This window comes from Astatotilapia calliptera, chromosome 23, assembly GCF_964374335.1.
Source record: "Astatotilapia calliptera chromosome 23, fAstCal68.1, whole genome shotgun sequence".
NCBI lineage: Eukaryota > Metazoa > Chordata > Actinopteri > Cichliformes > Cichlidae > Astatotilapia > Astatotilapia calliptera.
In genome coordinates this window covers 41,681,187-41,947,639 of record NC_137443.1, presented here as the reverse complement: position 1 = coordinate 41,947,639, position 266,453 = coordinate 41,681,187, and the positions used below count along the sequence as shown (strand labels likewise).

General features: G+C 40.6%; 5 protein-coding genes and 1 long non-coding RNA gene across 8 annotated transcripts; all 6 read right to left on the bottom strand.

Annotated features, from left to right (window-relative positions):
- Nucleotides 1-8,969: 8,969 nt before the first annotated feature.
- Nucleotides 8,970-16,420, bottom strand: LOC113016897 (sodium/myo-inositol cotransporter-like). The gene is made up of 5 exons (XM_026160065.2): nt 16,318-16,420; nt 12,100-13,028; nt 11,816-12,011; nt 10,531-10,658; nt 8,970-10,428 (listed from the first exon to the last, which is right to left on the bottom strand). Exons 2-5 carry the CDS (start codon nt 12,725-12,727, stop codon nt 9,191-9,193), a joined length of 2,190 nt encoding a protein of 729 aa, XP_026015850.2. The 5' UTR covers nt 12,728-13,028; nt 16,318-16,420; the 3' UTR covers nt 8,970-9,190.
- A 23,434-nt stretch (nt 16,421-39,854) lies between these two features.
- Nucleotides 39,855-133,399, bottom strand: ptgfrnb (prostaglandin F2 receptor inhibitor b). Of its 2 annotated transcripts, XM_026157626.2 has the most exons (15): nt 132,991-133,399; nt 126,460-126,572; nt 125,780-126,038; nt 116,812-117,219; nt 111,497-111,907; nt 96,857-97,003; nt 96,618-96,778; nt 96,301-96,421; nt 95,121-95,340; nt 94,845-95,032; nt 87,166-87,273; nt 64,012-64,198; nt 63,787-63,905; nt 63,610-63,660; nt 58,301-61,543 (listed from the first exon to the last, which is right to left on the bottom strand). In XM_026157626.2, exons 1-15 carry the CDS (start codon nt 133,034-133,036, stop codon nt 61,431-61,433), a joined length of 2,652 nt encoding a protein of 883 aa, XP_026013411.2. In that variant the 5' UTR covers nt 133,037-133,399; the 3' UTR covers nt 58,301-61,430. The 2 variants fall into 2 exon arrangements, with proteins under 2 accessions (XP_080153618.1, XP_026013411.2); XM_080297492.1 differs by lacking the exons at nt 58,301-61,543; nt 63,610-63,660; nt 63,787-63,905; nt 64,012-64,198 and adding an exon at nt 39,855-39,961.
- A 10,649-nt stretch (nt 133,400-144,048) lies between these two features.
- On the bottom strand, nt 144,049-176,129 carry LOC113016022 (immunoglobulin superfamily member 8-like). The gene is made up of 8 exons (XM_080297493.1): nt 176,010-176,129; nt 174,892-175,004; nt 153,544-153,802; nt 150,243-150,650; nt 149,869-149,922; nt 146,456-146,553; nt 145,800-145,841; nt 144,049-145,637 (listed from the first exon to the last, which is right to left on the bottom strand). The coding sequence occupies exons 1-8, from the start codon at nt 176,053-176,055 to the stop codon at nt 145,587-145,589; spliced, it is 1,071 nt and encodes a 356-aa protein (XP_080153619.1). The 5' UTR covers nt 176,056-176,129; the 3' UTR covers nt 144,049-145,586.
- Nucleotides 176,130-182,701: 6,572 nt separating this feature from the next.
- On the bottom strand, nt 182,702-192,961 carry LOC145424287 (uncharacterized). Of its 2 annotated transcripts, none has more exons than XM_080297490.1 (8): nt 192,120-192,961; nt 188,694-188,984; nt 188,385-188,464; nt 187,887-188,064; nt 187,696-187,752; nt 187,492-187,569; nt 184,761-185,017; nt 182,702-184,600 (listed from the first exon to the last, which is right to left on the bottom strand). In XM_080297490.1, the coding sequence occupies exons 1-8, from the start codon at nt 192,196-192,198 to the stop codon at nt 184,511-184,513; spliced, it is 1,110 nt and encodes a 369-aa protein (XP_080153616.1). In that variant the 5' UTR covers nt 192,199-192,961; the 3' UTR covers nt 182,702-184,510. The 2 variants fall into 2 exon arrangements, with proteins under 2 accessions (XP_080153616.1, XP_080153615.1); XM_080297489.1 differs by having other exon boundaries at nt 187,696-187,758; nt 192,120-192,959.
- A 5,213-nt stretch (nt 192,962-198,174) lies between these two features.
- Nucleotides 198,175-205,445, bottom strand: LOC145424288 (SLAM family member 7-like). Its single transcript, XM_080297491.1, has 9 exons — nt 205,281-205,445; nt 204,452-204,742; nt 204,047-204,126; nt 203,510-203,675; nt 202,471-202,541; nt 201,413-201,587; nt 201,248-201,304; nt 201,043-201,119; nt 198,175-199,297 (listed from the first exon to the last, which is right to left on the bottom strand). The coding sequence occupies exons 1-8, from the start codon at nt 205,348-205,350 to the stop codon at nt 201,049-201,051; spliced, it is 981 nt and encodes a 326-aa protein (XP_080153617.1). The 5' UTR covers nt 205,351-205,445; the 3' UTR covers nt 198,175-199,297; nt 201,043-201,048.
- A 29,081-nt stretch (nt 205,446-234,526) lies between these two features.
- Nucleotides 234,527-238,975, bottom strand: LOC145424289 (uncharacterized). The gene is made up of 3 exons (XR_013905312.1): nt 237,084-238,975; nt 236,924-236,992; nt 234,527-235,120 (listed from the first exon to the last, which is right to left on the bottom strand). It is a non-coding gene; the product is annotated as an uncharacterized LOC145424289 (long non-coding RNA).
- Nucleotides 238,976-266,453: the final 27,478 nt, after the last annotated feature.

Below are 266,453 nucleotides of genomic sequence, written 5' to 3'. Positions count from 1 at the left end.
TATCACACATCTTGCATTAGGTTGTGCCACACAATGTTTAAATTGCAATTTGTAATGTGGTCTGAGGCATTTGTGCAAGTTTCCCGACTGAAAAGCAATCAAGTCTGACAGAGGTCAGAGTGTACAATGCGCACATAATATAAATAAAAATGCATGTATATATATATATATATATATATATATATATAAAAATATATATAAAACACCCAGCACGCCCCTGCGGGCGGTTTATCCTTCAAGCTCGGGTCCTCTACCAGAGGCCTGGGAGCTTGAGGGTCCTGCGCAGTATCTTAGCTGTTCCCAGGACTGCGCTCTTCTGGACAGAGATCTCCGATGTTAATCCCGGGATCTGCTGGAGCCACTCGCCTAGCTTGGGAGTCACCGCACCTAGTGCTCCGATTACCACGGGGACCACCATTACCTTCACCCTCCACATCCTCTCGAGCTCTTCTCTGAGCCCTTGGTATTTCTCCAGCTTCTCGTGTTCCTTCTTCCTGATATTGCTGTCATTCAGAACCGCTACATCGATCACTACAGCCGTCTTCTTCTGTTTATCTACCACCACTATGTCCGGTTGGTTAGCCACCACCATTTTGTCCGTCTGTATCTGGAAGTCCCACAGGATCTTAGCTCAGTCATTCTCCACCACCCTTGGGGGCATCTCCCATTTTGACCTCGGGACTTCTAGGTTATACTCGGCACAGATGTTCCTGTACACTATGCCGGCCACTTGGTTATGGCGTTCCATGTATGCCTTGCCTGCTAGCATCTTGCACCCTGCTGTTATGTGCTGGATTGTCTCTGGGGCATCTTTACACAGCCTGCACCTGGGGTCTTGCCTGGTGTGATAGACCCCAGCCTCTATGGATCTTGTACTCAGAGCTTGTTCTTGTGCTGCCATGATTAGTGCCTCTGTGCTGTCTTTCAGTCCAGCTTTGTCCAGCCACTGGTAGGATTTCTGGATATCAGCCACCTCCTCTATCTGCCGGTGGTACATACCGTGCAGGGGCCTGTCCTTCCATGATGGTTCCTCGTCTCCCTCCTCTTTCTTGGGTTTCTGCTGCCTATTCACTGAGCACTCGGTCAGTTGGGGCCATCTTCCCAATGTATTCTTGGATGTTCGTTGTCTCATCCTGGACTGTGGTGCTGACACTCACCAGTCCCCGGCCCCCTTCCTTCCGCTTAGCGTACAGCCTCAGGGTGCTGGACTTGGGGTGAAACCCTCCATGCATGGTAAGGAGCTTTCTTGTCTTTATGTCAGTGGCTTCTATCTCCTCCTTTGGCCAGCCTATTACCCCAGCAGGGTACCTGATCATGGGCAGGGCGTACGTGTTGATGGCCCGGATCTTGTTCTTACCATTCAGCTGACTCCTCAGGACTTGCCTGACTCTCTGCAGGTACTTGGTGGTTGCAGCCTTTCTAGCGGCCTCTTCATGGTTCCCATTTGCCTGCGGGATCCCCAGGTACTTGTAACTGTCCTCTATGTCTGCAATGTTGCCTTCTGGTAGTTCAATCCCCTCAGTTCTGACTACCTTCCCTCTCTTTGATACCATCCGACTACACTTCTCCAGTCCGAACGACATTCCAATGTCATTGCTGTATAGCCTGGTAGTGTGGATCAGTGAATCGATGTCTCGTTCACTCTTGGCATACAGCTTGATGTCATCCATGTACAGGAGGTGGCTGACAACTGCTCCGTTCCGTAGTCGGTATCCGTAGCCAGTCTTGTTAATGATCTCACTGAGGGGGTTCAGGCCTATGCAGAACAGCAGTGTTCTGCATAGGTGTATATATATATATATATATATATATATATATATATATATATATATATATATATATATATATATATATATAAATAAATGACTCTTGTAAGTCATTGATTCATGCATTTCTAGCATTTTTAGCATCCTATCATATTTTTCTGTTTTTACTGTTTTCTCTAATTCACGACCCTTGCTCTTCTGCTTCTGTAACAACTGAAGCAGGGCTAATAAAGCAAATATATACATATGTCTGTAGGCCAAAATGAAAAAAACAAACAAACAAATATATCAAGAAATGCCTATTTAATTCCATTTTATTTATATTGTGCCAAATTACAGCAACAGTTGCCTCAAGGCGCTTTATATTTTAATGTAAAGACCCTATATATAATACAAAGAAGACAGAGAAAACTCCAACAGTCATATGACCCCCTATGAGCAAAAGATTTGATGACAGTGGGAAGAGAAAGACGTTCTTTTAACAGGAAGAAATCTCCAGCAGAGCCAGGCTTAGGGAGGGGCGGCCATCTGCCACAACCGCTTGGAGTGAGGGAGGGAGGGAGAAACATGAGTAGGACAAAAGTTATAAAATAAAAAGCATTGAATTGTACATAACCTACACTCCCATTTAGGATCTTTGTCATGTCTGAACTGCACGTAGCTTTTATTATCTGCCTAGCTGTTTTGTTTAGTTAAAGTTTCATTTGTTGTTTAACCTACTTTAGCGTGACTCTGCTAATGTTATTTGTTGTCTAATAATGTAATAGGATTTCTGCCAGAGAGAAATATTGCATTATAGAGAGTGACAGCATGGTATGAAAGATTTCCTGTCTCTGTTGTTGTGGCAGCAGGGCCGAATCAGTCTGTCAGAGAAAATCCCTGTCTGCCAACAAGTGCTGCAGAGGGAGTTCAGGATTATCCATGATGGATAACTGTTTGTTCAGTGACATTCTCTGCAGCGCTCCTTCCAAAGTGTCCAGTTTGCAGACAGCTTTCATAATCAGTTTATTCCGTCTGGTAGTATGCTATACAAAGTATGCTGTGCTCGCCACAACTGAATGATATGAAATCAGTCTTCAATCTATCATTTTGCTGTACACATTAACGCATCTCTGCTTCCTCAGGAAATAGATGCTACTCAACCTCTTTTTGTGCTTAGCCTCTGTGCTGCTCTTCCAGTTCACCCTGTTGTCGACATAAAAGCCCAGGTACTCTTGTCGCGTGTCCCTCCTCTTCTTTCTGAAGTCGATCACCGTTTATCTGGTCTTATTCACATTTAGAAGCAAATTATACATTTCTCAAAACTCACTCTTTATTCCTCCTGCCCATCACCTTTGCATCTATCTGCTGCAGATTTGAGTATTTCTGTGTGTGCCATGACTCCAAGTAGTACTGAATCAGGAATGAAGACAGCACAGTCCCCTTTGAGCTCCCGTACGGCACATCAGACAGACCACCTTCCAGTCTCGGATACTACAGCCCACTTGTCAGGCATTCAGCAACCCATGACCTATTGGATGTGTTACTGACATATCCTCATCAGTGTCCATTCTGGCACACTGATGTGGTAATTCATTGTACTATAACCTTCATTTCTCTAGTGAAAGCATTGTTTTCATTCAGCTTTATCAGCTCTCTATTTTGTGTTGTATTTTCTTCTCTTAATTTCTAATAAATGTGAGTCACTTTAAATAGACTCCATCAGGATCAATAGCACTGATTCTGGAGGAGCATCTGTGTAAAGCATCCCGTATATATCCCTGATTTAGTGTGCAACTTCTGGAATCACTTTAAAGAACTTGTGGCACAACTTGTTTAAAGATTCCGGACGCCCACACTCAACACTCAACACTTGACACTTGACGGCAAAGTCTTAGTAAAATTACTCAGAATCAAGTTGTGGGCTTTCCTTGAAATGAAAAAGCCTTAAAATGTGGGTTTGATTTAACATTAAGCGATTCAATAGAAACCCTTTCATGTCAATTCTGACAAAAAAAACAAACGTCAAAACAAACCTGAGTAAGAAAAGACAGGGTCACACACGATTGGGGGGGGTGGTTAACCAAACTAAGACTCTACATGGATTCCCAGTATGTTGTTGGTTTTAAACCACAGAAAAAACACACACACAAAACGGTGCACACACATTTAGTTTTCTCTGTGGTTTTCAGACAGTTTCCATTAGGATACCAATTTACGGCCACCTCACATGCACACAGGATGTGTATGCAGTGACTATGAGGTGCTGTTAAAGAGTAGCCTCAACACTGCAAACATATGCAAACATATTGAGATGTGTTTGTAGAAACATCGAGTCTGACTGCAACCAAGTCAAGCAAAGCTTCCGTAAACCATGCTGTATTTCTGTTCTGTAGTTGTACAGCTGTCTATTTTTAAGCTCCAAACTTGCAAAGTAAAATACTTGCAGCTTTGTGTCGATCAATTATTTCTTGATATGCTGTACTGGAAGGTAGGTATGTCTGAATTGATGGGTCCTCGTTTGCTATGCATTTGGTTAGTCTCTTGTAATACCCAAAATACAACATAACAAACATGAAGCACAGTTTGTTCATTCTAACAAGTTTCAAAGTCAATATTTGTTATGACCTCCTTTATTCTTTAACTCAGTCTGAACTCTCTTAGGCAGCTTTCTTTAAGTAGTCTTCAGGAATAGTTCCCCAGGCTTCTTGAAAGACATTCAAACCTCTTCTCTAGATGTTTCTGCCTTTTGTTCTCTTCTTTGTCAGGATGATCCCAAACTGCTTTAATAACGTTGAGGTCCAGGCTCTGGGGAGGCCAATCCATGACTCGTGGCATTTTTCATGTCTTTTCATGGAAAAGTATTGCTCAAGATCAAGAAAGTTTGATCCTGTTAGGGTTGAAGATGATTAAATAAAGCTCTTTTTATTATTTTTAGATACACAATGCAGTGTGCTCATAATCGAGTTGGTGTTCCGTGTTTTTAGGGTCAAAAGGTTCAAAAAGCGCTATGACTGCGCTGAAATATTGAAGAGTTGACGTAGTAGCGTAGAGGGTTTTGCAGCATGCTTACACATCACTGATAATGGTTATAAGGATATTCTCTGGGCCAAAGGGAGTCTGAACAAAATGTCATGAACTAGATATTAGAATCAGTAATATTAAAATGATCGCAGTACAAAAAAAAATTGTCGGAGTACAAAAACTGATCATCCTTGATGTGAGGGAGGCTGTTGTGTTCACATCACGGTCCAGCGCTGTAACTTGTAATCAGTCATCTATTTATACTGACATTATCTTGGTTAACACTAAATTGCATAGTGGCCACAACTGAGGTGTAATAAAGCCGAACATACTGAATGAGAGAGGAAAAAATAACCTAAACTTATGTGCGTTGGCTTGTGTGACAACTACCCCCAGTAACTTTCCACTTCCAGTCTGTAACTTTCCACTGTAGTAGAGGCCGCTGTTAATTTACTTAACTGAGTGTTGGCATGCTTGTTGTTGTGGCTTTAGCGTATGCAGTTTGCTTCACGCACCATGACCTGGTTGCTCCTTGTTTGACATTGTTTTCTTTAGACAGCTCAATGTTTGCTGGTTTTATAGTAGTTCAAACATTTAAGAACCTCATGTCCATGTTTCTAATGAATTACTATCACAATATCCGTCACAACAGCTGATAATAAGCACATTTACAGTGTAAACCTGAAGTGTATTATGACAGTTAAGAGGTTTATTTAGTAGTTCGTCATATTATTTCAATATGTTAACATTCATCATTCACAGTAAAGTATAGGTGAGGCTCATAGGTGTCATTAGTTATGCAGAAGTCAGCAGAATGAAGGTTTTTACTCAGTGATCCTGCAAGAAAGATTTCTGTTCTCAAGAAACAAGTATGTGTTTAAATTGTCACAGCTATAGTTAAAATAGCAACCTGAGGAAAAACACCTAAATTCACCACAACCCAGGAACATATTTGTGCCAGTTTATCTTGTTAATATTTCACTATGCATGTGAAAATTGAGGCCTTCAGTACATTGAAGTGCAGCCAACACTTGTTGGAGTATTGCAGTGTCAACAAAAGTGGTAGAAAGATGCCCGGCTTGGGTGTTCTTATGTATTGGTTGAGCTGGTTGCAGGAATAACGCGAGTGGTAATATTGCTGGAAATTAATCCATCTGCTGGATGTCTGTCTTAAAATTATGTTCTGTAGTTATAAACAGATATAACCCACATGTTCCCCTCATTCTCAATAAAGCAAATCAGGTCAAAGAAAGCTTGTAAAGTTTGCAGTGTTCACCAGTTTCCAGCCACTGCGCACCATTAACATGTGATAGTCCTGATATATACACACATAAATACTTAAACCCTCAGTGTGCTTAAAATGGCAATTACATTAAGCAAAGATCAATTTATAAAAGAATTATATAAAAGACACTTGTTTTTAGTAGTTCGTTTTTTAAAAAGTTTTTATTGTAAAATATGCTTTTAAAGAACTTACTAGTGGTAAACTTTAAATCTGTACAACTTTCAATCAGTGTCTTAAAAAAATAAAATAAATTGTTTTAATTTTTGTCCGACTTAATCTGTTGCTGTTTAAGTGCTCAGTGCTAAATAATATAATGGAAATATTGCAATATAAGTATGTCCTATCTTTAAATTGATGATCAGGGTCAGCAAAACTTCTTACAATTTGACATCTTTTAATTCACAATTAATTAATTAATTTGTGATTAAAGTAAGTGCAAGGCACCCTTTGAGTTCTGCATATGTGTACAGGTAAAATAAAACATGACCATCACACCAAATGCTTTTCCCAACTCAAATATGTATCAAGTACTAATCCAGGTGTCATGATCGTATGTCTTGGAAGTAAAAACAGCTAAAAACAACAGAATTACCTACATTTCCATTTAAATGAAAAGATGTAGGCACAGTCAATTTCAGCCATTCACATTCATTATGAATATCATGAACACATTCCCATTGGCATTAATTCAAAATTACGCGATTGTATCTGTAGCATACAACAAAAACAAATCAATTTATGTTTTCAACTGACATCATCAAGTGTACAGTGTTATAAATGTGGCACTATGGAAAACACACCTCATGTACCTATATGCAAATGAGTACGGGACAATAAAACCTAATTGCCTTGAAGCGACTGTTGTTGTGATTTGGCGCTATATAAATAAAATGTAATTTATAAAATTATGCTAGTAGCTCATTGACAGCTTCATATTTTTTGTAAAAGCTGATTTACAACTAAAGCAAGTTTACTAATGACCTGTGTAAATCATACACTGACAAGCAGTCATTGTAAAAACATAAGGTGCATTAAAATAAACTTTGTACTTATACAACAGTGCACTTTGAGTCATTATTTGTACACATTTACTCATGTTAGTTCAGAATAAAAAATCCAAATGAATTAAAATAATTTATACGTATAGCCACACACTTCAATGCAGTGCTTTGGACTGATACACGCCAAGTCATCAGCGAATAAGATCCTGGAAATCATTCCTGGAATCATGATCACATAGGATACATCAGTAAGACAATTAGTGAGTATAGAGTCAGAAAATATAAATTTACTATAAAATGTTACATTAGATTATGTATTTATTTCGGTCAAACTCTACTTTCTGAAATCACATTTTTCTTCTTTTGTATTTTTGTATTTGTATTTTCCCAACAGCCTAACACAGCGGCTCCCAAACTTTTTTTGCTGGGCCCCCCTTTGTTTTACAAGAAAAATGTTCGCGCCCCCCCCCCCCCCCTCGCACGCGCACACGCACTAACACATCCTCCAACCACACACACCCATCTTTAGCTCCATTGCGGTTTCTTTCACACCTCAAACATTTAGTAAACAATTAAGCAAATACAAGTAATCTGCAATAAATTACAGGTAGTAAGAAAATAAACTACTAACTCTTTTACGCTGCGTCCACACATGTTGTTTTTTTCCTGTGTAATAATATTCAACATTGCTATCAATACATTTTTCAAAAAATGCCTCTCTGTGCAAAATGGGTTTAAAAACATAAACAGCTGTGAGATACTGTTTGTCTGTGATTTGAACCGGGGGAACAAATCGTGCCAGGATCAGCCTGATGTTATTTGTATCCAGCAGTAACTTTACTGTATAAAGAGCTAACATCTCCAAAATGTCAGGAGTAGTTAGTCATTACAACAAGTGATTGTGAACTAAAAATCAAGAACGTGGGATCCTGTTTGTCCGTGATTTGGAGAGCCTAGCGCTGCTCCTGATCCCCTGCAGAAAACCAATTCTGCAGAGGAGAGCTACCTCGGCACTTGTGCAGGTGAAACCAAAGGGAAGATTTGCTTCACCATATTTTCTAGTCTTTGGCTTAGAATGAAGTTGGTTTGGAAACATTCAGCTATGCTTCATCTCCTGATTTGCGTTTGTGGAGGCGCCAGTGCTAGCAGTGTTTTTTTGTTTTTTTTTTTCCTTTTCATACCACGCCCCCCCTGCAATGGTTCCCCCACTTTGGGAAGGTCTGGCCTAACACATGACGTGATTTTTTATTATATAGGCTAAAGGCAAAACATCAGAGCTTTTCTCTCTACAAAAAACTAAAACCATGTAAAGCACCAGCTTGGTGTTTTACAGTATTGTACCTACATACTCTAGGTACAATATCTAGAGCAGCGGTCCACAACCTTTTGACATTAAACCACAGACCGGTTAAACCACAGACCGGTTTAATGTCAGACAATATTTTCACGAACCGGCCTTTAAGGTGTCGCGGATAAGTTAAACACAATAAAATGATACGACCAAGACAAAAACGGTGGTATTTTGAAAATATAATAATGAACGTGAATTCACTGTGTAACTTTATTAGCAGCGTCCTCCTGAAATGCGCCAACCTCATTGGACCTCTCTGTCCCTTAATGCTCTCTGGTCGCTATGGTAACATGTAAATATTTCTTTCAAAATAAGGGACACAACTATAACACGGGAAAAGACCCAGGGAAACCGAGTTAATGATAAAAAACCCTTAAAACCGTAAATTTCACACCGGAGCCTCAACTCTCGCGGCCCGGTACCAAACGACTCACGGACGGGTCCATGGCCCGGTGGTTGGGGACCGCTGACCTACAGTATATGTGTATGCATGCATATACCCAGCACAACAAAAATATACGAAAGGCAACGTGGGTAAATGCTTTTTAAAGGGTTTCACTTTGTCACATATATATGGGCATCTAAGTGTATTGCAAACAAGTACATCTCAAACTCTACCATCTTTTGAATATTGAATAACAAAATAAAATATGGTAGCCCCATGCCTTTTGTATCCTTAAAATGTGGCTTTTGTTCATTTGTGTGATGGGTAATTAACTGTATCAAACATGCCTGTTCTGTATTTCTTGGACAAATCTGGCTATCTGTTTGGAAATAACTGAACCTATAAGGAGAAATAGATGAAGAGAAAGATCCCAACTGAGCAAACCACCACCAGTGCGATGTTTAAGATGATTCTGGTCGTTGGAGGTTCATAGAGAAGCTCCTCCACCATCTTCTCCTGTTCTTGAACTGTTATGACCTGATCTTTGGACAATTCCTCCTTGAATCCACAAAACCAATCCAAAACCTTAATACAACATCCATGCTCCTCTTTTGCGTCCCCTGCTCCACAGCTCTCGTCTTCCTCCTCCACTCCTCTTCTTTCCTCATTTTCTACCATTTTGGAGCCTGAACTCTGAGCACAGCCACCATTCTGTACTGAATAGATTGTTTCTATATCACTTGCTGTGACATTATTGCTGCTTCCTGATTGGCCATTTTCAAGATTTGTCTCAGAGCCATTGAGCAAGTTTGGGTCCTTGTGACACTTTTCTTCACCAAGAACACCATTTCCATTAAAGGCTGAGTGATTTAGGGGTTTCAAAACATTGACGTCTTTTTCAGCATTTCTTTCTTGATTTTTTAGCTTCTTTCTCTTGTTTAGTCCCCAGAGAGTAGTGGTTTGGATTTGTCCCTCTTCGGGTGGAGGAGTGCAGAGACTCACAACAACAGCCACCAGAGATGATATCCAAAACAAGATGGCTGCCACATACATGTAATGGATATCTTTGATGAAGGATGGGCGTTCATCAGGCTGATCGCAGAGTGGCTCTCGATAAACAAATGCCAAAGCCAAACGGAGAGCTCCAAGGAAAAACCCTACCATCCCTCCCCAAAAGGCACCTGTCTCATTACAACGACGCCACAGGATGCCAAGCAGGAAGAGAGCCGCTATGGGCGGAGTCAGATAATCTGATACTTCTTGGATGTAGTAGAATATCTGGCCTCCCTGCATTTCAATGATCACAGGCACCCAGGCGATGCTTATGATCACCATGAAAAGGACAAACAGCCTGCCTACTATCATCAGCTCTCTGGACGACGCCTGCTTTCGTAGCATCTTGTAAATATCTAGGGTAAAGATGGTGCTTGCAGAATTAAAGATAGAGTCCAAGTCGCTCATTAGAGCTGCAATCATAACAGCCATCATCAACCCGCGGAGACCGACGGGCATTACTGACATGACGAGCCTTGGGTAAGCCACATTGCTGCAGCCAGCTGCAGAGCCACACACTTCAATGCAGTGCTCTGGACTGATACATGCCAAGTCATCAGCGAATAAGATCCTGGAAATCATTCCTGGAATCATGATCACATAGGATACATCAGTAAGACAATTAGTGAGTATAGAGTCAGAATTTTATCTGTGTAAGATATTCATAGGGTGGTTAATGTCTCTACCTGGGATGACAATGATAAACATTGGCAGGATTTTGAGGAAACCGGCCATGATTGTTGACCCTTTGGCATGAGCAATATTTTTTGCTGCCAGAACCCGCTGAACAATCACCTGATCTGCACACCAGTACCTGGAGCACATAGACACAAAAATTAGTCTGCTAATTGGTACTCACCTCTATTTAGTATACTCTGGACTACCTGTGCCATTTGTAATGACCCCAAAAGTCAGCTTTGTGAGAACTATTCTAGGGACATTTCTGAGACCGTGCTTGTTCTGTGGCTCCACAGAGGGTCTCTCAGTCAGTCTTTCACCTCAGATCTCACAGTCTAATAAATCATGAAACATTTTCATTGAAAAAAAAAAAAATGTATGTTGACACTGAAATGACTTTATAGGTCAATCATTGACCACTGAGATATTTAAAGCCTTTATTGGACTTTCAGTGATGTTAGAGAAAAAGAATGAGAACTAAACATCATTAGAATTTCCATCCATCCATTTTATTCCACTCTTCCAATTTAGGGTTGCGGTGGTTTACAACCTATCCCAGTTGCCATAGCGCATGACGCAGGTTATACGCTGGACAGGTCACCATTCTGTCACAGGTGTAATTCAGGGAGACAGACAACCATTTACACTCACATTCACTCCTATAGCCAATTAACAATCACAAACTAACCCCACTAAGTGCATGTCTTTGGACTGTGGGAGGAAACTGGAGTACCCACAAAGAAAGATTTCTCAATTGTCAGATTTAACTGCTTGAAACTGACCTTACTGCCAATAATGCCAACCTGAGGAGTGTGGATTCTTGCTCCATGGCTTGAACCAAACCACGGACCTTCTTACTGTGAAGAAGCACCACTCAATTTATATGTGTTGCCTCTACTTTAAGAATTTCTAACTGTATAATTCATTGTTTTTTTTGAGGAAAATAAATCATATGCAACATGTGTGCAAGGTCCTGGCTGCGATGCCAGCGAGCAACCAGGACCTTGCACACATGTTGCATGGTTGATTAGCATACTTGCCCTGAGGGTAGCACTACAAAAAATTAAATGAAGCATGCAAAGCCAAGGAGCAAGAATAAATGCTCCTCCGGGCAGCATTTCATGGTAACAAATTCAGTCTACTTTTACTTAAAGCAATCAAATCTAACAGGTGGCAAAAGAAGAAAAACACCTGGCTCAGAGTAAATCTTTTAGGGATTAGGAGTGTTTAAACACACAAGGCTGTACAAAACCGTATTGGTAAGGAAATTAGTCTTAAAAGAAATAGCATTACCAAATAGAGGCAGGAGTCTGGCCGAGTAAGAAACCAAGCCATGGCAGGTCTGGATCCTGGGCCTCTCGGAGGATCTTCAGACTATCTGGCTTCGGAGTGGCATGGTTATAGCAGGACTCAGAATACGTCAGATTGGGTGAAGACAGCAAGATGGCACTGATGTTTGGAGTGGCCTCCATGTAACCGTGTCTCACACCTTACAAAGACATGCCAAAACACGGTTAAGCATTTTTTAGTTAAACAATTGACATAAATTCATGAATGCATGAAAGAGAAACAAGGACCTTCGAACCCTCCCACTTTGAAGAGGCTGATGCCTGTCAGACAGAGGGCCCCAGCAATCATGAGGAACGCTTGAACTGTGTCTGTGTAGATAACAGCAACCAGACCTCCGGAGATGGTCAGCAGAGCTGTCATGGCGATGAGGAGGAGGATGGACAGATAGAGGTTCCAACCTAAGGATTCTTTGATGAACAAGGCTCCAGAATAGAGATCCACAGACAGCTTGGTGAAGATGTAAAGGACAAGAGATAAAGCAGCAAAGTACACCTTCAGTCGATTCCCCCCATATCTCTTGGACAGGTACTCTGGCATAGTGTAGATGCCACACTGGATATAGACTGGAATGAACACCCAGCCTAAAAACTGGAGCAGTAATACAGCATTGAGCTCCCATGCAGCCACGCTGAGACCGCTAGCAGCGCCTGATCCAGCCAATCCAATGAAGTGCTCACTTCCTATGTTACTGACAAATAGAGAAGCTCCCACAGCTGCCCAGTTCATCGAACGCCCCGCCAGGAAGTAGCCGCTCACTGTGTTCCTATTGGCTTTCCACATTGCAAGGAAGCCAATCCCTAACACCAGGATGAAGTAGATCGCTACAACGATCATGTCCGCTGCTTCCATGGCCATGTTTAAAACCTGTTATGGCTGTATGACAGAAATAAACTAAATGTGCCCAATGGCGAATTTGCGACACGGCTTAGAACACTTCTGTCTACAGTCATCTATATCTTCTTACATACACAGACAGTGTAAGATGTTTATAAAAGAGACATCTGAAACATTTGCATCCGTGTCTAAGGAATTACTTCAAGCACTCTTGACTTTTTGATCCTTGGTAGTTAGATCTGGAAATCTGTGCAAGCTGTGGTTTGGCAGCACACAGGATGGCATTGAGTTGTTCCTTGGTTTTACAGAAGAAGTGCAATTCCTGCAACAAGATGAACAAAACACGAACAAGATGCATGACCAAAGCAATGCAAAAACATGTGAACAGTTTAAAATGGCTGATAAAACAAGGAGACAATATTTGATAGCGTGGCCAAGCGGTCTAAGGCACTGGATTAAGGCTCCAGTCTCTTTAGGGGCATGGTTTCAAATCCCACTACTGCCATGAATAGGTGTGTTTTAATTCTTGTTTTGTTTTTTTAAATGAATTTCCCACAGGAACCCACCAAGGGATTAATACATTTTTATCTCTCCCTCTGTCTCTCTCGATCTAGACTAGGACACTTCTTTGCAGTCTAGATAAGCTGTAAAAGGTTGCAAAATGTGGTGAAATTGTGGTTCTTTTGTCTCAAAACCCAAGCATTAATTCTTGTTTTTAAAAAAGCTGACTGAATTGCAGTGGAGTTAACTGTAAATCTGGCTGCCATATTCAATGTGTACACATGCAGAAATGCTCCAGAAATCATGTAAGATATTGTGTTCCCTAAACCTTGCAATCTGTTCAGTGTAAGAGAAGTGGTGCAGTCAGTGGTTGAACCTTTCAGAGCTTAAGTCGTCATCCTAAGTTGGTCACCTATTAATTTTAGCCTCTTACTTTAACACTGCCAGCTAATAGAGCTAATAGAGACATTTTTTGGAAGAATGATCATATTGCATAAAGATTTGCCATAAAAATATTTGCTGGTATTTCAACTGTTGTAAATGAGTTGTTGGTACGGTGGCCCTGAGAGGCCAAACGGACTGCAACTTAAGAAAACACCAGTAATAACAAAAAAAAAAAAAAAAAAAGCACACAAAACACAACGGAAATAGGAAAAGAGAAAACAGATTTCCAAAAGCACAAGGGAAGCGTTTCTGGGGAGACAATAACCCAACGGACCAGTTGCAGGAACCAAAATATGCTAAGAATTGTGCTGGGAGACACTTAAAAGAAGTGGAGGATCTATCGGTTTTGTGATGAAAGAAAAGATGACAGGTAAGTGTGTTAGCCCAACTATTAGCCTAAAAATCCATCATCAGTATTATATGAATCATGATAAAACACAGCTACCATGTTATGGGTTCCTGCAACTGGTCCGTTGGGTTATTGTCTCCCCAGAAACACTTCCCTTGTGTTTTTTCCTATTTCTTTTTTTTGTTTTTCATATTTCTGTGTTCTTTTTTCCTATTTCCGTTGTTTTTTCCTATTTTCGTTGTCATTTTTCCCATTACCATTATGTTTTGTGTGCTTTTGCAGCGTTTTTCTTATTGCTGGTGTTTTCTTAAGTTTCATAAATAGCATTGAGTCATTTTCAGTCAGAAATAAAACTTTTGTCAGAAACTGCAATCAGTTTTTGGTAAAGTGAGTGTTATATATCCTCCATTTGTAAGTAAAAGGCCAAGAGGGCAGCAGAAATGGCAAGTAATATAACATAAAAATTCTATAAAGATATTCTCAGTGGCCGACAAGGACTAGATGGATTATAATGTAAGTAAAGTAATGCAGACTCATTATTGTACTTACAAAACAGGTAATTTCTTTATTTATTATGCAACCCCTTTATAAATTCAGTCCACACTGCAAAATATGTGTTGATATAAGCAGAGATGTTAGACAATGGGTGTCAAACATAAGGGCTGGGGGCCAGAATCAGCCTGACACAGACTCCAATCCAGCCCACAAGGGCATAGATTTTGGTCTGTATTCGGATAAATTTTACAACTTGCCCTGTTTCGCCTAATAAGGACCTCCACAGCAACTGCTCATACTACTCCAACATAACTGAGCAACTGACAAATCTGATCTAATATAGAAATTACACAATAAGAAATCTGCCATTTTTTGTGAATTTACAGAAACTTTGTTTTATACTGACAGGACAATCTGAGCAATGAGCTACCAGAACTTTTTTTGTAATTTTCCACATTTATTTCTTACAATTTAAACCCAACCAGTCATGGTGACAGACTTCTTTCATTTAATACATTGGCATTTCTTTATCCTGTAGATAAACAGAGACATACTGTTGACATTACAATTCTTTTTTTTATATCAACATATCTCAGAGATTAAATGTGCAGTTAAACACTGAGAGAAATGGGAGTCTCACTGGTCTGGTCCACTTAAGGCGGGTTCTAAGGAAAGCTGGTGTGCAGTTATGATAGAGGGAAGATGCATGCATGCACCAGCATTGCTTTGTTACATTGGGATAACAGGCTGTAAGACAGGCTGAATTTTACAGAAGTGATGTGTATGTCAGCTGCTGCTATCTAGTAACAACTGCAAATCCTTTCAGTAAGCAAAGCAATCACAACCCATGATGCGGGACTGTAGTATGAGGGTCCTGCATCAGGGCCGGTGTTTGTGTTTGCTGTTTTTGTTGCGGTGCTCTGATCTGAATCGGAAGGTCTTTGTGAAAACAAAATTTCATGTACATAGGAGACCTAGTGCATTTCCAGGTAGCAAGTTTACTCTTGCATCAGAGTCAATATTAAATTGAAATAATTAGCACATGGTTAACCAGAGTCTTGAGGGAAAGGCTAAGGAAACATCTTTTATTTCCAGCTTTCTCAGACTTGATTATATTTGCCCCCTTTTCAGGAAACATAGTTACCCAATTTTAGACCTGATTCACTTCACTTCTTTAAAATACTCTTGAGCACTCTGGAGGACTTTATGACAGGAACCTCTCAGTACTCCTGTGCTGTGCTTCATGCTGGTTCTTTTGGTTATGATTTATCTGTTGATAATACTTCAAAACACCTCTTTGTTCTCAAATTAAAATCATAAGTAGCGTTTGATGTTGCAATATAACCAAATAATACACTATGTTACATTCTGAAACAGTTCCTGTCACTCTGCTTTCTGCCACTTTATACTTCTGTTTTGTTCTTTAGCTTTAATTCAAAAGGACCTTAAAAGGCATAATTACCTGCTTTATTTAATTTGTATGATTTACAGTGTCGTAGTTAATTTCTAATAAAAATATTTCCTGTTCTGTTATTAATATTAGGCGTATAATACGGGTTATTAGTTGTCACACTTTACTATATTATCACAGTCTCTGTTTCCATCCATAATCCTGGGCCATTTGTCTCAGTGTCCTGTCATATCCTCTTACAGTCTACTACTTTTTGAATGAAGCAGCACGGTGTTCCTACAAGTCTTTTATTAATTCCACACGTATTTCATTCGCAGCATACGTTCATTAGCATTAGCAGTAACTATGAAGAGGTAAAAAAAGTTCCTGAATGTTTTCGAAGCTTCGGTTTAAAGAAAAGCTCAGACTCACCTGTTTCCTCTCTGAGTGTCTCCCGGGTTTAACGTTAAACTGCCGTTTAACTACCGGACCGGTCCGACCGGTCTGAGCGCAACGCCGCACGGAGCTCTCCTCGGCGCAGCGAGGAGACTGAAGGCACCGCGAGACTCCGCCCACAGCAGCATCGTCGCCTTTAGGTTCGAGGAGGAAGTGGGGGGGCGCTCGTGGTGTGCAGGTGCTTTCCACTGAGTGCGCTGTAAGCATGTACATACAGGTTCAGCATTACTGACACCGATTCTATGTAGGACAGAGCAATGTGGCACGTTAATGAAATAAATCATCATCAATTTTCAAATTCTAAACACATTTTAAGGAGCCAATTTTAAATCACTGTTTTTACTCTCCACAGTAATTTATGTGTTTATTCATATGCTTGTTATTTGTCTGTCACGTGACAGTCAACACAAAAAAGTTATTTTTGTGCATATTTGAGGTAAATTATTTCATTAAAAATGCGAATAATTTACTGCAGTTAAAAGGGATACATTTTGAACTCCTGATAGGTATATTGTATTCTAATTTATTCTATTGTGTACAGTTGTGTACTGTATTTATTCTATTATATTCTAATTTTTCTTCATTACTTTTGCACTGTCCACTTCCTGCTGTGACAAAACAAATTTCCCACATGTGGGACTAGTAAAGGTTATCTTATAGAAGCAAAATGGTAAATGGCCTGTATTTGTACAGCGCTTTACTTAGTCCCTAAGTACTTCACACATTCAGTCATCCACCTCACACACTGGTGATGGCAGCTACGTTGTAGCCACAGCTGCCCTGGGGCGCACTGACAGAGGCGAGGTTGCCAAACACTGGCGCCACCGGGCCCTCTGACCACCACCAGTACACAACGGGTGAAGTCTCTTGCGCAAGGACACAATGACCAAGACTCAAACCGGCAACCTTCCGATTACAAGACGAACTGCCAACTCTTGAGCCACGATCGCCCAAAATATCAATCCTGGTGCTCTAGTATTGATCAAATACCAGTGCCAGCGTTGGTAGTGATACTATCGATGTTTGGATGAACGCACGTGCCTCCAGTAAGGAATTGAATTCACTAACTAATTAACTATTTGTTTGATTCATGATAAACAAAAAACTAAGGACCGAGGAGTCTCTTGGTGGATTTTTGGATATTTTGCACTTGCTTTAAATTGAAGATGTGATTAATGACAATGTGAGTCACAGCGAGTGTTTCAGTGATTAATTCAGGAGAAAATTGTGTAGTAATATCAAAATAAGTTAACTTCTTTCCCTGTCAAACTATTTAGTAGTTGCAACAGTCATTAAAACTAGCTTATATGTTAATGATCATGACAAAGTTATCGTCTTTGAATCTAATCTGCACATTTTGTTTGCCTTTAAACTTTGGGGTATTTTCAAAACTTGTCTTTAAGATAGTCAATCACAGATTTATGACTTCTGACTGAACTGTGGATTCTATACGTAATGCATTTTTTAACTGGGTGTAGTCTAGATCAAATCTCACATTAAAGCCTAATAAAACACACTTTGTACTTGGAATCTATAAAGCATTGTTAGGCTATGAAAGTAGTTTAGTTAGTGTGGAAAAGGGAAGTGTTTATTTTGCAACCAAAATTTTCATTTATCCAGATAACTCTAAATTTCCTGCTGTACGAAACACCCCTTATGGCTTTGGATATATTTCAAAACACAATCCTTTTTTGTGAAACCATTCACAGTTTATTGTATCCTGTCTTATTTAAGAAGTAAAAATGTATATAATATTACACAAGAGTCATTGGGACCTGTCAGCAGTACCTATGGTCCCACACTAGGGAGAAGACTGTATTCTAACTTTGTGGATGGCATCTGCCTTCTTGAAGATATTATCAAAACTGCAAAGGACCTCCTACACCACGTAGAAAGTGCCACCCAGGGTACCACTCTACTCCTTAACAAATCAAGGACTTAGTTCATGTACACTAACCCAACTGCTTAGTTCTACTCGGCAAGAACGGCTCTACCATTGAATAAGCAGATGATTTCAAATACCTTGGCAATGACATTGGCAATGCTCACGATATCAGTTGCCAGACTGGTCAAGCTTGGGGAACTTAACTCATGATGTCTTTCCAAGGTGTGTAATTCAAAGGTTAATCAGACTTAAAGTGTTCAAGTGAGTTGAGGCGATTCTGCTCTATGGGTCTGAATTATAAACCTGACTAAATCACTGAGCAAGAAACTGGATGGAAGCTATACTCTCCTCCTTTGTGCCACCATAAATGTTACTTGGAAGAACCAACAAGCAGCTGTGTAATGGTCTATCAAAGATCTCGAGTGCACTCTTGCTGGCCATGTGATGCTAACTTTATAGTACAGCAGAGGTATTTGCCTACAGAGAGAGTACAGAGAGGGGTTTTCAATCTGTGCACAGGTGTTCCTGTGGAGTTCACAAAACCACTGGAACAGTGAAGGGACCAACAATAAGGTTCTCCAGGACAGAGAGAAGTGCAAAAAACCCATCAAAGATAAAATATACAGTGGACACTTTTCATTTTTTTTTCACTTCAACTTGTATGTTAGAACTTGATAAATGGATCAATGGATGAACAGCAGCACATGCAAGAGTGACCCACAGACCAGTGTACCACATATTTTTGACTGCCAACAGAATGCCAGCGCCCTACCACATCTGAACCATAATTTTCCCATCATCTTTCAAGGTGAGATAACTTTAAAGGTCTTACTGTAAGATGAAGACAAATGAGCGAGTCACTACATCGTGCATGTCTGCATGTATATTGTTTTGTGCATATTTGTGTATGTGTGTGGTTTGCAGATACTCGTTCAACTTTGCATTTGTACCTACATTTTTTAATTTTATTTTCCGTGCATGCAAAGTATTTCAGTCGCACCATTGTCTGTGTGTTTGTGTGTGCATGGGTGAGGTGAGGTGTAAGGCTACTTGTCGGATCGCATGACGATAAAGTTATTGCAGGTAAAATCAGCAACACTGATGGGAATTTGATGCTTGTGTCAAAATCTCCTCCTATAACTACTATTCTAAATGATCCATTGATACACTGGAAATCTCAACCACTGTGTTGTTTTCTCATGATCTGCGCATAAGAATCACCATCGCTCCCAAGATCTACACACTTGACTGAAGTTTTTGATTTCAATTTCATCACAAATTATATATTACCGGTACATGAATATGATAATTCTATATTCCCAACTTTTTTATGTTATCCATGGTTCCCAAAGGTTCTGCCATCCCACAAAAAGTCCGGTCCATAACTGACAGTTGCAAATCAGCTCTATAAACCCACTGATATTCAGCTGTTTTTTGTTAGGTCTGCATATGCTTTTTCCCACGTTTACTGTAAACCTTCTTAACTTAGTTGCTTTTAGTTAGTCACTTCATTAGGTACATAGTGCAGGACCTTGGCTGAATCCCCTTTCAGCATCAGAACTGCCTCCATTCTTCATATTATAGATTCATCAATTGCTGGAAAAACTCAGTATCTGCAGATGTGAGTCTTCCATTCTATCACATCCCAGAGGTGCTCTACTGAGTTGCGATCTGGTGATTGTGGAGTAAACTGAACTCATTGTCATTTTAAAAAAAAAAACAGTTGGAGATGACATTGTGCTTTGTGACATGTTGTGTTGTCCAGCTGTAAGCAGCTATCACAAGATGTGGACACTTTCGGTATAAAGGAATAGACATGTTCAGCAGCAGGTAGGCTGGCAGGCTGTGGTATTTAAACGATGCTCAGATGGTACTAAGGAGCCAAAATGAAATCCCCAACACCATTACACCACCAGCACCCTGAGCTTTAAATACAAGACAAATTCTGATCCCAGCTGCTGCAAAAATCAGACCAGACAACACATTTTTCCAATCTTCTGTTATCCAGTTTTGGTAAGACTATGATAATTGTAGCCTCAGATTCCAGTTCTTACCTGCAGCACCTGTTGTGATCTTCTGCTGCTGCAGCCCATGCTACAGAGATGCTCTGAAGCACCGTAAATAACCTTTCCTTCCTCATTTTGACACTTGGTTTGAACTTCAGCCGGTCATCTTGACCATGTCTACATGTTTGAATGAACTGATTTGCTGCCATGTGATTGGCTGATTAGATATTTGTGTTAAGGAGCAGCTGAACATTTGTATCTAATGAGTGCATTTATATCTTCAGCATTATTTATGAAGCTTCACTCTTTTACCTCCACCATCTTTTAAATATATTTTCAGCACTGCCACAATCAATTATGTATATTTTAGCATACTATTATACTTTTCCATAATAGATGATTAGAAAGCACTTCTGTCATCTCCAGTGTTTTTTAATGTGCTATATAAATAAAATATATTTTTTAACAAAACGACTGTCACTGATTTGTCAGTATTGTAGTTTCTTCCTCCTAGATCCAATCATAAATGTGAGTCTGTAAACCATTTACTGGATTTTTAGCCAGCATTTTTCCTATTAATGTTTTTATCCCTGATGTTTTCTGACCACAGAAATTACTTGGGAGAAATAGCTAATGGCTGAAACACAATTTGAATATGATGTCTGTAATAACTGTAGTTCAGGTTGGCTCTACTGTAATGTATTTGTGGCACATTATACAGCTGGGAGGCCTTAAAGCTCAGTAGGCAATACTCAGAAGTTGAGCCTTCCTCTCCTTTATTTAATTCTCTTTAGACAGACTAAAGAGGCTTCAAATCACAAGGATCCCAACCTCTGAAATGCTGATATGTTTGATTCTGTGGAAAAATGCAATATGTAACCAAATCCTATGGTACATGTGAGAGAAATGTGTTGATCGTGCAGCTATTCAAGACTTATAGCAAAAGCAAAATGTATTTTATGGTTGCCCCCGAAAGTTCAAACACACTGCAACCTAAATAAACCCACCAGTCAATAGAAAAATACTGCAAAAGTTATCAAAAAATAACAAATAAGCCCACAAAACAACAGTTGTGGAAGTAACAAGAGAACAGTAGCAAAGATTTATCTACATTATTGTATGAATCATGTGATTAAAACATATGCTGCCTTTCATCTTTTTCTCCCTCACAACACGTGAATTCTTCGCTTCTTTTCATGGCGCCTCAGTGCAACACTTCACATCAGTTCCTGTCACATTATAGTCTCATAAAAAACAACTTCTGTTGTGTTTTGTGAAGTGTTTTTGGTTTTAGGTGTTGGGGTTTTTGTGCCTTTTTGCAGCATTTTTCTGTTTGCCGTCGTTTTCTCAGGTTGCTGTGTGTAGCATTTTTACTCTGAATAAACGTCCTTATAGTTTTCAAAATACAACAAAAGAAATATAAAATGTAACAAACTGATAAACCTTATGATATAATTATAATTATAAATTTTATTAGAGTGCATTGCTGCTGTCGCTCATCACATAGTGCTAATTTACTGCAGACTCAGCAGCATTACAAAAGCCCATGTACTGGCTGTGCAGGTCACTGAACAAGGAGGGCAGTATAATAAGCAAATCCCCACGTCTTAGTTTCATTTAGAAATATAACAATGCAAAAAAAGAGATACTTCTCTATTTCTTGTCAACACGTTGAAAATGGTTTGAGCGCTCATTTGTTTTGCAAATTTACATGCAAACAATACAGGACTGCAAGGTATGCAAAATCTGCACATTTTGTCTCTGTTTGAAAGCAGCTCCTGGAAAAAAAAACCCATGTGTGACAAGAAACTGATGCAGAGTCGAAGCTGTGATGCTTTGATCACAATTTGGAAAGGTAATCTGTGGTTGCAGCCAAAGCAGAAGGCTATGTTAAAAATCTCTCTCTGTCACACACACAGAGGACACAGAACAGAGTTTGCATGATAGTAATCTGCTTAAATGAAGAAAGTTGTTAAAATGTAGAATGATAAGTAGTCATTTTTAATTAAGTTATAAGGAAGTGCAGCTGCCCCCCCCCCCAGTTAATTAAAAAAGTCCACATTACTTTCTAATAATATCTGCTAAATGTGACACATAACACCTTTTACTTCACAGACCAGTGAGCATCGTCCTCCGAAGGGCACAAAGTGCAACATGTAATCTGAACATCATCCACGATGCATGTGTCTGTGGACACACAAATCCTGAGCCCAACACAAACAGCCACTTTCAAGGACATAAAGCACATCACATGTTGCCACTTACCAGCACAACCAGAGAAGCAGAGCTACATGCACAGAGATGAGGAGGTGAGGTGTGTTGGACTCACTTAATCTGCTATTATGAAGCTGCTGTACATGGGATCAAAGTACTGAATAACCTCATAGAACAATTTTTTGTTTGCTTTGTTTGGTTTGTTTTACTCTTTGCTTCGAGCGCTATGTACATGAGCTGCATGCTAAAAGCTCTTTTGTTAAAAGGGTTGGCATAACAAGCATATTCAGCCAATACCCTTTGATTAGCCTTGTCTCGTGCTCTCTTGCTTTGTGGTAAATCTTTATTCTGTATTCACTGAGATATTTGATTTCTAATCAATAAAATCTATCAATCACTCAATCAATCACTCAATCACTCAATCAAAGATGCCACCTTTACTTGGCTTGTCACACAATCACCTGATGTCCATCAACATGTATCCAGTCAGACCTTGATGTGAAGCATTTGTTCTTGCACTATCCAGGTAGGAAAGAGGTTTTACAAGCTGACATTTAACACATTACAATCCACACTAATTTATTTGATGCACAGAAAGGCTGATCTGTAGGCACTGACTTATTTACATTAAAAACTTTTGATCCATTTTTGATAAAGTGGGTCCTCAATTTTAGAAGAAAAAATAAGCAGGCCTCGAATTTGTAATTATCTCCAGTTTTTGCAATTAAAACAATGATTGTAAGAAGATTTCCTGAGCTGCAATCTAATCGCTGCTCCTCAAATGACTTTTTGATGACCTTATTTTAACACATAACATGAGTCTTCATTAGAGTCGCACTATTAGACTGAGGCGAAAGCAAATAGCCATAGCTATTACTGAATAACAATATTTGGGTTTTTTTTTTTTAAAGTATTATGAATTTATAAAAAGAATAATAATTGAAGTAGAAAGAAAGATAATATTATTTGTTCTAGCATCACTGTTGTTGAGATTTTCTGGGTGATGTTTATACAGCTGTCTTTAAGGATAATGCTTCTGATGCTCCTACCACTGATTGCTTTGTAACAGAGAAAAAGAGCCTCAAAATGAGACCAATCAATTATCTGAATACACAAAACTCTTCACTGCACTTGCTCAGATCCCAGATAACACAACCACTAAATTTGGTTGTTGAGGTCAGTGAAGGTAAGCTTCACAGGTGTGGTCTTCTACTAAGACTCTTATTTACACAATAAGTGCAATGTGGGTCCTCGCAGCTTTGTTATAATAGCAGGCTTGTGGAGGCTGGGTTGATTTCTTTTATTTTGTATTGAAACAATCTGACTGATGTAAAATAAATAAATAAATAAATAAATAAATAAGAAGAAAAATCTGATTATTTGTTTTTACAAGTATATGTTCAGCCACACTCCTTACAAACCTATGAAACAACAACAATTCTGAGTAAAATGCAACAAAAATGTATAAAATCAAAGGTTTTATTTAAATTCTTAAATATTACTGTCACGGTTTGGCAGGGCAGACCGTGGGGATGTGGGGAAAGGAGGACCCAGTCGCGGTACTCTGTGTCTAAGCAGTGCGTTTATTTATAGTGAATGAAACAATAACAGTAAATCCCCGTGACTCCCGTGTTGTGTCTTCTCAAAAAGTCCGTGCTCCGTGTTCTCCACTCTCGTGTGTCCACACACACCCCGTGCCTGCTGCCCTCTGATGCTCCACGATCCTCCTGAGGGGAAAATAACAGAGGCAGCCGTCAAGACACTGTATTCCAGTAGGCATACACTCACAGACTTTAACTGCGCTAAGACTGCCGTGAAGTCTCACGCAATGATCCCGCACCGGTGGGCGCTCCATCGGTCTCCTAAATAGCTCCCCCGACGAGCCTGATCAGCAGCAGGTGTGTGTGTGGCTTCAGGCGTGGCCAATCCTCTAACAGGACCACGCCCATCAGGTCTGCAGGTGCTTGGCATCCACACACACATATATACGCACACATACCTACACATACAATAAGTGGAACACCGAACAGAAGCATAGACTTACAAATACATATCACAATAACAAGTCCATAACTGTTCAGGGGTCCTGGGTTACAATTACGAAAGTTTTGGTTTTATACATTCAGTTTACACCAATAAACTGAATTTCATTTGACCAGATTCCATTTAATTTAATATTTTACATCGTACTCAAATGAAAAGAAAAATTACATGCAAGACTTACATGTAATTAAATCGGTTAAAGCCAGCGTTTTGTTTTTGAGTGCAGCTTTAGTAACACTGGTTTTAATTGGATTAGATTGTTGAGCATGTGTTTTGTATTTAACTGTTGTTTTTCACTGAAGGAAAAAAAACTTACTTCTTAAAGTCAATATTATGTCTGCTGTAAGTTATGAGATAAATACAACCGGGAAAAAGTTTTGCTTATTTTTTTTTATTGTCCTTTACTTAGATAATTTTTAATACTTTGCATTAAGATATTGACATTAGATAATGTACAATTATGAGAGTATGCAAGAGAAACAAACAAACAAGAATAAATACATTAATATTGTTACAACATCTGGAAAAATGTAAAACATGGAACTAAAACAATCAGGACACCAGATGCAAAATAAGGAAAATAAACTTGGACTGTGACACCTCTCTGTGTTTCCTGTACTACACTGTGTTGCTGGAAGAAAGTTTGGAATAAAACCTGGAAGTAAAATATTTTGGATATTTTGGATTTTTTAATGACGGGTCTAAAGATTTGAATAGTCAATACAAAGAAGAACTGCAGCTGTTCTAGAGGCGCCTTTTATGGAGCTGTCAAACACTCGATCAACATGAAGAGTCTTGATACTTATTTATTTATTTACCTTTTTATGTTGGGTGTTATTTGCAGTCCATTTGCACATAATGTGTTCAATTTTAGACTGTAGATGGCGCCATGCTCACACTGGATAAACAGCACAGCCGGCTCTCTGCGTTCAGCTCTCTTCTTTTATTTATCTGAGCTCTCTTTGCTGCCTGTTTTAGTGTCACAGTCACTGTTATAAAAGAGCCACAAAGCCACCGTTTTAGGGTTATTTCAGTTTTTCTTCTGGGATAGGACGCAAACTGGAAATTATTACCAGATTTACAGCAGAATGAAATTTGTGAATTCTTCATCTCGGTCTCCTTAAAATGTTTTTCTGTTTTTCCACTTTGGTTCAGACTCAAACACACTCTTCAAAAAGACTAAGAAAGAGATGAGCGGCTCTTTTCTTCAGCCATCAAATATTAATAGGCCACTTTTTGTGGTGAAATACTGACTTGAAATTTAAAAAAAAAAACACACACTGTCAGTCAAAGACACACAAACAGGGATCCCTGCTGTGGAAAACCAAAACATCATATAAAAGACAGCTTTTTTACAGACTATATTTAATCGCGTCCTCCAGCGTTCCCATGAGTCCACGACAGTTCTGCCTTCCAGTGTTTAGCTAACTGGCAGACGGAGACAAACAGCTAAAAGACTTTCTTGGCTTCAGTTCAGCAGCTATACAATTTGCTGTTCAGGTTAAACAAAGATTGTAAATTCAAAAGCAATTCTAACACCACAGATGTTAAATACTGATACGAAAACAATATATGCTCTAATCAACCAATCGTATGGCAGCGATCCGTGCATTTAGACATGTAGACACGGTCAAGACGACCTGCTGAAGTTCAAGCTAAGCATCAGAATGGTGAAGAAACATGATGTAAGTGACTCTGAACCTGACATGGCTGTTGGTGCAAGACAGGATTTACACACAACCAGCTCAGGTCAGACCAGATCAGAGGTCAGCTAAGAACAGAAAAGCACACTTGGGGTCACCAAAATTGCACAACACATAATTTGAAAAGCATTGCCTGGTCTCATGAGTCCCGAGTCCCGCTGTGACATTTGGGTGGAGTAAATAACATCACAGCATTGATCCATCCTGCCTTCTATCAACAGGTCAGACTGGTGGTGCTGTAATGGTGTGAAGGATATTTTCCTGGCACACTTTGAGACCTTCAAATGCCACAACATACTTGATTATTGTTGTAGGCCATGCCCATCCCTTTACAACAACAGTGCACGCATCTTCTGGTGGATGCCTTCAGTAGTATAACACCATGTCACAAAGCTCAGATAATCTAAATCTGGATCCTTGAATGATCGCATGGCCCCCACATCCACCAGATCTCAAACCATCAGAGCACATTTGGTATGTGGTGGAACAGCATTAAGGCAGTCCCGAAGGTCAAAGCAGGGCCAACACAGTACCAAGCCTACAGTGTACTTAACAAGTGAGTATATGTTTTTCCTTTTTATTCAACAGGAGGCTGAATTTTATTAGTTCCCACTGAATTTCATATTCCACAAGGGATCATCTATCAGACACTGGCTTAACCAGATAATCATCAGAAAATATTTTTGGCAAAGGAACCAGAGTTAACAGAGTTAAATGACGACAGAAAGACTTTAAAGGTACCCCACAATCCCCTAAAGATAAAGAGGCATTGTATGAATAGTCATAACAGTGGTCATGCTAACAGGCTTTCCACCTTGATCTCACCTTCTGAAGATCAAGGTGACTGCAGATTTAATCTTATAGCAATTTGTTCAAGTTATCAGCTAACCAGGTAGCTTCTTTAGCAAAGAAGATAAACAGACAACTGGTAATTAGTGTTGTTATTACAATTAAGCACAAAGCATGCTATTAGTCACATAGTTTAACTGAAAGTACAAACACAGCCAAGAGATCTAGTTCTGTTGCTCAAATTAGCCGAGGTAAAGCTAACAGACAGCTAGCAGCTTAGCTGGCATGCATCTGTCAATTCAAACCACCACACCCTTAATCATATAATTTTTTAGGCTTAATACGTTTTAAATGGGTGAGTTACAATTAACCACCTATACATGCTGTAGACATGTTTATTTCTACTACAATGGTAGCATGCTAAGACTGCTAACACTGAAGCTAACAGGAGAATTAGCCTCAAGTGGCAAAACAAGGAACAGCTGGGATTTTTTTTTCCGCTTTGTTATGTTGCATGCATTTGTTTGTTCAATTCTGCATTGGCTTTATTTCAGCCCTGAGGTTTCTGAAGTTGGACTCCAGGGTAGTATTTATTTTATTGTCACAATTTCAGTATTTAAAAGCTAATTTAGGGACACAGAATTTAGGGGCGGATCCAGAGTGCTGGAATGGGGTGGCATGTGCCATCCTAGCTTTGCATATGACAATGTTGTTTATTAAAATAAGCTAGCATTTGAGCCTAGGTACAATAACATGGAATATAATTTTTAAAACAAAATATATTGTACAGTCTATCTCCCCCACATTAAAAAATGGGGCAGCACATAGCATCCAAAATTATTTTATTTCTTGTTTTCAGTAGCAACTGACACCAATGATTATTCGAGAGTATATTTTGAATCAATACCAACTCAGCTTTCAACAATGGTGGTTGATTGTTACACTCTGGAAAAGCCATGAAGTGTTATTAACTCAATAAATGTTTAAATGTTTGGTGAAAAACACATTCATTTGTTTATGACGGTGCAGATTTCTGATATTTTGTGTAAATTTCAGCATGTGCCAATGTGATTAGTTCTAAAACTAAAAAAAAAGATCTGAAACTCAATTGTTGCTACTGCCAGACATCGTCTGTTGCAAACTCAATTATATAATTAATTATTTTATAGGCTATACAGTACTTAAAATAGAAATTTACATTTTTTATGTAACTGAAATGTTTAATTATTTGGACTAAAGCCAATAAGAAAGTTACATACTATGTTTATACAAAATGTGTATACTTGCTGCATTTTAACCAATCATACATATTACAGAATGTACCACCTGCATATGTGTAAAGAAAGCGCTCTAATTTTGCCACCCCATCTGATTTCCATGCCATCCTAGGAAAAAGTCTCTAGATCCACCCCCGAGGGGATTCAAACTGTACCCTTGCTCCTGGACAAATATACATAAAAAATATACTCATATAAACACACTAAACATGTGTGTATTATCAAATATGTCAAATAATTTAGCTGTTGTTAGCATGACCAGCTGTGACATTTCTGAAGATCATATCAAGAACACTTAGAGATAATATTTAGATAGAGCCTTTAAGGCTCTATCATTCTCAAGCATGTTGTCTCCGGCAGCTGGACAGCAAAAGGGAACCTGTGTCATTATATCAGATGATATAATGATATCACTCTGGAGGGTGAAAGTAGATATGTTTCTACAGTGAAGCTCGAGGATGAGGACGATGAGGAGGAGGAGAGGAGAAGAGGAGGAGAGCACTATTCTTCTAACACAAACAGAGCTGAAGCCTTCAGAGTTGCTGGCGATGGCAGATGGCAGACGGAATGAAAGGCAGATGGAAAAATCACTTCCAACATGTTTATCATCATCAAGAAGTGTGCATGTGTGTATGCATGTGTGGGCGGGGGAGGATTCCCCGAGGGTTAATGAAAAATGTGATTGAATTTGAAAAACGCTGGAGCTAACAGTCACGGTGGTGCAGGAGGAGGCTTTAAATTTTGTGTGTATGGCGATGGTGCATCTTGTGTATGTTTTTTCGTAGATAAAGTCTTTACAGGCACCCATGAACAGGGCGGAGGACCTGACAGCAGGAGAGTGCACTGTTGTGTTACAGCTTCTTTGCTTTAACACTATAGGGCACTTTTGTATAAGCATAGTACTTTTGTTATTAATTTAAGGGAATATGATTAAACTGAGATTATAATTTCTTGCATAAAGAAAACATGTTTCCAGCTAAAACCAGTCATTGCATGAGAGTGAATCTGCAGCTCTATAAAAGTTTAGAAGGCACTATAGAGTGCTCATTACAGCTTTGCAGGGGGCTAAGCCCCCAAATATTCAACTGGGTGAGAGAAACAACAACAAAAGCTATTAATAACTGGTGTGAAACCGCATTTCTATTTATTTTCTTTCTTTGTAATTTGCAGTAAAGCACTTATTACTTTAATTTCCTGTTCATTTCTTCACGAATAGTTGCTCCTTCCATAAAATATCTGCACAGCAATCAATTCAACCCACTTGAAAAAATACTCACCAATGTCAAAAACAGATTTTATCCAGTCATTAAATATTGATGTGGTTTTTCTCTGACCTATAGCGCCATTTATCCACCCAGATGGTTTTGGTGTGAACTTCTCAGTTTTGATGGCAGCTGTGAAAACTGACTTTTGTTTTGTGTTCAAATGAACAAAAAAGACGAAATGTGATTTAAAAAAAAATCCAACTAATACTCAGCAGAAATGTCTCATTCCACGAATCACTGACTCAGAAATACACATAAACATTTTTGTGTATGATATGAGCTTCACCCACCCTGGGCATGTGATAGCGTGCGTGACACGGAGAAAGAGAGACGACTGAGAAACTTGAGAAACTCAAATGACTTTGCGACCTCAGCAAACACACCCCTGACAGCAGGAAGCTGACAGTGTCAGAGTCTCATGTTGTGTGTCTGTCAGAAAGAGAATTAAAGAGCAAAAAAAGCCATTTCACTGCTGTTAGCGAACACGCTTATTAGCTGTCAATTCAGCTGCGCTCTACCATCTGTTGCTGTCATCCAGATATTGATACCGTGGAGCATATCCTAAGTTAGGTCAACTTTCTTCTACCTTAACTAACTCAGCATGAGATTGAGTGCTGATTTCCCTCTTATGAACACATACTGCTCGCCATAAAAGCTTATAAATCTTCTCATGAATCTAAAAACATTTGTTAAAAATCCCAGAACGCTGCTAAAAGCCTGCTAATATATCAGAAGTTAAATATTACAACATCTCATCAAACACAGCAGAAGTGTTTTGGGGGATCAACGTGAAAGAACAGCTGTGGAAGTGATGCAGGTGCAGGTAATATGTGTGTTATTTATATCATACTATTGATACATGTTTGCTATTAGCCGTTTATTGTTAGCTTGGCGCTCCTGCACCTGCGCTGTCACATGATTGTCTCACCAGGAACTTTTTTGTGAGGATTTTTGTTTTGTGAGCTTTTGGATTTCATCCAGATAGACCTTGATTACCACCCAAACAGATAAGATGGAATGAAATTTAATATGATCTAAAGATCTAACCTGTATCTTTATGACCTATCCAGAACTTTTCTTGTTCCTTTTGAACCAAATGCCCTGATATGAAAACCCGTGCACAGACTGGATGACATGCACAGTGGAAACCTGCTTGCGTAGGAATGCTTTAAGTACATAACTCCAAATAGGGAATGCTGTAAGAAAAGGATTTCAAGGAAGCACTCTGAAAGTTACCGGTAGTGCTTTGGTCATATAAACAGGGGAAAGTATAGGCTACAAATGAAAGTTTGCACAAAGAAACCCTTAATCTTCATCTGTCTGGACACAGAAACCGTGATTGCGGGCAAATATTTAGCTGAGTGTGGGCGAGGGAGTACCATGTGAATAAAAATGCTTTAAGCATTCAGTAGTGTACCAGCTAGCCCTGCCAGTAGCCACCATTTCAAAGAAGTGAACAGAAAAAGGAGGGCAGTATTTTGGCATTATTTTGACTTTGTAGTTGGGGTAGGAAAAAAATGTGATCAGTTGTGAAAATGCCTTTCTTTCAAATATTTTTCAGTCATTTGCCCAGAATTTGGAGGAGAGAGCCAGAGAAAGCGAGAGGCGGACTTCATTCCAACATTTCTTTCTCTATTTCCACTCTGTTTTATTCCTTAGTTGTCCCCCCCACACCCCCCTTTCTCTCAGTTATTTTAAATAAGGGCGTCTTATTGTCTGGGGGACATCTGATCCCCTCACACACACATACATATTGGCCCTCTCACACACAACTCGAAAATATGCTGACACCAAATGCTTGCTCAGCTTTTTTTAGGTTACAGAGAGAAGCAGAGAGAACTTGACAGATGAATGAGGAGGTATAAACCCAATCCTCTCCCTGCCTCGTTCTTTTGTTTTTCCCCCCATTCTTTGAAGTAACTGATGCAGTGAACCAGCACTCAGAGCTGTTATGTAACTTGTGAGACTGTGTGTGCGTGCTTACATGTATTTGACTTGGTAATATTTTTCTTGGAGGGCTTTGTGATTCATTAAAAGCAGATTATAAATCCAATTGAATAAGAAATAAACGCTTCCAGCATCGGTCATACTATTTGAAGATAAGTGTTGCATTCTGAGCTTCATGTTTGTGCTATACCAAAAAAAAAAGAAAGAAAAGAAAAAAGCAATGCAGCTGGAGTGGAGTTTTAAAATTTGCAGCAAAGTGTGATAGCAGGGCCAGAACTTCTTTTTCAAGAGGCTTAACTAGAAGGAAGAAGCCTTAACCCAGAAAAAAACAGTGAGAATTGTCCGACATGGATGTAATTCCAAGGGATTGAGGCAGATCTGGACTAGTTACATTGTTGGACACGACATCTCCAGAGAGCATCCAGTAGCCCAGATAAGAGGGCGCAAACATCTGGATAAGAATCACAGCTACCCACAGCACAATGGATATTTGCAACATCTCACATGTAAGCTTGTCTTGAATATCACATGAGAGGGAGCCAAAACTAACTCAGTGTCATCAGCATAGCAGAGATAGATGTATGATAGTATGATACCACCAGGTTTCCTGGGGGCCTTATGTAGAGAAATGTAACTACAAATGGAGGGATGTCTTACTCCTCTAAGAGTCCGTAGTTTACATCCTCAATTTACGACACCTGCCTTGCAAATCCCCATTTTCCATAATGCAGCACGACTGATGAGTTAGTCAAGTACAGACGTAGATCAGCAGATAAGATTTTTTAGAAAATACAGTTATGATAATAGGCAAACAAGCCAGGCAACACAAATTATTCCGATGACTAATAAGTGGGAAGTCAAATGTAGTCAAATATTCAGCTTAAGAGCATGCCACTGCTAGAGGGAAGGAAGGTGGAGCAGAAATGCAGAAATGTGGCTCCATCCCTGACACCAATACTCTTTCATAACTAGAAGAAACTCACTTCTGTCAAATCTACTCATTTCTAAGTCAAAGTAGAGTTTTGTAAATAATTAGATAATGCAGAATCTGGAGATTGTTGCTACTGCCAGACATCGTCTGTTGCATATTCTATCGTGGTTTGGGGTTTAAAAAATAGTCATTGTTATGGTCTTTGCATTGTTGTTTGTTGAACTTGTCTGTTGTTTGTCTTTGAAAAGTTGAACCAATTGGCTAAAAAAGTAAAAACATTTGTATGGTAAAAAACACTGTTCTTATTTTGGAAATCTGCCACCTTAAGGATAAGAAAGCTTTTGAAAATCAGAGGGATTTCTGAGCATCATGTTTTTCATTTTCAAAAAATAACTCTGTATTTTTATCTTGAAAGTTTCACAGGATTAAGGCATCTTCATAAAATTTAATAAGTAATCTGAGGATTTTATTTTTGGAAAAAGTTAGAAAAGAAAAATTTTCCAAAAATAAAAGAAATTATGTTAAATTAAATTAAATGTTACATTAAAGTGATCCGCAGAATAACTTCGTGTGGAACTGAGGGTTTTATATGGAATAGTTATACAAAATTTGAAAACATATTAATCTTCCCGTTAAGAAAGTAATAGCTTTTACTTTGAAAATCTGACCTTTCACCAGATGTGTCTAATGTTTGGTGCAGGTTGTGTGAACTACAACAACAAAGTTCAGCAGGGCTGCTTAATAATGAGTTCAAATGTAAGCTACAGAGTGAACCATATGTTCATATCCAGTTTAAGTCCATCCTCAGAATGTTGGTTATGTGTGTGTCCACGCATCGATTAATATTATGGCAATTTAATTAGAAATGAAAACCTAAACTAATAAAATAAAACTCAATGACATTTCTACACAGCAGTTCTCATTTGCTCCCTGCTTCTGTGCCTGCTGGAAACAAATTTGGTTGTATAAACTATCGTTTTAATGACTCAGGAGCTCAAATTTTTAGGATATAAAATCACCCAGAGGGAAAATTAATAGAGAGATACTAAAAAATAGTTAGTTCATCCTTATTAATATGGGAATATTATGAGTATAGTTCAATGAATTCAGAGAAATTGGAAAAGGAATAAGTGAAATTATAGTTGTTGCTATAAAATTGCAATTAAGTTTGAACTTTTAAAACTTAAATAACTTTTAATATTTGGTAAATATTTGAAATTAAAAATCAATCAAAGTTGTGGGTAGTTGTGTCCTCATTCAGCTGTCCTCAGCTCATTGTTTTAGTTTCAAAACTTCTAAATTCATAATTTCAGGCATGAAAATCTGACTAGATGCTACAACGTTACCCTACATTTATCTGAGACAGAAACATGCTTGGCAGTACATTCTTTTCTCTGTGGACTTGATGTTAAAACATGCAACAGTGCAGCAAAATGGTAAGTGGACTAGCACTTTTGTATTCAGAGCACTCAAAGCACTTTTGTACTACAAGCCTCATTCACACAGTCACACACATGTTCATAAAAGGGCTTTTTTCTATATCTTATCGCCCCTCCCCATACACAGCATACATATTATGTCATATTATGCTCTTTTCTGTGCACCCAAGTACCCAAAAAGCTAAATCATCTCAAAAAAGAAAAGTTCAAATGAAAATATAAAGCTGTGCTTTTGTATCTCTAGAGCAGATTATTAGCTGTGAATGAGCTTAGTGGTAAAGAAACAGAAAACAGTGCTTGGTGGCTCGACAGCAGTGAATCCGCTTGCTCTTTGGAGACGGTCCATGGGAGGATCGGAGCTGAACTGCACCCCCAGCAGCCCTCCATCTCACTCTCTGTGTGAGTCTAATCCTGGGTGCAGACAGTCATTCGGACCATCTGAGTGATGAAGGGCAGTCAGCTGCTAAATGCAGAGAACCTGACCTCAGTTACCCTGAATGCTTGTGGACTTGAAGAGCCTCGTGGTTCAGTCACACTTGTGCTCTGGATGCATGTACCACGACACGAAGAGGAAGTGAAACCTGAAGGCTGCAAATCAGAGCAGAATTGATTTTTTTCACAGCTTAACACACACACACACACACACACACACACACACACACACACACACACACACACACACACACACACACACAATGGCATTACTATCTATAATATGAATGTCATTAAAGGGGAACATTGTGACATGAATACATCATTTATTACTTTCAGTGACTTCCCCAGAACCTGATTTAGACGCCACTGTAAATGCAATAACATTAGACAAATAAATAAGGGAAAAGTTGTAAATAATGAAACATCTTAAAGTTAACCACTTTAGTTTAAACCAAAACCTTAAATATTAAAATGTATTTCTTAAATATTATCTTAACCATCTTCATTGTTGTTGTGCTGAATAAAAACTAACAAATGAATGAATGATTTCAAAATTAAAGGTGTTTTCCTCTGCCCGTGGTCCACCTCTCCACCACTTTGGTGGTTTTGCGTAATTGGAAGAATATGTAAGTATATTCAAAGACATTATAAAAAGGTCTTTGATATGATCTTGGAGTAAAGTGTTTGCATCTTGTTCTGTTGCAAATCATTAATTTTAAAGAGCTAATGATAGTTCGAAACATCGCTGTAACCTGTGAATGAACGACTATCTCAGAAGTTACAGAATTCTGCTGGAAACCAAACTCAATGTTGGAATTTTTTTCTCCACTGCATTTATTTAAAAGCTATGTTTGCATTTCACATTAAGATTCTACATTTTTGACGACACAAAAACCACTCTATATATTTTATTCTGCATTGCAACATTATTCTGCAAAATCAAAATGCTGTCTGCAAGTTATTACATTAGTAATCAGAACCAATAACAACAATGAGCTAACTTGGGTATTCATCCTTTTCAAACATGTATGTCTCAAAAGATCCATCACTGATGTAACCTGGGATCATTGGTTGTTTCGGGTGTTTTGGGTGTGTCAGCATCAAAAACCCTTTCTGAGGCAACCCAGCCAGGGTTGATCAGACCTCATTTTGCTTTCCAGTGGTAGCTATTCGTGGCTTTCACTGCAGCATCAGTACTTGATCTAATGGCCCTCTGTTGATCCAAGCACTTTGCATAGTGAATGTCCAGCAAATCCTCAGCAGCACATCTCGACCCTTTCCTTCTGCCTGGGTTCTCAATTTTTTAAAAACATTCAAAGTCATTTTACACAGTCATTGGTCCTGATACTTGGCACACTTTTTTGTTTTTACCTCATCTATGTGCTCTTTCCAGAGCACAGTTTATTCCAGCACCATCAATTTCTGGTATAGTGATCATGTCAGGCAGCAGCCATGATGGTTTTGTCTGGGCTGGAAACTTTAGTTGCTTGCTAGAGTCCTCCTCTGAGTTGATGCAGTGATGAGGAGGCCATCCTTTGCTTTAGCTTGGTTTCTCTCCAGCAATTGCAAGTCTTTGGGTGATGGCACTCATTGATGTTTTTAATGGCTGCCATCAGCCATTGCCTTGAGTGCCTGATCATGGGGCCAACAACAGCACAGTCTTTGTTGCTAAGAAGGTGATCCAAGGACTCTTTTCCACAGCAAAGAGGGCAGAGATCTGATTTCCTTCAGCCCCAAATGTGGAAGTTTGCTGGACTGGGTATGACACTGTATACAGCTTGGACCAAGAACATTATACATTGGTATTTTGTTACCAGATGTTAGACACTAGATTTCTCATCTCATCCAAGGTCCTTGTTGTCCCATTCCCTACATCCAGCTAGTTCCTAATAAGCCATTCACAGTCTTTGCCCTTCGTTTACGCTGGTCTTACTGAAGTCGTTGGTGAAGTCGTTGGTGTACCCCACCAACGACTTCTGCTGTAGACGTGACTTCGACTACCTCCGACTCCGACTACCTGTGTTTGCCATTTTGGGTCTGTGGATTCCCTGTGCTGCAAATATTCCTGTTTCTGTGACTCTGTGAACTCATCAGTGAGGCTGCTGACTGGAAAAATATGTTTGCTCCATAATTAAAAATGTGAATGTACTTTGTGGCATTTCTACCTTTGTTTTGACATTCTTTTGTTTCTGAGGAACCTTTCAGTGCACGACCTGGAGGGTAATTGTTAATGATTCATACCACAGGGAGGGAGATATAAAAAAAACAGCTTTTAGCGTCTGAATGATTCATAACCAGTAAAAAGCTGCAGCTGGTGGGAATTCTTTTAGAAAACTGCTCAGGTTTGATCCCTGAAGTTACAGTTGTATTTACAGCATATCCTCTGGTCATTTAAGCAACTGGTTGAATTGCAGCAAACCTCCAACTCAATCCAGACTGGTTACACTGGGGAGACTGTGTGCTTCTATTGCCCCAGGATATTGCTGTAAATACACGCCTGGTTAAAGAGGGTCAGAAAAAAAGGAACTAGAGATGTGTATCTGGCTCTTTTTATTGTGAACCGCATGTAGAATTTGAACGGAGAGCAGTCGTCAAGAACAGAAGGTACTGGATGTACCTACAGTGTGTGTACCTATACCTTTGTCCGTACCAGTAAAAATTCCCCATGTCCCTCCAGCATCACAGACCTGGTGGATCTGTTCATAGTGGGAATGAGCATTGTGGCGTCTCACTATCAGTAATCAGAAAGTGTCAGTGCTGAGGTAATGGAAGGATGGTGCGACTAGTTACAACAGGCAGCAGTATCATCAACCATGTCTGATCAAAGTAAAAAAAAAAAAAAGTGAACTTAATTAACACCGCTCCGAAACACTGCCCACATGTGTGATGTTGCTACAACAGGAAACTGAAAAGCAGAAAAATATTGCCAGAAATGGCGCTTACCTTACACGGTTTTGTGCGTCAAGAAATAAAAAATAATCCGGTCTTCAGAAGGTCTTAAAATTAGGCATCAGATGAAAAACAGCACGTGCTTAACTAACTGAAGCCTTTCATTGAACTACCAAATAAACAAATTGATACTCTCTTTCCGCCCAGACACGTGGCAGCACTTCTGCTAGAAATTTTTTCTTATTAAAAAAAATAAAAATCCAGACATACGAATCCTACCTAACAAAAAATGTAACTTCAAGGGCCAAACTTCATTATATTTCTTCACATCAAGTAGAGGTGACTTGGGCCGCAAGTGGCCCCCGGGCCGCGAGTTTGAGACCCCTGGGTTATAAGACTATTTCTAAACAATCTGAAGACCATCATTCTTGAGTGGGAGAAGTAATTTTCCCACTCAAGAATCTACACGCCTGCAGGCATCACTCACAATGTTAAATGTTAAAGTTCATGACAGCACAATGAGAAAAACACTGAACAAGTTTGGCTCGTTTGGAAGATTTGCCAAGAGTAAGACTTGTCTTCATCAAGACTAAGACTCGTCTTTAAAAAGTTGCATCTGAACAAACCAAGACTTCGGGAACAATGTCCTTTGGACAGATGAGATTAAAGTGGAGATGTTTGGTCATAATGATCGGCAGCACATTAAGATCAAAACCTAGCACAGCATATCAGCACAAACACCTCATGCACGCTGTGAAGCACGGTGGTGGAGGAGTGATGATTTTGGCTTGTTTTGCAGCCAGGACCTGGGGACCCTGCAGTCATTAAGTCAACCATGAACTCCTCTATTTACCAAAGTATCCAACAGCTAAAGCCTGGGCCAAACTGGGTCACACAACAGGACAAAGATCCCAAACACAGCAGAAAGTTAACAACAGAGTTGCTGCAAAAGAAAAGGTCTTACAATGATCTCAATCTGATTAAAAGGATGTGGAGAATTTTGTATAAACAAATGGAACAAATCTCAATGGACTGAAACAGCATAAAGAAGAGTGGCCCAAAAATCCTCCACAATGATGTGAGAGACTGATAAAGTCACACAGAAAACAATAACTTCAAATCATTGTTCTTAGAAGTGATTCTACAAGTTATTGAATTGTGGGGTGCACTTAGTTTTCCACACTGAAATTTTAGAAGAGACCTAGGACACAGTTGTCATGTTTCCCTGTTTAAGAAACCAATATGTGCACAAACTGGAAGGCAAGGGAGAGACTGACATACTGAACAGGCTGGTGGAAAAGCTGTTGCACTGAAGCAAGGGGCAGCTTTTATTTACAGACCAAAAATCAGTATCGGGTATAGTCAGGTTATACTCATGTAGACACACATTTTTAGGAGAATAGCATAGCATCTCCCAAAAAACAAACAAAACAACAATTATAAGTGTCCTGCATTAATGAATAGGGTGTTTGAAAATCATTTGTAGGCATTGTTGGTGCAGAGCTGGAGGGAATGACCGGGGAGAAGTGGAAAACATCAAGCAGCACAGACAAAGAGAGCACGTACTGTGCGCTGGCAGAAGAGAAGAGGTCGATCTAGCTTACACCCTAAGGCATAATCTGACTTTTATTTTGATATGAGCAGTGGCCCAAGGCAAAGCAAAATTACTCATTCATTAATTAATAAAAAAAAAACAGTCAGTTACCATAGATGCAATGCAATACAAGAGGATTTAATACAATCACTTGTAATTTTGTCAAGCTTTATATTTATCAGAGTGCATAATATTAACACACATATAGCAGCACTTACATACCGACAGGAGAGTTCTTTTGTAATATTTAACGTGCATTCTCATCACACATTCCCCAGAAAAGGGAAAAATCTAGACCATAAGCACATACAGTTCTTCAAACGCCCCTTTGGAGCGATTCAGCAGAGGATGACTGCAAGCTGTGCTATTAAAATGTAATATCACCCAGCTGCCATCTAATGTCTCTGAGGTTATTTTAATGGAAGATTCTAAATTGCTCACTGCTTTTTGGTTTGTCAGAGGAGAAAGTGAGAACATTTTGAATTCCCGTTTTTTGTTTTTTTTTAGACTCTTTAATTCCGACCTTTGGCTTTCGTTGAGCTAACGTTATTGAACCGTTGTAACCTTCCTCTTTGCAGAGAGAGGAGTGCGAGACTGCAACTCCAAAATGTGCATATTGATTTGTGCAGCAGATACTCCAGCTCACAGAACAAGTGCTCTCAGTTACTTTCACACATGGGCAAAGTGCATCTTAGGCAGCCAAAAAAAAGTTTAAGGTTTACACCACTCACCTTAGCTGGTCACGTGAAGGCTAAAAATGCTGAAGAAGTTTGATGTTTTGGGCACTGCTGTGTCTCAGCAAGCTATAAAAGATTGCTTTCTCCAGTATTACATGAATGTTGATGTGATGCCTGCTTACAATACATGTGATGCACACTGGGAAAAAAACTGTAAAGATATTTCCATTTAACATTTTTGAAATGCAGGATTTTTCCATCCATCTCAACTCTATTTGTGAGTTTTTGAAACCTCATCAGTGTGATTTTCTTCCACTCAAAAAATGTAAATAAATTGCACAACTTCCACTGAAAAAACAGATGATGTACTAGCAGAAAATAACCAGGACATTTTAAGTTTTTTTTTTTTTAAAAAGGGGTTTTTGTGGGTAAAGTCAGCGGCTTCACTTAGAATCACTGGTGAAATTATGGTTCAGCGGTGAAAACATGTTGGTCTTCCATTGGCAGCTTTGGGTTCCACATCTGCCTGCAGAGAAATTCATAGTTAGTTTTGTATTTTTTACTTAACTTGTATTTTTTTTATTTATTTCATTTTCACCTTTTGCTTTTTTTGTCAGTTTAGTTTTAGTTAGTTTCCAGACTGGTGGATGGATGGATGGATGGATAGTTTTAGTTAGTTTCCAGACTGGTGGATGGATGGATGGATGGATGGATGGATAGTTTCCACACTGGATTTTCTTGTTTCGTTTTAGTTTTTTTCTATTTGAAAATGTTTAGTTTTAATCTAGTTTTATTTAGTTTTAGTAAGCCTATTCTATAATTATATTTAGTAGTACTCTATACAAGTAATACAATAAAAACACAGTACTTTTGAATCACAGTGTTATTCTTGTAGACATGCAGAGTTTCAATAAACATGTCCATCAACTTTTACCGAACAAACAAATACTAAAACTAAAGACATTTATTTTATTTTTCCAATTTCCCAAAATCATTTCAATTGGTTTTAATTTTTTAAGTCTGGTTTTTGTCTTCATTTAATTCAAATGTTTTCAGTTTAGTGTTAGTTAAATATAATATCCTTGCAGAAAGTGTCTGTTGCCAGAAGGGGGCAGTGTCAAAAATATGTGGTACAACAGGTCTGTGGGCCATGCTTGCTCCAGTTAGCATTCGAGTGACACACACTGTTATCCAACAACTCGAGCGACGTGTAGTAGGAATTTGAGAACTTCACGGGGACACATTCAGTGGACAAAAACCTTTCTTTGTTGGCAAGTACCTCCATAACTGGACACAAAAATTGTGGCGTATATTTATCATAATACAACACTCGCGGAATAAATCTTCACTTAAGTTTTTATTTAAATTTCACTAAATCATCTTTAATGATAATTGGGGACGACTTAGATGTCATGGTGCACTTTACAGAGAGCTGTATCTGTTATGAGCCGACTATCATTGATATAAATGGGATGGGCAAAACAACAAAAATAGCTGTGGGTGTAAAACAATACGATTCATTATGCTTTACGATGACTGAAAACCTAATGTGCTACTAAACGTGCAAGCCAATAACAGGGTTAATGATCACTGTGCAGCTTGATAGCATGCTACCTTTATTTTGAAAACATACATAAACAGGAAGATGGCTGCACTCAAGCGCGGCACGCTGATATTCACTGTTAACCACACTCTTCATTATGTGAAGGTCAAAGACCGGGTCAGACTCTGAAGCCGTCCTTTTCTCCCAGTGGAAAAGAGGTTAATGTAAGAAGGCCTCGGGAAGTGTGTGAGCACTCACAGAGCATCATAACAGGCGGAGTAATGAAGGGTCAGCGTGGTAATGATGAGCTCTGACACTTTATGTGTATAATAGATTTACACTGGCTGTTCTGTGAGATGTAAAATGGAGCGGATGAAGGAAGTGGCTGAGCTGCCTTGTTAAATATTCACAAGAGAATGATAATAAGATCAGTGCTCTGTATACACGCACACACCATATATGTATATAGTTATAATCAGCCTGTATCAGCCGATTCATAAAAAGAATAGAAAGTAACTCCAATAATATGACACGTCACTTAAATTCAGCCAAGCTTCCACACTCACTCACCTGCCTGCCTACCTTTTTCAAGGTCCAGTCTATTTAACATTCACTTGTTTTGTGCCGTTTAATTTAGAGGAATAATAAAAGCACAAAGATCAAAGACTCTTATAATCAGTCATAATCATAATTAGTCTGCTCCACTGTAAAATTCCCTTTACTCCAATTAGGACCATCTTCTTTCCTGATCTAAACAAACACGCTCCATTTGCTTGCTTAGTAGGAACCGTACATGTAAAAAATACTCAGTTAATCTTTCAGAAAAAGAGCTCAGTGGTTCCACACGGCTTAAATATTGCACAATCGTCATAAAATGAAGTAAAGACCTACTGAAATGAATTTTGCAATAAACACCAGGGGCTCAGTTTAACTAGTTGCGACAATAAAATTACTTGAATGTTATGTTTTCCTCCATGCTTGGATCCATTACAGCGAGCAGCGAGTGTGTGTATTTTCTGTAATGAGATGCATTATTTAAAGATTGGTGACCGTGAAGTGTGACACGTTTTCTCCTCGCTCACCATCAGGGTTTGTGTGACTGTGAACTCGCTGATGACGCGTCGACTAACTTTGCACACAAGCACCGCATCACATTTTAAAGATGACTTGACCCACATCCTCGCTGTGCTGCCTCAACCTGGCAGGAGAAGCAGAGTTACGGAGTGTTACGTATCGCGTTACTGGGCGTTAATCTGCAGAACAGCAGACGTCATTGTCTGACATCAACCATTCAGCCCTCGTTGAAAGTCACACTGGTAGTCGCAGCTTTTATGTAATGCCACATCATGGCTGGTTCAGTTCACCAAAATGACCACGAGAAGAAATTTTAAAACTCATGAAAATTTGGGTTATAAATTTCAAACAGCCCTGTGCAAAAGTCCCGAGCCACGCCGCATTTCATTATATTTGGTTCCAGTGAGCAGAACTTTTTTCTTACTCCTTACAATGTCTAGAACAACAGTTCTCCAGGCTGAAGTCACTCTAAAGGTTTTCTTTGGACACTGGCTTTCGCTCATTTTCAATCCAATCCTTGCACCTGACCATTTTTTGATCTTCTCTTTGTTAAAGCACTGAACTCTGACCTATGAATCATTCAAGCATTAAAAAGGCGCCTAACTCAAGTAATGAACCTGTGTTGTGTCTACAAAGACAACTTAGCAAAGAACTAATTTATGATTATATCTTTAGGCACTTTGCTACTAGCAGCCTGTTGCAAAAACACATTATTTTTTTTCAATTTCTTAAGTTAGTTTTTAGAATAAAATTGTGTTTTTGTTGCAACAAAGTGATTCCAAAGAGCTATTAGCTGAAAACTTTGCATATCTCAGCATGGTGTGCAGTCTCTCCTTAAAAAAGGGAAAAAAGAGGAAACTGGAGGACAAAAGAAGTGTCAGACCTAAAAATTAATCTACAGCAGATAAACAGTATCTAAAAGTCATGTTCTTAAGAAACAAACAAAAAAAAGAAAACCCAGTGAAGACCTGGTTCATTGAAGCCTCATCAGAAATGGCGGAAATAATCTCAGTGGAAGGGTGACTATCAAGAAGTCATTGTTAAAGAAGAGAAATGGAGAAAATGCTGAGGTATACCACATTGCACAAGAACTGGACTGAAAATCAGTGGCAACAGGTTTCAAGGAATAATGAATCCAGAATTGTGGTTCATATGATCATCAACAGGTACAGAGGAGGTCAGGAGAAAGATATGACACGTTTCAAAGCAATCTGTAGAACGTGGTGGATGCTGTGTAATGTTATGGGGCTACAAAACACACTGTCAGTGCAGTGAAAGCAAACAGTGGAACATTATCGGTCATGGACTGGCCTCCCCACAGCTCAGACCTCAACGTTACTGAAGCAGCATGTTGAAGGAGAACAGAACAAAAGGCAGAAACATCCAAAGAAGAGCTTCGAATGTCCTTCAAGAAGCCTGGAGAACTATTCCTGAAGACTGCTTAAAGACATGACAAGACAGCTGCTTAAGAGAGTTCAGACTATGATGAAGAATAAAGGTGGTCATACTAAATATTCACTTTCAAGCTCATTAGAATTGTACAAACTCTGTTTTTACCTTATATACTGTATTTCTATCTGTGTTTGCACATATTTTAATAAATTGCTACACATATTTCCCAGTTTCTTAGCAAAATAGGTAATTAATGGTACTGTATATGAACTTAAGGCTAATTCTGAAAATGATCAAACACCATACCAATAATGTAAAAGTCCCACAGTCATCATTTGCTTCCCCTCACTTGTGAGCAGTGCTGGTATTTTGAAGCTGTAAGGCCCAAAGCAGCCAATGGTGTCTTGAGTTTAAGCCCACATGCTTAACTAAGTGCAGCAGTTCTGCCTTTACCCTCATGGACAAGATCCAGTAAAGCAGAGAATTTCCCGTAAAAAAATAAAGTTAAAATAAAAAATCCAACCTTCTGTGTAAATCCTTGCGAAGACGTGCTGTTCGATGGACTGTGAGCCTTTTAAAGTAGCTATGTCTGAGAGAGGGATTACAGAGCTCACTTTTATGAGGACGTTTACTACTCAGTAAGATGATACAGACGCAGTTTCCCTTTGAGCTTCCTCATTTAATTTGCTTATACTGCTTTCATTTTCTGCTTTGTTGATCTTAAAAACAGGAGTGATGGATACGATGATAGGATGTGACGATCTAACTCGATTCAGCCTGAGGTTACGTCCCAGCGATCAAATTATCATCGTACTTGAAATTCACTTGTAGCTATTTTTAAACAGCGTACATATTTTTTCTATTAATTCCTGTAAATTAACATTAGAACCTGAGATTATGTTTGTTATGTTCACGCTCTGGAACGTGAACTTCACGGGCTCATAAGTTGATCAGGAGCAACCAGAGTCTGCAGAAAACAGCAGTTGCAGAGTCGCAGCGGCTTCAGACGACTTCAAACAGACATGTCGAAGTCGGTCTGACTCCCCTCATCACTTCTGCCTTAATGCCTTCTTCATGGAGCATTAGCTTACATCCCTGCAGCCGTGGAATTACAGCTATGATGTCAATACACATTGTGCACCATCATCAGTGTCTGTGTGTGTCCACAGTGCTCTGTATTCACCATTTTGTGGCTATTTTTAAGAAATGTAATCGTTGATTCTTGAGTCCATTTCTGGGAAGACTGGAGATGATGTTTAGGGTTTAACCCTTTAAGACCTACCATAGAACCAAGTCCGCCAGAGCTCATATTATATTTTTACATGTTGTAGTGCCATTTCTGGGAGCATTTCAAGTTGATATACATCAATACAACCATTATATCCCAAATTTTAATAATATGTCTGCATTAAGTGCATAGTAATTACATAAATTGCAAAAAAGTGCAATAAACTACAAAAAAATTGAAAATCGTTTTGTTTTTTAAACATATATTTCTAGTTAGAGAAATTTAAGAGGCTTATCTCTCAAAACTGTAAATACAAAAAAGTTGCACAAACTAGTTTCCCATCACAGGAAATTTATTTTAAGTGTCTTCATAGTTTTATTTTTTGAAATACACCAATTTTTATATACTGCAGGAAAAACGAAAATAAATATTATAATGCAAATTTGCAAAAAAACAGCATATGCATCAAAATAAACTATTTCCAGCAGTGCAATATGACTTCTAAGCATCCCAGAAACGACACAGAAAGTTAGAAAGTCAAACATAACTTTTAAAAACACCAGTACAGGCTCATAAGGCCCTGATGGTAAAAAACTACATTTGACGTCACTTCCGGTTTCGGGCAGGTCATGGCGAACATGCGATAGTTCGTGCTGATGGATGTAGGAAGTGTTACAAACAGCTGATCGGATCGGCAAAGCGTGTTTCTGGAATATTATGTTTTTGTTGCTGCAAGTGCTTTTTATGCAGTTTTTGCAAAGTTATATGTGGAAGGAAACCGTGACCTAGGACAAGCTGATGGCCGGTTTCATATGCAAAAAAAATTATTGCGCTAGCTCACATGGTTGCAGTGCTACCGGGATTTTAAAAAAGTTACGCAAAACGGAGCGTGCCCGCTCCGACCAGCTTTAAAGGGTTAAAGCAGACACGGGGCCATTCTTCGAGGTTAATGGCTCTTCTCTTAAGTTGTTTGTTATGGATTGTGCCAGTTATACTGTAACTGTATCACCTGCAGTTCCTGGATCCATAGATGGTAGAGGTTAAATACCAGACAAGATAAACAAAGTTATCAGTTTACAATACATCCAGTTTAACCATGAACAGAGAGAAGGTTCACTGGATCAAATCATTTGCAAGAGTTGTCGAGGCTTTCCAACACGTAAGTGAGTCTAAGGGAAGACTGCTGTACAAGACTGAGATACACAACATTGGTGTTGAAATCTCTGTAAATGCACCAGCTTCACATCTTATCCAACAGTAATTCCAAATATGGAGAGAAATTTAAATGAAGGCAGGGATTATGTTCAAGTGAGTATCTTCAGGTAAGTAACTAGGCCCAGTCACTATAATGCAGGCAGAGTTAGAATGGGTCAGGCAGGCTTTCCAGCAGGTTTCCCAAGAAGAGGGAGGAGACAGGTGAGCAAGTGCAAGACACAAGGAAATTCAAGCAAGGTGGTAAGTGAATGAAGTGGTGCAAAAGGCCTGCGCTATAGCCCCACAGGTAGAACAACCACCTGGCAAAGAATGGAGGTCAGCACAAGGTTTAACTATAACTAATTGTAGATCGAGAGCAGATACACCTGCAGGAGACTTCCTTAGACCACCCACAGCCACTGAAGAAGTCTGATTAGTAACACTCACATTCTAACAGAGAGGAAGGGAGGAAGCAGATCTACCACTGGTACAATAACACAAGTAAGAATCATTCAACGTTAAAACCAACTGTTTATATTCTGACCCATTAAGACTTCGTGGTAAGAGGTCTTGGTGACTGTGGTATCCAGTGTTGGGTATAACACATTCAAAGAAATGACTGTACATTAATGTACTAAATTCAGTAATTGTATTACAATATATTATAGTTATGTTGTTACTTGCATTACAAAGTTATTCACACAGTGAGTGGATAGAAAAGAGAAAAAATCAAACGTGGCTTTTTCCTTCGCACGTTGCAGCTGACGTCACTTTGTGTGCAGGAGGAGGAAAATGGTGGCGCAGTCTACAGCTGTTGTTCAGGAGTGGAAAGATGAACGTTACATTTATTTTGAATGCACAAAAGAACAAGAGCATGATAGTGGAGTGCAACCTGCCTCCAAGACAAAAACAATTGCATTAAACCTCGACTCTTTGCAAGCATCTGCACAGATAGCATGCTAACATAAAGCTAGCCAAGATCCTAGATGATGTTACAGCTGAGTGTATGCTGACCCCAGCCCAGCACCCAGAGCCTGAACTTCACCAGGTAACAAAGGCAACTTGCAGTAGCCTTCATTTCTACCTGTAGAAACAGCTACAGTAGAATCACTTGCGCTCACTAGGATAGGGATTTGTGTTGGTGTGTGTTTCAGGTCCTTTACAGAGTAAAAGTGAAAGTAATGTAACAAGTAGTGTAACAAATTAATTTCTCTACTGAGTAATTAAGTAAAATACTGTGTTACTTTCCTATAATAAGTAATAAGCATCATGTAATGCACTACTTTTTTTAATAACAAATCCAACGCTGGTTGTGTCAGCACCGAGGCAGCAGATCATGATCATGTCCTAGAAGTTCTGTTTTGGCTCACACCTGTTACTCCTGCTTTGTTTTTTTTTACTTCTTATCTCTGAAATGTTCTCCACTATAATTACAACCATTGTTTAGAACAACACATTGCCTCTGGAGGCTTTCCATGGTTCAGCCTGCTGCCCGTGCACCTGGCTGCCCACCTAATGTAAAAGAAAATGGGAGTCATCAGAGGAGATATTCATGCATATACATGTGTGTTCTCACAGCTTTCTATAGTAGTGAGCATTATGTTTGAGCAGTTTGGACCAAATGCACCAGATTATCCAGATTTCCTTCCCACATACAACTCCAGGTGTCCAGTCATAAATCTTTGGACCACTTTTGAGCCCTGTCATCTTGGAGATACTTTGACCAAGCCCTTGTTACTTACTTACCGTTGCTAATTTTTTCTGCCTGTAACACATAAATCAAGGGCTGCTTCCTCACATGCTTCCTAATATAGCCCACCCCTTGACAGGTGCCATTATAATGAGGCAATCAATCTTATTCAATTCACCTGTCAGCTGGCTGCTAATGTCGCGGTACATCGGAGTATTCTAACTTGTACATTACTGGAATATTTCTTTTCCATGATACTTTATGCTTCAACTTATGAGGGAAATATTGCCGTTTTCACCCCACCACATGTACCGGTCATCTAATTGCTGTGGGTTATTATACAGTTTTAGTCGTTGATCATTCACAAGATAATTTCAGATCTTTTTTCCTTCTAGTTTTTTCTAAAGCTTTGCAGGGATTTATGTGTAGGTCACTAACCTCCATAGTCAAATCTTTTAGCTTCATCTACAAAAGGGATGTCGAACTCATTTTACATCATGGGCTGCATACTGACCATAAGTGTGCTGGAGCACTGACAGTGTAAGGAAATGTAACCATGCAGTTATCTATATAAGAAAAAGTACAATTTCAACTGTATGTCTCAGTTTTTCTACAAGAAATGCTACATATGCTATGTATTAAATATAAGACATTTGCCAGCACAACTATTTGGGACTAAATTATAAGTAACAGGGGTGTAAAATTACTAAAATGAATCATCGCACAAACTGTCCTGTTGTAATAAAACTGTTGTGGTTTTTTTTGTTTGCTTGTTTTTGGTTGTTTTTTTTTTTATTGTGGACTCATAAGGACATTTTTTTTAATAGTGAAAATTTAATTGTTTAACTATTAGTTACCTTGGTGCAGTGTGAATGGCCATGGAGGTCAAATGAAAGCTGGAATACTGTTAAAAATCCCATATTTATGCCCTCATTCACATTTTTTTTCCAAACCAGTTCAGTGGGCCGGATTGTTGTCATCAGTGGGCCATTTCTGATCCCCGGGCCACATGTTTGAAACCCCTGATCTATAATTAAATTAATGGGAGAGTAAGAGAAATGTCAAACCCAGTCTGAAAATCTGCATGTAGTGAACCATCCTACATTAGCTGCAGCTCACACATTAAAATGCTCGTTAATATTTAGCTGTCGACCTGTCGCTGATGCACAGCTCATTGTGGATGGGGAATGTGGAGGACATATTTAGCACATCTTATTGATATTTTTACAAGACCCTCTTAGTGACTCTTGGTTTTTGGCAGCCTAAGATGGTTTCCTACCTTTCCCTCAAAGCCATCATCAAACCCTGAGTTTTATTTACCATCTGGGCACTGAGGTAAACAGTATTTGCAGCATCGGAGCAGTTGCTGCAGCCCTGTCTTTCAGCGAGATATTAGCTGGCCTCACGCCACGGAGAGAGAGAGAAAAGGAGAGACAATGTGGAGTCATACTTATAGTACTTGTGGCATTTATTTGTGTATACTTGGATGTGTATGCATTATGAGGATGTGTGCCTGGTGACGAGCTGGAGCTGTGCCAGGCTGAAGACACAACGCCATACAAGGACAAGTCATGCTGGAGGTTCAGGCTGCCTGCAGGGTGGTACTCCTGCAGGGTGAGAGTACCGCAGCTCTGAGAGCTCCAACCAGATGGAGTTCAGAAGCCTGATGTTTTAGAATGACAGATATTTGCTGGCATCGGATGCACTGGAAAATACATTTGCTTTCTTCAAAGCTTAACCAGCATAAAAAGACACACAACTAATTACACGTTGCCATCTCAAATAACAGATTTGAGATTTTTCCTCTATCTGACAGCTCAATCAGCAGCCTATCAACACCTCTGTAAATGCCCTGTAGATTAAACTACTCGCTCAAGGTTAGGGCGAGATGGAGCGATGTGAACAGCAGTGCCCTGCATCAAAGACAAAAGATTCTGATGTCTTCATGGTGCAAATTGTGTTTTTTTGTTATCTTAAAAACATTTAAAAAAATTAAAATAATCAATAGAAAATGAAAAACTAACAGGTGGTGGTGGTTCCAGAGCTATTGACTGGTTGCTGATGAGTTAGCATAATGTAAATGTTGCATCATGGCTTGGAAGAATTAGCCCTCCGAAAAGATCTGGGTTTTATTCTGAGAGGTTTCTTTGCATAGCGCTTGCAATATTACATGCTCAGCCTTGGTATCATGGATATTTTTATGGTGTATAGCAGCGTCTGGCAATAGTTGGTACGCACCCAAATTTACTGGCAAATATTACATCACTTGGGATTCATAGTAGCCAAAAAACAGCAACTGCTAGAGTAAGAATAAAGTAAATTTACATGTTGCACTTTTAAATGTGTTGTTCGAACAAGCGTTTTCCCTCTGACTCAAGTCCTTGTGCTAGGGTAAGGTAAGCTAGGTGAAACAAAAAGATATGGACGTAGCTAGCATTATCATGGTCTTGGGTCATTGGAAAAAGGCTTGTGAAGACATTTCAGTTCTCATCTTAGAAGTGTCTTCAGCTCTGTATGATGGAGTGTCCGAGGCTACGTCCACACTAATGTGTTTTTGTTTGAAAACTCCGTTTTGGCCTCCCCTCCACACTGAGACGGCGTTTTCCCCAAGAAAAAACGCAGCATTTTGAAAACACTCTCAAAAACGCATGTATTTCAAAACGGAGCTGTCCCGTTGCAGTGTGGACACTCGAAAACGCAGACTTTCGAAAACGATGACACACGTTGGTCATATGATGTAGTCATGTGACCACTTAAACCAAGAATTCGGAGCTTTGTCTTGCCATTTCGCCGCCACGTTTCAAAGAGCCGGAATGTAAATAAACGGCAGAGGGAAATGACGCGGGTCAAGTCGTCTTGCGTTTCACGCACGCACGGAACTGCAACGTCAGCATTTTCGGCCGTTATAGTGTGGACGCGCAACCCTTTGAAAACGACTGAAAACTCTAGTGTGGACGCGGAGCGTTTTCAGATGAAAACGCTGTTTTCAAATCTATCCGGGCCAGTGTGAACGTAGCCTGAAGGAGAGTCCCAGTAGCCCCAGTAGGCAATCCCTGGAGGGCCTGTCCCCATGGGGGATTCCTGTGGGTCACTATTAATCATGTGAGTTATTAAAGGGTCACATGAGACCATGAAATTCAGTTGTAAGTGTTTACAGAGATCAAGTCATAAAGCTGTTTTCTGATCGGACCGGAAGACATTTTGAAGCCGCAGCTATCGCCCTCTGGTGGCCTTTAAAAGAATGCAAATTTTAGTCCCTCGGCATTGGCTTCCTTTTCCAGACCCGGAAGCCATCATTGTCCATGTCCATCATTTGTGCTGTCTATGGATTAAACACATGCTACAGAAGACAACTAGCACAAGGACTCTCCATTCAATTTCAGGTACATTTGAAATGCTGAGAATCCAAAACTCTGAAAACACATTTGATAAAGTGCCTTTTTCATCTGTTTGTGTGGACTCTGCAGTGAAGAACAAATAAAGCTGCGGCACACTGATTATATCTGAGGCATCGCAGACTGGAACTCGTGCAATTTGTAACACAAGTATAACCCTGGCACCGCGTGTGTGTTTCTTTTTTTCCTGAGTGTGCTCGTAACATGTTCGCATTTAAATGTTTCATACATCAGCTGAGTGAAGCTCTACAGATGAAAGTGACTCTGAAAAGGATCTAACTGCTGTGAAGTTCGTGTGTGTGTGTGTGCAAGTGAGAGTGAAAGCACAAGAGAGATTTATGGAGAAGTAAGGTCAAATATCTTCAGCCTAATAATAAATCACACACACACTCTGCCACCCTCCCGTCTGGTATACCCTCTTTCTCTCTTTCCATCCCCCACTTGTGTGTTGACATAGTTTCCATGGTGAGGGGAAGGTGTTGAGAGCCATCGCTGCATTCCTGGGAGCATGCTCACACACACACACACACACACACACACACACACACACACACACACACACACACTCTAACATTTACTCTGGGGGGTCAGTTAACACTGTCTCACAGCTCTCCCGGGCCAATATTTGACCGCTGCTGTCCCAATAAAAAAAAAAAAGAGAAGAAAAACAGAAAACAGCCCAGAGATTTCCGATGTCCTGTAGGTAAAACGTGCCATGCGCGATTCAGTCTGTTTTCTCTTCTTGCTTGTCATTGCCTCTGTCCTTCACATTTCAAAGCTAACTTGCAGTCAGCGTGCATGCTGAAACCTCTTTGTAGTGTAAAGCCTTACTCCAGGCCCAAGAGGATGTAGCATTCACGGATTCCTGTTGCTTTTGGACTGTTTTGCTGTTTCTTTGGCCTTAACACAGTGTTCAGAGTGAATTACAGGAGAAACAACAAAAAGCAGCAACAGTGTCAAAACTGTAGCACTACCATTCTTTGTGATATAAAGGAATAGGTTCGCTTGTACCTTAAACCCTTTACAGGCTGGGTGAGGCCATGCTTGCTGCAGAGACATATGAAGATTACAGTCATGGTAAAAACAGAGTGCATCCTCTGTCAATTCTAAAAAACTGACCTTAAAAAAATCTAGTTTTTAATTTATATACAACATATGACACATTAGACTGTTTTAATATTTATTTGACAAAAACAAAAACAAAACGCAGACACAGCGTGTAAAACACTGAGTACAGCCCAGGATCAACTATATTTAGCTTGCAGTTTTCTGTGTGACCTCATCAGTCTCTCAAATCCTTGTGGAGGATTTTTTGCGGATTCTTCGTTGCAGCGTTCCTTCAGTTCGTTGAAATTGGGCATGCACAGCAGCTTTACTTGCTGCTGCACCAACCAGTTTCAGCAAGCTTTAGCTGTCAAACACATGGCCTCACAGTTGACTCTAGGATACTTTGGTATACAGATGGGTTCATGGTCGACCCAATGACTGCAGGTGCTCAAGTCCTGTGGCTACAAAATACACCAAAATAATGACCCACTGTGCTTGACAGCTGGTATGAGGTATATATGCTGACATGCTGTTTCCTCCAAATGTAGCACAATATGATCAGTCATTTCCACTTTTTTTCCAGATGCAGCTTTACAAAACTAATCAATGCTGACATGTTCTTTTAAGAGAGAAGAGACTTTTCTCTTGGCAAACCAAATCCAATCAAGCCGTACTTACTCCGTCTTTTTAGAACTGTGCAGTCGTAAACTTTAACACTTAACATGCTAGCCCACACCTGTAGACACTGAGATGTAGCTCTTGTGTTTTTTGCGTGATAATGTGTCCCGACTGTTTGGATCTTTCTTTTGGGGAAATGTCATTGGGTTGAAATGGTTTATCCTTACAGAAGCACAGATGGTTTGGCCTGATGAGTACAAAAGGGTCACAAAAACCATGACATGAATTCTCTGGAGACAGTAAAACAGCAGGTTTTATGGACACTTTAAAACCTTGTTCATGGACATGTGTATGAGGAGGTGTTAGAAGAGAACTCACTGGGTTTCATGAATGCATCCAATTAATTGAAGTTGTTGGATATCTGAAACCTTTTGAATTTCAGCACATATATTCTGATTAAACACGTTCGTGTGCTTGTTTTAATAAAAACTATTTGGTTTTCTGGCCCTGGAGGTTTGCAGGCCCAGACTAAGCTTGCAGTTTGCTTTGGGGGCCTTCTTTTCCTGCAGCAATAATTGATAAGCATGAAGCAACGAGTTTGGGCCTGCAAATGAAAAAAAAAAAGATGCATGTTGAGTGGGCTCAGTTTTGATTGTTTGTGTGTTTTGTTACTTTGGATATTGGATGATAAAAGACAGGCTGCAGGAACACCTTGTGCAAGCTTCTGACATTCACATGCAGAGACACACACACCAGTTAACCACAATAATCCAATGCAAAGCTTAACAGCTGATGGGTGTTAACTTGAATAAATACTTCATTATTATCTTGAAGACTCTACTATAGCACCACAGGACTTGGAGCTACTGTGGAAGCATTGTGGGTACAGTCTAGGTAAACCCTCAGCCAATCACTGCCAGGATGGAAGGTGTGGTAGCCCCCGTGGATTACAGAAGAAACGCAAGTTGGTGAGACGAGGCAGAGCATCTGTTTCGCCTCCGTATGTTGCAGTGCTGTAACGTCGACACAGTCAGCGAGATCTCACCCCGGGCAGACTAGCAGATCTGCTCCTCCAGCCTGCAATCAGCTTTCACAGGCTTATCAGCAAGAGCTCAGTTATGGAGGGAGTTTGAATTTGGGTTTAATTCATCACATAGTGTTAATGAACTGTAGACACACCCGTGTTCCTGTAGGGAAAACAGCTGCTGAGCTTTATTGTCTGAGCGGACTTGTGTTCTGGGAAGTAGCATGAGCGCATGAGGGGTCGTGGCTGATAAATCAATCTGATGGAGCAAAAAGAAGAAGAAAAGAAAAATTCACTGGATGGTTTGAACTCCTTCAGGTTTCCTATTTTGAAAAACACCCCAACAATTGCACAAAAAGGCAGAAGTTGACAAGAATTTCCAGGAAATGTTAGGATCTGAAATCCTTAGCACAGCAGACCCACGCAGTCGCTGTTGAAATCTTTTCCCGTTCTTTGCGATATCATGAACTAGGTTCTGTTGTATCTTTGTTGTTTTACAGTCTGAGTAACAGAAACATATGAAAGTAATGATTTTAATCTAGGATAGTGTCCAAATAGTTAATAACCTAATAAATAATAAATAAATATGCTTATTTATTCCTAATATTGTCACAGTTTGTTGTTGTCACCACAGTAGACATCCAACACGACCGTCTCCAGACAGCTGACAACAAGCCAGCTAAACAACAACAGCTTGTTAGAAGCTAACGTTATACCAGCTAATGTCTGGCTTGAGTATCCTAAAAATCAGACTATGCTTCTGATAACCAGCTCCATTGTATTCTGATTATATTGATTATATTATATATTCAGCATATCCTCAACAACTCACCGCAGTATAGCTAACATCAGTCAGCCAGTTTTACAGCCTCCTCCAGAGTAGATAGACATAAAGACCCAGAGTAGAGGTAAATAGCAGACTGACAGCCTACACTCACTACAGATGAACGGCTGGAAAAGTTGTTTGTCCTACAGCGGCCACCATAGCTAGGATTATCCATTAGAAATGTGGGGGGTTGGGATGTGATGTTAGAATTCAATGAACTGCGATCAGCAATCTACTGACATCTAGTGGCGACATTTTACACACTGTACCTTTAAAGGTAACTGTAACCCCATCAAACTCATTTTTGGCAATAGCTCAGTATTCCCCCTCTTCCACAAGTACCTACTCAGCGTGGTTTTGGTCGTTTTGCCTAATCAGCTAATATGCTTGGGGTCATTGTAGCAACGAGGGATTTGAATGCGACAAGAAAGTCACAACAAAGGTCGACGTCGAGACGATGGTGTACCTGCTGCCCGATGTCTGGCTTTTTGTCACACTCAGCGACCACGGTGTTTTTTTGCCTCGTTGTTGGTTTTTAAACATGCTGGTTTTGATTTTCGAGAAGGAGACACTCTCATGAGCCAACTGGTGACATGCAGTCTGCTGACGTCACGATTTTGGATAGCCTCGGATCGCTTGGAACTCCAACTGAGTAGGTACTAGGTACTAAAAAAGTACTTCTAACAGACACTACCACCTAGTAAAAAAAACCCTAAAAACGGAGTCAAACCAGCCTAACCACATTAGGTACTGGTGGACAAGGACTATATGTGTTAGTAATACTTTATATCAATGAGCTCAAAGCTTTGCTTCACTGGGACATGATAAACAATTTTCTGGTTGTTATTAAACAGCATAGCAGATGATGGGATTTCACGCCCTATGCCGATATTTTTGAGTGAGAACCTTGAAACTGGATTGATGTGTACTCCCCTGGTCCCAAAACAATAAGGACATTATGGATAACTTTCTACATCTGCATCAAATCTGTATAATTTAGGGTTGAAATGATTTGCAAATGATTGTACAGAATGTCTGAACCTTTGGAGATATTCATGTGCCAAGCCAAAGGATCTAGTGTGTCTTTCTAACTCCTATAAATCTTTTCCAAGTCTGTAGTACATATAGCAAGAAAGTTTCAGCAGACATGGTTTCAAATCTGCAACCTGACTGATCTCCAAAGGTTCCCAAAAGCAAGGCTAATTTGAGCTTTAACACAGCAGGAAACCCCATGTTCTGGAGCAAAAACAAAACAGAATTAAAATCAGTTTTATAAACTGCAACCAAAGTATTGTTTTGGGCGGAGGTTCAGAGGGGTGGGGGTGTAGAGAAGGGAAACGGGACATTAACAGACAGCAGACTGGTGTGATGGAGCTGGGGCTGTTTGGAGCTGCTGGAGACATCAGCGCTGATTACAATGAAGACAAGAAAACGTCGCCTCTGGTAGACTCTGGGGATAACAGGCTGCTTACTTTGCTCCACGCGCTGCTACAGTTTTCTGTCTGAATTCTTTGTTATGTGGAGCAACCCTTAAGCTGTGACACGTTCGAGTCGGTGCCAGGGCTCACGCCATGAAATGTGCCATCTCCAAAACGGCAGGAGTTTACAGCAGTGAACAAGAGCTAAATAATAAAAAATAAAAAAAACTATACCAAGGGAAGCTTTTATTTTTTTACAGACACACACCCACACATATACACCACTGATCAAACTGGGAACAGAATGCTTTAAGTTGTGACAAGGCCACATTATCAATGATCCATAGGCGACATAGATGCAAACATACAGGAACTGGAAAATGGGTCAAATGGACCCTGAGAGAGAACAAGAGCATGTTAGCAAAACCACAGACAGCTCCAGAGCCACTCAATATGTCTTTCTTCTCTGCCCTCTCCACACGAGATGGAGATGAGAGAAAGGGTGGTGGTGAAAGAGGGAGAGAGATGGAACGAGAGATTGGCGTTAAAGAGGTGTAAAAGCCCCAGAGAGCGGCTGAGGTTCCAGCTCATCTGCATTTCTAATGAAGAGGGGGAGTGAAAGAGGGATCGGTGTGATGAGGAGAAATTAAGAGAAAGGGATGGAGAAGTGGTTAAAACAGTAGCAGCAGAGAGAGATGGGTGACAAATAGAGGAAAAAGTACAAACAGATGAATCCCATATAACAAGCCGATTGGAGACACACAAAGAACAACATGGAGGGAAGAGGGAGAGATATAGCCGTGGTCTAATGTTGAATTATAAAACATTTATTCTGCTAGAAGTTTTTATAGTTGCCTTTTTGGTTGTTTTTTTTTTTAAAACCATGTTTTTGGGAGCACAGAAAAATCTGATTGATGGCTTGCCCACAGACGGAAAAGAAAACTAAATTGGCCCACATTTGTCACAAAGCTCGTAGCGGGAACGCTGATCACGACCACATCAGATCATCTGGAAAAAATTCAGCAGCCATTTAAAAGAAAGAGGGTAAATGTGGGCCAGCCAGGGACAACTGCAGGAAGTGTTGGCTTATTCATACACAATAAATCAACTCCAGCATGCAGCAACAGACGATACAAACACTGAAATGTGAGCAGCTTTAGGAAGAGGCACTCGCTGATCAAGAAGGTGGTTCTCAGTTGGGTTACTCATCCAGTACTGTACTAAAGTCTCTGGTCAAGCAGCCAGACTTTGTTATTATTGAAAAATGATCTTGAGCAACAGTTTCTGAGGCTTTCTGAAGGTTTTCTTGGAAACTGGCTGATTTTTCACTCATTTTCAATGCGGTCCCTCTATCTGACCATTTTCAGAAGCGCTGCCAATGCAGTGAACGCAAACTTGGATAGAAAAACACACATTGGAACACCATCAGTCATGGATTGGCCTCCACAGAGCCTGGACCTCGACATTATTGGAGCAGTGTGGGATCATGTTGAAGGAGAACACCACAAAAGGCACAAACATCCAAAGAGCTTTGAATGTCCCTCAAGAAGCCAGGAGAACTATTCCTGAAGACTACTTAAATAAAGCTGCCGGCGAGAGTTCAGACTGTGCAGAAGAATAAAGGTGGTCACACCAAATATTGACCGACTCCGTTTGTGCCTTACATACTGTATTTCCATGTATGTTTACATATTTCAACAAATTCCTCCCATTTCCTTGGCAAAACATACAAGTATGTATCATAAACATAATCTATATCCATATACCATAAGAAGAAGGGCACAAACCTTTTGCACAGTACCATATTTATGAATTAATAGCTTGTAATGGCAAACTCACTTCTTAGATGAATATTTAATTGAATGGTGGGAAACGGGGGACTGTAACTGACAACATGGTCGATTTTCCATTTGACAGACTGTGAGTCACTAGTGTCGTTTACAGGTGAGCCGCTCATGCTCTGCTTTTGTCTGAGTTTCAGACACACAGAAACAACCACATTTTGCCAGTATACACCCAACACTGCATCTGATTGGCAGTGACCCAGACTTTTTCTTTTTTTGTCTAGCCAGTGACAGAAAATGTATCCAATGCCGATGTGCCAAAATCGTAGGTTTAATGGCCACTTAAGACTGCTTCCAACAAATAGCTGATCGTCCAGACTCCCAGGTTAAAATGCCATTTTTCCAGCATTAAAAACCGTTTTGGCTCCAATGGATAGTTCCCCCCCTTCGTAAACAACTTTAGTTGGGGTTAAACCTTAAAATAGTCATGATAGTCATGTCTGTGCTCATAAAGAGCTGGAGTGAAGACAAGGGTAACCTAGGTGACAGATGGAACTGACCAATACCGAAATCATCCTCATGAAGCCCCACACAATAAAATGAGACGATACAGAAACAACTGTCAGAATGAATACATCTTACAAATCTGTTTATTAAAAAACATCATCATGAGTCATCATACTAATTGCAATAAAATGACAAAATAAAAAGACACTGGGGAGGTCTTGCAGTGATGTAATCACATGATCAGGGATGTGTACTGATGCTACTTTTCTTGTTTAGGTCTTGTTCACTGGCACAGAGTGATATTGTTTACCTGTGAATGTGTAGGTGTGTGTATGTTAATGATAGTGGAAGAAATTGTTCTGAATACTGCACCAGTATAATCATGGAGGGGATTTAAGGAACCACACTGGAAGTTTCTGAAATAACCAGCCTCCTTAAGCCAAGCCAAAACACTCACCAGTGTTTTTCTAATTCCGGGAAGATGCATGTGGAAATGATGCAGACCACTGGTTTCGGTTTCAGTTAAAAGAAAAAATGTGATATGAAAACATTAACTCAGAAACACGGTGATGGGCATCTGTTTATTGTGACTGGATAATGGCTCCGCACTGGCTGCCTGAGTTAACAGTGTTTTAGTTCTGATTAAGAGTGAATAATAGAAGTTTAGCTTTCTGGGAGCTGTGACCCGACTACAGCCTCATATTGCTCGTAAAGTTGCTTAAAACTCTCTTTAAAACACATCAAACAAAGCCTGATTCAACCCCAGCCAGTTCAGGAGAAAACCGGCTGGCACATCATGCTAAAAACCCAACAGGCCCACTTGGATCCTGCTGAGTTTGGACACAAACTTCCTCATTTTCTGTGTGTGTGGTTGCTTCAAGTATGTGTGTGTTCCCACAGCAGTCGGCACGACACACCCATCATTGCAAGTTCATTCACTTGCGATAAAAACTCCACAGAGACTAAACAGATGTCAGCTGATGCGAGTTGGACACAGCTAACTTTGCCAGTTGGCTGATTATTGCAGATTATTGCAGGTTTCTTTTTGTTGTTGTTTATAGAAATACATTTTAGAGTTTTATCAAGCAGGTGCAAGGAAAACAGCAGGACTGTTGAAAAATCAGAACCTAAACATATCAAAGGGAAAATAATGCACGCGTTGGTTGTTGACACGTCTTGAACAACTGGAAGTTTACTGGTCTGTTTTTTAGCTACACTGTAGCTTCTTCATGGTGTGTAAAGGAACCACAAACAGCATAAAACATGGATGTAGCTGTTAGCTGTCTGTTTGGAAAAAGTGCCTTAAACCGGCATTCTATCTGAAGGCCACCAGATGGCGATAGATGTAGCTGCAAAATTGATTAATTAAAATTTAAAAATTATATTTTGTAACTTCTGGTCATGCTGTGTTTCATGGAACATTATCTGTGGAATGAACCACACGTCTCTTAGCTAATAAGTTGCCACTCCCAAGTTGTTAGCCAATAACGGTACAGGTTCATAGTTGGCCCCACCCTTCTTTGTCTCAACTATTTCTTCTTTTTTTTTTTTGCAATGAACACAGCAACAGTAGAAATGCTCATCTCAAGGCTTCAAAATGGGATTCCAGAAACCAGTGGATGACATAGTAGCTACGTCCATATTTTATATTGTTTGTGAGGAGAACTGCTATCTTAGCTAAACCAAAAGTGACATAAAATGCTTAGCAACAATATCAGAGTCTCATTTATGTTGGTTATGCAAAATGGTTGGAAATGTTAAATATAGAGGGAAGAGTAAGTTCTTTCAGAGCAAACCGCTTCACTTCTGAACAAGCTAGGCTAGCATTTCCCCTCCTTTAGCCTTTATGCTAAGCTAACCAAGCTAAGCACATTTCCCAAGTTATTCGACTATTCCTTTTATACCCAAAGCTAAGAAACATGCATCACTTTATTGAAAACTTCAAACCACGGAAGAAACCAAGTTCCTTACGTCACCCAAACTATTTTTGTCATTTTGTTCACAGTACGAACAAACTTGAGTCTGCCATAGCGAGGTGACAGCTAGCTTTTCAAATCTAGATGTAGGAAGCTTTGATGTGATCAAAATGTAACCGTGGGGGAGAAAAAAACCAAAAAAAACCCAAACAAACGCCTTGTGTTGCTCATGAATGACATCATACTGTTATTACAAAACAGTACATGCAACTCTTTGTCTCACATACTGTAGCACAGCACTCACACAGTGTACGAAACACACACAAGACCCGGGCAAAAATAACAGCTGGATACATTTTTGAATATTTATAAAAGAAGAGTGCTTGCTGTTGCCGCTCTGAGCAGCAGTTCAAGTGTTGATGTGGCAATACGAACCAAGCACGCCTCCATTAGTTCAAAATATTGGCACCATGTACAGTATATCTCACACACAAACACACTGCATATCTCTGTGTAAAGCTTAAAAATGTCTCATTTCTTTTAAATCTCTGAATTTTCAAAAAACTAGAGTTGAGAATAAAGGTAAATATAGTCCAGGTGTTAAGGTGGGAATACTTTGGGGTGGTAGCGCAATGCCAGAACACCTTCAGCAGATGTTTCCCATGTGACTTAAGTAGGGATATATTATGTCTTTTAACCTTGTGCAGATTCATATTAAGTAATGGCACTCCAGTCTCGCCAACCCCAAAGAACCCATGAATTTTACGTGCTTCCCCAAAAAGAGATTATAGTGGGATTCACTGGTACGTTGCTTACTGGTTGCCTTGGCATCAGGATAAGTAAAAAAAAGAAAACCTAAAAAAGCATTTAGTCAGGCCTGAGCACTTCATTTGTTATCCCTAGTGGTTATAGAGGCAGCAGATCTGTTTACTGATCCCTTATTCCCAAGTGGCAGTGATGTCTCAGAAGTCTCCTGTTCCTCGGATATTAAGCTCTGGATCCCTCAGAGCTTCTTGTACGGCGGTGGTGTCGGCAGGGCACAAATTTATCTGCATAAAATTCTCTAGAAGTGCCACAAGATTTCTTCATAGAAACAGAAGTCTGAAAGGCTATTTTTTCCCATTGGTGAGCGTGAAAGTCCCCTGCTCCTACACTGCAGAGTTGAAAAAAACAACAGTCCTGAGCACCTTTTAAAGCACTGCGAAAATGCGTTTTAATCCCAACGCCCGTCGCCCGGGAACAACTGGGTGTCCCAGAAATCGTCTATGGGCGTGTGTCTGTTATGCGTGTGGTGCTTCCTGTGAGCGCTGCAGTGTGAGGGCGCGGGGGAAAGTGTTTGTCAGTCCATCTCCAGGTCCATGAGTTTGTTGCGTGAGCGTGGAAGGTGTGCGGTGTTGCGGCAGCAGCACTGGGCGCAAACCAGACCCAGGACCAGAGAGAAGAGGCCGACACCTGGAAAAACCAGAACAGGCACCATGTTACCGACACCAATAAAACCATTCCAATCCAACGATTCTTAATGCTACCATTTCTATCGATGCATTTATTCATGAGTACCATTTTAACTAGTAATACAATAAAAGCGAATAACTTTAGCAACCTTCTAAAAACAGTGTCTTTAATGTTTTGGCCCTGTTCAGTGGCTAATATTAGTCTTCACACACTTCAAATTTACAGAAGAATAAGGTACTTTTGGTTGCTCCTTTATTTCACAAGGTACTGACTGATTTGCTACACATTTTATACCCTTTGTAAGTCCTTCCAGACACAGACTTCCCATTTTATCCAGGATTGAGTTTGGCCATTGAACAGGGACCTTTTGCATGCAAGCTGAATGCGTTAACCACTAAACCACAGCCCTGTACAAATCTGACAAAAGAATTTCTTGGCCAGTGCTGGGAAAAGGGACCGACTTCCGGAGGTAGAGAGCACATGACAGATAGCTTTAACTCTGATTAAGGTCTCATTACTCCAATCTTCTCTTGTCTGTTTAAGGCACTGGTTCAAGCGCCTAAAAGTTGACATGCAGGGATTCCCTCTCCAGCTCATGTGGCACCGAGAAGACTACGGCTACGTCAGGACTATAATCACTTCTGTGGCAAAGCTGCTGCTAGCATTGCTGCAACAATCACTAATAAAAACACAGATTTTTATGTGAAGAGCAAACACAAAAGCCCATCCTTGCTTTCCAAAATCCCCATCAGTGCTAATTAAGGCAAATTAAATTGTACTCTACTGACTATTTTGATTAAACTCTTGTCCGCAGTGCACGGACAACGCCAGCTATCAGAAATGTGTCCTAAATAGAGACGAACACCGTCAGCAAGCGAAGTGCAGTGCAGCACAAAAGAAAACACAAAAGAGTCTGTCGGCCAGCACTTTTAGCAAGGACGCCCTCGCTGACAGCAAGCATCAGTGAGCCGAGCTTTTCTCACTTTCCAGAGACATTTTTCTGCTGCGCTTGGCTACATTTAACATTTTCTTCATGCTAAGTCAACATTTTAGTTAGCCCTCTTTCAGAATCAGACAACAACAGCTTGTCATTCAGCACTGCAACAGCAACACAACACACTTTCATAAATGTCTACACACAATCCTATACACATAACACAAGAGGACGCTTTATAGAACAGTACAGGAGAACAAGGAAACCAGAAAGCTGTGATGTACTGTTTAGGTGCACAGCTAGTCAGCTGTCAAAGTCGAAGAAATACCGAATTGCACTCAGGAGTTGGTGATTTCTGCGTTTTTCCTCGTTTTCTGGCATAAACATACAGTCACAACAGTGGTTACTCATACTCAACACAAGCAAAGTGTAGAAGTAATTCCCATGGGCTAAAAGGCCAGGCTTTAGACTGGTCTAAACATTTTTTTCTACTTTTGGCTCTCAATGATATCATAGAGAGTGGCCTTCTGTTTGCAAAGGGTAGCCAATCAGAAGAAGGTTATCTTAAAAGAAGGCCAAATGTCACTAAAACACCTTGCTTTAGAGAGGATAGATTGAGGCGCTGCACCAGGGCTCGGTATAAAATACATAAGGATTATTTTCTACTGTGAATCAAAGCTTCTCTGCTTGAGTCACAAATTAAAAAAAAAAAAAGTTTCCAGTGCTACCCCTCAGCTTTCTAGAAGATTTAGTGACCTCCCAGGTCTTGAGATCATCTTGAGGTCAAGGTCACTGGGACTCAAACTCGTCCGAGCCTTTTAAGAGATGCATCTATGGTATCAATTTGAATATCCTACGTCGCCTCATTATCGAATCGCAAAAACTTGGGTGTCCGCGTTGCCTGTGACCTGACAACAATACCCCATCAGCCTTTTGCGGCCGAGCGGTAAAAAGTACAAGTTCACTTAGAGGACTTGGAGATAATCAGGCATTACTGTGGAAAAATGAATCCATAATTAAATCTTAAATCCCTAAAAATATGTCATCTAGATGAAAGAAAAGGATATAGACAATTAAAGATTGCCTAAAGCAAAGTCTCTGAAGTACAACAAACATATAATGACTATATTACCCAGTGAGGCTGATGCACCATATAAGAGAGGTAACTTTAGGGAGTCCCAAACTGCAGAAGGAGAGAGGAAACAAGAGAATTGGTGTTACGTATAACAAAATAACGCACATATATCATAGACTTTTATGTTTCAATGTGTTCATGTTATAACGTAACTGCGTGTCTTTTGCACCACACCTGCAAATTTGACAGCGAGGAAGACTTTGGATGATGTCAGCTCTTGAGCTTCTGTCCAGGCTCCCGTTGAGGCCGACAGGTACCAGGGAGTGACGGAGCAGAAATACTCCCCACTGTCACTGGAAACCACAGAGGACACAGGCTGTTGTGATGACGGTCATGGTGCTGTGCAAGTCTCTCAGCCAAAAAGGGATTAAACAGACAAATCATTCGTTTGCACCTCACCTGTCCTGAGTGCCAAATATGTTGAGCAGGTAGGTGTGTGTGTCTTTGCGCTCTATTGTAACGTCGCTGGATGAATTACGGTTGATTTTTCTCACAACGCCAAAGCGGTCAACGCTGGCCACCTGGACCGACGCGGGTCCGCCGCGCAGCCGGGTGAAAAACCATTTCACCTCGTACGCCAGGTCGTCTGAGAGACACACAGAAACAAATTTAAGTGAAGCTGTGATGGACTTTTAAGATGTTTAGAGTGGTGATGATTTTAACTAATAGACATCAATATATACGTTTTTTAGTATCTAAATAGTCTTGATGCATTCTCAATCATCCAAGTAAATCCCAAAAGGTTGATTCTGTTCATCTGGACGCAGCGTTTTCAGAAAAAGCCGCGTCCAGATGAACAGAATCAACCTTTTGGGATTTTAAATAGTTGAAGATACAAAATACGAACTTAAGGATAAAACCAGGTTCAAAGATCTTCATTTTCTGGCATATTAGATCCAAAAGTTCTGTGCATTAGATTCAACCCCCCCGCCTGTGTGTAAATATATTCAAAATACAGACAGAAGAAAATATACAAATTAGATATTAACTAATCATTCATACATATATTAGGAATGTGCAGTGCAGTGTAGTTTCTGACATTCAGTAACTGCACTATTAGCTAAGTGTTGAACCTCTGAACACCTTTAAAACCATTTTTTTAAACCTATGCTGAAATTTGTGTAACTCGTTTGGTCTGTTTAGATGGGACACAGCTGGACTGCCAAACAAGGCTAAACCCACTATGGACACACTTTGTACAACCTGAACACAGATCAGTATTATACAGGTTTTCTTTGGTGGTAATGTTTCAGTGAGTACTTCCATTCAATACAAAACTGAGCGTTTATTTAACAATATCTGCACGTCGTGTTAACATGCTTATACCAACCAATCCCATCGTCTCTCAAATACCTTCAACCTGAACCTTACAAACTACAAAAGAAAGCTCAAAGGCAAAATACTGTATGTGTCAGTTAATAAAGAACATTAGAAGTGCCATTAAAAGATAGCGTTACTGCAGCGATGTGACATATTTGAAGCCAGTAAGAGATCAAGCGCAAACCAACGAGCTGTTTAGGAGAACAAAGTCGCTTTATTTGACAGAAGAGTCAGAGAAGGCACGGCAGCTGAAGTGTGTGTTACTGCCGCTGATCACGACACCCCAGCTCAGTTTTAAGTATTTCTTTAAGCCTTTAAGTCACTAACACTGGCTAACATCGACCTTAACCAGCCTAACACTTACAGAGAAGCGCTACTGTACCGACTTCATTGTAGAAACTGAGTGTTTTCTGAGGTCCAGCACAGCCCTAATTTCACTACGATAACAAACAGAAGAGAGGAGGAAATCTAGAAAGCAGAATAAATCCATTATCACCACATTATAAACGCCGGCGTTCCTTTTCCCACATTAAGATAAAAAGACAGGGAGACGGACACGCATCATAAAAGGGCGACAGCGATGACAAAAGAAATAAAAACGGGGACGAGAGTTTGATAGAATTCGTGATAATAGATGCAATCTTTGGAAAAGGGGGCGAGCGAGCTAATTATTTCAGAGAGAGCGAGAGAGAGAGGGAGAGGGGGAGAGAAGGGGAGAGAGAGCGAGCGTGAGAGACAGAAGCACAAACTAGTCATTAGTCTGTCAGAGAGAGAGAGAGCGAGCGAGACTATTAGCACTCTACCTCCCACACACACACACACACACACACACACACACACACACACACACACTGAAGCACAATAAAAACCCCATGGAGTCTTAGTCATCCTCTGTCATTTAGGAGACAAATAGAGGATACAGATGAAAAAAATAAAAGGAACATTTGCAGGGTAAAAAAAGAAAAAAGAAAGAATAAGATAAATGATGATGAAAAACAATTATGAAAAAAGAGTGAAAGAAACAGACATGGGGAGGAAGAAAGAGGTGGGGAGAATGGATGCAGCGAATATAATGAAGAGAAGGAAAAAAACTGAGAAGAGGAGTGAACTCAGCCAGAGCAGAGAAATGAATCACATCTCAATTTCTCTCTCCCTCTCTTCCCTAATGGCTTTAATATTCAAGTGCTACATCATTAAAAATCAGTAGTAGCGTGAGCAGCAGCGGCGATAGTAATAACACCGACCTTGGTATCAAGTTTAGCACCCCCAGGTCTCAATATTGGTCATCACCTGAAAACTGTTTGCCCTCCTGTGTGTGACACTAGGCTGAAATTTCATTAAGTTTTGCTGTAGATAGTCAAGGTTTTGTGTGACTGAACGCCACACCAGAAGATGACCAGAGGGCCCCCCAAAAAGTACAGTATGTACAGTACAGCAAGACCAGAACATTTCAAAAATAATCTCGATTTAGCAGGAAATCTCATCACCCCTTCCAATATCACACCATAAACCACTTTTTGAAATTAACCTCCTATTTTGGGTTATTTAGACCAAAATACTCAATTTGGTCTGATATCCACTTACGAGGACATTATACTGCTACTGTTCTATCAAAATTTTAAACGGATATCCTCATATGTGGCTCTGATTTTTCATAAAAACAAAAATAAGGTTAAAAAAAAAAATCTGGTAATTCTTTGTTTTTACATTTATCGGGCCCCAATGTGCCTAAATATCAAAGAGAAATTAAAAATGCATGCCGTGGAAGAGTTCGGGTCTTAGGAGGTTAAAGCAGCATTCAAAGACGAGCCCTAAAGCGTGTACCTTTTTCTTTTGAAGTTTTAGCTCCACTGACGGCAAAATGTCACCTTATCCCACACGTAGTCAGACTGATGTAAAGTTTTTGAGGCAAATGCTGCCGTTTATATTTTCATTAAAACATTTCTGACCATGTTCTGAAGAGTGGTCTGTGCGGAAGAGACTAAAACCTGGATTCTTACTAATAACCATCATCCCAGGAGCGGATGTCCTGCAAACTCCCATCAAGGTCAGACAGGGCAATGCACAGGGAAACATCTCAGACTCTCAGTATGTTAAATGGCAAAGTTGTTGACGATACAATTAGAAGAAAGCTGAAAAAGTATGTGTTTGCTAAAATGTAACAAAGCGTAGCAACCTACGGAAACCATTCTTTAGATAGAAAAGTGGAGATGCTTGGACATAATTCACAAACACCTCATACCAACTGCCGGGCACGGTGGTGGAGGCGCGATGGTTTGAGCTTGTTCTGCAGCCACAGGGCCTGCACGCCCTGCAGTCATTGTGTCGACCATGATTTCCTCTATATATCAAAGTAGTCTACAATCAAATGTGAGGCCACCTGTCTGACAACTAAAGCTTGGCTTAAACTGATCGTGCAGCAGGTAAATGATCCCAAGTCCAGCAACAAATCTACAACAGAATGGCTGAAAAAGTGCAGAATCAGCTCACAGAATCAGAACAGAAAAGAAGACAGAATGGAGTCTGGTGGTGGTGGTGGTGTGTGTGTGTGGTGGTGGTGGTGGTGGTGGAGTGGTGGTGGGGCTGGAGTGAAACAAAAAGTAAAGAAAAAAAAAAAAAAAAAAAAAAAAAAAAAAAAAAAAAAAAAAAAAAAAAAAAAAAAAAAAAAAAAAAAAAAAAAAAAAAAAAAAAAAAAAAAAAAAAAAAAAAAAAAAAAAAAAAAAAAAAAAAAAAAAAAAAAAAAAAAAAAAAAAAAAAAAATTTAAAAAAAAAAATTAGCATGATTGTATCCGATCGTCCGATGGTCCAATTTAGAAATATTTTTAAGTGTAAGCTGCTTTTATTTGTCAAAACTATATTGATTTATCAACATAAACCCAATAAAAATTACCATTTGTAAGCGCGTGTTTTTACGCACCGCTGTACAGCTTGATGAGTATCATCATTTTTCTGCCTCCATATTCTCTGGATTTATTCTGCTTTTATGAACTTACAAATTCTACTTTAAACCTTCTTGAATGGTAACGCAACCACACTAAACATGCAGATTTTATTCATGAGAATTTAAATTTAATGCTGAAATAACAACAGCAGAACTTCAGCAAACTGCACTTTTATTCTGAGGTGCTGCTTTTCCAAGAGCACAAGATTAGAAGTCGCAGCGCGCTTCCTCCCCGGCCGTCCTCTCTCCAAAGTCTAAATCAATCACTTCCTGTTAGTGGAGAAGTGGACACACTGGACACTAGGATGTAATTTTGGCAAATCAACTCTACTGCTTCTCATTTAGAGGAGAGGAGCCGCTTTTGTCGTGTGCAGAGCCTGATTTCAGTGGAGTTAGCCACATTTGTACTGGTTAAATTATCGTTATTGTGTAATATGCAGTTGTTTTATGTAAACAATGTACAATAATGTGCAAATCATTTCTTTTCAACTTTCAATTATCAGAAGAATCTTTGATATCAAGGTAAAGAAATCAGTTAAGATTTGGTCATTTTTAAAGAGTTAATGCGACGCTCACATAAAGTCATAAAGCTTCCCTTCACACTGTTAAATCTGACTCAATTGATGGCAGCGATGATGAAGGTGATGATGAAGATGCACTGAGACAGCCTAGAGGGAGGGCACTGATATTTTTGCACAAAGACAAGTAGCCGAGCGCTCCATCCAACCAAAGAGGAGGAAACAGGAGGTGACACCGCGGGTCGACTGACCTCACACACATCAGACACACACACACACACACCCTCCAGACTCACTGACCAGAATCGACCGAAGACTTCAAAGTTCTGACATGGAGACAGGGCCGAGTTACCCTGTAACATCCTCAAGAAAGCTACGTCTCCTCAAAGCTGCTACAGCGCAGATAAAAAAAATGCCAAAATTAAGGCTAAAATTATAATGTGACAATCTGGTCTGCTTGACTGTGAGAACTGGCTGCTGGTCCGTGTGTTTGTGATCTAGGATGGAGAAAAGAAAAAAAAATTGTGCTGGTGTTTAACAGGATAAATGATTAATCAAGAAAATAATCAAGTCCTTCCTCACTTCTGCCTCTCCTAGTAAAAAAAGTTAATGACAAAGAGTTACAGCTAATCAAACTTTAAAGACAAGATCACATTTCTTCAAGTTTATTCCAGGACACTTCAGGATGGTCGTACCCGTTTTGCCCCGATAAAACTTTCACCACTAACAGAAGGGTTGTAAGTATTTACGAACAATCACCACCATCACATTAAGTGTTTCAAGCTGTTTTCCCCTCTCAAACCTAATGTACCTCGAGGCTTGCCTAAAAGTAAGCCAATACTCCTCTGAGACTCTGGAGCACAGGCGCGGTGAAATACACCGAGGCCTGCTCCTCCAAACCTGATCCCCATATTAGGTCAGGGATCCCACCAGCACACGCTTCAGTCAAAGAAAAACATGGAAAGAGTTCCTGTGCAAGATGAATGATGAGTATGATATGAATGATGGTCTCCTGGGCGGTGGACTCAAAGTGACCTGAAGAATCACGCCCTGCGCTCAGAACTGGTTTAAATGAAGGAAAAGGAGGAGTGAAAGAAAAGTTCAAATTAAGTTTTCTAGTTGTTTAGAGAAAAAAAAAGTGGTCACTCATAATTTATAGAACAGAGGACCCATCATGCTATTTACTGTATAAATAGTGTTAGAGGCGGCGGACTCATCAGACACCTCTAAATGACTAGTTTCGAGCACTTTTCTCTAGTCTTGGATCTTTATGATGTCATCAAATGAGCTATAATAATCTCAGGCACAGGCATATTTCATACAGAGACTTCAGCTTAAAGAGATTAGAAAGATTTATTTTGCTGTTCCTTTTATTTCATTATATCCTGCTACAATGGTAGGTGCTCCTATTAGAAATGTGTGGTTGGTTTTTTTAAATGTATCATTATTACTGCATGTCAGATACACCAACTTTTAGTTTAACTTTTCAAAAGTGGTAGAATTTGGTTGGGTTACCATTTGATTGCTAATGTTTGTGTAAATCGTGCCATTGTATTGATAAATCCCAGAAAGAAAGACTGCACACCCCAAGCAGCCACCTTGGTAATGGTATCTGGAAACTCCTATCTAAACACAACCACATAAAAACTACGAAGCATGGAGCCACCAGACAACTCTGATAACCAGAACACTGGTGACGCTGTAGCTCATCCAGCCCACGATCCACCGCAGTTCACAGGTTATTATAATGTGTGAAGCACAGAAAAAAAGGTGAGAAGTTTCCCTGTCACTGGTTTGGCTGTTTTGCATAAACTAATGAGAATTAAAATCCACAGAGAATGACAAATATGACCTTGACCACAATATAATCAAAATCCATTAGGTGATCCTTGCATTTCAATAAAAGCTGACCAACACTCCAGGAAGAGTAGTTATTCTTGTGAACAATGGACAGACAGGATGACAGACGCCTCCCTATAGCGTGACCACGTCAATCCTTTGACCGGATGATCTAAAAAGCTCAGAAACAGCCTGGGGACTTTAAAACAACCCCACCGCCTCAGCAAGTTCATACTCGCACTAGACATGTGCAAACACGATAATATAAGTTAACCCTTTAAGACCTACCATAGAACCAAGTCCGCCAGAGCTCATATTATATTTTTACATGCTGTAGTGCCATTTTTGGGAGCATTTCAAGTTGCTATACATCAATACAACCATTATAGCCCAAATTTTAATAATATGTCTGCATTAAGTGCATAGTAATTACATAAATTGCAAAAAATGCAATAAACTACAAAAAAAATTGAAAATCGTTTTTGTTTTTTAACATATATTTGTAGTTAGAGAAATTTAAGAGGCTTATCCCTCAAAACTGTAAATACAAAAAAGTTGCACAAAATAGTTTCCCACCACAGGAAATTTATTTTGAGTGTTTTCATAGTTTTATTTTTGAAATACACCAATTTTTATATACTGCAGGAAAAATGAAAATAAATATTATACTGCAAATTTGCACAAAAACAGCATATGCATCAAAATAAACTATTTCCAGTGCAATATGACTTCTAAGCATCCCAGAAACGTGTTTCTGGAATATTATGTTTTTGTTGGTGCAAGTGCTTTTTATGCAGTTTTTGCAAAGCTATATGTGGAAGGAAACTGTGACCGAGGACAAGCTGATGGCATCAGATGTAAGTACAACTCCTCCGGTTTCATATGCAAAAAAAATTATTGTGCTAGCTTACGTGGTTGCAGTGCTACCGGGATTTAAAAATAGTTACGCAAAATGGAGCGTGCTGCTCTGACCGGCTTTAAAGGGTTAATTACCAACTCAACTCAAAGTGCTGATACATTTGACGTGTCTGTGTCAACCCAACAGAGCACTAAACAAATGCCATGATAGTCCACGATATAGCTTCAGTCACCCATTAAAGATGATTAGTACATTTGCTTCATCTTTACTATGATATCATGTCTGCCTGTCGTGCAGCTCTGCTGTTCCTGCGGACCAGGGAAACAGCTCAGGTTTGACTCTTTGGGCACAGTGACTGAGACAGCGACCATGGGTTTCTATTCTTTGAGTGCCACCTTTCTCTGGTATGTCCTGGTTATATGTTCAACAAAGTGATTCCATTCAATGTTACTTTAATTTGTTGGCCAAACACACTTTTCCTGAATACCTGCGAGGAAAAAAAAAGAAAAAAAAAAAAAAGAGTAAAAATAGCACATTTCGGTATGTGAAAAGATTTTTAAAAAGACGTTAATCCACTGCATAATGACTACAGCTACACTCTTATATAATGACATCATTTAAAAAGTGGCTAGCTGACAGTCAGAAGATAGGCATTTCTCTGACGCTGTGATAGCACCAGGTTACAGTCTGACATTGCCGTGAGTGATCAAAGACGCGCTTTGCATAATTCTGATGCATGAACTCCGGTTGCTTGTTTCAGCGACGACACCGCTACTCGAGGAACGGAGCTATAATTAGAAAGCCTCCGCTTTCTCAGTTAGCCTCCTTCCTTTATTTCTTTGTTCTTGATGGTGGAGCGGACGGAGAACGAGGGGAAGGAAGGAGGGAAGGAGGTAGGAAGAGAGGGGATTTAAAATACTTAGTGACTGAGAAGATTATTTTGTTTATTACACAGCCATAAATAAACGGCAGAAAAAGGCACTCGGAAATGTGAACGCATCTCAAGCTGTGCCTTTGGAGAGGACGCGGTATCACCAGAGAGAGGCCTCCACCCGCCCCCTCCTCACGAGAGGGGCTCTAGGAGTAACTGATCCCCCACTAGCAGGGTGACGCACAGCCTCTTGCCCACAGCTGTTCCTCCTCTGAATCTAGACCGCTGTCCAGACCTTCCTACCCCTCTTTTATGAACTCGTGAACTCTCTCAACAGTTACTTGACAAGCTTTAAACACTACCTTTAAGCTTCCTGTGTACTACAAACAGAGCCAGCAGAAGAAACAGGGGACAAAAAGAAGAAGAAGTGTGGATGTGCTGCTACATAAGCACGTGCACACAACTATTTCCATAATTTCACTGCATGTAAGCACGGCATCAAAAAAAAAGAAGAAAAAAAGAAAGCTGCTCTAAGGGTGATCTAACAGACTGTAAAATAAGCTAGTTTGTGTTTTTAATAAACAAAGATTTGGTCAAACTGTTTGCAATTAGGTAATGATCATCTGCAGGAAAAAAGCAGTAAGTGGCCCACGATGTATCATCTCAAAAGGGCTGCACAAAAGACGCTTAAAAAAAACGAAAAGCAAAAAGTAAAGTCTTTCTGGATTGTCAAACAGAATTTCAGCATCTCCCTTATGTCCTCGTGTTTCTTTCTTCACACAACTACTTCAATCACGTTTCATGTACAGAAGGAGGGAAAAAGCCTTTGAGTCGAGCTGGGCCTGAAGTGTGTGGCGCTATCTCCATTTGTACAGTTGCACTGAGACACAGTGAGACGTAGCCTATGACGGCCGGCTTCTTGTGCCAGGTAGTCTGCTTTCAGACGTGGTCAGACGATCTGGTTTATTTCAGGCGTACTGAACTCTTAACCCTTTACTGGGCTTCCTGTGAAGCTGGCAGCAAAGCTCTGTGGTGTCTCTGCGTCATCTTAAGAATTGCAAAGGGATTAGAAACAAACTGTCTGATACCATTGCCATCTGGTTTGAGGACACTGTCCTACCTCAAAAGGAAAAAAAACAAAACAAATGGACATCTGGGTGACCGGGTGAATAAGCGCAAGTAAAACATGAGTTAAAGCCATGGACTGTAAAAGGGTATATTTGAACCCAAACCATGATCTATTATCGCAGCAGGCTGCTGCAGTTGTTCGTAGTTTGCATTGAAGATGTGAACCACAGATGGAAACATGTGAGTCTTTTCTAACATGTTGCTTATTGCTAAGGCAAATTACTGCTAGGCGAGTAGATGCAAGTGTTTGCAAGCAAGTAGGTATTTTCCATGCAAACTATGGGAATCAGTGGCAACCTGCTAGTAACCAAAGTACTCACAAGTAGGTTTTAAATGCAATACCCACTTTGTGACTGACAGCTAGCAACCTCCAGCTACTACCTGTCAGCTGGTTGGGGAGTACACATTTTTCCACAGCGACCAGAGGATGCAATGGCGATCATTGATCGTTTTCTTGGCCTGTTTAAATGAGGTCTCGGTGGCGAGACTTGGACTCCAGCCCCCTCGTCATTTGAGTGCAGTGCATAAAAATGGAAACTCATGTCAACTATGAGAAGAAAGAAAACAAATCAAACTCAAGTGATCATTTAATTGTAGCACTGAGTTATTTTGACGAATATTGTTCCCTAAAGCAGTGTGTCAACAACCTTAAGGGGGTAAAAATAAGCCATCTCTGAATTTCACTTATTAAATTTGAAGCGGGTTAACTTTGCTCGGGTCTAAGCTATAAATCCATGCACTTTAATCTCTCAGGCCTGTGAGGTGACAGATCGAGGTTTAAAAAGGAATCTATCGATTAATAACATAAATGATTAGACCAACACCACTACTGGTCCCTCTTTGCATGTTTAGGCTGCTTAATAATCTGATTTCATGCATTCTTGTTGTCACGTGAAGCTGACATGGCTACACATTAGGCAGCTTTGGTGTGCAGTGACTGGTATGGGGAAAATCACATCTGATAGAGTGGAAGCAACGCCACTGATATCCTGGTGTATCAGGAAGTGTGTGATAAAAATGGTATCCAAATCCCAGCCTGAGTTTTGGTGCTGCAGCAGCTTCATTAAGCAAAAAAGGGTCTTCTTCTCTGGTGATAGGATGGCAGAAACTAAACTACAGTGGATCTCTAATAGAATATCTGGCTCCTGTCTGAGCTAATAAAACTAAAATGGCTGTCGGTGGAAATGAAAACAGTCTGATTGGATTTCTCTGGGTTAATCCCTTGAGAAGAGTCCAAGGCGTAAACTGCCCGAAACACACACACACACGAACACAAAAGACTGACGATTACCACCAGTGCATCTAATGAAACTGTGTGTGCGCTCTCTGCTCCATAAAGCAGGACAGCACTGGTAGAGTGGAATACTAAACACTATAAAAACACCATTTAGCTTCACAGAAACAAAGCCACCGGGAGGCTAAGTTTCCCTCGTTACTCGCTGCATGTTTAATAAGAACACCAGTAAATGAAGGCAAATTGTACTTCTTATCTGACACACTGACATACAGCTGCCTTAAAACGAATGACCACACTGATATGGACTTCATAGGAAATATATTTTTAGGTCTGTTATTGCTTTTAGATGTTTACACTACAAAAGATAGATAAGCTGGGAAACCTACATTTATCCAGACTTCCATGAATTTACAGCACTATGCAAAAGCCATCCGTCATTTCCTTTTATTTGCTTCAAGGAGCCAGGCATGGTCTTTTTTTTAAAATTGCTCTTGAACACTAGTTCTCCTGACTTTCTGAATGTTTTAACATTTTTTTGGACACCGACTGCATTTTCCCCTCATTTTCAGTCCAGTCCTTGCACCTGACCAGTTTAACAGAAATGCTTTTTTTCTTAAGCCAGTTCGTACAGACCTATCAATCATTCAAGCATTAAAAAGGCACTGAAGGGATAAACCAGTAAAGTGTCTACCTACACAAAGCAAATAAATGTGAAGGTACAAGAGTGAGTGTCTACACGGTGGAGGCTCTGTTATGGTTTAGGCTAGATTTCAACCAGTGGTGTTGGAGACGTCAAAACTGATGGAATTATGAAAGCAGAAAACATATTTGATCCACCATACAGTAGCATATGGAAAGAACAAGACTGACAACAGCTTCATTTTCCAGCATGACAATGATACCAGTGGAAACACCATCAGTCATGGACTGGCCTCCCCAGAGGCTGGACCTCCACATTATTGAAGCATAGTGGGATCATGTCGACAGAACAGAACAAAAGGCCGAAACATCCAAAGAAGAGCTTTGGATGTCCTTCAAGAAGCCTGGAGAACTATTCCTGAAGACTGCTTAAAGAAATAATGAGAAAGATGCCTAAGAGGGTTCAGCCTGTGCTGAAGAATAAAGGTGGTCACACGAAATATTGACTTTCACTTTTGTTAGCACCTTAAATACTGTATCTCCATGTAAGATTGCACGTTTCATTAAACCACTGAAATGAATATTCACTTCCACCTGCATCTTTGGTCTCAGCAGAGCTGCTAAATATTTTCTGCAGACATGTGTTTTACCAGAAAGCGAATAGAATTTTTAAGAGTTAACTGTTTCACAAGACTGCCCCATAGATTTCTGCAAGCAATCAACCTGACTAATGATGCAATCACATCACACATTGGCATCCACGAAACACTGCCTTCTATAGTCGGAAACATTTTGACACTCTCTTGTTGACTGGCACGCAGTGTAAGCCCAAACAGAAGAATCCCCCTGCGTGCGGTCACGATGTTTTATCTTTGCATGTGCGACGCTTCTGCTTGAAAACTGCTGCCTTAGCAGTCTGATGACACTGTGATCTGCTGTTTCCAAGGATTTCTTCAAAGCTGCATCTCTGTTCCTACTCCGGTTTAACTGTGGGACGTAATGGAGTGAAAATTATGGCACAGTGCAACTCTGTGCAACATTTTCAATTTGTGTTCGACTGTCAAACCCGTCCCTTCCCTTTTCCTCTTCTAGCGCTCGGTTTCCCGCTTTTTGATTGGCAACCATTTGCTCTACTTTTTCAATAAAGTAAAAAAAGGCAGAACGGCACCGCATTTGATGTTTTCAGTCAGTCATCTTTCATTTGAGCTGAAAACCTGAAACAGGTAGTTCTGACTTTTAGCAGTCATCTAGGGGACACAGAAATGTTTTTTTTTTTTTTAAAGTCAAATGATTGCTGAATTTTTCTCAAGTTTTATGTACTTTAATTGTTGAAACAAGCTGCACTAAAATTTTTATTACAAGGCAATTTAAACATGATTCATGAGTCATCTGACTTTTTCCAGATGAGGTTTGGTTTATTAGACAAGAAATTAGACTTGCTCTACCTCAGACTGAGCACAACAGGAAATGAGGAACTGACTAACACCTGAGTCAAAAACAACTTGTAGGATTCAGGACTCTGTAATTCTGTTTTTTGCTTTAAAAAAAAGGTCAAATAAAGGTATCATCATATGGAAGCCCGTTTCCGCCACTAAAAAAAAAACAAAAACAAGTATCCATAACTTGAAATTTCAAGTTATTTTCTTGAAATTTCGACTTATTAACTCAAAATTTGGAGTTAGCTCTGCCAATCAGTAAACTACGTGAATGAGGTCACTTTCTTGTTACCCAGAAGCATATGGCGCAGAACGTGCACTCAAAAGCATTTCGAGAAAATAACTCGAAATTTCGAGTTATGGATCCTTTTTTTTTCTTTTTGTGGCGGAAACGGGCTTCCATATCATCATGATGTGGATATAGTAAATATGAGTTAATAATTAAAAAAAAAAAAAAAAAAAAAAAAGTTGTAGTTTACACCTTTGTCCATCGGATATAAAATGCCATCCCGCTATGATTTTGTGCTTTTATAATTAGAAATGTGTGAAATTTTGCCTCGATAAGCTTAAAACTCAACTAATCTGCTCTACGTTGGCTCACCATGACCTTGAATAGCAAAATCAAATCCCCTCACAATGTTTCTCATATACCGTGTACCGGACAACCCAAGTAATGCCTCAGGCCACTGGGCCGAGGATAAAAATTCAAAAAGAGGAGGAAAAAAAAAATACAGACCTATGAATCTCAGGCATCTGTAGTGCGTCTGTACAGTTTGAAACCGGGACAGGTAGAGCTGACAAGCTAAACCTGGTGTCCTGTTGATTGTGGGGTGGGTGGGTGGGGCTGGACTCTTTGTCCAAGCGCACACAAAGATGGACTTAATGGGCAAATCTGTCATCCTCAAACTGAGGGTGTCTAATAACTATACATATAAACTACAACTAACCTCAACTAACAGTTGTTGAATGGACTCTGTGTGTTGGCTGTGTTTTCTTTGGGTTTTTTGTTTTTAGTAGTAAAAATTATTAGTTCACCAGAAACATTAAATGGAGAATCATTTGGTCTTTCTGTCAGATCACCACTTCCTACACTTCCCCGTCTATCCGCTCTTCATCCCTCTTTCTACTGAACTCTTTCTCTCGCCACTTTTAATTCCCTGCCTTCCTCTCGTCCTCATCTCTCTCTTTAGGAAACTTTGCATGGTGTTCTCCAACGACTCTCCCTCCATTTACTGCCTCCTCTATTCACTCTCTTCCACTCTCACTCACTTTAACAATCTGTTTAGCTCCCCACCACAACCCCCCCACCCTCAACCATTCACTCCCGCCATCTCTTCCCATCTCTCTCCAGCTCTGGGTCTATTCTTTCTCTACCTCGTTCTGTGTCCCCGGCCGGCTAACGGAGCGTGAGATTGGCTAATTAACGGCTGCCTGTCGGCCCTGCGAAGACAGCTGGGTTATTTGGTGAGAGTGGAGAGAAGAGAGGAGAGACTGAAGAGGAAATGAGGAGAGGAGCGAAAGCGAGTATCGTTGTGTATCTATCGCCCAACCTGATTTTAAAATAAAACTTCAAACTTGCAGTGCGCATTTTTTAGTTAGTTATCGTGTTCTACTATACACACACGAACTGGGTTAATTTGTTTAAACTATATCAATCAGTATTTTGTATCTCATGAGAAAGGCCACATGAGCAGTCTAACCAAATTAAGGCCAACGTCACATCTCCTTTTAGCGCCATTTTGGTTGCCACCACCTCCTCAGCAGTAATGTGGCACGAGCTTCCAGTGCACAGCGCTGCAGAGCATGGTTAAGTGAATATTTGTGCTTAATTTCATCTCTTGTTCCCATCACGGCAGCACTGACAAGTATAGCTGGTGTCAAGAAATGTAAACGCCACCCGACTAATGATTTAAAAAACTGTCAAAAACTAAAAAACTCAATTCTAACATAAACCACCGTCCTACACAGAGACACGCTGGAAACACTAGATGCGTTTCTGTGTTGCTCATGTGCGGCGCTCACTCATACGCTGGCACCCTAAATTGGCACTCAGTCGACAAAACCTTTGGAACCCTTCATCAGCAGGCAGTCATTTGTCCATCATGTGTCTGTCTGTGGGTTGGTGATTTGCAGGTGTGCAGTACTCAGTTTGTCAGAGGTTCTTGTCTCCAAACTGCAGAGCTGGGCGATACTTCTATGCGGATTTGTCCATACAATCATTTCTACATCATATAAACTCCAATCCTGTCTTTCTCTGGCCAGGAGACACTTTTGCAAAGGGAGGAGGTTTGGAGCGACCTTGTGGCCGTTGCTGTGGCTCCTAAATTCTTCTACTTTGCAATAATACCACTTACAGCTGATTGTTCCCTCCCAGATATTCCACAAATCTCACAAACTAAATGCAATGGTGAAGCCCTATTATAGCATCATGCTTGAATTCAGTGAGCTGTTTAGAACAATGCATTGCTTCACAAATGTTTGGAAAGGCAGACTGCACGGCTAGATGCTTGACTTTATACATCTGTGGTACTGGGACCTGCATGCAAAGATTTAGAGGTGTGACCCAATGCTTTTTCCCATACAGTGTATATTAAGTTGAAGTAAGCACCAACACCTGTATCGGCCAAACTACATAAATACATACACAAATAATCAGCTGCTGGCTACAGTAAATACCACCTATATTGATTAATTGATTGACCTACGGTCCGTACTTTCTATAAAATGTTTTGGCTGGGTCTTCTTCTAGTAAATTATACAAGCCAGCTTTTTAGCTTGGTAAACCTGCTATATGGTATATGCTAGAGGAGTTCATTTAAAGGAACAAACAAATAAAAGAACTAAACACAATCAGATAATCAGGAAAAGACTGCCAGTACCGTGGTTTTATTCCAAACCGTGTTTTTAGGCCCTCGTTCTCTAAAAAAAACAAAAAAAAACAAAAAAACTGTGGACCTGGAGGGATTGCTGGCAGACAAATGTAGGCATGATCGCTGTGCCAACAGGATTCAATATCATTTGTTTTTCCTCAGAATTACCCAAGAATTTTCACCAAAACCTTCTTGGAATAATGCAATGTTTACTTTTTACTATAAATATCTTTGTGCACTTCTATGAGACACACTACAGTAAACAGCAGTGATACAAACTACTTAGAGGAAAGCTGTTTCAAATGCAAATTTATTTTCCCAAGCTCACTGGTTAAGTTTAGTACCTTTAACAACCATCTTGGTTGGCATTTGCTAATTGTAGCCATCTAGCTTTCTTTTTGCTTGCATGCCTGATGCCTCATTTGGAAGGGGAAAGAACAGTGTGTGTCTGTACTAGTGAATCACTGAGGAATAAAGCTTTATGCCTTCCCCAGCAGGTACAGAGTGATATGCTGTTACTTAAACAATAGAATTTCAGGCTGTTAAAAACAGTGGTATCTTGTGAAAAGTGTCACATTTTTAGAGGCACTGCTTCAAAACACAAAGAAAACTATCTCTAATGGTGATGTCATCTCCCCTCCACTGACATCTAGCATGCAACATCTGACAAGTGCAGACTTCCACGAGTGCAACAACATGCCATTCATTCCTCGGGTAATGAAGGCTGCATATCCGCACGCAGCACGTCGAGTTAATGAAAAGCAAAACAACACAGGGTCAAAGACAGCGAGACAAACACACACATCAATCTTTGAGTTAGGGTAAGAAAAATCTTCCATAAACTTTAATTTACAAATGATTACACTGTCCAATTACTGTATGCCATGGAGGGTGGTACTCTTGCTTGATTAGTAAATTAGGTCTAAATTTAACTCTAAAAGAACAAAGGATCAAAGTAATCTCAGCGCGGGGAGGAAGAGAGCATCCGATCATTATGGAATAACATCCTGTAAACCTGACATATTTGTCCACAATTAATTCTCCCGTCATCACCGGGGTCGTGAAACTCCCCACGCAGAAGGTGATGAAAGCGGTGACGGTAATTGAAATGCGATTTGAACGCCAATAATCGTGTCTGAAGTTATCCCACGCACCATCAGATTTCTGAAAAATAATTACCTACAACTCCAGCGGCTGTGTGGAGGTATCGGTGTGTGGTACTGCTAAAAACTAATCAAACACGCACAAGTTAAAAACCAACTAAAAGCTGCCACTTTCACTGCATGCACACAAGTTCAACTTAGGACTTATTATGTATTCATGATGCTTTGAGCTAAATGCTAGAACCAACCATTGACCGATGCTGGCCATTTGCTAATGGCTGATAAATGAAAATAAAAATGTAAAGAAGAGACTGGAGCTTTAACACTTTTAACGCTTTAACCCTGTTATTAGTGTTGATATTGCATAGTTTGTCCATCAGAGGGCACTCTGCAACTTTTCTGCTGGTAACTGTTGTTTTTAAGCTTGTGAGCAAACCAAAATTATTTTTTAAACCACACAGCGAGATTATCTTAACACGAACTCCCAAATAACTACACGTAGCAAATGTTACAGAAACCTGTGGCTTCCTGTGTCTCTATCAAATATTTAAATCCCCAAATATTGATATCATATATCGGTTGGCCACTAATAAATGCTAACATGAACATTAGCACTAAAGATGAAGCGCAAATACATTTTTGTAGGTTTGGGTTTAAGAACAATTTAAATACCTTTGACATTAAAGGATGTTTGAGTAAGCATTTTATAGCAGTTCATCAAACTGTAAGAGAATGATATAAACCAGACAGACTCCATGTTTGAGTCATGTGGCAAGATGGTTGAAAATGTACCACATGGTGCAGGAAACAGGAATTACAGCATGTCCATCATTATGATTAGAAGGCATCTTCTCATAGATCAGGGGTGTCCAACTCCAGGCCTCGAGGGCCTGCAGGTTTTAGATGTGTCCTTGATCCATCACAGCTGATTCAAATGACTAAATTAGCTCCTCAACATGTCCTGAAGTTCTCCAGAGGCCTGGTAATGAACTAATCATTTGATTCAGGTGTGTTGACCCAGGGTGAGATCTAAAACCTGCAGGACACCGGCCCTCGAGGCCTGGAGGTGGACACCCCTGTCATAGATGCTTTGATGATGGTAGAAGAGAAGGGCTTGTGAATGAGGAGCAGGTTAAAGAATCACCTTTAATGGGATCGTGACAGATGCATTTCTTTCTTTTGCCACCTGAATACAGTTATCCATGCGTCTAACAGGGCATCCAGTACACCTCATAGGAAGTGATTATTCATTACGCAATAATTTTGACTCATAAACAGAATTCCTACTTGGGGCGATCGTGGCGCAAGAGTTGGGAGTTCATCTTGTAATCGGAAGGTTGCCAGTTTGAGGCCCGGCTTGGACAGTCTCGGTCGTTGTGTCCCTGGGCAAGACACTTCACCCGTTGCCTACTCCTGGTGGTCAGAGGGCCCGGTGGCGCCAGTGTCCGGCAGCCTCGCCTCTGTCAGTGCGTCCCAGGGTGGCTGTGGCTACAATGTAGCTGCCATCACCAGTGTGTGAATGTGTGTGTGAATGGGTGGATGACAGGTTGTGTAAAGTGCTTTGGGGTCCTTAGGGACTAGAAAAGTGCTATACAACTACAGGCCATTTACCATTTTACTGGTCAGAATTCGTCATGCACCAAAGATCAACAATCTGCAATTGGGAAGTTATCCTGTTTGAACACAAGGGTCTCCTTGGCTAGCAATTCTTACCCTAAGCTTCCAATTGGGATAAAATCTACTATTAATTAGTTGCACAATTACAGTCTACTGTGGATGACATGATAACCGATTTCAATCCTGCTCATTTGTAAAAAATATTAAAATATCTTAGACGACAGAGCGACATGATACAGGTTCCTTTGACTCATGTAACGTCGCTCCATAAATGTTGACGTAGCAACGCACTTACACGTATGGAGTCAGTAGTTTCACTAATAATGGGCTGAGTCAGCGTAACAGTGAATAGGAGCACTGAATGACTAAGCAGTGAGGAACAATGCGGGATGTTATGTACGCAATTGTGTTTCACCATGCCCGCTGTTAAAGCAAGCTCCGACAGGAGAGCCGTTTTTGGCCATCTCTAAGGAATGTACTGTTCTCTCTAACACGCACACGCACGCACACACAGACTGTTGCTCAACCTCTTCAGTAATTTCTTAGTTTCCTTCTTGTGTCACAACAATAAGCTTCAGAGTCAAGGCAGTAACAAATCACTTGTATTAGAACACACACAAACACGAGCTGTTATTATACAACTTGCTGTCGCACCCAAGAAAAAGCTTTGTGTGTTTGATGCAAGGACACCTGCATAAGCTGAGATTTGGCGGTTGTCCAAACTGGGGAAACCTACACGCCACACCTTTGCTGCTGCATGTCACTCGATTCCAGTTTCCTAATTGGTCCTTTAACTTGTGTGTAATCTGTTTGTTATGGATACTTGTCCCGCTTTCGACCACTTTCGCAGACTTAAACACACCTGCCTGTCACAGTCGTTTAACCCCTAAATATAAACAGTGTTTGTGGTTAGCTAGATCACAGAAGAACTCTATGGTCACATGATCATCCGCAGCGATACGTACAATGATATAACTGCACGTGTTATTACACAGAAAAATGCCTATTTATAGCAAGCGTTCAAAGATCAAACATGAACTGATACAGCTCGGTGTTTTGTCTGTGCATTTAAATCTGTCCAACTCTCTCTAACCTTCACAGAAACTAGTCTGAGAGGAAAACAAATCCAACCAGCATGGCCAAGCTGTCTCAAATATACATTTGTTATTGACAAATTGTGCAGAAGAGCATCTCTGAATGGACAGCGTGTCAAACCTGTAAGCAGATGGGCAAAATTGGAGATTGGAAAACTGGAAAAGCGCTGCCTGGTCTGATGAGCTCTAAACTCAACTAGATGTTAAGGTCAGAATTGTATACACAACATGAAATCATGATTCCAGCCGGATAATGTGTGATGTCCCAAAACGGGTTTCGTGGGTGTGACAATAACTCCACTGTACTCAGATGGCCTCCACAGTCACCAAATCTAAATCAAATAGAGCACCTTTGGGATGTGGTGAAACAGGAAATTCACATCGTGAATATGGACCAAACCTCCGTCACCTTCTTGAATCTGTGCCATGAAGAATTAAGACAGTTGTGAAGGTAGCTAGCTTAATTCTTCATGACAAAGTGTACTAAATAAAGTGACTGGTGGGTGTATACTTCCCCTGGATGTATATAACCTGTTAGTTCATTAATAAACATGTATTTCATATATGATAAAGAACCGCTCCAGCTGTGCTACGTTAATCCGCAGCCGTAAAACGCACTCCCCCCTTCACTCCTGTTTGAGTCACATCTGCTACAACCTGCCAGCTGTTTCACAAACCCACTGCGATCGTCAGAAAACAGAAATAAATAAAAGAGGGAACAAATGAAAGCCGATCAGGTGCTGAATGAGAGCGATTTTCAGACCAAATGTTACTTGCAGAGCAAAGTGTGACTCAAAGCGCCTTCATTCATGCACAAAGTGGAACCAGATGTTGCGCTGAGAGCATGATCACCGATACAGAAATGCCCAAGTAATTCAGCCGGTTCCTACTGCCGTAGCGTTGCACAGCACACACATGCTGAAGTGACAAATGATTTGCAATTAGCACTGAGCCCGTTAGTTACAGTTTAACTTAAACCCCGGCCACAGGAAGCACAAATCAGGAAACGTGCGCCATCGTGATGGCAGAAAAAAAGAAAAGAAAACGAGCTTAGAGACAGTTTTTTTTATCTCTGAAACTTCTGCCTCTTACTCTACTGAGATACTCATGATAAAAGTAAAAAAACTGAACTATTTTTACTCTGTGAAATGACAGATTTTTGCTAACTGAAGCTATTAGCTAGCTAATTAGGCGTATGTTAGTTTGAAACGGTTGAAATGTCGTCACCAGCTGACTCCTTAGTGAATCCAGGTGACTTGCTTTAACGGAAAGAGACTTCTTGACTTGATGGCCACATACAGTATTTATTCTTAAACGTTAAAACTGCCTGTCTGAGGAAGGCTAACGGCCAACAGCAGAACATAAACCATTTTATGTGCACAACATGCTTTTCCTGACTCTCTCTCCTCCTACAATGAACACATCAATATCCACGTGTAGCATCTTTATCAGCTGTCATGGAGAGGAAGGCTCCGCTCCCTGGTGCAAACCCCCCACAATCCCTGCAGCTCTACACATCTGTGTTAATGCTTACACATATGCACACCTACAAGGACACAGGCGCAAAAATAATCATGTTTGGCTGTAAAAACTGGATTAAAAAAAAGAAAAGAAATTGTATTCATCTCTGTTTGTTAGCTCTGCTTGTTAAAACGCAGCATTAACTATCCATCTGTGCTTTATCAGCTCACTATGTGGATATAATATAGAAAACGCATGTTGGACGGGGCAGGAAGGACGCAAAGAGAAATCGGAGGGAAACAGTGACAGCTGGGCCGAGCGAGGTGGTGAGTTATGCGCACCGTCGTGTGATGTGTTCAAGTTAAAGAGTACAGAGTGAAGAGGAAGAGGAGGGCGTAAGATGAATGGATGTTTAGAGTGATGGAGAAAGAGAGACGGAGGAGGGGGGGGCGAGGCAGACGGAGATATAGATGGACCGAGAGAAGAAAGAAGTAGTGTGTTATACTACAGATGGTTCCCACAGGAGGCATCCATTGGTGTGCTATGGGGACTTTCCAGTGTCACAGAACATTGTACATGTACAGTAATGGAAATAATAAATTCTATTTAACTTCTATTGCATATACTCATACGACCAGTTTACAGCTTAAAACATGCGACTAAAACATGTATAAATTAATAGTATGTTCAGTCTACTCTGCAGCTATCAAATGTATATTTTTAGAAATTTTAATAGTCTGCAAACAGCGTTTCAAAATAACTAAAGGGTTTGGTGTATTTACAGGCCACACAATAATCAGATTTAAAGAAAACACTTTTCTAAATGCAAAAATGAATAAATAAATAATGCACTAATCCACCCATCCATCCATTTTCATCCGCTTATCATTTTCAGAGTCGCTGGGGGGCTGGAGCCCATCCCAGATGTCACAGGGTGAGCGGCAGGGTACACCCTGGACAGGCTGCCAATGAAATGAAGTATACACACGAGCAAACTAAGGCATAAAATAGCCTTTAAGCTGTTTTCTTGGAAGGTTTTCTTACATGAGCAGGAGGCCAAAAAAAGACAGAAAAAAAACAAGACTTCTGACAGCACTTCCTGGATGAGGTAGATCTGATGTTCACGTGCAGGTGTCTTTGTGTTAGTGTGTGTCTGTAAGCCTTTAAAGGAGCTGCACATCAACATTCTGCGGAAAAACAGACGTTATGATGGCGTCGAGTCTAATAATTAAGCTCACTGATTACTGGATTAATAATAAGACTACCAGCACTGTGTCAGTGGCTCAGAGTTTTATCATCCCAGGAATAATTTTACCGGTTCTCACACACACACACACACACACACACACACACACACACACACACACACACACACACACACACACACACACACACACACACACACACACCAAGTGCATCATGTGGAATATTTGTATATTATTATATTATATTTATAATTGGGCAGCATTTTTCAACCAGTGGTAGCGCACCCTGCTGGGCAAAAGCAGTAGTAAAGGTGTCCTCTTTAAGTCGGGATTACACTTTCTGCGAGTCTGTTAGTGTGCACTAGGGTGCACTAGGGTCCACTAAGGACCCAATCATGGAAATTCCATCATCGGACAATAAGCCCGAGGGTTCTTGCGGATGTCCGTGTGACTGTTTGTCTGTGACCGTGTGGATTTTCTATGAGCGCACACCAGGGAGACTCAAAGTTGACCTCAAAGAAGTATAACAGACTTACTCCTTCTCTGTGTCATGGAGCAATGGAGTATAATCTAGGCCTTACTTTTCAGGCCATCGTGTCCATCTTTTATATACAGTGTATGCTTTGTGTATGGCAATTTAATTAACCACAGCCAATTTAAGATAAGGTGCAGCTGCCACAGTGGGTGGAAAGTCCTCACACTTGAAGAGACTGGAAGAAGAGAACATAACAGTGTGTTGAAGCTGTTATTGATTCATGTTCTGCTGATTAAATAATTAACCTGCCCACCAATAATTGAATTTGTATGCATGAACTCAATGACAGTCTGTGTCACAGGATTACAGATTTTGACCTGATGGTAGGAAGGCTGGGCTGTTCTTTGCAAATTCAACAAACTTGGCAAGGTTGCTGCTTTGAGTCACAGCACTGGTTAGACCACCTAACTGAAAGCAAACCCTTCATTCTGGCGTTCTGATGTGACACAATATTGTTTACCGTTTCCCCCTTTTTAACCTGTGGTTTCTCATATCAGAAGAAACTGAAACCTAACAGTACGGACCTCAAAGTCTATATGAGTGAAAGCAGCCTGGATAGAAATGTTAGTACAGTGCACCAAGTAACCAAGCCCCGAATATAAAACCACAAAGGAAAGAGAAAGAATGCAGAACTCTTAATCATCACATCATTCTTATTAAGGCTGCTGCTGACAGGTTGACAGGTGAAGAAGGCAAAGGAAACGTTTGTATGAATTTGCACATGTGGGAGCTGCAGCAGTGTCTCGATGCATGCGTGGAAAAAGATGAAAAGAGCTTGCAACAGTTGCAGATCGTGATTTATGAGTGCACGTGAGAAAACCTCACATACAGTACCTCCATATATGCTGTGTGTGTGTGTGTGTGTGTGTGTGCACTGTACCAGTCTTTGGCGAGGATCCGGAGACGCTGAGCGAGCACTCCATCTTTGCCGTTTCCCACGGATAAACGCTGCTATCGTCCGACTTGATGGCGATGGAGAAGGATGGGCCTGCAAACGCCAGCACATCGGTTCAAATGAGCTTTATTCAAGAGACATTTGACACAGACAACAAACATCAGAGAAACTCTGCTGAGATCAAAAGGGCTCGTTCAAACACAGGCTTGCTTTTAAACCTACATATACGATAATTTGGCATTCGGGTCCCTGAGGAAAGACAGTAGATGTGAGCTTGCGGGGAGAAAATATAGTTCAGCCCTCAGATGATAAATACTGCTTTAAAGTCACAGTCTGCGGGTTCTCTGATATGCTGAAATCAACAAGCAGGAAACAGCAGCACTGTAGCTAAAGCAGATGGTAGCTCAAAACCAGAGCTCGGCACCCGCTATAAATTTGTAAAAGGGAACCGCTGCTGCAAGGCTAACAAAGCCCTCAACTATAAAGATTTATAGCTACAATTTCAAGTGTGCCTTCAGTGTTGACACCTTAATGGCTTTATATTCTGCAACCCAATGAAGTTTTCAGGTTGGCTTTGGGCCGTTTCGTTAGAAAAAAGGAAAACGCTTGAGGCTCTTTCGGGTTATGTTTAAAATTAGTTTACTAACAAGTAATTTCTGCTTTTGCATGCTATGCGTCTAAGTGGAAGGAAGGAGTGAAAAGCCATTTTTTACATGTGAAACCTTTTGGAGCTGTAGATCAGGATCTCTCTCACATGGAGCAGAACGTAGTCTGCTTCAGAAACTGTGTCGAAGTGGAGACGGTGTTTTTCTGAAGCAGTTGGAGCATGAATGATGCACCACACACAGCACGATTTGCAAATCGGACCAATCTGGCATCACACTGACTTTGTAATAGGGAGCTGGCAGGTTAAAGACCGGCTAATGTCTTAATAGACTGCACAAGACGTGGGAATTCTCACCTGCACCTCAGTCAGGTAAGTCTTTAAATACAGTTCAGAGTGGCAGCTAATCTGTGAGAAAAACTCTCAGTCAGGGATGAGATAAAGAAAAATATGTGTCTGGGTCTTGAACCAGGATCTAGTTTCAGATTTCGAACGTTCATCGAGTCTTGAAATCTACGAGTAGGTTCAGCAGGTCAAGGTCCACGCTAGGCCTCGATGGAAACCTCACACAGGAGCGCTTAACCTGACAGTCTGCCCGCCCCCTCACCGCTCCTCACTCTGTTCTGGATACTTTTAAAATATGTGCAGATGGTCTGCTGAATTATGAGGGTCCCTGCTGAGTTAATCCCCACAGACTCCCATGTTAAACTGCTTTGCAGCATTAAAAAGCAGTTTTAAAGCCAGGTACAAAAAATAAAAGTAAGAAAGTAAGAAAGCTACAGTCAATTTCCCCTTTTTCATGACAACTGTAAGATTTTACACAGCCTTAAGTTCTTCTTAGGCGTGTGTCCACTTTCAACGAAAGGTGGGTGCCAAGAAGAGTGTTACCTTTCTGTGCAGCTTCAAATCCAAGTTGCAATAATCTGACAAATAATACGAATTACTGTTTGGTTAATTGCCAATAAGAAGGTAAGTATATGTCCCAGAGATGCATTTACTAGCCTAGAGTGCGTTTAGCGACCATCTGCAACAATTGGTTTCAATAGCGAAACGTTTATTCCCTGACCAGCTGCCTGTACCCCACTGAGTTGTAATGAAACTTGGAAAAACAGCAAAGCAAACAGGAAACGTTGAACGCTCACCCTCAAAGTAAAAGCTGTGCCTTATTGCTGCTACCAATATTTTCCAAAAGGTAAAACTTTTATTTTGAAGGCAAAAAAAGTCTCTGCTTCCAGTTTTCATCATGCTTTTCACAGTTTAGCCACCACTCGACGAGCAGGACCTGGTGGTTACTGACCGGGCTCTATTCCTATGTGAACGGGGCTTTAGCAATCAATTTCATAGCAACCACTGGCAACCGGTCAGGAAATATAGATGTGTCCTTTGGGACCAGTTAACCCCAGATAGTTGGTAACCAGATCTAAGCCTGTGTGATTCTATGCCTGGAAACCAACACATGGAAGAATTGGGATCATCATAGAAAAAAAATAAGGATTCATTTGGATATTAGCAAACATGTAGATGGATAGAAATGATCCCTATCCTTGGACAACATAATTTGTGGTGAATTTGTGTCTTAAAGTGTAGTGCTGATTGGGTTGCAAAACAAGAAAAGTGACGTACAAATTAATTTGATCGTGTGGAGAAAAGGAAAAAAAAAAAAAAAAACTGCCCGGGAATAACTACAGTCGTGAGACCTTGGAGCCATTTCTCGTAAAATCTAAAATGTTCTGACAGTTTTCCCTCAGAAGTCTGCACTCCCCATGCTGTCATGAGTAGCATACTGTATAATGCATGCACTCCAGCTGCATAAACATTATGAAAATACTAAGACATGTTTAAGTCTTGCCACTGGTGATCTATATGCAAGTCCAAAGAACGCCTGGCCTTAAAATTCCTTCACGTCGCTGATGTTTGTATTAGGAAGCACGTGCTCATCACTCTGTGCCATGGATGGTCTTGTCATGAGGACAAATGATATGTTGGATGACACGGATTTAACTTAAAACCTTCTAATAAACGATGAATGATTGAGTTTAGGAATGTGTCCCAGTAAAGGTGGACATTAAAGTTCTCCTTTTAGCTCATTCCTCTATCTCACTCTGGGATCAGAGCCAGACTCTACTAATGAAGACTTTCACAAAAGAAAAGGTCATGTCTGAAATGGGGACATTGTTTCTTATAGAAGATACCACTTTTTTTTCGTATACTTATATACTTCTCACTTAATTTTAATGGTTAAAATCACTTAAAGGCTGAATTATTAAACAGTGACTGTGCTGTTGAGACGTTGCATTTCCATATACCTCCTCGCAGAAGATCCCCGTGCAAGGCAGAAATACCACAGCACGTCTGAAACATTGAAGATACAGCTGGAACAATGGGAGGCTTGCCAGTTTGTGGATGCACTCGACACACACACAACAACGACGAGTGCACAGCGCTTCCGTCCCCCAAGGCGAGTGTAAGGGGTTCTTGAAAACCACTCTGCTTGAAGCTTGATCGCTGTTAGTGTGGGAGTGTGTGCGTGTGTGTTGCTCTGTGTGGGGTCAACTCAAAATGTTCAACTCGGACACACGCGCTCGAACACTTGAAAGATTACACACGCACGCAAGCAGAGAGAGAAAAGGAAAGCAGTGGTGCAGATCTTTGCAGCTGGCTGATTGGCCAAAGGGCTTCACTTTGAAGTTGTCTCAGAGAGCGAGGGAGGGAGGGAGGGAGGGAGAGACAGCAGGGGTGGTGGAAGGAACGAAGAAGGTAAAAACAGTGTGATAGAAGAAAAAAAAAAGGGAAGTAAAGCTCAAGGGTTCCTGCCCTCCCCAGAGAAAGACAGAAGACGGTCTTCAGTTCATCTTCTCCTTTCCAATTTGCTGTCATCTTTCACTTCTTCGCTCCTGCAGCCTCAGAGCATCTCTGCTGTCACCAAACGTCTCTCGCACACGATTAAAAATGTTTCATCCAGTCTTTTAACAAAGATGTGCGACTTACTCCAGGTGGTGGCGTCTGCTTTCAAACTAAATATTATGTCCCCTGAGAAGACTTCCTAATCTTTTTGCCCACAAACAGTAACTTGAAGTTGTCATCTAAACTGTGCTTTGGATTTCCATGCTCTAATTTCCTCACGGTAGCTCATTCACTCATAAATGTAATGGTTCCTAATTTCATGGCAGCATCTTTTATCTGTATTTTTTGCATAAGCAGGTTCTACGTGTGGTTACTTATTAGCTGTATATAAAAGATGGAAGTAGCCACCATAATGTGACCTATATTTGACTTTAGCATCAAAGCTACGATCATATTTCATTTATTTATTTATTTTTTAGAGGAAAATGTTGCTGCATGAGATGTTGGAGGACTTCGTGATCAGCTAATGCTAACAAGCAAGGTTAGCATGGTGCATTAAATGATATATGGGTGGATGACACAGACTGCTAATTAGTGCTAAGTAACATACAAATGACATACTAAAGCTTCACTCACCAAAACCGGAGAACAGACTTCTTGGACCATCTGCACCACAGAGCATATAACCGTGTTATGATGCTCCAAAAGGCATCAAAACCACAAACGCAGGCTGAGTTTACTCAGGAGAAATAGTGATGATGCTAAAGCTACTACTTTATGTTGTATACATTTATGGTTTTATCTTAATATGGGCATTTTACTTAGGAACTATGGAGACAGGCTGAGTTTTGGAAACATCCTCTAAGTGGCCATTAGACAAACTGGTGTTTTTCACATTTTTCAGCTGCGATGGTTAGCTTTTACACAGGGTTATCAATTCATATATGGAACATTACATCGCTAGATAGATACTTTATTGATCTCTGTGTTACAGATACGAAGGTTTCCAAATGATTGCTAAATTATAGATGCAGACAGATTGCCGACATGTTGCCATCAATCTGAATGAGCGTATCAATAAGCAGAACTCGAGGGGACTTAACTCAGCTGCTTGTATTCTGGTTATATAATATATGTTTCAGTCACCATATCACAAATGTTAAACCTGAAGTGAGAAGTATTGTGATAATATCACATCGCGAGGTGTCTGGTGATTCCCACCTCTAGCAACTACGTCACCATTTGTAGGGGAGTTCCTGAATTTCTCTTTCAGATCTGTGAGGTTCTGACTGGATTCTCAGTGTAAGCAGCTAATTTCTGTTTAACATGTATGCAGATAGAAATAGATTAGCAACAGACAGCCACACGTTTGTAATTTTCACTGATTTAACACAGTTAATCACTTTATTATCATTGTCCTTTCTCTAAAATTCTCCACCTTTTGTTATTGTTGACTTTCATCTTCCCTTCATCCTCTTTTTGGCAACTTTCCTTCTTCTGGTGATGCATACCTCCACGCCAACCCCCCAGCCGGCCCTGATACTGCCTCAGCTGCTCTCCACATTGTTTCCATTTCTATTTCTCTGCCTCACCCATTGCACTTTCCTCCTCCTCAGTCCACTTTACCACCTCTCTCACATTGTCTTCCTTGTTGCCTCCCTCCTTCCCTTTCTGACGCTCCTGTTTCTCCTGTCTCCTACTTCCCAGATCAAAGAAAGTTAAGTAGGCCAGTGGCTGTGGTGGGCGTCAAAGGGCTTAAGGTGTGTATCTGTGTGTGTGAGAGAGTATCTTTATCACCGCACATTTTTAGGGAATTTATGTTGCTCATTATTAACACTGTGTGGGAGGAGGATGTGTATTTATTTTGTGTAGAGGGATGTACAGAACACGGATGCTTACACATTTCTATAAATAGACAGCTACTTTGAGATTTCCAGGATAATTGCAAGGCCTTAATATTAATTTATTCGCTGGTATTTGTTCCCACTGTTATGAAAGTGAATAAGTGATCGAAAGACTAGACAACGGCTCTATTATTGATGAATTTCACTACAGTGCTTGGAAAATATTTTATCACCATTTAGCATTAAATTATGCACTTTGCATAAAGGCTGCTTTTAGGAGGTTTCATTAAATGAGACGGTGTCTTACAAAACAAATACAGCCTTAGGAGCAACACAAGTGAGAAAAAACCCACCTACGAGTAAAAGGGCGCAATTAGGGTGGAGGTTTAACATGAACTCTGTCATCCTGTGCTAAACAGAGGAGCAGCTGCTGGTTCTTTAGTGTTTTTTCGACTCTAAATTCACATGTAAAGTTTATCTCAAAGCATAAACTCAGGCCTCCTCAGCAAACACACAGTGACGTCCTCCAGGGTGACTGAAATGAAACTCTGCTGCTAAGTTTTAACAGCCGCTTTGAGCCCCTTCAGTCACCGCAGTGGCAGACGTACGCTTGAAATCAAGAGTTTTCTGTACAGGCAGCAATCAGAGTTATGTCTCACCTGCCATCTGATTGCCTGTTGTAAATCGCTCTCTAAGGGTCCTGTTCTGACCTCTTGCATTTTTGCCATTTCATCAAACTTGAGCATGAACTCCTGTTTCAAAATGATTCAGCTTTCACAACGAGAATCAGCTCTGGTAATAAGAGGTGGGTCTTCAGAATTTGAGACCAAATAGCAGGCGTCAGACCTTCAGCGTCCAAGCCAGGAGCATGCTCTTTGGGTTTTCTTCATCCTTGTTTATATCCACAGTGAATCCATCCCGCAGGACAGATTTAATGTAGATCCTCTGCTGTAATGTTCTGAAGTAACTGAGGAAGGACATTTGACTGAGATGGCCAGAACTGTAGCGTGTGTCGGCACACAGCCCACTGAAAACAAAGGGCTTATTTTGGCCACACTAACACAGTCTTCCTTAGGGACTGCAGTTTCACTTGAAAAAGAGAAACCTGGATCCTAGTATGTTTCATAATTATCTAACATTATTCTAAAATCTTGCAATCAGACTTTTACAAACATCATAGCACAGAAAGCACCCTCCTGAAGATAACGGATACCAGCCTGAATACAGATTCAGGCAAACTGAGTACCCTGGTAATGTTAGCATTCAATACTGTACATCCTAACACACCATCTGACAGGTTAGAAAATTTGATTGGGTCCTACAGGGCGATCGTGGCTCAAGAGTTGGGAGGCCGCCTTGTAATCGGAAGGTTGCCGGTTTGAGCCCCGGCTTGGACAGTCTCGGTCGTTGTGTCCTTGGGCAAGACACTTCACCCGTTGCCTACTGCTGGTGGTCAGAGGGCCCGGTGGCACCAGCGTCCGGCAGCCTCGCCTCTGTCAGTGCGCCCCAGGGTGGCTGTGGCTACAATGTAGCTGCCATCACCAGTGTGTGAATGTGTGTGTGAATGGGTGGATGACTGGATATGTAAAGCGCTTTGGGGTCCTTAGGGACTAGTAAAGCGCTATATAAATACAGGCCATTTACCATTTACAGGGAGTGGTCATGCATGGTATACGATCATACTCTCAAGGTAGGGATTATTTATTCTGTCTCCATTGATGCTTATGAATCAGACAAAAACGTAACGCCATGTGGAGTCCAGCAGGGATCAATCCTTGGTCCCCTTTTGTTTGATCTTTTAGTGATACTTTCAGGTATACAAGGCAGGTTAACATATCTATGCAGATGATACTCTGATCTATCTGGCTCTCTACTAAATGATTCCTATTGATTCATTACATTTGTCTCTTGGGGCACTGAAGACTTCAACCTATGTGAAAAAAATTGGTATAATGATGGTTGACAACCTTAGTTTTGCTAACCATATTTTGGCTTTAGCTACATCTAGCTAAACTGATTAACTTAAGAAGTTATTATTTCATTTTTGTTCTTGGATTCGATCGTGTAAAGCTTGTTGACTGTAATGTTTAAAAACAGGCTATATAATTTATATAAACGCCTTTCATAGCCTAACCACATGGTCTACTCGCCAGATTTGGCTCCATATTACTTTAGCCTCTTCTCTAAAGAGAAAACAACTTTGGACATGCAGTGCGCATCGCAGACATACAGTACAAGGGTTAGAACAAGAGAAACCTACAACCAGCAGCCATTGTAAAAGTGTTGCAGGCTGCCCAATGACGCAACCTTGAAGGGGAGATCGTCAGAAAACCACTTCAGATAGAGGAGGGTGGAAATTTTGGAAAACTCACCATTTTCCAGGAAGTTTATCCTGATTTTATTTGATTCTGAGCTGCTGGCTTTAGTCCAAGCCTGTCCCGGCTGCTGTTTCGTCCATGCAGTGACGTCACACCAGTAGTAACCTCTGTCGGACAGCTGGACACCTGCCAGGCGAAACCGAAACTCTGCCGCACCCGACTTGGTCAGAACCAGATTGTCTCTGAGTAAGCAGTCAAAAGAAATTGTTTTATATGTCTCAATATAAAACAAGAAACTGCAGTTTGTTACTTAAATGTGTTCATGTGTACCTCCTGTTTGGGTCTGTGGCTCCTCCGTGCTGTACGACATTGTCCGGGCTGAGAGTCATGATGGTCCTCACGGTGCTGTCCAAGCTGTCCTGAGACTGGATGAGCACAGAGTACCCCGCATCACCAATGTTCTGAGTGGTGACACTGCAGCCCAATTCAAAGGTAGAGCCTCCTACTGATGCCTCACGGATGCGTTTAGCCACCACATTCACAATCGGACCTGGAAATAGAAGCGGCCGTTCAATCATTTAGTTCTAAGAAGAGCGTCATTCAAATCATCACAGACAGGGGGAAGTCCCCACCATTGACAGGGGTCAACGGGAAGTGATAAGTACTTAGACTATGAACTGTGACTCATTCAAAGCAGACCCATACACACATACACGCGCAGCACACTGCAATTACATCACAGCCCAATCAGCTAAATTATGGTCACCAAGTTCAACATGTAGATCTCAAATAGGGAGGAAGTGAATGTCTGTGTGTGTGTGTGTGTGTGTGTGTGTGTGTGTGTGTGTGTGTGTGTGTGTGTGTGTGCGCGCGCACTGTGACAGTGAAGCTGAGACAAAAGGAGGTCTGTTGTGGGATTCTTCTGTAAAGTCTATAAACGATATGGACACATTAACATTTATTCATGAAACTCAGCAGTGAAGCTACTGTGGCAGCCTGGCAGTGCATGAGTAGTTTTCTGAATCACGAATCTGAGTTTGGATTTTCTGTATTTCTTCCAAAAACACCTCATTAAGTATCTCACTGACCGGGCACATTTGTGCACGCACACAGGCAGGTATACTGTTAATTTTGCCAAAACACTGATACAAAGCTCAGTTTTTTTATCTGCATGTGACACAGAATCACATCCACAAAAGTGGAAGTCTCAGTTACAGAAAAGAAACTCGTTTCTGCTACTTTCATATGTTTTTGGTAAGTCACACTGAATTAAAAGGCAATTTGTTGTAATAATTTTGAGGCTGGTAAGCCTCGACTATATCACAACGGTTTATGATTCTTTTGTAATAGATGCGGCACAGCAATTTCTCCACATTCTTTTAATTAAGAATAATAACATTAGCCCCACTGACCAGCAGATAAAAGCTAGAAAGAATAAAGATCTACATGCTTTTTCTGATTACTAATGCCAGTGAATCAAGAATCTAAGTCATAATAAAAGCTTTCTTACGCTTGGTGTCCCATCGCACAGTCAGCGGCGAGCTTCTGTTCTCAGAGGTCTTCACCATGTCTCCCTGGCTGTTGACGCTCCAAGCAGACACACTGCAAACATACTGGCCCATGTCGATCTCCTGCAGAGCGAAAATGAATGCCCATTAATGCCTCCGAGTTCCTTTATCGACACCTGACTGCCATTTACTCTTTCCATCACTTTATACTCATTTAACCACAATTTAGCCTCATAGCACTTCATCGTTTTCAGGATTCCAATAAGACTTTAAAATTATTGCAGGGCAACGTTTAGCTGCACAGCATGTAAAACTGTACCTGTGTGCGGAGGATTCGCAGCTTGAACGTGTTGGGCTGGACTCTGCTCAGCGTTAACGCACCGCTCTTCATCCTTTCCATATAAATCGACCCCGGAAGCAGGTTGCCATTAGCATCCAAGGAACCAATGGGATGTGAGGTCTGAGGATCGCCCCCTAACCCTGCCGGTATCAGAACAATTTAAAAATTGAGTGATTCTGTGGAAAAACTTCTCTAAAGTAAATCTGAATTAAACATACCAGGAAGCGATGTGTGCTCCCAGCTGACGCCCAGTCGGCCTCCAAGAGGTAAGTTGGCAATGTTGGTGACGCGACAGGCGAGTTCTGTTGGCTCAGCTGTCGTCTGGGGGTTGACTTCAGCCACGAGGGTCAGCGTGAAGTTCGGCTCTGTGGTGAAAAAGCGAGGCAGCATAAAATTAAACTGGGTGTCAGTACGGAATAGAAAACTTTAAATGAGGTTGGGTGGTCTGATAACTCTGGTCCTTTTGGGTTTTAAACTCATTTGCAGTACTTTTTACCCAATTAATTTTTATCAGTTTGAACTGCCATGCTTTCAATTTAACCTCAGGAAAGGCACAAGGAAAGAACCACAGCTTTATGGCAGCAGACTATAAGAAATAAGCAACTGCAAATGTGAAGTTCCATCCAAGCATCATTCAACCTGAACAAAAGCCTAGCCCATAAAGAAACAGATAAACCTGACTGGCCTGCACAGAGCTCTTGTGCTCATTTTAAAATATACACAAGCTTCTATGTCCATTACTTTAAAAAATATAGCTTCTTGAAATTGGATGATTCTTTTTGATGCACCCTGGTGAGATTGTGTTTTTAGTAGCATTTGCATGTTTATCATTCTGTCTGTAAACGGGATAGCTCGAGAAGGTTTTACTGAATTCTGATAAAACTTGGTGTAAAATGGGACCACGTTAATAATCCATTAAAATTTGGCATCCATCCACCAAGGTCTTAAAGGTCAACTTCATGATTTATTACCTGAAAACTGACAAAAAAAAAAAGCCTCAAAACTTAGAGACGTGATGTGGTATACATCGTCAAAGTGATAACAGAGCTATTTAAAACTGAAAACACAATACTATTGCCTTTAAAGTAAACGCTGTTCGGACAGTGAGCTGACTTTGCAGAGGTTTGCGCTTCTTGTTATATAAAATATATCCTGTCCTTGTTTTAAACTCGATACATAAAGTATGGTCGACTGAAAAGAAGCCTCAAGCCCAGATGGTGCAACTGGCATAATTAAGTGGTCAGACTTAGAATGGCAATTAAGTTTACCGGCAAACAGCCTAGAAGGCGGCAGATTAATGGCCATGACCACATAACATAGATCTAAGTGTACACATACAAAATCTACAGCAGGAGACGGGCTACGTGGAGTTTTTAATTATCCTCGTTGTCAGCAGGGTTGAAATGAGCACTTCTTTTAAGAAGAGAATCAGAACCCTGACGGCTGAACAGCTCCTCGATGATAATGCCAGAAATTGAGTTACTGTGCTGCCTCGAGAGACATTATTCCCAACCCAGCCGGGTATTGCTTTCATCAGTCAGTCCTAGGTCACATTAACAGTCTGACATCACCAGACACATGCAAAGTGAATCCTCCTTTTTTTTCCTCTTTTAGGTGATTTCTTCCTTAAATAGAGTTAGGTGACTGAGCCAGATGACAGAAATAGAGCAGAAATAACACCGTTAACTGTGTGAGATGAGGTGGGTATCAAAGCATTAATAGTGTGTGTGTAGGTGGGGAGGCAGGTCCTCTCAGTCAGGCATCCAGATTGCACCTTTACGCGTCAGTGAACAGGAAACACACAACAAGATTTCCACCTGCTTAACCGTGAGAAATCTCACACACACACACACACACACACACACACACACACACACACACACACACACTATATATAAAAGTAGTTCCTGATACATCCCAAAGTGTGCCAGCATACCAATAGATGCCACTATACCCCCCACACACACACACACACACACACACACACACACACACACACACACACACACACACACACACACACGCAGCCAAAAATGTAAGAAATCAAGTGCATGGGCTTGGGTGTGTTTGGCAAAGGAGTTGGTTTGCATGATGTCAGCTGGACGTCATACGCACACACACACTGACTCATGCACTGTCACCATCTGGTGTGAAACACACACACACACACACACACACACACACACACTTTGATCAATGAGAACGTGTGAAGCTCCTCTGCCAATTAGCCACGCTCCACGCTCTCTCCCACACCGAAATGTTGCCTCATTTAGTCGAGTAACATGACCACTCGTCGCCAGTTCAGGGGCTCCGATACTGTACAGCAGCTTGTGACACAAGGCTTTAAACGCAGTAGGTATACACTGAGCAGCCACAACATTAACACCACTGACAGATATAGTGGATGATATTGATCCACAGTGAAATGTTTGCTTGTGGCATTTCACTGGCCAGTACTCTGACAAAGCACCCCATCATGTGCCAAACACCTAAAAATAATAGCACACCTAGAACAATCACCCATGCCGATGGCACAGATACCAAGGAGAAAGCATGCCGCCACACTGCAAAGATGGCTCAGGACCACGACGGCAAGTTAGAAACCCGACCTCCAAACTTCAAACTCTTCAGTTTTTATTATCTAATGGATGCGCCTCAACACACCCAAACTGTAAAGTGGGAATATCAAACTTAAGGCCCAGGAGTCACAATCGGACTACAAAAGACACCAATCTGACCCGATGAACGCCTTTGGAGAATATGAAGGACATATTTTGGACTTGTAGCCTTATTTTCATTAGTTTTACAGCGTTTTCTGTTTAAGCCCACAGAGCCACGCTGACAGATTTCTTTCATTTACTGCAACAATTAAGATTTCCTCAGACTTCTAAAACATGGCTGAAACTCATGCTTCAGCTAAGGAAACATCCAGCCATCCATCTATTTTCTTACCCACTATTCAAACTTAGTTTCCCCTTGGAGGAAAGCCTATCCAAAAGGCGGGGTTCACAAGTCCATCACAGGGCTGAGGGGATATCAGTTTCCTACTCCGCTGACTATATAAGTAATGCAAACTAATTTAATCAATAGTCTTAAAACACTGTGGTTAAACCACTAACTCTCCGTGTCATCTCACCCACATGACAAAAATTGCCCAACAACAGTTTTCCAACTATGAAAAAGCTTTAAATATGGAAAACCGATGCAGTGTGCATGAAACTGAGCATCAATTCACAGTCATCCTGCAGTTTGTTTCAATGCAAGAAGAGCAAAGAAAAAATAGATTTCATGTTAAAGAGGCTTTTCACGCTTCTGACCTGAAGTCATGTCCTCAAAGCTGAGTCTGACTGGCAGCCTAAATTGCTCCTTTCTGTTATCCTGCGTTCTGCAGAGTTAAGCAGGGAAGAAAATTGTGTAAAACAAGCTTTAAGAAGAAGAAAATGGCTCCATTAGTGTGTGGATCTGGGAGGCAGAGCGAGGAAAAATAGGTCATTGTCAATAACACAACAAACTGCTTTCATCACACAGCATGTGTTCACATCGAGAAGTTACTCTTTGGATTTCAGTGAGAGCAACGGTGACAGATTCACAAACCACTAAGTGCTGTTTTTTTTTTAATTTTACACATCAATTGTTATTTTTCAGCTCACATAAAACTAACAACTGATTTTAATATGAACAAATAGATTCATTTTTATTAGTAGAGCTATCAGCCATAACATTACTGACGGACAAAGTAAATTCACTGAGACCAGGAGCTGTGGGACAGCAGTATCCTTCAGTGGGACAAATGACCACCGTACTAAAAAACCTCCCCAGGAACAGATCAAGGAACATGACAGTCAAGCCCAGACACAGGTAACTGCTTGGGCCCTTTGCTCATAACGAGGCTCTTACTCAGGGGCTGTACATAGCTTTAGTTTTAGCCAGGTGACAGTAACTGAAAGGTCTGATTAGGTCTGTTACGGATGTTTTCGTGGTCCCCCCTTTGCAGTTGGCTTTGACTAACTTTGTGTCTTCACTCACAGTGAGGAGAATCCAGCAGAATCATCTCTAGAACTGACCGAACGATTTCCCAGGAAAGGATCAGACATTTCTCCTACCTGCCCTGAAATCTTCACATCCTGCTGCTTTCAGAAAGCAACAAACATCTTTAAGGACTCGCTCACTGCTCACCATCTTTTTGAACTTCTGCCGTTGGGCAGACGATACAGGACATTAAGAACGCACATGACTAGACTTCAGAACATTTTTTGTAATATTTACATGTTTTATCTACCTTCTTATAAATTTCTATTTTTATCTATACTATGAGGAGATCCTGTGTTGAGCAGCAGTTTCCTGTCTAATTTATTGTACAACACAAATAAAGGAGCCTTAGATCTTGATTTGCGACAGGAGAATGCAGAGACCAAAAACATGAGCACAAAAAAGACTTAAGAGATACAATATGCTGTAAACTTTGTTCTCACATCTTAAACTGTAATATGGCTTTAAGTCCCTCTCTTAAGGTGGCTCCTGCGTCTAAGTTTAGACTTAACGTTATATGTGTGATGTCGAGGAATCAGGTGGGAGCCAGCACAGAGATTCACCTCCAGTTAACGCACAAGCACACGCATATAGTGTTACAGGCTGTTACAAAGTTTTCAGTTTGTGAAAATGTATCCGAGAATCCATTAAAGTGAAGCTTTGCTCAAACAAGGAAGTGCAGCCATCAGCAGAGGTTTCATTGGAGCTCAGAAGTGCTGCGTGTTGTTCTTTCGATGAGCTGGGCTTTAACTGGAATGCGTCTGGTCACCGTTTCCTGCTTCAGCTCAGTTACAGGTGGGCCGTGAGCCACGATAAAGCCGCGGTGACTAGCGGAGGTTAGCTGGGGAAGTTTGGCGGTGACTGTGCCATTAAGCTGGGCAGCGGCGTTAAACTCTCAACCAGAGCAGATTCAGCAGTTTCACCGAACGGGAGTGTTTCTATGATGTCAAAACAACCAGAGGCATGTGAGTCGCCCTTGTTGCGCTGGAGCGTGCGCACACAGTGTGTGTGTGTGTGTGTGTGTGTGTGTGTGTGTGTGTGTGTGTGTGTGAGTGAGTGAGTGAGTGAGTGAGTGAGAGAGAGAGAGAGAGACGGGAAAAGCAGATATGAATGGGGGGGGGGACCACTTGAGCCATTCCCTCCTTCTGTCAACACAGCGCACTTCTCCCAGGACGGAGGGAAAATGCGGGCTGACACTGAACAGATGTGCTTTTGATATCACGTTTACAGCTCAAACAACTACTAATCTAATGTCGGATAAGACACTCGTATTAAGACACTGAATCTCTAAGAGGGCTTACATTACTTTGGACAAATACACCTCAAACTGATGGCGAGGTGAAAATCATGCCAGGGCACAATAAACCTGCAGGGGTTCAGAGAATGAACATTCAAGCTCTGCAGCTAGAAAGACAGACACTTAACTCTATAGATGCTAAACATCACAAAACCACAGAGTGGAGCTTCTTGCGCCATGCACAACCTCCTTAATTTAGCTGCTTATCATTTTACTGAAGGATAAATTTTCACTGAGTGTAGGAAACTGCCGGAAAGCAGCAGGAAGCATCTTAAACACTTTCCTTAGGGGAGAAAAAGTCATACAGTTAATCCTGTACGAAACAAAGTTTACCAAGCTTAACTCTCTTATTCACGCAACCCTTACACACAAAGTAGAGACTAATTACAGTTTTCAGATCCTTAAAATGAATCTGGAACATTACTCGTTTAAAATTACTTACTTTTTCTCCAATTTAAACATATGCTGGAAACAACTGGGGATTTAGTGTCTTGCTTATCAGCTTCAACATGTGGGCAGGAATTAAAACCACCATCCCCAAGAATGATAGCCAACCCTACTTCCCTAAGCTACGGACACCCACAACACAAACACTCGGCAGCATCAACACGGTTTGAGGAAACACAACGTCCTCTTTATTTGCATTTCTTTTTTCCAAATGAATCACATACATGTTTTAATTCCTGCAATTTTACAATAAAGTTAAACGTTAAAGGAAAATTTGAAAAAGATTGGCAGAGGACAGCCTGCTTTAAAACATCCATGGAAATTGATAGAACATCGACCAAGAGCTAATTATTTAATCAGGTTTCTGGCGTGATGTCAGGTGTCCAGCGTGTTGAATGTCATGCAACCTCTGGTCACGATGGAAAAAAAAAAAAGTGTGTATTCCCTGACTGGCTGGTGAGTTCGTTCCTGGAGTTTGTCGGCAGTCGCTAGGTAAAACTAATCGGAAAGAAGGCGGTGCACCAACAAAACTCATTGTGGTTTCTTTGGTTGCTAGGAAATTGCTGTAGTTTATGCAGACTTGTTTGAAAACACTATTTGCTATACTAGTAGTAGTAGTACAAGTTGGTCCAAGTGCTAACGCAAACACATCTGAAAATATTTCACTTTTTATCTTTAATCTGTTGCACTTTCAATAGCAACCAGCGTGTAACAAGTGAGAGTTTATAGACAAGTCCAGGCATGTAATTCCTTGCAAACTGTGGGCAGCTGTGGCAGACTGAAAGCAACAAAAGCAGTTGTAGGATTTCGGCCAGCTGATCGCAGATACACATAGGTGCCAGGGGTTCACTGACTAGTCTTGAGCCTTTTGTGACTGGGACACACCTAGTTGGGAGTGGCTGGAGCTTAAGTGGTATAAGGTTGGTGGTTCCTTTCATCGCCGCTCCAGTCCCCAGTTTAAATGCCTTGCATACCTAAATATCCGTGGGCAAGATACTGAACCGCAAGTATGAATGTGTGTGAATGTCAGATAGAAAGCAATGCCTGTGTGAGTGGGGCGTGTTATAAATGTTGTATAAGGCAAGGCAAGTTTATTTGTATAGCACAATTCAACAACAAGGTGATTCAAAGTGCTTTACAGAGACATTAGAAACAAGAACAAATAAAAAGCATGAAGTGCTTTTCATGCTCAAGTAGAGCACCAGTTCATCCATCAACTTCAGCAATCGACTATCCAGCAATTGCAATTAACCTGGCAAACACTCGCCAACCGGTCAGTGAATGCTCATTTTTCCCCTCACAACTGGTGGATGGCAGATGCTCCATGCACATGTGGTCTGGCCCTTTTTCACTTGACTCTGCCACCATGATTGTCACACAGCCAAGTGGCGGACAAGTTAACAGTCACGTGTCTGCAAAACCTCAAAATACACAACCTTGCAAATTAATGCACAGAATCAGTAGGTGAGGGAGATTTTAGAGCTTCTTTGAGAGCTAGTGAGGAGTCAGTTTGGTTGTTGTTGTTAGCAAAGGGTTAAACAACTCTTTCCAAATCTTACAAAAACGTTCATGACAACTATGGAAGGTAACTACTTTCAATAAAACTTGGTTATCAGATAGACAATTTATCATTGGCACATCTAAAGCACATCCATCTTTTATTGCAAGTAGATCCTATAGCACAGGCCTGATCTCTTGCAAATCTTATAAGAATGAAGCTGCCTTACACGGTAATTACAACAAATGAGGCTCCAGTATTTTACAAGCTAACAATGATGTATTAATGCAGCTTCACAGGAATCCCGTGTGCAAAGTATTGCCTGTTCCTACATTCAGCACACACAGAGAAAGATACTCGAATCCAGAATCCTCGTTTCCAGCAGTTTCTCTTTTAATCTGTGTTTTGTTGCTGGAAGAAGATCTGCCCCTTTAGCTGCTAAATGCTCCGGTATGTTTATCAGCTGGTTGATAACAGCTTGTTTGGTGCCAGTACAGTTGGATGATCAGAGCTTTTTCCATTGCAAATGACACCACCTGACATTCACATCTCAGCCGGAAGGCTGAGCCTCTCCATCCTGTCTGCAGAGAGGTCTCACTGTCTCCTCTCAGTCATACATCCAATTGAGTGGGTCTGTGACCTCCCCCAAGTGGTTCAACTACCTCCACTGACTCCTCTCAGTGTGGAGTGGCAGCTGAAACACACAGAGGTTCACACATAATACTGAATTCCTCATTGTGCCGTGGCACGAGGCCAGGCAGGCAGCAGAGAAATGAGATTTCAGCTGCTCATTTTCTGTCCTGTGCTCAGAGACTGACTGCAGAAGAAGAAAAAAAAAGATCAAGTGGTTAACGAACAGCTCACATCTCTGTTCTCCAACACCAGAGATGTGTGAGTGCTAATCTTTATTTTGAGATCACAACCCAATAACGCCCGATCATCCCTCATTAAATCGCAATGAACAAAGCTTTTTTTTCATGATGCAAGTGCGTGCAGGAAAACCACAACAGCTCGACTGTTTGGCTTATTGCAATAAAATGCTGGGAAAAGCATAGACATCTTCCATTTACCCTCTATGTGAGAAATCCACTGGCTCAAGCTCAAGATGGAGATAAAAATCAAAACTAGTGACAAGAATCAAAGCTCTGAGCTGCTCCTTTAGTTCAGCTTGAGATCAGATGCCTTTGACTCATATGCATATACTGGATTTTCCATGTATGCATGCAGCCAGTACATGTTGCTCTACCGGATTTTTGCTACAAATTGACAGCAAACAGCCACACACGACTAGAGCCACCTGTCTTTGCTCCTCCCAACAGTGTCATATGACACTGTATAAAGGGTGAACATGTTCCTTTAGCTATAGGATCCGTGAGGCGCACTGTAAGGGTTACATGAAGACTACTAAAACCCTTTTTGTAGCAGAAATTTACTGATAATGTTTTTTAGTCTACTCTTTCATCTTTATATTGATTCTTCCACTAAAAGAGGTGATATGAAGCAAAGAGGTCAAGCAGACACGTTACTGCACAGGACTGACCAAACTGTCTCAGTTTCATGGCGTATACGTGCCACAGCTGTGTGCACAAACCCTTTGAGTTTACCTTCAAATGAAGTGGTTTAGATAATCTGGAAACAGCAGCTTAGAGACCAAAATGATTCACAGATTCAAAGCGAATGTGCACAGGTCCGTATCTGCGTGGTACGCAGACATGACTGCTGCGCATATTCATAAAATACACAAAATTGAATACTTTGCATGAACTACAAGATGTCTTTTTTCCAGTAAAGTGGCTCTACTGACAGTAACTCCAGCTGACACGACAACGCGCGCACACATAGGGGAAGTGTAGCCAAGGGTGAGACAAATTACACCCTCTTTAACTCCGTGTGTATCTGTGTGTGTGTCTGTGCGTGTTCCTGCCGTGGGGAAACTCCTAAACAAGTTCTCCAACTCTGTTTTTTTTTTTTTTTTGCACTTCGTGGTAGGGTGAGCCTGTAGCAAAGCATCGTGGGAAGAAGGGGCAATCCTCAAGGCCGCACATCAGTTGAATAGGAGCTGACTGGCTGACAACACACAGAGAGACACACCAACGTGCACGCACAAAAAAAACTTGAGAGGAACGGGTTTGGAATATATGAGCTTCTGTATAGTCAATTAGAAATGTTAGTGTGTGTGTTTCAGCAGACGCAGAATGAAGGAATGTTTACCCCCAGGCCAGCATGTAAGAGTTCCACCAGTGAGAACCGCCTCATACCCTCAGTATGTGGGACACACAAACACACTGAAGACAGTGTTTGAAGCGTGCGTGTGCATGTGGCACTTACTTCTCCAGAGAGCGCCTTCAACAAACCTACTTTCATTCTCATACACTTGTAAACCACTCAGCAGACACACACATGCAGAGGAAGCATGCAGATAAATCTGAGTGCTATCACACACACGTAAACACAAACACATGCAAACGGTTAAGTTGGAAAGCGAGACGATGTCCTTGATGGTGCCGTTCGATACTGTGCCCTTATGCGGGCTGACTTTGATATGCGTGTGCCCGCAAAGCTTTGCTGATATTTGCAGATGTAACACGGATCCTCCGGGCTTGAGGAATCTTTTGAGTTTGGAAAAGAGATGGCTGTTGGTTTAACTAAAGGCTGCCTTTGACATACTTTACAGGATGTCCTGCAGCTAGCAGAGGCGCACTGTACCGTCCACTGAGACTGACCGGCTGTCGTTTAGATATATTGTAGTTTAATAGCTGGACCACACCATAAGACTGCTCACTATGTGTTTTACACTAAATACATATAAAGAAATCCTGCTAAACTGCTCCATGTGCATGTACATTAGACCTGCCTTCGTCTAAACAAAGCCATTAGCTGTTTTTTAACATGCTGGACGTCGCCAGCTCTGATCACTTGCTCGCACCGTCGACTCAGGCCAACCTTTGACAATAACTTCTCTTTAAAACAAAGATGTGCCCGGTGCTGAACATGTGTAGCTGGAACAAATCTGCCTGTTTGCTTTTTGTTTTCGTAACAGTACAATTTGTCTAAAGATTTTGAAGAAGGAGGGCACTGCAATCGGGAGGGGGGGTGCTCAGTGGTTCCAAAGCAAACAACAGGCACCCTGCGCCTTTATAATTCATGCGCGGCTAGAGTAAACAGGAACAACACACATTCAAAGTCACATTCTGAAGCCGGGCTGGTTGATATACTGTTAGATTTTACGCTAACAGTAATGACACCCTGTAGCTTTTATTATCCAGCTTCTGCACATTGTTAGCAAAGCTAAATGAACCTGCTTCTCCAGTTGTTTAAAGCACACCAGGATATGGATTCCACATTCTCTCTCTGATCCACACGCTGGATACGGGAAAGGAAAGCCCAGCTAAATTCTCCAAAGGCCGGCTATAAAACTGGGTGCAAACCAAGAAGTGATAAAGCAAAGGTGGCTGTTAACGCTGAGTCACCCATGGAGCACTAGCTGACTACTTCTTTTCACTCTCTTTGCATTCATTAGTAATTATTAATCTCTGGCTCTCTTTCACAGTGTGTCTTTTGTCACGTCTCCCTCCCGTCATCTCCAACCAGTCGCAGCAGATGGCCCCGCCCCTCCCTGAGCCTGGTTCTGCTGGACGTTTCTTCCTGTTAAAAGGGAGTTTTCCCTTCCCACTGTCACCAAGTGCTTGCTCATAGGGGGTCGTCTGATTGTTGGGGGTTTTCCCTCCATTATTGTAGGGCCTTTTCCTTACAGTATAAAGCACCTTGAGGGGACCGTTGTTCTGATTTGGAGCTGTGTCTACAAATCGGGCAAGTAGACTGAAGAATCCAGCAACAGCATGAACCTCTTGTGGCAAATCCATCGCAATGTTCAGGGATTTATGGGTTATTAACTTGTTAGTTGAACGTCCAGTAAATGCTGAAATGTTTCCGATTTCCTTTTGATGTAAGTATTTTCTGGCAACCACATCCCCCAAACTCCGTAGAGGGATTATGGGACTACGAGGTGCTTTTGATCCTTGCTGACAATATTACAGCCAAGAAGCACCAAAGCAAACTGGACTCCATGAATATCATTAAGGGTTTTATGCTTTTATGCTCTCCGAAAACGAAATGGGGACAAAAAGACTAATTGCCTTATTCCTGAAATAAACCAACACTTGGGCTTTTCAAACTTTTAGCCAGTCGATCTGCCAAAGCACTTCCTGGGAATTCCCCAAACCATTAAATATAGTACAGTAGATGAAATAAGAGCGCTTATGTAACAAATTTTTATTTATTCATTATAGTCCGTTTCTTTCATTGAGATCTGGGATTTGGGGAATTTGTGAGAAATTCAGCTGTTCTTATGATCAGTTATAACAGGACTTTTACATCAGTATTGAATACCGGAGACGCCACAATAGAGCAGGATGGCTTGGTTAACAAACCAAAGATTTAGCCATTGGTGTAGATGTTAATACACTAAACTTTCTTTTGGCTGATCCCTCAGTTCCCAAGAGGCAAAGATTTTACATCTTCCTGACGCGCCCATTGCTTCTTACCCCCAAACCTTGAACCCTACTTGAGGTTGGTTGGTGTCTCCTACTGGAGTCAAACTGCGGATTTCTTAAACGCAAATGTTAACCACTACACAACAAAGCCCCTATTAGACAGTATTTAGAAAAAAAAAGTCAGCACCAAATATTATGGATGGGAAGTTAATTTTATTTAATTTTATTCTAAATTCTGTTGTTGGCTTTGATCCATTATCAAAACAGTAATTCTGTTTCCTGCATGACACTGTTGTTGTGTCTTGCTTTTATAAAATTCTGAGTGGTTGACCTTGCAGGAAAGACTATTTGGGTCAACAAGATCAATTTAGAAGAAGTACAACATGCATAAACCCTCATTCGCTTTTCCCATTGATTATGTAAAATTTTCCAGGTTGGTTCTGCCTGGACCACCCAAGTCTGCACCAAACAGACTTTTAGTGGTAAAACCTGCATCTGCCCTTGAAAGACGGCCTTTGCGGCTTTTAATTCAAAAAAAGAAAAAAAGAAAAAGAAAAAAGTCAAAAGTCACCTTCAATCCCTAGTTGATAAAGTCAAAAAAAGAAAAAACAATCTCAAACATGGTGTAGAATGTGCAGGCCCCCTGCTGTTTCAGTTCTGACTGACGATGTTCTGCTCTCAAGGTCCCTCCACCTTGAGAGCAGAACATCAGTGTCAGCGACCTATCAGTCTGGACATTGACTGGACCATTACAACACCTTCATTCTTTTGATTTTAAGCCATTCTGTTACAGGTTTTCTGCTGTGCTTTAGCTGTCAGACAGATGGCCTCACATTTGAACCTAGAATATTTTGGTATTCTAGCAGTTCATGGTCAAGTCGATGACTTCGAGGTGCACGGGTCCAGTGTGGACCTGTGTGCACCAAATGTGGTGCTGTGCATCATGGCCAAACACCTACACTTTGGTCTCGTCCATCCAAAGAACATTATTCCAAAATTCTTGTGGTTTGTTCAGATGCAGCTTTATAAACTGGTAGTAATGCTGTCATGTTCTTTTGAGAGAGAAGAAGCTGTGGAACTGTTTCCGTGAGTATTGCACGATCTTTGGGGCGAATTTGATGGGACGTCCACTCCCGGAAGCATCGACCAGTAGAAGGATGAACTTTGGATTGTTTGGAAATTTCCTTATAACCTTTTATTATGATGCTTCTCTAAGATCACTGATGACTTAATTTCCCCCAGGGATCAATAAAGTATTCTGATTCTGATTCTGACTTCTTTCCTTCTTGGCACTTTGTTAAAACAAACCTGAATTCTCCAGAGCTGCAAACTGTAGTAATGGTGTGCGTACTACAGTACATCCTTCTGCACTTTGGCTTCTGCATTTTGCTTCTGCATTTTGATTTGCTTCTACATTTTGATTTGCTTCTACATTTTGGCTTAATTTTTGTTAAATAAATAAATAAAAGTGTCATATGTCATGTTTGTAGTTCCACTGAATATTTATTCACCTCATTTTAAGAGCTTCTGAGCGTAAGATGAGTTTTTATTATTATTTACTGATATGTATATATACACTTACCATGACTTCAGCTATGTATATTAAGGATGAAACAAAGAAACCAATTCCATGACTAACTGCATGACACAGATAACCTTCCCAGCATGCCAGCTATATCTAAATACAACATGAAGTGAAATTCAAACACAGCGAGAGCAGGATGGAAATAGAGAAGGGAAAGACGGATAGACAGAGAGACCACCCACCACGCCAGTAATTGATTGCTGTGTCAACTGTGTTTGACATCACTGCTCTTTAGAAGCAGGATCAGAGCATCGTGCACATGTACCCAGGCACACTAACAGAATACCCAGGGGTACACGGAGCAGGACAGGCATGACTAATCAATCCTCTTCGCAGCAGGAGTCGACAGGCTGATGAGGGGATTAAAGAGCTACCCCCCTTAAGACTCAAGATTCATCTCTAGCAGCACTGTTACACATCCACACCTCATGAAATCATACATGAGAAACGTGCACATGGCTTCTTACTGTTACTTCCCCCAACTACTCCTTTAAGAAAAATTAGCCAACCACAGCCAAGGAGATGCACACACACCTTCCTGAGAGTGCGTTTGTCGAGAGTAGGAACATTTAAAGTTTGCTGATAAGGTGAAAATTGAGAAAGAGACAGTCATTATTGGTTTTATGCAAAAATCAATAAGCCAACAGACAGAGCCCCACATCTACTGTGTCACAATTTAAACTGTTTACTAAAAAAAACAAAGCATCATAGCTCAGAACACGTCCAAAAGCAATTCAAATCCATCATAGGAACTGAAGCTGTAATTAAAAAAAACAGCCAACAAGATCACTCAACGAGAAGAGGATTTAGACAGTGAAACGTTTAAAATAACTAATAAATTGCTGATTGTTTTAGCAGCACATCAGGGTGGCATTTCCCAGCTTTACTCACAGCAGAGCAGAACGGGGCGTTTCACCTTTTTCTTCTCTAAACCAATGTGCTGGAAAGAAATCCTGATCCCAGGCGCACACAATGCTACAAGCAGAAAGAAGTCCCAGTCTTCCCAGTAAAGAGGCTGTTATTACAAATAAATTAAATTACTTGAGGAACTTAAATAAGACCTATGTTCATTTCAATATTTTTACCTTTCATCTCTAACAGTGTTTGCATGAGTTACACTAAAAAAATGATTTGTCTTTATTCGTCCCTCGCTCTCCTGCTTTTTGCAAACATTCTTCTGATTGGCTGACCTTGGCAAACAGAAGGTAGGTGGGGCTTCTCCACTCAAGGACAGACCCATGTGCTGGAGATGATACACACTCTCTGACATCACACAGAGCCGAGAATAGAAAAGCACTTGGTACCCGAGAGCTTTTTATGGACAAGCACAAACATTTCTGCAGTGTAACAATAATGGAAACCACAATAGGACCACTCTAAAAAGATTATTTAATGTTTTCTTCTCATTACTGATTTGGTCCTTTAAGCTCAACTCATTCATTTGAAACATTATACGAGATGAGACATAGTGTGGCAACAAAGAAGAAGAACACTGTGGAAAACACTCACGGATCTCAGAGACCTTCACAGTCACAGGGTTGGATGTCTTCTCCGCTGTCATGTACCACCTCCGTACTTCTATATTGATGAACGCTCTGATGCGGCAGGTGTAGTTCCCTCCATTTTCAATGGTCACCCCCCTCACCCCCAACCTGTAGTCGCCGGTTTCTGTTCGCTGCAGGCTCGCCTCCCCCTTTTTTCCTTGCGCTCCGCTGGAGGATGTGTTTGAGATCACCACCCCGCTGCGATCCATGGTGATGATTTCACGGCCGTCGGCCAGCCAGGACACTTCCAGGGAGAGGGCGGGCAGGTTGTCGGCGGTGACGCCGCACATCAGGGTCAGCGAGTTGCCAGGAGAGAGGACGAGAGAGGTGGAGGAGGGAGAGGAGGAGGGTGAGGCCTTCACGTTGAGGGAACGACCTTGAGAGGACAGACATGGCATCAGTCAATGAATCCTAAGAAAACACTGCATGAAGACAATAAAATGCTTCAAGTCTCTGTCCTCGCACTGACCCAACCCACCAAAAAACTTCATGTACTGAAGCATAATGAGCATTTTCATGTTAACAATTAGTCAGAGAAAACAGGAAAAGGCACAGATTCTGTCAAATGAGGTGTTTCCTACATCCACACATCTACTCAGGTAGCCTTGTTTTTTCATAGATCAACGATGCGATTGATCGACTAGTTTTCCTCCAACAGCTGGATGACTAATTTGTGAAGATCGGCTTTCATGTGTCACTACACTGAGCTTGCCGATGCTGCAGGGCAGAACAACCGTCTGCAACTGCACGTCAAGGTGGTAATGTGAGCCGGGGCAACTCGCAGCAGAGGCAGCTAATTAATGCGCAGTTATTTCTTTAAAGAGTACGCATAGTATTATTCCTTTAAGTAAACAAGGTGCCCATGCCTGCATGCCCACCAATCAAACTGTGGGAAACACTTCCTTTATGTACACAAACCAGCTGGGCGGTGACAGCACACGTAAGCACAAAGTCCCATTCAAAGCCAAAAACACTACACCTGTGACTCATTTAGCACGACAGATATATGAATAAGCAAATTGGCCAACTGGCTGATTCGAATCTTACCGAAAGCGGGAAGTGCTATTATAGTTCGGGATAAAACGGGATGTAACAGCACAGTCTGTACATCCTCGTCATATCAGTCATGAGATAACAAAAAAACATTTAGAGCAGTGCATGGGTGTATGCGATTGCTCCTACAGCATTGTTACGCAGAGGTGCTCAAGAAACCTTCCTGCAGGTCTCTTTACTAATTTAAAAAAAAAAAAAAAAGGGGGGGGGGGGGGGGTTTAGCCAATTACAAATGGCTGTCAGCCTACTTCTCCTTTTTCTAAAAAAATGTATCTTTAAACCCAAAGATTGGATCGGGCTTGTAAATATCATCTCCAGTGACAACATAAACAGCAGTATGGGGGAGAGAAAAAAGTCTGTATGGTGTCTGGAAACAGACAAAAGAGACAAAGCTCACTCTGTTTGACTTTTCTCATCCTCTTTACTCAAGTCAGTAAGTCAATATAAAGAGACTGGGACACAATGGACCTGAGACCGAGACCTGTTTGTGTGTCTGTGTGCGTGTGTGTGTGTGTGCACTGCTCATCACTGGTTTCATTACAAACCCCTTAAGAGGATATGGTAACCTGGAAAGATATAAGATATGGTGACCAGAGCAACCACACCGATGAGCGTGAGAGACAGACAGAGAAAGTGTGTGTGTCTGAGTGTGTGTCTGTGCACATAGGGGCCTCTATGGTCAGCCAATGAGGGTCGTGAACCTCCTGGGAGAGAGCGAGGCAGGCAGAGAGAATGAAAAGACGAGCGGTTCACAGAGGAGGAGATTCCTTTAAAATGAAGACAGCCACACAACAGAGGGAGAACTCTCCCATGTCCCCTCCCTCCCCGCCCCTCTCATCCTTGACTTTCTTCCAATTTCACTCCGGGCATTGTCGCAAGCTGCTTGCACACAGGGAATCGTGGGGATCCTCTCTACACTTTGCTGAGCATTGTGTCCCAAGACGACCGCTGCTGCGAACTGCCGTTAAACATCCAACAGCAGCTCACAGATCTGCACATTAAGTATGCATATACTAAATATCTTTTATCCCAAATCAGGAAGCAGATTTGAGGATTATGTACTGATCCCTCCCCTGCTGGGGATGTGCAGAGAACCTGTGCGCGCAGACTCACGTGGAAGCGGCGCACTGCACTGCTACTGATGACCCTCGGCTTTTTTTCAAAGGATCTTTTGAAGCCTGAATAACCACCGGCCAGCTTCCTTTTCAATTATCCCAGAAAAGATATTTAAATTTTGTCCAAGGGAAGGACAAACGCACGAAGCTGAGGCCGGGCAGCAAATCACTAACCGCTGTGGCTGAAAAAAGGAGACAAAAAAAAAAAAAAAAGAAAGAAAGAGTTGAGTAAGTAATAAGTAAGCAGATTTAGTGTTAAGAATCATTCACTTCAATCATTTCACCTCAGAAACACCTCACAGGTGTGAGGACTGTTAAAAAAATTAGTTGCCCATAATTAGTTGATAAACCTGATCAGACTTCACACAGCTCAGTGTATAAAGCCCCATAATGTGTTTATATCACAGGCGTCAAACATAAGGCCCGGGGGCCAAAATTGGTCCCCGGAGCAAAGACTTCAATCCGGCCACTGGAGCACTTTGGATAAATTTCAGACTTTATCAACGGGAAAAGCAAGTTCCCATTTAAAGGTGTTCAGAGTTTAATGTTCGGTTCTTTAAAGACTGCATGAAGAAATCTGATAAACTGTTCACTTGTGTGGCCCTCTTTTAATTAACTGCTACTCTCCGACAGCTGTTCGATATAAGGATATATATCGGATAACGACATAAAAACATCTATCGTTTCATTTTACGCTATCGCTTGTTTCGTGGTGTCGCAAAAATAAACTGTTTATAGCAACATTTTTTCATCGTTTTGATGGTCACTGTAGTGGCTATATTCATTCCTTAAAGTTCTCTTTCTCTTATATTTAATATAACCACACTACAGACGGACAAGCGCCTGTTTTTATGTGTTGTCGTTAGCAACAAGGACGGTAAAACCATTGCGTGTCCGCTTGTTTATTTCCCACATAAACCTTTCACAATAAAGCTCAAGATCCTGTTGAGACTTTTCAAAATAAACTGAATCACATGAAAGAGTATGCAGAGTATTTACGGATAAGAATTAAAAAAGAGCCGTCAGGTGCTAAAAAAAAAATAAACCTTAGACTCAAACGTTAGAACGGGCTTTTCCCCGCAGCACGCCGTGTAATAAATACTCAAAGAAAACGGCGGCTGTTACAACTTATGTCTAAAAATGTATCGTTTCATGCATCGGTTAAAACACTCGACTCCAGCTACATGACAAACACTTCACGCAAGACGAGCTGCCCGAGATTCACAGAACTTACAGAAAATGTTACATTTTTGTGATTTATATCGTTATTGGACGATAGAATTCTTATATCGGGATATGAGATTTTGGTCATATCGCACAGCCCTAGGCATGATTCTATAGTTTTTCGGTAATGTGAATTAAAGCAGACCACGCAGGTCAGAGTCACAAGTCTGTGTCAACAGCAATAAGCTCGAGCATTAGTGCGGTATGCCTGGGTCGCATACAAGCTGCCTGTGTGTGTGGACTGCTGGAGACAAAGAAATGCATGTTGTCCAGAAACATCTTATTTTGAAGTCTTTAAACATGTAGAAATATATGTTACTGTATCTCATTAGTTAATCCTCTTCTTGTTTTCACTGCTGCCACAGAAGATCATCTGCCTCCATCTCCAACTATCCCTGTGGTCCCATCCAAACTATTCAACCTACGTCCTCCAGCTTCACAACCTGTCCTTTATTTCAATTGCACCATCTCACCTGCATCTTTTAAACCTTCGCTCTTGCATCTGATATTGATAAGCATCATATCTGTATGAATAAACCTCTCTGTTAAAATTAGCGTCCACTTGATCTATCACTCCTCAACATTATGCAATCCCAGTCGAGCCAACATTGTCACAGCCTGGCTCCAAAGTCAGAGAGATGCAGACTGAAGCCAGGAATGATTAAATGTGACAAAATTATGAAAGTAAGAAAAACAAAAAAGAGAAAACCACGAAGTGTGAACGTCGGTATTATTAGCAGTGAGGGTGTATGGATGGATGGATGCGTGAACAGTGTAGTGGGAAATACTGAGAGGCACACAGCAATGACGAAGCTGAAGACACGCTCTCAAAGGTCTGAGGAAGGGTGTGGTTTACATCTTAGAAGCACAGCCTGGCTTTTCTGTGACTTTTGGCCGGGTTAGGAGACAATCCACCAGAGCGAGGCTGCAGGCCCTGAATGCGTCAGCCCCGAGGTTCAGCTGTTAGCGATCCTGAGTCACATTTACAACCTCAGCCTGAAACAGGGGAACACATCGGTTTTATGGAAACCGTCCCGTCTGGTTCCTGTACCATCACAGCTTAACGGTTATTAACTAATTGCCTTCACATCACATGTGACGGAGGTGACGCAGAGACCAGTCTTGACCTGCTGCAGTTTGCATACAGACTGAATGTGAGACACTACATGCTGCAGAGAGCTGCACGGTGAGGATCGCCTCCTTTGATTCCTCGAGAGCGTTTAGAGAGAGAAGCTACAGGAAATGTCAGTAAACACACATCCACCATCTCCACAGTCCCGTGCATTACTCTGTGCAGCACTGGAGCTCCACAGGGAACTGTGCTGTCTCCCTTTGTGCCCACCTCACATGAGCCACCCACAAACACAATGCCGCGCACCATCTGATCAGCCAATCAGACTAAATGAAGTAATAAGGAAGGCCGTCTCTGTCTGTGAGAGGAGGTCAGCGAACAATCGTGTAAAATCCTGACCGCCCTCTTCACCACTTACTGCACAGGCAGCAGAGCATCTTCTCTAACAGAGTGATTCAGCTCCACTGGCAGAAGGACAGATACAGGACATCTTTCATAACACATTTCAAAGTCTGTTTATTTATACAGCACCAAAGCACAACAACAGTCGCCTCAAGGCAGTTTATAATGTAAGAAAAAGACCAATAAGACAGAAAACACCAACTGTGAGCAAGCACTTGACAACAGTGGGAAGGAAAAACTCCCTTTTAACAGGAAGTGACCTCCTTCAGAACCAGGCTCAGCTAGGGGCAGCATGCATCCACTACAGTGAAATGCAATGCATCTGTCTGGCAAAAGCATGTTTTAGGGTTTTTTTCTATAGTTAGGTTAACCAAAACAAAGCATCAGCTGTGCAAGTAACAGTGAAACTCTTACCTGTAGGAGTAACTGCAACAGTTCCCATCTCTTTGGTACTCTCCACGATTTTTATCCAATTTCCTCCACTTTCGTGCGTCCACTCCGTCCCGTTGCATTCATAATTCCCTTCATCGGACGTCGTCATTCTGGAAATCACCAGTTCAAACACTCCGTTCCTGCCAGGGACCAATCGGATGCCTCCTTCTGCATAACGCCGGGCAAACCTGGACCCCGTGACCACATCCCCCTGAGGACCATACGTCAAAATCTCCTCTGACGTCGTCCCCTTCTTCACCGACCAGGTGACAGACAGGTAGGTGGGGTGGATGAGCTCCCGAGTGACGTTGCAGGAGAGAGTTAGGTCACTTCCTTCTGAGATGACTGGGGGTGGGGTCTTGGGGGAGACCTTGAGGGTGTTGGGAATGACTGACGGGAAAACAAACCAAAAGAAAATGTTTTGAGTGAATCAATCACACAGCAACAAACTGGGAGGTGCTGGAAATTATCCACACATGCTGCCCCCCCCAACACACACACACACACACACACACACAGTTATGTCATGCAACATTTATCACAAGGAAATATAGGATGTATATTTAGAATTAACTTTCTGTTAAATATTTTTCACCCACATCTATTTTATATTTCACACCTTCTGCTCTGGCTGCCAGGATACGTTCAAGAACCCTAACAGATGTTTTTTCCTTTTTCAAACCACAGTTGAGTGTTTCCAGATTACATTTAAGGAGCCCTATTTTCATCAATGCGCTCCCCGGTTTACCTGCAAGTGTCAAAAACCTGCTTGAACACAACAGCCCAATAAAACTTGGACTACAACCAGACAGAACAAACAGAAACCAGAAAGCTTTGTGCATCTATTTATTGGGTGGAGTGACAGAATCTTAATCTTACTTCAGTGTCACACCTTTGTTTACCACACCTCAAAGCGGCCCGTCTGTCAGGTCATCCGGCTTAAACTAAAAGGCAAAAATCAGGGCTAGTGTAAACTCCTAGTGATTCATGTAATCCAACATAATATTTCGCATACACTCGTGCCAAGGTCATTGGTTGAAGGACAAACAAACAGACGCAGATAAAGCTGCAAAAAAAACCTCAACACGCCCAGAGGAGTGCTTCTGAAGGTCACCGTCTTAACCAAGTAAACTCTCAACACTCTCACGCAACCACTTTCACCTCCACTCTTTCATCTCAGGCTCGTTTACGTATTAAAAATGAAACTAAACGTATCATCCAGAAGGTCTTTACAGAGCAGATTTCACCGCTCATTCCTTTCTTGTTATGACACACGAAGGAGGATGATGAGTCACTGCTGGAGAGAAAAAAATAAAATAAAGTGAAAGGCCTATAACTCCTGGGTTTCCTGATGGGAGCATGGCTTTGCTTTTAAATGCATGCACGGCGAGAGCTATGAAAATAAGTTTTTACCTCTGCTTCTCGCAACGGGAAGAGTGCGGGGAAAAGACAGATGCTGAGATGCAGTGAAGACACGGGGGGTTAATAACAAAGCTGAGAGGCAATATCAGGGTGGGGTTGGCGTGTCTGCTAAGCAAAAATTACAGGCTCTGTTTTATCATCGCAATCAAGTCATTTGAACTTTGTATATTAAAAAAAAGAAGGAAATCTGTGCTCTGTGTATGTTTGTGTGCACACATTACCATTTCTCACACTTTAAAGCAACAGTAGCTCCAAACTCTGAGATTTATCACTGAAATGCTTTAGATAAATGATGAACTGTGTATTTTGGAAGGCAGCTCTAGTCGCGTTACAAATGAATCCAAGAAGCGGCAGATGGCCGGGAATGAGAAGTACGTGGCTATGCATTATGGGAATTAGAGAAATGCCACGTTTACATCCTGTGGGAAAGACTGCTTTGTAAGCAGTTAGGAATAAAAAGTTCGCCCCAACTTCAGACGCAAACTTAAAAACAACGGATCAACACGTCCGGGTGTAGACAACGATGCACAGCGCTGCTTCAACCGTCTATTGTCCTGCGAGTGAAAATGTCCCGGCTCTTTATTAAAATTCGATCGCTTTCCAATGAATAAATCATTAACATTAATTACTACTGTGCACTTACAAGTGTTGTAGCAGGTTTGACTGTCTTCGTGAATACTGTTCTGTGCGATTAACGCTGGCGTTGATATAAATTGACATGGCATTGCAATATTTTGCGTCGTGATATTGTTATCATCTATGTAAATTAAAATATTCTGGGAATACCGTGAAGAAGAGGGCTCCTCTCATGCACCAACATCCTGAGGTAACGTTAGCCGAGCAAACTTACATTAATGAAACCAAACTGACAGACCATCCAAGGCTGGAGGCTAATGGCTCAGTCACACGAGTAGAAATATGACAGCCAACTCCTTACAGCTACCAACAACTACAAAATAAATACTAGTCTGCCTGGTTATTTGATTTTTGTTCATCATTCTTGCAACTTGTGCTGACTAAATGGTTGTCCAAAGCTGGAGGTAAAAGGCAACCTTTCTGCAAACAGTTGCAGTCTGACTTGGACTGACTCCAATCAGTCTCAGAGAGATTGTTGAAGGTTTGTTTAAAAACAAAAAGTTGCCATCAGTGTTAATGGGGATTTCTGAATGAGCGCAACTCAAGGGGATTCAACTCAGCTGCCTGTATTCTGATTATATTCCTATAGAAGACCAGAAGGATGCGGAGCACAACTGTAATAGTCCAATGTGAATTTCTTTCCATGTAGACAGCAACAGCTATGTGATTTTTTACAGTTAATTTCTGCATTATCAGAAGCAGAGTGCTTTTAACTGCCAACTTGACTCCATTCAATCACAGACTGATATCAGACTGACTGTCTTATAGTAACATTTATAGCAGGTTTTAGTGACAGTGATCGTATGCTCAAAATTTCATTTTGCATCAAAAAGATAACTGATGTATCTGTTTTATCCAATAAAATTAAGTTATTGACTAAGTCTGAGGACTTAATCTGCAGTTGGAAAAAGGCAATTTTAGTCACAATATGTTACTGCAATACTGCAATATTGGGTCAGCCACTAATCAGAAGGTCGGTAGCTTGCTATCGCCAGTGTGTGAATGTGTGTGTGAATGGGTGAATGACTGAAAGTAGTGTAAAGCGCTTTGGGGTCCTATGGACTAGAAAAGCGCTATACAAATGCAGGCCATTTACCATTTACTCAAAGTATCACAAAATTTAAGAAAACCAATAAATTTATATTGTGATAATGTCGTATCACGAGGTTTCCCATCTCTAATAAACATGTTCACTGGAAAGTGTGAGCAAACACATGAAAATGGACAGAATCTGTTGAGAGGTAACAATATGATGTTATCCATGTTCAGAAGAATTTTTGTACCTTTTTTGTCTGATTTCAATTCCTGTCATGTATGAGTCTGTACACATTTTAAACTCAGGGCATACGTCCGCACAAGTATTGATGGAAGAGAGCAGGATATGAAGTGAATATTTAAGTGAAGGACATACCAACACCTGCATGTATAACATAAGTAAATCAAAATAGATCTATAGCAGAGGTTTGGGATTCTAGTCTCAATCATAATTATCACATTTCAGCTTGTATGTGCATGAAATACACTCAGATGATTGTTTCTAAAGGTTCATTCATTACATATTTCTTGACAGTGTCTAGAAAAGTTGTCCTGTAAGTTGTCCTCTCTCACAGTTGCACACAACAGGAGATTTTCTTGAGCAGCCATGCAGGAGACGGGACATAACTTCCACTCGCTCGGTGTGAATCCTTTGGACAGCTACCTGGTGTATATCCTCACACGGGCACGCTCGAACATCGCAGGACCCATTCCAGACGAGCTGGATAAAAGACTCAAAGTCTTTTCTGTGAACTGCTACATAGACATACGACCTCTGTAGTCTAAATGTCACTCTTTATCTATCGATCAGCTCAACACAAACCAGGCTGTCAAATTAAAACATGACGATCAGGCTACAACATGCTGCTGATAGCGACGAATACAGCAGATATGCATGGGTGTTGCTGGTGCTTTGTTGATTCGGCATCAACAGAACTCCTCCTCTCGTGCTTTGGTTCTTTGTATGATTTTGGGTGATTTGCATCATGATGTCTCTGTTCGTTTAACAACATTCTATCCGTAGGAAAAACTGTGCTTATTGCAGGATTTAAAGCACTTATTTGAATCCTTGAGGCATTCTTAAACCGTGGACATAAACAGGACTGCAACAGACACCAGTCAGACCTGGCAGTGGAGGTCAGAGCAGCCTGCAGGCCTGCTGATGCTGCTGTGTTGCAGTGCTGTCTGTGGCAGATGACAAAGGCAGAGCAAATAATCTGCGTTTTGCTCTATCAATTAAAATTAGCCTGAAAGGAGTTCTCAAACCCTCAGCGACCTGTACTTCACTTGTTTCTTACATAACCAATCAGCCTCAGTGGGCTGAAAGAGGCAGCGCACGTTTGTGTGTGTGTGTAAGAAATGTGGCACACATATGACTCAAATGGTATAAATCTAGCTCATCATCTGCGTTAAAGACCGTCTCGGTCAGAAATATTTTGTCCTTTACATGCTGCAAAACGAAGCGCTCACTGATACATATGCTCTACATATACACGACAATCTCTCGCTCACAAACAGCGCTGCCTAGTTAATTCAGGTCTAAATTTAACAAGGTGTCTGGGGAGCCGTGCTGGGAAGCAGAGAGCAGCTGAACATGATGGTGCATTATGGAGCTAACTAACCTGCTGTCAGACATTGCTCTTTGTGAGTTCATTTCTTAAAACCTCCTCAGGTAAAATCTTACTCAAATTACCACTTATAAAAAAGAAATTCTTTCTGGAGGACAGAATTGTCCTGAGAAGGATGGGTTGGACACGGGTAAACACCAGATTAAACCAATGCGGAGAGTACAGCTTTAATTGCCAACTAGAAAAAAAAGAAACCCAATTAAATTCAAAGGAAAATGCTGAATACATGTTTCTTTGTCAGGAAGTAGTTCAAATTAAATCTTCACACTGAATGTAGTAGATGATCTGAGTAATGGAAAGCGTATCTCTTTCAACCGTGTGTCTACAAAAGATCTAGGGGCCCATTAGCTCTTCAAAGGATAGAGTCGGTTTGAAATAGCCGGCTTTTAGATAAAATAACATCGGCAAAAACCTGGAACTTTTAAGCTGCAATTAAGCAAGCTTAACTGCATTTCCTTTAATGGCCACTTGTTCAAAAAAGTCTGTGCCTACACACTCTTGGTAAAAAGTTTAACGTTAGAGCAAAAATCAACACGGTTCATATCTGATTTTCAGCTCTAAAGTTTATTTTCCTCTTCATAACGACTGTGCAAAGGATGATTTCTGAGGATGATGACTCATTTAAAATGCTTGGATGCTGACAATTATGCAGAGTCAGGCACGGAAAGGCTGCTCTTTGTGACAGGTGGGTGCTGTCATACATGGGTGTAGCTGCCAGCTGTCCTCGAGGCTTCACCTCTGCTAAACTTGTGTCTCTGAACTTGACCTCGTCTCATAAACTCTCCTGTGATATTTATTTTGCATCCTTGGTTATTCAAATGAATGATTAATATATTAATATAAATCTATACAGATTTGTCCACAGTGGATATGACAGTAAGAGTTAGTAAAGCTCTGTTAACGTGTCCCTCTACAGCCTGTTGTTTCTTAGTTTCACCAGTGAAACTGAATTAAAAACAAAACATAGATGACATATTGTCGCCTAGGCAACCACCAAGCTCCCAGTGCCTACAGACATTCACTAAAACATGCTGGTCATTGGATCGTTTGAATAAATACCTTTAACTAAATATCAATGTTTTCGACATGTCTTAGTTTACATTATTACACAGTTATTATGAGAGAGCATGTCTAATATTTTTCCACTAAACAGTCGTCTTCTACTTTGGTTTGTTTGTAACAACCATTTATAAAAACTTGTGTTTTGCTTTTGTTTTATTTTTAACTGCAATTCTGGTCGAGTAGCTTTTATAGTGTTAATTCAACATATACTACAAAATAAAATGACTTTTTAAAAGTACATTTGTGGGCAGTTTATTTTCAAATTATCCAATCACAGAATCAAATGCACAAAGCCTGTGATGTCATCAAAGGCACAAAACTTGTGATGTCATCACATTCTGTCATTGGAAGGAGAAATTCAGTCAACTGTTGCAACTCTTTGGTGGCAGAACTACGAAACAACCTGTTTGTTAAAACCAAGATAAGGAAGACACAGAGAGACGCAGAAGCAGACGCAGACGCTGAAGCAGACACATATAAAATGGCAGAAGCACAGATGGAAGTGGTCGTGAACCCAAATATAACAGTTTTGCAAAGATCGGAAAATGACCTCAAAAAACCCCAAACACCAAATCCTGAAACACGTCCTCTGGCACAAGTTCAAACCGAAGTGGTCGTGAAAGGCAAGAAAAAAAGGGGGCAAAAACAGAAAAGAGTGGCTGAAGAACCCAGACGACCGATTACTCGGGCGTATGCTCGGGCTCTTCTAGAAGCCCAAAACAACGTGGCTGATGGAAGCAACCTGAGAAATGAAGAAGTGTCAGGAAACCTCTGAAAGGGAAAACCCTGGATCCCTCCCTATGTCAGAACCAAAGGACGACGTGAATATGGAGACAGAGGCAAACACGAATAACGCCAGTGGACAAAACCCTGGGCCAAATGGAGGGACGTGGCAACATCAGCCAAATCCCAGATTTATACCCCATGATGGCAGAGTCCAGTATGATTCATGTTGTGAGATTGCTGCTCTCAGGCATCAACTACAAGCTTCCCAAAACCACCAGAACGAGCTTTACTGGAAACTGGTAGCTGCTAATAAGAGGGCTTCTTATTACCAGTCTAAAGTGACCAAACTTCATGCACAGATGATCGCCGACAAAAAACAGCATGAAGAAACAATTAAAGAGCTCATAGAGCAACTGGAGGAGGCTAATGATAATAATAAGCCTGATACGAGCAAAACAGAGGTTCAAGCAAAGGACAACCAAGCAGTTGTCATGCTGGATGACATGATCCGTGCCCTGCACGAAGACGTCAGCGACCCTACCACAGAGCAGTGTGTGGATTCTTCTACACAAACCACAGAGGCTTCACACACGGACTGTGTAGGTCTGAAGGAGGCTCAATTTGAAGCCCAATACAAGACTCAACAAGAGCAAATAGGAACACTCCAACAACAGCTCCTAGAAGCTCAACACCAACTCAAGGAACAGGAAGATAAACATAGGCAGGACCAGGAGACACTGAACATGGAAATCAGTGAGCTTAAATCCCAGCTCTGCTCCAACAAGGAGCTTCATGACATGAAAGTAGAGACTCTTTATCAAGAGTTGAAAGAAGTCAAAGCGTCCTACATTAAAATCACACAGGAGCAAAATGAACAAAATTCCAACACAGCAAATGGAAAATCTGAGCTTCTGGTGGAAAAAGACACCAAAGAACAGGACAAGGAAGAAGAAGGAGAAGACTCCCTGACATCAACTGAGATGTCTCTGCATGACTCTCTACAACAAACAGAAGACGGAGAGAAAACGATAACTACCAATCCAGCTGAACTCGAAACTGAAGCTAAGACTGTGCCAGAGAAAAAACCCAAGAAGAAGACGAAGAGGAACTGGCTGCGTCGGCTTTTCAGCTGTACCAGTCCACAGACAGACTGATTTACACAACTGTGGAAAAACTAAATAAATACACAAAAAAAAAATAATTGGAAAACATAGATGTGTCATTATTTCATATAGATTTCAAATAACATACCATTTGATGTCAACATGTTTTAGTTGCATTTGCAGTGCTCGTGCTGTTATATTCTTATGATTCTGTTCATTTTATGAGTGTATCCTTCAGCCTTGCTTCACATATTTACTGCTGCTTGATCAGCTTTAGTCCTGCTAGCATCAGCACAGGTAGAAACAGATCACACATCAGAGAATCGGCCGTGCATCTAAATGCAAATGGAAACTAAAAATGAAAACATAGATAACTTAGCTGAACTTCATAGATCTGAAAGTTGTCCAATGCATACATAGTGCTAAAAATCAGGTATCGGGAAAACACATTATTTTATATTATGCTGAAGTCAATTGTTATCCTTTTTTAAAACTATATCATATAATAAAGTCTGTTTTGAAGTTTACTATGGTAAAAAAAAATATTTTAAGGCTTTTCAGATATACTGTAACTTCATAGGTATGAACCATCAAAGCATTTTCATCATAAATATAAAACTTCATTAGGTAGATCTGTTCAAATACTCATTAATGCAAATATCTGATCAGCCAATCACATGGCAGCAACTCAATGCAGGTGTAAAAGGTGAGGTCTAAAAAGAACCTTTAAGAAAATATGAATCCATCTTAATCAGTCTTTAATTATGAAGCAATCGCCTAACTCCCTCTGACAAACAGACCTGTGGCCAAATTTATAAACCACTTTTGACTTTTTCCAAGGTGAATATTGTCTGGCAGCAGGTGCCCTTCCCCTCCCAGAACACGTCAAGGACAGTTACAGCAGCTATTACAAACATTATAAGCAGAATAAACCATGAAACTAAACATTTCTCCTCCTTGATATTCTTCATCCAAATCCGTGCCTCCCTGGTCCTCATTTGACATAAGCCAAGTATTCCCACCTGACATCTGCTCCCCACGCGTGTGACACTGTGTCGAGGTACGCGTGTCTATGCAAAAACCAAATTATACGCCAGTGATTGTCTGAAACCAGCAGGGGTGTTCATGTGCAAGAGGACACATCCATGGTCAGCAGAGCATTAGTAAGTTGTGGGGGATAGCTGTTAAATGGACCAGCATAACCAAATAGCCTCAAACACAAAGTAAAAACACAGCTACTCTGCATCAGAAGCTTTGTATCCTGAAAGGACAAAATTGGCAAATACACACACACAGACACACAAAGGCACACGTGAGCACGCACACACACTTTCATACCTGTGAGTTGGACCTGAGCCATATAATTTCCACTGATGACGTAGTCGGTGCTCGGTGTTTGACACTCGTAGAAGCCAGCATCCGTCAACTTCACCTCAGCAATCTTCAGCTCCACCTCATTGTCTTGGAGACGCACCACTGAAATGTCGCCGGACGCCACGCGCTTGCTGTAAGACTGGTCGGAGTAGCGAGAGTCGAAAGAGGAGATTATCTTTGTCTTCTGCCCTTTCGCGTCCTTTAACATATTCCATTCAAAATCCTGCAGAGGAGGGATACAAACAATCCGAGTGTTAAGTGGATGCACACACATAAATATAGGCGGAGTAAATTAGAAACACTGGGCCGGAGCAATGGGGTCACCAACCAAAATAATATTCAGCTTAATGGGAGTACAGTCATTAGTGGCTTGTGAGCCAATAATGTAAGAGACTCTGATTCCATTACAAAGTGCCTTAAAAGTATACTTCCATTCACTTTTTCCTGTATATGCAAGAAACCCAGAGGACAAAATCTGACCCTTAGTGACAGTGCTATTAGCAGCTGCAAATAAACAGAATATGCAGTTCAATTAATAATCTATTGGCCACAAGTAATACACTAAATACTCATACTCTCCAGAGGATCAACTCTTTCAATTCAAGGGTGTGTGTGTGTGTGTGTGTGTGTGTTGGGGAAATGACCTGCTCACTAGGTCCTGTGTATTCTTTGACATCACATCTGATGGAGACTGGCTGGCCCTCCACCCGGATTAATGGACCAGGAGGCACCGTCACCACACGGGCCGAGCACCCACCTTGAAGGACAGAGAAAACATTTTAAAAGATTAAAAGTCTATAACAGGAAACAATAATATTTGGAGGCTTAGTTGGAATCCAAAACCTCTAAGATGAAAGAAGATTCACCCTTATGTGAAGTAAAATAGAATTTACATGAAGAATAAGCCGTATTCGCATAAATTCGGCAAGAAAAATGTTTAAGAGGGAGCAAGCTACAAGTCTGACAACCAATTAACAAACTCTACTGAGTTAAAGAAGAAAGATTTTACCAATTGAAGTTGCCTTTTTAAAGACAAACAAAACAGAGACCAAGGCACAGACACAGGTCTTGTTGGAACTTGAGTGAAGTGCTGACGTTATTGACGATGACGGTGCTGAAACCTGAATTGCACTCTCTCCACACACACTTGTTTCTATACACGCTCACACCCACATCATTTCCTCTGGCATGAACACCAACCGCTGGTTATGACAGCCCTCCAGCAGCTTTCAGAGAAGGAAGAAAACAACAGCGAGAGGCTGAGACTTATATGCGCCTCTTTAATTTAGCTTCAATTGCGTACCAGATCATTAGTGCTGTTTGGTTACATTGTAAGACCTCTCGTATCAAATCAAACCATCTGCATTTCATTCCTCCTTCGGCAAAGTGTTCGACTCTTGAATTCCAGCTGGGTAAGAGCATGTAGCAACACAGCCGAACTGACGGAGACATGTACAGTTACGCGATACTGTGCTTTCTGGTCGGTGAGGCGCGGTCCACACCAATTAATGCCGGCATCATCAAGCTAGTTTTAATGAGCCACACCAAACTCATCCGCACATTATCTTCAATGTAGGGTAATAATAATATGGTAAAGTAAGTAGTTTTTGGTAAGTGACACCCAGATATGAAAGCTGATACTGAACATGCAGTCAGATTAGTCTATTTGTACTACAGTGTCAATTTAATGTCGACTCTCCTTTTGGAAATTCCATTTTTGCCTCGTGCCAGGTGTCAGACAAATACGACCAATACGACAACAATACAGACATCACAGTTACAGGCATTAAAGACGGCTCAAACACAACACCCACGTCTTATCATATTTCAACTTGGTTTGTTCAGAGTTATACTACAAGCTATAAAAGACCTCAGGGCACGAGATGTTCACAAAGGAGGTGTGCCTCCGTCCTGATGGTAGTAAAGTGTAATCACCATAAAGCAAGTGCGATACGTCACTGAGGATGTCTCGCCACCTTCACACCACTCATGTCTACTGAAGCTATCACATGTAGTGTCTGCCCCTGCTCACAATCCTATTGAGTGTTGTTCTTCTTCTCTACAGATGGTGAAAACACCATGAAAAACATCGTGTACCATACAGGTAAGAACATCCCAGGAAGTTAGTGCTGTTCATCAGAAGAGTCCAGACTGAAGAAGTCACTTTGATGACTGATGAAACATTTCTCCCACTAGAAACGCTTCATCCAGATGCAGAGAATCAATTTATGGGGACAATTAAAAATACCAATAAAATACAATTTATGAGGCCTTATGTAGGAAAAGTTCTTCAATCCCTGTTGCGCTCAGTTCAGCGCACTGAAACGCCCTTATCAGCTGTAATGAGTCCTGTAGGCATCATCAGTAGGCGCCCGCTTTCACTTACTACCAAGCTCAGTATTCAGTTATCCTCCATTGTAACCGCTGATAAACCAGAAGCTATCTAAATTACAAAGGAGACAGCTAGCCTTTCTGTGTGCTTTGTAAAACGTGATTTATAATCAGGATCTTTTCTTAATCTTAACCAAGCAGTTTTGACGCTTTCGCCTACTGAAACTAAAGTGAACAGGATGTGGAAAGCAAATCAAACAAAACCTAAAACATCAGACTCTTGTTTGGTTTAATCTGAAGAACTTAGCCTATTATCTCCATTCAGAAAGACACAATGACAACCAATGAGGAGTGTCTATACCTGCTGACTAAACAGTACAGGAAACATTGGACTGATAATGAGGAACGGCAATTCAATAGGCTAAGGTTTGCAACGGGTGTCTGTTTAACATCCTCCGTTTTATTCTTAAACTCAGGTTTGCTGAAGTCAGGTTCCAATTAACTGCTTTTACCATCCGTTTTGTCAGCAGGTGAACTATGAGAACAGCAGCACTGCAAAGTGTGTCTGTGCATTGAATATTCTTGAAGGCCAAGAAACTTAAGCAGTCATGTCATGGCCTTTCAATCGGAGCATTTCCACTCTGTTCGAAGCCAGATTAATAAAAATAAGGAGAACAACCACGCAGATCATCAAACAGTTTGGGAAATAATCTAATAATTAGTTCTGTATAGACTTCACAGAACAGGTCTCAGAAATTATTAAGTTTCAGCCGTCATCAGGACCTACCTGGTCAGACTGTTGTTTGGCAACATATATTGTAATTTCAAAAGCAACCCCAAGTTTAATTTGGTATTTTTAGGTCTATATATACCAATCAACACATCACCAAAACCTCTATACTGAGAGGTCTGCAAGCAAAGGAGGATTTTTACAGCAAAAGTCATGTCTTCTATCTTTAAACCCTTAAACCTATAAATGGATCAGGAAAAAAAACACAGTACTTCAAGAAAAAGCCCTGTGCTTGCATGAGCCATCAATATTTGTGAGAGGTTCAATTCTTATGTTTTGGCAGTTGGCCTGGCGGTGTGAGTGCATGTGTGAGCCTGCTGAGTGTGGGCTTTTTTCTGCTTTGCAAGTAACATGGAAGTAAGAAGCATATGAAACCTACTGTTCCAGTTCACTGTCTGTCTACAGTGGTCTACAGTTTAATCTGTCTCCATCTTCACATCAGACATGCATGGTTGACAGTTTGGTCTCAAATGACAATGTGATGCTAACAGTGAACATCCACTACAAGGAGCACCTGAGGCTCACTGAGGTTTTCTGCACCACCAAGGCGAAGCCAGCAGCAAGCAGATCTCCTCCACATGCCATTTAAATTACTTCCTTAGCTAATGCTAAGTTACGATCACGTGATGCAACCAAAAACTTTGCTTCCCTTTTAATTTTAAGGTACATTAACACAAAAGGGTCAAACAGCATGAGGGCCATTAATCACCAAGAGGAAAAACGTTGTTGAGATTTATGTTCAAACTTAGTTTCCAGCCTGTATGACTTTTGGTCTCTTGTGAAAATAAAAGATTGGAACCAGCGGAGCCCGAAAATTCCCACAAGATACGATTTTGTAAAAAAAGGGATGTCTGGATATTTTTACGTCACTGTGTTGGAATGAGCGAGCACGTCTGGATCACCATCTGGACGCTCAGTTGGCTTTTTATGTTGAGGTGATGCTGACTGTCAATCTTATCAGCAAAAACCCTGAAACCTGTTTCTTCTGTCTTATAGCTGAGGTTTTATTTCTGCTTCATTAGAGGCAGTTATGCTATTGCTAACAGACAGGTGGCAAGAGTCAGCAATTTTACAATTTAAGCTTGTACCCCTTATTTAACCTCGTTTGATTTTTCTGCTTCCAGCTGAGTTTTCTTATCTGAAAAAGAAAAAAACCCTTCCTATATAAAATAAGGCATCAGACTGTGACACCAAGTCTCTAATTTCCTTTTTTCCTTGTAATTCATGACTATGTGTCGAAACATTGCAATGAGTCACCACAAACAGCACTGGTTTGGGGGCCCTGAGTCACGATCAGGTTCAACAGTTTCTTCCAATAAAAGATGATTGCAAAAGCTTTGATGGGATTATTTAACCTAGCTATATTAATAAGTACGATAGCTAATCTAAATCTATAGTTTGGGCAGTACTATAATAGATACTGTCTGGTATTATAGGTGTTCTTCTCATTTCAGACTTCTGATTCACCACAGCTTTCAGAAAATCCCATGATTTATATGGACGAACACTATAAAAAAAAAACAAAAACTGGTTGGTTTTCAGTGAGCTTCACCATAAACATTTCTGTTGGCCTGACCTGAGAGTCATTAAATAAGCATAAAGGTCACCAAACTGGGGCTGAAAATCTTCTGCATGATAAAAACAAAATACATAAAACATGATCAGTTATCTGGCAGAACTGCACAGTAACAACAGCATTTAGGGTACATTATACAATCATGAGAAAAAGCTTTTTCAAAGGGACTCTATGCTATGAACAAAATAAGATCCCATGAATTAGTAGCTTTTAGAAAATAATAACTTAAAGTACTGGTTTTCATTAAGGAGAAAGTTTGGCACAGTCTTTTTTTCTTTGTTTTCTTACAATGTTGCTTCAAGTCATTGCAGTTTTTTGGGTACTTCTTTATGCACAGCTCTCTAAGGTCCCTCATGGCATTTCAGTGTAGTTAGTCCGAAGTTTAACTGGGCCACTGCAACACCTTGATTCTTTTCCAGCCATTCTGTTGTAGATTTGCTGCTGTGCTCTGGATCATTTGCTGTTGACTGATGGTCTCAAATTTAAGTCTAGAAGACTTTGGTATATAGAGAAATCCATGGGCAACTCAATGACTGCAATGTGCCCGGGGCCATGGCTGCAAACAATCCCAAATCATCGTGCTGACAGTTGGTATGGGGTGTTTGGCTTTTCAACAAACGTGCTGTGTATTATGTTTGAGAAGTCTTGCAGTTCGCTCAGATTAAACTTTGCAAACCTAAGCTGTTCTGTTCTTTTACAGAGAAAAGGCTTTCTCCCACCAACTTTTCCAAACAAGCCATACTTGGCTACATAACATTCCCTAATTCTTTGGGAAGCAGTAAGGGTCTACTTAGTTTTGTGACATGTGACAACTCTCTTTTGCACATGTATGCAGTGCTTCTTTGATTTTAATGTGTGATCTCTGACTGAATGCTCTCTTAAAGTAATACATCATCTTAAAAAGAAAATAAAACTCTTTGAGGTTGAGTTTGCAAAGATCGAGGAGATTGAAGAACTCATCCCCAGCTCCAGGGTGAAACACTGGATCTGGATTCATCCAGTGTCAGGGTTAAGACTTTCTAAACTTTCATCGATGACTGTTAATTAAACACTAACAGATGGATCAGTTGTCCCGTTATCCTAGATTTAATTTTGATGGATTTGCACTTAAGAGGCTTCCTCCTCTTTATGGGTATGGCTGTACATGGGACATTTGGGAAACCTAAGATGGGACCAGGCTCTGTAGGGACTACCTGAGGTCACACAGCAAGTGATCTTTAAGCCCTGCAACCAGAAACAGATCAATAGTCGGTTATGTGATGTTGTGTTACCTGAAGCCTGACAGTATTTTGCATATTATAGTCGCTTTCTCCTTGTGTGGAGTCAGAATACACACAGCATGAGCGCTGGCAGCATCTGATCATCTTACACTGCACTAATTTAAGCCAAGTCCCCAACTCTCTCTCTCACACACACACACATATACTGGAGAAACCCTGTGGCAGTCATGGTTATGCTCATAAACATATGGCAACTGCAGTATCCAGGTATGCCAGTGAACGGGCCCTGGTTTGTCCCTGTGGAGAAAACCAGCCTAACACCGGCTTGGTCTGGCTTGGCACTTTGGCTCAGACCAGTCTGATGTGATTATAATAATACAGCTCATCATTATGGCCGGGCCGTGACTTCTCAGCAGGCTAATGGGACCATGTCAACTCATGTTGGCTAATTGGTCTTAATGGGAGCACAGTTTGCTAGGCTAATGAGAAGCTGAACAGGAGAGAGAGACTGAGAGACAGAAGAACACCCGAAACTTGAATTTTTTCCTTTTTAGTCCCTTTTTTCTCCTAAGCCCTACCGTTAAATAGAATAAAGTATTTATAACACGTTTACATAATTTTATTTAAAAAAAATACACACCAAATAAATTATCACTGGTGGAAATGACTTCAAAACGTTCGCTTAACACACCTGTATGAGAAGGTCGACACTGAAAAAAATTTTTTTATGGAGGAAGTAGGTGCAAATTTTTACCGTGACGAGCTTCATTTAAAAACAATACATTTTTACGTAACTCTATCAGTCACACCCAGCCGCGTCTCAGATAACAACTCGGTCATTGATTTTCAATCTCTTGGATTGACTTTTCAATTCGGCCTAACCCAATACACCAACCGACACTTCTGTTTCACTGAAATTTCAAGTTTTTAAAGGAGGCTAGCTTACTGCCCTCGCAAACTTATTCCATCCAAATCCACAGCACTAGCAGCGGGAGCCAGTTGCAAAGTTACAAATCCATTAAAAATAAGTGATAGTTGATGGGTTGGCTATATGCCGAATTATATAGGTGGTGTTAAATATGCGGAAAATGGTTTAAATGATGTTTTAAAATGGATGTTCGCTGATAGACAACCGAAACATATTAAATCGTCAGATTTCAAAACGGAGTACAACACTGGCTTCTCGCGACCAGAGAATGCCGACATCTATCGGAGTTAATTGACCATCAATATAGTCAAGCAAAGAAAGGTCTCTTACCGAGCATCAAAAGCCCGAAAGCGAATGCGAAAAGACACTTATCCATGTTCCCTCCTCTCTTATTCCACTCTTATCCTTTTTCCTTAATTTCCCCCCGCTTTCTTTGTCCCGCGTTGGGGGTAAGACCAGTCCTCTCCCGCCGCTGTCGGGCAATCCAATAAAACTCTCAGATGTGTGCAGTCAGTCCGCACCGCACACCGGGCGGAGCCGCTACGCAAAACGGATGCACACACCGCGGTTTCTGATCCAGCGAGCCGAAAGTCCGGGTCCGGGGGGAGAGCGTTTACACGGCACTTACACTGAACCGGTGTAATGTGTGTCTCTGTGTGTGGGAACTGGGACGAGCTACATAGAGAGGGGGGTGAGGCTGATAGAGGTGAGAGAGAGCGAGAGAGAGAGTGGCCGGAAGTTAGGTGACGGTCTGGAGGAGGGGTGGAGGGAAACAGGGAGGTCCCAGGTGGAGAGAGAGATTCCCACATCATTCTTGCTGTGCCACAAGTTTTAATAGCGAAGATCGCAGTCTGTGTTACACGTCGGGCACAGTCCAGTGATGATATGATGGATTTCTCCATCACAGAGCTTCAATTACAGCAGCTCAATCTCCAGCGATTATCCTTTAATATCGACCTACCAGCCCAGGCTAATACAGCAGCTCCTTGTGTATAATAATTGATACATTTGATTGATTTCTCTCTACAGTAATGTTGCTTTCATGATGTGTTGAAATTGATACTTTGATACCCAGGATGCTTTATGATAATAATAATAATAAAGCTTATTTGGAAAATAACTATAAACATTTGAAAATCGGCAGTGATAAAGGGCCAGTACACTAAATTAGGAGTACAGAGAAAGGTTGGGGTGGGGGGGCACCTAGGAATTTATGGCACAGGCCACAGGAGAAGTGTAAAAGGAAGGTGGGGGCTGAAACTTCTACTGTTAACATGATTCCTCAGGTCTTCCAAAGGCAATCTATTGTTATTTTTACTATTATATAAGCAATATGGTCATTATAGTCAGTTCCATGAACAAACCGCATATATTTGGAGGCTAAAAGAATCCGCAAAAATCTATGTACTTCCCTTCCAAAACGCCTGCCGCCTTGTTTGCATGCTAACATTTCTCCCATTTTCATTTTCCCTGTGGCCTGCCCTTTCACCAGCGCTGACACATCCCAGTTGTCAGTTACAGTCCTGTGGCCAAACCCATGCTGTCTGCTTACACAAAGCCACTGGGCAGGGCAAAGTTCACAGCACGGAGACAGAGAAAGAAGCAAGGGGCCAAGAGGAGGTGAGGACTTTGGTTTTGCAACCTTGGGGTCAAGGGTTAAGACTTCGTAGGTCATCTGCGTTGGTGCTTTCTAATTTTAAAGTGTGCGTGTGCAGCCTGGTACTGTATGTGGTCCAACACCGGAGACTCTGTTGTCGCACAACATCTGTTCAATCTGACACATACGCACACACGCAGGTTTATGTTATTGCACCACTACTCTATCAGTTATTAACTAGGTCATGGAGTCTTGGCACCACCTCTGGTTTCGCTGACTGTTATTCCGACCAGCAACCTCAGTTATGATTCGTTTTAGACCGTATGAAGTCACTTATTCAGAAAATATGGAGCTAGAACACCACCTTCTGGTCACGGAGAGGAACACTGATAGAAACACATAAAGAGAGACGAAAACAGGGAAACATAACTGGAAAATATAACCAAATCCAGGGACTGTAGATGATCTGAAGGTGAAGGTTTTACCCTGCTAGGATATTATCAGGTACCAGATTGATTCAGTTAATGACATCACAGCCTTACTGTTATGTGTTTCCCTGTGAAAGAATGTGTGCGTATTTCACTGAAACACACTCCTGTACACACCCACTGCCACATGACTTGCCTCAGAGCTGGTTATGGTGGACGCTTGCATGTCTGCGGGTAGATATTGTCTTAAGAATGCAGTGTGGACACTTTACAGGGTGGGGGAGAGGGTACACTGTTCCTCTTACCTATCACAGGGCTAACACAGAGTGAAAGACAGCCAGTCACACCCACATTCACACAGCTTTGAATCACCAACTGATACATGTGTTTGTATCTGTATAGAGGCCACCCAGGTGCAGGGAGACGGAAAGGCTCCAGCTGGCTCATGGATTCAAACCCAGGATCTTCTTGCTGTGAGGCGACGGTGCAAACCAGCAGAGCACCACGCCACCTGCACAAAGAGGTCAAATTCAAGTGTGGCATGAGAACTCATAGACGTGACAGCTGATCTCACTGGAACAAAGTCTCTCTTGTTTTTCTGTTGTTTTTCACTTTGAACAGTGTCTTCAGCGTGCGAGGCAGGCTGTGTACACAGCAGCTGATCCACTGTGCACTCGTTTGGTCTTACAGAGTATTACAGAACTCCAAATATATTCTGGGGGTTTTTCTGCTTACATTCTGTTACACACCAAAGCTCAGTGTGTACATGCTAACAAATGTCATGTGTAAGTCTTCTCCAACACTGGAGAGCACATTGTTTTTGATCCAGGATTGTTTACATGGATTTCTAGCAGCTAGCTGCCTTCATGCATGCTGCATCTAGCTGACTTTTTTTTTTTTTGCTTTTCATTGGAAGAGTGACAACGTGTCACCTGCATCCACTCACATGCATGTATCCTTGTCCACAAGAAGTATTACCAGAGGAATGCATTAAGATATTGTATCAAATCCTGGACAGCACTACTTCTGCATGCAAGTCCCTCAATAAAGCCACAGCATATAATTTCCCATCACTATCATATACACTGGATGGAGGTAATATTGCCCTAAAACAGAATAATCTCTTCAGGAATCAGGATGGAGATGTTTCATCAGGTCTAAGAAACCTCTTTTCTTATTGATTCACAGCGAGTTTTCCTTCTCCAGGGAACATTTTGGGAAGTGTAGCTTAATCCTTCCAGCAAAATAGACCCCAAAGAATAAAAGAGTATCTCCTAAATGTAGGGGTTAAGGCAGGGGTGTCAAACATTAGGCCCACGGGCCAGAATTGGCCTGGCAAAGACTACAATCTGGCCACTGGATCGCTTTTGAAAATGTGAAGGAGGGCAGAAATTTTGGACTTTTAACCATATTTAACCAGATGGCGCCGCGGATGGCAGCCTCGGTACTGCGCTCTCTCGCACTTTTCTTGTTTCTGTTTATTTTCTGCGCTTTTGGTCACTCAGACCACATCACTTTCTCCAGAGATCAACTGCTAAACATCAGGCAGTCGTCTCACTATAGTTCTTATCCATTTTTCACAAACCCGGAAAGTTTTTTGGAGATTTTAGTTGGAGGTGCAGCAGCTCTCTGTGGCTCCTGGAGAAGACGTAGACGGGGGAGTCGCGCTGGTGAAACTACGTCGGCGAGGATTCCGCACGGCACTCCCCTCCATTCACCTCGCGAATCTCCGCTCTCTTCCAAACAAAGTCGACGAATTACTGCTCTTAAACCGGACTAACAAGGACTTTGCACGCTCTGCTGCCCTCTGCTTCACTGAAACCTGGCTCAGTGAGCGAGTCCCAGACGCTGTCTTAAATCTGCCGGGCTTCCAACTTCACCGGGCGGACCGCGAAACAGAGCTCTCAGGGAAAACAAAGGGTGGTGGAGTCTGCTTCTACATTAATGAAGGTTGGTGTACTGATGTCACAGTGTTACAGAAACACTGCAGCCCACACTTGGAAAGTTTTTTCATCAACTGTAAACCTTTTTATTCACCGCGGGAGTTTTCTTCCTTCATGCTGGTCGGAGTTTACATCCCTCCACAGGCCAACGCGAACAACGCACTGTCCGAGCTGGCTGACCAGATTACCACCCTGGAGAGGAAATTCCCGGATTCCTTTACAATTATTCTTGGGGATTTTAACAGAGCAAACCTAAACTACGAACTCCCTAAATACAGACAGCATATAGACTGCCCCACCAGGGACAACATCATACTGGATCACTGCTACACCACTCTAAAAGATGCCTATCGCTCTGTGCCCCGGGCAGCTTTGGGACATTCTGATCACTGCATGGTCCATCTTATTCCAGTTTATAGGCAAAAACTCAAACGTGCCAAGCCTGTAGTCAAAACTGTGAAGAAGTGGACTAACGCAGCAAAGCAGGAACTGCAGGACTGTTTTGACTCCACTGATTGGACTGTTTTTGAAGCTGCATCTGAGAACCTAGATGAGCTCACGGACACTGTGACATCATACATCAGTTTCTGTGAAGACGTGTGTGTGCCAACAAAGACCTTTTGCACATACAACAACAATAAACCATGGTTCACTCCTAAACTCCAACATCTTCGTAAGGCCAAGGAGGACGCTTACAGAAGTGGTGACAGGGTCCTGTACAAGCAAGCCAGGAACACACTGACCAAGGAGATCAAAGCAGCTAAAAGCAGAAGCTGGAAGAACGGCTCTCAGCCAACGACCCTGCGTCAGTGTGGAGGGGCCTGCAGGAAATCACCAGCTACAGACGCCCCCCACCCACTATTGAAGCAAACAAAGACCTAGCCAACGAGTTAAACACTTTCTATTGCAGGTTTGAGACGGACAGACTCCCACGCCCCACCCTCCCCTCCCCAGGGACATTGCTTCAGACATTGACCCCCAACACACCTTCCACCTCTCCCCCCTTCACCCCCCCCCTCCCCAATCCAGTCTCAACGACCACCACCACCCTCCCCAATCAAGACTCAACGACTACCCCCACCCTCCCCAATCCAGACTCAACGACCTCCACCACACCTCTCACCCCCCTTTCCTCCTCCCTGAAACTAAGAATACACACTCAGGATGGGAGCCGACTATTCCAGAAACAGAAGCCCAGGAAAGCCCCCGGACCAGATGGCGTCTCACCCTCCTGCCTCAAAACCTGTGCTGAACAGCTGGCTCCCATCTTTACTCGCATCTTCAACAGATCCCTGGAGCTGTGTGAAGTTCCCTCCTGCTTCAAACGCTCCACCATCATCCCTGTTCCCAAGAAACCCACCATCACAGGACTGAATGACTACAGACCTGTCGCCTTGACGTCTGTGGTCATGAAATCCTTCGAACGACTGGTGTTAGCCCATCTGAAAGACATTACAGGCCACCAGCTGGACCCTCTGCAGTTTGCCTACCGGGCAAACAGGTCGGTGGATGATGCAGTGAACATGGGGCTGCATTACATCCTGCAACACCTTGACTGCCCGGGAACTTATGCCAGGGTCCTGTTTGTGGACTTTAGTTCGGCTTTTAACACCATTGTGCCTGAACTTCTCTCCTCCAAACTCTCCCAGCTCAGCGTGTCACCAGCTACCTGTCAGTGGATCACCAGCTTCCTGACAGATAGAAAGCAACAAGTGAGGCTGGGGGAGATCACCTCTGAAACCCAGTCCCTCAGTATTGGTGCCCCTCAAGGATGTGTTCTCTCACCACTCCTGTTCTCCCTCTACACTAACGACTGCACCTCCAAGAACTCGGCTGTCAAACTCCTAAAGTTTGCAGATGACACCACTGTCATTGGCCTCATTCAAGATGGTGATGAGTCTGCATACTGGCAAGAAGTTGAGCGGCTGGTACTCTGGTGCAGTCAGCACAATCTGGAGCTGAACACTCTTAAGACTGTAGAGATGACAGTGGACTTCAGGAGACATCCCTCAACTCTGCTCCCCCTCACCATATCAGACAGCCCTGTGTCAACTGTGAAGACCTTCAAGTTCCTGGGTACAACCATCTCCCAGGACCTGAAGTGGGAGACCAACATCAACTCCATCCTCAAAAAGACCCAGCAGAGGATGTACTTCCTGAGACAACTGGGGAAGTACAGTCTTCCACAGGAGCTGCTGATCCAGTTCTACACTGGTCATTGAGTCTGTCCTGTGCTGCTCCATCACAGTCTGGTATGGAGCAGCCACTAAACAGGACAGGAGCAGACTGCAGCGGACTGTACGGGCAGCAGAAAGGATCATCGGCACGTCCCTGCCCTCCATCCAGGATCTGTACCTCTTAAGAACCAGGAAACGGGCAGGGAAAATCATCACAGACCCCTCACACCCTGGACACAGACTTTTTGATCTGCTGCCCTCTGGCAGACGGTACAGAAGCCTGCAGACCAGGACCACCCGACACAGGAACACTTTCTTTCCCCTCGCCATCTCCCTTCTTAACCGTTGACCTGTCACACTGCTCCCACTGCCAGACTGCAGCTGCACCTTATGTACATTTTGTAGTATTCATTCCACCTCATTCATTTCTGTATTTTATGTATATAAGTAGATTCGTTATTTATAGTTGGTTTACACAGCTTTGTGTATGTATGTGTAATGTGTATATATAGACACGTGTGTGTGTGTGTGTGTGTGTGTGTGTGTGTGTGTGTGTGTGTGTGTGTGTGTGTGTGTGTGTGTGTGTGATTTACATTGCTGTGCTTGAGAGCCACCATCTACCGGAACCAAATTCCCTGTATGTGTCTGCACATATACTTGGCCAATAAACACTATTCTGATTCTGATTCAGATTTTTTCATTTTACAAGTTTTCCTGCTAATATATCCCTCCACTGTGAACATTGAAACATCTAAATATTTAAGAAATATTTAATTGTATTTATTTTATACAATCTAAGCCCCCAAACAAATTCAAATCAAATTCAAATTTTATTTGTCACGTACACAGTCATACACAGTACGATATGCAGTGAAATGCTTGGACAACTGCTCGTGACCTAAAGGGGGAAAAAAAGGAAAAGGCTATGAATAAGATAGGAAATAAATATGAAAAATTAAAAAGTGTAAATTTAACTAGGAAGGAATAAAATATAAAAAATTAAGGTTAAAAATGAAATAACTGTACAACACAAATTAGAATGAAGGGTAAATTTAACTGGGAAAGAATAAGATAAAATAAAATAACTGTACAACAAAATACACCAATACACAATATAGAACTATATAAGAATGTATGAGAAATATAAATATTATATACACAATAACAGCAGCTGTACAAGTATTAGCTTGAAATGAAGAATATAATGTCCAGTGTTGTGCAATCCACATTATTTAGTGTCTTGTGCAGTGCAAATATGCTTAAAGTGATTTAAGTGATGAAGTGAAAACAATGTCCAGAAAGTCCAGTGTGTGTGTAAGAACCATATGTGTGGGTCAGTACTGTGTGGTGGTGTGATTGAGAGACCGTATCGCCTGCGGGAAGAAGCTCCTCCTCAGTCTCTCTGTGTTGGTCTTCAGGGAGCGGAATCGCTTTCCTGACCTCAACAGAGAGAACAGTCTGTTGTTGGGATGGCTGAGGTCCTTCACCATCTTCCTGGCCTTGGTCCAGCACCGCCTGCTGTAGATTGAGTGCAGGTCAGGGAGCTCGGAGCGGATGGTGCGCTCAGCTGACCGCACAACCCTCTGTAGAGCTCGTCTGTCCTGCATGATGCTGTTCCCGAACCAGGTTAAGATGTTTCCCGCCAGGATGCTCTCTATGGTGCACGAGTAAAAGTTCCTGAGCACCTTGGAGGGCAGTTGGAAGTCTCTCAAGCGTCTGAGGTGGTAGAGACGCTGACGGGCCTTTTTCACCACGGTGTTGATGTGACAGGACCATGACAGGTCCTGCGTGATGTGAACTCCGAGGTATTTGAAGCTGTCCACTCTCTCCACTGGGCACTCGTTGATGACGGGGGTCTGGTAGTTCCTCTCCTGCTTAGTGCTGAAGTCCACTATCAGCTCCTTTGTCTTACTGACGTTTAGAAGGAGGCTGTTCCTCTGGCACCAGTTCTCCAGATTCCTAATCTCCTTCAGGTAGGCCGTCTCGTTGTTATCAGAGATCAGGCCCACCACGACGGTGTCGTCAGCAAACTTGATGATGGTGGTGGAGCTGGTAGTGGCCACACAGTCATATGTGTACAAAGAGTACAGCAGGGGGCTCAGAACACACCCCTGGGGGGCTCCAGTGCTGAGAGTGGTGGAGGCTGAGACATGTCGGCCCATCCTTACTGCCTGTGGTCTGCCAGTTAGGAAGTTGGAGATCCACTGACACATAGATGAGCTGAGTCCCAGATGCTCCAGCTTGGTGGTGAGTGTGGAGGGAATTATGGTGTTAAATGCAGAGCTGTAGTCTATGAAGAGCATTTTAACATAATTCCCCCTTCTAGTGTCCAAGTGAGTAAGTGATGTGTGGAGGAGATGAGAGATGGCATCGTCTGTGGAACGATTTGGACGGTAAGCGAACTGTAGTGGGTCCAGTGTGTCTGGTAGTGAAGAAATGATGAAGTCTCTGACCAGGCGTTCAAAGCACTTCATCACTACTGAGGTGAGGGCTACAGGGCGATAGTCATTGAGAGAAGCAGGGTGGGGTTTCTTCGGGACAGGGACAATGATGGACTCTTTGAAGCATGTGGGGATCACCGACTGAGATAAAGAGATGTTGAATATCTCAGTGAACACAGGAGCTAGCTGGTATGCGCAGTCTCTGAGGATACGACCTGGGATGCCGTCTGGTCCTGCTGACACTTTTTTTTCATTTATTGCAACAACATTTCTTGCATGTGGAAAAAAGTAAGACGTACTTTTAAAACTGCACTTCTTTTTCTTAGATGAAATATCTCAGAGATTTAAATGTGCAGTTAAACTTGGTCCGACCCTCTTAAATGTTGTCATTAAAAAAAAAAGAAGTTTATTAATGGTAATTAATGGTTTATTCCTTTATTCCTTGAACAAAATAAAAGAATAAACTATTTGCTGTTGATTATGAGCTACAGAAGAATCTAAATCATCCTCCCTCCCTCTGACAGGAAAAAATGGGCTACAATAGATCTAAATAATACCTACATGAATAACCTCTCTCTCTCTCTCTCTCTCACACACACACACACACACACACACACACACACACACACACACACACACACACACACACACACACACACACACACTTTGTTTTTGAAGCTTTCTGTTCTGTGTATTTATTTGTTTAACATCAGCACTCGCTACAGACACATTTTGTTCTTCTTTTTCTTTTCTTTTTTTTGGCCTGTCCCGTTTGGCTCTTTTGCCGTCAGAATTGTTGTCTAAAGGCAAACAAAGATGCCCAACGGATTTACTTTACCAAACTGACCATCCCAGCCTTGCCGTAATGGTCCATTTGATTCACCTTTTATTGTTTATTTTATTTTCACTTGCTGAATACGGGACAGACTTGACTGGGGGAAAGAAGGGGAGAAAGAAAGAGGGAAAGAGAAACAGCTGAGAAGAGGGACGGGGGAGAAGGGCAAAAGACAAAAACCAACAGAATAAGCAGAGAAAAAAATGCATATATCAATCACCTGGATCACCTGTTGAGAAAGAAAAAAGAAAACAAGCAGAAGAAAATGAGAGTAATAGAATAAACAACATCACAATGATATATGGGAATATGACAGTAAATACTAAATGTTAAACATTATTGTGCAGCACATAAGATCAACAGAACACAGTGTGCTTTGAGGTAGGAGCCAAAAAGGGTGTAGTTTGTGTGTGTGATCACCCGTGTGTACACCTGTGAGCATGGACGCGCTTGTTTTTTGTTTTTTTAAAAGGTTCCTTCATGTAATAATCTGCTAGAGGGTGTGGGGGGGCCACAGCCCCGTCCTCCAGGGCATGAAGCAGGTATGGAGGAGATCAAAACTCCAGACATCCAGAGGCCCCCAGAACACAAGAGACCAAGGAAGACCAACAGAGGGGCAGCCGCGCCACTGTCCCAGAAAGAGCTGAGGAGAGTCCCAGATGAGGGCTCACTCAGCAGCCGCGGAGCAGAAGCCAGGGGGAGTTGCAGTGACGCGCCCGTGAGCTCCACCGGCAGCCAGCTGCGCCTGAGTGACCGAGCCCCAGGCCGAGAGGCCGGGGGCACCCCACCTCCGAAGTGGCCCGAGCGAGCCCCAGGCTCCAGGCCCCGATAAGCGGCCGCCAACGAGTGAGCCGGTGTGTACCTGGACGCCCATCCCCAGACACAAAGAACCACCAACGCACCGACACCTGAGGGAGTCCACCACTGGCAGGGGAAGTGGTGGTAGGGGGAGAAAGGCCTCCAAACCTTGGAGGGCCTGAGATGTCCCCAGAGAGGTGGCGCCTGACACCCAACCTGACATATAGACACAGACATACAGGCACACACAGATACAAACATCCATTCCTCATGCTCTCATATGCACTTACTCCACACTCAACCAACGTGGAGACAGACATAAAGAGACGCTGTACACACGATCACACTCCCCAAGCGTACTCTACGAACCGGGTCTAGGTACCCTTGCCCCTGGAGGGGGGGACTGCACCCAGACCCAGGTGGTGTTACCCTTTTCCCTGCGGTGGGGAGAAGCAGACCGCCCCGACTCCGCAGCAGCAGGGAGGCCCCACATTCCAGACCCCAATCGGACGGCCAACTCCTCCTGGCCCCCCCGCTCCAGCAGGCCGCAGAGAACGGAGGTGAGAGAAGACTCCAAACCTCCCTCCACCCGCTCAATGTAGTGTTGATGCATGTGTGTTCTAAGGTGCATTTAAAACCCAGGAGGGCATGGAGCTACCTGCCAGATTTTGTTCTTCTTCACGGTTTAAGCAGTTTTACATGTCAGTAACATGTTTTTACAAATACTGAATACCCAACTCCCCCCCCCGATTGAGAAACAAACAAAATCATTCACTAATATGTGTTGTATTTAATCTCACAGATATAATAATTGTGATAAATCCTTTAATCTTTAATTACTTTAACTGTGGTTTTTAATTTTCTGTAACAGTTTTTAAATAATTTCACACCTTAAAAAATAATCTTTATTTCATTCTAAAGATAACCTTTTATTTCTTTTATTTAAAGACCATTAAAGAAATTCATTCAAAGGTAGATGCAGATATTCCTTTAAATCACTTAATCAAGCAATTACGATTCACATATTCATAGCTACCCTTCATATAATTCCTTATATCAAGATAAAATTGAGTAGCTTTCCCCCTGATGTATTTCACCTTAAATTCATTAGGTGGCAGAAATGTCCAAAATCTGCTTCTCTTTGCTGATCTGCAAAACTTCAAACCGAGTTTTACTGAGTTTTTTTAATCACAGATTTCATATCCGGAAACAACAACAACAACAACTCAGTTTTACAGATAATAATAATAATGAAGCAAACATTCATACAGGAACAAATTAACTTGGATTAAAGCACCATCTAACATGACAGGTCAAAGGACTTTGAGAAGTGTAAACAAACAAATTATAAAACACAAGACCAACAATATAAAAACTTAAAGCTGCAGCATTTGTTTTCAAAATGTTAAAAGCTGCAAAGAATTCATGCTCAAAATGTTGAATATGAAATAAATGAATCATTAAAAAATTAACAATTAAATGAAATGTAAGAAAAAAATAGTAAAAGAAACAACTTTTAAACTGTTTAAAGAGTTTTTAATCATTGCTAATATCCTTATTTTTACTTACATTTATAAAATGCGTATAGCATTTCAAAATTTGTTTATGTTTGTTATTTTGCTTCCAAAAGTTCCATAAAGTCATCAAATTTATTCACATGTTGTGTTCATTTACTAAATCTTGCTCCTCTGCAGCTTTAAGAAATTTCACACAGATTTGAAAGCTGTTTCTCAAATTGGACAAGCTTTGGATATTAAATATTAAAAACACAGATAAAACTGCAGACTGTGTTGGGGCTGCATGTCTGCACTGCAGATGACCCTTAGGCCCCCTCAACAAAGTCAAAGTCAGCCCCCCTCAGCTGAATTCTACAAGTCAAATTCATTATTCATTGATTAGCTGACTAACTGCAGCTTTGATGAGTACACAAACTATTGATTAGAAATAAAATATATTTTTTAACATGTAATATTTATGTATAATTATTGTTGTTAATATTCTGGAATAGTTTCAGCTTCTCGTAAATGTTATATTTGACATGAAATACAGAAATCTTACTCATGTTATCATTGATATTTAAAGCCCTAAATCTACTTACAGATACATTCAATTATAAAGTATAAGATGACAGACGTGATTGGGAGAGGATAATTTAATATGTTATAGTAGGATCAATAAAGAATTTATCTATGAATCTATATGAATTAGGGTTACAGTCACTCCAATACTAACCTGTGGCTTCCGCCCTGAAAACAGATGTTGCATTATAGGGATCCTTTATGATAGTTCTGTTAATATGGTTTCTTATTGTGTAATCGTCTGAGGGGCTTAAAATAAAAATCAGTTCTGTGTTTTTTTGTTTCTCTTTCAACCTTTGATAAACTGAGAGCTCCTTCAATTCTTCATCACAATCTTAACTAATCCACAGAGTTAATGTCTTTGACACAAAGACCCAAGGAACCAAAAAACCTTAAGAGAACCTGAAAACTGGTAAAAGTCGTCTTAATAATATGCTGCTGCAGGATGGTAAATCACAATAAAGTCGGTACTGAAACATAAAGCTCACTTCTTTGGAATAAAACAAAAAACAGAGCAACAAAGACACATAAATAAGAATTTTGTTGTGACATTTCATCCTGTTACTTCAATACTTCAATCACATTAGCTTGTACAAGAACAGCAAACCTACTCTTCTTCCTTTGGGGTCTCATGGTCTTGTCTGCAGGGAGAAATTACCAGTATCCAGACCTTCCAGTTCCTGAACACAAGAGCACATTTCAGTCTACACCATTATCCTCATTAACAGTTACAGATTAGCTGTAGAGTACACATATTTACTCCGAAGACCTGTGAGCACAGGCAGTAACAAACAAGCTACAGCAAACACACAGATTACTGCTTGGGTTTCATTGTGACTTACACTGTTGACGTCCTGGTTTGTCTTTACTTTGGTGCTGAAGAACTACAGAAAAATGTGAAATATGTTTCGTCAAAAACAGTCTGCTGTTTACTGGAGTGTTACTGTGACCAACAACATCTCTCTGTCAATGCAAGTTTCAAGTCAAGTCAGCTCATAGGATTAAAAATAAAACCACACTGAACAAGTCAAAGCTAAAAGTCCCGATTCAGAGACAACTCAACGCTAAAAACAAGCAAAACCTGAATCAACCATTAAAAATATTGGGGTGGCACACCAACAGAATTTACAGCTTTAATATGCTGTCAGATACAGGTTGCTAGAAAAATATGGCAAAAGAGAGAAAAATAACATAAATAACAAGTTCATGCTTCGACTCATTGTAGGGAGTCTTCCTCTTTATTGTGCTCAAGTTTATTAGATTTATTACCAACGTAGTCTTGTCAGACTAATGGGGGACAACAAATTATGGGGGCTGCCCCCCCGGCCCCCATTGGTGCTGCATTACATTTATGATAAGAGGAAGTTAAATAAATATGTGGTAAAATGTTGCGTAGGTTTGGAAGTGATCAATAACACTCAGTCTGACTGTCTTTCCTCCTTTAAATACCAGAATTCACTCAGAATCCTTTCAGCACTAAAGGAGAAACAGGACCCACCTCCTCTCTGATGAACATACTGGTGATGATGAGACAATAAAGGCTGAGGAAGCTGCTCACGATGTAACACGGCGTGGAGTCGTGTAAGATTACAGGCTCTGTGGAGGTCAGAGTCAATGGTTAAACAAAGCGCAAGCATGAGCAAAATCTGAAGAAATGTTAAAAGGAGACTGGTGTAGATGTTTCTTTTTCCTGCTGTATTTACTGCTGAAATACATTAATTGGGTCTGGGGCATGACTGACCTTGTGACCATCTCAAATTGCAGGGAAAAGAAACAATAAACACAACAAAAATGCAAAATTCCAGGTCCAAGTGTCGTACAAAAAATAAAGACTGAAGTGTTTCGAAACACTTTTTTTAATCTTTTTTTTTTGTTTACCTGAAAAAATACTCGAGCTAGGTCCTTCGAACTTGTTAACATTATGCTAAAGAGCCTCTGAAGCCAGTAATGACAAAACAAAACATGGAAGTAGGAGATAAATATCTGTGTGTGGTTTGTGCTTTGCTTTGCTCTGCAGGAGCTGATTGACGTGATAGACTGCATGAGCAACACCTGGGCCCAGTGAGCTATGAAAGCTCCGCCCCTTCTGCAGCAGGTCTCTCAGGCTGTATCCCAATTCAGGGTCTGCAGCCTTAAAGTACGCATTTCAAGGCCGATTACGTCACAGCGGCGCGCCGAAGGCTGTCCCAATTCAAAGGCTGCTCAATGCGGCCCTGAAATGCGTCCTTCATTTCCCTGAATTTTAAGGACGTGGCAGTGTAGACTTCGTGGCCCAACATATCCCAGTATGCGATGGGTGTGGATAAATTTGCAGAAAAAAACGGCGGATGAGGGGCGGCTGAAGAGTAAACTTTAAGTACTGAATATTATGTCACTTATTTATGTGCAAATGTTTAATAACGAAGAGCATTAAACATTACTGTTGGCCACATGTCGGCAAAGTTATGTGACATTAGTGACGTTTGTACTAACTTGCTTTTAAAGCCTTTACTTTAAAATATACGCCGTTCAATAGCTGAGCTCAATCTTACAGAGAATGATCAAAGCTGATGTAGAAAGAAAGAAAGAAATGAACAGAAGATTTTCTCCTTCATTTCTGTCAAACAAAGCTATGACACGTTTCCAGTGGTTAGTATCATGGTTGCTAGGCAACCTGGGCAGCGCAACAGAGGCTTTTTTTTTTTTTTTCACTTTATTGACAAACAACAGTATCAGCGCAACGGAGGCTAGACCGTCCCATTACACAAGCCGCTGTTGTGTTGCTTTGAAAGTTTATTTTTGGGAGGTTAAGAAAATGTGGTTTATTTGTTTAATAAATAATTTTGACCAGTAAACTCTCCTCATAACTCAGACGCCCTCTACAGGAAAGGGCAGAGCAGGCTGTACCTGCTGCGGAGACTCAGGTCGTTTGGAGTGGAGGGCCCACTCCTGAAGACCTTCTATGACTCTGTTGTGGCTTCTGCTATCTTTTATGGCGTGGTCTGCTGGGGCGGCAGCATCGCTGCTGGGGACAGGAAGAGACTGAACAGGGTGATCCGAAGGGCCAGCTCTGTTCTAGGATGCCCTCTGGACCCAGTGGAGGTGGTGAGTGACAGGAGAATGGCGGCTAAGCTGTCATCCCTGATGGACAACATCTCCCACCCCATGCAGCAGACTGTGACAGCACTGAGCAGCTCCTTCAGTGGGAGACTGCGGCACCCACGGTGTGGGACGGAGAGATTTCGCAGGTCTTTCCTCCCCACTGCTGTCAGACTCCATAATAAAGACTTTAACTGATCAAGCACACACATCCATACATATGCAATAATACTAAGTGCAATAATCCTTTCTGTCATCGTTGTATTTTTACTCAGTTGTATATAGTATTTGTGTTTGTATTCTATTTTTATCTTATTGTATATTTATTTTATTCTACTGTATATAGTATTTTATTTTATTCTATTCTGTACAGCTGTGTACTGTATTTATTCTTATTGTATTCTAATTTTTGCCTCATAACTTTTGCACTGTCCACTTCCTGCTGTGACAAAACAAATTTCCCACGTGTGGGACTAATAAAGGTTATCTTATCTTATCTTATCTTGTTTAAACATGTGCCATGGTTTGGTCTTTCTTTGCTTGTGACTCCTTGATCTTGGTAAATACAATAATTGAAAAATACCACGTTACATATAATATACATATGATAATGTACAACACATTATGGAGTATGTTTCTGCTGTGAGCATATATATAATATTATATATTAGGGAAATTTTCCTAGACATATTTTTGACCTGGGGGTAGAATTGATTGTGAAATGGAAAGGGAAAATGCTTATGAACAAAAACATGATGCATTTAAAGTAGCTCTTTCTCATTTTTATTTAAGAAGAGAATTTTTTCCACTGTGCGATGGCCGAACCTGTTCCTTTCGTGGAGATCATTTCTCCTGCCTTAAGGCAAATCCCTTCACATGGCACAGAGGAGGCTGGAGTGCAGAGACACTGGTAGAGATGCAGTTATACAGTCTACCTGGGCCCCACAAAATATCAGCTAAAGAGAATAAATAGATTAAATTGCTGCACATTTGGCAGACTAACATTTTCAGATTAACTAAACAATAAAATATATATTTTTATAACATTACATGTAAAGAGTCAAGTGGAAGTTTTTCTAAAGTTATTTAATGATATTTATACTATGAAAGCAGATTTTTTGACATTTTAAGTTTTTTCCCATTATAAGATAAAATAAACACGCACAAAACAAAAGCAAACGGCCAGAACACAAAGCTGGAAAACCCACCCAACTGACCAAACTCAACTCAAAATTCTCCCACACAACAGAACCTCCTCTATTCCTCGCTGGCTCCAAATCTCTCAGTGGAATGATCAGTGGTTCGCTATCTGTCACCATCAAAACGCTCCACAAATCCCGCGAATGATTCGCTTCCTTATAAACCAGGGAATCAGACACCGAAGCAGTTACGTTCTAAATGAAGCTTCGGACGTCACAGATCACGTGACTCTGGCCAAACGAATCAAGCTTTGGCACAGTGCTTCTGAAGCAGTGTGTTGATTTTTTTGACACACGCACCGGAGCTTCAGCTTCAAGCGGACCATCACTAGTATTTGCTGTTATATTCACATAGATCATCGCGATTATGTTGTTTATTCTATTGCTCTCTTTTTCTTTGCTTGTTTTCTCTTTTTTCTTTCTCAACAAGTGATCCAGGTGATTGATATATGTATGTTTTGTCTGTTTGTTTTGTTGCTTTTTGCCCTTTGTCACCGTCCCTCTTCCCCGCTTTTTTTTTTTTTTTTGCCTGTCCCGTTTGGCTCTTTTGCCATCAGAATTGTTGTCTAAAGGCAAACAAAGATGCCCAACGGATTTACTTTACCAAATTGAACACCCCGCTCCTTTTCTTTACCTCTTTCTTTCTCCCGTTTCTTTTCCCCAGTCAAGTCTGTCCCATGTTCAGCAACTGAAAATAAAATAAACAATAAAAGCAAAGGTGAATCAAATAGACCAATACAGCAAGGCTGGGATGGTCCATTTGGTAAAGTAAATCCGTTGGGCAACTTTCTTTGCCTTTAGACAATAATTCTGACGGCAAAAGAACCAAACGGGACAGGCGAAAAAAAAACCCCCAAAACATTATCATAATTCATTCAAGCAGGTCATGTATAATTGTGATGAAGCTTATTTCCAATATATAGTAATTGTAATATTACCAGTATTCATATAATTTGGTAGAATTGGTCTGAAAAGTGTAACCAGTGCTTCATACACGTGTCCTCTTACTTGTAGGAGTAACTGCAACGGTTCCCATCTCTTTGGTACTCTCCATGATTTTTATCCAATTTCTTCCTCTTTCATATGTCCACTCCATCCCTTTGCATTCATAATTTCCTTCATCGGACATCGTCATTTTTGAAATCACCAGTTCAAACACTCCATTCCTGCCAGGGACCAATCGGATGCCTCCTTCTGCATAACGCTGGGCAAACCTGGACCCCGTGACCACATCCCCCTCAGGACCAAACGTCAAAATCTCCTCTGACGTCGTCCCCTTCTTCACCGACCAGGTGACAGACAGGTAGGTGGGGTGGATGAGCTCCCGGGTGACGTTGCAGGAGAGAGTTAGGTCACTTCCCTCAACGATGACAGGGGGCGGGGTCTTAGGGGACACCTTGAGCGTGTTAGGAATGACTGACGGGAAAACAAAACAAAAAAAATTTTCACACACAAACAATCTTATAAAAAGAAAAAAAAACTAGTAGTAAAAATGTTGACTTTATAAAGTAGCACGTGCCAAGCTAGCCTCTACAGCAGGGTTGGGCAATCAATTTTCCCAAGGGGCCTTGTGAAGGACCCTCTGAAGTCTAACATCCACAACTTTAGGATATCATTTTTTAATTTTGTGTTTCAAAAAAACCTTCCTGGAGGCGTTCCAGGCAATGGTGGAGGCATCCTGGTGGCTGGCTGAGGAATAGGTTTTCTGGCTGCTCCCGACGCCTGACGCACGCCAGATTGGCCCGGGTTCAGTAAATGGTAAATGGCCTGCATTTGTATTAGAGATGGCACGATACCACTTTTTTATGTCCGATACCGATACCGATATCATAAATTTGGATATCTGCCGATACCGATATGAATCCGATATAGTGTTTTTTAATCAACAAAACTGTTTTTTAAAATATCTTGCTGCATTTTGCAAGTCTGCAAGTTCATACTCAAGTTTAAAACAACAACTACACTAAAGCTATTCTGTTATACCTGTATACAAAAAAAATATTTCATAGTTCAGCAATACTGATCAATCTAATAAACTTAGACCTACACCATCCTCCCTATTCTGGTATTTTAAAGAGTACTTAGCGTAAATATTAAGCAACCTAACTAATAGGGTTCCAACTCCCAGCAACAACAAAAATAAATAAATAAAAAATAGGGAACCACCCCTCACGCTCCACCTCATGATGCTTAATCAACGTAATCAACCTTAATTTGATGCAGTGTGAAAAAAAATGCACAGAAATCAATTATTTTTCAAGAAATATTAAATAGATTCAACATCTTTCTTCAACAAAATTGCAGACTGCACAGATGGTACCTTCCCAAAGGAAAAAGTACTATAGCTTACTAGGGTATATATATTAGACTTAATAGTCACTATATACAGTAATTGACTTCTATTCATTTTACATCAAATTAAAACTTTGGGTGTCAGATAATTATTTATTAAAAGCTCGACATTTTAAATGAGAATAAGAAAGAAAAGTATGTCTTTGTGCCCCCTTTTCCCTGTTCATGCCCTATCGGCCCCCCTGGCTAAACTTTGCTAGATCCGCCCCTGCACAGTTACCAGCGTCAGCTACGTAGAAAAAGATCCTGGTGTAGAAAGTAATATTAAATAAATTCTAACAACAGCTTATCAAGCTTAAACGTGCTGCTGTTGTTCAGCCGCTGGTTTCCTCTTTCTGGCGCAAAGTGGGCCAAAAACAAACAAGAGAGACTCATGACAGAAAAGCCGATCAGCTGATCATTAAGCAGTTTCACGATTGAAGTAGCAGCCGGAGAGCGAGAGGCAGTCGCTCGTTAAGCTTAACGTGGGAATGCTTTACAAACATTCAGAGATGGACTTACACACTTGCTTTACTTCTCTCGGGGATAACTTTGTCGGAGATGAAATGCCAGGTTGCTAGCGAAGCTCCAAATGCTATCCAGACCACCGACAGGTCCCGCATGCCACAGCTGCTCTATCACGTGATGCATACTGCTCCGACGTTCTGAGGTGAGTTACGGCGTGTTGCAAGTTTTGTGAGGTGCTTTCGTGATATTTAATGGATCGGATTACATTTTTTATTTTTCTCCGATATCCGATCCAGTAATTTAGGTCAGTATCGGACCGATACCGATACGTAATATCGGATCGGTCCATCTCTAATTTGTATAGCGCTTTTCTAGTCCCTAAGGACCCCAAAGCGCTTCACACTACATTCAGTCATTCACCCATTCACACACTGGCAAGCTACATTAGATTAATAGTAGATTAATAGGGCAGTGTGTCCGGGTGCATTGACGGCCGATAGGGACATGCGGGGTCTGCCCTGCGCTAAGCGGTGATACGGGGTCATCCGACATCGGCTCTGGGAAGGAGAAGGAGAAAGCCCTGGAATTCACTCCACAGAAGATTTTCTACTGGAGCTGTCTTGTGTTGACACCCTACACTCAGTCTTCAACCAGGTGAGAAAAATTGATGGTCAGATGGTGCACCCTGAAGCAGCGCTGACATTTCTGCATTTTGTATTGATTAGACACTCGCACAGAGGAGGAACACATCCAGTTGTCGGTGCCTTGAAGTCGCCGGGAAATGATTTTCCAGGTGGTTCATTACAACCCAGTGGCCAATCACATTGGGTATGACAAAACTCTAGATTGAATAATGGCTCAATTTTATTGGCCGGGCAGATGTGCACCAATAGCGCTTGCCCTGCCCAGAGTGTCAGCTGGTTAACCAGCCAGTCATACAAAAAGGGCCTTTGTGCCCTTTACCATTAATGGATGTCCCATTTGAGCACATGGGCCTGGACCTTATCGGGCCATTTCACTGGAGTGCACGTGGATATTGCTTTGTATTAGTTCTGGTGGATTATGGTGAGGGGAAACCCCCTTTGTGAGCATTAAGTCAGTTTCTATAGGGACAGCTCAAACGCTTGACAATGCTTTGATACTGTGTATAAACTGGAAGCTATCTCCTCAGTTTTAACTTGATTTTACAAGGTTTGAGTGTTACAAGGTAAAGTACATCATTGCACAGCAGAGCTTTGTACTATGGCTCAAAGAAACCCGTCAGTTCTTCAAATAATATTGGTATATGACACTTTACAGTAACATTTTTTGTTTTTTATTATTATGTGCAAATAGAAATAATTTATGGCTTCCAAAGAAAGCTAGTATGCTTAGATATGTACTGTATGAGTGCCTGGATTTAAAGGTTTTTATTTTTTTGATCAGACATTTGTTAAATTTAACATTTGTTCAGGATTTAAACCTCTGTATTAATAGGTCAGAATGGTTAAATATACACACACTTTCATACCAGTGAGTTGGACCTGAGCCATATAATTTCCACTGATGACGTAGTCGGTGCTCGGTGTTTGACACTCGTAGAAGCCAGCATCCGTCAACTTCACCTCAGCAATCTTCAGCTCCACCTCATTGTCTTGGAAACGCACCACCGATATGTCGCCAGACGCCACGCGCTTGCTGTAAGACTGGTCGGAGTAGCGAGAGTCGAAAGAGGAGATTATCTTTGTCTTCTGCCCTTTCGCATCCTTTAACATATTCCAATCAAAATCCTGCAGGAAAAGAGAGGAACAAAGACGATGTGAATGTTATATTACGGCAAACTTTTAACAACATTCAGACTTGAAGAAGAGGAGCATATGTTTTCTAAAAAAACCCAAAACAATAATAATAATAAAAATAATAAAAATTTATGTGAGGGACCAAAGTCTCACACATGACATTCTTGACTTCTATAACTGAAAATAAGCTCACAACAAATCCACTATTAGTTCATTTTTGAGGCACGTTCGACAATGTAGACGATGTTCAACAGTTTGAGGAAGAAACTAAAATAATAATAATTCACTAACTATATTTGTGACAGTAGAAACCACTGCACAGGGTGGCCATTTGCATCATTTCAAAGTGTAACCCATCTGTCAGACAGAACTTCAAGACTGATCTGTGTGTGTGTGTGTGCGTGTGTGTGTGTGTGTGTTGGGAAAATGACCTGCTCCCTAGGCCCTGTGTATTCTTTGACATCACATCTGATGGAGACTGGCTGGCCCTCCACCCGGATTAATGGACCAGGAGGCACCGTCACCACATGGGCCGAGCACCCACCTTGAAGGACAGAGAAAACATTTTAAAAGATTAAAAGTCTATAACAGAAAAAATTATGTGTGGAGGCTGAGTTGGACTCTGAAACCTCTAAGATGAAAGAAAATCCTTCTATATATGAAGCAAAAATAGAATTTACATGAAGAATACGCTGTATTTATATACATTTGCCCCTCAGTACAACAGACCATTGAGGTCATATTGAAGTTTGCTGGGCCTGTAGCAGCTTGAATAAGGTAATGACATGTTTGACAATGACACTTCAATGTTTTAATCATGGACAGTCAGGTGAAAGCCACACTGGCTGACTTGCAACAAATCCTGGCTGAAGAACAGGAAGCCAAGCTTGGTCAGTGTGTGACCACACCTGGCATCCAGACCAGCATGAGGAGGAGCAGCCAGGCTATTGTGGCTGTGTGTGGTTCTTCCACATGTTTCCACAACAAAAGAGACACCAAACAAGGCTCAATAGCAGAAATAGCTGTTTTGGCACTGGCACTTTCCTTAGAAATGCGACATCACCGAAGGTGAAATAAACAGGCCTTTGTCTCATGTGCCACCTTGCTGAGGTAACACTTGAAACAGGTGAGATGCTGGGTGAAATGCGTCCTCCAGGCTTTACTGTGGCAGTCAGACCTGTAGAGCTCCTCTAAGAAGAGGAGAGCACTGGGCTGATGACTTTCTGGGGTCATCCTGTGCAGGCAAATCTCCTCATCAGCCCGGGTTTTTAGTTTGGCAGATCCCCAGATGCATTTGTCGGTGGCGACGGTGTTCATGGAGTGCTTGATGTAGGAGACCTCAGATGGAGTGTACTCATCCAGGTTTCCCCAGAATAAAAAATACTCTTACATCTACAGACTTTATGTAACAGGTTTCAGAAATTGCAAACTTACTTTAATACAGATTTTACTTGCTGTCAAATCTTGTTGTTGTTGTTGTTGTTTTTTTTCAAAATTATTTGTTGTTTGTGGTTGTATTTTGCTGTTTCTTATATTTTCATTTATTAGAATCTATTTTAATCGGATGTTTTAGTGACGTCTTTTTCTCTTTGTGTGTGACCTTGGGTTTTAGAAAGGTGCCCTCAAATAAAACGTATTATTATTATTAATGTTAGAAATTATTAAGCTTCAGCAGTCAGCAGAGGTCTACAAACGAGGAAGCATTTTTACAGAGCAAGAAGAAATCTTCTATTTTTAAACGTAAAACAGAAATCTGGCCACAACGTCAAGAAAAAGCACGATGTGCATGTATGAGTCAGCCTGCTGAGTGTTTTCTGTTTCATAAGTGACAAAACTTCATAAAAGCCACATTATGTTTCCCTTCACCGTCTGTCAGCAGTAGTCTACAGTTTAAGCTGTCTTTATCTTCACATTAGGGATGGATAGTTGACATGTTGGTCTCAAGAAAGCTAATATGCAACTAATGCAAGTTACTATCATGTGACCAACCACCAACATCTTTCCGATTTAATTCAAAGTATTTTAAAACAAAATTTGAAAGTGAAGAAAATTCACACATTTGCAATACCAGGTCAAAGAACTCAGATGCAGCTCCAACAGTCCACTCAGGGTTTCTGAACTTCACCTTCAAAAGATATTTTAAGTGTCCACTTGTTTGTAATTGATGGATTTGCAACAACGAACAAACACAAATCCCAAAATTGCAGCACCTTTTTTTTTTTAAAGAAATAAAACCACTAAAACATTTTGGAGGTGCACTCAAAAATATCAAAACAGAAACCGTTAAAAAGGGAAAAAATGCAGACGCTTTATGGCTCGTTACAGGATAGGAAAATGAAAGTCTGGTGGTCACAGTAAAAGGGGAAGTACATTAAAGAGGCTTCCTCCTCTCCCAGAGTACTAATGTGATGTGTAATGGGACAGTTCCTGTAGGGCATATATTCAGGTATGCCAGTGAACAGGTGCTGGTTTGTCCTTGTGGAGAAAACCAGGGAAACCAGGGAACTGGCCGAGCCTGATCATAATAATACAGCTCATCTTTATGGCCGGGCCATCACTTCTCAGCAGGTTAATGGGACCATGTCAACTCATGTTGGCTAACTGGTCTTAGTGGGAGTACAGTTCGCTCGGACTAATGAGAGGCTGAACTGGACAGAGACTGAGAGACATTTATTTTCAATCTCTTTGATTGACTTTTCAATTCGGCTTAATCCAACATACCAACCAAAACCTCTGTTTCACTCAAAAAGTTACAAATCAATTGGATGTTAAATGCACTATTTTTTGTTTAAATAATTATTTTTTTTTAAAAAGATAGTCCACCCTCAGACAAAAATGAAATATTAAATTGGCAGACTTCAAAACGGGGATTAATATTTGGCTTCTTGTCAAACGACCGCCTGCCCAACACTGTTGCAGTTATTTACCAAAAATGCCTGCGAGTACTTAAACTGTTTAGCACTTGTTTAGCTACAATGGCAAAATGAACTGATAAAGATGTATGAGACAGAGCAGGTAAATAATGCACAGTGATAACGATAGTTGCAAAAGTTTTTTTTTTATAAAACACACTTTTTCTTTTCTTCCTTTTTTTAAATAAAAGGGCACCAGCAGAGTTAATTAGCCACCAAGCAAAGAAGTGTCTCTTACTGAGCATGAAAATCCCAAAAGTGAGTGCAGTGACATAGGGTTCCATTTTCCTTCCACTTTTTTCCTTGTCCCTCGATTTCCACGTGTTTTCTCTGGAGGTAAGACCGGTCCTCTCTCGCCACTGACACTTACCACTGTATGTGAGTGCAGGAAATGCGTGACAGCATGACAGAGGAGAGAGAGTCTGTGAGTGTGAGAGAGACAGAGACTGAGCCTAAGATTGTGGTCAACCACCACACAGTTGCTTGGGGCCCAGACTAGTGCCAGCAGGTCTCTGACAGCAGAGACCTGGCCTCCCTGAAAGGACCCCACTCGTGCCTCTTACAGTTCAAGTGGCATTCATAGTTCTGTTTAAGTGAATGGCAGCTAGGAACAAGAATGAAAATTGAAAAGCAGAAAGAATGAAGAAAAAAGAGGAAGAGGAGAAAAACCTAAATGCTGCCAGTTTATTTTTAACTTTAGGTGGCAGACATTTCAGTGAGGAACCTTCCACCAGTTTAACACGAGCTAGTTTAACATTAATTAACTCAGAGCGGCCAGCTCTGTGTCCAGCTCTGGTGGCTGTAACATGAGCGAGTGGCGTGCACAGCTTCCTTGGTGGTGTCAGAATACTTATAAAATAACTGACCAATTCTCCCAGTCAATTGTTGCACAGGGTAGGTTTTTGGGGTGTGTATAGGAAGGGGTGAGGGGGTAATATGGTGAAATCCTGTCCTGGTACAATACCACCATACACCCACAGCTCGCCATGCGTGCCTGATACACAGGGGCGGATCTAGAAGGGTGGCATGGGGTGGCAAGTGCCACCCTAAAATGATCTCTTGCCACCCCAAGTGCCACCATAGTTTTGCATATGACAGTGTTGTTTGTTAAAATAACATAGCATTAGCACTTTGAGCGTACTTACAGTTAACAGTGAATATAAATGCTAAAACTGAATATATCGCATAGTGTTCCACCCCCCTCCTCCATTAACAAATGGTTCAGCCCATATCACAGACAGTGTTCTTTTCTAGTTTTCAGTAGCAAGATGCTTATGATTGTGCCAGAGCACATTTTGAACAACACCATGGGAATTTCAGATTTCACACAGGTGGTTGGTCGTTGCACTGTGGAAATGGAATGAAGGTGAGTGTTATTAACCCTCTGGGGTCCACGGACTCGCTGCACCTCCAAATCACATGACTGATTTAAGCTGACATAGCAACAAGCTGCAGCCACGCTGAGCCTTTCAGCCCTTGTTGAAAGATTGGACTTCAACACAGATCTTTGTTCATGACAGTGCAGATTTCTGACATTTTGTGTAATTTAAGCATGTAACAATTTGATTTTTTTTCTAACAAAAAACAGTGTGAAACTTAAGTTAGATTTGTGTTTGTAAATGAACCGCCCCATGTTGTGTAGCTTTCTGGATTTTATACTTATTGGGCTACATATTTATTTATTATACAAGCCATACAGTACATAAAATCACATGTTTTATGTAACTAAAGTGTTTAATTATGTGGGCTACAGAAAATAATTAAGTTATAGATGATATTTATATGAAAAACGTGTATACTTATTGCATTTGAATGTGTGTTTGTGAAAAAGAAGGGGGGATTCCCATGATGCATTCAGTATTTCCTTTTCAGCCACCTTTCTCACCCAACATGTGTTAATAGACCTCTCTGCACTGAATCACACTTTTTATTCACCTCTGTCTCTCTTCCACAGCATGTCTTTTGTCCTGTCTTCCTTCTCTCACCCCAACCGGTCGCAGCAGATGGCCCCGCCCCTCCCTGAACCTGGTTCTGCCGGAGGTTTCTTCCTGTTAAAAGGGAGTTTTTCCTTCCCACTGTCGCCAAAGTGCTTGCTCATAGGGGGTCATATGATTGTTGGGTTTTTCTCAACAATTGAATCTTTCAAAATCTTTCAAAAATGTTTGATAATTTGCATCTCTGTTTGGGACAACGTACTACTTTGAACAGTTCTCTTCAAAACTGACTCTTGTAAAGAGCCGCTTCTGCTCAAGACTAACTGACCCAAACTTGGAAAAGCAGCTTCGAGCAGGATCATCATCATCACAGCCAGCTGACATCAGACACCTCGCCAAAAAGAAACTGTTCCCGCCATCTCATTAGGTGAGTCTGACTAGTGTCACAATCAGCAGGGCTGACTGTGTGTAGAGTGAAGGGTGGACCCAAATGCAGACGGAAACAAAATGTGAAACATGACTTGAATAACAGAAAACGAGCCATTTATTGAGGCTGGCAAAATAACTGTAAACAAAAGGCAAAATGCAAGGCTAACAATAAACTAAATTGGGTGAGCTAAATTAACTTAAAAACCTACAACAGGAACATGGACTTAACATGAGGAGACTTGACATGAGGAAACTTGACGCAACTTCTTGGCTTGCAAACAAAGCAGACGATCTGACAATGACACACTGAAAACACAGGACTTAAATACACAGGAGGTGATTAGGGGAAGTGGGAACACATGGAGGAACAGCTGACTGACATGAACCTAATGACAGGACAGGGGAAGTGAAACTAAATACAATGAACAAAGAGCACACGACTCCTTCAAAATAAAACAGGAAACACTGAAACTAGACATGACAACACAAGCTTAACAGACCTAACACGTGACGAACGATACAAGAACTCAAACATAGAAACCAAGGAAACAATAAATAATAACTGCCTTTCCTTAACTAAAGCTAAATAGGAATGACACAAACTAATCACATATCTAAAATGAGACAAATACAAAATGAACTCAGAGCGCTGGGTCAGAGACCCAGCCTGTGACAACTAGCAGAAATGTAGCAGTCATGAGGCTTAGTAACACAGTAGTTACAGACTTTTCTTTTTTTTGTACAGGTAACCCGGGATTGCCGATAAAACTGGGGGCAGGGGTTTGTTGGGTCTGTGTTTCCACATGCCCCGCTAGTTTAGAGACTTATTCCTTATGAAGAACGCAAGACATAACAGAACATCTTCAACCGGTTATTTAACTCGCTAACGAGGGAGAGGCTTTGGTCAAGAATCAGCTCTTGAAGCCTAAATCCCTCAAAAAGCAGCTGTCCTCGTAGCCTTTTTATTGACATGACAGTTACAGTACACATCACAGCACAAGCACCTCCCTCCGTAAAACCCCCCAATGGTTCTAAGACAAGGCACTATGTATGTGTATGTGTAAGCACCTGTATGCATGAGCAAGAACGTGTGTGTGTGTTTGAGTGAGTGTGTGAGAATGTGTGTCTCTCTGTGTGCGTGACTTCCAACTGTTTCTAACAACATCCTTAGTCATAAAATGGTAATCTCCCCCACACCAGTTCATGGTGTTGGTTCACCATGAACAACACAGTGAAGCCACAAAAGGGCCGGAAGCTTACCACACAAGAATCAGATCTTCCAGATAAAATGTATATGCAATAAAACCTCCCCCAGCACAAAGTGGCTGGAGAGGTGGTCAGAGACAAAGGAATGGCTTGATCCTATAGATTGAACTAAGACCTTACAAATTTAAGAAACACAATGACAACATTCAACAATTAGACTTAACAGGTTGCTGCCCACTAGCTCCAAATGACACAATATTATGGACCACAGGCTGGAGGTCCAGTAGTGTCTGGCAATCATACCTCAGCAGAGACTTTGTTTCATGGATGACACAAGTTAGAAATAATATAAACAGGAACAAACTTGGCAATGACAGACGAGCAGCCTCACACACCGGCACCATCTTGTCTCACTCTTTTCTCTAATTGGGAAAAAGTGACATGAACCTGTCGTGTCAAACTGCTCCACCTAGCAAATTGTTAACCAGGACATAAAGAGCGTAAGCACGTGTTGTCTTATTAATATCACTAGATGTGTCGATGTGCAGAATATTGGCAGGTTGAATGTATTCATGAGGATGTCGAGTGAATGGATAGTGTGTTAACCAGAGTTCTTTAGAGCACGGACAGCCTGCAGAGTGCAGCCGCACTGAACTCTTACGCCTGTGTTTGTGTGTTTGTAGCGCTAAGGAGCAACTAAAGTAAGTCATTTCAAACTTATGCACAACTCAACGTGCCTTTGTGTCCAAGTGAAATGTTGGTGGCATTTCTGAGGTGATTCATGTAGTGGGCAACATGGCTAAAACAGAGAAGTGTTAACATTGATGGAGATACAGGGGAGCACGCGGCTCGGGGGCATGACCACAGCTTGTACAATAGACCAATCTCAAAGCTTGTGGAGTTTCTATGGACACCGACTCAGAGGTGTTGAAGCCAAAATTCCAGGTGGAATTGTCACAGCATGCCAATCATTAACCAAACAAATTACAGAATTCATGGAAAATTTTGCTAATGATAAAGTGCATTATTTAAGGAAAATGTTCAACTGTGGACCCAACAATAGGTAGCACTGATGAGGCTGCTGGGGTGCAGGGTGAAATTAGCAGGGTGTGTCAAAGAGTGAACAGAACATTGCTAAGTCAGCTGACAGTTCCATAAAATGTGTTTCCTACAGCAGCAAACAGGCTTCAAGAAGTGACAGTAAGGAGAGGTTTCAAGATCTGTGGGCCAGTCGGCCTCTTGTGTAAAGGACACAGTGGTGCTGAAGTCATAGAGGCTGTGGTCAGTACAGTCAGCCCAGATTTCAGTATTCGTGACATGCCTGAGATAAAATGTGACCTCACTCCCCCTTAGTTAAAGGAAATAATGAAAACGCATCAAAAATCTCCTGACTTAACTCTTTGTGCTTGCATTGAGATGGCTCTCAGGAAGGGATCAGTGCAGCACTGTACCAGTGACAGTGAGGAAAGCTGCTCATCACTGGTTATGGGTCAAAATCTGCTCCAAAATCTAGTTACCACCCCCATTCCTTAAAAGTAGGCAAGGCAAAGTGGAACAAATTTCAAGGAAGAGAAAATATCTTGTGACCCTCCAGGTAACTGCACACAGATAGACTGAGACATATGTGAAGCATACAGTGGGTCTGTGTAATGTTTATTGGGTAGAAACTAGAGCTGGGCGATAGAACGATAACTTTTAAAATAACTTTTTCTCGATAGAAAAATTAAACTATTGCGATAGGCCTCACCGCTCTTGTCCTCTTAAAAAAAAAAGAACAGCCAATCCAAATTAAGTAGTGCAGAGCCGAACCAATCACAGCCGCAGCGTCACGTCACGTGACTTGTTACTTACAGCACAAGTGCCAAGCCATGTGTTTGTTTGGGAAGCAGCCAGCCGCCGTGCCGCCTGGGTTATGGAGGAAATGAGTGCGCCGACTAGAGAAAAATCAACCGAGAGCGTGACCGAAGATTACCGAAGAGAAAACAGATGATGGTTCCAATGCCGGAGAGATTGTCGAACGGAAGAGCCATAGAAGTTCCGTAGTGTGAAGGTATTTCGGCTATTTCAAGTCTGACAAAAAACAAAGTAGCGCGCACTGTAAATTGTGCCGAAAGCAAGTCTGGAAATACAATAAACCGGTGCATGCTCAGTCTCTGACTGGAAGCGCTAATTCGTCATTCGGCTTTTGTCAGACTAAAGTAACTGTTAAAACTGTTTGAAAAGCTCAGCTATACAACAAGGACAGATTGAGAATTTCCTTTTAGTTCTCAGTTTATTTGATATTGACAAAAGTTAGTCAGTTTTGTCTGTTCTTCTGTAAAACAAACTAAGATTTATTTTTAGAATTAATATTTTGTTTCTAAGTGGAATTGACAATTTAGTCTGTTTCGTTTGTTCTATTTTGAAACTTAAACGCTTTAGCGGCTGCCTTTTCTGTAGTTTGCAATATTTTCCTTTATTTATCTGAAAAAGTCTCATGTTCCTTAAGTACATCTACCCTGTTGAACTTATTATGGGAAATAAATATTTAAATAAAAACAAGCTGCTGATTATTTCACATTTTACTTGTGAGCAACGGCACATTTAAATCTTACAAATAGTTATTTGGCTTATATCGTGATATATATCGTTATCGCCTGAAATGAAAAAAATCTTATATCGCCCAGCTCTAGTAGAAACAGGCTCTAAACCAGGGCTGTTTTATACAATTATATTTGACCCTCGAGATAATTTCATATATCAATTATTAATGGTTCGTGGTATGTGGGAGCCAAATCCTCAGCCCTGCTGAGAATCTGCGCAGTGTTGGAGTTTATTTCGATGGGCACACCATGCAGCCAATCACATGCAAAGACAGATAGGGACTATATCATGCAGAGGGACGGGGGAGCTGGATTTAAAAGCTAGTGTGTTGGGAAAAAGTGACGAAGCAAGCGAAAACGTAAAGTGAGCAGCATCTGACTTCATTTCAATGATAGATGGCAAAGCTGAGTGCAGAACTAATCAAAGGAGCTGGATAAAGTGTTACCCGTTTGTATTTTCTGCCATTTTCCATTTTCAGACCTCATGTGTTCTCCCTAGTCGTAGTTAATGCATAAAAATAATGCTTTTAAGAAAACACTGAATAAAATATTGCTTTGTTGAAAAAGAAAATGTACATTTGAAATTGACATAAAATTGACATAAAATGCTCAATACAAATACACCGCCAGTAAGGATCTCAGTCACAAAGAGAAAACCTCAACACATAATATACGCAAATCCCAGCTGTCATAATGTGCACCAAATTAATCCTGTTTTTTCTCAGTCCTTACAGCGCTTTCTGTCACCTAGAGCCAGTTAATGTCTCCAGACCAGCCCTAAAGAAGTGCTCCCTGATCTTTGAAAATGAATCCACTGTGAGTGTGTGAACAAATGTCATTGTTTTAAGCCCCACAGATACAATCATAGTCTAACTGTACAATGCAATGTAGTCCAAATAATCCAGCACATATACAGCAGAAAAGAGACAGAGGGGTCCGTGAGCAGGGACCTTTCAAAATGCTACATTTTAGTTTTTATCTTTCGCCAGAATCACACTCTTACTTTTCTGTGTTCATGTATTTTAAGTGAAATTAAAGCTAATTATAGCTTAATGGCAAGAAAGCGAAAGTGGAAACTGCTAAAAAAAAAAAAAAGAGAATTATCCTTTTAAGTGAATCTAAATATTTCCCTTCCTCTGTCTAAAAAAAGCATCATCTCCTCTCTCTGTTTATACCAACTCTATTGTCTGACTGGCTTTTGGAGACTCAGATTTGAAGTTTGCCAAACAGAAAAATCGATATTGTTCACTGAATGTTTTCTAACAGTAAATATTTTTCAAACATTTGTTCCCAGTTTCTGTCTTTCCATGTGTTGTCCCTTAATCTGAACTGGAACCCAATGAAGCAGAGTGTAATCACCTCCTACGAGCCATCCTGTCACAGTGAGTGGAAGCTACAGTATCATATACTGGCTCATTGTGATTTACAATGTGAGCTATTCATGGTGGCCTAAAACAAACTGTGTGCATGCTCTTGTTGTTAAAGGGGAATCACCCTGCGAAGCCACAAGTCAGCGTCACCTCCGTTTCCTGCTTGTCTGAAGTGAACAGTCATAAAAAGATCAATTCATACAGAAGTGAATTGTAGTGGAAGCAGCAGTAGGGCTGCTCGATTATGGCAAAAATGATAATCACGATTATTTTCACTGAAATTGAGATCACGATTATTTGACGATATTTATTTAACCCTTTAAGACCTACCATAGAACCAAGTCCACCAGAGCTTATATTATTATTTTTTTTTACATGCTGTAGTGCCATTTGTGGGAGCATTTCAAGTTGCTATACATCAATACAACTGTTATAGCCCATATTTTAATAATATGTATGCATTAAGTCCATAGTAATTACATAAATTGCAAAAAAGTGCAATAAACTACAAAAAAAATTGAAAATCGCTTTTGTTTTGTTTACATATATTTCTACTTGGAGAAATTTAAGAGGTTTATCCCTCAAAACTTTAAATACAATAAAGTTGCAAAAAAATAGTTTCCCACCACAGGAAATTTATTTTGAGTGTCTTCATAGTTTTATTTTGGAGATACAGCAATTTTTATATACTGCAGGAAAAACAAAAAACAATCCTATGATGCAAATTTGCAAAGAAAACAGCATGTGCATCATTTCACTGTGGGAAGTGTTACGAACAGCTGATAGTAACGGCAAAGCGTGTTTCTGGAATATTATGTTTTTGTTCCTGCAAGTGCTTTTTATGCAATTTTTGCAAAGCTATATGTGGAACGAAACCGTGACCTAGGACAAGCTGATGGCATAAGATGTAAGTACAACTCCTCCGGTTTCATATGCAAAACAAATTATTGCGCTAGCTTACACGGTTCAGGTTCTACAGGGATTTAAAAATAGTTACGCAAAACGGAGCGTGCTGCTCTGACCGGCTTTAAAGGGTTAACAATGACTTTAAAAAAATAATATAAAATAGTGTGCAACACCACTGAAGTTTTTTTTTTTAAACTCTCTTTTCAACCAACGGCAGTCACTCTCCAAATAACTTCTGCTTAGCTTTCCGAGCTTCCCTCGGGTCCTCTTAATCAGCGGTCTCCAACCTTTTTTGCGCCACGGACGGTTTATGCCCGACAATATTTTCACGGACGGCCTTTAAGGTGTCGCGGATAAATGAGGGAGGGGCTAATAATCGGCTCAGTCATTTTTAATTATCGTTGAAAGCCCAGATCGTAATCGTGATTAAAATTCGATTAATTGAGCAGCCCTAAGCAGCAGGATCAGTCATGGACGCACAAGTTTTTTTGCAGTCCGTTTTGTGGCACCACAAGGGAGCCTGTAGTGACTGGAGCCCCACTGGATCATCACCAGTAAGGGAAAAAAAAAAAAAAACACCACATGGAACATTTTTGTAGAATCGTTGCAAATTTTCCAACACACACTGGATGTGATCTGGGAATGTAGTTTCTTGCAACATGTACTCATATATTTATGCAATACTTATGTAAGAATGCTGTTTGTTTACTTTAGCTCAGCATTCAGTACAGTTATTCCCTCCAAGCTGATCACCAAACTTGTGGCTCTTAGACTCAGCAACTCCATCTGTATCTGGATCATGGACTTTCTGACCAACAGACCCCAGCATGTTAGGTCAGGCCATAACTGCTCTACCACCATCACACTCAACACTGGCACTTCACAGGGCTGTGTGCTGAGCCCGTTCCTCTATGACTGCAGACCTGAGTATGGATCCAACTCCATCATCAAGTCTGCAGATGACACCACGGTGACTGTCTCATCAGTGACAACGATGAGACTGGCTACAGGGAAGAGGTAAAGCGCCTCGCTGTGTGGTCTGACAATAACCTGCTCCTGAGTACCAGCAAAACCAAAGAGCTCATTGTGGACTTCAGGAGGGAGAAGACAGACACCCATGTCCCCATCTACATAAATGGCACAGCTGTTGAACGGGTCTCCAGCTTCAAGTTCTAGGGGACCCACATCTCTGAGAATCTGTCCTGGTCAACTAACACCTCCAGCCTGGTCAAGAAGGCCCATCAGCGCCTTTTTTTCTACTACAGGAGCCTTCAGACTAAAATCAGCAGGTTTAGGAACAGCTTCTTCCCCACAGCTGTCACCCTACACTGTTCACTATTGTAGTCTGTTCAGAGAGCTACGCTTCCACTGCTGCAGATATATTCATAGCACTCTGTAGATCTGTTTATCTCACACCGATACATCTGTATGTAGTACATCTGTATATTTGCTCTTATTGCACTTACTGATAAGATGCAAACTGTATTTTGTTACCCTGTATTTAGACATGTGTAATGACAGTAAAGTTGAATTCTAAATGCTATCCTAAACATTTAAACAAAAGCAGCTACACAGCTACAGGAGAAGTTTTTAGAAGTGATTTTTAGAAGGCCAGTAAAGAGAGCATGGAGACAGATGGAGGATGCCAAATCCACTGAATCTACACGCTTCCTGTTTCCACCTCATCCTTCCAGTGCTCTACTATACTCCCTGCTCTCCCTACCACAACTGTCTTAGAACTTGCCTGGGCCAGGTCTGAGTCCAGCTTTGCAACTCCAGCCAGGTCACATGACACAGGGGTTTGCTCTGATGTCAGCAGGCAGGTCAGTGGAGCCCTCTGGTGATGGATTTATGTCAGTGAAACAGGAGGAGGCCTGAAAACAGACACAAGGCTTAACTAGCAGGACAAAGTAGCATGTAGTACTTGAAGGAGTCATCACAGCCAATCAGTTCTCAGGAAAATGGAACATCACATACATTTTCTCTTCTTTGATTTTCATCAATGTATTTCCTTTGAAATTTAAAAAATTATTATTTTTTTCATTTTGAAATATTTCCTTCTGTCAATATCTCTGCCTGATTAGAAGCTCATAGGCAGTTCCTGTCACTCTACAATAAAATAATGTAAAGGCTGCCCTCTCTGCCATCCCACTAGCTGACCTAACTGACACAAGTAAACTGTGTTAAGGTACCCTACATGGACTAAGGTTCTTGGCCACATACATATAGATTTGTGTGGTTGTAGAAATCATGCCATGAAGCTCCCAGCGCACATTTTTGATGCTTCTGTCTGTGGCAGAGGTGGTTTGGAGCTCGGCAGAGCCTTGGTGGCTTTTACTGACTATACACCCCTACCCATTTATTATGAACAAACAGCACAACTATTTGTGTTTTTTTTTTCTATGTTACACTTGCATGATTTAGATTTATACTTATGTGGCAGCTATTCACTGGCCTGACAAAGCTATTTTAAATGATATCATGTCATGAATAACACAAGTTATTTTCCATGAAATCAAAAAGTGGTGAAATTCTCAAAAAATGAATGAGACGTGCATGTAATTTGACATATTTTGTTGTTTTGTGTGTGTGTTTGTCTGTATGAAATTTTGACGTGTATCTGAAAAACACAATTTTGAAAACACTGGAAAGACCTCAAGACATTTTTTCTTTTGCTTACTATGTAAACAAAAATTCCCACCAATGCTTTTCAGTGTGAAATTTAGTGTGTAGAGAAAATACCTGTGCCAAGTTGTCTCCATCTAGTGGTGAATAACGCATTACCACTACATCAGGTGAGTTTTTCTCTGTGCACAGTGACACAAAACTCATTTAACAACATAAACTATTTAAAAAATGATGTAGGCAGATCAAGGCAATGTTACAGATTCAGTAAGAACAGAAGTTTATTGCAATCCTTCAAATATGCAGGGCGTCACACTAACACAGTTGCTTATGTCCAGCATAGCTCTGTTATTATCAATTTGATTCGAAACGTGTCCAGTTTATTGTCTTAAACTTGCATTAAAGTTTCAATGAACTAAAGTGGTCCCTCTGAGTCAGCACCCAGAAAGCTCGTCTCTTTTAAAAATGTGGCCATAAATACGAGCGCTGCTAGGATCTTAAAACACTGGGGCTAAATCCAGACCTGAAATCTTTGGAAGTTTCACTCAGTAACAGCACCTTTTTAATATTATTGACTATATTTTATAGTCACATTTATATAAAATGTCAAACATTATACGTTAGCTAAAGGTTGAAGTCACAGAGCTATACTGAACAACAATGCAATTTGAGTTTTTCTTGTTTGTACTATATATTTGATTTATTGTAAGCAGCGGGAGTAAAACCTAAAGAAAAAAACAGTAAAAACATGAATGAATCTCTGCTCTTACAGCTTGTGCTTTTATTGTGCCGTGATGTCTCCTTTGAAACTGTCCTCTTGCACGTGTTTTGGATGCTCACCTCTTCTTCACCTTTCCTGTTCCTTTCACTAAACTGCTGCACTCTTGTTCTCTGCTCTCGCCTCCTGTTCTGGTTACAATTAGAATGCAGTCAGCATGTGCCAAATAAACTTGCTCCAAATCGATCATGTTTGATATGATGATGAAGTTTTTAACATCTTATTTATCAACTTATTTGATGCACTGTATCAATCAGTTATTAAACAAATATCAGACTGTAGAAAAGCCAATAATAATGCACGGAGCAAGTTCATGCCATAAGAGCTAAATGGCCATAAAAGAAAATCCTGAATGCCTAATACAGGACAGGCCAACATTGAATGCAGCCACAGATCGACATCAGTCAGCTTTCTGTACTTTCCACCTGATCACATCTGTCCTCAAAGTCATGTCATTTCCTCTGTGGTTCATTTATGTTTACTTTTACATTTGCAGTGACAATAAATTTAGTGACATAGTGCACACATTATTTCCTATGGACTGCTGGGTTATCTTGTTTTATTTAAGTTAGTATTTTTAAAGGTGCAGTCAGTCATTTTTTAGGTTATTTGATAGAAAAAAAAGGATCTTGTACTCATAAATAAACATAGAATAGTGGATAAATATGACACACTGTTAAATGTGTCATTGCTCACTGCTTAATTTCCTCATTGTTTAAGCATTACTCATCCTTAGTATGTCATTTATAAATACAGATATACGTTCTTAGAAAGAACCACTTCTGAACCTGATCTCCTTACTCCAAGGAGCTTTTGTGAGTTATCATTGTGCCAGAGGAGGAGGGCATCCAATACTTCTTTCATTTCACCTGAGTTCGCCTGTGGGAAAGCACAGCGCCGAATACCCTGACTATTTCTTTGAATTCAGGAGTACTAGTGAACTAATCTTGAGTGATTACTGAATTATCTGAATAAAGCTAATGAACCAGAGAAATTCTAAACTCTTAAACATCCCAGAGATATCTGAATTTATGTCTGCACCTTCACACTCCAGATATGATGGATCATACCTGTTTTACCTCCGGTGTTGTGCCAAAAAGTGATCGTCTGACGAAAAACTGATTTCCAATGTCTGTATCCAACACAAAAACTGCAGTCGTGGTGCTTTCGATTGTACTCAGAACTCGGAAATTCTGCCTTCTGAATAGGAAGATGTAGGTAACACCAGACTGCAGATGAGCTGCATACAGGGCTGGACTGAGACAGAAAATTGGCCCGGACATTTTGACTAGAGACCGGCCCACCATTATAGGAAAAATCATAAAGCCTTTGAATGAAAATAAACACTGTTGTGACAGTGATGTTCACTGTTTTGATGGTATATATGCATCAATCTATCAATCGTTTGTTGTAAGATTCAGATAATTACAGTATTTTTTAAAAGCTAGACATTTTAAATGAGAATAAGAAAGAAAAGTATTTCCTTGTGCCCACCTTTCCCTGTTAAAGCCCTACCTGGCCCCCTGGCAAAACTTTGCTAGATCCGCACCTGCACAGTTACCAGCTGTCAGCTACCTAAAAAAGGATGCTGGTGTTTTTTGTCTCTCAGAAACAGTTCATAACTTCCCTTCAACTCATCCATGTCACCTAAAAGGTAAACCTGTTTCTCCATCACAGCTCTGATGATCCAGTAAGGACATCTCCTGGTTTCATCTTCATGTTTCCCTCTCACCAGATATACCAACCGATATCATGACCAGCAGCTTTTTTACAGCTGTGGCTCCAGCAAACATCAGCTGATAGTAGAAAGTAATATTAAATAAATTCTAACAACAGCTGATCAAGCTTAAACGTACTGCTGTTGTTTAGCGCGACATCCGCTGGTTTCCTGTTTCGGCGCAAAGTGAGCGATAAACAAACAAGAGAGCCGATCAGCTGATCATTGATCAGTTTTCATGACTGAAGTAGAAACGGGAGAGGGAGGGGGAGAGAATGAGAGAAGAAGAGGCAGCTGTGCAGCAAAGACACAGAATAACTCCAGCTTTGTGCCTTTTTCATTGTAGCTGAATTACGGGACAAACTGTTCCCTTTCACCTAAATAAGAAACGCATAATATTTTCTCTGAATACCAGACGGGACGGTTGGCAACTCTAATAACTTATGAACAAAATAAAGTTCAACATCATTAACTTCATAGCTCCACCCAGCTGTATAGAAACTCCATCATGCTAGCTAGTACGCAGTACGGAAAAAGTCAGAAAAACGAAAATAAACTCCAACTAAACTTGGTTTATATCTGACCCAGAGAGACTGCAGGTCATAACTTCTTACCTGAAGTTCAGTTCACACTTGGACCGGCGGCCGCCTCGGGTCTCTTTTCCTTCTGCGTCCCCTTTCCTTCATCCACCTGCTGGCTTCCACCACTTGCTAATGTTACTGAATCTGTGGAAGCTCCGCGATAGCCACCACGCGAAGTAACGAGTAACGACCCTATCTAAATCCCAGTAACGACTAACGCGTTCCTGATTTTGTCATAACAACTAGTTACCATGCTCGTTACCACAATAATAACGTAGTTACTGTAATGCGTTACCTAATAACGCATTAGTCCCAACACTGCTTAGGATGTAACTACAGCCCAGCCCATGCAGCAGTGTATGAATGACTAACCGTATTGTGGATGGATTATCTCAGTTGTTCTCCTGGCTGAAGTTTGGTCCTTTTACAGCATCCTGCCATGCGATTACATTTGTTCCTGACCACCGAGAACACTCACGTTAACTTTTATCGAGTGGAAAAAAAGTTAGCTTGTTTATATTATGCTAACATAGCTGTGTCGCTAGCGGTCACGTAGCACATCATTATATACCAGCTAGCCCAACTTCAGTAACCCTACAAACGTCACTGCTGTTTACTTTTCTGTCTTCATTTATGTTGGAAGTGATAGCAGAGCTGTACGTTTGAATTTGTTTCCAAAACCCCGCAGTCAGGACATGCTATATTGTATTTAGATAGAAGCTAGCGAGCTAACTTCCTGCTAACTTCTAACTCCGTTAAATGTCATAAATTCCGTTTTCATGGATGCCTGGATGTTAAACTCAATTGTTACACCTGGTAGAGCAGAACGCTGATCATTTTATTAAAGATGAAAGACTTTAGACAGTTTTTCAACTCTCAGTAATGCCATAGTGATCGTTTGATATATGGGCCTGCAGCGGAGTTTAGGCCCAGACACGGCTAGTGACATCAGACTGAACAACCGGATAGCAACTCTTTGGTGGCAGAACTACAAAACAACCTGTTTGTTAAAATCAAGATAAGGAAGACACAGAGAGACGCAGACGCTGAAGCAGACACATATAAAATGGCAGAAGCACAGATGGAAGTGGTCGTGAGCCCAGAAATAACAGTTTTGCAAAGATCGGAAAATGACCTCAAAAAACCCCAAACACCAAATCCTGAAACACGTCCTCTGGCACAAGTTCAAACCGAAGTGGTCGTGAAAGGCAAGAAAAAAAGGGGGCAAAAACAGAAAAGAGTGGCTGAAGAACCCAGACGACCAATTACTCGGGCGTATGCTCGGGCTCTTCTAGAAGCCCAAAACAATGTGGCTGATGGAAGCAACCCGAGAAATGAAGAAGTGTCAGGAAACCCTGAAGGAACCTCTGAAAGGGAAAACCCTGGATCCCTCCCTATGTCAGAACCAAAGGACGACGTGAATATGGAGACAGAGGCAAACACGAATAACGCCAGTGGACAAAACCCTGGGCCAAATGGAGGGACGTGGCAACATCAGCCAAATCCCAGATTTATACCCCATCATGGCAGAGTCCAGTATGATTCATGTTGTGAGATTGCTGCTCTCAGGCATCAACTACAAGCTTCCCAAAACCACCAGAACGAGCTTTACTGGAAACTGGTAGCTGCTAATAAGAGGGCTTCTTATTACCAGTCTAAAGTGACCAAACTTCATGCACAGATGATCGCCGACAAAAAACAGCACGAAGAAACAATTAAAGAGCTCATAGAGCAACTGGAGGAGGCTAATGATAATAATAAGCCTGATACGAGCAAAACAGAGGTTCAAGCAAAGGACAACCAAGCAGTTGTCATGCTGGATGACATGATTCATGTCCTGCACGAAGACGTCAGCGACCCTACCACAGAGCAGTGTGTGGATTCTTCTACACAAACCACAGAGGCTTCACACATGGACTGTGTAGGTCTGAAGGAGGCTCAATTTGAAGCCCAATACAAGACTCAACAAGAGCAAATAGGAACACTCCAACAGCTCCTAGAAGCTCAACACCAACTCAAGGAACAGGAAGATAAACATAGGCAGGACCAGGAGACACTGAACATGGAAATCAGTGAGCTTAAATCCCAGCTCTGCTCCAACAAGGAGCTTCATGACATGAAAGCAGAGACTCTTTATCAAGAGTTGAAAGAAGTCAAAGCGTCCTACATTAACATCACACAGGAGCAAAATGAACAAAATTCCAACACAGCAAATGGAAAATCTGAGCTTCTGGTGGAAAAAGACACCAAAGAACAGGACAAGGAAGAAGAAGGAGAAGACTCCCTGACATCAACTGAGATGTCTCTGCATGACTCTCTACAACAAACAGAAGACAGAGAGAAAACGATAACTACCAATCCAGCTGAACTCGAAACTGAAGCTAAGACTGTGCCAGAGAAAAAACCCAAGAAGAAGACGAAGAGGAACTGGCTGCGTCGGCTTTTCAGCTGTACCAGTCCACAGACAGACTGATTTACACAACTGTGGAAAAACTAAATAAATACACAAAAAAAAAAATAATTGGAAAACATAGATGTGTCATTATTTCATATAGATTTCAAATAACATACCATTTGATGTCAACATGTTTTAGTTGCATTTGCAGTGCTCGTGCTGTTATATTCTTATGATTCTGTTCATTTTATGAGTGTATCCTTCAGCCTTGCTTCACATATTTACTGCTGCTTGATCAGCTTTAGTCCTGCTAGCATCAGCACAGGTAGAAACAGATCACACATCAGAGAATCGGCCGTGCATCTAAATGCAAATGGAAACTAAAAATGAAAACATAGATAACTTAGCTGAACTTCATACATCTGAAAGTTGACCAATGCATACATAGTGCTAAAAATCAGGTATCGGGAAAACACATTATTTTATATTATGCTGAAGTCAATTGTTATCCTTTTTTAAAACTATATCATATAATAAAGTCTGTTTTGAAGTTTACTATGGTAAAAAAAATATTTTAAGGCTTTTCAGATATACTGTAACTTCATAGGTATGAACCATCAAAGCATTTTCATCATAAATATAAAACTTCATTAGGTAGATCTTTTCAAATACTCATTAATGCAAATATCTGATCAGCCAATCACATGGCAGCAACTCAATGCAGGTGTAAAAGGTGAGGTCTAAAAAGAATAGGGATGGGTACCGGCATCCAGTGCCATGATGGCACCGGTTCTGACATAAACGGTAGTAACCAGACCGAAAAGCAGCGCACATTTCGGTGTTTTATTTCGGTGCTTTTTTTTCCTGAGCTGTGATACACTTTAGATTCTAGCCAATCATTTTACGTTTCCGAGGATAGTAGGCGGGTCCTGGTACGTACGTTCTTTTAGAGCAGAGCTACAGATTAAAAATGCCCAAGGCGAAGCGGTCAAAAGGTGAGGTCTAAAAAAAACCTTCAAGAAAATATGAATCCATCTTAATCAGTCTTTAATTATGAAGCAATCACCTAACTCCCTCTGACAAACAGACCTGTGGAAAAATTTATAAACCACTTTTAACTTTTTCCAAGGTGAATATTGTCTGGCAGCAGGTGCCCTTCCCCTCCCAGAACACGTCAAGGACAGTTACAGCAGCTATTACAAACATTATAAGCAGAATAAACCATGAAACTAAACATTTCTCCTCCTTGATATTCTTCATCCAAATCCGTGCCTCCCTGGTCCTCATTTGACATAAGCCAAGTATTCCCACCTGACATCTGCTCCCCACGCGTGTGACACTGTGTCGAGGTACGCGTGTCTATGCAAAAACCAAATTATACGCCAGTGATTGTCTGAAACCAGCAGGGGTGTTCATGTGCAAGAGGACACATCCATGGTCAGCAGAGCATTAGTAAGTTGTGGGGGATAGCTGTTAAATGGACCAGCATAACCAAATAGCCTCAAACACAAAGTAAAAACACAGCTACTCTGCATCAGAAGCTTTTTAATAATCTACTGGCCACAAGTAATACACTAAATACTCATACTCTCCAGAGGATCAACTCTTTCAATTCTAGTGTGTGTGTGTGTGTTGGGGAAATGACCTGCTCACTAGGCCCTGTGTATTCTTTGACATCACATCTGATGGAGACTGGCTGGCCCTCCACCCGGATTAATGGACCAGGAGGCACCGTCACCACACGGGCCGAGCACCCACCTTGAAGAACACAGAAGACATTTTAAAAGATTAAAAGTCTATAACAGAAAAAATTATGTGTGGAGGCTGAGTTGGACTCTGAAACCTCTAAGATGAAAGAAAATCCTTCTATATATGAAGCAAAAATAGAATTTACATGAAGAATACGCTGTATTTATATACATTTGCCCCTCAGTACAACAGACCATTGAGGTCATATTGAAGTTTGCTGGGCCTGTAGCAGCTTGAATAAGGTAATGACATGTTTGACAATGACACTGATGTTCAATGTTTTAATCATGGACAGTCAGGTGAAAGCCACACTGGCTGACTTGCAACAAATCCTGGCTGAAGAACAGGAAGCCAAGCTTGGTCAGTGTGTGACCACACCTGGCATCCAGACCAGCATGAGGAGGAGCAGCCAGGCTGTTGTGGCTGTGTGTGGTTCTTCCACATTTTTCCACAACAACAGGACAGAGACCGAGAGACATTTATTTTCAATCTCTTTGATTGACTTTTCAATTCGGCTTAGTCCAACATACCAACCAAAACCTCTGTTTCACTCAAAAAGTTACAAATCAATTGGATGTTAAATGCACTATTTTTTGTTTAAATAATTATTTTTTTTTAAAAAGATAGTCCACCCACAGACAAAAATGAAATATTAAATTGGCAGACTTCAAAATGGGGATTAATATTTGGCTTCTTGTCAAACGACCGCCTGTCCAACACTGTTGCAGTGATTTACCAAAAATGCCTGCGAGTACTTAAACTGTTTAGCACTTGTTTAGCTACAATGGCAAAATGAACTGATAAAGATGTATAAGACAGAGCAGGTAAATAATGCACAGTGATAACGATAGTTGCAAAAGTTTTTTTTTATAAAACATCTTCCTAAATCCTGTTGACTATAAACATAACATAAAAAATATTTTAAAAATACATCACTTTTTCTTTTCTTCCTTTTTTTAAATAAAAGGGCACCAGCAGAGTTAATTAGCCACCAAGCAAAGAAGTGTCTCTTACTGAGCATGAAAATCCCAAAAGTGAGTGCAGTGACATAGGTTTCCATTTTCCTTCGACTTTTTTCCTTGTCCCTCGATTTCCACGTGTTTTCTCTGGAGGTAAGACCGGTCCTCTCTCGCCACTGACAAATGTGAGTGCAGGAAATGTGTGACAGCATGACAGAGGAGAGAGAGTCTGTGAGTGTGAGAGAGACAGTGGATTGTGGTCAACCACCACACAGATGCTTGGGGCCCAGACTAGTGCCAGCAGGTCTCTGACAGCAGAGACCTGGCCTCCCTGAAAGGACCCCACTCGTGCCTCTTACAGTTCAAGTGGCATTCATAGTTCTGTTTAAGTGAATGGCAGCTAGGAACAAGAATGAAAATTGAAAAGCAGAAAGAATGAAGAAAAAAGAGGAAGAGGAGAAAAACCTAAATGCTGCCAGTTTATTTTTAACTTTAGGTGGCAGACATTTCAGTGAGGAACCTTCCACCAGTTTAGCACGAGCTAGTTTAACATTAAATAACTCAGAGCGGCCAGCTCTGTGTCCAGCTCTGGTGGCTGTAACATGAGCGAGAGGCGTGCACAGCTTCCTTGGTGGTGTCAGAATACTTATAAAATAACTGACCAATTCTCCCAGTCAACTGTTGCACAGGGTAGGTTTTTGGGGTGTGTATAGGAAGGGGTGAGGGGGTAATATGGTGAAATCCTGTCCTGGTACAATACCACCATACACCCACAGCTCGCCATGCGTGCCTGATACACAGGGGCGGATCTAGAAGGGTGGCATGGGGTGGCAAGTGCCACCCTAAAATGATCTCTTGCCACAGTGCCACCATAGTTTTGCATATGACAGTGTTGTTTGTTAAAATAACATAGCATTAGCACTTTGAGCGTAGTTACAGTTAACAGTGAATATAAATGCTAAAACTGAATATATCGCATAGTGTTCCACCCCCCTCCATTAACAAATGGTTCAGCCCATATCACAGACAGTCTTCTTTTCTAGTTTTCAGTAGCAAGATGCTTATGATTGTGCCAGAGCACATTTTGAACAACACCATGGGAATTTCAGATTTCACACAGGTGGTTGGTCGTTGCACTGTGGAAATGGAATGAAGGTGAGTGTTATTAACCCTCTGGGGTCCACGGACTCGCTGCACCTCCAAATCACATGACTGATTTAAGCTGACATAGCAACAAGCTGCAGCCACGCTGAGTCTTTCAGCCCTTGTTGAAAGATTGGACTTCAACACAGATCTTTGTTCATGACAGTGCAGATTTCTGACATTTTGTGTAATTTAAGCATGTAACAATTTGATTTTTTTTTTCTAACAAAAAACAGTGTGAAACTTAAATTAGATTTGTGTTTGTAAATGAACCGCCCCATGTTGTGTAGCTTTCTGGATTTTATACTTATTGGGCTACATATTTATTTATTATACAAGCCATACAGTACATAAAATCACATGTTTTATGTAACTAAAGTGTTTAATTATGTGGGCTTCAGAAAATAATTAAGTTATAGATGATATTTACATGACAAACGTGTATACTTATTGCATTTGAATGTGTGTTTGTGAAAAAAAAGGCTTTGATTTTGCCACCCCATGTGATTTCTTTGCCACCCTAAGAAAATTTCTCTAGATCCGCCGCTGCTGATACACCAGCTTAGCCCTGTCATGATTGCAAGCCCTTCATGCATACAGGGCAGCACATCCAGACACTGTCCCCTGGCACAAAGACCGGTCTTGGTACCTACTGGCTACTTTATTCTTTCATTACCCTACTTCATATTCATCACCTGCGGGCTCTGGTGAAAGTTGCAAAACTACAATGTTTAAAATAATTATGAAATCTGTACTGAGATGTTGCCACACAGTTAAATAATCTATGCCTAATAAGCACCTCACCTGGACAGCGCACAGCATTGTCTGGTTGTTGTAGATTGCCTCGATCGGTGGTGTCTTGTTGTTTAGCCCACAATACTTTGGCAGCCTGGGTGGTGTTTTGGACGTTGCTGCAGGCTGTCCTGAACTTGGGATGTGGGCCAGTAGAGGTGGGTTTGTTTTATTTTTATTTTTTTATTTTGGAAGGTGACGATACACTATGGATTTGTTGTATTCAGCAAAATTATCCTCCTCTCCACAAGTGAGCCATAGAGCCAGGGTGGGCTGACAATCTTGAACCATCACTGGCTGCTTCATCTGCTTCAGTTTTCCAGACGACAAACGTTCTGCTCAGTGGCTCTTTCTAGTTCTTGGGTCTCGCAATTTCCAGGCTAATCTTAAATCCCACTTTTGACACTAGAGTGGCAAGCTCACATCAAAGTGTTAAAATTTGCAATTCTTCTGATCAAAGACCGCTCAGCCTCAGAAATGCAGCTTTATTAGTGTTAACACACGCACACAAACAGGAAATAGTGGCCCCGGCGGTCAGCAATTGTCACGGCTGTCTCAGACATTATGCATTTTAGAGCATACATACCCATAAATATGGAGCTAGATTGCCATCTTGTGGCCAATAAGAGGAACGATGATATAAATGCCCAAAACACAGGGTAGAATAACAGAAGGGAAACACAGAGGAGACTAAAAATAACCAAAAAACACCAAACTGGAGGTTGGCATATAACTAACACCAAACAGGAACCAACAACTTAGATGCTGAAGCAGTCACTGCACCCGTGGCAGTCCTCTTAATCTGAAAAAAGTAGTGCAGCTCAAATTTGTAATAATCTCAGAAAAGCTCAGTCTAGTTTCAAAAAACTAGACTCAGCTTTTCTAGTAGTAATTTCTGCTGTTACAGGGTCAATAAATCATATTGCATATGAGACTAAAACTTCATAATGAGCAAGTTATATTTTTGTGTGCAGCGGGTTGACATTGTGTGACATCGCTTTCCTGTAATCTGTTCATGGTGCAGGTGTGAAAGTTGCAATTGCACTATTGGAGCATGCAACACTAAAAAAGAGGAGTCAGTGTAAATGGAGTTAGTTTTTATAAGTGGCAGATAAATTTAGATACAACTTCTCAGCCTGCTAGATGCAGGCTTGCTGTAGTTTCTGGAGTGAGAGACAAAAACATTAACATTAGACTGAACGTTAGACTATAACCAGATCAACAATGCAGTCAAATATGTTATATTTCAATGAAACCTTTCCAACTCTCACTAAGTAAACAGAATAAATCGCCTGTGGTCTCATGCAACAGTCTTTATATACTCTGTTATTTCTGCTGGTGTTCTGTCTGGTACCAGTCTTTGAGTTTCAGCATCCTTTTTTGACCTATAGCAGACCTTTTAGCCATTTTTTAGCAAATTATGACACACATACTGTGTCACTTCACACCACATTTTCTCCCGTTTCCATCACATTCACCAAAATTTACAGTGTAACTTTGACTCTGTGCCTTTTTGGTATCTTGTGACTTTCACTGTACATAGCATTGGACACAGCCATAGCCAGTCAAAATGTGGGACATTGTCTCAAGATGTGGGACAGAAAAAATCCTGTGTAGTCCTACTTAAAGAGGGACATCTGATCTCCAGCTGCAGGGTTAACATACAGAGCCAGACAACCATCCACACTCACATTCACAACTATGGCCAATTTAGAATTGTAAGTTAACTTAATGCATGCGTCTGGAGAAGATCGGTGTACACACACAGGCACAGGTCACATGGTAACTTCACAAACTGAGGAAAGGGCCTAGCCAACCCACAGGTTCAAACCCACAGCCCTCTTGCTGTGAGGGGAGAGGGCTAACCGCTCAGGAGATCCAGTTCAAGTTCAGCAGATCATGAACAACGTCTGCGAAATTAGTTCCATGTATTTCCTCAAAAACATCAGAGAGCAGAATGTTTTTGATCCAGTGTTGTTTACACTCATTTACACAAGCTGACCGACCCACACAAATGTGGGTCGGTCTCCATGTCCACGTTCATACATGTTAAAGTCTCCATCCTGTGACCTTCACTTATTTTTATCCAAGGTGTGAATTGTTGAGCTTGCATGTTGCACCTGGTGGTTTTCACTTGAAGAATGACAAACTATTTGTGGGAATGAGTCACATGCAAGAAGTCACTTGTTTACCTTTGTTTACAAAAAGTGTAACTAGGGGAACTCCATAGGTATTATTTTACACAACATTGAGATATCAGGCCATCGGGTCCTACACATTGCTTGTGAATGAAACTGCAACCCTCTACATAAGAGGTAGGGAACGTTAGTCCTGGAGAGCCGGTGTCCTGCAGGTTTTAGATCTCACCCTGGGTCACCACACCTGAATCAAATGATTAGTTCATTACCAGGAATCTGGAGAACTTCAAGACATGTTGAGGAGCTAATTTAGCCATTTAAATCAGCTGTTGGATCAAGGACATCTAAAACCTGCAGGACACCAGCTCTCGAGGCCTGGAGTTGCCCACCCCTGCTCTATATGATTTCTTCTACACAGCTTTTTTTCTTTTTAAACTGCATACATGAACATGACAACACCCAGAAAGAAAGCAAAAGCAAGTGCTTAATCTTAAACATCTTATTCCTCTCACACGACTAGAAAGCTTAAAGAGCTCAGTGAAACAGGCGTAGGCTAAGAAGGAAAGAGCAAACTGATATTTCCATCCAGAACTGCTAGCTCATTTAAAAGTGAGGAACAATCCTCTGAACATTTCGGTTAAACGATGGGCGGCGAAGACAGAACGCAAGATGCCAAAGATGAAGAAGGCGATGAAAGGAAGTGAGAAAAAGGAAGAGGGGTGGGTTAAGAAAGGAAACCAAAATAGTGAATTGCAATTGTGTAATCTGTCAAAGTGCTGCTTGTTATGTTAACTTCACAATATTTCTGCTGTATAAATGCAAGACACACACATGACACACACTCTCACACACCGTGCTCTGGGTTTCATGTTTATTACTTTTCAATGTACAATGTAAATTTCCCAGGCATTGCTCCAGCAGCGTGCCAGCTGCTCACAATATTGCTCCTCTTTGGTCCCGACACCTCTCCAGCTTCTCCTGGTGCTGCCCCTTCAACCATCCACGTCACCTCTCCCTCTGCAGCTGAGCCACAACACACACCTCCCTGCCACACTGCCAAACCTCGACAGTGACTCCAAAAGTGGCACGAAGGGATGAACAACCACTCTTCTATAAAATATTCAATCATTTGGTGTTTTGGAGACGATGACGTACAGTGCTGGGTAAGATCTGAGATCCATGAAAGCCAGAAAACACAACACATCAGTAAATCCTGCAGTAATGTCCTATAGTCTGTCATCTTGAGTGAGACCAGTCCCAGAACCTTACCAAACTTGTAGCAGATGGCTGCCCCTCCCTCAGGTTTCATCCTGTTAAAAGGGAGTTTTTCCTTCCCACTCTAGTGGGGATCGTCTGGTTCTCTTTACCTTGCAATATAAAGCACCTGCAGGCAACTGTTGTTTTTATTTGAGAATATATAAATAAAACGGAAATGAATCAAAGATGATCAGTTATCACTGTATTTAAACCATGCGAGTAAAACAAAGCTCACAAAAAATAGACGATCTCCTTCACTGTTGGGTTCAGTTTTTATTGTGTTACTGATCTATTCATTTTCATCACCATCATAACCCAGTCAGTCCATGCTGCTGATGCTTTTCAGTCAGAGAAACACAAACAATATCACCACACCATAGATTAATAACAGCGATGCATATCTTACTAATATAGCCACTGTGATATCAGTTTGCTGCAAACTAATGTGGTTTTGACAACACCGGGCCAGAGCTGCACGGAGCCACTCTGGCATCAACAAGGAATTTTCATCCTTATGAATTGCAGCTCACTATATATTTTCTCCTTTTCAGTCTTTTCTGTGTAAACCTTAGAGATGGCTGTGTGGAAAAATCTCAGCAGATCAGCAGATTCTGAAATAGTCAGACCAGCTCATCTGCCGCCAACAACCATGGCATGTTCAAAGTCACTTAAATGTCCTTTCTGATGCTCAGTTTGAACCTCAGCAGGTTTGTCTCATTGAGCTGGTGCCATATGATTAACAGACTGGATATCGGTGTTAATGAGCAGCTGAAGGGATGTGTCTAGGAATTTGGCCTGTTTGCGTTAACAAATAATACTGAACTAAAACTTGGATCTTTTGAACATAGACTGTATAATTATTATCAAAATGCAAAGCTATCAAAATGGTTCCTCTTTTCAGTTTTGCACCACATAGATCACACCACAGTGCAGCAGGCCCTGCATTTTTCACAGCAGCTCTAGATGTCTCTAGATATGACACGAGGAAAATATGTAAAGATGCACTGGAAGGTGTGAAAATAAGCGAACAGCAGCATTGTGTGGGCGTGCCCATCATTCAGTCATTGTTGTTCACACACAATGAAGCCTGATAAGGCAGACAATAAACGAAAACATTTACAGTAACATAATATCACTTTAGTGAAGAAAGAACAGAATCTGACACTAAATGTGGCAATTTTCTGTTGCTATAAACCGACAAGTACAGGAAATCATCCACACACACACACACACACACACACACACACACACACACACACACTAAGCCTGCATGTAGAAAGCCACAAACACATTTTCAGCAAAAAGACAGGATATATGAATCACACACAACAACCGTCTGCTTGCATCGCTCTGTGCACTCAGAAAAGTGCAGAGGTGAAAATGACGCAGTTTGAAACATTCACTCCCAAACTTATACTGCAAATCATAACGACACCATTTATTTAAAAAGACCACTGTGCACAGTTTACACTGACACATACACAAATACATACAAATACAAACGCACATGTCAATCCAAACAATGCGGATAGTTAACTTTCTAGTAAAATTTAGTTAACTACAGCAGACAGCAGTCATAAGAAGGTGAGCAAAATTACAAAATAAAAAACGTAAATGACAAATCCTTAGCTTTTTGCAACATGTACACCAAAGGCTGTTCGCACAATGAAATAATCTGCAGTGACATTCTTTTTGTAGTTTGTCCAGAAAGAAGGAGCCTTCTAGATTGAAAATTGAATACTATGTTGTGTGAAAAGGTTTCTGCAGTGGCAGTGAAGCCACTCTTACATAATGTATACGTGATGGTAAAATTCACAATGTGCAAGTTTTCTTGTAGTATGCAAAACATTTTTGAGGTTTAAAAAATGTTAAAGTTTGATATTATATAGTTTGATATTTTATAGTTTGATAATTTAAAGGCACTTCTGCACTGCGGAGGCAATGCAGAGGTGCTATGAGCCTGCAGTTTGACCTAATTGCCAACAGGGGGCGACTCTTTTGATTTAAAAAAGAAGTTTGGTTCTACAGCGATGTAAAAGAAAATGACCCTTTCTCTCCCTTGTCCTCAGAAGAAACTTTTTTTCTGATAAAACGTATCACAAGACACATGACCATAACATGATGCTTAGTTTGTAAAACATGGACCCCATTTGATTCAAACAGGGTGATAAAGCAGGGTATGCTTTAGGGCGTGGCTCTCGGTTTCTCAGTATGATCCACACCTTGCACATGATGCCTGGTTCCAAAAAGCTACACTCAAAAAATCCCATTCAAGCCCAAAACGATTAAGATACTTCAATTTTTGTGAGTTTTTGAGACTGCCATCATCAGTTTCTTTTTTATACAAAAATGCCAAATGTAATATGCAAACTGATATATATTGTTTTGCAGTTACCACTGTAGTTTGAAAAAAATGAGAATTTTCTGGCAATTATTTCATCGTTCAGGCTTTACTGGGCTGTGAGGGCCAAGAATATTTGTTTTGAGTATATAGTCTTTATAAACTTTAGAAACCAGTTGGTTACATCATCTTTTATATGCAGTCTGACAGATTTTGCTTAACCTGCTTAACCTGGCAAAACATTTGTAGAAAGCCTCAAATGTTAAGAGGCAAAAAAAAATCTACCATTCTCATATGAGCCACTTTATTTGAATCTAAGCTATTCTAAGCCAAGCTAAACTGAGCTAACCACCTGCTGGTCTCAGCTCTGTATTCAACATACAAATGCCAACAGCAGTGAAGCTAAAAAACGGTAAACGTGAAAATAAGAGTATTTCCCAAAATGTAAAACTGTTTCTAGGATGTAAATATGGAATAAGTAGCAAAGAGTAACAACTACTAGCAATATTCTATATAATGTTGCATTAAACAGAAATGTCAATGTGTACACTTTGACAATTACTTTGTATTTAACATATAATTTACTCAAGTATAATGAAAAATTAAGAAAATAAAAAAAATTATAGTCTGATTGTTCATTTAAAACATCTCACATCTTTCAGAAGTCTGTTTCCTCATGTAGACTCACTTTCTGATCTAAGAGGATCTGAAATCTACGCAATATTTGTTATATACATACAAATATTACAATATCTATATATATAATTCTTTGGCAGGTCAAGTTTCAGCGTCACATTATCAGATAGATTTATAGTTTGAGACAAGCTTTTAAAAAGATGAAGAAAAAGATTAAAAATTATTTCCATATACTAAGCTCGAGTTTTTTCATTCTTTTGGTGCTTTTGGAGTTTTCTTCCTGGGCTGAGGAAGAGGAGGAGGCTGCTCTTCGCCGCCGTTACCACCTGGAGCGGAAACCTGAAGGAGAGTGAAAAAAGGTGTATCAGACCTAAATTATGTATTTCCACATGACTCACTGTTACTGTTTTCAATTTTCATTCTAAGCAGTCAGAATAATAGCAAAAATAAATCATTTTTGGTCTAAAAAACTTCTGTGTCATCTGCTTCTGTGTCCTACCTGCGTAGCCCGTCTGGGGCTGGGCTGAGGTTGGCCGTTGGCGGGCTCAGGCGCTCTGGGACGCTGCTGGGTGCGTGGCTGTTTAGAGCGATGTTGTCGGGGGCCGGTGTTGCCTGCCGGCTGCTGCTGATGGTGGTGGGGGTGATGATGCTGATCAGAATTATTTTGATTTGGATGTTGATGATGCTGATGATGATGCTGATGATGATGATGTTGTTGTTCCTGATTGCCCCACTGCAAGCGAAGCTCCCTCTCATCTGTTAAAGCAAATATAGGTGACAGGTCAGACCTGCAGAATCATAAGGAGGTGATGTCCATGATGGACGTTAGGTTAGACCAGCGGTCCCCAACCTTTTTTGCGCCACAGACCGGTTGATGCCTGACAATATTTTCACGGCCTTTAAGGTGTCGCGGAAAAATACAACAAAATAAAACTATTACCCGTACTGGAAAAAAAAGAAGAGTTATTCATAACACACGTGAAAAGACCCAGGAAAACCGAGTTAATGATAAAAACGATAACAAAATAACGCTGAAAACCGATAAAAACCCTGAAAACCATACATTTCACACCTGAGCCTCAACTCTCGCGGCCCGGTACCAAACGACTCACGGACCGGTACCGGTCCGAGGCCCGGGGGTTGGGGACCGCTGGGTTAGACAACATCCTCTCCTCCCCAACCTGCTCGATGGACTTCAGCGGACAGTCCAGGACAGAGCTGGCACTCCTGACCAGTTTGTTAAGTTTTTCTCTGTTCCTCTCTGCCACCACTCCTGCACACCACTGCATAGAAAATAGCAGATGCCACCACAGTGTCATAAAATGTCCCAAGGAGAGTCCTGTTCACCCCAAAATATCTCAGCCGCCGTAGCAGGTGGAGACAACTTAGACCTTTTTTTTAGAGTGCATTTGTGTTTGTGGACTAGTCCAGTTTGTTATTGAGGTGAACACCCAGGTATTTGTACTCCTCCACCGTTTCAATGTCCAAACCCTAATCTATGAGGACAGCTGTTGGTCCACTCCCGCTCCCTGCATCTTCTCCCTTAGCACTGAGGGTTTGATTGTATTGAAGGCACTGGAGAAATCAAAACACATGACTCTCACAGTGCACCTGGCGCTCTCCAGATGAGAGAAGGCCCGATGCAACAGGTAGGTGACGGCATCATCCACCCTAATGTTCGGCTGGTAGCCAAATTTCAGCGGATCTATATCTCTCCCGACTAGTGGGCGAAGGTGAAGTATGATCCTCTCCATGGTCTTGCAACAGGTCTGAAGCATCATCAGTCAGGAAGAGCCACCAATAACCTCTGAATCCCAGAACTTCCAGGTGTATTTAGTGTCAGTTGATTTAATGCTAATGTCTTGGAAGGCATTAGCATTAATGTCCCATTATTGGATCATCTTGTTTAAAGACCCAGCCCATAAGAGCTGGTTTAGAGTCTGACAGATGGAGCACATTGTAAATGAAAGAGTGGAAAGTCAGCCACCACAGAAAACCATGGCAATAACAGGATGTATTATATGAGTGTTTCTCTAGAACGACATGTCACAAACTGAATGCATCGCTGTATTCAGTTTGTGACATGATAAGTGGCACAAAGTGTTTTGGAACAGCAACAAAAAAAGAGAACTGAGAGTTTTAACTATATATTTACTCACTTCTGAATAGCTCAACAGATAGTGAGCTCTGTGAGACACATGTTACATAAAAACCTGACTCAAACTCCACCTAGTGTTATAAAAAAGAATATGCTTTCTGACGATGCACAGACTTAACCAGCTTAAGCTGCAGGTGACTCTTGTTTGGAGTCAGAATTTATTGGATTGGATGATTGAAGTCTGAAGAAACAAGACATATTTGCAATTTATTCAGTTGTTCATTTAACAAACACTGGCCTCATTAGCCTCAGTAGCATGTAGAAGAAGCATACAGAGCCACAACAGCCTGGCACCTGCTCCTCATACTGGTCACCAGCTCGCTCATACACTGCTGTGGCATTCTATCCTATTCCTCAACCAAATGTGGATGTGTTAGTCACTTGAGCACAGGACTAGAGGCAAGCCATTTCATCCTCTCCACTCCCAAACACTGGAGTTATTCTCTGATAAACTGCGCTCTGTGCGGGTGAGCACTGTCATCTTGGAGGAAAGAGTCTGGTCCCAGACATCAGAAATAAAAGATTGCCACTACTGAAGAATCGTATCTCAATATCTCTCTGCACTGAAGCTGAGGCAGTCACACAACATCACGGAAACTGTTACCCTATTGGTGCAGCAATCAGCGTACCATTCTCTGTGTCTTCTCCACACCTTAACCCTGCGATTCAAGTGCTGTCGGAAAACTTTCAACTCACATACATAATGTCCCTGCACATGTTTAGGCTCTACTGCACATATGCTCAGACACCATGGCCTTTGTAGCAGTGTCCACAGGTGCTGACAGTCAAGTGCCTGAGTACCGGCATCAGCACTTGTAGCAGCAAAAAGACAAAAGGTCAAAACAAGTCAGTAGCAGAACAAGCTGTTTGGCACAGACATGGAAGATTTGGCAAGTTATGTAAATGAATAAGTAAATGAAAAAAATTGGAGATTTGTTTGGCCCAGTAAAAATATAAGTCATTTAAATGTAAATAATATATCAATAATATATATTATGTATTATGATATTTTGTGAGCACAGCAGCTTATATTTTAAATATGAATGCACAAACTAAATAAGCACATTCTTACCCTTTAGTCTCAAACGCCTCTTCCGTTTGGTCTTGATGCAACAAATGATGACAATTAGGATCAGCACCAGAACAATACCTGATGGTGAGTAATAACAGCAAATTGCATTAGATGTAAGAGTGAAAAAACAGAAGCTTTCTTATGCATTTTCACACCATAGCCCCAAATATGATGTCAAGATTTTAAGCAGAAGACAAACCTTACCTGCTCCACCACCCACAAAAACCCAGATGCTAATTCCAAATAGTGTGTCAGGAAAAGGAAAAGCTTTAAAATAAAAGGAGAAGAAAAGTATCTTGTTAACATATGAGCTCAATAAAATGACCACTTCAGTTCACGAACATGGAAAAAGGCACATTTGAACATTTGTACCCTTGATAACATATAATACGTACAGGACTTGCAGTCTTGTTGAACAGGCTCACTGGTCTCAGAGTTGACGCGGTTAGAAACATTGCAAAAGAAACGAGCATTCAGCACATCTTTGACTGGTCTTGTCAGGTCCTTGACAATCTCTTTTTCTGCCGTCTTTTTATCAACCATAAACCATTTGATCTGAAAATTTTTTTCACTCTGTAGACGAACAGACAATTAGTTAGTGGATTATTAGTTAGTTCAGATTTTAAGTCTAACAAGTCCAACCTCACCAAAATGAGAAATATAATAATCTTTTCATACATTTTCAATAATTTCCAAGCCTATATAATTAAATAATACATACATAGAAACCCAACTTCCTGAAACAACATCTCTGAGTAAATGCTTGTAGACAGCACACTTCAAATCATGCTTGGTTTCAGTGGAGGAGAAATGAAGCTTATGCCCACATATTCTTCAACATCTTAATTATCAGTCAGTTATTTGTAGAGTACAACAATAAACAATGTCCTCACCTTACCAACATTGCAAGTAAAAGTGACTTTTGTCTTATCAGGTGTACATGTCCTCGTCACTGTGGGCTTCTGCACAGGATCTGAGTACAGAAAATGTGATTATATCAACATTATATAAACTACTGCTTTTCTACAATAACAAGTACTGTTGATTGATAAAACTGAACAGTGACTTTATAATAAAACCAAAGACTTTACTCTTAATTAAAGTATCTGACTAAAACAGCTTCTGATGGATCAGCACACTTGCTTGTTGTGATATAAGTAGCACAAACACAATGAATATATGTATAATGTGTTGTTACTTACCTAATACACACAAATCCACACTTGGTAAATTTTCGTCCACATTTTTTCCCTCTGTGTTGTGAACCTCTGGTTTGTATCGTCCTGACTTGTCTTTGGTCAGTTTTGTCAGCTTTAGTGATCCAGTTGAATCAACATCATCATTTTTCCCTATGGTCACCTGTTTCTGTCTGCGATTAAAGATTACGCTTGTGTCCTTGAACCATTTCAGGCTATCTGATTCCTTCAACTTATATCTAAGGGGCACAGTAAAGGTTGATCCTGTTGCAGCGTACACACAATCATCCTGAGAGCCTTTGAAACAGAAAGGAAAGTGAAGAAAGACAAAAAATAGATGAAAAAAATAAACTAGTCATGTTACAAAAGCTGTGAACAATTATATATCAGAGCTGAGGTAAATTATGATTCTGTTAACATAAGGGCAAGTTTATGATTTTACTAGTTTTAAACTAGCAAAAATCAAAAATTCATTACATCTACAGATCTATCAAAACTAGTTGTCATGACATCATGACTGTGACTAATTGAAGTATTAAGCATTAACAGTGTGGTTAGTAGTTCATTTCGAACTTACACCATTTCCTGTGCATTTGTCAGGAACTACGATGGACCGCTCTTAAATTTAATGATGGGTTTTGATCAAGTTTTAATAGTTTTTTTCCACCACTCTCTCAACCAGTTTACAGCAAAGACTTCTGTACTGTTAATGCTCAATTCCCCTGGAACTTGAATGTAGTTGCTTCTCTGCAAAGATGTCTACAATGCCTTGCTTGAGTTGGTACAGAGCTTGTTAACACATTTTCTGACTTCCTGTATGTCCCAGTTTTTCTGAGTGACTTCTTTTTGTGAGACTCTACTCATGAACGTACAAAATCTGTCAAATGTCATTCAGATACAATGTACAAGTTGACAAGTCACCAGAATACAGCTGGTATTTCAGTATAAAGTTAGCAGTTGTAGTTTAGTCACATAATGTCAGTAAGAAGTTACGTATTGTTGGTTTCGACTGATTGAGCTGACAAACGTCTGTAACATTATATTCTGTGGGCGTCCTGCACACATCACTTTACTCCATCACTGAGGCTGGATGATGGTTACATTTCATCCTGTTGTCTCTCTTCAGACCACAGTGTGCAGCGATGGCATCCTCATCTAAACATGCGCTAAAGGTGAAAGGTTTGCCATCAATATATTTTATTTGTAAATGTTTAAAGAGGTGACTGGAATCTATCAGAGATCACGAGGTGCTGAGCAGACAAAATACACGAATATGTAAAAACAGTTCTCAGTAAAATAGGTTTTGCAATCAGTGAACAACTTTGACACAGTTTCAATTTCTGTGAAGGGAACCACAGGAAATGAGTGGTTATATAAGTCATGTTCTCATGAAGCACAACATTAATATTTTCCAGGATGATTATAAAAAATTAGCTTCTAGCCAAACCTCGTTTTGAGTCACTAGTCGTGGCTGCGTGAGTCTTTTCTCAGAGGAGGACACAAAGTGGCTCATTAGTAATTACCCTAATCCTTTGTTATTGCAAATGGAAAAAAAAAAAAAAATTTCAGCAGAACCACCGTTTTCTTTAACTTCAAACGAAAGTGTTTTTCTGCTCTAAATCAGAAAACCACAAGTTAGACTCAGCAATGTGAACCTTTGAATACCTTCCACTTCCTGTCAACTACAAGAGCTCATCACCAGAAATGTAGTTTTTTCTTTTATGTGTACTTAAAAAAACATTTAAAAAAGGACATAAGGACTAACAACAGACAGCACTACACTGTATTAAGATCAGACATAGCTGTTAACATGCTGAAATCATCAAAACCTCTCACAGTGAACCAAGAAGAAGTGAAATGATGTAACTCATGACATATAAATCCTGCAGAAGAGCAGAGGAGCAACAGCTTCCACTTACGAGAATACATGTTAACTGAAATAAACTGTGATATAAAGCATTGGATTCAAATTTGACAACGAACTGCAATCACAAGCATTTTTATGGCAGTAACATGAGTAGAATGAGTCACTTGGTCTCTAAAGAAGCTGTTTCCTCTACAAAAATTCACAGAATTGTTCCGTATTGACGGGTGAAGTCGCTTTTGCAGTTCATAACCCCGTTTCAAACTGTCATGCTGACAAACAATAGAGGAATGTGTGAAGGCTGCATATACCAGACACCAACGCCATCATTACGCCTCAGCAGAAGGTGACATTTAAAAACCAGCAACGATAAGATGCACAGTGTGTTCAACAGAAATGACTTTTTTTGTAATTCGCCTCCTGTTGAGCATTTATCAGATCTATTCACATAAACATGAAATGATTTAAACGTAAACGGCTCAAAGGAAAGAGGGGGAACAGAAGGGAATCTTTATGATTTAATTACATCAGAAACAACTTTCATTAGTTTGTTTTGTGACCATAAATTAAGAATTACAATATTTGATGGACGTAAACTAAATTTTAAAATTCTATGTTTTTAACGTTCTTATAACCCATTAGTTCATATATATTGATATAAAAATTCATAAATGCAATTTCATATAATTCAGTTTATTAAAACATTTTTGAGTGTAATTTTTTTTGCTCTTTTTATGACTTTAATTCTTCATCCTTTCCATTGTTCAGCTCTCACAGCTCCTTTTCTGCACTGAGCGCTCGCTGCTTCTATGGGTCACCTCTACTTTTGCACCTTTGCATCGCTTCCTGTTCATCCCCATCTCAGACCAAAGTTACCACATCAGCAGCGATGGGTTTCGTCTGCAGAACGTTCTGGACTGTTTCTTTTGTCTAACATTGATGTATTTATGGCCGAGGTTTTCAGTTCACCCCCAAAAATCAAAGACATGCCTCTTTTTTTGAATGTGCATGAAAGCACAACCTAAAAGGAAAGTAAGCTTGAAGCAAATATAGAAAAAGAAAAGCAGAGTCAAGTTTTTAAAAAATAATAATAATGACAATAAAACAAACCCTGCACACCCAAAACCTCAGCAGGAACTAAACCTTCACCCTCGCTCATGTCAGCAGCCCTACCCAACAGTATTACTACAGGTCATTTGTTAGTTCCTCTTTAGTTTTATTGAGTTTTTCCTCAATAAAATAATCATATTTAAAGGACTGGTAAAATATTTTGGATTGTTTAGTTTACTACAAATAAAAAAAGTAGTTTTAATGGTTTTTCTATATTATTTACAGTCACAAAATAGATTTCCACTGAGAGACTCAAACAGAAACACAGAAATATAGACTTTTACTGCATTCTGTGGGTATTTTTAAAGGATAAGTATCTTTGTAGCGCCCATGGCTGAGAGGTTCAATTGAGTATTTCCTTGACAAAAAAAAAAATGGTATAAATGTAAACCAATAAGTTTGGATTTTAACAATAAAAACCTCAACCTGACAGAATAAACAGATTAATTGAAACATACCTGTGGAGGAAACGAAGCAGCAGCAGAGCAGAAACGCAGCGATGCTGACAGCAGAAGCCATCTTCTTCACTGTTCTCATCACATTCAGCTAAAAAGAACAGCCTCTTTCCATTATCGAGGTTATTTCCTGTCAGAGCGCAGTAACTTCACATATTTTATGTGTGTGTGTGCCACCGTACACGCACGTGTGTGCGCATATATGGTTTTGAAAGGAAGTGATCCAAGAGGCCTCATCTGCTGTCACAGATAAAGAACAAAGCAAGCCAAGCAAATGTCACACTTAGAAGACAGAGTGCATCTTTTTTTAGTTTGAGTTCAGCAGTATAAATATATCTGTGATCTCCTATTAGAGATGTTCAAAAGGACAAAATGACAAAGGATGAACTGAAGCTCTGCCATCACGTAATGTCGCATACTGCTGTTTCTGATGTCATTTAAGAAAAAAAAAAAAAAAAAAAAGAGATGTTCAAAAGGTAACCAGAAGTTCAAACACCAAACTGCTAAAATCTGGGTAGCAGGTGAAATTGTAAAACTTAAAACAAAAGCAAGTGAGAAATATAAAAGCTCATAAAACCATGAGCGAGTATGTAATATGACAGTTAAAGTTATGTAAGAACACATTATATCTGCATTTGTTTCCAGTTAAACACCTGCAGTTAAAAGGTTGAAACTGTAATCATGTGGAGGTTTAAAGCTCTTACCTCTGAGGGTTTGCCATGGTCAAAGGTCAGACAGCCGCCGTCACTGCACACGTTTTACCTGCAGATACTCCTGCACGTACACGTAAATGAGAGCTGTGCATTTGTGTTTGCACAAGTCCATGTTGCCTTTGCACCACTGCCCTGTCCCCGGGAAAAGTTCAAGATGCTGAATTGATTAATCTTTGTAGAGGTGAGACACTTTCCCCCTCATAATGTTAAGTCCCTGTTGGATTTTAATAAGACTTTAAAATGTAAATCTTTTTGTTGTCCACTTTTTGGAAGCTAACATCAAATTTGAGAGTTTTTTTTAATGAAAGGGAAAAACAACCATCCACCATCACACAATATATGTTTATTTTTACTCCAGACTGTGGGTAAGGCTTCAAAAATACTTCTTCCTACGTTTCCCATGATGCCATGGAACTCAATGACCGCTTTTGTTTTACCATCTCTGCTATTCCTATAAGAGATGAAGGTAGCAGCTAAAATCTTATTATTATTTATTATTAATCTTATTTGCATGTGCAGTCCCTTTGCAGGTTACATGCAAAAGATCACAAAAGTGCCACATAAAAAGTAAATCACAACCCCCCCTGCACGTCAGTTTAGCTATTCTGTCATAAAAACACAAAATGCTAATGTGTTAAAGAAAGTATAGATTTTAGTAGACTTATGTTCTTAAATATACTGTTCTTCTTAAACACCATGCCCAAGTTCCAGTCTCCCATCACACTAGAACTCTACTGGGTGCGAAGCAACATCTCCGTCTCACTCGGACTTTTACATTTGAAGCTGCTGAGTAAAGAACATATCGCACATGCAGGTATCTATGGGCGAAGATGTGTGCATGAATTTGACAGGAGAGAAAATACATGAGGCTTTATGTGCCAGTTTAAAGATGGTCATTTTGTCATTTCCAGCCTCTTTTTTTTGGACAATTACATTATTAAATCTTTTATGGATTTAAGACACAAAAAAAGCTCTTTCAGACCACTAACTGTGTGTAACGTGTGAGTCCTACCTGTAGATGTCTGATTAAAAAAGTAAGTCTAAGAGTGCAACTAAAGCTCACTTCTCACATGTGGTTTGACGCCTCAGTGCAGGTCCTGGTCGTAAATGAAACAGGAGGAAACTCTTTGTATCATTTTCTGTAAAACACTCTGGTCCAGACTAAACTCTTCTGTTGGGTGTCATATCATTCAGCAATGCTAAACTTCTTTTGGTTTTGGTTTTAGTACCTCAATCTTGTTCCTTTTTCTGTCTCTGTTTGCATACAGATACACAAAAATAAAACATTCTGGTTTGTACACATTATGAAGGAAAAGGTTTATAATCTTTTAACTTCACACACATCACACGACCTGTCAAAGCCATCGTTTCCAGTGGTTCGTTCCACTCAAGCTCGTTGAAGCCAACAATGTGTCAAAACAGCTTAGATTGCTTAGATTTCACAGACTTTGGTGTGATGAGGAAAAAGAGAGCTTTCATACAAAAAAGCGGAGACCAAAACTCTTCAAGGATATTTTTATTTTTTCCGTGACGATCAAACTACAGCGGTCAACTGATGACTTCTGGTGTAGCTATTATAGCAAGTGAGTCACTGACACCAAGGAAATGACACCAACATTAGTGCCTGACACCCAGCAGGGACTTATTTTATTTGATCTATCCGCTTGATTATTTACCAAACTAACACACATTCACATAATGTGATTCCAGCATGGTGGGCCACCGACCATAAACACCTACACGAATGGAAATGTCGTTAAAAACCAAAAAACAAAACAAAACCCACAAATGAGCAGGTAACAGCACGTCATGGAAAAAATGGGCATTTACTTAATTTATGTCAGATCTCAAACTTTTTCTGGCGTGGAAAGCATTACTTTCCCTGTTTTCAGTATCACACATCAGAAAAGCCCTCAGAATTTCTTACTCGCTGATCTAATAGAAAAGGTGCCAACTGACCGTGCTGAGGTCACTGCGACTGTTTCAATCTTGTTTAATTAAATTTCTTTTTTAAAAAACAACAGCACACTTGCCCACACCTGCTCCACTATGTTACTGTTAATGTATGTAAAAAATATGAGTTCAGCTTTGACGATGAAAGGAAAACACTCACAGAACAGCATTTGTTTCCTGCTCATACAGTAGCTGCAGACTCAACACTTCATTTAATAGATATAAAAACAAACATATTTGCTTGCTGTCCACAGGGTGGCACCATTATATTACAGATGCATGTAGTACAAAAGCTGCTACAAACAGGAAGAACCTTTATGATATTATATTAGTAATAGTGGATAACATCTGATTTTACGATGAGAAGTGAGCAGGTCCACATTATATTAATCAGACTCATAAGCTTTTCTCATGTTGTCACTTTGTGCCAGTTTGTGGTTGTTTTAGTCAAATCTTTGGAGCAAATGACATTTCCTTTTTCCTTTATATAAAGATTATTCTTTTGAATGGTCAAAAACTTTTGAACAGCTCTCTGCCACAGGCTCACCTCCAGTTACAACCACCATGAGCTAATAGTTACAGTTACAACTACTTGGGTAATCTGTGCCTTATTATTTGTCCATGTGTTTATTATCAGAAACTTTTAAATAATTAACTTTATTTATTAATCTTTATCTTAAGCTTTAAATCAAGGGAGGTAGCAAGGGAGTGTGAACCTCAAGGTGTGAAACAGCTGTGTACTGCCTTATTTAACTGAGGGCCATGCTAGGCTCAGTGAGATCATGCAGGCTCCACCAAGCTGGGTTTTTCTGTTCTTTGTTTTGATTAAAGGATGTTAGCTACTGCTCACCGCTCGTCTGCAGGCTTTATTTAATGGAAAACTTCCACAACACGTTTTATTAAATTAATGTAGGTATAGGGTTACAAATTCACCCACAGGAAGTGTGATGTGGACTGGTCAACAATGAGAGACCCTGGTTTGAACCCCAGTTGACTAGAAAGGTTTTATACACCGAACATCACCCAGCAGGGCTGGTCCAGGATACCCACTATGATCTGTCTCTCTCTCTCTTTATCCACACACACACACATATATGTCTATATATGTGTGTGTGTGTATATATATATTGTTACGAAATCAGTAACAGTAATCACCCCGGTTCTTTTTATTCCTCGGGCATCCACAGACGGCACCGGACTCAGTAGTCATTTCACAAAACCTCCACTCAACATTAACTTCTCTTTGTCTTACTTTCACAGTTCAAAGTGGGGGATGGTCTCCTAGAAATCTACTCCTAAATTCATGACACACTCAGGCCTTTATTGCATAGATAGATAGATGCTTTATTGCATCCAGGGCAGTGTCAGTGTCTCTACAATAATTCTACATCCTACCTAACACAATTTTAAACTCTCAAATAAGCTATGCATATCTTCAATATATACAGGGAGTGCAGAATTATTAGGCAAATGAGTATTTTGTCCACATCATCCTCTTCATGCATGTTGTCTTACTCCAAGCTGTATAGGCTCGAAAGCCTACTACCAATTAAGCATATTAGGTGATGTGCATCTCTGTAATGAGAAGGGGTGTGGTCTAATGACATCAACACCCTATATCAGGTGTGCATAATTATGAGGCAACGTCCTTTCCTTTGGCAAAATGGGTCAAAAGAAGGACTTGACAGGCTCAGAAAAGTCAAAAATAGTGAGATATCTTGCAGAGGGATGCAGCAGTCTCAAAATTGCAAAGCTTCTGAAGCGTGATCATCGAACAATCAAGCGTTTTATTCAAAATAGTCAACAGGGTCGCAAGAAGCATGTGGAAAAACCAAGGCGCAAAATAACTGCCCATGAACTGAGAAAAGTCAAGCGTGCAGCTGCCAAGATGCCACTTGCCACCAGTTTGGCCATATTTCAGAGCTGCAAGATCACTGGAGTGCCCAAAAGCACAAGGTGTGCAATACTCAGAGACATGGCCAAGGTAAGAAAGGCTGAAAGACGACCACCACTGAACAAGACACACAAGCTGAAACGTCAAGACTGGGCCAAGAAATATCTCAAGACTGGTTTTTCTAAGGTTTTATGGACTGATGAAATGAGAGTGAGTCTTGATGGGCCAGATGGATGGGCCCGTGGCTGGATTGGTAAAGGGCAGAGAGCTCCAGTCCCACTCAGACGCCAGCAAGGTGGAGGTGGAGTATTGGTTTGGGCTGGTATCATCAAAGATGAGCTTGTGGGGCCTTTTCGGGTTGAGGATGGAGTCAAGCTCAACTCCCAGTCCTACTGCCAGTTTCTGGAAGACACCTTCTTCAAGCAGTGGTACAGGAAGAAGTCTGCATCCTTCAAGAAAAACATGATTTTCATGCAGGACAATGCTCCATCACACGCGTCCAAGTACTCCACAGCATGGCTGGCAAGAAAGGGTATAAAAGAAGAAAAACTAATGACATGGCCACCTTGTTCACCTGATCTGAACCCCATTGAGAACCTGTGGTCCATCATCAAATGTGAGATTTACAAGGAGGGAAAACAGTACACCTCTCTGAACAGTGTCTGGGAGGCTGTGGTTGCTGCTGCACGCAATGTTGATGGTGAACAGATCAAAACACGGACAGAATCCATGGATGGCAGGCTTTTGAGTGTCCTTGCAAAGAAAGGTGGCTATATTGGTCGCTGATTTGTTTTTGTTTTGTTTTTGAATGTCAGAAATGTATATTTGTGAATGTGGAGATGTTATATTGGTTTCACTGGTAAAAATAAATAATTGAAATGGGTATATATTTGTTTTTTGTTAAGTTGCCTAATAATTATGCACAGTAATAGTCACCTGCACACACAGATATCCCCCTAAAATAGCTAAAACTAAAAACAAACTAAAAACTACTTCCAAAAACATTCAGCTTTGATATTAATGAGTTTTTTGGGTTCATTGAATATATATATTTATATATATATTTATTTAAATATATATTTATTTAAATATATATATTTAAATATATATTTAAATATATATACATACATACATACATACGTCTATCTATCTATCTATCTATCTATCTATCTAGATAGATAGATAGATAGATGTATGCCAACACTTTAGAACATTTTAGTGTAATATGTAGTCTGCTGGTCCACCCTCTTGAATTGTATGGGGTCTGTGATAGACAGTCTGTCTTAAAACTAAAGAACATTTAAACTGCATGATGTAGGCCTTTAGTTAGGCCCTTTTAGTGGTTTCAATCATAACATTTTACAATTCACATAACACCTCGAGTGTGAGGTTTAACAGTGCATGGAGTCATGACTTTTGATCTGCCTAAACACTTCTTTGACACTTGGGACTCGAATATATGAGCATATACATTTGGTCTGACTGATTACACGGGGACTTGTGATGCATCAGCCCACTTTATTTTTGTAAATATATTAAGAACATTATAAAAATTGATGAAAAACATGGTCATATACATATCAGTATAACATATTTAAAACATTCAGCTGATAAGTTAATATGGTGAAAAGTTTCCAAGTGAATACACTTATTACTTTTATTTTTGGTGAGGCATAAAGACGAATACTAAGAGAAATATTCATATTCACATGACCACAATAAATCTATTCTGCTCTTAGTTTAACCAAAACACACACTTCTGTTCTTAATTTTTAATCCTTAATTCTTTTCTACAGCATTGTATTCACTGAAAACCACAATGATGTAGTTTAGTCAAGTAATTTTTCCTCAGACTTGTTATCTTTAAAGATCCTTTTAGATGCACCATGCCATCATCCCAGGGAGGGAATCGTGTTTTTTCTTTGAGAAAAAAATATTTTTATCATTTTGCTTTAATTTCAAGGTTAATTTCTTGTCCAGCATGTGGTTCAAACATGAAAATCTCCAAATCAGAACAAAGAAAAATGCACAACAGATACTAATAAAATCCTGAATTGTCGCTCTCATTAACAATATACAGCACGGACCTGCCTAGCAAAAAAGACTGAAGCTTATTTCCTCCAAAATGAAAGACCTAAACAAAAGCATTAACACATATAGCATAAACAATATTTCTTTGTGAAGGTCTGCTTACAAAACTACACATCAGGAGATGTTGTAATAAAATACATTAGTTTTACATATCACTGACAATCATAATAAGGTTTGCATTTCTGATCTAATCACTGAATGGTCGTTAAATGACCCACTTATTTAGGGTTAAATTCCTGTAATCTATAATTTTCTTTGTACATTCACAATGAACCTGACAAACATCAAAATGAAACTCTGTAGGCGTCCTGCAAACACCACGTCACCTCAGCACTCAGATTGAATGGTGTTTATATTGTATCCTGTTTCCTGTTGTCTGTCTTCAGACCACAGGCTGCATAGAAGTATGGCTCTGGGACTCTGCTGAACATGCTGTTGTTTATAGTGGTTTTGTCAAGTGGTTCTGCTGAAGGTGATGCTGTTGCTGTTCTTGATTCGTCCACTGCAAACAAAGGTCTCTGACCTGCCATCTGTTGAAATAAACATAGGCGGCAGGTCAGACCTGCAGAATCATCTTTCAGTGTTTTTAACAAGAAAAGAGCAAAACCTGCCACTGCTAAGAATATGTAAGAATATGGATTTGATGGGCCTGTGTCAGCTTAGAAAAAAGAATAAATATAAAGAATCTGATTTCCTTTGCAGCCATACTACAAAGAATGAACAATGTTGTGCCGTGCTGGAGAATTTAGCTCATCAATCAGAGCTGGCAATGGCCCCTGGATCCCAGAACTGAAGAATCGCAAAGCTCCAAGTGTATTTAATGTTAACTAATGTAATGCTAATGTAATTAAAAATGACTCTGGTGCACTATTATTTGTTAATCTTGTTTTAAGACCATCATTATTTCAGCATGTTGCCAACAAGCATTGTTTGTCAGATCTGGTTTAAGAACCATGCAGTCCAGCTACAGCAGGAATGAGACAGCAGCTAAGAGACGAGATGTCATTTAAATGTAGGGATAACAGCATAGTTTTACAGAAGAAGCAGTCGCACTCGCAGTGATGTTGTTCAAATGAGTGTCACAGCTTCCCCATATTTAAACAAAGTAACAAATGTAAGCAAATGGCATAAAATTAGAAACCCAACTTTGTTGTTTGTTTATTTAATGATGTAACATTATTATTATTATTATTATTATTATTATTATTATTATAGTTTAATGTCAAAGTGAATAATACACCCAAAAATGAATCAAGCTGGCTTACTAATAAGAAAGTATACCAACTCATTGTGCCAGAACAATCCAGCAACTTCTCAATTAAAAAATGAAGCTATGATTACCTTACATCTTATGATCAGCTGCAATTGTTTAGAGTAGCTACACAGCATTTACTTTATGTGTTAAGAAACACACCTCTCAGCTACTGTTTACATTTCTGTGCCAGGGACTGCACAGGTCCTGGTACTTCCATGTTCATTTAAACAATGTCCCGCAACATGAATAGTGAACATGAAGCTTATGCATAAGTTCAGTAAGTAACATCTGTAATCAGTTTCTCTGGGTGTTCAGTCTCTTCTGTCAATTTCAATACTGTCCTCTTTACTCTAGTCTAATCTACTTCCTGCTCGCCTTCTTTGGGCCAATCAGCCTCCAGTCTGTGTGGTTTAAATCTCTGCTCACTGTTATTCTACCTTTCAGACTGTAATTTGTGCAACCGACCTCCTCTCTATCTCCATCTCACAGACACTTCAGTCAGAGCTCCATCAAAGGTTCAGTCTTTATCTTCACCACCCCCAGCATCTAGACACTGGGGGGTCCTGTCCTAAATCCAGTCACTGCTGGGGCTCCGTTCTGTCATCAGAGTCTAATCGCCAAATTCATTCATTTCTTCATTTCAGTAAATCATGTTCAATTCTTTCAAGTGATCTCTCCTTATTGAAATCCTGCACTGTGCAACTTGAAGTTTGAAGTCACTTGAAGTGAATCATTATCTGCTGTATGTAAATATTTTGAACTGAATGCAAGTAATCTTAACCATAACCCCTAAAAAAATCAAAGTACAAATAATATAAATCTAATGGACCTAAGACTGAGCCTTGGGGAGCTCCTCAAGTAACCTACATGCACAATGAATGGTGAATGGATGGGCTGTACATGGGTGAACTAAGTCATTTACGTAAGTAAAATAGTTTTTAAGATGTTCTGCCTTAGCGCAGTGGCTTATTTTTTTAACATGAACTAAAATAATAATGATAACAGTATATAAGTAAATACCGTTTATCATATGCGTCTCTTTCGTCTGGCCCGGACACAACAAACTGTGGCAGTGACGATCACCAAAATAAGAAGACCTGATGGAGAATAACATCAATTGTATTACACATGGAAAAAATAGAGAATTCATTGGTTTTGTATGTGAAGCTTGATTTCAATGATTTTCAGAGTATAATCTGACGACTGCACAGAACATGACACGTACCTGCTCCGCCTCCTATGAAAACCCAGATGCTAATTCCAAATAATTCATTAGGAAAAGCTTTAGGAATAAAACAAGAGAATAAGAAATAGATTTTATCATGACATGAGTGTAAAATGGTCAGTGTCATAACTATTTGAATGGACAGTTGATAGAAATAATACTTACAGGGTTTTGAGCACTTTTGTGCAGCAGGGTCACTGATCTCAGAGCTGATGGAGTTTGAAACATTGCAAAAGAAGCGAGTGTTTACCACATCGTCGGTTTTCCTTGTAAGTGTCTCTCCTGATCCCTGCAGCTTGTTTTCCTCGTTAAACCATTTAAATTCCAGATTATTGTATTTCTGTTGAAGAAAAGACGATTAATGGATTTGCTAAAGTTTTAAACCTCCAAGTATAAGAGCAAGCATACTAAATATATTTTGACAGCAAATATATTTTTTTAAATTTTATTTAGTTATCCAGTGTGTGTGTGTGTGTGTGTGTGTGTTTCAGTGTCAGGATCAGAAAAAGGCTTGTAACAATCTTTCTTTTGAACTTGCAAAATTACAGCTTTACTTTAAAACTGTAGTTTATAATGTCATTTTCTTGCCTGTGTCTGTAATTAATTGAGAAAAATAAAACAAAAAGATGACTGAGAACAGTCACTACTATAGAGCTGGTTGTTTGGCAGAGAAATTCTTAACCACATCTAAGTATATTTTGCTGTAAGCAGAGTCTTCATGACGAAAGAAAATCTGTGGGAAAAGAGACTTCAGGGACTTTGAGTGTGCCATGATTAGCTCTACAATAACCTCATAGTCAAGTCAAAACATGACTGAAAGACAATTGTTGCCCACAGGTTAGAAAATAGAGATCAGTTTTGCTTTCCCTACACTCTGCCTTTATTATCATATATTGACATAATAAAAAAATGCAAATATGAGCCTAATTCATACATGCATTAAAAAAGCTGGTTCCTCAAGTGAGCACTTAATTCAATTCATAAAATGAGTTTGTCGACAGATAAACACATAATTATGCTCAGACGTATATATATGTATATATATATATATATATATATATATATATATATATATATATATATATATATATACACATCTACATCTATATATATATACATGTATATATATATAGATGTATATATATATATATGCATGTATTTATATACATGTATATATATATATATAGTGAAATCAAATGAAATGTATTCAACATTGTTCTCACCTGACTAACAGAGCACGTAAATGTAACTTCGGACTCGCCCGTACAGTTCACTGTCACGTGGGGTTTCTGCACTGAACCACAGAAGATTTGGTTGCATCAATATTAAATACACACTGATTACACAACAAAGTTATCATCTATTGGACCAAACAGGCCACAAACATTGTTTGAATCTTTGAATAGAAAAGAAGAAATGGCAAGAGAGTAACATGAAAAACTGTGCTTCAAAAGTCCTGAACTGTCACTTTCAGAATCAATCAAACATCTAAACTAAGGCAGCAGAAAAGTGTATTTCTGTCAACACAAGACAACAAACAATTCAGAAATAAATCGATTGATCAATAAATAAATCAGTAAAATTGATTTTAACCTGAAACGTTTCTTTTTTCTTGTCTTTTCTATTTCACACTCTCTACAGCAGACAGACCACACTGGACACCACAGCATAAACAACGCTTCCGTGCAAAAGTGTCTACATTGCATTGTTTGAATGACTACCGAGCGTGTAAACTGTCTGACTTCAGTGTCTGACTTCCTGCATGTCCCAGTTACTTTCAGTGACCTTTTGTGACAATATACTTGCAAAACTACAAAATCTGTGAGGAAATGTGCTTCTCTTCATATACAGATACAGTGAATTAGATACAACTCAGTGACTATCAGCTGATATTTCATAATAAATTTTGCCCTTCCTGGTCTGTAGTCACATCAGATCAGACAGTGATTTTTAATTGTTCAGGTTGATTTTTAAATAGATTTTCTTTACTTGTTTACATTTTTGTGAGCACTGAACCCAGTTTGGATGTTCAGTCTGAAGCTGATAAACGTCTATAAAATGAAACTGTAGGTGTCCTGCACACAGCGCTTCACCTCCTCACTGATGCTGCATGATTATATTATATCCTGTTTTCTTTCTTCAGACCACAGTCTGCAGAGAAGTCATGCACATCTGCACATGCACAAGTGATGCAAAGTTTTTCATCAATTGTGAGCAAAACATCTTTTGTTGTGAATATAAATTTGTATCACTTATACTTACTGGGCTTGTAGCAGTTTTGTTGAACAGGCAGACTGATCTCAAAGCTGACCGGGTTGGAAACATTGCAAGAGAAATTAGCGTTTAGCACATCTTTGGCTACTCTGGTCAGTGTCTTCCCTTTTTCTTCCAACATTTCACCATCCATTAACCATGTGATATTCTCATTCTGTGGAAGACAATGTTATTTTCAAGGAGTGTGTGTTTATTGAACTCAGGAAAAAAAAAAGAAAATATTACTGATCACGGGGCTGATAGTTTATCAGAGTCTCAGCAAGTGAACTTGAATTTAAAGAGGATCAGGAAATCTCTAGAAAAGCTATTTAGTGGATTTTGAGCCTCTTAACTAAAGTTGTGACCTGAGAAAAAGAGAACGGTCATCCACAGCAGCCTGCCATCATGATTTAACTTAACCTACCTACACTCTGGCAATCGGTAAATGGGCTGGTTCTTATTCTGATTCTCCCTTGTTGACATGTTTGACTTGTTTGAAGAATAAGAATAAGGATAAGTAAAGAAAAAAAAGAACATTTTACTTACCTGACCAACACTGCAAGTAAAATTGACATGTCCATTATCTGTACACGTCTTTGTCGTCACAGTGGGCTTCTGCACACGGTCTGAGTAAAGCAAATTAGATTATATCAACAGTATATTAGGCAAGGCTGATAACACATTAATCAAAAAAAGAACAAGAAATATTGCTGCATGAAAAATCTGAGGAGTGGTTTCAGAATATTAACGTTAATATCTTAATGTGTTTGTACATACACATTCGCCTCTGTCAGTGCGCCCCAGGGTGGCTGTGGCTACAATGTAGCTGCCATCACCAGTGTGTGAATGTGTGTGTGAATGGGTGGATGACCGGTTGTGTAAAGCGCTTTGGGGTCCTTAGGGACTTGAAAAGTGCTATATAAATACAGGCCACAATGTATTTTTACCTACCTAATACACACAAATGCACACTCTGTAAGTTTCCCCCCACATTTATTCCCTCTGTGCTGTGAACCTCTGGTCTGTATCGTCCTGACTTGTCTTTGGTGAGTTGTGTCAGCTTTAGTGATCCAGTTGAATCAACATCATCATTTTTCCCTGTGGTCACCTGTTTCTGTCTGCGATAAAAGATTACTCTTGTGTCCTTGAGCCATTTCAGCTGATCTGATTCCTTCAACTTATATCCAAGTGGCACAGTAAAGCTTGATCCTGTTGCAGCGTACACACAATCATCCTGAGAGCCTGAAAGATAAAGAAACATCTTGAGGAAAAAATAAAAATAGTCATGCTAGAAAAGTCTAGTTTTCATCAACAATCATATCTCAAGTTATCATATTTGAAGGAAATTATTATCTTCTTTTGGCTTATGAGCTAGAAAACCTTTTTAGTGAGGAAAAAGACAAAATATGATAATAAGAGGAAAGAGCAGCACAATAATCAGCAGCAGCAAATCATAACAATGATATTGGCAAAAACTGAAACAGGCTATGTTCACATAGATATATTTAATATATATATATATATATATATATATATATATATATATATATATATATAGACAAATAAACAAAACAGAAACATGGAAATCTAAAATAGTATGTGATGCTTTGGGTATTTTACAGGTGTCACGGACAACAGATAAAGTATTTGTGGAGTCTTGAAGAATTATTGTTGGAAACTGACATGTTAAAAATACTTTGAACTTTAAAAAAAACATAACCAGTAAGTTTAGAAAGAAAAGCTAAAAATATAAACACGAACACAATAATTTGTACCGTACCTGTGGAGACGATGGAGAAGCAGGAGAGCAAAAACACAACGATGGTGGCAGCAGAAGGCATCTTCTTCATTACATTCAGCTACAAAGAACAGCCGCTTTCCAGTATTGAGGTTACTTCCTGTCAGTGCACAGTAACATCACATAGTTTATGTGTGTGTGCCACCGTACATGTTTGTGTGTGCGCATGTACAGCTTTGAAAGGAAGTGATCCAAGAGGTCTCACAGTCTCACAGATAAAGAGCAAAGCAAGCAAAGCAAATGTCACACTTAGAAAACAGAGAGTGCGTCAAGTTTAAGTTTGGTTGCTCCTGCAAATATACACAAACATACTGCGTGATCTGCAGTTAGAGATATTCAACAAATAACCAACAATTCAAACGCTGAAATATTAAAAATGATGTGGTGACGAATATTTTAGAGCATAAAATGTTTTTTTTGTAATTACTTTCAAGCAAAAGTACACAAATGAGACTGAAAATGAAAATAAAGACTCCATCATCAGCTCATAAGTTTAAACATATATTTTTGTATTCTTCAGACTTTAGACATTAAGAATGAACTACTGTGAATCTAATAGGAGAAATAACGCCATATGATTTGAATTTGAGATTTCCAGTTGAACACCTGCAGCTAAAAAGGTCAAAACTCTAATCATGTTGAGGTTTAAGCATCGTACCGCTGAAGGTTTGACATGATGAAAGGTCACCGCACGCGTTTTAGCTCTCAGTCTAACATACACATGAACATACACATGAATGAGAGCTCTGCTTTTGCTTGAGTGCATGTTGTTTTTGTGCTGCCGTGCTGCCTCAGGGGAAAGTGACCCTCGTTTGCAGCTCATGGCTCATGGTTCCCTGACACCAACCTGAGCTAGCTGTAACTCTGTAGAGCTAAGACTTTTTGGTGATCTGCATTTTATCAAAAATGATTTGTCAGGTTCTCTGGAAGTGAGTGAGCATCATCAAAGTTTTTTTTTTAAATGTCTAAATGTTAATTAATTAAAATTAGGGCAATCGCTGTCCTGGATTTTAGACCCTGAATATTCTGTTTTCAGACAGGAATTGCTTTTGTTGTTCAACAGTCACTATTCTGACTGCAGTTTGTTTTTTGATAGTAACAGTTCTTGGATTTTAAATTTTCATGTTTTATTTTTGCTTTTGATCTTATGCTTCTATGTGTTTAGTCTTATGGTCATTTGTATATTCCTATTTCTGTCAGTGGTTAGAGTTATATTTCCCAAATTCCCTTCAGTTGTCAAGTTTTCTTCTTTGTCATGTGATTTTTCTCATTAGTTACTTCCAGTTTGATCATGGTAGTTCTTTCTCTCTCATGTAGTGTGTTTAACTTTGCTCCTCTTGTCTCGTTACCCTGATTTAGTTTAGATGTGTTTAGTTCCAGCTGTGTCTCAGCCCCCACTGGCCCACAGTGTGTTTGTGTGTATTTAAAGCCTCTGATTGCTTTTTACTGTTGATTGTTTTCCACGTTTGTCTTCTCTGGTGTCTCCTGGTTTAAATTTATGACTTTATCAGTCTTGGACTTCTCTGCAAAGCCTGAATAGAGTTTTGTTTTTTTGTTCATGAACTCTGTCCACAGGGTCATTGTTCACACATCACATGACACAAGAGAAAAGATTAATGATGCTTAATAACAGATTAATAACAGAATATTAGTAGTCTTTCTTTTCTTCTCCTCTCAGAAAAAAGGTGCAAGTTTCCGTCGCCACAGATGAAGTACACTTTATAACTCTGCTGAATGCTATACAGTACAGTGTATACAGTATTGCAAACTCATTATTCAAACAATCAATCAATCAATCAATCAATCAATCAATCAATCAATCAATCAATCAATCAATCAATTCAAAGGTTACTCTAAATTTTTAAAATCAGTATAAAGAAGGAGTCTTTTCACTTCCTGTTTCTCAGATGTTTTACAATAAAAGCCTTGAAGCTCAGTACGTCTCCAGTCCCCATCAGCAGTCTCTGTTTTTTTGTCGGGTCCCACTGCTAAATCCCTCACCCTGCTACACTGCAAAGCAAAACTTCAGTTTCAGTCTGACTTTGAATTCAAAATGAAGGTTTCTGTGCACAAATGCAAGAAGACACAACTGTGATTTAAACAGACGGTAAATATTTGTATGCTAATTATGTCGTAAACAAACTGCAGATCTGTGAGTTGAAATATGTTTACTCTCTAAGGCTATAGGAGTTTATCTACCTGTAGATGTTTAACAATAAGATACAAATACACAAATGGGCAATGAAGTACCACTTGTGTCGTGTGGTTTAACACCTCTCTGCAGATACTGATCACACAGGAAGAAGCAGGAAGCACACTGAAGTAGTGTGTCCTTTAAAAAAGGGGGGTTTCATATCATATAGCAGCTCCGGTCTTCTTATGGCCTTGGTTTTAGTACCTTAAACTTGTTCCTCCATCTGTCTGTGTTTGCATGCCCATTACACAGGATGTGACAGCCTCACTATGGTGCTCTGAAACATTTCCAGTGACTTGCACCACACAACTCTGGTCTTTCCAAGTTGCAGCACTATGATTGTCTGTGAAAACAAGTCTCCATCCACTGAGGGATGGCAAAATGGAGACACCTTTCATATCTGAGTTTGTGCAGATATACAACCAAAGACTTAATTTGTGTCGCAGCCTCAGGAGGAAAGGCCTTTTCTCTCAATAGCTTCAAGTCAAGTTGTTCAAGCTGACATCCTTCACAAAGTTATAAAAACTCTGTAGTTCATCAAACGATCTGCTGTACCCAGTGTGGAGCAACGTCCTGTAAGCCTGGCTTCTAAATAACATAACTTTGCAGTTCTTTAAAATATTGTTTTCCATCTTTTCTATATGGTAAACTGTATTATGTACATCAGTACACTATTGCCATACTGTTTATTCAAATTCATCTTCAAAGAGGTCACCTGACAACATTTAGTGTAGCTATTATTGTAAATGAGTCACAGTTAATAACAGGTTTAGTGATTAACATGTCATGGACACTCTGCTACTGAACTGTTTTGGGGTAACAATTTGTGTTTCTGATGTATTTCTATTTCTTTTTATCGATTCAATTATTCTCCAACATGTTGAGTCACTGTCCACAAGCACGCTGATGACGGCAGAAGCCGCAGAAGCCAGCAGCACGTTATCTGATGTCAGAAAAGCAAAAAGTTCACGCCCCTCAGTTTTTAAAGTAATCAGGATTTTTTTTACTTACTTGTCTATTTGAAACGGTGCCAACTGAAAATCCTTGTGTCCTCTCTGCTGAGTGATTCTGACCCACAGTTTCAGTCTTTTTCAAACCCCCCTCTTCCCCTTTTTTGTTTGCCTTGACAGCAAGACTCTCTCTCTTTTGTGTGGTAGAGTTTCCAAATGTGGTCTAGTGTAACACTATTAATGGACACGTATGAAGCTTCCAGAATGAAAAAGAAACGGGTTCCCAGAACCCAGTAGTTGGAGCAAATAGTTGGTTAATGGGGATGTTTTGCAAAATAATAACTTAATTTGCTTCTTCAAAAGCTCAAAATTACATTCAGTAAAACTACAAAATGATATAAAAAAGGTACCTTACACTACTCACACTTGTTCACAGGGTGGCGCCATTGCATTACATATGTGTGAAACTGGAAGAACCCTTATTGCATTATAACTGTAATACTCCATGAAATATGAATTTATAGAAATATACTGTATGTGAGCAGCTGGATGACCAACAGTAAAATGACTTAACCTCCTGTAATAAGACACAAGTACAATCACATCATATTTCATATATAAGACATATTTTTGATGAATTTTGTTTATTAAATGAAATTATTTTGTGATTATACTCACATCAGTCATGATTGTGAAGTTGTTGATTTTAAGTTACAAGACTAAAAAGTAGAATTTATGTATGTAAAAGAAGAACAGGGATGAAAGCAGCTCCTGGGCATTATTAATTCAATCTGAGTATGTGGTTGATTGATTGATTGTCACAAAAAACACTGGCTTCTTCTTTGAGTCCTGATGTGATATTGTGATGGAGCGAGTTTGTGGCAGCAGCAGAACAAACAAACATCACATTGTACTGTTAAATGATTTCTCTCGGTGGGTGTCTCTGCCAAGGCTGCCCTTATCTGTGTATCAGCCAATCAGAGTATTTCAGGTGAGCTCATCATCGTATCAAAATCCTTTAAATAGCTGCAGTCATACATTTCATCTGGTCTGTCTCAAACCAAATGGTCCTCGCTCTTGTTTCTATTCTGCAGATGGCAGGACTTTTGATCTGACGCATAGTCTGAGTGCGTGACGTAAACAACAACAAAGATATTGTCTGTCATCCTGAGAGTTTTTAAATTAGAAATAAGAATCACATGAATCACATGAGAAATTACATCTGTTATGCTACAAAAGTCCTCTTACAGCCAAGATGAACCTGCCCAGCAGAAACTGCAGATATTTTCCTTCAAAATGAAAGATTTAAAAGTCAAAGCCTGTCTGAAGCCTGGATGACGGGATAATGATTGTCTCTCTCTCCAGACCAGTTTCCACAGAAGTCAGGCTCTAGTTTTATTTGTGTAGCTGACCAACTGCTGCTGCTGCTGTTGTCTCTGTTCCTGACTGGCTCAAAGGAAACTCCTCCTTGTCTATTAAAATAAGCACAGACAGGTTGCACCTGGATAATTACAACCATTCCTTACATGAAATTACTGCACCCAATCTGTGCATGATATTTAGTTTCTGTGTTAAGAAATAGAAATGTAACCGTTTGTATTACATTTCTGTGCCCCATAGACTGCATGGATACAGAAATACAGATTTTATAACTAAGAGAACAATGACCCTGTAACCCTATAATTAAAAAAATAATCACAACACAGCCAAATTAATAATTTGAAATTAAACATTAAGAATCTCACACATAAATAAGTGTTAGGTATTAAATGGGAAAAATTATCCAAAGAAAAAGGTAGAAACTGTGTTTGTTCCCCCCAACATTTAAATAATTTAATTATAAATAATTTAATTAAATGGTCCTAACAATGAGCCTTGATTGCTCCACAAGTAACCTTTACGTACTGCACAATAGTGACTGGGAGGTTATGAGAGACATCAAGTGTAACATAAACTGGCCTTGAGCTTCTACCTGAGATCAGAGGTTTTTATTTTAAAAATAAATTATAATAATATCAATCGTAATATAAATAAATGCAAACATACATAAATAATAAATCTTACCTCTTATTGCATATTTATTTTTCTGTGTGAGGTTTTTCTGAGTTGCACAAACAATGACAGTGAGGAGCAACAACAGAAAAAAACCTGATGAGTGCAAAAAATAAGAGCAAATTGTATTACTTGTAAAAAACTGGAAAAAATTAAGAATGTGCTCATTTTATTTCAGCATTTATATAAAAAATGTATGGGCTTTATACAGAAGTTGAAACCTACTGGCTCCAAAGCGCACAAAAACCCAGATGTTTGGTCCAGATTTTTCACCAGCGACATCTACAAAGTAAAACACAAAGAGAAAAATCTAAGGTTATTGTAAAATGAGTATCATAACATTGTCATTTCAATCTTTTAAAGTACAGTTAATTGTAGATACTACTCACAAAGCTTTAAGCATTCTTGGTAAACAGGCTCACTGATGGCAAAGCTGACGGGGTTAGAAACATTACAAGCGATGGGGAGGTTCATCACATCTTCAGCTTTTTTTGTTAGCGTGTCCTTCAGATTTCCTGTTAACTCTTTATCCGTTGTAAGCCATTTATATTCCAAATAGTTTTCCTTCTTTAGAAGAAATTATGATTAAGATATTAATTAAATAGTTAAAAATAAAAGTGTAGAAGTTCTGGAAAGTAAAAATACTTTAAGATATTTATTACTTTCTTAAGGTTTAAATGAACAAATATGCAAAGCATATATGAAAAACAAGAAAGATCAGAAAAACTGAGAAAGACATGTCATATGTAGGTGGAGTTAGATATCAAGGAGGATCAGGAAGTCTCTGAAAAGGCAGTATAGTGGTGTCTGAGCCACTTGTAAACACCTCGTCATTAACTAATGATGTGATCAAAGAGCATGAGAAGCAGCCCAACTTTCATCAAATCATAACATCATTGATACAGCAGCATCTGTGAGTGAATGATTGTCGTCAGCACAGTTTAAATCATGCTCGGTTTGGGGGCAAAAGAAATAAAGTCCATTGTCTACAGATTCCTAAAATGCATGATATGTGTTAACTGTTTGAAAAGAACTCAAATTAAATATTGTCCTCACCTGATCAACACTGCAAGTGAAACTCACATTTATCGTAGAGCCTGTGCATTTCATCGTTACGTTTGGCTTCTGCACAGGGTCTGAGTAAAAAAAGAAAAGAAAAAATGATTATATCAACCTTTTTCTAAGTATATTTGTTTAGCTAGACGAAGCATATTTACAATGGGTTGTTACCTACCTAATACACACAAACTCAAGCTCAGTAAATGTGCTACATTTCTTCCTTCTTCGTCATAAACTATAGGCGTGTATTGTCCCGAATTGTCTTTCATCAGTTTTGTCAGCTTTAGTGATCCAGTTGAATCAACAAAGAAGTCTTTCCTTGTGTTCCTCTTGGTCCGCTTGTCTAATTTGCTATTAAAGATTATTGTTGTGTTGTGGAACCATCTCAGGTTCTCAGATTCCTGCAACTTATGCTTAAGGGGCACAGTAAAACTTGAGCCTGTTGCAGCGTACTCATCACAACCATCCTGAGAGTCTTTGAAAGAGAAAACGGAGTAAGTATCATCAGAAACTTTAGGTTAGCCATGTTAGAAAAGCTCTGTACAGTTATAAGTATATTTATCAAATATTCAATGAAATTATGATCTTTTTATGTCAACTTTAGAGCTCTAATTTTAGGCATTTCATAGTTTCAACGCTACTATATATCTGCACCGCATCTCAGACCACTCTAGCGGACAGTTTTTGTCCACTAGAGTGGGATTTTCCACGGCATATTCTGCACCACCTCTCTGTGCGTTCATCATTTGTTTGAAGCCAGCTCACCTCCTGCAACCACTTTTCCGAGAATACGCGCTTCTTTTGCGGTTCAAACTCCTGACATTTCTTTGGAGGTGGAGGAACACCACAGTAATTGCTTAAAGGAGTTTGCTTCTCCGACATCTTTAAGAGTTCTAAACAAATGTCTGTCCTCCTCCAGAAAATCTTATGTATGCAAACGTGCGTTTCAACTTCTTAGCTGGTACGCGTCTTTTATTTTGAAAGCGCATTCGCACCTGTGGACCACCTATGTGCACCCCTGGTTATATCAGCCCTATATACAGTATGAACCTGCCTAGTAGAAACATTTCATGCTTATTTTCTTATTTTTCTTTAAACTGTGCTTTTTTTGACATTAGTCTACCTGTAGGAGGTTTCTTAGCAGGTAGCATTGGCTCTAAATACAAACATATAGCACAAGCACTGCTACCTTCCAAACCTTTAGCGTTACAGAACATTTTAATAAATTGTCTACCTACAATTTCTCTGATTGTTTACAAAACTACACTGTCTGTCTTTTTTTTTTTTTAAGCGGTGATTAAAGTTTTAATGAATGCAGCCTTGACAGTAATTTAACATATTCGTTCCTTTCACGACAAAAGGTTGGTGTAGTTTGTGATTCAAATTCAATTGTTCTTTACTTAAAAGTAATTTGAAAATTCTTAATTTAATCAGGATAATTTAAATAACAAAGCGATCTACTGATGATCAAATAGCAATGGCAAAAAAACAAAAACCAACTAAATAAGCAGACAAAAAAAATAAATAAATAAATAAAATAAAAACTACATATATCAATCACCTGGATCACCTGTTGAAAAAGAAAAAAGAAAACAAGCAGAAGAAAACGAGAGCAATACAATAAACAACATCACAATGATATATGGGAATATAACAGCAAATACTAAATATTAAACATTATTTTGACAGACTACACTGTCTGTCAAAAGGTGGAGGGGGTGGAGGGGGGTCCAGTACAATGCACAATGTAAAATATAATACAATGTCTAAGTTGACGAATCATTGACAGTCAGCTGATGTTTTAGAATATCGTCTGACACTAAAGGCCTAGTCACTTAGAGCTGTTCGAATACTAGTTATTACCTATATAGACTGATTTGTGTTTGGTTGGTTTCCTTTCTATTCTAAATTTTTGTGCACACGCAACAGCGTTTGTCCTTCAGACTGATTGTACAGCGGACTATGAAATGAAACTCTGTGGGCGTCCTGCCTTGTCACTTGTCACTTGAGGTTGGATAATTATATGTTCTATCTTCACACCACAGTCTGCATAAAAGCCATGCACACATAAACGTGTAGTAAAAGTGACTCAGCTTTGCAGTACAGTGCAACTTTGTATTCTTTATTATTAAAAAGTCTCAAAAGTTGAATGGAAATTAAAACTAAAACAAAAAAATGACTCCAGTTTGTCAGCAATTGTAACCATAATGAATTTGATTTGTCAATATTTAGACAGTTGGAAAGGAAATTGAGTAAACAAATACTTACGGGGCGCATAGCAGTTTTGTTGAACAGGCAGACTCAGCTCAGAGCTGACGGGGTTCAAAACATTACAAGAGAAACTGGCATTTACTACATCTTTGGCTACTCTTGTCAGTGTCATCTCTTTTTCTTTCAACCTTTTACCCTCCATCAGCCATTCGATTTTAAAATCATTCTGCAGAAGAAAATATCAATCATGGATTGGCATCATTCAGGATTTAATCTTAAACCTTAAGTTTTTACAGCTTATAGAAGTCAAAGTTCAGCCAAGTCTGCTTCAGTCATGTGGGTAAAGATAATAAAATGCAAAATTGAATGTGTAATATGTCAAGGTCAAAGGTCAGACATCAGCATGTAGTAATACAAGGGTGTTGTAATAACATCATCATAGAACACCAAGTTTTAGTATAGCCCTTGTCCTTAAGGGGGAGTTGCACTCTTTAAGTCCTCTTGTTTGTTTTTATTAGTGTGTGAAATTAGTAAACACAAACAATTACAAAATTACAAAGATGGGGGAAAATATCACTCCTAAAATAAATTCTTAACCATATCTTAGTATCTTTATCAGCAAGTGTAGCTAAATCTTCCAGAGGATGAGGACGTCTCTGAAAGAGTTGGTGAAGTTAACAGTAAACTTTAAGCTAATTTAAACTTTAAGGAAAATATGCCTGGTATAATCTGAATGTACACCAATCAAGTACACTTCATTTGACCAGATTTTGTTAAATGTAACATTTTATCTTGTACTTATATAACAAAATTACATGGAAAATTTACATCCAATTAAAAGAGTTAACATCAGCATTTTAGGCAGAGGAAAACATTGTCATTTAAATCTAAATTAAAGACATGAAATATTATTCTTACCTGACTAACAACACAAGTAAATTTGACTTCTGACTTGTTTGGACACATTATCTTCACTCTGGGTTTCTGTACACGGGCTGAGAAGAGAAGATTTGATTATAGCAATACCATCAGAAAGTACTGCTGATAAATTATTAAATAAACAATGAATACACAGGAACTAATAACAGATGCCGATTCATCAATACACATTTAATGAGTAGCAAAATACATTATTAAACTATATCAGCTTTTGTAAAAACACTCAGCTGATAAGGTAACACAGTGGCATGTTTTCAGGTGACTGCAACCTTTTATCTCTGCTCCAGATAAGGTATAAATAGTAATGCAAAAGGAACGATTATATATTCATAGAACCAGAATAACTCTAATCTGGTGTCACCTACCCAAAACACATAAACGTGTGATTTTCATATTGCTTTCTAATGCTCCATCTTGACTGTAAAACTTTGGGATGTAGTTTCCTGAGTCATTTGCATCTAGATTTGTCAGTTTTAGGGATCCATCTGGATTAATGTCGTCCTTTTTTCCCTTGACATATATGGGATTAGGAGATTTGTTTTTTCTTTGCTCAAAGATTATTGTATCATTGTGCTTCCATTTTAAAACTGACGCTTTGTCCAGCTTGTGGTTCAGAGGCACAACAATGTTGTCACCTATTGCACCGTACAGGTTGCAAACATCCTGGGAATCTTTGAATCAGAAAGAATAAGAAAAAAAACCCACACAATCACATGACAAATTAGATGAATCATAAAACAAAAATTTGGGACAAGAAGACAACTTGATCTACATAATAAACACAGACGCAAACTTTGTAAACAACCCCACACTTCCTCTCTCTTCCTGAAACAACATAGCACTGTACTGTCAACTTTGTTTTGTCAACTTTAGAGAGCCACTTGAATCAATATCATCATTTTATTATTATCATTATTATCATTATTATGTTGTGGTGCCATCTCAGGTCATCTGAGTCACTTAAAGTAAAACCTGCGTCTCTTACTTACTGTACTACCATCCCGAGAATCTTTGCAATAGAAAGAAAGGTGAAGAAAGGCAATAAGATAAGCAATGCTCTACCATATTTTGCTGTCGACCTTTAGACCACAATCTGCAAGCATTGCAAATCTAAACGTGCACTGAAAATGACTTCAGTTTGTCAGCACTTGTAAGCATAATGTGTTTGATTTGTAAATGTTTAGACACTTGGAACTGAAACTGAATAACCTAATCCGGTCTTTAAGTGATGGCGTGATGCATCCTGCTTCCGGACCCAAAGTAGTCTGCATTTAATAAGGCTGTTGTGTTTTTAACATGTTTTAATGCTTTGTATCTTGTTCCATTTAATCTCAGCAAGCCCCTAAAAACAGTCAATGATCACTGTCGGCTTCTCTCAGGTTTTATTTCTGCTAATAATTTCAAAGTTCCGTTTTTAAACCCTTACGATGTAACTACAGCCCATGCAGCAGTATATTAATGACTAACTTTGTATTGTGGATGGATTATCTCAGTTGTTCTGCTGACTGAAGTTTGGTCCGTTTACAGCATCCTGCCATTCGAGTGCATTTGTCCCCGACCATTGGGAACCTCACATTAATTTTTATTGAGTGGAAAAAGTCCTCCGTTTGTTAGCGTTCGCCCACGAGCCTCACTGTTTATATTATGCTAACGTAGCTGTGTCGCTAGCAATCACGCAACACATCATTAAATACCAGCTAGCCCAACTTCAGTAACCCTACAAACGTCACTGCTGTTTACTTCCCTGTCTTCATTTATGTCGGAAGTGATAGCAGAGCTGTACGTTTGAATTTCTTTCAGAAAACTCTTAGAGCATGGTGTATCATATTTAGATGGAAGCTAGCGAGCTAACTCCCTGCTAACTTCTAACTCTGTTAAATTTCATAAATTCTGTTTTCATGGATGCCTGGATGTTAAACTTTATTGTTACACCTGGTAGAGCAGCAACGCTGATCATTTTATCACATGAAAGAATTTAGTTTTTGAGAGTTTTTCAACTCTCAGTAATGCTGCAGGGATCGTTTGACTTATGGACCTGCAGCGGCGTTTGGGCCCAGACATGGCTAATGACGTCAGACTTAAAGACCGGATACTTACAGAGTTCATAGCAGTTTTGTTGAACAGGCAGACTGATGTCAGAGCTGACTGGGTTAGAAACATTACAAGAGAAACGGGCATTTGCCACATCTTTGGCTACTCTCGTCAGGGTCTTCTCTTTTTCTTCCAGTTTTTCATCATCCATAAACCATTCGATCATAAGATTCTTCTCATTCTGTAAAAGAAAATATAATTTATTGATGAGCTGTAGGGTCATTAAGAATATGTCTCATAAAACATAAACCAAAGAAAAGTTCAAGAACAGACCAACACATTTTTTGACAAATGTGCAATTAGTGAACACTTATTCTTAATTCTTTTCCATATCTCAGGGTCTTTATCAGTAAGTGTCATTTCAAAAACTTGAAAAAATCTTTAAAAAGAATTGTGAAAAGGTGATTGGTGGAATTTGAGTCCTTTGACTCATGCTATGACTTAAAAACCTGAGAAAAAGAGAATAACTGCCTACAGCAGCACAACACAGCAAACGTCATGACTGGCCTTAACTGAAACACCTACATCATGAAAAAATGAATAGAAATAAAACGTTGTTATCTGTGTTTGAATGCTTATAATTAATTATCTTCATTTAATTCATGCTGAGTTTCAGAGAGAGGAGGTGAGGATAGTCTTTGTCTACAAATTATTTTAACATTTATATATGAGTTAACTGTCTGAAAAAAAATACTCTAAATAAAATATCAGTAAACCACAAGAAATATTTTTCTCACCTGACAAACATTGCAAGTAAAATTGACATTTGTCTTAGAGTCTGTACACCACACCGACACGTTGGGCTTCTGCACACGATCTGAGTTAAAAAAAAATGTGGTAGCACTTTCTATTACAGCTCAGTAATAAAGGGGTCATAGTGGAGTAACAAGGGCAAACAAGAAGGTAATAATGTGGTAATTTCTTAGTTATTACTATGCAATTACCAAAGTAATAACCAAGTAATATCCAAGTAATATCATGATAAAAACAATGGTTACAGTTGAGTAATATTACTCTGAAATTTATGTAATAGGGCCCCAAAACTGGGGTAACAATGTGGACATACAGCTTGGTAATAAAGTGGTAATAGTACGGTAATAAGGAAGAAACAAGAACATAATAATGTGGCAATTTCTAAGTTATTACCACTCAATTACCTGTGGTAGAGTGGTAATAACTTTGAAATTACCACATTATTACCCGCTTGTTTGCCCCTTGTTAGCTTACTTCATCCCCTTTATTACCGATCTGTAACAGAAACCACTTTCATATAATTAGCATTATATATATATATATATATATATATATATATATATATATATATATATATATATATATATATATATATATATATATATATATATATATATATATATATATATATATATAGATATATACATATACATATACATATACATAACTATTTTTACTTACCTAATACACATAAACGCAAACTTTGTAAATGCCCTACGCTTACTCCATCTTCATCATAAACCTGTGGGGTGTATTGTCCCGACTTGTCTTTGGTCAGTTGTGTCAGCTTTAGAGATCCAGTTGAATCAACATCTTCATTTTTCCCTGTGATCACCTGTTTCTTTCTGCGTTTGAAGATTATTTTTGTAACGTGGAGCCATCTTAGACTACTAGATTCCTGCAACTTGTGCTTTAGTGGCACAGTAAAGCTTGTGCCTGCAGCAGCATACTCATCACAACCATCCTGAAAGTCTTTGAAAGAGAAAGAAAGGTGACGAAAAACAGAAGAATCAGATGAAAAATTTGATTAGCCGTGTTATATAAACTCTAACAAGCACGTTCATTTATTGTTACCTACCTAATAAGCATAAGCTCAAGCTCGGTAAATCCTCTACATATGTTCCATCTTCATCGTAAACCATAGGAGTGTAAAGTCCTGACTTGTCCTTTGTGAGTTTTGTCAGCTTCAGTGATCCAGTTGACTCAACAAAGAAATCTTTTCCTTTGCCCCCCTTGTCTAATTTGCTATTAAAGATTATTGTTGTGTTGTGGAACCATCTCAGGTTCTCAGATTCCTTCAAAGTGTGTTTAAGTGGCACGGTAAAATTTGTGCCTGTTTCTGCATACTCATCACAACCATCCTGAGAGTCTTTGAACAGAAAGAAAGGTGGAAAATGACAGAAGAGCTAGATGACAAAAATAGGTAAGCCATGAAACATTATGATGACAACACATCATCAGATATAGAAACAGGGAACTATAAAACATCATGGCATGTTTTAGGTATTTTACAGGTGTTACAAGACAGCAGACCTCTATGGTATATGTTGGAGTCTTCAAGAATGATTAAGTTGGCAGATGACATGTTAAAAATACTTTTGCCTTGTAAATCTAAATGAAAAAGTTTGGAATTTAAAGCTTAAGATAAAAACCTGATGGAATAATAGATTAGCTGTACCGTACCTGTGGAGGCAATAAAGAAGTGGCTGAGCAGAAACACAGCGGTGGTGCTAACAGAGGCCATCTTCTCAATCAAATTCAGCTGAACAGAGAAGCTGCTTTTCAGCACTGAGGTTATTTTCTTTCCAAGCACTATCACAGATTTTAAAAGCAAGTGATAAGAAGCCTTCTGTACACCAAAGATGAAAAACAAATCAAGCAAAACAAGTCATACTCAGAACACAGACTGTGCATCCACTATTTTAGTTTTGTTGCTTCACCATAATGATTTACTGTAGTGACGCAACTATAATACTCTTATTATAGTATTATAATAGTATATATATAGTATATAGTATTATAATACTATTATTATAGTATTATAGTTGCTGATATTGTATAACTCTGTATGTATAATCTGACTTTTTTTGTTTCTGCTACAGCATCCTATCATTTGTTTCCTCATTGCTTTCCTATTAAAACGGGACACGATTTAAATCTTAAAATACACTCCTTTGTTTTTGGTACATGGAAGAAAAATTAATAAAAGGTGACTTATTTTGATTTTGTACTTTGACTTTACATATTAAGAGTGAGTGAGATTCAAAACTTTATTGAGTGTAATATGATAATGTAATCTTAAATTGGGAAGAACACATTTCATAAACATTTATTTCTAAACAGCTGCAGTTAAAACATACAAGCTCTTCTCGTGTAGAAGTTTAAACTTCTTACCTCAGAAGGTTTGACATGATGAAAGATCTGATACTCATGCACATAAATGACAGTTGTGCTTTTGTTTTTCCCTGAGTGGATGTTGTTTTTGTGCTGCTACACTGTCACAGCAGAAAGTGCACACCTATTTTTAGCTTGAAGTAGTTCAGCCCCTTCTCAAACCTCAGCTAATTGTAGCTTTGTTTCCACAAGGGTGGTTTTAGTTGTTTCTTGTAGAGGTAAGGCTTCTTGATGATATGCATTTTGGCAAAAATGAAAACACAAAAATGTAGAATAAATAGCAACAGAGGTGTTTTAACCTCTTGTTTTTCAAAATGTGTAAAAACATTTAACTTGTCTTCTTGTTCAGTTTTCTCAAAGTAAAGTTGGAGTTGAAGTTGCAATACAGTTATGCATCACAATGTAATGATCATAACATGTAATATTTTCCCTGTATCTCACACAGAGCTTTGTTAGTTTAATGGTACATTTTAAGATGAGCTTACATTAATTCAAAAGGTCTATTCAATTTTATAATCAATATAAAAGGAGTCTCGTCCCTTTATATTCCTCAGGTCTTTTACAATTAAAGGATTCAAGCTCCGGAAGTCTCCAGTCTCCTTCAATAGTCTCTATTTTTTGCTTGGTCCTAGATCCTTCAGGTAGATCCTGAGGTACAATGATAAACTGCAGGAATAATCAATAATAATTTAAACAGATGGCTAAGACTTGTACATGAAATGAACATAAAAAGATGGGAAAAAAACTAAGAGTATGTGCGTATGTGAACTTACCTTTAAATGTTTGAAACAAAATAATAAAGCTCACTGGGCAATGAGATGCCACTTCTCTCTTGTGGTTTAACATCTCACTGCTGATACTGATCACATGGTAAGAAGGAGGAAACACACTGAATAGTGTGTTCTTGAAACAAATATCTTCTATCGGGTTTCACATCACACCTGCAGTCTTCTTTTGGCTTTGGTTTTTGTACCTTAAACTTGTTGCTTCTTATGTCCGTATTTGTATGTGACTAGGAGCAAAAATAAAAGTCTGAGACATACAGACTCATTTAAAAAATAGGATTTGGGCAAACTCTTGTCCTCTTTTGAAGCAAAAGGTTTATAAAGCATTAAGCCTTCAATCTTCATATCAGTACGGATGTGGCCAACTTGTTATTAACTTTGTGCAAGTGTAGCACTTTGACGCCTGCCTGTAGGCATCCATCCAAATCTTTCAAAATGAAGGAGAACTTAATGTTGTGTATCTGCTTCACTCAATTATGTACGGAGCCCCGCAGGGGACATGGGAGAAAAAAAAATTAAGACGGACTTTTGCGAGATCTCGCAAAAGTTTTGCGAGATCCCAAGTTTGTTTTGCGAGATCCCGCAAAACTTTTGCGAGATCTCGCAAAAGTCCGTCTTAATTTTTTTTTCTCCCATGTCCCCTGCGGGGCTCCGTAATTATGGAACCCAAGACTTTGGGCTTTTGAGAAGGTAGGAGGCAATATTTTTGGTTCCCAAACTTTTCCTATTATGCCCACCTTGAAAAACTAAAAACATTGCACACCCCCTTTCTGTTTTAATATTCTACTTGCAATTGGGAGGATTGCATTTCTGGTCTAACTTAATATAGATCAGATTCTTGTTACCTGTCTAGATTGATTGTCTATTTGGGGTTAATGTTCCTTCATTTTCTCCATTACATGTAGTTTACACCTTCAGTAAGAAGCTAACAAACATTAGTTGACTGAAACATGAGTGTTTTGCACAGAACACCTGACCTCATTGCTGAGGCTTGTTAGTGTATACTATACATAGTGTTTGTAGTGAGCAGAAACAGTGCACCTTATTTTATATGGTTATGCTTATTTAATGTTTATTAAAGACTAAAGACTTTATATTTGGCTCATTTATGTATGTTTATGTTGAAAAGTTTTCACTTTCTCGCTTTACACGGCCTTAGTCCTATTGAAGGATAGCATTTGTTTGGAACTACCACTTATTTCTAGCCCAGGGTAGGGAATGCAAAGTTCTCTAATAATAGTAGTGTTTTATTTCAAAATACAGTAAATGCAACCCTTTAAGTTGTTCATTTTTCTCATCTAATGTCAAATATGGTGAATGCTACAAACTCTGTCAAAGCCTCCAACTATTTCCTTATAATCTCACACATTTTAGTGCCTATCTCCAAAACCTAAAGACTGGTCAGATATTTTCTAGCTTACCCAGACCAACTAGTGGGTCTGAAAATGTTACATTGTGTCATTGTGAGTGGATGGAAACCTCCACCATGTTCCTGAGTCTCCTTGATATCTGCCCCTGGGCAGGGCCGTCATACCTTCAACAGCTCCACTCACCTGGAGCTGATTTGAGGCAATGAGGCTGGAGAGATTTAAGCCCTATGCTAACGTCCCTATGGGGCGTCTCCCATTTTGACCTCGGGACTTCCAGGCCATACTCAGCACAGATGTTCCTGTATACTATGCCGGTCACCTGGTTATGACATTCCATGTATGCCCTGTCTGCTAGAAATCTTGCACCCTGCTGTTATGTGCTGGATTGGCTCAGAGGCAACTTTACACAGCCTGCACCTGGGGTCTTGCCTGGTGTGATAGACCCCAGCCTCTATGGATCTTGTACTCAGAGCTTGTTCTTGTGCTGCCACGATTAGTGCCTCTGTGCGTCCTTTCAGTCCAGCTTTGTACAGCAACTGGTAGGACTTCTGGATGTCAGCCACATCCTTTATCTGCCGGTGGTACATACTGTGCAGGAGCCTGTCCTTCCATAATGGTCCCTCCTCTTTCTTGGGTTTCTGCTGCCTGAGGTATTCAGTGAGCACGTGTGTGGTGGAAGTGTGGTCCATGGCGCAGCTACAGGGGAGGAGTGGTGCAGTGAGCTCAAGGGGGCGGTACCGGGAGGCAAGTGAGCCACAGGTGGTGGCGATTGTGTGATGACAGTGTCTTCTTTTCTGTTTGTCTATATAGTGACGGCAGAGGTGAGCCGGAGGGAGAGCTGAACCGGAACGGACTGTCTCCTGTGCAGAACTGTCAAATAAATACATCTCTTGTGAGCAGAAACATTGTGTGTATCACTTCACAACGTGGTTGGATGAAGCCATCCTCCTGACGTATTTGTGGATGTGGATGAACCCCTTCAGTGAGATCATCAACAACACTGGCTACGGACAGTGTTGGGAAGGTTACTTTTAAAATGTATTCCACTACAGATTACAGAACACATGCCCCAAAATGTATTCTGTAATGTATTCCGTTACGTTACTCAATGAGAGTAACGTAACGGAATACTTTGGATTACTTAATATATTATCATGCTGTTTACAACTACATGAATGTACTATTGCTGTGTGATTTATTACTATTACTGAAGGTCCGCGACTCCAAACCGTAGTAAAGGGACCTCTGACTAATATGTCGGGTTCGTGTTGGGCTCGTAGCTGAAAACTAGCTTTACTTTGTTGTCTGGGTCAACTTTGCTAGTGAGACACAGAGAGAGGCGTTGAAAGACTGCTCCAACGGAACTTATTGTTCCGGAGGAAAACACAAACACAGTGTACAGTCGAGTCTTAATAGCTTACTTACAACTGGGCTCGTCAGGCTCTCTTCTTGGCTGCAGTGGTTATTATTATATTTACATGCTTCCAGCTCCCGTTTCTGCTCCGTGACAGCTCGTACTTTTCCACTCTCCTTTTTCTCCCTCCCTCGCTCACAGACACATAACGTGTATGGCAGTCCATTCTCCCTGCAGCATGGACTACACTGCCCATGAGGCTACATCCTTTAGGGCTATACCTGCAGCATTCTGCCTGTTAGCTTAGCACAACAACAACAACAAAAAGGCGCTCTCTCACCCAGGAAACACACAGAGAGAGCGTCACCCTGTAACCATGGCAACCGTAACGCTGCCACCTGGAACCACAGCATAGACAAAACCCAAACAGTCCTGACCCGCGACAATATGAAACAGGAAAATACCGCAGTAATCCATTTATTTCAGCAAAGTAACTGTATTCTAAATACCACCTTTTTAAACAGTAACTGTAACAGAATACAGTTACTCTTATTTTGTATTTTAAATACGTAACGGCGGTACATGTATTCCGTTACTCCCCAACACCAGCCACTTCCCTATACATGGATGAAATCAAGCTGTATGCAAAGAGTGAACACGACATCGATTCACTGATCCACAGCACAAGGATATACAGCAATTACATATCTTGATGACTTTTCTGGTCTTATTGATCAGCAAAGATGAACGTAAGATTTACACAGTGTTTGTTTGATAGTATAGTACCGTAATGACACTCATACCAATGATTTGTCTGTAGAAACTGTCTGGATTTCAACCTGTGTTATGTATTTAACCTTAAATATATTTTTTATGTTATACTTTCATATTTGAAAAAAGTAAAATAAAATTGCTCATTCTGATGCGAGGAGCCTTGTTCATGTTTGTTATTGGTCACAAGCTGCCAACACCACCCAAGCTGTCAAGGCTGTGTGCAGGCAGGCAGGAAAAACATTGGGACAACTAGAAACAGGGCATGAAAACAGAACACACATGCCAGAATGAAGGACGACGCGACAACGAACCGGAACACAAGCAGACACTAAATACAGGTGGGGAACAGGGCAGAGAGCAAACATCTGGGAAACACGGCTGACACCAATTACGAAGACAAAATTGGGAGGAAGCAAAACAGAATACGTTGACCTTTAAAGTAAAACAGGAAACAGACTGGACACAGAACTAACCTCAAAACTGGAATACAAAAACAGAACACTAGAAATCATATCCAAAGGAGAATTCATAGAATAACAACAATAATAATACACAAAACACTTGCAGGGATGGTAAATTAATAATCAGAACATTAGAATTTCATTGCAGAGAAAAAAAAATACAGATTTGTTACTTTAACCAAATGTTCTTATGTGCATTTAAGGCAAATAAAAAACCTTACTGAGACTACGTGTGTACTGTGCAGGTGTTTGATTTAAAAACAAAACAAAAAGGTGGCCAGAAAGACAGCCATTCTCATGTGTGGTTTGACACCTCATGGCAGAAACTGCAGATACCAAATGCATGAGAAGAAATGTGGACAACAAAGAAGTTGCTCTTCAATCAGCTTTGAGATCTTAAAGCAGGGCTAGTTTTCTTTGGTTTTTGTTTTACTGTTAAAATTGCAAAACAAATTCAAAAATCTGGTTTGTATAGACATGTTAACATGCAGGATTGAGCAATTTCTTTTTTAAAGCAAATGGTGTAAAATCCTTTAATACTTAAAACCAACAAAACAGGATGTAACAACCTTACTAGAGTTTTGTAAAACTCAATATTTCCAATGGCTTGCAGAGCACAACTCTGGTTTGTGTGGCTGCAGGACTGTGACGACCATAGCTGTGCAAAGATATTTTGGGGGCAGGTTTTAAGCTAGAAAATAATTCAGTTGCACACAAGAGGTACACCTTTTACTTCATTTTAATACCCGTGCAGTCATGTAAATATAAAAGCACATTAAAAATCAACAGATCAGCAAATTATAGACAATTAACAATTAACAATGTACTATAACAAAAAAACAACAACAAAAAGAAAAGAAAAAAATCATATTAACATAGACCAAGGTCGTTTGCATTAAGTATTCTAAATTTATAACAAGAACAGGCAACTTTTAATATCTCCGTGAATGTGTAATGTTTTAGTCGGATACAACAGCGGTCCCCAACCTTTTTTTGCGCCACGGACCAGTTTATGTCCGACAATATTTTCACAGAGCAGCCTTTAAGGTGTCATGGATAAATACAACAAAATAAAACCAGTTCGTGACACACAAGAAAATACCTAGGGAAACTGAGTTAACGCTAAAAATGATTCAAAAAATAATGCTACAAAACTGCTGAAAAAACCTTAAAAACCATGAATTTCACACCCAAGCCTCAACTCTCGCAGCCCAGTACCAAACGACTCACGGACCGGTACCGGGGGTTGAGGACTACTGAGGTACAGTGCTTAGACTGCAACATGATGCACAAGTTGACTCTTTTCTGTGGCTGTGTGTTAAGTGCATGTGTGTGCAGGAAGAAGCAGAAACTGGAAAGTTTCTAAATCCAAAAGGACACATGGCCAAGAAGCAAGAACACAAATGGCAGGGAAGAATAAACTATCTGTCAAAAGAAGAGGAAGGACAAACAAGGGTAAATGGTAGAAAATGGATGACTGTATCTATCAAATTAAAACAAATATTGAATTATTAGGCATTACATGGTTTTAACAGGGAATTGATGTGATGACTGTGTAACTGAATTCACTAAATTGTATAACCCGAGGACTGAATTTGAATCAAAACCTCAAGATGATAGTTCCTTCCTAGAAAAAGGTTCAAGTAAAATTTCATGTGGTGTAAACATCTGTCTACTTAGGTGTTGGAGCTAATCTAAACTTTAAATCACTTCCCACATTGTCAAGCTTATTGTAATTATCACTGGTCGGTTTTCTGTCAGCCTTCTTCAGGACAATCAGCCTCCACTCCACCTACTTTAAATCTCACTGTGCATCTATCACTCTCCTTTGCAGACGTCTTTGTGCGACCCACCTCCTTCCTATCTGTGCCTCTCCTTCGTCACTCAGGCCACATTCAAGCCTCTATCTTCATCTCGAACACCAGCATCTAGATTTCAGACTAATCCTTATCACAGCTGTGATTCCAGTCCACTGTGATGGGCCATCAGAGACTAAATACCTCAAAGTGAATTCTGTACATCAATAAATCACATTTAAATCCTTCTACTGATCTCTCCTTAATTAGATTTAGCTCAGTGTTTCTCAAAGTTTTTCTGGCATGCTTGACTTTAAAAAAAAATGAAGAAAAATTGCGCTTTCAGTTTCAAAATTTCATGTGCATTAGGGGAAAGTAGAAAGTACTGGTACTGGCACAGTTCTGCAGAACCCCCAGCAGGAACAGAAGCAGAAACAGCAGGCATGGAGACTGGCTGGAGCTGTACAGGGCATTGGCTCGGCCCAGGCAGCGACAGCGGGGTGTAGTCCTCAGCTGGCTGAAAGAGTTCACTGAAGCTTCCAGCAGAGCACGGAGGCGGCTGGGTTAACTCGCTCGAGCTCTCAGCAGAGAATGATTGCTGAGACGGCTCAGCAGAGTTATCAGCTAGACACGGCTAGTGTTTTAATGGGATTTTCTAACAGCTTAGACTGAGCGGGCAAAGGCTGAGCTGCAGGCTGAGCTAACAGCGGTAGTGGTGGTTGTAGTGGAAATCGAGTGGGCGATGGTGTTGGTTCTCCTGAGCCCCCAGAAGATGATAGAGGTGGCTGAACAAACTGCACCAGCTGCTTAGCCTCCAGAGTCAGCTGAGGTAGGTTGCTCAGCCTCTGGGGAAGCCCTGGAAAGGGTCTCAGTCCTTTGTGATGCCAGGTCTGCAGTTACAGAAACAGGTTTTAAATGGTAAATGGCCTGTGTTTGTATAACGCTTTACGTAGTCCCTAAGGACCCCGAAGCGCTTCACACATTCAGTCATCCACCCATTCACACACTGGTGATGGCAAGCTACATTGTAGCCACAGCCGCCCTGGGGCACACTGACAGAGGCGAGGCTGCTGGACACTGGCGCCACCGGGCCCTCTGACCACCACCAGTAGGCAGTGTCTTGCCCAGGGACACAACGACCGAGACTGTCGGAGCCGGGGCTCGAACCGGCAACCTTCTGATTACAAGATGAAACTGTCCTGTAAAGGATTATCTCTGCCAGATTATCCAGTAAAGAGCAGTTTTGTACAAAAAAAAAAAAAAGACTTCATCTCCCCTTGTTCTGTATTTGTTTTGTCACTTATTCCGATATTGACATTTTCAGAAGCGAATAGAAATAGAGACAAACATGTCAACAGACAGCATAAACATGAACAGCAGCGCCCTCCACAGTTTGAGTGTACAAGTGGGACTTGTACAGACAGGAATGAAGCAAGAGAAGAGAAGGCTCTTACAACAATGCACGTCACTGCAACCCCCCCCTGGCTTCTGCTCCGCGGCTGCTGAGTGAGCCCTCATCTGGGGCTCTCCTCAGCTCTTTCCGGGACAGTGGCGCGGCTGCCCCTCTGTTGGTCTTCCTTGGTCTCTTGTGTTCTGGGGGCCTCTGGAAGTCTGGATCTCCTCCATACCTGCTTCATGCCCTGGTGGACGGGGCTGTGGCCCCCCCCCCCCCACACCCTCTAGCAGATCATTACATGAAGGAATCTTTTAAAAACAAGCGCGTCCATGCTCACAGGTGTACACACGGGTGCTCACACACACAAACGACACCCTTTTTGGCTCCTACCTCAAAGCACACTGTGTTCTGTTGATCTTATGTGCTGCACAATAATGTTTAATATTTAGTATTTACTGTTACATTCCCATAGATCATAGGTGTCAAACTCTGGCCCGCGGGCCAAATTTGGCCCGCAGCCTAATTACATTTGGCCCGCTAAGCCATACCAAATTATTATTAGAGCTGGCCTACTGGTATTATACAACTAATATACATATTGTTTAGTATTAAACTTTGCTTGTTCCATATTCAGTTTTTCAGAAAAACTTGTTTGAGTCCATAAGAAGAGATTCATTCTTAAATCTGGAGGAAGATTTTTTTTCTCAATAAATATTAATGTTAGCCCGCGACCTTGTTCCAGTTTTGAATTTTGGCCCACTGTGTATTTGAGTTTGACACCCCTGCCATAGATCATTGTGATGTTGTTTATTATATTGCTCTCTTTTTCTTCTGCTTGTTTTCTCTTTTTTCTTTCTCAACAGGTGATCCAGATGATTGATATTTGTATTTTTTGTCTGCTTGTTTTGTTGGTTTTTGTTTTTTGCCCTTTATCCCCATCCCTCTTCCCGGCTGTTTTTCTTTCCCTCTTTCTTTCTCCCCTTTCTTTTCCCCAGTCAAGTCTGTCCCGTATTTAGCAAGTGAAAATAAATAAAATAAACAATAAAAGGTAAATCAAATAGACCAATACGGCAAGGCTGGGATGGTCCATTTGGTAAAGTAAATCTGTTGGGCAACTTTCTTCGCCTTTAGACAATAATTCTGACGGCAAAAGAGCCAAATGGGACGGGCAACAAAAAAAAGAAAAAAAAATTAACAACTTCAGTGCCATAAAAATGTAATTGCACATTTCAACAAAGAAAACAGTTAAAAAGGCATCAGCGATGACAGACAACACTACATCACGTGAAGATTGCATAGAACTGTTCATCAATGTTTTTACTTGACATGGAAACAAGGGACTGTAATCACAAGAACTATGATAAGGCAGTCTGATATTTGCAGTAAGTAGATTTACTCATTTAGTCCAATTATTAACACTTTCATTCAGTATTACTACAGTTTATTTGTTGGATCTCTTTAGGGTGAATGATTGTTGACATTTTTAAATATAATGTTCATACGTTTTTTTTTATTATGTTTTATCTAATCTACTCATTTACTCACTACATCTACACTCATTTAAAACTCCTTCAAATACAAAAAAATACACCTGACAGCATACAGAGATGAAGTGTAGCGTACCTGTGGAGGCAGTGACGAGGCAGCAGAGCAGAAACACAGCGATGGTGGCAGCAGAAGCCATCTTCTTCACTGTTGCCATCACATTCAACTAATAGCTGCTTTCCATTTTAGTTTCCTGTCAGAGCATGGTATCATCACATGCAGGGGCAGTCCTAGCCTGTGGTGCCCTGGGAAAACACTCCCGTTTCTCTAAACACAGTTCATGTGTAAATGAACTGTGTTTAGAGGACAATGGCCCATGTTACCCATATCAAAAACCGCCACCGATCACATGTTTATGTGAGTGCACATGTATGGCTTTGCAGAGAAGAGGCCTTGTCTGCTTTCATAGATAAAAAACAAAGCAAATGTGACACTTAAAACAAAATGCTTTTTAGGTTTTCTTGCTTCAGCAAATATATTTAAATATAATCTCCAGTTAGAGATGTTCAAGAGGTAACCAAAAACTCAAGTACAAACTGTCCTAATTTGGGTGGTTATGAATAATTTAGACATAAAATATAAATGTATGTTTTTCTGAAATGACTTCTTCTTAAAACCTGACAATACAAACTGATTTTTCTTGTTACTGCTACAGCGTCCTGTCCTCTGCTCCCTCACTGTTCAACATTAAATTAACATTCAACATTAAACTAAATGAAAAACATTGCTGGGGTTTTTGTTGTTGTTTTTTTACTCATTGATTTCTAAGGAAAGTAAAATGAAATAAAACTGAAGAAGAAACTGAATATCCCATCATGTATAAAATTAAAAGTGTATTTTATTTCAAATAAGTGAGAATAAACACCTCTGTGAGTGTAATGTGGCAAATAAGGTATGCATTGTTAATTTCAGGAGATTTGGGGTGTCCCATGAAGCAAGATTAATGGGTTATTGAGATAAGATGAACCTGAGTCAGAGCTCAAACTCTGCATCATGTTGTCACTGAAATTTTTAAGTACTCCTGTTTGGATGTCTATGCAGAAAACGTTTTTTGTTTTTGTTTGTTAATTACAGCCCAAATCTGCTGACAGGTCTTTTTTTTAATATTGCTATTAACTATAACTATTAATTTTTTTTTGGATAAATCTGCGTTTTTATTGTCTGACCGTTTATCATGAAGAATAGTGTTTATTAATATTGATGGAGGGAGTGAGCAGCAGCGCCCTCTGCAGTTTGTGTATTGAAGTGCAAAAGCTTACAGCACCTGGTATTCCCAGGCGGTCTCCCATTGAAGTACTGAGCAGGCCTGACCCTGCTTAGCTTGCGAGATCAGACGAGAGTAGCAAATGGGTGCAAGCAAGCCGCTGCCACAGCTGCTTGCCACAGCCGCTTGCCACAGCAGATCTTCTATTGTTCCATTGTGACTGTGTATGTGCAGTGTTGGGAAGGTTACTTTTAAAATGTATTCCACTACAGATTACAGATTACATGCCCCAAAATGTATTTTGTAATGTATTCTGTTACGTTACTCAATGAGAGTAACGTATTCTGAATACTTTGGATTACTTAACATATTATCATGCTGTTTACAGCTACATGAATGTGATTTATTACTATTACTGAAGGTCCGCGGCTCAAATGTCGGGTTCTGTGTCGGGCTCATAGCCGAAAAATAACTTTACTTTGTTGTCTGGGTCAAGTTTGCTAATGAGAGACAGAGAGAGGCGTTGAAAGGCTGCTCCAACGAAACTTATTGTTTCGGAGGAAAACACGAACACAGTGTACAGTCGAGTCTTAATAGCTTACTTAGAACTGGGCTCGTCAGGCACTCTTTTTGGCTGCAGTGGTTATTATTTTATTTACATGCTTCCAGCTCCCGTTTTTCCTTTTTCTCCCTCCTCGCGCTCACAGACCCATAACGTGTATGGCAGTCCATTCTCCCTGCAGCACGGACTACACTGCCCATGAGGCTACATCCTTTAGGGCTATACCTGTAGCATTCTGCCTATTAGCTTAGCACAACAACAACAACAAAAAGGCGCTCTCTCACCCAGGAAACACGCAGAGAGAGCGTGTCACCCTGTAACCATGGCAACCGTAACGCTGCCGCCTGGAACAACAGAACGTAGCTGTCAAACAAAACCCAAACAGTCCTGACCCGCGACAATATGAAACAGAAAAATACCGCAGTGTAATCCATTTATTTCAACAAAGTAACTGTATTCTAAATACCACCTTTTTAAACAGTAATTGTAACGGAATACAGTTACTCATATTTTGTATTTTAAATACGTAACGGCGGTACATGTATTCCGTTACTCCCCAACACTGTGTATGTGTAGGAGTGGCATTGCATTCCCCATTCACACAGTACACGGCAACCAATCCAGACAACTTTTGGATCAAGTTCTGGATGGCCACTGACTTGGAGACCAAATATGTCTGCAGTGCATCTCCTTACTTGGGAAAGGACCCCAGTTGTCAGAAGGGAGAGAGGCTGGCAGAGAACGTGGTCATGAAACTGATGGAGCCGTTTTTGGATGATGGGAGAAATGTCACAACGGTCAATTTCTTTACTTCACTGTTGCACAGACTGTTGCAGTGCAAAAAAACCAATACTGGGCACAGTGTATAAAGTCCGGCGTGAACTTCCTCAATTTGAAAAAGACACTGCACAGTGAGAGGTACTCTCCACTTCCGTGTTTAAAAGCGGCAGTGTCTCCTTGACAATTTATGCACCTAAACCCCCCCCAAAAAAACACAAGACTGTGTGTGTTCTAATTTCCATGCACCAAGACGTGACGATCGGTGACGGCAGAAAGAGGAAACCCAACACAATAACAGACTATAACCACATGAAGGTATGTGAATGTGTGTATAATTTTACACCAGTGCTACAATGTCTTCTGATGTGTGCTATATAGGCCTATAGAAAAAAAGCACACATACTCATGACTCTCTCTCTCTGCTTTTACAGTGTGGTGTAGACGTGTTGGACCAAATGGTGCGGATGTATTTCATAAGAGCAGCAACACGCAGGTGGCCAGTAGCAGTTTTCTACAATATGCTGGACCTGGCGGCGGTGAATGCCTACATTTTGTACAATTTGTGCCGATTCAGGCAGCACAAGGAAATATTAGCACAGAGGCAGGCTGCTGAAGCTGCTGCAGCTGCTGCGGCTGTAAAGACCACGCAGTGCCAGGTGCAAGAGAGCTGCAAGAGAAATCGCAGCAGGTTTACCTGTGCAAAATGTCACAAATTCACCTGTGCCAAATGCAGGGATGATGGACACTGGGTCTGCAAACGCTGTAAAGTTTGAAACACTTTGAAATAAAACAGACTTGTGCACCCATATTTTGCAAATGTGTGTCTTTTGTATACGGCAGGAATTTCTGTAGGTTGTAACACAGAGGTTTGGCCTGCCTTGGATCTGAGTAAACAAATGCCAATGTTGCACGCGCACACACACACACACACACACACACACACACACACACACACACACACACACACACACACACACACACACACACACACACACACACACACACACATGCAGCAAATCTGTATTTATTTGTCCCACAAGTGGAAAATCTGCATTGTTATTGCAGAAAAGTGGACAGTGCAAGACAAAAGCAGCAAAAATGAAAACTGCACAAAGAGCACAGTATAGAAAGTGCACTATACAAACAATCTGGAAACATAAATATGGACACGTGTATTGAAAATATATCTATATATAGGGATTGACAAGAAGTAATATTGCATATGAGAATTATTGCACATAGAATCTACCAAGGTGTATCGTAGGCTACTATACATCTATAGTAACATCAAACGACCAGTGGGTGGCAGGGTATAGACACATCAGTGCCCAGTGTAGTGGTTTATGTGCAAGTATACCATCAACACTGACACAAATACAAGCACACAGCCTTTGAATAGCTGTCCACTGTAGTGACCAGTATGTGTGCAAAGGGCTAAACGTGGCTTCTGAATTTCCTGTGCAATTCTTCATCACTACAGAGTTCTGCACACAGTGTTGGGGAGTAACGTAATACATGTATTGTATTTAAAATACAAAATATGAGTAACTGTATTCCGTTACAGTTACCATTTAAAAAGGTGTTATTCAGAATACAGTTACTTTGCTGAAATAAAGGGAGTGCACGGCTGTGTTTTCCTGTTTCATATGTTCGGCTGTCCCCTCTCTATTTTTGGTAATTCCACGTCGGTGGAAACCCAAACAAAACTCGCATTAAGAGGCTCTAATGCCTGTGTCTCAATCTCGTGGCCCATGTCACCTACAGCCCACATAATGACTTGAAGAAATATTTATAAAATTGATTATTAAAAAAATTATTTAATATGAAGGCAATAGGCAAAGTGTTACAGGCATCGCCCTAACGAATGTAGTCTCATGGGTAAGCTGAATGTAGCCCAGTCGTAAGTAAGCTGCTAACACGCAACTGTACACTGTGTTCATGTTTTTCTCCAAAACAATAAGTTCAGTTAGAGCAGCTTTTCTCTGGCTCCCGCTAGCAAAGTTGATCCAGACAACAAAGAAAAGCTAGTTTTCGGCTACGAGCCCAACACGGAACCCAACGTATTAGCCAGAGGTCCCTTTACTACGGTTCGGAGCCACGAACCTGTTTTATATTCGCGCAGAATAGTTTTCTATATGAGATCACTGCAAAAAGTGCAGCTTTACCTAATGTGCACCTACTGTTACTCATTTATATTAAGAATTAAAAATCTAGTTGGTATTGGTATGGCGATTAACCTGCAGTAATAGTAATAAATCACACAGCAATAGTACATTCATGTAGTTGTAAAAAGCATGATAATATATTAAGTAATCCAAAGTATTCAGAATACGTTACTCTCATTGAGTAACGTAACAGAATACATTACAAAATACATTTTGGGGCATGTATTCTGTAATCTGTAGTGGAATACATTTTAAAAGTAACCTTCCCAACACTGTCTGCACATAACCTGAGATTGTATTATGACTATATAATGTTTATACATTAATATTATATTATATGAAGAATTGCTGATGATGCATTAAATAAATACTGATGACAAAGGTGCTTATGACAGCTTTTGATGCATCACAGATGTAACACTTTTTTAATGAGTAGATTAAAAATCAAAACATATAACCACAATAAATCTACTCTGTTGTTAGCTACCCACAACAAATAAAGATCATTTTCTTTTTCTAATTTTCCATATTCATTGAAACAACGTTTCTCAAATTGTTTGTCTTCAGGCTTGTTGGTTTGGATATGCCATGTCCTTCACTTTTCTTTGTGAAAAGACTTTCTCATCATTGTGTTTCCATTTTAAGGTCAATTTTTTGCCCAGCTTGGTTTCAGGCAAACAATAAAGATACTGCCTGTTGCACCATACAGGTCAAAAACATCCTGGGAATCTTTGAATCAGACAGAAAGAAAAAAAATGCCAGAAAGATTACATAAGTCATTGAAGTCTTGAAGGGTCTAACAGCCAAGATGAACTGGTCTAGAGGAAAAAAGTAGAGGTATTAACAGCTTGTTGTCTGAATAATGATTAAATTATATCCTGTTGTCTCCCTCCAGACCACAGTCTGCACAGAAGTCAGGCTCCGGGACTCTACCAACCGGCTGCTTCTGATGATGATGTTGCTGTTTCAGTGGAAGCTCATTCTTATCTGTTAACACAAGCACAGATTACATGTCAGACTTGCAGAATTAAAGCCATAGCTCAATATTTTAGGTAAAAAGCAAATTCTGCTATGAATAGCACCATAGGTTTGATAGTATTTGGTCAGCTACAAAAAAATACAAAATTTTTTAATTTGAATGAGCATAGTGCAGAGAATGGACACTGTGGTGGTGTTTGCAGGGTTTGTGAATTTGGATTGCTTTGTGCAGTGTTGGGCAAGTTACTTTTAAAAAGTAATCAGTTATATTTAATAGTTACTTCTTCAAAAAAGTAAATAAGTTAGTAACTGAGTTACAATATTATAAAAGTAACTAATTACTAGGAAAAGTAACTATTGTGGTACTTTAAAAAATGTTTAACCCTCTGGGGTCCAGGCTATAATGGCTGTTTTTGACTACTTTTGATTTTACCTCCACATTTCACCTTTAAAAAGTATTTATCTTGCCTTGTTTGGTATCAATCATTTCAGCACAATCTCACATGTCTGGATTTACAATTATGTTTTCATTTTGACATGCTGTATTAACATAATTAATGCACAATCTAAAATCAGACAAAAACATAAAATCAGAGTTGAAAAAGGTTATATTTTTTACTGTAACAAACACAAAAAGTAACAAATCATTTTTGTAGCTTGAAATGCACATATGAATTGTACATTGTAAAGCTGTAGCTCCTAAAACTTCCCCCTCTTCCTAAACAACCAAATGCCATGTTGCCATATCATATTTTGATTGGTCGAAGTGGTACATTTTTCCACCAATAGGAAAGAGTGTTTTTGCAAGACCCTGAGATACTTAAACTCCTCCAGCTGGGGCAGTAAGTCGTCCCTGTCCCGGAGTTGGCACTCCACCCTTTTCCGGCTGAGGACCATGGCCTCAGACTTGGAGGTGCTGATTCTCATTTCTGCCGCTTCACACTGAGCTGCAAACTGCTTCAGTGTGAGCTGGAGGCCATCAACCAGCGCACCCTCACTATACGTTTAAGCATCCTAGGTCTGTCCAGCAACTCCTCCACCATCTGATCCGATTTACCAATACATGGTGATCAGGTGACAGCTCACCACCCCTCTTTACCTGAGTGTCCAAAACATATGGCTGCAGTCTGATGATGCAAATAAATCATGGATTTATAGATCATCAATCTGTGGCCTAGGTGTCCTGGTGCCACGTCCACTTATGGAGACCCTCATGTTCAAACATGGTGTTTGTTATGGACAAACTGTGGTTTGCACACACTGCCACCCAGTACACACTTCTCTACGGTGCCTCCTGCAGGTGGTGTAGCCTACAGGAGGGTCCCCATGGACTAAGGCCACCAGGCGCTCGCCTTCAGGCACTCTCTCTGCGCCTGGCTCCAGGGCAGGGCCCCGGTAACCCTATTCTGGGGAGGGTGAACTGCTCCCTGGATCTTCGACTGACAGGGGCTTTTGAATTACTCTTTGTCTGGTTCCTCACACAGGACCAATTTGCCATGGAAGACCATACCAGCGGGCAAAAGCAAAAGACAATGTAGCCCTTGGGATCCCTGAGAAACACAAACACCTCCTCCTAGATAAGGTAGCGATTCCCCCTCGGTGGCAGAAGAAGAACAATAAATATGTTTTAAAGCCTTTTTTGCCATCTCACTATATGCACTGTAATAATGGAGATTACAATAACACAATAAATTGACAAACATGCCTGTGTTTTCATGCAAAGTGCCACAGGCTGGAGTTTGCTTGTAACAATAATAATAATAATAATAATAATGATAATAATAATAATAATAATAATAATAATAATCTTACCCTTTATGACTTTTGCTTTTTTATGAGTACAGCAAACAATGGCAGTGAGGATCACCAACAGAAGAATACCTGATGGGGAAAGACAAAAACAACAGTGAACTATGCATGTAAAAAACAGTGAATTTGTGTTTTATTTCAGCATAACTGTAACATAACATACCTGCTCCACTGCGCACTGGAATACAGACGTCAGTGTCACATACATCAGGGAAAACTTCAAAATAATACAAGAAGAAAAATGTATTTGTAGATGTTTTTGATAAAATGGTCATTTCAGCCATCAACAGACAGTTGATAGCACATAATATTCACAAGGCTTTAAGCATTTGTGATAAACTGGCTGATTACAGAAACACTGCAAGCAAAGAGCATGTTTACCTCAGCTTTTTGATATCTTTCCATATACAGTATGAACCTGCTTAGGAGTTCAGGTTAATGCTGAGATGGAACTCCGGCAGAGGTTAAAGTCAAAAAAGGGTTTTTTATTAACCCCATGATCCAGAATTGTGGTGTGACCAAATTTGCAGGTCTCCATATAGGCTTGCTCCACCCCCTTTCCCGTGTTTGATGTTAGCTCATCAACCAAGGTAATGGGAGCAGCAGCCACTCAGAAAACAGAGATTAAATCATACATACATAACAATGTAAACTAAAATGTGCGCACTTATTTTAGAATACAGTATTATGTGATTGTATAAGTAAATACATTTAAACCAAAACCAATTCTTTATTACCCTGTAAATTAAATCCTATATTTAATAAAAGAAAAATGTGAGTGTAGTGTTATGTGTAAGCCTCTGTAACACTCATGTTTGACAGATATTACCACAGTGCGGCTGTAACTGCAGCCATCACAAATGCTTATCCTCCAGAAATTTGGATAAAAAAATGTTTTGATATTTAGATTCTTTCTTCCAAGTTGAATTTAAAATGGCGAAACAGTTTTAAAATTGTTATGTTTTTTAAAAATCGTATCTATTTTTTTCTTGGTGGTGCACCCTGGATATTCACATAATGATATTGTTTTTGTGTTGGTTTCTGATTAAAAAAAAAAAAGAATACTAAAATGACACAATTTATTCTTGTCTATCGAGGATAAAAATGACTTGCTTAGACCTTAGGAAGTTATTGCTACGGTGGCCCTGATCAAACAGACTACACCATTACTGAGCTTGCGGATCAGTTTATTGAGTGATTTTTGCATCTGCAAACCTCAACCTGCTGCCCCATCACGCAATCCTCTGTGCTGTTACGTTCTGGGGCAGCAGGTTGAGGGTTGCAGATGCAAAATGACTCAATAAACGGATCCACAAGCCCAGTAATTTTGTGGGGATGGAGTTGGACTCCCTTCAGGTGGTGTCAGAGAGGCGGCTGTTGTCCAAGATAAGAACAATGCTGGATGCACTCTTTGACCTGCTGGCCAGTCACAGGAGATTACCCGAATGCACCGCTTAACAACACAGGAAATCATTCCTGCCCGTGGATATCTCCCTGTACATCTCCTCCATCGAGCGCACAGTACACAGTGCAATAGTTCCATCCTTTGGCACACAGCACAAAAAAACAAGTTTTACAGTTTAGAGTAAAATGCCATATAAATTTCATCTCTGTAATATTCTGGATATTTGTATATATTAGAGCTATTTCTTATATTTTGTAATATATTGTAATAATTATTTTAGTTCAGTCTGTCACTGTTCTCATTGTCTTGCAGCAACTGTTACAACATAATTACCTCAGGATTAATAAAGTATTTTGACCCTGATTAAATGGAAAATGCTGCAAAAATATAAATAGATAAAAGTTCAATATAACACAATGGAAACAGATAAAATATAATAGAAAAAAACCCACAAATCTGAGCAAACACAACACTGGAAGTCTTTCTAGAGAGACAATAAGATGACAGAACAGCTACAGAAGTAACAGAAACTAAAACATGAAGGACTGCACTGAGACATGCTCGAAAGACGTGGAGAATTCGCCTGTGCTGTGATTCTATATTTATATTATACATTACTGTCGATAGATCTTTGCTATTGGCTGTTTACTGTTAGCTTGTCACAGTTTTTCTGTTTGCTTTGTTTGTTTGTTTTTTTACTTTTTCGTCCCAGTTACTTTGAGAGAGAATTTTGTGAGAATAATGTACAATAAGATACAACTTTTAAACTGAAAAAATCATTGACAATCAGCAGATATTTTTATAATTCCAAATAGTGTTTCAGGGCAAAAGCTTTAAAATAAAAGGAGAAGAAAAGTATCTTGTTAGCATATGAGTTAAATAAAATGACGACTTCAATTGATGAACATTTGGAAAAAGGTACATTTGAAGATTTGTGCACTTGATAGCACATAATACTTACCAGGCTTATAGCAGTTTTGTTGAACAGGCAGACTGATCTCAGAGCTGATGATGTTAGAAACATTGCAAGAGAAATGGCCGTTTGCCACGTCTTTGGCTACTCTCATCACCGTCTTCCCTTTTTCTGCCAACTGTTTAGCATTCATTAACCATTCGATCGTGTCATCCTGTGGGAGAAAACTCAATGTGTGGATTAATTGAAGGTTTTGAGTGTAAGTCTAACATAAAAAGCCAAACTTGGCTAAACTTAGTAATATATTTATCTTTTCCTACACTCTGGTTAATTCCCCAGCCTATATAATTAAGTAATAGACGCATAGAGACTCAAACTGTGCTGAAACAACATTTGTGAGTGAACGCTTATTGACAGCACAGGTAAAAACTTGAATTAGTTTCAGTAGATGAGAAATGAGGCCTTTGTCTACATAATCTTCAGCAGTTTAATTATGAGTAAGCTACTTAATGCTCAAAATGAAATTTAAATAATGTAAATTTAAATAAAACATTAAATGTGTAATATATATATATATATATATATATATATATATATATATATACATATATATATATATATATATATATATATATGAAGCATAAAATGTAAATATTGTACTGACCTGACCAATATTGCAACTAAAACTGACATTTTTTTGTGCCTCAATACACGTCATCGTCACTTTGGGCTTCTTCACGGGGTCTGAGCAAAGAAAATTTATATCAACATTATATAAACTAATGCTGATAATAACAAGTACTGTTGATTGATAAAACTGAACAGTAACTTTAAAATAAAAGCAAACACTTAATCACAGAGTGTGACTGGAACAGCTTCTGATACATTAGCACACTTGGTTGTTGTTATAGAAGAAGTACAAACACAATAAATATATGTATAATGTGTTGTTACTTACCTAATACACATAAACGCACACTTGGTAAATGTCCCACATTTAGTCCATCTGCATTGGTAACCTCTGGGATGTATCGTCCTGACATGTCTTTGGTCAGTCGTGTCAGCTTCAGTGATCCAGTTGAATCCACATAATAATTTTTCCCCGTGATCACATATTTACCTCTGCGATAAAAGATTATGGTTCTGTCCTTGAACCATCTCAGGTTAGCTGACTCCTTCAACTCATGTTTAAGGGGCACAGTAAAGCTTGATCCTGTTGCAGCATAAACACAATCATCCTGAGAGCCTTTGAAACAGAAAAGAAGGTGAGGAATCAGATGATATAATCAGATAATATTAGAAAAGCAAATTATGTGTTTGTAATTGCTTAAGAACTACAAAACCTTAACTTTTTTATTTAAAAAACAAGAAAAAAATATAGTACAGTGACAGACAGACAGACAGACAGACAGACAGACAGACAGATAGACAGATAGATAGATAGATAGATAGATAGATAGATAGATAGATAGATAGATAGATAGATAGATAGATAGATAGATAAAATCATAATCAGTAAGATTGGATTTTAGAGCTAAAAAATAAACCAGACAGAATAATAAGATTATTTGTACCGTACCTGAGGAAGCACTGAAGTAGCAGCAGAGCAAAAACACAGCAATGGTGGCAGCAGAAACCATCTTCTTCACTAATCTAATCACACTGGGCTAAAAAGAGCCGCCACTTTGCAGTATCAGTGTTATTTCCTGCCAAAAGCGCAGTAACATTACATATGCATGTGTGCCATCATACAAGTGTATGTATGTGCATGTATGGTTTTAAAAGGAAATGACCAAAGAGGCCTCATCTACTTTCACAAACCAAACACTCAGAACACAGACTGTGCATTTTGGTTTAGCTTTTTGCTTCAGAAAGCAAACATAAATATAGCCAAAAGATTCTCAACAGGTAACCAACAAATCAAATGCTAAACTACTATAAAATATACATTAATGTTTTGAAATAAATTGTTTTCATAAACCTGAATGTATAAACTGATTTATCTTGTGGCTGCCATAGAATCCTATCATTTGAACCTGATTTGTTTGGCCTTACTCAACCAGCAGAATGGCCGATCTGGAGGCAACGTTTTTCCTGCTTTTGAGTTGCTACTAAACTGGACCAAGAGACAAACAATATGTTAAGGATAATTCGTATAAAATGTTTGAGCCCAGGCATTACAAAATTCACAAATGTCCATCAACGTTCCCAACGCCTTGGCGAGAATGTAGAAGCTAGGAGACTATTGTGATTTTGGTGCCAATAAAGATGTATAGATATGTGATTGCAATATAGCCGATAGTGAAGAGCCCCAGAGGCTGCAGCTGGAGTTCAACTTAACCCTGAGAAAAGGTATTGGTACATGAAGTGTCAGATATGAGTGTAGCTTGTCAGTCCAATGTGTTCATCAACAATTGTAGGAACAGTGGAGACTGTGTTACCGACTGCACTGATGGAAAATGGCTTGTGCAGTTGCCAATTAATGGTACATCTGAGACATTTCCGATTAGCACAGATAACATTAAACTGTTAATATTAAAAGAAAGGGATGCCCAAACTCATTTTGGATACATACATTAAGAGGTCCATTTACTAAAGATGTACTTGGAGAACAGGTACTGGTATGATGAATTTAATTCTGATGAACTCAGAATGTAAAATAAAATCTTCTTCAGTGGTTATTTGATTTTTATTCACAACTGAATTCATTTCATGCCAATAGCACTGTTAGAAATATATCTACCTAGAAAATTGGTGACTTGTTCAAGACTTATTTTACCCACTGTATGCAGATCAACTGTCTGCATACTCTTGAAGATGTGCACTATTGTGCACCAGGAGGAACTCAGGACCCACTAGTCTGACAGTAGATCCAAGGATTTCATCTGGATATCTAATAGCAGTAAGGGTACCATTGCCTAGGCTGTAGAGTCATGGCCGAGGCCAACCCAGACAACCAGACTCAAGTGCAGATCACACAGTGAGGCACGGGTGAGCGTAATTAACAGAACTTTATTTTCAAGGGGGAGACCATAATGCAACTGTGAACTATGAAAACACTGAACTAAGAGGAATAACATGAGACTTTAATAACCTTAGCAAACAGGAGTGATACTGAACTACGTGAAATACTAGATTTACAAAGGCAGTGGGAATTCTAACAAAGGAAACTGGTACAGGGGCACAGAACAATACCACTTTACAATACCGCTTTGCAATACCACTATTCATTCACTCTCACATTCATACACTGGTGGAGGCAAGCTACAGTTGTAGCCATGACCGGTTTGGTAGTACCAGTCATGCTGAACGATGTTACAGGCAGCATAAGCTGGCCAATTACATCACTGCTCCAAATGCGTCCTTCATTTCCCCAAATTTGAAGGATGGGTCGGTGTATCCTTTGTGGCCCAACATATCCCAGAATTCATAGCGCGGCGTTGAGTGTGGATAATTTAAAAAAAAAAAGGCGGATGGCTGAAACGGGGCAGCCGAAGAATAAACTTTTAAAAGCAAGTACTGAATATTATGCCACTTATTTATGTGCATATGTTTGACAACGAAGAACTTTAAAACATTACTATTGGCCACATGTCGGCAAAGTTATGTGACATTAGTGATGTTAGTACTTGCAGAGTCAACTTGGTTTTAAAGCCATCCATCCATCCATCCATTCGCTTCCGCTTATCCTTTTCAGGGTCGCGGGGGGCGCTGGAGCCTATCCCAGCTGTCATAGGGCGAGATGGCCATGAGGACCATTCACAGAGAGTTGGGGAACGGCTGCAATCACAGCATTGTAAGATGGTGAAAGATGTACCCTTAGGCCCCTTCCTCGATTCAGAGATGGTCTTTCCCTTTCCATGTAAATGGCCCTCTTGACAAGAAGGCCCTGAGTAAAGATGGTTATCCCAGCTGAACTTTTGTCAAAGCTGGGAAGGCGCCAAAAGAAGGCTCCAGCCAATCCAGGAGAGAAGGACAACTGCTGCCTAAGCGAAAACCTGTAGTGTTCCTGTATGAGTCAGGAGTATCGGAGCACTTGAGACGCATTTTTCTAAACACTACATCTCTGTGGGTTTCAAATCCCAATTGGTCCACCCCAAGGATCGGGTCCCCCAACACAAACAGAGTAACATACTGTACGCTGTTAAGTGTCATGAGAATTTGCATAATTATGGGAAATGAACTGACCTCCCAGCCCATTGTTCCCTCGGGCTACGTCCACACTAATTCATTTTCGTTTGAAAACGCATCATTTTGTCTTCGTTTTGGCCTCCCGTCCACACTGAGACAGCGTTTTTTTTGCATTAGTAGCACTGCTGTGTTTGTTGCATCATATTGCTCATATGCTTTATATATTCTGAGGTAAGTTGATCTATAGTGTTACATCATATTCTATAAGGATGTTATGTGTTTGTATACTTTCTGCCCAGTTTGACCCATTTAGCAGAAGTCAGCCTGTTTAAGGCTCTGATATCTATTCTGTATGACTTAAAGCAGTTATGACATGGTCTGATTTTCTCACCCAATAAAGGAATACAGTGGGGCAAAAAAGTATTTAGTCAGCCACCAATTGTGCAAGTTCCCCCACTTAAAATGATGACAGAGGTCAGTAATTTGCACCAGAGGTACACTTCAACTGTGAGAGACAGAATGTGAAAAAAAAATCCATGAATCCACATGGTAGGATTTGTAAAGAATTTATTCGTGAATCAGGGTGGAAAATAAGTATTTGGTCAATAACAAAAATACAACTCAATACTTTGTAACATAACCTTTGTTGGCAATAACAGAGGTCAAACGTTTACTATAGGTCTTTACCAGGTTTTGAAGGATACAAAAAAAACAACAACAGCAATAGAATAATATTAAACACAAAGTGAACCCGTCTTCCTTCATTAAATAGGTTCTTTTAGATGTTAAGGAGGAATTGACTTAACCAGGCTGGCGGAGAATGAAGACAACCGGACACCTGCGGCAGATGGGGAATCAGTGAACTTTTATTGAGACAGAGACAACCTCTCAACACAGCTCACATCAGGAGATTCCGAAGATTTGCTGTGAGGATGGGTATATATTCTCTAAAACTTACAGGAGGGGGTTGTGAGGAAAGTGCTGCATTAGCAGAAAAACAACTCCATAAAAGGAAATCGGCCTTGGGTGTTCTAGTCTCTTCGCTTGCAGATATCTTGCACCTGCAGGATGAGGCGATCGCTTCTTATCGCTCTCAAGGCCAAAGTCGTGAGCACATTTTTATTACACAGTTGCAGAGGTGTGGACTCGAGTCACATGACTTGGACTCGAGTCAGACTCGAGTCATTAATTTTATGACTTTAGACTTGACTTGAAAAAATGTTCTAAGACTTGTGACTTGACTTGGACTTTTACACTATTAACTTGGGACTTGAATTGGACTTGAACCGATTTACTTGAAAAGACTTGATATTTTACCCCAAATATAAAATTTAACATGCATATTATCAGTGTTGGGGAGTAACGGAATACATGTACCGCCGTTACGTATTTAGAATACAAAATATGAGTAACTGTATTCCGTTACAGTTACCGTTTAAAAAGGTGGTATTCAGAATACAGTTACTTTGTTGAAATAAATGGAATACACTGGGGTACTTTCCTGTTTCATTTTGTCGCGGGTCAGGACTGTTTGGGTTTTGTTTGACAGCTACGTTCTTTTGTTCCAGGCGGCAGCGTTACGGTTGCCATGGTTACAGGGCGACGCTCTCTCTCTCTGCGACTGTGTGCTTCCTGGGTGAGAGAGCGCCTTTTCGTTGTTGTTGTTGTTGTGCTAAGCTAACAGGCAGAATGCTACAAGCATAGCTCTAAAGAATGTAGCATCATGTTCAGTGTAGTCCGTGCTGCTGGGAGAATGGACTGCCATACACGTTATGTGTCTGTGAGCGCTAGGAGGGAGAAAAAGGGGAGTGGAAAGGTACGAGCAGTCATCGAGCAAAAACGGGAGCTGGAAGCATGTAAATATAATAATAACCACTGCAGCCAAGAAGAGAGCCTGACGAGCCCAGTTGTAAGTAAGCTATTAAGACTCGACTGTACACTGTGTTCGTGTTTTCCTCCGAAAACAACAAGTTCCGTTGGAGCAGCCTTTCAACGCCTCTCTCTGTCTATCGCAAGAAAAGTTGACCCACACAACAAAGTAGAGCTATTTTTCGGCTACCAGCCGACAGGGACCCCGCCGTATTATGCTGGGCTTACACTGTGCGATTTTTTCAGTCGCGCGATTCAGCTCCTGCTCAAACTGTACGATTGACTCGCAGGGGTTAGAAGTTCATAGGTCACGATGCAGGGTCTCACACTATACGGCCCGATGCTCTGATGCGACCTGAGTGCTCACACTGTGCGTCCATAAAAATGAAGGTTATAACAGAAATTCTGTCGCTCGCTCTCCCTCTCCGTCTTTCACTCACACAGACACACCACCACCATCAACTTTGCTAAATTGCTAATGAAAAACATTGGTCAGGCAGCTGTGATTGAGCAGCAGTGTCGATCCAACTATTTTCACGGTTGTTGTGGTCGTGATAATTTTGTGAGGCCACATCGAAAGGGCTCGGATGGTTCTACAGGTTGTGCCTCCCTCGCTTGTGTCCAGATCACACGCTGCACTGCTGTGCTACGCCGTCTTTTTCGCTGACATTTGTGTTTGCGCGTGCGCAGTGTGGCAAACTGCGGTGACACCCTCACGACCAAGCGATTGATGATCGGGAGCTGGTCGTGAGGTGTCAATCGCTTCTCGTTACCCCACGTATACTACACGATGCACGACGCACGATGAAGGCCAAAATCGGGCCGATCGCCAAAACGATCGCACGACTCAAAAATCGGCTCAAAATGGGCCAAAAATCGCACAGTGTGAGCCCAGCATTAGTCAGAGGTCCCTTTACTACAGTTCGGAGTCGCGGACCTTCAGTAATAGTAATAAATCACACAGCAATAGTACATTCATGTAGTTGTAAACAGCATGATAATATTGTAGCGGGTCAGGGCTGTTCGGGGTTCTGCTTGTACAGTTATGTTTTGTGTATGTTGCCATGGTGACGGGTGACGCCCTCTCGCTGCGACGGTGTGTCCTTCCGGGGTCAGAGGGCGCCCTATGTGTGTTGTGGTTGCCACGCTGAGCAGTTAGCTAGTGGCAGTGTGTTCTTCTGCAAATGTTATAAACGGCTGTGCTCCCTGGCTAGCTCACGGGAAGCAAGACCAAACGATACCTCCGTCTCCTCCTTGTCTGAACTCGCCACAATATATTAAGTAATCCAAAGTATTCAGAATACGTTACTGTCATTGAGTAACGTAACGGAATAGGTTACAGAATACATTTTGGGGCATGTATTCTGTATTCTGTAATGGAATACATTTTAAAAGTAACCTTCCCAACACTGCATATTATATAGAGATTGAAAATGTGACGTCATTCACGGGTAGAACCGCAAAGGATTCTGGGAACTCGTGGCAAGCGGTACTAGCTCACGCAGGCTTTCAATTAAAATCAGTCACACAGCGATAAAAAGAAACACAAAAATGTCAAGAAGCTGTTGTATTATTAACTGCAATAGCCGGTCGCATGACAGCCACGGGAAGCCGACGGGTAAAGAGATCGGTTGTTATCGGATTACGTCGTTGAAGAGAAATTGTTCGAGCCATGTTTCCGAAGTAACAGACGGATGGCCTGGATTGCAGCCATTCAAAGATCAAATATAACGTCCCAGAACCCTCCAGCTCACAGGTTAATGCTCCAAGCATTTACACGAAGGTCAGTGTTTTTTAGTAGTTAATGCGTCATTTTCATAACATAATTGGTGATATAGGTTACAAGCAAGTCTGGCGCTGAACAGAAATTGTCGCGCTATGCTCCTTTATTTATTGTGCATAAATAGTGAATTGTCCTGACACAATATTGCGTTTCGCTTCTGTTATTATGGTACATTGACAAAAACATATACTTTTATTCACAGGATAAAACAGGTTTTTTGTATCACTAATTGCCCAGTACGATTACAGCATACAATATTATTGTCACTGCTACATTTCTGTGATGGGTACCAGAAATTATTTCCACTACTAATTAATTACCGTTGAGCTCAAAGGTCCTATTAATAAACGGTTAAGGAATGTGTATTTATGACGACAATTTGTGAGACTGGTAAACTTATGATATGTACGATGGTCTTTCGTTCTACACGGTGCATTTCAAGGTCCTGCACCCATCCGTCGGTAAACTGTACCTGGGCTTGTTGCAGTGACCTGAAGTTACTAAACTTCATGAGTGTATGCACTCACTCCAAGAACCGTATGATTATAAATATGCATATATTATGCTAAGATGAGATAGCTGACTTCATCTAACTAGCAAATGTTTTCCAGGCTACGTTGGTGATACAGTTTTTTTTAATGTGTATGATATTTTTGTCATGCGATTTTAAAGCCGGTCCTACAACCGCATCCAAGAATAACATGCAGCTTATCTCAGAACTGTCGGTGAAAATTATTATTGGAGCTAGGTTTAATTGAGCTGCATTTTAAAGAGGTGCAATTTTACAATTTGTGTATATTTTCTAAGTTCACTATTTTGTCATGTGTTGAGAAAAACACAGATTTTAAAATTACATGGTCTAATATTTACATTTAGCATAACTGCAACATTATTTTTTCGTTTTTTTTTTTTTAAAGACTCGAAAGGACTTGAAATTCAAAGTTTCAGACTTGTGACTTGACTCGGACTTTTACACCAGTGACTTGAGACTCGACTCTGACTTGCCTGACATTACTTGAGACTTGACTTGAGACTTGAGGATAAAGACTTGAGACTTACTTGAGACTTGCAAAACAATGACTTGGTCCCACCTCTGCACAGTTGCACAGTAACTTTAAAGCTGAACAATATTTAAAGCTGAATAATGTTTGATCAGATTATATTTTCTTCAAATCCCCCTTTTGACCCATCTTAAATGGGTCAACACACAAAAATAAGTAACATTCAAAGGAACACAGAGACGTGTCGAAGCCTGGCTCGAAAAACTCCTCGGGTCTTATCATTTGTCTTTATCTGTCATTGCAGATGAGGAGAAAAGAGTCCAGGCACCACCCTGCCCAGGGGTCGGCTGCAAGCAGTCTCGGTTCCAGACGAAAGCAGTAACAGCTGTCCTGCACACAAGGATACAACGAGTCAGTGCAACCAGGGTAGTGACACAAAATTAACAGTTCCTGTAACCCAGCAACCAAAAAGCATAAGTAATGATAAAAATGTGGAGAGTACAGAGTATACTATAATAATGAGAGATATAAACGTGAAAATGTGAAAGAATAAATCAACAGTAAAATAAACCCAGAACGGTAACTGCTAAGGACATTCAAAAGTGAATATGGTAAAACGTGAGGAAGGGGTGTGGAAAAAAAACAATTTATATCCAGTGGTGGGAGTACACATTCGCTCAGGCTTAAGTCCGGAGACCCTGAGAACATCGCTTAACCCTCACAACCCGACCAGACACAGTTCAACCAGATATATCCTTCAAGAGGAAGTGGGTGAGGGAAACAATTAATAACAAGCCTAATACAAAACACCACAGAGAAACAACCATTCTAGAAGCATTTAAACAAGAGAAAGACGATAATGTTCGTCACCCTCACGATCAGAGTTTTCATCATCCGTTGGCGAGGAGGTGGGAAGTTGACTAGCCAATAAAGGCATCTGCCGGGCGAGATCCTTATCCTCAGGAGTGAGAGCTGTAACAATCAGTCTCTGGAAGAGGGATCGAATGCATGGAATACAACAGCAACCGCAGGTGACTAGGACAGCAACAAAAACTGACATGGAAACTAGGATGGAAGCTACAAGGGCCTTATATTTGCCAAACATGTTAAGCCAAGAGTCCCACATGGCAGTATCAACGCCCGAGTGTTCCTTCATTTTAACAGTAAGAGCTGTGAGACCAGTAATAGCTTTAGTGAGGGAACCATCAGGAGCTGTGTTATTGGGGATATAGGTACAGCACTCCTGACCAAAAAGGCTGCAGACTCCGCCTCTTTCTGCGAGGAGAAAATCCGTTGCGACCCTGTTTTGGAAAGCCATTAGGGAAGTGGCAGATAACTGTGCATGCACAGCTTCAAAACCATCTCGAGTGTAATTAGCCAACAGTTGCACATTAAAGTGAATGTAGTTAATTCTGTCTACATTCGCATTTATTTCAACCATCCAAAGTATCGAGGCCCATCCTGCTTTCACCTGGTCTCGCAGTTTATATTCATCGGGGACCCCACGGGGTATACCTACAGCATCAATATAGGTTGGATTATGAGCTGAACCTGGGATTAGAGAACGTTTAGAGCGGCGTTCAGAGGAGGATGGGAGGCCAACTTCGTGTACTTCTATAGAGAGATCTACTGGAGTGACTAAAACAGGTAAAATAAGAGTTATGAGAGCGCAAAGACCTGACGCATCCCGAGGGAAACCATCATATAACTTGTTAATGCCACACCACCACCACAAATCAGCCCTAGCCGTAGGTCGGAAGTTTGGTTTCATAACCGTCATCTCAGTGCACCAAGAAGAGTTCAAGCTACCTAGTTTTACTGCATTGCCAGTCAGGTTAATACAAGTGAAATTGTTCACAGCTACATCTGAAGAAAAGAAAGGTGGTTTATTAGAGACCGAGCGTTGAGTTTTAGGAAAGTGGTTTTCCAGATATGAGCAATGACCTCGTTTTGTATTGTTCATAAGATGCAGGAGGCATGCACTATTGACTGGCGCCGGTACCACTCTTAAAGTGGGGCGGGCTCCCATACACACTATGCAGTCGGAAGCCGTCTTGTCAGCAGCTTGTTCAGCTAGTAGTAACCAGTTGTTTGTTGCTCCAGAAATACCGGTTAAAATTTGGAAGAGGTCATCTTTAGACATTTTATTTGTCTCTACAATGCGTATTCGGCCGTTTCTCCCCCCGTTTGTATATGTCACCGGAGGGCCATTAAAGGTGGGATTATCATCTTTAACTACAGAGCTTGGAGCTGCACCAACGCTAGGGCATATTTCCATTTGCCAATACAGGGCGGTGCGATCAGTCCAAGGGGCAAGTATAAATTGTTGACAGGAGGTCAAGGCCAGATCCTTTAGGGTAAAAATTAAGCCTGAAAGATCCGGTTTTTTTTGCTATTCTGAGCATATTTTGGTTTCTCCAGTGCAAAGCCTGACCCCTAGAGTGCTTGGACCAATCGAGGTCCGTTTCTGACACTAAACTGGACCACTTCCACTGATGCCAACCTCCCAGGGTTATATACCACACTGAGGAGGAGAGATGTACTGCAAGGTTAAAAAGATCCCCCCCTTGGTCTTTGGTGACGGGAGTGACTGGGAAGCTAGCGAAATCTATTTCGACTACCCAACTTTTATTGTTGGGGACACAGAGAGTAATCATTCTAGTCGTACTTGGGGTACAGGAGGTAACCGTGTCTCGTTTCTTTCTAAATGGATCGGGCGTGGGCAAAACTGGAGAGGAAGTGGTGGGCAAGACCCTAGGGGCTACATTTGTCAGATTGGGACTGTCAGAAGGGGGCGAAGCTTTTGAACTTGAAGGTGTCAGAAGTTTCGGGGGCCCTTCACAGATCAGGATTATGCCAATGGGAATGAGACCCAGGGCCAGGAAGCAAACAAAGACGCAACATCTTTGCCTGCCTGTCATTTCAGGGGGAAAGGGCCAAGACATGTTTACTTAGCTTGGATGTCTTCTAATAGAGGATGATGGGGCACAGAAAGGTGGTCCAGTTCCCCCCACCTCGCCAAGGGCGTGTTCTAGGAGTTAAAGAGCAACAAAAAGTATCAGTGACACAACTTTAAATGAGCTTTCAGCGGTTAAAACTATTGCAATGTAAAATGTAAATCTTAAAAACTCAAGCCAATATAAAAGCAAAGTCATAAAAGATGTTAAAAATAGAAAAATAAAAATGTTTAGTTCAGTATGAAGAACACCCCCTTTTGTAACCAGCCGGCTTGTAGGTTGAGTTTTGGCTCCCTCAAGTGGTTGGTGATGCTGTTGCAGCTCCTTCTGACAGGTCCTTCTGCACCTCTCTCAAGGTTCTTCCTGGTTCGGTGGCAGCAGCGCACTGTGTGTAATGAAACCAGGTGTCACCTTTCCCTTCGAGCCTGACAGCGTGGGAGGTCCGCTCTGTTATGCGGTAAGGGCCTGTCCAGCGAGGCTCAGCCCACTTTCTCTTTGTGACTTTCAGGAGGACGTAGTCCATTCCAGGTGTAGCCGCCTCTTTCAGCTCTTGCTGGTTTCTTTCAGCGACCTGTGAGGAATACTGGGCAACAAAACTGCGGAGCATGTTATAATATGTCCTCGGATCGAGGTCTGAATCAGCTTCATCCGACATTAACAGGCGAGAGGAGGGGCCAGGAAAAGGCCTGCCATGCTCCAACTCAAATGGAGTGTAACCAGAGGTTTGATTTACTGAGCATCTTATGGACATTAATGCAAGAGGCAATGCCTTAACCCAATCTAATTTGGTCTGTGCACAGATTTTAGCCAATTTAGTTTTTAGAGTTTGATTCATCCTTTCCACTTTCCCCTGGGATTGGGGGTGGTAAACTGAGCCAAACTTATGTTTCAAACCTAATGCGGCTTCAACCCTCTGCAGATCGTGGTTCCTGAAATGTGAACCATTGTCCGACCTTATGACCTCGGGAAACCCATGCTGTGGTATATAATGATTAATCAGACACTTCACCACAGTTCCACTGTTTTCACTTGCTGTCGGCCAGGCTTCTGGCCAACCTGAAAATGCATCCACAGCCACCAGCAGGTACCTGTAACTACCTACTCTGTCCACCATGTCTGTGTAATCAATGATTATTTCTTTCCCTGGGCAAAGTGGGATGGGGAAGTACCCTGCTATTGGCTTGAAGGCGGGCTTGATTCCAAATTGGTTGCACTCCTTACAGGTTTTAACCATGTATTTTGTCATGTCTTTTAGATAAGGGTGCCACCAGGCGGCTAAGTTCCTCATCATTTGTGCAGGTCCCACATGCCCCACTCCATGTGCCTCTTCCATTGCTGTCTGTCTGACCCCTGGCGGTAGAATGGGCCTTCCATCTGGGCCACGCCAAACATCTGTGTTTGTGGCCCCTCTTGTTACCCATAATGATTTTTCCTGGGGGCTGGCTTTGTCCTGTAACTCTCTGATTGTGGCTAGGCCTAGTTGTATGGGTGGTCTTTCTGGAGGGGGTGTGGCTTCTGGGTCCATTACCATAATCAGGGAGGGTAAGTAGCCAGCTGTCTGCTTAGCTACTAAGTCGGCCTGTTTGTTACCTAATGCCACTAAGTCCAATCCGGCACTGTGTCCTTTGCATTTTACCACTGCCACCTTAACAGGTAACAACAGTGCTTCCGCTAATTCCCTCATTTCTATCTCATGTTTAATAGGCTTTCCGCTGGCTGTCAAAAAACCAGCTCTTAGCCACTGCTTGAGCTCCACATGCACTGCTCCCACAGCATAAGCTGAATCACTGTATATATTCACTTTCTGTCCCTTTCCCATCCTTAAGGCTTCAATCACCGCTCTCAGTTCAGCTCTCTGTGCAGACTGTTGTCCTGTCAACTGCTCTGCTTTCACTGTTTTCCATCTCATGTCTGTCTGTTCCACTATTGCCCATGCAGCCTTCAACATTCCACTTTCAGTTCTGAAACAACATCCATCTGTGAACCAATCTTTTTCTGCATCCATTAGAGGTTCTGCCTGCAAATCTGGCCTGATTTTCTCCTGTACCTGCACAACCTCTTCACACATATGTGGTTCCCCTGATCCCATGTGATCAGCCATGTTTATGCCTTCATGTGAGTAGGTGATGTGTGGTGCTTCCAAAATGGTACTGAGGCGTCTCTGCCTGAGTGAAGTGAGTGTGAAGGCCTGTGAGGAGACGTAGGCCACCACACTGTGTGATGTCAAAATTTTTAGTGGGTGGTTCATCACTATGTGTGCTGTTTTCTGAATGATTTTTGCAAGTCCAGAAACGTGTTGTGTGCACGGTGGGTGGCGTTTTTCAGTGTTGTCAAGCATTACGCTTACATATGTCAACACTTTTCTCTCTCCCCCTTTTTTCTGGAACAGGATACCATTGATATGGGTTCCAGTTCCAGAAACATCAAGATGAAAAGGCAAAGCATAATCTGGCACAGCAAGGTCAGAGGCGACAGAAAGCTGTTGTTTTAACTTTATAAACGCCTGTTCTGTTTCTGTAGTCCATGAGAGGGGAGCAGAGAGGTTTCTCATGCCTTGTTCATTTACCAAAACGCGCAAAGGGGAAGTAAGGCCAACATAGTCTGGGACATAGGTCCTGCTGTAACCAGTCAGGCCCAAAAATGACAACATGTCTTTTACAGTTAGAGGTTTTGGATGGTGCAAAATGGAGTTCCTGTGTTCTGGGGACAAGGAAATACCGGACTGTGAGACCATGCGGCCTAGAAAAGAAACCTGTTTTCTTGCAATCTGTAGTTTGTTTTTGCTCACTTTAAAACCTGTGTTGGCCAGGTGGTGAAGTACCACTCTGGTGGCCTCCAAACAGATGTCAGCCGTGGGGGCAGACAGCAAAAGGTCATCCACATATTGTATTAACATACAGTCAGATGGTAGTGGGCTGGTTTGTAAAAGTTCTTTCAAACACTGATTAAACAGTCCTGGGGAGAGGGCAAATCCCTGTGGTAAGCGAGTGTAACGCCATTGTCGGCCTCTAAATGTAAATGAGAAAATGTCACGCAGTGACTCACGAAGTGGGAGGCAGAAAAAGGCATTAGCCAAGTCAATGCAGGTGAACCAGGCATGAGATGGTGGGAGGTTGGTCAAGGCAACATAAGGATTAGGCACAGGCAAAGTAGGAGTGCCAAGTAAGGCATTAATCCTTCTCAAATCATGTGCCATTCTGAACTTCCCCGTGCCTTTTTTCTCAACGGGTAGGATGGGCGTGTTCCACTTAGAGCAGGAGGGCTCCAAGACACCGGCAGTGACCAAACCAGAAATTGTTTCTGCAATCCCAGCCTCAGCCTCCGGTCTGTGTGGGTACTGAGGCTGCCACAAAGGGGTAGCAGATGACAGTTGAAAAGAGACTGGCTCCACATCAACTAAACCTACATCTGTGGGTCCAAGGGACCACAAACAATCTGGAAGAGAGTCGAGTAAAGGCGCAGCATCACAGTGGTCTGTGTGTTCTCTTCCATGTGACCCGCTGACCACTCCATGTTGCAGTGTTGAGGAATTAAAGCAATCATTTAAAATTTGGTATGTCTTGGTAGATGGAGAAAACAAAACCTGTGGGAGTTTTGTAGGTGTCCAGTCAGTGGCCGCAAGGGAACGTTTAACCATTCCACCCAGCTCCTTAGCCTGGTGTCCAGGATGTAAGGCCAGTGACACATGGGGAGCTGCCTCATCAGACATCATGTACCACTGTAATTGATCTGTTGTAAAAGTAACCGCTGCTGCCACTCCCTCCGGTGCCGCAAAAATGCACGACATGTTCAGAGACCAAGCCCGCCCCTCACACTGCTTTTGGAACATGTGCTGGTACCAGGTGGTGTCATGCCTGTCATAAAACAGTGTAACATGAGGTGGGTCAGGGGGAGGGACATAAGGATGTAGGAGTGAGAGCCACGGCCGCCATTGCTGAAAAGCAGTCCAAACTCCTGGTTCAGCAGGTGTTTCAACTTCCAATAATGCCCAGTAGATGTCAGCAGAGTCCGCCAAACAGGAGGAGGGTTGCAGCAGAAACTGACCACCTCCCTCTGGCCCATCAGAGCAGGGAAGTACAACCCCAGTAGGGAGAGTCACAGTTAGGCCTTGTGAAGAGCAGAGTATTGTGGCTCCTAATTTAATCAACAAGTCTCTTCCCAGTAAATTCACAGGCGCCTGTTTTGAACAAACATAGCTGTGTAACAAGGTCTGATCTCCAACCGTTGTGGGGAGGGGCACGGTGTAAGGCAGAGTTTTAGGTTCCCCAGATATGCCCACCACTGTAATCACTCTGTCAGTAAGTCTTTCACGAGCAACATCCTTAATGGTGGAGTACGTAGCTCCAGTGTCCACTAAAAAGCTGCTTCTTCTTCTATCTACAGTTATGGACAGCATAGGGTCCGCCGTTGTCCCTTCACCGTCCTGGGCAGTCTGTGGGGTGTCCTATAGCTGGGGACCACCCTCGTAGTACTCCCACCCCATCACAGGCATCTGTGGGGCCGGGGGCACTCCAACTACAGCACCACGAGGTCCACCTCTGTGGCCAGGATGCTGATAGGGCCCACCACGGGCTCCCCTGCCTCTTCCAGCAGCCGGGTTCAAAGGGCACGCTTTAGCCCAGTGTCCAGGTTGTCCACACCGGAAACAAACATACATCTGGCCTCCCCTACCACCTCCCATCTGACCCCTTCCCCTGAAACCACCTCTGTTTCCTCCAAATGGGGAACCTCTCTGCCCATAAGGGGCCGGGGAGTGATAAGCACCATACTGGGGGGGCTGTGGATCAGTTGGCCATGGGTTCGGATACAAATCAGGGGCAACTGGACCAGGAGGGGGAGCCGCAGCGGCCACAAGCTGCTTTTTAGGCTTGTCACCTTTTCCACCCAGGTCGTTTTTAGCTTTCTGCAGCTGAACCTTCAACAGTTGCAACTGTAAATCTTCGACGCTCTCCGCTTTATCATCAGACTTAATCTGCACTTTGTTAAGATTAAAAATCAAATGTTTCTTCCAGATTGCAAAGTCACAGTCCTGCAAATCAGGATTATCCTCCATTTTCTGGCTTACTGACTCCGGAATGCCCCTCAGCACCGCCCTTCTAAACCACATGCTCTGTGAACAAGTCCTACTGGGGTGATGACCTGTATGGTTCACCCAGTCTTCAACAGCCTGATTTAGATAATGGGTGGGATTTTGCTTTCCCTCCCATTTAAATTTCTGTAAGGTGCCTTGATTTTTGGGTGGGAATTGTTTGCGCAGGGCCGGTCCAATAAACCTCAAGGCCTGCATTAGTGGCACCTCGTTCTCATGCATGGTAGTACCCGCATTTTGTTCCAGGTCCGCTGCCTGAGATCGGGATGTGCACCTAGTTATAATAGCTCTAAAATCTCCCAGTGCGAGGTCCTGTCCAGCTGTGTATTTATCCAAACCAGCCAACCAGGCATTCCCTCCCTCCGTTATGTCAGGGAGTTTGTCCACTAGGGCCTGGACATCTCCGAATGAATAAGGTTGATACACTGGTCTACGTTGCGCTTTAGTCTGGACCAGGGGAAATATGCCTGGAGGCTGAGGCACAGGGCCCTTAGATCTAGTCTGATATCCTAAACTGGGAGGGGTAGAGGGGGGTGTATTGTTAAGGTCACTGAGTTCATCATCAGTATCCTCAGTTTCTTCCCCGCCTGGTGGGGTAGCAGTGTCAGCAAAAACGTGGGCTAAACTCATCTGTGTTTCCGGATCCTGACGGCCCACCAAAGACATGGTAACTGTGACATTTGGTGAAGTGCCAGGCTCAGTTTTTGCAGTAGCGGTCAGATCTCCTTTAACAGCGACAGGAGTGCTGGCAAAGGGGTTGGACCGGGAAAGAGGGGCTGACGCAACACGATTATTCACCTGGACCACTGACCTATGTTCATTTAAGCAGCGGCGTAATGCTGCTTCTTGATCAGTTAATTGTTGTTCAGTGGGTTCCTGTCTGTTCATTCGAACCGCAAATGGTGCGCTCGCAGGGGGGTCAGTTAGGCCCTCAGATCCGGTTCCAAAACAATGGGACATAGAAGAGGGGGCTCTACTACTAGCTGAGGATGTCGCCGACAGAGAGGAGCTTCCTGGGCAAAAATGCTTGGTATCTATGGGAGTTGGAGCTACGGGCGGTTCTTCTCCAATAGTCATTATTCCACCAGAGATATTAAGTACCGGATATATGCCTGCTGAGGGAGGAGTTGAGGCAGAATAGGGAGGTGGCTGAGACCTATTTTTCTTCATGTGTGGTTTTGCAGTTTCCCATAAACACACCCAGTGATTAAATTTAGCTTTGCGGCCTGCGTGCTTATCTGCTTCCTTTCTGTGTCTCACCCCGCTCATCACACCTGCACCTGCTGCTGCTGAGTTGGCTTCTTCCTCTTTCTCTTTTGCCTGCATAGCCTTATTCTGCCAAATTATTCCCCAGTTACCACTACTCCCCTCGTCCTTTCCCTTTTCTTTCATTAACCTTTCAGCTGTTTTCCTCAATGACTCTTTCTGCTTTTTTGCTTCTTTAGGCTGGTGTGTGGAGTTGATGACTGTCTCAACACATGTTAATTGTTCTCCCAATGTGCTAAGAATAACACCGGGACCCCAACCATCATCATTAGTTTCTCGATCTAATTCTCCATCCATTTTACTGTCAATGGAGGAGTGTTCTTTTATTGATTTTAAAGGAGAATTTGGGCCAGCTGGGTTTCTGCCTCTGTTAGGCACTAACAGCTGGGGCGCTGCTTTAAAGGTGAGTCAGCACTGAAATATCCCTTCAGGTGTTACCAAGCTTCTACCAAACCGGAGTCTGGCGGGTAACCTTGCCTAGAGCTTCCTGATAGGGGTGCTAGTTGGTTGTCACCTTGTTCACACGTCTCATTCACACTTCATACATTACCTGCAGTCACTCATTACCCTCCTTATGTATGTAATAAATGTGTAAAAAAAAATTCTATGTGTGGTGTATTATTTTAACCAAAAGAGGAACCTAGTTCCTTTAATTGTGTAATCTGTGAACAACGGAGAACCAAACTGTCCTGCCCAGTGTTCCACAGCAAGCATTCAGCGTGTATTTATGTGTGTCCAATATCAAACAGAACATCAAAACATTTAAAACACTAAAATCATCGGGGTTTTAAGAAGAGATCCGTTTTCTCCTATTGATCAAAGGGACCCCTCCTTTGGACTCCAACCAGTACTTCTCCTTTTTAAGTTTTAGAGGATCTTTTCTAATAAAGTCCTCTGGGCCTTCCTAACCCTTCTGTAGTTTAGAGAATATTACTAAAAAATATTCTCAAGGCCTTTAACCTTTTAATTTGTTTAGAAAGGCGTTACTAATAAACCCTTTCAAGGTCCCAGACCTGCACTGAGGTATGTATCCGACACCGGAGAGCAACCCGTCGGCTGCAACCGTGGTCAGACCTCAGTTCACTCTTATCTTTATTCACTTATTCACTTATTTCTTATTCACTTATCTCTTATTCACTTATTTCTTATTCACTTGTCTGATTCTCAACAAGCCTTAAGTAAGCCAGACAATTTTGGTTATGAATTACTAGGAGTTTGGACACTAAGTATTTTTATAATGTTCAATATAGCAGAAATAAAAGGTCTGCTTACCTTGTTTTTGTGTGCACACAGCTTTTGTCCAAACTCCGTTCACTCAGACCACGGCCGAAGTCCTCCCATCCGTTCCAGTTGACCTGGAGCGGATCCTGTTCGTGACGCCAATTGAAGGATACAAAAAAAACAACAACAGCAATAGAATAATATTAAACACAAAGTGAACCCGTCTTCCTTCATTAAATAGGTTCTTTTAGATGTTAAGGAGGAATTGACTTAACCAGGCTGGCGGAGAATGAAGACAACCGGACACCTGCGGCAGATGGGGAATCAGTGAACTTTTATTGAGACAGAGACAACCTCTCAACACAGCTCACATCAGGAGATTCCGAAGATTTGCTGTGAGGATGGGTATATATTCTCTAAAACTTACAGGAGGGGGTTGTGAGGAAAGTGCTGCATTAGCAGAAAAACAACTCCATAAAAGGAAATCGGCCTTGGGTGTTCTAGTCTCTTCGCTTGCAGATATCTTGCACCTGCAGGATGAGGCGATCGCTTCTTATCGCTCTCAAGGCCAAAGTCGTGAGCACATTTTTATTACACAGTTGCACAGTAACTTTAAAGCTGAACAATATTTAAAGCTGAATAATGTTTGATCAGATTATATTTTCTTCAGTTTGCACACACAGTAGCTGGTATTTTGGCCCATTCCTCCATGCAGATCTTCTCGAGAGCAGTGATGTTTTGGGGCTGTCGCCGAGCAACACGGACTTTCAACTCCCGCCACAGATTTTCTATGGGGTTGAGGTCTGGATACTGGCTAGGCCACTCCAGGACTTTCAAATGCTTCTTACGGAGCCACTCCTTTGTTGCCCGGGCAGTGTGTTTTGGATCATTGTCATGTTGGAAGACCCAGCCTCGTTTCATCTTCAAAGTTCTCACTGATGGAAGGAGGTTTTGGCTCAAAATCTCACGATACATGGCCCCATTCATTCTGTCCTTAACACGGATCAGTCGTCCTGTCCCCTTGGCAGAAAAACAGCCCCATAGCATGATGTTTCCACCCCCATGCTTCACAGTAGGTATGGTGTTCTTGGGATGCAACTCAGTATTCTTCTTCCTCCAAACACGACGAGTTGAGTTTATACCAAAAAGTTCTACTTTGGTTTCATCTGACCACATGACATTCTCCCAATCCTCTGCTGTATCATCCATGTGCTCTCTGGCAAACTTCAGACGGGCCTGGACATGCACTGGCTTCAGCAGCGGAACACGTCTGGCACTGCGGGATTTGATTCCCTGCCGTTGTAGTGTGTTACTGATGGTGACCTTTGTTACTGTGGTCCCAGCTCTCTGCAGGTCATTCACCAGGTCCCCCCGTGTGGTTCTGGGATCTTTGCTCACCGTTCTCATGATCATTTTGACCCCACGGGATGAGATCTTGTGTGGAGCCCCAGATCGAGGGAGATTATCAGTGGTCTTGTATGTCTTCCATTTTCTGATGATTGCTCCCACAGTTGATTTTTCACACCAAGCTGCTTGCCTATTGTAGATTCACTCTTCCCAGTCTGGTGCAGGTCTACAATACTTTTCCTGGTGTCCTTCGAAAGCTCTTTGGTCTTGGCCATGGCGGAGTTTGGAGTCTGACTGTTTGAGGCTGTGGACAGGTGTCTTTTATACAGATGATGAGTTCAAACAGGTGCCATTCATACAGGTAACGAGTGGGGGACAGAAAAGCTTCTTACAGAAGACGTTACAGGTCTGTGAGAGCCAGAGATTTTCCTTGTTTGAGGTGACCAAATACTTATTTTCCACCCTAATTTACGAATAAATTCTTTACAAATCCTACCATGTGGATTCATGGATTTTTTTTTCACATTCTGTCTCTCACAGTTGAAGTGTACCTCTGGTGCAAATTACTGACCTCTGTCATCATTTTAAGTGGGGGAACTTGCACAATCGGTGGCTGACTAAATACTTTTTTGCCCCACTGTATTTCATATATCAGTCTACTCTTCATTTTATCAGAAACAGTTATCACAGCTCGTAAATTGTCTTTTTACACATGTTTGTAAGCACTGAGCCACATTTACTAATGCCAACATAATAAAGGAGCAATATTTGTCTCTTATATATAATACATCTATATATACACTGTCAGAGATACTTGTCTTTGAGTGAAGATTTAAGGTGATAGGAAATATAAATAACTGCAACTTCAATCTTTACTGAGGCTCAGTATTTGACATGGAGTTCAAGTTCACTGCTGCAATAACTAAAGTTTAATATAATAATAACTTTAATATTGGCCATATTATGTTTACATTACCAAAGTGAGATGACTTTAGTCTCATGAACAACATAAGCTAATTTTTATTTACTAGCTAATCTTAAAATGACTATTCAGCACAGAAATGAAGCCCAACAATCATGTTCTTATAGTCCCGTGGTGTCAGCCTCAGATACTCAACAAATCAAACAAAGCTCAAATAAAAACAAACAAATGAACATAAAAAATGTCTCTGTCAAACAATGCTGTATGAAACGTTTCCAGCGATTAGTATCATGGTACTAGGCAACCTGAGCAGCTCGACGGAGGCTAGACCGTCCCATGTCACAAACCTCGCACTTCGCTACGTCGGCCGCGTCCTCCGAAGACCGAGAAGGCCGGGTCCTCCGAAGGATGCAGACCCTGAATTGGGACACAGCTATAACGTTGTTACCGGCTTCTCCAGACCTTTTCACATCTGTCACATGTGCTCCGGGTGAAGCTGCTATCTGGGAACCCATGGTAGACCTGCCAAATCTGGTATTCGATGGCAAATTCCAGTTGAATGCAATGGTGTTGAGCATTGAGCACAGGACCCACCAGAGGACAGCAGGCCCTTAAGCCACTCTCATGAAGTGTGTTTCAGATTATTTGGACATTCACACCAGTGTTCTCCTGGAGGTCATATCGTAGCTCTGGCACTGTTCATCCTGTTCCTCCTTACACAAAGGAGCAGATACCAGAGCAGTACTAGTGGATTTTGTAGATATTAAGAATGAGCGAGGATGAAAACTTCAATGAGCATTACATGAAAAAGTTATGTAATTTTTATTACATCAGCATTTCTGTACAATAGAACACCTGCAGTTAAAAAGGCCAAAACTATAATGATGAGAAGATTTATAGCTTATCTCTGAAGGTTTGGCACGATGAAAGGTAGGAAAAAACCCTTTTGGTTTATGTGTTACCCGACACTATAACAATAATGGAACACAACAGTCTCCTTTGTTAGACCTAATAGGCGACATCTCGGTTTCACTCTGACGTGTAACCTTAAAACTGATTAAAACGACAACTACACAAAATTAAAACAGCCACAAAGAACTGTTTTTGTCCTGCTGTGAGCAAAGATGGTAGTGAGTGCAACAAAATGTTTTATGAGTGTTTAAGAGAAAAAGGCTCTCTAGGACTATGTGTGTATGTGGTCTATAATATGCCACTTCTCATGTGTGGTTTAACACTCCCTGCAGATACTGAACGCCTGGGGGGGTAAGGGTATATTTTTCTTCTATACCTGTTTGTATGCAGCTGGTGTGGGAACATAAACATCAAAAATCCTGTTTGTATAGACATGTTAAAATGCATGATTTGAACCTGAAAAAAAATAAATAAATCAATAAATCAATAAATATATATATATATATAATCATGTAACCCTTAAAGTGAGGCAGTAAGTGACAATTTCACAACCTTGTTTGTGCAGCTGCAGCACTATGACAACCATCTCTGGAAAAAGCATCATTTGACTTTATTATAGCCTTCTCATGATCAAATAACTCTATGAACTAAAAATATGGAAAAAAGAAACTTGTTGCCCACAGCAGCTCAATGTGGCTAACACTAGAATTCACCAGCTGACACCTCATCCTCATTTAGGTTTGACAGCGTTTCTAGTTGGTAATGGCAGATGCCTGAGCAGGAACTGAGGCTGCAGTTTGGAGAAGCCCTCAGAGGAGACTGATGGCCCATCCCCAAGAAGCACTGATGACTGTCTGTTACAAAGGTCGAAGACTCTAACTGGTAGGCAGGCTTAAGATGACGAGCGGCTCGTGACCTCAATCAGGTTGTCAGGGATTGCACTGAATGAAGTGCCAGCATTATTGAATGTGCCAACAAACATGAAAAAGGAACGCCAGGAAAAGAGATCAGAAGAAAGTGCAGATGATGAGAAAACTTGATGAAAGAGTGAGGGAACCTGAATCAGGTAGTGACTTGGTCGGGGTCTGAACAGAGGCTCTGGCGGTGAAGCATGCTGGGAATTTTTAGGCAGGAGATAATTGCTGACAGCTAAAGGCTTAAGGGTGAGTTGAAATTAAACTGGAAGATGCAGACGGGTTACCAGGCTGGCTAGTTTGCTTCATTTGAGTAAGGTACAGGGACTACTGATTGATTCCATAACAAATAAAGGTGATGTTTTCAGTTTTGGAGGTACTGGTTGAATTTGGAAGGTCACTTAAAGGAGCATCACCTAACACAATGAAAACCTACAAAACTAGCAGCTGTAGATCTGATCATGATCAAGCAGGACAGTTGATTATAGAAGATGTTGCCATTTGATATTGCAAGGAGATGTTGCCAGAACCACAAAAGACACTGTGTGCTCTCTATCACTTTAACTTCACTCGCCTCTGTCAGTGCGCCCCAGGGCAGCTGTGGCTACATTGTAGTGTAAAGCGCTTTGGGGTCCTTAGGGACTAAGTAAAGCGCTATACAAATGCAGGCCATTTACCATTTAACACTGTGCCGTAATAAATAGGGGTGCAACGATACACAAAATTCACAGTTCGGTTCGGTTCAATACTTTGGTGTCACGGTTCGATATATTTTCGATACAAAAAAGATGTTCATGCCTTTTTAATTTGTCATTTATTAAAATTATAAATATATATTTTAACTCAAAAGTACAGTTTTTAAATTTAACCCTAACCCTTGTGCTTGTTTTTTATTTTGACAGCGAATGCGCACCTGCGGACCACTTATGTGCACCTGTCATCCAGGGAAGGACGGACGTTGTTTTGCTGTGCTGTATTTTAATGTGAAGTGTACATATTTATTTTTTATATTGCATGCATTGGTTATATTTTTGTGCAGTGTTTTATTTAGTTTGCATGTTTTAGTTGCCGGCAAATTGTCCTGGAGAGACTCCGCCTTTTCCCCCGTTTTTACTAATTGGACACACCTGAAGAGGAAAGGAAAGGTAATTTACAGAGTGCTCAATGACACATAAAAGGGTTGGAGCCGGTGTTCAACAGAGGATGATGCAACACGAAGAATGCGAGACAGACAGAGGAAAGACACAGACGATCAGAGGGGAGAGCGAGAGACGATCAGAGAGTAGTGATGATCAGATGAAGCAGATGACCAGCGACTGGAGAGTGAGAGATGACCAGCGACTGGGGAGGAAAAGAGATTACCAGCGACTGGAGAGCGAGAGATGACCAGCGACTGGGGAGGAAAAGAGATTACCAGTGACTAGGGACGCGTAGCGGCAGTCAAGTGGCAATAACGACAAGAGCCAGCTCGTGCACTGCGGGAGAACAGAAGCAGTGAGACCGCGGTGCCGATTGCAGTTTAAGGAAGCGGCGGGCGGAGTTGAGAGCTCTGCCCTCCCAGGTAAGTCTTTGACTTATCCTTTTTTATAAAGTAAACTGCCAAAGGAATAGTGACTGCCGCTCCCTCCCTTTCTTCAGTGCACCAGGACGTGGAATGCGAGGAGGAAGGCGAGGACTCTGCTGGGTTTCCCTCTTTTATTACTACGCTGGATTTCTTAGTTTTTCTGTGACTTTTAGGCCGTGGTGGATTCCACTGGACTTTTAATGTTGTGTGTTATTGATTTTTATTGTGTCTTCCCTTGGCCAAGGTTGTTTTAATTCATTTTACCTTTTTAACTATTTAAATATAATAAATTATATTTTTAATTCTACAGTTTTTGTATCGTGTGCTTTTCCCTCGGCGGCTCCACTGCTCTGCCCGCTTTGAGGAAGGTTTCCTTCCTTTTAAAAAACACAAACCATCTTGGAAACATAATCAGCCTTTCCGCTCTGTCACACACCCCTGGTTATTTAGCTCGTCATATTGCAGCCACAGAAATTATTTTGTCCATGAAACCATAAAGCTGCACTTTCTTTTTGCCTTATAGTCTGATTTGTCATAACTTCTCCGTTTTGTGGTAAGCTTTTCTTTGGCTGTCACTTCTTCACCCTGACCTGTCTTATTTGGCTCAGCAGAACTAAAATATAAATCCTGCTGGTTTTACACACGCACTCACATAAGCTCAGCGATTCTCTGCGCAATCAACCTCTCACATGTTTAAGCTTGCTGCAGGAGATTTCACTTGTCATGTTTGCGTAGTAAGCTAACGATTGATAAGACGATGTCAGAGGAATTGGTGCACAAATTATCATCACTCACAGATCAGTGCTGTCGCTCTCTATACACAGTTCGCGAGATTGCAAAGTGAAAGCAAAAAACAAGCGCAAATTCAAACGCGATTTCAATATGTCACATATTGACAGTGGCTCACCGATGCCAATGACATAATTACCCAGCTACATTTCCGAAAGAATGCAAAAGCATTGACATATATTTTTCCTTCCTACAATAGCCCGATGGGCAGGGAAGAGATAGATTTTGGTAGCCCGACTGGGAAAAATCGCTAGCTCCAGGACGTCGGGCTAGCGATATTGCGAGCCCTGTATCTGATTGAGGAATCACTCATCTTTGGAAAAGAGAGTTTATTACAGAGAAATGTCTCTTTCCAAAATAAAAGCTATACTATCCGCTTCTTCTGGGCTATATTCTCAGCAGCATATTAAACATATCAGGTCCCCATAAGGAGAATCATGTGCTAACGGCTGTCTAAATGACTCGGGTAAAGTTAGTAGCATGCTTGTCGTTTTTGTCTGCTTCCACTTGTCTTTGCACTAGGATGATGTTGGCGTAAATGTGCAGTCATATTTGTTGTGTTCCCACTAGTGCTTTCAGGTTAATCTCGTTGAAATGACCTTAACACCACAACACGGCAAATCTCCGTTAACGAGCTACCGCCGATCGCCCCGTGCATGGGGCTAGACGGCCAACACGTTAACGAGCTAACTGCGCTAACACACTAGTTCCCACCCATGTAATTAAGCATTGCATGGCACATCCAACATACTGTTTTACTTTAGTCCATGACTCGCTTACCTTCAGGGTCATACATCACATGAAAACCAAAATAATTCCAAACACCAGATCTGAATGAGGGTGGGGGAGGTCCATGTTGCAAGGAGAGCTTAACTTCTGTCTTGCTAGCTTGCCCTGCGCTCTTCCTTCTGATGATGCTGTCTGTGTTGAGCGCTCAGTGGATCTGCGCTCGACAGTGCAGCCTAGGCGGAGTAGTCGAACGCAGATTCACTGAGCGCTCAACACAGACAGCATCTTCAGAAGGAAAGTTGATAAAATAAATTACAAATTTTGTATTGTTCGATACATATGCGTACCGAACCGAAAGCACTGTATCGAACGGTTCAATATCGATACGAATATCGTTGCACCCCTAGTAATAAACTAACAGGTTATTGTCGAAATGTTACCGCGGGAAAAGCATTTTTGCAGCTCAATGTTGAAGCTGCAGTTAATAACGAAGGTTTGCATGTTTTCGTTGTAACATGTGGCGTTTAGCACAATAATAGATATTAAACTGTTTGACATGTAGTTTTCTGAATTCATTTATGTTGGAAGTGATAGCAGAGCTGTACGTTTTCATTTTTTCAGAACATGGTATATCATGTTTAGGTGGAAACCAGCGAGTTAACTTCCTGCTAACTTCTAACTCTGTTAAATTTAATAAATTCTGTTTTCATGGATGCCTGGA

What these genes read in the sequence shown, in the direction of transcription:
- LOC113016897 (XM_026160065.2), bottom strand. Translation starts at nt 12,727, where the DNA reads ATGGCCATGGAAGCAGCGGACATGATCGTTGTAGCGATCTACTTCATC. An exon ending in CAGACTCCTGCCTCTATTTG is followed by an intron (nt 10,659 to 11,815) that starts GTAATGCTATTT and finishes TATGTGCTCCAG; the next exon opens with GTACTGGTGTGCAGATCAGG. An exon ending in GTTTATCATTGTCATCCCAG is followed by an intron (nt 10,429 to 10,530) that starts GTAGAGACATTA and finishes TCATGATTCCAG; the next exon opens with GAATGATTTCCAGGATCTTA.
- ptgfrnb (XM_026157626.2), bottom strand. Translation starts at nt 133,036, where the DNA reads ATGGATAAGTGTCTTTTCGCATTCGCTTTCGGGCTTTTGATGCTCG. An exon ending in GGCTCAGGTCCAACTCACAG is followed by an intron (nt 117,220 to 125,779) that starts GTATGAAAGTGT and finishes TTTTCCCGTCAG; the next exon opens with TCATTCCCAACACCCTCAAG. An exon ending in GATAAACTTCCTGGAAAATG is followed by an intron (nt 87,274 to 94,844) that starts GTGAGTTTTCCA and finishes TGGCGTTTGCAG; the next exon opens with GCCCATCCTTCTCCATCGCC.
- LOC113016022 (XM_080297493.1), bottom strand. Translation starts at nt 176,055, where the DNA reads ATGGAAACCTATGTCACTGCACTCACTTTTGGGATTTTCATGCTCA. An exon ending in ACACAGGGCCTAGTGAGCAG is followed by an intron (nt 153,803 to 174,891) that starts GTCATTTCCCCA and finishes CTTTTCCTGCAG; the next exon opens with GATTTTGATTGGAATATGTT. An exon ending in GGCTCAGGTCCAACTCACTG is followed by an intron (nt 150,651 to 153,543) that starts GTATGAAAGTGT and finishes TTTTCCCGTCAG; the next exon opens with TCATTCCTAACACGCTCAAG.
- LOC145424287 (XM_080297489.1), bottom strand. Translation starts at nt 192,198, where the DNA reads ATGAGAACAGTGAAGAAGATGGCTTCTGCTGTCAGCATCGCTGCGTTT. An exon ending in TGTGGATTTGTGTGTATTAG is followed by an intron (nt 188,465 to 188,693) that starts GTAAGTAACAAC and finishes TTCTGTACTCAG; the next exon opens with ATCCTGTGCAGAAGCCCACA. An exon ending in TTTTGTGGGTGGTGGAGCAG is followed by an intron (nt 187,570 to 187,695) that starts GTAAGGTTTGTC and finishes ACTCACCATCAG; the next exon opens with GTATTGTTCTGGTGCTGATC.
- LOC145424288 (XM_080297491.1), bottom strand. Translation starts at nt 205,350, where the DNA reads ATGAAGAAGATGCCTTCTGCTGCCACCATCGTTGTGTTTTTGCTCTCC. An exon ending in CTTCTCCATCGTCTCCACAG is followed by an intron (nt 204,743 to 205,280) that starts GTACGGTACAAA and finishes TTTATCTTTCAG; the next exon opens with GCTCTCAGGATGATTGTGTG. An exon ending in ACAAAACTGCTACAAGCCCA is followed by an intron (nt 202,542 to 203,509) that starts GTAAGTATAAGT and finishes TCTGTGGTTCAG; the next exon opens with TGCAGAAACCCCACGTGACA.